The following is a 258740-nucleotide window of genomic DNA, read 5'->3' on the forward strand; positions in this document are numbered from 1 at the left end:
CAGAAACCTGCACTCCCCCGGGAGGCCTGAATGTGTCCGTCTGGAGTGTCGGCTCCCCACCCCAGCTGTGCAGCGTTTGGGCTGGCCACTGGGCTTGCCAAGTCTCCCAAGGCAGTCTGTCCTTGGCTGGCTCCTGACAGTGAATGCTGTGAGTCTTAGTTCTGCCCAACGGAAGAGCCCTAAGGAGTCTTGCCGGGCAGAATGGAGAGGAGTGGCTCTGTCCTTGCCTTGGAAGAAGACCCCCTGATGTGGGTGCATAGCCGCTCGTATGAGGCCTGCCCTAGCCTGCGTCTGCTGAAGGGCAGGTCTAGGAAGGCCTGACCCCCTCAGAGGCCCCCTGGCCCCCTACCTGCTGGCAGTCCAGTAACCTGGAGGGTCCAGAGAAGGACAAGAACTTCACCTGTTCTCGTTTTGAGACTGGGGCTCATTCTGTCACCCAGGTAAAGCGCTGTGTGCCATCCTAGCTCACCGCAGCCTCGACCTCCCAGGCTCAAGTGATGGTCCTGTCTCTGCCTCCCACGTAGCAGGGACCACAAGCGTGCACCACCGCACCTGCCTGATGATTTAAGTAGAGGCAGTCTCACTGTGTCCTTCTGACCCAGGCCTGTGTGGCTCACAAAGCAGGTGACTGTGGGATATCCCATCGAAACTGAGCACACAAGTCAGCTGCCTGTGGGCCTTGGCACCCCACACCCCATGCCAGGGTCCCTGTGTGCCCACATCTGGGTTCTGTGTTGGCACTGGGGTCTGCTGCTTGCTGCTGTGTTCACGTGAGGCTTTTTCTGGTGCCTGAACAGATGCCTCCAGCCTCGGTTCTTTCTGTCTGGGCCTCCCAATCTTCTTCTCCAGTGGGTATTTAGGGCTTGCCCCTTGGCTCTTCCGGGCACTTGCCTTAGCTTCTCAGGTCTGTCTGGATGTGGGGGTTGTGTCCTCACTCAGGCCAGTACCGCACTGGAACGGAGCAGGGTTCGGTCAGTGGTCTGGATAGTCCAGTCACTTACCTTCAGCTGTGCTGCCCTTCGCAATTCACGCCTGTGTGCCTGAGGTCTTGTGACTCAATCTTCAAGACAGTCACAGGCTGGCCTCAAGGGTGCATGGGAGACCATTTTCTCTCGTCGTACCCATTGCCTCCAGCATCCTTGTGCAGGGAAACCACAGTCATCTTGAAGACGTCTCTTGAGGCCCTCTTCTGGGTGAATGTGCTTCCTCCTACACCACGACAGGCCTCCTACTCGGCGGGGCTGGGGTACTCCCACCCTTTCCTCACCCCAAATGGGCCTTGCTTAGCCAAACCGGCCCGAATTGGCCACTCTGCAACGAGCGGGCAGGGGCCTCGGTGTCAGATCAACAGGCTCAACTGCAGCTGTTTCTCTGGCTGGGTGGGTTGTAAGACCATGAATCACCTGCTGGCTAGATGACAGGCCCCTGGCCAGACCGCCACCCTAGGCGGTGCCAGTGAGACTGGGAACGTAAGGGAAGCTGCAGTCACTGAGCCCTGACTCAGCCCTGGACTGGGTGCTCTCGTGGTTCTAAAGCCACACTTGGCCGGTAACCTGCCATGCAGGTGAGGAAGCTGGGGAGGACAGCGTCCCAGAGCCTCGTCCACGTTGCAGAGGAGAGCCAGCTCTCCCTCTGCAGTCTTCTGTGCCCCCAGACCCCCGCTGGCCCCTGCGGAGGCATTTCTTGCCCTTGGGATGCCTTGGCATGGATACGGGCTGGGAACACACGGCACATCTTGTGTTCACAGAGTGGGCAGCAGGCCTTGGAGGTGTCCAAGACACAGGAATGAAGTATCCTTACCAAAAGCTTCTCAGGACAGAGGTAAACCTCCTGCCAGCTTCTGCCCTGACTGCAGCTAGAAGCCGAGCTCCACGTGGGACACAGATGTCCCTACTGCAGCACCTAGAGCCTGACGGAGGCCCCACCCTTGGCTTTCCTGGAGCGTGAATATCCTCTGAGGAGCGCCCGCCCTGGCCTCGTAGATCTTGCTGAGATTGGCGCAGTTTCCGGCCCGGAGCAATCGTCAGCCAACCTCCCACTTGTAAACCTCCCCACAGAATCGGACCACAGCCAGTCTGCCCGGAATCTCAGCTGACCAGCCCTGCCCCGTGTCTCCCTCTCCCGCAGGGCCCCTCATCTGCCCCTGAGAGCGGGAGTCTGGTCGCCCTCGGCACTCGCTTCCCACCCTGCAGCCTGATAAGCTGGACGCCCAGGCACTTTCCCGAGAGCCAGTCCAGCAGCTGCCGGAAGGAGAGTGGCCTCAGCGCAGCGGGAAGGGACCTCCGGGGAGAGACTCAGGCCTGAGCAAGGGGCCTGGAAGGACCCGGGAGTCGCCCCGTCTTCCCTCCTCCAGGTCCAGCCGGGCGTGGCCGTTTAATGGCGTCCTTCCGCGACCGAGGACGAAGGGACCTAGAGAGGCTGTGCCCAAGCGACGCTGCGAGGCCAGGCCGCGTCTCGGGCCAGAGCGGTCCCGTTGCCACCGCCGCTCTTGGCCGCCGGGACCGAGCACAGCGTTGCGAGGGGGCGGCCCTGGGAGGCCCGAAGGGGTTTCTGGGCCTCGCGGACACAGAGGGCCCAGGGCGGGGTCGTGGTCTTCGGTCCAGGGGCCTCCCCGAGCCCCGCGGGACACTGACGTCCCCGGCCCGGCCACCCCCGAGACCCCCGGGACCGAGTCGCGGTGGACGCGCCGACGCAGCGGTTGGAGGCCCCGCCCCTCCGTGCCCCTCGCAGGGCTTTCTGGGAGCTGTAGTCCCAGCCCCTCCTCCGGCTGCCCCACTGCCCGATAAGCCGGGAGCGCGGCGCCTTCCCGGGACCGAGGCCCGGGGCCTGGCCGTCTCCAGCAGCGCGAGCAGGAGGAATGGCTCGGGAGGTCGGCGGACAGGGAAGGCGCCACCAGAGGACTACAACTCCCGGCATGCTTCGCGCCGGCACCGCCCAGGGCTTCCGCCCCGGCAGCGCCGCGCGGCCCTGTGGGAGCCGTAGTCCGTGTGAGCGATTCACAGCGCCGCGTGCGCCCCGGGCGCGCCGTAGCCGCGGGGCCAAGGCCGGGCGCTACGCTACGGAGGTGGCGTAAGGCGAACGCCTGACGCGGGCAGTGGCCGGGGCCGGGTCGGGGCACTCCGCGGCTGAGGCGCGGGGAGGCCGTCCGGGCAGCGCGGCCGGCGGCGAGAGGGGCCCCGCCGCTCTCCGGAGGCAGAAGTTGTGGATCGGCCGGCGGGGGCGAGCGGGCCCGGGGGCCGGGGCCGCGCTGCCCGGGCCGGGAGGACGGAGGCGGCGCCACCGGGCTGTGGAGGTGAGTCCCGCCGGCCGAGCTGGGCCGGACGCGCAGCCGGGGACCCCGGGCGGGGAGTGCGGGCTCGGTGGGCGGCGGGGAGCGCGGGCCCGGCGGGGCGCTGGAGGCCTCGGGGTCTGAGCGCGCCGGGCTCCGGGCCAGGGCAGGGACGGCCGGGCCCTCGGATGGGGTCAGCTTGCCGCCCGCTCGCGCTTCCAGGCCGTTGGGGACCAGGGCTGGGCTCGGGCGATGCTTCGGAGAGGAGCCCAGAGGAAGGCGGGAAGTCGGCAGGGACCTGGGCCATGTGGGTCACTCGAGGCCAGCTCCGGGGGCCGCGCACGCAGGAGGCGGCCCCGGCCCTGCCTGCCCTTGAGTGCCCTTATATCCGGGCCCAGAGCGCGGTGCTGGCCACCTTACGGATGGGGTGCTTGGTGCGGGCGTCGCTCCCCTGTCACTTGGGGAACGGCCTGGGGGCGGCCACCCGGCATGGAGGGGCCGGCAGGAGCCTTGTACAGTGCCAGCCATGCCAGTGTTCTCTTCCCTGTTCCTCCGGGGCTGCTGCGGCACCAAATGGGAAGTTGCAGACTCCGCTCTCTGACCAGCGCGCCCTTCCTGCTGGCTGCAGAAGAGGCCCTTCTAGAGCTGGCCGGGGGATCTCGTGTGGTCAGGTTGCCTGGCCCGGTGAGCTCTCGGGGTCCCCTTACTGCCCTGGAGTTTGTTACCAGACTGCTGGTAACAGGACCCAGAAAGCAGGGGTGACGCCCAGAACCTGAGGCCATGCCTGAGTGTGTGCGGAAGACTGGGGCTCAGTTGGGTGCTGAAGAGTTGTCTGCTTCTCCTTTGGGAAACCCGAATCTCCTCCTCTGCCCGGGTCTGAGGTGCGGGAGCTTGAGTCAGGGTTCAGCGTGGGAGTGCGGTGCCCCGTGATTGCCTCCTCCCAGAGTCTGGGGCTGGGCAAGGATGTAGGGGTGATTCTGCCTCCGGGTTCTGAGTGACTTCTCAACTGTGAGGCAGGGCAGGAGAGACTGTTTTTCTGGTCTGGCAGGGGGAGGCAGGTCCTGCAGGAAACAGCTTGGCCCGGCCTTGGGTTCGGTGTGTCGCGCCTCCTCTGAGGTCCTTTTGCCGTTGGGAGGAGCACCCCCCTTTTTCCCGCTTCTGTCTCTGTGTCTGAGGCCCTCCAGAGTGGCTTGATTGGCACGAGGAGCAGTGACCTCTGAGTCCCCAGGAGAGCCTAAGGCTCAGTGACCGCGCAGCTTGCACAGGGCCTCCTGTCTGAGCCTCCACAGACTGTGGTCTCTGAGAGCGGGAGGTGGCTGTTCCCCTCTAACGCTGCATCTGTGTAAGAGCCTCGGCCCTGCTGGACCTCTCTCTGGGCACCCCACACTTTATCCTTGCCCAGGCCTTTGGCAGCACTCCGGCCACCCCATTGCCACCGGCGCTGGAGGATGGCTGTGATGGCAGGAGAGGGGCCGAGGGAGGCTGAGCCCAGGGCTCTATCCTGCCCGTTAAACCACCTCATATGAGGCGATTAGAGAGAGGGAAGAATTCTGCTGCCCAAAAAACCCTCCAGAACCTCGGGAGTTGTTCATGGGCCTGAGCCATCGCTGAAGACCCCGAGGGAGTCTGCCACCCACGTGGCCGTTGGTGGCCGAGCAGCCCCTGGTCCAGCCCTCTGGCCCAAGCTGTGACGCCTCTCCTCACTGCACCGGGTGTGGGCAGGTGCTGAGAACAACGTCATTAGACCACACGGTGTGGGGTCTTTTAGGAGCAGTGACAGAAGCCCAGGAGGGCGGCTGAGATTTCATGAGACACAGGATGGGCTTGGGTGGTTTCTTCATCAGACGCGGAAGAAGGAGACCCCGTGCCTGTGGGCTGCCGCGGGCGCTCTGCTCTCCTGTTCTCCCACTCTGCCCCTCTGCTCCCACCCTAGACCTCATTGTCTGACCCCCGCACAGCCGGAGTGCCCAGAAGCCCAGTGGGACTTGTTCTCCCTAAAGCTCTTCCACATCCCTCCTAACGTCTCGGTGTGAACGTGTGCTTCCTTACCACCTGCCTGTGCCTCAGCTGCTGGAGCCACTGGACCCTCATGCCCCGTGCTGGCGAGAACGCTCAAGTCTGTGCATAGCTGTGATGTTGCCCCTCCGGTGGTCCCTGGCTCCCCTCCGTGGGATCTGCCTGCAGCAGTTACACTTGGCACCGTCCTGTGTCCCTGCTCAATGTGGCGCTGGGAGGGCAGGGGCCGTTTCCGTTTCTTGGCAGGCCCAGTGCCCAGCACCATCTAGCCGTGTGCGGAGCAGGCGGTCAGTGAGCACCACGGTCAGCCCTCACCACAGGCAGTTCTGGAGTTTTGAGTTCTGGTGGCCAAGGGGGACTCCTGGGTGCTCCAGAAAGGCAGCACACCAGCCCCTGTGGCGTGGAAGTGGCCACACCTGACTTCGGCTCGTTTCTGAGTCTGAGAGAACAGACTTGCCGGCCTGTGACCCCTGCGTGCCTGTCTCCCTGCCGGGAGGCTGTGGGTGGAGGCTGGGCCCAGAGACCTGTTCAGACACACCCTGTTACGTGTGGGCCCCATACAGCTGGGTGCAGATCTCACAGTGCGTGGCCCAGGCGGGAGTCTGTGGATGGCTGCATTGCGCCATAGGACGGGACGGGCTGCTGCTGGCCCCCAGGGTGCAGGGAGTGGGGGCTACGGGAGGACAGGGGCATCCTAGCCCAGCGCAGGGGCCCCTTGATGAGCTGCATCAGGCAGTTAATTCGCACACCATCTTCGGGGCCTGCCTGAGTGCTGTACAGGAGGCCAGCAGGGTGGCCACGCTCCCCAGGACTTGCCTAGGACACCAGGGTGGACTCCTTGAGTCCCTCCCCTCCTGGCCTCCAGACACCATCATTTCTCAGTTCCCCGAGGTCAAAGGGAGGCTGCCAGGGTTGCCGTCCCCGCCTCCCTGGAGGGCCTCGTCAGGAGTCAGGAGGAAGCAGGCCGATCCTGCTTTCTGAAATAATCTCGGCAGCTGTGCCCAGTTGCAGGCGGTGATTGCTGCTTCAGGCTGCTCTGTGGAAGGAGCTCCCTCCGCTACAGAGAGAACTCCTCCCCATGCCCCCCCCTCACTTTTCTTGAAAAAGTTGCCCTTTATTTTTAAGATGTCTTAAATTCTACGTTTTTGAGTCAGACTCTGTCGCCCAGGCTAGAGTGCTGTTGCGATCATAACTCGCTGTAGCCTCAAACTTCTGGGCTCAAGTGATCCCCCTGCCTCAGGCTCCCAAAGCACTGAGACCGCAGGCGGGTGCCACCACACCCAGCCTCTGCCCTTTGGAAGTAGAATCCCCCAGGCAGGCTTCTGCCCTCTGCCTGATCCCCACTCCCTACCCCCTACCTCCCAGCCTTCTGTAATGGGAAAGGCAGGAAGCTTTGGAGCTCTCTGGATCCCCTGCCCTTCCTGAAAAGGTGGTCGCAGAGAGGCTGGAGCTGGTAGGGGAAGAGGCGCCAAGAGGCCTCCTCTGGGCCCAGGACCACACAGCTGCCAAGGCCCCAGTCTCCCTCTCTGAGAGGTGCCCCCTGCGTCCCTGTGGCTTCTGCTTGGCCACTGGCAAGGTCACCAGGCTGCCTAGATCAGAGCTTGCACTTGGCAAGCACAGAAACAGAGAAGTGTCAAAACACATGTGCTTGTCTGATCCTTTTTTTCCTGTTAAAAATGGAATCTGGGGTTGGGCACAGTGGCTCCTGCCTGTAATCCTAGCTCTTTCGGAGGCCAAGGCAGGTGGATCACCTGAGGTCAGGAGTTCCAGATCAGCCTGACCCATATGGCGAAACCCCATCTCAGTTAAAACTTAGCCGGGTGTGGTGGTGCGTGCCTGTAATCCCAGCTACTCAGGAGTCTGAGACAGGAGAATTGCTTGAACCTGGGAGGCAGAGGTGGCAATGAGCAGAGATTGCACTGCAGCCTAGAGGAAGACTCTGTCTCAAAAAAAAAAAAAAAAGGTAGAATTCGGCTGAGCACGGTGGCTCATGTTGGGAGGCCGAAGCAGGTGTGTCACCTGAGGTCAGGAGTTCGAGACCAGCTTGGCCAACATGGCAAAACCCCATCTCCTAAAAATACAAAAATTAGCCGGGCATGGTGGTGCATGCCTGTAGTCCCAGCTACTCAGGAGGCTGAGACAAGAGAATTGCCTGAACCTGAGGGGCGGAGGTTGCAGTGAGCCGAGATTACGCCATTGCACTCCAGCCTGGGCGAAAGAGCGAGACTCTGTCTCCAAAAAACAAAAAAGAATTCAGCGTTAACACTGAACTTGTGAAACTCAAAGTCAAAATCTTGAGTGTTCCCATGTCCCTGACAATATCGTTTTGAAAAATGTGCAAGGCCTCACTGAGGGGGTGTGCCACCCTAGAGACACAGAGGGGCGCAGGAGTGACCCCATTACCCCATGTGTCCTTCTGGACACCCTGCTCAGCTCAGCCCAAGCCCCTCACCATCGCTGCAAAGATGCCTCTGCTTTCCCCTCACCCTCAAAGGCCAGGCGGCTTTAAGGCAGAGAGGATCCAGCCCATCAGAGGGTGCAGGCGTTCACAGTGAGCAGCATCAGAGGTGTCTCAGAGCAGCTCTGAACGGGCCGAGGAAGTGAAGCCCTGTCCGGAGAGCCAGGTGGGACAGCACAGCCTGAATGGCTGGAGCCCCAGTGGTGCGTGGGCCCCCAGTCCTCTGACTTCCACCCAGAGCTGGTGGCTGGTGCCTCTGCAGACTGCAAGGTTCTTGGCAGACGCAGAGATCTCGAGCCCCAGAAGAGCCTCCTGCTTGCAGTGAGGGTTAGTCCCAAGGCCTTTGTTCTGTGCCTGAGTCTCGGCTGAGCTCTGTGGACCACTCTTCCGAGGTGAGGCCTGGGCCTCCCTCTCTGTGCCACAAGCACATGTCACCACACCATCCTCGGTGCTGATCACAGAAGAGGGTGATGGGCTGGGGGAGTGTCCCATGCCTGTCATCCCAGCACTCTGGGAGGCCAAGGCAGGTGGATCATTTGAGGTCAGGAGTTCGAGACCAGCCTGGCCAATGTGGTGAAAACCCATCTACTAAAAATACAAAAATTAGCCGGGCGTGGTGGCACATGCCTGTAGTCCCAACTACTTGGGAGGTTGACAATCGCTAGAACCCAGGAGGCGGAGGTTGCAGTGAGCCGAGATCTCGCCACTGCACTCCAGCTTGGGAGACAATGAGAGTCTCTCTCAAAAAAATTAAAAAATTAAAAAAAAAAAAAGAAGGTGATGACTGAGTGGGAAGGCCACAGTGGGCCCCACACCGCCCAGGAAGGACGGGGCAGGGAGAATGAGCGTCCTACCCACCGCCATGGCACCGCTGTGGGAAGCATGTGCCAAGAGAAGCAAAGCCACCTGGCTTGAGGCAGCAGCTGCCCTGGTGGCAGTTAGAGTGGCCGGGTGGTGCTTGGGCCTGGGTCCAGGGGAGTCGAGGTAGCTGCCTGGCCATGTGCCTGAGCTCTGCCCAAGCTGGGCACCTTTCCCTGGCTGTGCGCAGGAAGCCTGGCTGCCTCCCTGGCTGGTGCTGCTCTGTGGCCCTGCCCGTGGACTCTTGCCCATGGCCTGTTCCTTGCAGCAGAGCCAGGCTGTGGGAGATCCAGACAGGATCCCAAATGGCCCTGTCCACGGTGCTGGCTGACCGGGGCTTGACTGCACTAGACGGGGGCCTTAAACCAGGGTAGTGAGGAACCGGCTGAGCCCATGCTGCTCCCCAGGCTGCCTTTGGCTCTCAGAGAGACACAGCTTCTAAGGCAAAGGGTCTCCTGGGACTGGTTTCCGGGGACTCTGGCTCCTGCAGAGAGGCCCGGAGGCGGGGCTTGGTGTTCAGGGTCAGAGTCCTCCCGGAGGAAGCCGGATGCCTGGTTAGATGCCTCCCTTCCTCCCTTCCTAGGCAGCAGCCAGACAGGGCACAGGGGCTTGGGCGCTAGCCGCAGCTTCAGGTGAGTTTGTTCCCAAGCACTGCGGCTCACCTGTGGGTTTGCATGGGTTGCAGGCGTTCGTGGAGCAGCAGGGTTGGAGTGCCGTGGCTGGCGGCACCTCCTCAGAGCCGTTGGTTCACAGAACCCCTGCCCGCCCTGAAGAGCCTGGTTTTCCCAGCCATTTGGGCTGTGGTCCTGTTGTGGGGGGTGACCGTGAGGGTGGTCTGGGATCCTGAGGGGGTGCTTGTCCTTTTGGTGGCCTCCCCTGTGCTGTGGCCCTGGCCCCTAAACAGAACCTCCCACACCCCACGGTATTGCTGGGGCAGTGCTGGAGCAGGGCTGGTGAGGAACATGTGCACGGCCCCCGCTGCTTTCCTCAGCCAGGAGGGGGTCTGGCTGGGCACTGGCCGGTACCGGCACGTAGGGTGCCTGGTTCCTGGGGAGCAGCCTCCATCTGTGTCTGGAGAGTGCCGTCCTGCCATTTCTCGTTGGAGGTGAACGGTCGTAGTTCACGTCCTCGCCCAGGCGGGGCCCTGGCCTGGTTTCTTGTAGGGGTGATGGGTAGCCCTGTCCCCAGCCCTCCTGCTTGTCTCATGCAGGAACTTCACGTCCTCAGGGCCATCTCCTCCACAGGTGCCCCTAGCTCAGTGGGGATGAACGCAGAGGTGCCTGTCTTCAGGTTGTGGGGACCCACTGAGCTTCGTCCCGGTAGTGCCTGGCTCTTGCTTTCTGTCTGGACCAGCAGCCTCTGGTCTGGTGGGTGCATTCCTAGGGCACAGTGGGGTTGCCATGGGGCCAGGACACAGGGACCTCCATTCTCCGTCTGCCACCCCCCACTCCCTTGACTTGAGCAGGGGTTACATCGAGGCATCCTTGTTGGGGTTGCTGCGCTTCCCATGGTGGCGAGATGGCTCTGAAAGATTGATGGAGATTTAGGGCCTTGGGAGCAGGTGCCGTGTGAGTGGGACACGCCTGTGTCACCTGTAGGGCAGGGGAGGCGGGGAGGCCCAGGGAATACAGCTGTGTGCACCGTTAGTTAGCAAGGATGTGGGGAGTGTGTGTGGAGTGGGCACAGCTGTGGGTCCCACATTGGGGAGTGTGTGTGGAGTGGACACAGCTGTGGGTTCCACATGTGCCAGCCTTGCTCCCATGTGGGCTACCAGCTCCCCAGATGGGGACGCTGACTCGGGAGGTGCCTTTGCCTGCATTCACCAGAGCCTCAGGAGCACGCATCCCATCCCTACGAGTCAACCCTGCTGAGCCCAGCACTTACTCAGAGGCACCCAAAGACCCTGTTCTGCCCCGGGTGGTCTGTCAAGGCACCAGAGACCCCCGGAAGACCTCAGCGGCTGCAGATGGAGCAGGGCGGTGACGGTCATCTCCAGGCCCCACCCCTGTGCTAAGTCCTGGGGCCTTCTCGTTATCATCCCCTGGCTGGACACTCCCTGAGGCCCTCACAGGGTGCATGGGCGGCACGCCTCATGCAGGACAGGGTCCAGCCAGTCGGCCCTGCTCATTAGTTGCTTGTCCCCACAGGACAGTGGCGGCCCCACTCCCCACTTCCCTGAGGCTGGATCTAGGCCACCGCCCCATTTAAAACTAGGTCAGCGGTTCCCAGCGAGGGCAGGGAGCTGCATGGTTGGACTTGTAGGGGGAAGGCACAGGTCCACACAGTCCTGGGCCCTCCTCACCCTGCCCCTCCAGGGAGCCCAGAGGTGGGCATGGCTGCAGCCTGGCTCTGTCACAGCCACTCTGGAGGCGCTGCCCTGAGAGAGCCCCTGCAGGCAGGGCTCCTGCTGATTCCCACTGCAGAGGCCGGAACATGTGGACAGATAAGCCAGCAGGGGCACGTGCGGCCCACAGGAGTGGCACAGATGCTCGGCCACCAGCAGGCCCTGCAGGAGCAGCAGTGGCACAGGGTTCGGCATGCCCTGTGGGGGCCCTCTCCCTGCTGTCCCTGGGGGACCTGCCTGGCACACTACTTGGTGAAAGTGGCCCCCCCCTCCCCGGTTATTAGGACAGGGAGCCAGATGGGAACCACGGATTGATCTGACCTGCACTGGGCAGCATGTGGTAGTTCACGTGTGCCCAGGCCCTGGGAGTGGTGAGCGAACTTCCTCCTGCAGCAGGCCCTGTCCCCGGTGTCCTCAGGCGAGTGGCCCTGGTGTGATGACGCCCCTCTCAAGGTCTGGCCAGAGTTAGCACCCATGGCCTAGATTTTCCAGCACTCTCTAGGGGACCTCCAGAGATGGCATCGCTGAACCTGAGAGGCACCTGTCTCTGTCACCCTGCCTGGGAGCTGTCCCTGGTTGGTTCTGCCTTCCTTCCTTCTCACCACTCCTTGCCCCTCTTTCCTGGGGTCCCCTCCCTTCAGTCTTTGGTAAATGCAGTTCCCACACTCTAGGGGAATGCAGGCTGGGAGCCTTTTTCATAGCTGCTCACCTGGTACTAGCATCTGTCCAGCTGTGAGTGGACAGGGACAGAGGGGGACAGAGGAACCACAGCTGCACTTGGCAGCTGGCGGGTGGGCTTTGGAAGGAGCATCGGTGCCAGCTTCCCGCAGCCACCCCTGTGATGGGCTCCTCAGGTCTGCACGTGGCTGGCAGCCGTGTCCCAGGAGCCCCAGCTGCGTGGAGGAGGCCTCGCTCCTTAGTGGGTCTCTCCAGCCAGGGCACCCTGCCATCTGCACGGGGCTCTGGACTCCTCTGGCAGTGAATCAGGGGTGGTTCATTGATGCCATCTCTGGAGATCCCCTGGAGTGCGCCAGAAAACCCTGGAGAGTCCTTTCCAGAACTGGCCATCCAGGCTCCGTGGCAGGCGCGTTTGCTCTTTTGGGCAGGCTCCTGTCTTGCGAGCACCCACGAGAGGGGACTGTGCTGTCCCTGCCTTCCTAGGACAGGCCTCCCTCTTGCCCAGACGGGGCCCACAGGGTCAGTTGCTTGAGACTGGCTCTGGCTCCAGGAGAGTTTTCTGAGCAAGCACAGGAGAGTGGGAGGCCGAGAGCAGCTCACTTCCTGCCCGGATGCAGCTGGGCACCGTTTCTGCCATCAGCCTGCTGAAGGCATCAGTGATGAGCAGGCGGGGCCTTGTGGGAGGCTGTGTTTCTGGCAGTGCGCGTGACCCCAGGTGCCACGAGGAGTGTCGAAGGAGCTGAGGCTGGCCCCTGCGGGTGTGCAGTCCTCACAGAGAACAGGGGCAGTGCTCCTGTCAGAGCCAAACTAGCTCAGGGCATGTCTGCCCCATGGGCACCTCCACTAGTCCAGGCTCCCACCCAAGCCCTGCCCTACCCTGCTCAGGATTTGGCTGCAGAATGGGAGTGTCGGAAATGTCCAGCCGTCCCCTGTGAGCAACTCCTACGTGGCACGAGCTGTGGGGGGCAGGAGCTGTTTGGGTTGCTCCGGCATCTGGCATAGCCCCGCAAGAGGCCTGGGCTGATGTGGGCTCCCTGCTAGCGAGACTGCTCCATGTGTGCTGGGCTCCTGGCCTTGCTTCCATGTGGCATTTGAGACCCCGTGGCCCTTGCCCGTGTCCTGCACATTGGAGGCTGCCAGCACTTGTGGCTGCAGGGCCTGTAGTGTGGCGCGTCCATGTGAGATGAGCTGCCGGGCACAGTGGCGTCCAGGGACCCGGATGGAGAACGGGTCCCAAATGTCTGCACTGTGTTTTACGTTCGTTTCACACGGATGTGGCGTGTCTCAGAGACTGCAGAGCATGCCGGGCACATCGCCAAGGCTTGCTTTACCTGTTCCTTTACCCTGTCTCCCTTCTTTTTTTTTTGAGACGGAGTTTCGCTCTTGTTACCCAGGCTGGAGTGCAATGGCGCGATCTCGGCTCCCCGCAACCTCTGCCTCCTGGGTTCAGGCAATTCTCCCGCCTCAGCCTCCTGAGTAGCTGGGATTACAGGCACACACCACCACGTCCAGCTAATGTTTTGTATTTTTAGTAGAGACAGGGTTTCACCATGTTGACCGGGATGGTCTCGATCTCTTGACCTCATGATCCACCCGCCTCAGCCTCCCAAAATGCTGGGATTATAGGCGTGAGCCACCGCGCCTGGCCCTTTCCCCCATCTCACGTGGCTGCCAGGAGACCCACCATGACTCCTGTGGCTCCTTCCACACTGCACGGCGCTCTCCGGCCTGGCCTGCAGGTGCCCCTTTGAGGGCACATGTGAGCACAGGGTGGTCCCTGGGGAGAAGCACCTGCAGGTGAGTGAGCCAGGCTGTGCACATTCAGATTCCTGCAGACCCCAAGACTTGAATTTCGTGTAACTCTCACCTCTCACAGAGGATTGTTTTTCTTTTGATTTTTTTCAAACCATTTAAAAAATTTAAAAGTCATTGTTGACTTGCAGGCTGGACAAGGCCTTGGGCTGGGCTGTGGTCCGTACCCCACACTGTACCTGTGCATCCTGTGCCCTGAGCCACCACTGCAGGTGGATCACCTGAGGTCAGCAGATCAAGACCAGCCTGAACAACATGGTGAAACCACGTCTTTACTAAAAGCTGTACAAAATTGGGCGTGGTAGCGGGCACCTGCAGTCCCAGCTACTCAGGAGGCTGAGGCAGGAGAATCGCTTGAACCCCGGAGGCGGAGGTTGCAGTGAGCCAAGATTGCGCTATTGCACTCCAGCCTGGGCAACAAGAACGAAACTCTGTCTTAAAAAAAGAGAGTTCTCACTGCGTTGCCCAGGCTGGAGTGCAGTGTTGTGATCTTGGCCGGTTATGGTCTTGACCTCCTATGCTCAAGCCATCATCCCACGTCAGCCCCCTAAGTAGCTAGGCCTGCAGGTACACACCACCACGCAAGGTGGTTTTTTAATTTTCTGTAGAGACAGGGTCTCACTGTGCTGCCCAGGCTGGGGCGTGTCGGACTTGGGGAGAGAGCAGCTTCCTGCAGCTGGCAGGGTCTTCCCTTCTCAGGGTTAATGTTCTCAGCTGTATTTGATCTGTCCTCAGCCAGAGTGGGCAAAATGGCCTTCCCAGAAGCGCAGGTGGGCCACCGCCTGCCAAAAACCCTGGACAGCCTGTGCCTCTCCCGGGCCTCCCAGCAGGGGTGGCTCTGTGGGTGCACCCGATTGGACTACCGTCCTTCTGGAAGGCTCCTGAATGGCGTGTGGGCAGCTCTGTGACCCAGCTCCAGGTCTCCATCTGGCCTGGGCCTGCAGCAGCTCCCCAAACCCTCTGCTACCTCCCACACCTCCGCTTGGGTAGATGTCCCCTTGTCCCTTCTGTGATACAGCACAAGAGTGCGATCTCTTTTCTCACCAAGGAATCATACATCTCTGAATACTACAGATGTGATGCTGGGGTTTTGGGGGCCAGGGTGCATCCTAGGGCCCCTGAGGGAGGAGCCCCGTGGGTGCCGAACTTGGGCCCCAGGCCCTGCACCAAGACATCCCCTCAGCCCACCCAGATGGCGGGGCATGCTGGGAAGTCCTCCCGGGCCACGTGTGTGAATCATGCTGTTTCTTCTCTATTTTCTCTCTCTGTCTGTTTATTTTTGTTGTGTGTCACTCTGACCAGCCTGCCGCCCTGTCTCTTCCCTCCATGCTCCGCTTCGCCCGCTGCTGGCCAGAGGTGACCAGGTCCGGCTGTCAGCACGGCCGCCGGCCGGCGGGCCATGGGGAGCTCCGCCTCCTCCCTGGCCGCAGAGACCGAGTCGGACCACAGCTTCCCCGGGGGTCCACCCTACCCAGGCCCCCCGGCAGCGGCTGGCTGGTGTAGGAGCGGCTCAGGGGGGCCTGTCTGGGGAGGTCCCCTGGTCAGCCGGCAGCACCAGCCCCCACGCCCCCGGGCCCGAAGGTAAGAGGTGGGGAGGGGCAGACCCGGAGGGTTCCTGGGGGCAAGAGGCCTTTCTCCGTGCAGAGGTGCTTGCAGAGAAGTGGGTCCCTGCCCCTTGCAGCTGTGGCAGCTCTCTTCGCCGCAAAGCAGGAGCTGAGCAGGTCCGGGACCCCAGCCTCAGCTTGGCTGGTCAGTGGTGGGATGGGGCATGTGTGTCTGGTCCCAGCGGCCCTGTGTTTCTCACGCAGAGGCTGTTTCTAAAGCTTCTCTGTGGGCTGGGGTCCCCGCCGGCTGCAGGCACTGGGCATGCTGCCTGCTGCCCACGGTTTCAGAGCTGCCACCACTTGCTGGGCTCTGCCTGCTGCCCCCCGGGGGTCACGGGCCACATGATTTGGTGCGGGCTCCTCCACGCGCTGGCTCTTCCTAGTCATTGCCATGGCCTTGGCTATCTGCTGCGTCCCTGGGGAGCCCCAGGCGGTGAGCTCTGAACTGGGTGGACCCCGACACCCCTGCTGTCACCCCGTCCTGTGCCCTCACTGGAGGCAGGGACCCTCAGGGGCCCAGGGCCTTGGGGCTGCAGCTGCAGTGGCAGCCATTCCTCTCAGTCCTCTCCGGGACTGGCTTCTGCAGGCATTATGCCTGCGTCTGGCCCTCAAAAGGGCCTGCCAGGCTGCACCTGGCAGCAGCTTCCAGCAGACCCAGCTCCCACGTGGGACGGCGTCTTGCTCTCTGCTGGCCCCCAGGTGGGAGGGATGGGTGTGGAGCTGCAGGCAGTGGGCAAGGCCACAGTGGGTAGCCAGGCCTGGGGTACCAGCCTCCAGGTGGCATCCACGCCAAGGCCTGAGCTCTGGCCAGTGAGGGCTGAGAATGCACAGGATTAGCCAGGGGCCATGTGGGAGAACCCTGGAGCCCCATCTGAGAGTTACCCTGATGGACAGGGAGGCATGGCAGAGGCCGGACCCGTGGAGGGGCCGTGTGGGGCCTGGTGGTCACAGGGGAAGGGCCTCTGTGCTCCGTCCCCAGTTCCTGGTGCTCCTGCACCTGCGGCCTCCGAGTGAGCGCCTCCACGTGTGCCGGCAGCAGCTTTGCGGAAGTGGAACTTACCCGATTCGCCTGTTAGAAGGGCAGTTTGGTCACTTTTGGCCATTTGTAGAGGTGTGCAGCCATCATTGCAGTCCAGCGTTACAGCACCCCACAACCCAGAAGACCCCCAGCCCCAGACGGCCACCCACCAGCTTCCTGCCTGGGTTTGCCTTGTGCAGAAGGTACGTGACTGTGGAGCCACAGGACACGTGGCCCGGTGTCTGGCTTCTTCACGTGGCCACATGCCCTCCAGGTTCATGCACATTGCCGCCGTGGCGGTGCCATTCACTGCTTCGTGTCAGGATGAACCACGTTTTATCTGTTCACGGACACGAGGGTTGCTTCCACGTGGCTTCTGTGAACGATGCTGTGGACGTTCTTTATGAGGTTTTGCGTGGTCCTGTTTTCATTTATCTTGCGTAGATACCTAGGAGTGGGATTGCGGGGAGGTGTGGAAAACTTCCATAACTTCCTAAGAAACTACCAAACTGTTTTCCACAGTGGCTGCCTCACTTGGTTCCCGCCAGCAATGCTGGGGAGGGTCCCAGCATCTCCCCACCGACAGCTCCTGCCATTGCCTGTCCTCGTGATTCTGGCCATCCCAGGGGGTGGGAGCTGGTTTCTCCTTAGCTCTGCTCTGCGTTTCCCTGGTGGCCAGTCATGTGGGGCATCTCTCCATGTCTCGTCCATCCACACCTGTCTTTTCTTCCTTTCTTTTTTTTGAGACAAAGTCTTGCCCCGTCTCCCAGGCTGGACTACAATGGCATGATCTCAGCTCACTGTGACCTCCACCTTCTGGGTTCAAGCGATTCTCCTGCCTCAGCCTGCCAAGTAGCTGGAATTACAGGCACGTGCTACCACGCCCAGCCAACTTTTGTATCTTTAATAGAGACAGGGTTTTACCACATTGGCCAAGCTGGTCTCAAACTCCTGACCTCTCAATCTGCCCTCCTTGGCTTCCCAAAGTGCTGGGATTACAGGTGTGAGGCACTGAACCCAGCCTTTCTTTTCTTTCTTAATTGATTGGTTGATTTTTGAGACAAGGTCTCACCGTGTCACGCAGGCTGGAGTGCAGTGCTGCAATCACGTTGCCTGCACTTTGTACCTGCTGGGTTCCAGCGAACCTCCCATCTCCGCCTCCTCAGTAGCTGGATCTACATATGTGCACCGCGTAGCTGGTTAGTTAAGAGAAAAAAAGTTGGCCGGGCATGGTGGCTCACGCCTGCAATCCCAGCACTTTGGGAGGCTGAGGTGGGTGGATCACCTGAGGTTAGGAGTTTGAGACCAGCCTGACCAATATGGTGAAACCCTGTCTCTACTAAAAATACAAAAATTAGCTAGGCATGCTGGTGCGCACCCGTAGTCCCAGCTACTCAGGAGGCTGAGGCAGGAGAATCGCTTGAGCCCAGGAGGCAGAGATTGTGGTGAGCCGAGGTTACACCACTGCACTCCAGCTTGAGTGAGGGAGCAAGACTCCATCTCGAAATAAATAAATAAGTAATGTTTGTAGAGACAGGGTCTCACACTGTTGCCCAGGCTGGTCTCAAACTCCTGGGCTCAAGCAGTCCTCCTGCCTCAGCCTCCCAAATGCTGGGATTACATGTCCGGCTTTACACGTGTCCTTTCCTTTCCTTTCCATTTATTTAGAGCAGAGCTGCTGGGCTGGGCCGTGGCTCCCAGGGCAGTGGCCGAGTGGCTGGATTGCATGCTGAATGCCGTGTGGCAGCCAGGCAGCAAGCACCCCACATACTTTCCACAGGGTGACGGCTGCTCTTGCTCTTATTTTTTACTAAATTTATGTGTACAAAAGAAAGTTCAAGGTTTTTAAATTCAGCGGTATGTTTTTTCAAGTCACAGTTTAAAATTTTACCTTAGTGGAATTGTTTTCGTCATAGAGGTTACATACATTTATTAAGAATTGAAGCAGGCTGGTGCAGTGGCTTACGCCTGTAATCCCAACACTTTGGGAGGCTGAGGCGGGTGGGTCACCTGAGGTGGGCATCTCAGGACCAACCAACATAGTGAAACCCCGCCTCTATTAAAGGAAGAAAACTAGCCGTGCGTGGCGGCACGTGCCTGTGATCTCAGCCAGCAGGGAGGCTGAGGCAGGAGAATCGCTCGAACCGGGGAAGTGGAGGTTTCAGTGAGCCAAAACTGTGCCACTGCACTCAGCCTGGGTGACAGAGCGAGACTCTGTCTCTAAATACATAAACAGGCCAGAGTGGTGGCTCACAGCTGTAATCCCAGCACTTTGGGAGGCCGAGAGTTCAAGACCAGCCTGACCAACATGGAGAAACCCCATCTCTTCTAAAAATACAATTTAGCCGGGCGCAGTGGCTCACGCCTGTAATCCCAGCACTTTGGAAGGCCAAGGCAGGTGGATCACGAGGTCAAGAGATTGAGACCATCCTGGTCAACACGGTGAAACCCCGTCTCTACTAAAAATACAAAAAATTAGCTGGGCGTGGTGGCGCGTGCCTGTAGTCCCAGCTACTCGGGAGGCTGAGGCAGGAGAATTGCCTGAACCCAGGAGGCAGAGGTTGCGGTGACCCGAGATCGCGCCATTGCACTCCATCCTGGGTAATGAGCAAAACTCCGTCTCAAAAAAATAAATAAATAAATAAAATACAATTTAGCCGGATGTGGTGGCGGGCGCCTGTAATCCCAGCTACTTGGGAGGCTGAGGCAGGAGAATCGCTTGAACCTGGGAGGCAGAGGTTGCGGTGAGCTACGATCTCCCCACTACACTCCAGCCTGGTCAGCAAGAGTGAAACTCCATCTGAAAAGAATAAATAAAGAAAAATATAAGCCCTGAGGTGGGAGGATCACCTGAGCTTGGGAGGGTCGAGGCTGCAGTGAGCTGTGATCACCGCTGCACGCCAGCTTGAGCAACAGAGTGAGGCCCTGTCTCAAAAAAACAAGTTAAGTAGAATAGAAAAATGTAGAAAAAGTTGTTACTCCCTTTCTCGCTTTCCAGAGGGCAGAAGACTCTCGGCCCCTCTTTCTGAGCACTGGGCCAGTTTCAGACCTCAGGAGGGCCTGTTCAGTCTGTAGCTCTCAGGGGCTGCAGGCCACACTCCTGGGATTATCAGGGAGTAGAATGGTGGCAGCCGCGGTTCTGGCTACAGGGAAGGGGCGGAGCCGCGGGGGAGGCGTGGGGTCTGCTGTGCCAGGCGTGGTGGGTATGTGTTAGACTTGGGATCTGGCCCACAGGGTCAGGCCGAGGTGTCTGGGACACGACATGGCTCTTTCTCTTTCAACCTGGCCTCCTGCCAGGCTCTCCCATGGGTCGGCATCCCTGGGGCTACCCCTGCCACGGCTGGCTGCTGTAGGGCCCAAGCTCCAGGCAGCTCCCGTCTGCTGTTGCAAGCAGACCCCCAAGGTGTACGGCGAGCAGGCCCCCAGGCTAGAGATGGATGAGAGCCGTGGGAGAGAGGATGCGGTGACACGCTGCAGGAAGGCAGGCAGGGGCTCATACGGAGCCCTCCCCGCCATGTGCACGCACCAGCCCACTCCACCCCGAGGGACACACGGAGCCCTCCCCGCCATGTGCACGCACCAGCCCGCTCCACCCCGAGGGACACACGGAGCCCTCCCCGCGTGTACACGCACCACCCCGCTCCACCCCGAGGGACACACGGAGCCCTCCCCGCCGTGTGCACGCACCAGCCCGCTCCACCCCGAGGGACACACGGAGCCCTCCCCGCCGTGTACACACACCACCCCGCTCCACCCCGAGGGACACACAGAGCCCTCCCCGCAGTGTACACGCACCACCCCGCTCCACACGGAGCCCTCCCCACCGTGTACACATACCACCCCACTCCACCCCGAGGGACACACGGAGCCCTCCCCACCGTGTACACGCACCACCCCGAGGGACACACGGAGCCCTCCCCGCCGTGTACACGCACCACCCCGCTCCACACGGAGCCCTCCCCACCGTGTACACATACCACCCCACTCCACCCCGAGGGACACACGGAGCCCTCCCCACCGTGTACACGCACCACCCCGAGGGACACACGGAGCCCTCCCCGCCGTGTACACACACCACCCCGCTCCACCCCGAGGGACACACAGAGCCCTCCCCGCAGTGTACACGCACCACCCCGCTCCACACGGAGCCCTCCCCACCGTGTACACGTACCACCCCGCTCCACCCCGAGGGACACACGGAGCCCTCCCCACCGTGTACACGCACCACCCCGAGGGACACACGGAGCCCTCCCCGCCGTGTACACGCACCACCCCGAGGGACACACGGAGCCCTCCCCGCCGTGTACACATACCACCCCACTCCACCCCGAGGGACACACGGAGCCCTCCCCACCGTGTACACGTACCACCCCGAGGGACACACGGAGCCCTCCCCGCCGTGTACACGTACCACCCCGAGGGACACACGGAGCCCTCCCCACCGTGTACACGTACCACCCCGAGGGACACACGGAGCCCTCCCCACCGTGTACACGTACCACCCCGAGGGACACACGGAGCCCTCCCCACCGTGTACACGTACCACCCCGAGGGACACACGGAGCCCTCCCCGCCGTGTACACGTACCACCCCGAGGGACACACGGAGCCCTCCCCACCGTGTACACGTACCACCCCGAGGGACACACGGAGCCCTCCCCACCGTGTACACGTACCACCCCGAGGGACACACGGAGCCCTCCCCGCCATGTACACGTACCACCCCGCTCCACCCCGAGGGACACACGGAGCCCTCCCCACCGTGTACACGCACCACCCTGAGGGACACACGGAGCCCTCCCCGCCGTGTACACGCACCACCCTGAGGGACACACGGAGCCCTCCCCACCGTGTACACGTACCACCCCACTCCACCCCGAGGGACACACGGAGCCCTCCCCACCGTGTACACGCACCACCCCGAGGGACACACGGAGCCCTCCCCGCCATGTACACGCACCACCCCGAGGGACACACGGAGCCCTCCCCGCCATGTACACGCACCACCCTGAGGGACACACGGAGCCCTCCCCGCCATGTACACGTACCACCCCGCTCCACCCCGAGGGACACACGGAGCCCTCCCCGCCATGTACACGTACCACCCCGCTCCACCCCGAGGGACACACGGAGCCCTCCCCACCGTGTACACGCACCACCCCGAGGGACACACGGAGCCCTCCCCGCCATGTACACGCACCATCCCGAGGGACACACGGAGCCCTCCCCACACACAGGTGACCCCTGCTTTGCCCTGACAGGGCACTGGGAAGGGGGCAGGTCAAGGGCGGCCCTCATGTTGACTGAAGAGCTACGCCCCAGCTCTCGGCCCTGGTGACCGCTGAATTCTCACAGCGCCTCAGGAGAGGTGTTGTGGCCCCAATGAACACTTCCCCATAAGGAGGAAAAGTGCTGCACAGGCCTGGGGAGTCTGGGAGAGCTGGGCGCAGCCTGTGTCTCCCTGCCGCAGCATGTGGCCGGCACGGGCCGGAGGCTCCTGTGCAGCTGACTGTGTGCTGGGCGCAGCTCCCTTAATCCGTAAGCAACAGCTCAGGCAGCGGCGGCTTAGTACACAGGCAATAAGGGCAGACCCTACCCAGGGAGGCTGACCAGCACCGGGCTGTGGCCAGCCCAGGAGAGTGCAGCCCAGCCCAAGGGGCACCACCCCCACCCCTCAGAGCTCTGGCAGAAGCCCCTGTGGCATCAGCCACCCTGGGCACAGCAGGAAGAGCTGCTGACCTTGTCTAGCACCCCAGGGTGCCTTGAGAGCTTGCCTGGCACAGGGCGGTCCCCACCAGACAGGGCCATCTGTGTTTCTGGGTGTGGCGTCCTCAGCCAGCTCCCCGGGGAGCCCCAGCCTCAGGGCTCTGGTGGCCTTGACCGAGGCCCTGGGAGACAGAATGAGTTTCCTCCTCCTCACTTTTTCTAAGAAAGCGGCCATATCCCAGCACTTGGACTGCACCCCGTGCACGGTCACAGGCCTGTGGCCTCCACGCTCCAGGTGCTGCCGTCCCAGCTGCTCCAGGGTGGGCTCTGTCTTGTGCTGCTCTCCCAGCTGCTCCAGGGTGGGCTCTGTCTTGTGCTGCTCTCCCAGCTGCTCCAGGGTGGGCTCTGTCTTGCGCTGCCCTCCCAGCTGCTCCAGGGTGGGCTCTGTCTTGCGCTGCTCTCCCAGCTGCTCCAGGGTGGGCTCTGTCTTGCGCTGCTCTCCCAGCTGCTCCAGGGTGGGCTGTCTTGCGCTGCCGTCCCAGCTGCTCCAGGGTGGGCTCTGTCTTGTGCTGCCGTCCCAGCTGCTCCAGGGTGGGCTCTGTCTTGTGCTGCTGTCCCAGCTGCTCCAGGGTGGGCTCTGTCTTGCGCTGCTCTCCCAGCTGCTCCAGGGTGGGCTCTGTCTTGCGCTGCTCTCCCAGCTGCTCCAGGGTGGGCTCTGTCTTGTGCTGCCGTCCCAGCTGCTCCAGGGTGGGCTCTGTCTTGCGCTGCTCTCCCAGCTGCTCCAGGGTGGGCTCTGTCTTGTGCTGCTCTCCCAGCTGCTCCAGGGTGGGCTCTGTCTTGCGCTGCCGTCCCAGCTGCTCCAGGGTGGGCTCTGTGTAGCACGCAGCAAGCGACTTCATCACCTCCCTTGTAAATGGGAGCTGAGTGTTGGTAACCAGCTAACGGGGCACACAGGCCCTTGTGTCGGATTTTTCTGGACAGTTGCCTCCGTTTTGCTTTCGACTCGGCCCGTGTGCAGTAAGGAGCGGCTCCATCGCCTCCCGAGCTGTCCCCTGCGACGGCGCCCGCATGCATCCCGCGGTGGCCGGGACGCCTTGCTGAGCAGTGTGTGCTGCGGCTTCGGAGCGCTCTGGGTTCAGAATTCTGGAAGGACCTTCCTTAGTCCTTGCTTGGGTCTCCGGACTCCTGATGCGGCCTTTGGTGCTCTGGCCTCCGGAGGCCAAGGCTGCAGTGAGCCGTGATCGGGCCACTGCACTTCATCCTGGGCAATGGGTCAAACCCCATCTAAATTGCCCTAAGGATTTCAGGTCTCTGAGCCCAGGAGCCTGCCCAGGCCCTGCAGAGGAGAGGGCGGCCGAGGGAGCGGCCGGGCGTTATGGAGACCAGAGCCAGTGCAGAAGGGAAGGGAGGGGTGTGGGGGCCCTGCCCAGGTCTCCAGGTCTCCGGGCCGGTGACCCTGACCCCTTCCACCTCGGCCCACCGCGAGATCCCTGCACGGCGCAGACTGCGGAGTCGGTGACGGTCCGTTCCCAGTCTCTAGCCACAGAAGGGCCGAGGCCTTGTTTCATCTAAACCCCCCTGAACTGCAGGCTGTCTTCCTGGCTCACCTGGGTTTTTCCAGGACGGCTCCAAAACGTGTCTTCTCATGTGTCCCAGACGCTGGCAGGACCAGCAGACACTTTGCTGGCCAGTTTTTGGTCCTAGGGACCTGGGTTCTCCTCTCTGGAGCCTCTGAGGTTGCCCTTTCTAGTCTGCAGCAGCCAGAGGACCACAGGGAGGGCGTGTCCCAGGAGGCCCCGCCCACCTCAGCCTTTACTTGCAGTTGGGGTGTGGAGTCTGAAGGCCCCTCCCAGAGTGCGGGCTGCGACGGTCACGGCCACTCTGCCACCCACAGGAGACCTGTCCAGATGCCTGGGCTGTACCGCCTCGCTCGGCAGCCAGGTCGGGAGTGTGTAGGTGAGGCCGGGAGCCCGCCGGCCACTGCACGTGCTTTGTGCGGCCTGAGCTCTTCTCCAAATGGGTGATCTGGGGAGAGGCATGGCCGTCTGCAGGCAGGTTCCTTGGGCTTTTCACAGAAGCCCATGGTTAGAGCAGGTCCCTGGCCTTGGGTCTCTGCTCCAGCTGGATGTCCTGAGCCTCACCCAATGCATTCCTCCCCGTCCACTCTGCCAGGAGCAGCTCAGAGCCCTCGCCATGCGGGCTGAGCACAGGGAGGGCAGCGTCAGAGCCCACTCGGCTCCGCAAACACTCATGTTCCACTCTGCCAGGAGCAGCTCAGAGCCCTCGCCATGTGGGCTGAGCACAGGGAGGGCAGCGTCAGAGCCCACTCGGCTCCACAAACACTCATGTTGCTTGCGGAGACTTTTTGGTTTTTTTGCTTCTTATGAAGAGGCAAGTTTTCTTTCTTCCTGAACCGAAAGGTTTTAGATGGAGCCTGCCGTTAGAAGCGCAAGATTCATGCCATATTAACGAGAACAATTGATTTTTCTGCCAGGCAGAGCAGCCAGTCTGTCTTGGAGGCTGTGCTGTGGCGTGAGGAGGCCCCTTGCTCAGATCAGCCCATGCCCTCCCCAAGCCTTGGCCAGCCTGTCAAGGTCTGCAGGAGCTGGAGGCACAGCCCACCTGCCCTTCCCGAGGCCTGAGCACCTCTTCTTCCACGGCCGGGAAGACCTGATCCTGAGCCTGGCTGGGCCCTCCCTGCCGTCTGTGCTGCAGCCCCTGGGTGCCCACCCCACAGCCACAGGCCTGGTGACAGAGAAGGCAGTGCCCCTGAAGAGGAGTCCAGCTTTGGGGTGCAGAGCCACGGGTCCTTCCCCAGTCCAAGGGGAGGGTGGGGGCCAGCTGTGCAGGAATCACAGGGTGGCCCTGACAAGCACCTTCCCTTGCAGCCACACCCACTCGCCCGGGTCTATGGCCACGGTCGGAGAGTGGTCCTGTGCACGCTGCACCTTCCTGAACCCGGCCGGCCAGCTCCAGTGCTCCATCTGCGAGGCCCCGCGGCACAAGCCCGACCTCAACCACATCCTGCGGCTCAGCGTGGAGGAGCAGAAATGGCCCTGCGCCCGCTGCACCTTCCGAAACTTCCTGGGCAAGGAGGCCTGCGAGGTGTGCGGCTTCGCCCCGGAGCCTGCGCCTGGGGCTGCCCTTCTGCCTGTGCTCAACGGGGTCCTCCCCAGGCCACCCACCATCCTGGGGGAACCCAAGGGCAGCTGCCAGGAGGAAGCAGGTGCAGTGAGGACTTCGGGACTGGTGACCACAGAACCCGCCAGGGGTCAACGAGAGGACGAGGAAGAAGAGGAGGGGGTCGCAGAGCCTGGAGGGGGCTGGGCCTGCCCGCGCTGCACGCTGCACAACACGCCTGTGGCCAGCTCCTGCTCCGCCTGTGGGGGCCCACGCAGGCTCTCACTGCCACGAATCCCTCCTGAGGCCCTGGTGGTCCCGGAAGTGGTGGCCCCAGCAGGCTTCCACGTCGGGCCTGCTGGGCCTCCACCTGGCCTCCCCGGGGAGGGTGCCGAGGCCAACCCCCCAGCCACCAGCCAGGGCCCAGCTGCTGAGCCGGAGCCGCCCAGGGCCCCACCCTTCAGTCCCTTCTCATCCACCCTGCAGAACAACCCCGTGCCTCGAAGCCGACGTGAGGTCCCCCCGCAGCTGCAGCCGCCGGTGCCTGAGGCTGTCCAGCCCTCACCCTCTACCGGCTGCAGGGGACCCCAGGGCGCAGGCTGGGCTGGGGCCACTCGCCTGGCAGAGTTGCTGTCCAGCAAGCGGCTGAGTGTGCTAGAGGAAGAGGCTGCGGAGGGCGGTTCCAGCCGTGTAGAGACCGGCAGCTCCACCTCGGGCAGCGACATCATCGACCTGGCTGGAGACACAGTGCGCTACACACCCGCCAGCCCCTCCAGCCCCGACTTCACCACCTGGGCGTGCGCCAGGTGCACCCTCAGGAACCCCACCGCGGCCCCCAGGTGCTCAGCCTGCGGCTGTTCCAAACTGCACGGCTTCCAGGAGCATGGCGAGCCCCCTGCCCACTGCCCCGACTGCGGGGCCGACAAGCCCGGCCCCTGTGGCAGAAGCTGCGGACGGGTCCCCTCGGCTCAGAAGACCGCCCGCCTCATGCCCGAGCGCCCAGGCCAGTGGGCCTGTCCTGCCTGCACCCTGCTCAACACACCGCGAGCCAAGCACTGCGCCGCCTGCCACACACCCCAGCTCCTGGTGGCCCAGCGGCGGGGGGCTGCACCCCTGCGGCGCAGGGAGAGCATGCACGTGGAGCAGCGGCGGCAGACGGACGAGGGCGAGGCCAAGGCGCTCTGGGAGAACATTGTGGCCTTCTGCCGGGAGGTGAGGCACACCCCTCGCCCTCCTCCTGCCCTCCTCTTTGTCAGCTGGGCTCTAGCGGTCGGCTGGGGAGAAGCTACGAGGCGCAGGACATGAGGGGAGGGCAGCACCCACTGCCCTGGGGTCCTGCTGGTGACCAAGATGCACGACCTTTACCCACCTCAGCCCTCCTCCATGGCCGGCCCAGAGCCCCTTCTGGTGTATCGGCCACAGGGAGGCTAGAGCTTCCCAGGGGCAGCATGGAGACGCTGCTGAAGTGGAGGGTTGGGATGTGCCCGGCTCTGCCCTCCCAAGTCCAGGCTGGCGTCACCCACAAGTCAACTGAGGAGCAGCCTGCACCCTCTCCAGCAGGGCCAGGGCAAGAGCTATGCTGCCATCCCCATACCTCCCCCTGGGGGCTGCGCTGTGCCCCTAGGCCCACGTTCCCTGCTCCCCACCCATCGACAGCCAGTGGGCTCTCAGCCAGGGCTGAGGGCACCCTCCACACAGGGCAGGGCAGCCGAGCACCAGGTCTGTGGGCTGTACATGCTCCACCCGTTCCTTCGGGGTCGGGCACTGCTTTCGGGCGCTCTCCTGGGTGGGGTCTTGTCCCTGCCCAGCCTGACACGTGTCCACGGTCTCTACAGAATAACGTGAGCTTCGTGGATGACAGCTTCCCGCCCGGGCCCCAGTCTGTGGGCTTCCCCACGGGCGACAGCGTGCAGCAGCGTGTGAAGCAGTGGTTGCGGCCCCAAGAGATCAACTGCTCCGTCTTCAGGGACCACAGGGCCTCGTGGTCTGTGTTCCACACACTGAGGCCCTCGGACATCCTGCAGGGGCTGCTGGGAAACTGCTGGTGAGGCCCGCAGTGAGGCCGGGGTGGGGCAGGTGGGCGGGTGTCCAGCTGCGGTCACCCCGAGGTCACCCTCACACTCTGCAGGTTCCTGAGTGCCCTGGCGGTACTGGCGGAGCGGCCGGACCTGGTGGAGCGGGTGATGGTCACGCGCAGCCTGTGCGCAGAGGGCGCCTACCAGGTGCGGCTGTGCAAGGACGGCACGTGGACCACGGTGCTGGTGGACGACATGTTGCCCTGTGACGAGGCCGGCTGCCTCCTCTTCTCACAGGTGGGGCGGCGTGTGGGGCGGGCACGGGCGGCAGGGACAGCCTCTGACCCTGGCCACCTGCCCCGCCAAAGAGGCCGGCAGCCTCCTCTCCTCGCAGGTGGGGCGGTGTGGGGAGCAGGTGAGGGTGGTCTCTGACCCCGGCCCTCTACAGGCGCAGCGGAAGCAGCTGTGGGTGGCTCTCATCGAGAAGGCACTGGCCAAGCTGCACGGCTCCTACTTCGCGCTCCAGGCGGGCCGCGCCATCGAAGGCCTGGCCACGCTCACCGGCGCCCCCTGCGAGAGCCTGGCGCTGCAGGTCAGCTCCACTAACCCCCGCGAGGAGCCCGTTGACACTGACCTCATCTGGGCCAAAATGCTGAGTTCTAAGGAGGCTGGGTAAGAGGGGGGGCGCTGCATGGTCAGCCGCATTGGGAGGAGAGGCGAGGCGGACGGTGGGAGACGTGGGGCTGGCGCCCTCTGACCCAGTTCTGCGTCCACGAGGTGCCCCTGGAGTGGGCTGACCCTGCGTGGCCAGGCCGAGGCCCCCATCAGCTCCCCTTCCCCAGGCGGGGCTGGAGCCAGCGTTCCCATGCCAGGAAGGCCACATCCTGACCCAGGCCGTGGGGTGAGCCCAATGCCATCGCCCTCCTCAGAGCAGGCATGAGGGGCACGTTCTGAGTTTGGCCACACCCTGGTCAGCGGGTCTGTGCCTTGACCCCAGGAGGCCTGCGGGGAGTGGCCCAGCGCAAAGCACCTCGAAACTCCCAGACCCTTCCTCTCAGCTGACCCTGGGCAGTGCTGCTGCCTGCCCGCTCGGGAGCCACAGAGCCCGGAGCCACCCCCACTCAGGCCCTGTGCGCCTCAGGCACGGTGGAGGGCGCTGGGCCAGACCCCACTGAACACACCTCACCTGGTCCCCACAGGCAGGAGGGGGCCCTCCTCTGCTGCCCCTTCCTGCCCTGGGGGCACGGTCAAGGCCAGCGAGGGCCCCGATCATCAAGCCCCCAATCAGCCATGCCCCGGTCAGTGAGGGCCCCGGTCAGTGAGGGCCCCAGTCAGCAAGGGCTGCTCTACCACACAGGTTCCTCATGGGCGCCTCCTGTGGTGGGGGCAACATGAAGGTGGACGACTCAGCCTATGAGAGCCTGGGCCTGCGCCCCCGCCATGCCTACTCCATCCTGGATGTTCGAGACGTGCAGGGCACCAGGTGGGGCCGGGCTGGCTGAGGGTGGGCAGCATGCATGGAGCCTCGGGCGGCACACTTCTGACCCGCACCCTGTGGTCTCCAGGCTTCTGCGGCTCCGAAACCCCTGGGGCCGTTTCTCTTGGAACGGCAGCTGGTCGGACGAGTGGCCGCACTGGCCAGGGCACCTGCGTGGTGAGCTCATGCCGCATGGCAGCAGCGAGGGCGTCTTCTGGATGGAGTATGGTGACTTCGTCAGGTACCAGCTCCGCGGGGGTGTGCGCTGCGCCACGCCCCGCCTTCCCAGGGCCGGGTCCTTCTCTGGGGAACAAGCCTGGCCCTACTGCTGACCTGGGGCTTCAACTCTAGAGCGCTGACCTCAGAATCCAGGTCCACCTAGGTCAGCAGAGCCCCACTGTCCCCAAGTCAACCAGGGCCCAGCGCCCTGAAGAGGCCCCTCGGTGTAGGACTCAGGAATGGGTCCCCAGGGCCGGTGACCACAGCAACAGAGCAGTTAGCACCTGCTGTGGTCACCGGCCTGTGGGGGCGCCAAGAGTGGGGCCACAGAGGTGTGGGCCGTGGTGTGCTCAGTCACCGGCCTGTGGGGGCGCCAGTAGTGGGGCCACAGAGGTGTGGGCCGTGGTGTGCTCAGTCACCGGCCTGTGGGGGCGCCAGGAGTGGGGCCACAGAGGTGTGGGCCGTGGTGTGCTCAGTCACCGGCCTGTGGGGGCGCCAGGAGTGGGGCCACAGAGGTGTGGGCCGTGGTGTGCTCAGTCACCGGCCTGTGGGGGCGCCAGGAGTGGGGCCACAGAGGTGTGGGCCGTGGTGTGCTCAGTCACCGGCCTGTGGGGGCGCCAGGAGTGGGGCCACAGAGGTGTGGGCCGTGGTGTGCTCAGTCACCGGCCTGTGGGGGCGCCAGGAGTGGGGCCACAGAGGTGTGGGCCGTGGTGTGCTCAGTCACCGGCCTGTGGGGGCGCCAGGAGTGGGGCCACAGAGGTGTGGGCCGTGGTGTGCTCAGTCACCGGCCTGTGGGGGCGCCAGGAGTGGGGCCACAGAGGTGTGGGCCGTGGTGTGCTCAGGGCTGCGTCCTCCGCCACCCCCAGGTACTTCGACTCCGTGGACATCTGTAAGGTGCACTCGGACTGGCAGGAGGCCCGTGTTCAGGGCTGCTTTCCCAGCTCTGCCAGCGCGCCCGTGGGGGTGACGGCGCTCACGGTGCTGGAGCGGGCCTCGCTGGAGTTTGCGCTCTTCCAGGAGGGCAGTAGGTGGGGCTGCGGGGCCCTGCGGGGCTGGGCTGGGCTGGGCTGGAGGCCGCGACCACCCATGACCCTGGCCCACGGTGTCTGGCACAGGCGCTCGGACGCTGTAGACAGCCACCTGCTGGACCTGTGCATCCTGGTGTTCCGGGCCACGTTCGGCAGGGGCGGCCACCTCAGCCTAGGCCGCCTCTTGGCCCACAGCAAGCGTGCAGTTAAGAAGTTTGTCAGCTGCGACGTCATGCTGGAGCCGGGCGAGTATGCCGTGGTGTGCTGTGCCTTCAATCACTGGGGTCCGCCCCCGCCAGGCGCCCCTGCCCCACAAGGTACGCGCCCCTGCCCCACAATGTATGCACCCCTGCCCCAGGTCCACACCCAGGCCCTCAGAGAGGGCTGCAGCTCACACACCCTTCCCTGTAGCCTCCAGCCCCTCAGTGGTGGTCCCGAGAGCTGCCCCGGAGCCGCCAGGCCACGTGCTGGCCGTGTACAGCTCCAGGCTGGTCATGGTGGAGCCCGTGGAAGCCCAGCCCACGACGCTGGCCGATGCCATCATCCTGCTCACCGAGAGCCGCGGGGAGCGGCACGAGGTGGGCCGGGGTCCGGGGGAAGGTGGTGTGGGGCGGGGGAGTGTTACCTCAGCCCTGCCCTGTCCCACAACGGCCCTGCCTGTGTCCAGGGCCGAGAGGGCATGACGTGCTACTACCTGACACACGGCTGGGCGGGGCTCATCGTGGTGGTGGAGAACCGGCACCCCAAGGCCTACCTGCATGTGCAGTGTGACTGCAGTGACAGCTTCAACGTGGTGTCCACGCGCGGCAGCCTGCGCACCCAGGACAGTGTGCCACCCCTGCACAGGTGCCTTCACGGTCGCACCCACACCCCCACCCCCGCCCCTGCACAGGTGCCTTCACGGTCCCACCCACACCCCCACCCCCGCACAGGTGCCTTCACGGTCCCACCCACACCCCCACCCCCGCACAGGTGTTCCCACACCCCCACCCCCACCCCTGCACAGGTGAACCCACAACCCCATCCTCACCCCCACCCCGAGCTGGTGCACCCATACCCCCACCCTCACCCTCGCGCAGGTACACCCCCACCCCCAGCCCCATGCAGGTGCACCCACACCCCCACCCCTGCATGTCTGTGCCTACACCCCCACCACTGCACAGGTGCACCCACGTCTCTGCCCCCACCTCTGCACAGGTGCACCCACGTCTCTGCCCCCACCTCTGCACAGGTGCACCCACGCCTCTGCCCCCACCTCTGTACAGGTACACCATGCCCCCATCAACACCCCTTCACGGGTGCACCCATACCCACCCCCAGCCCTACACTGGTGCCCCCACATCTCAAGCCATGTCCCCACCCTGCACAGGTGTCTCTCACCCCACTCCTGCACCTGCCCCTGCCCTTGCCCTTGCCTCTGCACAGGTGGGCATAGCCCCTGCCCTCCACTGGTCCTCACTGGTCCTCTCCCCCAGGCAGGTCCTGGTGATCTTGTCCCAGCTGGAGGGCAATGCCGGCTTCTCCATCACCCACCGACTGGCACATCGCAAGGCAGCCCAGGCCTTCCTCACCGACTGGACGGCCTCGAAGGGCACCCACAGCCCCCCGCTCACACCAGAGATTGCCGGTCTGCATGGACCCCGGCCACTGTAACCACCATGCCAGGGCAGGGGCTGTGTGCAGATGGACCCCCATCCCCCACACGCACTTTATGAGGGAGACCCCGACAGAGGACGCTTGAATCAGAATCTCAGGACCCTGCCCAGGGAGCTGCCAGCCCAGGGCGCAGCTTCCCATGGGCACCCCACCCCCCTCCCTCCCCTCCCTGAGTACCCACAGTCCGCCTGGCCAGGCCTCCCAGCCGCCATGCAGAATACCTCGAACCAGGCGAGCTGTGAGCCAGCCCAGCTGACCTGCCAGCCTTGAGCCCAGCATCTTGCGGGGGGGCCGAGGTCAGGCCGTCCCTCCTTGTGGGCTTAGGGTCTCCTGCCAGGGAGGCGGCCAGCAGCTCTGTCCACCAAACCAAATCTGGGTGTCAGAGACCAAGGCCCTGGGGCGGGATCAGGGACCACCCCCCATGGGGCATGAGGTCAGCTTTCCCCCAGAGCCTGGGTCCCTGTCCCCCATAGGCAGGCGGGGTCCCTGGAGCCCTGGCGTCGAGCGGCAAATCCTGGGGGCTGTGCCTGTCTCAGAAGGGGGGGCCCTCGGCCAGCCACCCCCCAGTGACACTATGCAACTCCTGGAGTGCACGCCAGGATCGAAGCCATGACGGGTGCAGCTGGCGCCAGGCCTGCTGTGGGTGTGCCAGTCCTCAGCACCGCTGTCCGCTGCCCAGCAGGCTCCTCAGTCAATCCCATCCCTCGGCCTGGCCCTGCTGCAGAGAGGGACCCCGGCCCATCGAGGGCATCCGCAGGGCTCAGCTGCTCCCACCGACCCGGGCAGCCCAGGGAGTGTAGATATGCAGACGTCTCGAGCCCAGCTTTCTCCATGCCCTCCTGGCCCCCAGGCAGCAGGCCAGTCCTGCCCTCGCTCCCCTCCTGCCCCTCTCAGGGGCTTCCGGGGCTTTGACACCTGGAGAAACGTTCCCCACTCCCCTTTGGCCTCCCTGTACTCCGAGCTGTGAATATTTTTAACCCTGTAAATATGGCCAGCTCTTGTGACACAGAGACTATTTTATCAACTGTCAGCCCGTTCCTTTACGGTAGGATTCTCCACAGTGGCTTCCGACTCAGGCTCCAATGGACCAAATAAAAGCATTTTGTTTTGTAGTAAGGCTCCCTTCTGCTGTTGCCCCACTAGGGACCCTGTGGAAGGGGTGGGAGGTTGCAGGTCCAAGGGAGAGGCCCTGCACAGGCATCCCGGGTGGGCCTGCAGGTGGGGACCCCTGGAGATGGCCATGGTGGGGTGGCAAACCTGTAAGGGGCAGCCAGCCTGCCAGGAAGGACTTGATTCCTGGGCACGGGCAGGGGCCAGGACCTGTGGCTACAGGGCCAGGAAGGACTGGGCAGATGAGACAGCAGCCGTGCGGCTTTTCCCAGTGAGGCATCCACAGTGGAGACCCTGTCTGAACCCATCAGTCTCCTGGCAGAAGCAGATGGAGCAGGGGGTGCATGGGGAGAAAAGTTTCCTGGTCCCTCCCAGCCCCGTCCCAGGGTGTCCTCTGCCCCACGCAGGTGCTGCTGAGCAGAGCACCCGCTCAGAGACTCCTGTCTGGCAGCCAGGACTCTGCTGTCCCTGGGCAGAGTTGGGGGCTGGGGTGCGGCGGGCACGGGGTAAGAGGCTGTCACGGGCAGCGCATTGAATGTGAAAGCAATTAAAGCCACCAGCAGTGTTGGCTCCAGGCGGGCCTCGGGCAGCGGGGAGCTGCCAGAACACATCTCACCTCGGTGCCCGCGGACCGCTGCCCCGCGGCTGCGCGGCCACACCAGACTCCTGTGGGTGGGGGCCGGGCTCGCACCCGCTCCTGTCCGGCACAGGCTGGCTCTGTCCAGCCCTGGGGCGTCTGGGACCCCCACACCTCCTGCTCCTCTGTCCCGGCACCCACCTCTGGCTTTGCTACCCCAGCACTGGGGTGGCTCAGGACAGAGGCCCATGAGAAGAACCCTGTGGAGTCGGGGTAGGAGTCCCCACAGCACGGGGTCTGCACACCCGCACAGCTGCCCGGAGCCCCCCGACTCACCCAGCCAGCAGCCTCCCCTCCACATGGAAGCCCGAATGCTGGGGACAGCTCCAACAGGAACGTGGTGAGGGAGGCGGGTGTTTGCAGAGGGCAGCTCAGACCCTAGCAGGTGTTGAGGGCCGCTGTGGGGGCCTGGAGGACGTGGGTAGCAGCAGCCTGGGGGACAGGTGCTAGCGTCCTGCGAGCACAGGGAGGACTGGCTGGCCAGGACGCATAGCCCTGGTACAGGGCAGACCCTGGGGGCGAGTGTCAGGGGCTGCTCCCTTCTCACTGTCATGGTTCAGCCCCCCCGTCCCTCTTCTCCGTGTGGACCTCTCCCCTCCCCCACGTCCCTCTGGGTCACAGCCATCACCCCGTGTGTCTGGCCTTTGTCAGCCCTGTGCCCCCACGGTGCCCTCTCCTGGCCCCTCTTGTTGGCACTGCTGGCCACAGTGGCCTTCCCGGGGCGGGCGGTGGCGAGTTCTCACTTGTGAAGCATCCCTGTCAGAAGCACTTAGTGTACAAATTAGCTGTGGCCTCCCCGCCTCCTTCCACAGCTCTGGGCGCTGGGCTGACTGGGCCGCGGCTCCAGGCCCTCTTGCGCCTGCCCGGGGCGCACGGCTGCCCAGTGTGGACCCCTGGCTGCCTCCCCACGTCCTAGCAGGAGTTCCCACTCCCCGCTGGCTGGCTGGGGCTCCCCCAGGACCCCGACCTAGACCCGGGCAGGGGTGACCACATCGGGCAGGGGGTGCTTAATGAGGTATGGGGGGTGGGAGGCCCGGGCCCAGCATCCACCCCGAGTGGCCAGCCCTGGTGCCGAGGGCCATGCTGGGGCCCCACCGCCCCACCTGCCCGTCGGAGGCCCCGCCACCCCACCCGCCAGCCGGCCTGCCACTCAGGCGGGGAAAATCGTCTGTGACAGGCCCAGGAAGGCCGGCCCCGGGGGCCGCAGAGAGACGCACACAGCTCCTCTTCCCAACATATGGCTGCTGTCGGCCCCGGGCACTGCTGGCCAGTGCCAGCCTTGGGAGCCAGTGGGGGCTCGGGCAGCCTGAGCCTCCCGTCACACCCACCTGGCCGGCTGCCTTCTCTGTCAGGCCAGAGGCTCCAACCCAGCTCCCAGCCTCCTGGCGGGGGGGGGGCTCACTCTCCCACTACAGCAGCTCGGCCCTCCAAGGAGCGTCCAGCAGCCTCGTCCACTCCAGAGGCCCAGGACACACAGAGGGTCAGCCCCACACCCAGCCCATGGTAGCCGGTGGCCGGTGGCCAAGTCCATGGGAGGAGTGCACTGCGTGGGGAAGGGCCCAGCCGGGGTCTTCCAGAGCCGAGCCGCTGGCGGGGAGGCGGAGTGGGCTCTGGGCCGGTCAGAGCTGCTTTGGAGGACTCTGCCCAGTAGAGCTGTGTGCAGGCCCACGGTGTTACAGCTCCCATACAGGTACCTCCTAACAGGGCCCCCTTTCCCTCAGGTAGAGGACCCCTGAACTGCCCAGGCTCTTCGTGTGCCCCCCATACCCATGGGCCGTTGTCCTGGGCACTCCAGCCAACTCGGTGGCTCAGCCCCGTCTGTGCTCCCCCCGAAGCCCACTGTGGGCCCGCCCGTCACGGCTGGCAGCTTTGGGCTGGTGCCAGAGCCCTCTTGTGTGGTCTTGACCCCTTCGGCCAAGGCCCAGGCTGCCCTCTCAACCTGGAGTCCTTGCGTGGGCGGGAAGGAGGAAGCCCCCAGGAGGCCTGTGGTCCTTGAAGTGCTCCGAGGTGGCCACTGGCCCCGGGTCAGTTAGTGAAAGGGCAGACATCAGCCATGGCCAGGCACCCTGCACAGTACTGAGCCCACAGTACTGAGGGTCGGGGCTCCAATAGCTGCCACTGGACAGACATGCCGGGGTCTCAGGCCCTGCGTGAGGCTTGCAGCCCTTGTCCCGACGCTGGCTGTGAGCCGACGCTGAGGGGATGAGACAGGCCTGCCCCCGGGCGCTGGCCATGCCGAGCGCTGCCTCCCTGCCTTCCCTGAGCCCAGCTCTCCGTCCTGCCCTCGAGCCCCCTGGCACACAGTCTCGGTGTTAATGGAGGTGACAGGCGGGCAGCCGTGGGCAGACCGGGCAGAAGAGGTTAATGGCCAACATGAGCTTCTGGCTGAAGGCAGAAGGAGGGGCCGTGGGGGCGCCATCCCACTCTGCACTGGGACTGGCTAAGGAGATACCAGGGCACCCACACGAGGACCCACCAGAGCAGAAGTGCCCAGAGACTGAGCACCCCACCGCCCCGTTCTGCAGAAGGGGGCTGTGGCCCAGGAAGTGGGGGGCACAGGTGCCGAAACACAGTCTCAGTCGCTGCCTCAGGGAGCAGAGGCCACCTCTGCAAACCCAAGGTCCGCCCTGTCTGCCAAGGGCTGGGTCCCAGCAGGTGGGTCACGGCCACGGTGAGGAGGCCGATGTGCCCGGGGGCCCTGTGATTAAGGGGTGCTGACACTGACCACCCAGCCTCGCCGGGCTGTTCGTGGTGGGGACAGTCCTCACACACCCTTTCCCCCACCATGCATGGGCTGTCTGGGTGCACCGCTGAATCTCACGACCCCCACCAGCAAGGGCAGGCCCTCCTCCTCCACACCAGAGCCCTTCCTGGAGGACAGAAACGTGTCTGAGTTGTGCCCCTGGGCTCCCCTGGGGGCTGCCACCTCTACTCTTCTCATCCAAACTCCTGCAACGGCTCATCCGTGGTGAGGAGGGGCGTGGGGGGGCTCCAGCTGCTCCCTTCAGCCTGCTCAGCACTGAGCACGGCCTTGTCCCCCTCTGGGGCTCCTCGGTCCCCTGAGCTTCACTGGGCTTCGTTCCCTGCATGCTGAGATTGAGGCCCCCCAACACCAGGGCCCCGTGCTCCCTTACTTTCCTTCCCCTGGATGACGGCCAGAGCCTCCAGCCAGTCACTCTCCTGTGCTGTCAGCTGTGGCCTCTTCCAGACCTTCAGAGGGGTCAGCCTCGGGCTGACCAGTGAGGGGCTACTGGTGTCAGGGTGACTAGCAGTCCCTCAGGTCACCGTCTCAGGGTGACCTCGGCCCCTAGTCTCGCCGGGCAATGCTCGGCTGAACACGTCCCGAGCAGGGTCTATGTACAGAAGCAGCCGGCCTCCTGGCCCCCGCTCTCCACGGGGCTGCTGGCGTGACGGAGCCCAAGCTGTCTCCCGGCCCGGGGCTGCCTGCACGGTCAGCTGGTCAGCTGGGCCAGGCCAGGCGGGCAGAGAGAAGACTGCCATGCTCTGCCATCCACAGCACCCCTCCCAGTCCCTGGCCCCACCCCAGGGACTTCCTCAGACGGGCGTGGGAGGCTGTGTCAGAGAAGGTGGCATGGGGGCAGGAGGGAGACAGAGCCCCACACCTACCCCAGAACCAGGGGCAGTTCCTCATGGACCCTGGGTGTGCTCCGCCAGGCGCTGGGCCTGGCCATCAGCCCAGTGCACAGAGAGGGACTCCTCAGCCAGGCCGGGGCTGCGGAGATGCTGCTGGACTCTCTTCTCTGCCCCATTTGAGGAGGGACACCCAGAAGCCCCATGGGGTTTTCCCTTCTTCCCCAGGGCACCCCTGACCCTAACCTGAGCTGGAGACAGCCCCGGAGCCCACTGCTGAGCCTGCAGGGAGTCCCAGGTCCCGGGGTGGGGGCCATGTGAGTCGGGGCTCCCTGCGCCTCCTCAGAGACAGCCTGGAACAGCACACTCCCCTCTGGCTGAAGACCCCCAGGCCCACCTGTCACACGGGTAGGCTTTAGGACGTCTCCCCAGAGCGAAGGCAGGAGCTCTCCGGAGAGGTCGTGTCCGGCTCTACCCCAGCCATGCCTGTGTGTGAGTCTGGGAGAGAGCAGGCCCGTCAGGTCAATCTCCCCTAGGACCTAGCTGAGCAGTGGGACTCCAGACCTCTGTGTTCTGGCAGCTCAGGGAGGGACTTGGAACTTGGTGCAGCGAGGGAGGTGGGGCCGGGAGCTGCCCTGGCCAGAGCACATTGGGGGAAGGGCTTCGTGGTGTGGCTGGGGGTCCGGGCCCTGCTTCTCACCTCCACGCCCCAGGTCCTCTCAGGAGGGGGTCTTTCAAACAGCAGGGAAGTGCATAGTCTGGTGGTGCAGCCCCGAGGCGACTCCCTGGGGAGTGGGGAATAGGGGCTGGAGGGGTTCTGCACCCAGAAAGGGGGGAGGATGCCTGGAAATCAGCCCCAGGTGGAGGCCGTCAGCCGCAGGGCGGGGTGCGAGGGGCCGGTCCTTGCAGCCTCCTGTTTGGAGGAAAAGAGAACGGAGGGCAGGGCTCGCCCAGGGAGGGCGCAGAAGGGAGCCCGGCTCCGCCGCCCCGCGCCAAGCGCTGCCCTCCCCGACCAGCTCCGGCCGAGGCCCCCCTGTCCCGGGGCTCAGCCCCCCGGGGCCTTGGCTTGGGTGGGCCGGCGGCTGTCAGGGGCCAGAGCCCTGACGGATGAGCCCTGACGGCCCCTCTCCCGCGCCCGGCGCCGCTGACACCCATCAGGCCGGGCGGGCACCCGGGAGACCTGGCGGCCTCTGCGCACCCCGCGGCAGCCTGCGGGCGACGGGGACGGGAGGCGCGGGGCGCCCCTCACTCGGCCGCACACCTGAGCCGCAGTCCGCCCGCCGGGCGCTGCCTCCCGGGGTCCCGCCGCCCCACCGCGCGCGTCGCCCCGAGAGCTGAGAGGGTCCCGGCGCACGATGCAGGTGAGCGCGCGCGAGGCGGCGGCGGTGGGGGGCGCGGGCCGGGGCCGGGGGGGCTGTTCGCCCCTCCCGCCGCGAGCGCGGTCGGAGGTCGCAGCGCCCCCCGAAGCCCGGAGCCCAGGCGCACGCGCGCCGGCCTCTGCTGCCAACTTCAGCGGGTGCGAGCGGCGTCGGGGGGACGCGGTCGGCGGCGGAGGCTGCGGGAGTCGCTGCCGCGAGAGTCCCGCTGGCCCGAGGGGTCCGGCTCCGGGAGCCCGGCCTCAGTTTCCCCCCCGGGAGCCGCATCCTGCCTCTCGAGCCCGAGCGCGTCCGCGGGGTCCGAGTCGTGGCCGGCGCGGGGCGGGGAGGGGTGGGAAGTTTGCGCCCCACGCGCGGCCTCACAGACTTGGCGGCTCCGCGGGCTCCGCTCCCGGCCGGGCGCAGGTAGGAGCGGCGGGGGCTTTGGGGGCTTCGGGGGCGGCGGGGGCGGCAAATTTGGGCGTCGCGGGTCCGGCGGGGCGCGGGGGCGGCGGGTGATCAGGAGTGTGGGGGGCACGAGGGGCGGCTGGACCCTGCACCCCACTTCTCGGCGTCCAGGAGCTGCGCGCGGGGAGGGAGGTCCGCTCTCAGGGGCTCCGCGGGAAGGGCAGGGGCCGGGTCTGGGGTCTGGGACGGGAGCCTGCCCTGGCGCTCTCCTCACCCGCCTGTGTGGGGTTCCCCGCTTCCTGGGGGGGAGGCCAGCAGGATCTGAGGGTGGCTGGTCAAGGGTCCCCGGCTTCTGGGCGCCTCCTCCTTACCCGGGGTGGGGCCCTGTGCCCCGCATGCCACCGGTTCTCCCCCAGACAGGGAAAGGTGAGTGGGGCCGGGTATCCGGGCCGGGCACAAGGGCGCAGGGTGCCCGGGGAGCCACTGCTGGGTCCAGCTGGGACGTGCGTGGGAGTGCCTGTGCCTTTTGTGTGTGTCCGTGTGCCTGCTCTCTGGGGGTGTCTTTTGCTCTGTGTACACACAGCAGGTGAGTGCCAGGCATCCTCCGGGTCCCCATGGGGTCGTCGGCTGCTGAGACAGCCCCTCGGAGAAGCCCCTGACCCAGGAGCTCCCGGTTTCTGCTGGGAGGCGGGGTGGGTTGTGGCACCAGTCGGCACAGCTGTGTGGCTCGCAGGGCTGGGTGATCGATGGCCCCGCACAGCCGCCTCTGTCGCCGGAGCACCCACACCCATCTGTCATCCACATGGGGTGGGGGGGCAGCAAGCAGGGAGAAGGGGCCGCCTCTGCACCCATCACCCAGTCCAGGTGGGGCGTGCAGCCCCTCGGGGAGCCCCAGGCCCTCTCCTGGCCCAGCTCTCGCCTCCCGACCCCCACCCTGTCTCAGCCACAAACCAGGCAGTCGGCCTCTGCCTGCCCATGCCGCCCATGACCCCCAAACCTTTGGACGAGGGGCCCTCTCCTGCCGTTGGTGGTCCCCCCAGCAGTGCCCACCCGGGGTTCTAGGGGCAGCAGACAGCACTGCCCAGCCCTACCGGCTCAGCCCACCGGCCATGCATGACCAGCCATGTCTGCACATGTCCTGGGCGGTGTGTGGTGCCTGCGCGTGAGTGCCGTGTAGTAGCGGGTCAGAGAGCCGCCCACACCCTGAGTGTGGTGTGACAAGCAGCCATGTCCGCTGTGACGGGGTGTGAGGCGTGTGTGCGGCCAGGGTCCTTGCCCTTGGTGGCAAACTCTGTTCTGTGCTGGCTAGGTGGCACAGAGGTGGCTCCACCGGGCACTGGGTGAGGGCTCTGCGTGAGCCTGTGCACTGTGCACACACACTCGAAGCCCGTGTGCGCAGGCGTGCCGTGCACCCCACACAGGCAGTGCTGGGGCGGTGGGCAGCCCAGGTGGCTGCCCAGATGGAGTGTGGAGCGCATACCAGTGCCGTGCGGGGCGTGGGGAGGAGCGGGTCTTGGCTGAGTGTGGCCGCTGCAGGCTCGGCCACTGACCTGCCCGAAGCCACCCAGATGGAGCTGAGCTGAGCAGGTGGCTGAGCCACGGGGCCATGCTGGGACGTCCACTCCCCACAGCCTGGCCTGGCCCCACGTGGGGCTGACCCCCTCAGAGACCCCCAGTGCCCACCTGACGCCCTGCTGGAACAGGCTCTGTGTGCTCGGGTGCACACGCACACGCGCACAGACACAGTGCATGCACACACGCGTACACACGTGCACACGCACACACGCGCCCGCAGCGTCATCCCATGCAGGTCCTTGTGTCGGTGTCTCGTCTCAGTGCCTTTCCCTCGTTTTCGAACAGGGGAGGGCAGATCGGAGGGGCCGGGGATGCCGGAGGGCATGAAACTAGGAGGCTGATGTCTCCCCGGAGTGAGACCGGGTCACGCTGACTCTTTCAGTCACTCACGTGCTGTGGGGAGATGGGTGTGGGCTGAATTCTCCTAGAAATTGGCCAGCGAGCCGGCCTGGCCTCAGGGATGGGGGCTTGCATAGGGTCAGCCGATAAATAAAGGACTCCTAGTTAAAATCGAACTTCAGATAAACAAGGAGCACCTTTCCAGTGTGCGTTGCCGGAGCTGCCCAGGCTACACTAACTCTCAGAAGTGACGTGCTGCTGCTGGTGTGTCCTGGACTTTTTTTTTTTGGTGCCCTGCACTTTGCTGCACTGGCCACTCTGCAAGTGTGCATGGGGAGGAGCCAAAGGATGGGGCCGGGGCTGTGCAGGGAGGAGGCAGGGGGCCCCCTGGGCTCCTGTCCCCGGAGCTTCTGGAGCCCTGCATGGAGAGCAGTGTGGAGTGGGCTGGGCGCTGACTGTGGCCCCATCTGCAGGTGGCCGTGGTGCCCGGGCCTGCCCCATAGCAGGCTGCCATGTCTCGGGAGGCGGGCTCGTGCCGCGTGGGCACAGGGGCGAGGGCGCGGTCTCGGAAGCCGAAGAAGCCACACTACATCCCGCGGCCCTGGGGCAAACCCTACAACTACAAATGCTTCCAGTGCCCGTTCACCTGCCTGGAGAAGTCACACCTCTACAATCACATGAAGTACAGCCTCTGCAAAGACTCCCTCTCCCTGCTGCTGGACTCCCCGGACTGGGCGTGCCGCCGCCGCCCCACCACGCCCCGGCCCCGCGCACCCACCCCAGACCGCCCTGGGGAGTCCGACCCTGTCAGGCTGCCCCGAGGAGCGCGGCCCCCAGATGCTGCCCGCACGCCTGACCACGTTGTGGATGCCGTTGTCCACTCCCTGCACCGTGGCAGGGGCCCCAAGCCCGGGGCCCAGGGGTCCCCAGGGCCACCACCCCCTGGGGCTAGGGCCACCAGGAAAGGTCCCAGCCCAGGTGGGCTCCTGCCTGAGTCGTGGAAGCCAGGGATGGGAGGGGGCCCAAGGGGCGTGGCTGTGGGGGACGTGGCCTCAGCAGGCCCTGAAGGCAGCATCCCCTGCTTCCCCCCACCTACTCCAGGGGAGTTCCCCGAGGCCCATAGCCTCCACCTGTCCCTGCTGGGTGTCAACTACCCACTCAGCCCGGGCCTCTTCTCCTACCTGGGGCCCTCACTGGCCGCTGCGGCCCACGTGCCCTTCCTGGCCTCAGCCAGCCCCCTGCTGCCCCCGGCTGCAGCATTCCCAGCCCCGCAGCCCCCTCAGCGCCCCCCGCTTGTCCCCCGTCTGTACTACCCGCTGCTCCTGGAGCACACTCTGGGGCCGCCCACAGGCAAAGCTGTTCTTGCCAAGGCCCCTGTCCCTCCGAAGGGTCTCCCTGGGACTCTGGCTCCTGGCCTGCTGAAGGCACCGGTTCCAGGGCTGGGGCCGTGGCCCCGAGTCACCCCCAGAGACTCAGGGCAGGAGGGGGAGTTGGAGCGGGTAGCCCAGAGTGACCCCAGGAGGAGGCTGTCCCTGGGAAGCAGGCTGGAGCTCCCGAAGGCGCCCCCCGGTCTCACAAAGTTCTGTTCCCGGAGCAGGTAGGTGTCTTGGGTGCCCAGTTTCTGGGGTGGATGGGCCGGGGGGCTGGGCATGGTGGCTGGGTTCCGTCCTGAGTTCAGTCACTGGGAAAGTGACCAGGCCACAGAGGAGAACTGAGACCCAAGAGCCAGTGCAGGGGTCCTTGGGGTCTCCGGGAGAGCCCAGGCTCTAGGCTGGGGCCATGGGGCAGAGCCCATGAGGGGGATGGGGCAGGGGCTGGGGGCACTGTGGGGGGAGTGCGGCCTCATGACTGGCTCCCACACCCCCAGCCTGCCCACCGACTCCTCTGCGATGATGTGGCCTCAGGACAGGGAGCCAGGCGGCCCTGAGACCCCCGGCCCCGAGGGTCCCTTCCCCCTGCAGCCACGGGGCCCGGCGCCGGGAAGCCCAGGGCGCGTGGGTGAGGACCTGACCCGGGCCCTCGGTGACTACGCCAGTTTAGAGCGACGCCTCGGGCAGCTGGTGCCCGCTGGGGGTCTAGCCCCGAGTCCCCTGCGGGAGCAGCTGGGCAAGATCCGCCTGGAGCTGCTCACCATTCACCAGGCACTGGAGCAGGCCTCGAGGCTGCCTGACGCACCCCTCGACCTCTCTGTGAAACGGGGGCCTGCCAAGGGGCCTGAGGCTCTTGGAGAGGCCTGGGGGCAGCCCGAGCTAGGTCCCATGTTGGCTGGAGGGACCCCTGAGCCACCCAGCATGCTGGGCCCCGAAGCACCCGAAGCCTTCTCTGGCCATACCACCAAGTGTGAAGCTGACTCCAGTGTCCCCCCACCAGGGCTCCCTCTCCCGGCCCCAGACGACCCTGTCCTTCCTGGCAGTGGCTGGGGCACCTGTGTTGGGACGGGGAGCTCCCAGACCCCAGAGGCTGTCTGCCGCCTGCAGGGCCCCCCGGGAGCTGAGGTCTGACCTGCAGCACCTGCGGTCTGTCTGTCTCGGCCCCCAGTGTGCCCGACCCTCACCTGGTCCAGCCCCGTGGCCAAGGCCTGGGACCCGTCCCCCGTCAGCATGCATGTGGATAGACCCCCTCGGGCCGTGGCCAAGGCTTGTCCCTGGGGCCACACAGGGAGGGGGAGGTCACGGTTATTTATTAATCACAACTGTGGACATTAAAACAGAAACTGTCTTCACACACCCTGCCTGTGCTTCCTTCCTTTGGGGCCCTGGTGCAGGCACCTGGCCTGGGAGTCTTGGGTGTGCTTCTGTCCTCAGACCCGGCCCCCTCCTGTGGGGGTTGGAGTCTGGGGGTGGGAGGGGCTGTCGCCGTGGGGAGCTGAGCGAGGAGAGGCATGTGGTCTGGGCTGCCTGTGTTTCCGTGCGTTGGGGGTGGGCACGGACCCCTGGCATCCTCTAGCCCCCAAATCCGGCAAGGCAGCACTAACATCAGCTCTCCTGCGGTTAAACGGTGGCCCCAAGGCTCTGTGGCTTGAGGCTGCTCACCCATCGTGGGCTCTGCTGGCCTCCGCCAGCCCCTGCAGCCACGATAGGCATCAGCCTTCACAGCTCACTGCCTCCCTCCCGGCATGGCCTGGCTCAGCCCTCCCACGGACAGGCGATGGGCAGGCAGGGAGGGGCACCCGGGACCCCCACAGCAAATCATTTCCCTCTTGGGAGAGCTGGCTACGCCCTCAATGGCCATCCTGGAAGGGGCCTTGGAGCCCACGTTGTCCCCGAGGAGAAGCAGCAATTCCTGCCTGTGTCCGGCTCCCTGAGCTGAGCTGGGCTGGACTGGCCGGGCTGGGGCAGTCCAAGCAGGCTGGCAGCGGCCCCATTAGCTGCCAGGGAGATAGCATCAGCCCAGACCCTGCCTCGGGGCAGCCAGAGCTGGGGTGCTGGCTGGCCAGGGAGATAGCATCAGCACCCCCAACCCACTGCCTCGGGGCAGCCAGAGCTGGGGTGCTGGCTGGCCAGGCTCAGAGTGGGGCAGGGGGTGGGAGGGACAGGTCCTGGCTGGGCTCCTCTGCCCAGAGGTTTCTTGGAGGGGCTGCAGGGGGCCCCTGGCAGTCAGGAAGTGTCCCCAAGTCCTGAGTCAGGAAGTGACTCCCTGTCCTCAGCCCCTGCACCTCCATGTGTCCACTGCACCCTAGTTCCTCACCCCACTGGGCAGACAGGTGAGCATGGCCTTGCCGGGGGCAAGAGCACCTGTCTCACAGGTGTGGAGACAGAACCTCCTTCCCTGTCACCCATGGGAGCAGGACAGGCCTTGCAGAGGGTGCCTCAGCCAGCAGGTCACCTGCCCGTGGTTCAGACGCAAGCACTCTGCTTGGGGGTGGTGGCCTGGGGCTGCCTTGCCACTTGGAGTAATGCACTTGCTGTCTGTGGGGGGCCATGAGGGACCCCCTGAAGCGGGGTGGGCTGCGTGCCATCCGGCTGTGCAGGGAAGTGGAAACGGCATCTGGCCAGAGGGTGCCGCTTGCACCGCACCGAGGCAGCACTGCGAGTCTTTGGGGAACTTGGTTTTTATTTCACAGAAGCTTCCGGGGCTGAGGCCCAAGACTGTTCTCTCCCTCCTCCACCCGGCCCAGCTGCGTCCCTGCCACTGGCTCCTCCCGCTTCCTCGGGCTCTAGTTTCCAACAACAGAGACTGCAGCCACAGCCCCGGAAAGCGCCCAGCGCCACGGGCCAGGTGGGAGAAGCGTCCCCACCCGGCCTCCCTCAGAACAGGCTCCCTCACCGCTCAGGGGTCGCAAGTCTTCCTGACCGAGGGACTCAGGTGGAAGGGCTAAGTGTGGGTGACCCCCAAGCAGAAGGCAGTTTCATAGGCAGATGGATTTGAGAAACGCTGCTTGTCTGTCCCCGAAAGGCTGTGAGCCCGTGAGCCCATTTGGGGCCCAGAGCAAAACCCACAGTGAGCTCCATGGACGGCGCCTCCCAGACTCAAGTTCCAGGCACGGAGATGCTAGGGTGGCTGCTGGGCTTCGGGGCCAGGTCGACCCTCAGGGCCTGGAGGATCTGGCCCAATGGGAGGGCCCTGGGCCCCCTGGAGGGCGCCAGGAAGAGCGACTTCTCCATTCTTGCACACAGTGGGGCCTTATTCTCTCTCTCGCAGCCCCCAAACTTGGCCCAGTTGCAGAGAAGTGGGGATGGTGACTGGCCCGCCTGGACTCCGGCCTCCCGGTGTCCACACCTCACACTGGACCGGCCTGGAGACCCCATTGGCTCCTGGAAGCCCCAGCTGCTTGGGCGGATCCAGGTGCCTGCAGGGACTGCAGGAGGGTCCGGGGGCCTGCATTGCTCCCCCACTGACGGCCTGCTCTTTGTCACGGCCGGGGCTGCGCCCTGTGTCCACGTGCTGGATCTGGAGGGACGCCCCGTCTGCCTCCTGCCCTGCCGCACTCCGGGGGCCGGGGCCTTGGTTCCAGAGGATGTGACTGTGACTGAGTCAGGGCTCAGGGTGGTCAGCGACCCGTCCATGGGGCTGTCCGTGCACTCCAGCACACAGCCCAGGACCCGGGGGGCCGCTGGGTGATGGTGGGCACCTTCCCGTCTCCCCAGGGGCTGGCTGTGGACACCCTCAGTCGCCTCCTGGTGACAGACTACGTGTCCAGGGCTGTGCACAGCTTCATGTTGGGCCATGCTTGGAAGCCCCTGGTCCCGGCTTCTATGCTGGGTCTGGAGGGCCCCTGCTGGGTGGGCCCGGGGCCTGATGGGGGCTTTGCTGTGAGTGAAGGGTTTGGGGATGTGTGGCTGTTTGGCAGTGCCCGCCAGCCACTGGGCTCCCTGGGGGGCTGGACAGGGCACACTTTTGGCTGCCCAGCGGGCATCTGCTCCAACTCAGAGGGTAACATTATTGTGGCAGATGAGCAGAGGCGCCAGGTGACCCTGTTTCCCTGGTCTGGGTCACCCATATGCCTGGTGTCACAGGGGCTTGGGCGGCCCAGGGCCAGCTCCTGGTGGCCGATGCCAAGGACAACTCCATCAAGGTGTACCAGGGCCTCAAGCAGCTGGCCTGACCTTCAGCTGGGCTGGAGCAGCCCTCCTGTGCCTGGGGCCAGCTCCAAGGCCCTTGGATCACCATGGGAGGAACCTTCAGTGTGGGTGGAGCCTGCAGGCTGTGGGCCTTGCCAGCCTGATGCCAGCACTGCTTGGGCTGGGCCCAGTCCTCCTGCTGGTGAGGCTCCTGAGTTAGTGCCTCCCAGGCTGCCCCTGCCAGGCCTGCAGCCTCCCCAGCCAGGGCCAGTCTCTGCTGTCCCCATTGAGCGCCATGGCCCCTGCATTTATGCACCCCAAGTCCACTCAGGCCCTGTGCATGAACTTTGCAGCTGGCAGCTGAAGCCTTGAGTGATGGTGGGCATGTCGGGCCAGCTGCCGGCACATGGCTAGGCATGCTCTCTCCTGGTGCCCCCACCCAGGCCTCCTAATCAGAGGCAGACAGGCAGGGAGGGTGCAGCTGGGCTGGGCTTGGCGACCTGGGGCAGGGGTGTAGCCCTAAGTGTCCCAGTTAGAGGCACCTACAGTCCTGAGCCTCCAGTAGCTTTTCTGGGCCTGGCAGAGGTAAGGGGGAGGCAGCCCTGGAGGTGTCTGGAGGCCCATGAATGGTTGAAACCTGGATGCCTTTTCTTCCACGTCCCGTGAATGAAGGCTGGGCCTTCATTCTGCAAATGGGGACAAACAGCTCCGCACTTGAGGGCCTGGGGGAGCCTTCCTCTAAGGACAGACTCCTGCTGCTTTAGAAGACTGAGAAAAGGCCGGGCTCGGGGGCTCACCTGTAATCCCTCAGCCTGTAATCCCAGCTTCAGGAGGCCGACGTGGGTGGATCACAAGGTCAGGAGATGGAGACCATCCTTGCGAACACCGTGAAACCCCGACTTTACTAAAAATACAAAAAATCAGCCGGGTGTAGCGGCGCGTGCCTGTAATCCCAGCTACTCAGGAGGCTGAGGCAGAAGAATTGCTTGAACCCGGGAGGCAGAAGTTGCAGTGAGCCGAGATTGTGCCACTGCACTCCAGCCTGGGCAACAGAGCAAGATTCCGTCTTGGGGGTGGGGTGGGGGGAAACTGGGGGGGGGAAAAAAAAAAAAAAAAAGCAGGCACCCGCCACCACGCCCGGATAATTTTTTGCATTTTTAGTAGCGACGAGGTTTCACCACGTTGGCCGGGCTGGTCTCGAACCCCTGACTTCGTGATCCACCAGCCTCGGGGATCTAACCCTCTGCCTCCATTTTGCAACTGGGGAAAGAAGGCGTGAAAGGAGAGGCGCCTGGGTTACTCTGCGGGTCTGGGGTCCAGGGAGGGGCTGGCATGGGGAGGGGAGCCGGGAGGGGGCAGTGTCTGGCCCTTCCCCTGTGGGGTGGGAGGGGGGCTCCCCTGCGTCACAGGACGTCCCCCCCGAGAGGTCCTCACGCGCCTGAGCCCTGTGGGGGGGATTAATTGGGGAACGTGGTAGGTGCTCAGTGAACCGGGGCTGCTGCCGCGGGCGGGTCTGCGCCGGGGTCACGTTCCTCGCACCCGGAGGCGCCGGACGCCCGCGTTCCCGCCTGACGATCGCTGGCTGCAGCCCCTGGGGGGCTCCTACCCGGGCCTCAAAGTCCCCGGCACCGCCGGCCTCGGGGATTTGGGGGCGGCCCCTCTGCAGACTGCAGGGCGAGGGGCGGAGCGGGCTGGGGCCCGGGCCCTCTGGAACCCCGCAGGGGCTGGGCCCGTTCACCCGGGGAGGCGGGGGGCCGGGCGGGGTCGTCGGTGTCTCTCGCCGGAGGAAGCGGAGCTGAGGCAGCGCTGGCGGCCCCGGGGAGGCGCGGGAGGTCCGGGCCTGGGGACCGGGCTGCGCCGCGGAACGCTCGGACTGGGCGGGCGGGCAGCCCGGGCGCCTTTGGGGGCCGGACCGTCGCGCGGCAACGTGCGGAGCCGGCGGAAGTGGGGCTCGGGTCCCGCGGCGGGGCTGGGGGCTGCGAGCGCCGTCATCCGCCCGGGCCCGCCCAACGGGGTTCAACCCCTTCCGGATCCCCCCCCCACCCCCGGCCCGAGCGCGCGGCCCCCGGAGCAGCCGGTGAGCGGGGCGGTGGGAGGGCGCGGCGGGACCTCGGGCAGCGCCCCTGCGGCTCTGGGCCCGGGCTGGGGGCCCCGCCCGCCCCCCGCGGGGCTGCTGGTTCCTCCTCCTCCGGGAAGTGGGGCGGCCCCTGGGCCTGCGCCTCCGACCCGCGCCGACCCGGCTTCCGTAGACCTTGGGCAGGGGCGGCCGGGGTCCGGGCCGGGCTGTGGGCCCGTCGCAGTTGTCCCGAGTCGCAGGAAAGGGCGAAAAAAAGAATCACAGGCTCTTCCCGGCCTCAGGAAGACGAGCGAGCGTTTGTTTGGGTTTTCTTGAGACGGGTTCTCCCCACGGTGCCCAGGCTGCAGTGCAAGGGCGCGATCTCGGCTCACTGCAAGCTCCGCCTCCGGGTTCAAGCAGTTCTCTGCCTCCGCCTCCGCAGTAGCTGGGGTTACAGGCACCCGCCACCACGCCCGGATAATTTTTTGCATTTTTTTTTTTTTTTTGAGACGGAGTTTCGCTCTTGTTACCCAGGCTGGAGTGCAATGGCGCGATCTCGGGTCACCGCAACGTCCGCCTCCTGGGTTCAGGCAATTCTCCTGCCTCAGCCTCCCGAGTAGCTGGCACTACAGGCACGTGCCACCATGCCCAGCTAATTTTTTGTATTTTTAGTGGAGACGGGGGTTTCACATGTTGACCAGGATGGTCTCGATCTCTTGACCTCGTGATCCACCCGCCTCAGCCTCCCAAAGTGCTGGGATTACAGGCTTGAGCCACCGCGCCCGGCCAATTTTTTGCATTTTTAGTAGCGACGGGGTTTCACCATGTTGGCCGGGCTGGTCTCGAACCCCTGACTTCGTGATCCACCCGCCTCAGCCTCCCAAGGTGGGATTACAGGCGCAAGCCACTGCGCCCCGCCTATGTATTGATTTTGAGAGGGAGTCTCGCCTTGTCACTCAGGCTGGGGTGCAGTGGTGTGATCTTGGCTCACTGCAACCTCTGCCTCCGGGTTCAAGTGATTCTCCTGCTTCAGCCTCCCGAGTAGCTGGGACCTGTAGCCTGTCTCCACACCCAGCTAATTTTTGTATTTTCAGTTGAAACGGGGTTTCACCCCCATCCTGGCAGGTCTGGAACTCCTGACCTGGATTGATTCTCCCGCCTTGGCCTCCCAGAGTGCTGGGATTACAGGCGTGAGCCACCTCGCCAGGCTCATGCTTATTTTTTCAAACAAGGCACTGGGACACGCAAGTTCTCCTGAGCTCTTGTGGAGCGGCGGCAGAGAGGGGCGGCTCAGTCAGAGATGGCCCTGGCCTGTCCCAACTGGGCTGAGGTTCCGCCATTCCTGCATTCAGGGGAAGAGAGGAAAGTCACTACTGTCTGTGGTTGAGTTTTGACCCTAAGCTTTGTGGGGAGGGGTGTCCTGGAGCCCTCCCTAGCTGCCTGCTCTGGACAAGAGCACTCAGGATCCTTCTTAGCAGAGGAAGCTTTTCTGGCTAGCCTGGTGCCCTTTACTGTTTTGTTTTTTTGTTTTTTTTTTAATCTCAGTCTTTAAAGATGCTCACATTGCCCGAGTTTCTGCGCTCTTCCTCCCGTCCCGCACCTCCTCTGCTATCGATTGCTGCTCTTTCATCTTCCTCTGGCTGTGTGATCCCGGCAGCCGCTAGCGCAGGCTTCTTTGTGTAGTCGTCGCTCCCAGAGGCTGAGGTGGGAGCGTGATGGGCGTTTGCCCCGTAGTGGGTTGAGTTCTCTCTCACTGCCCTCCCATCTCAGTCAGTAGACACAAGGAGCTGCTGCTTTTTTTCTTAAGGTAAAGTTTGTAGATAAAGCACAAAGCATACACACAAAGAAAGCGCCGGTATCGTGAGCACATGCATAGCTCGGTGAATTTACCCAAAGTGAGCCCGATGCACAACCCGCTCCCCCCAGTACATCTGTTTACTGTTAGGCTGATTGTGTTTCTTCTCTGACTATCTGTGGGCAGTTTTCCTTAGTTCCTGTGAAAGCTGTTTCCCAGTAGGGCGTGATGGGTCCCTGGGCTGAGCTGGAGCGTCCTGGCTGGCTGTTGCTGAAAGGTGGGCTGTGCCGGGTGATCCCTGCTGGTGGTCACTCAGCCAGAAGCGCTGGCCCCTCACAGGCAGAGCTGCTGTCACGATGAGCTTGGTGCCCACATCGTGTGGCCTCCAGGCCTGTACCTGCCGCCTGCCCTCTCTGGCCACTGAGGAAATGGGCATCTGGGGGCTTCTGCAGCCGGACCCAGAAGAGCCCTTTCCTGTTAGAACCTTCTGCCTCAAGTGGCCAGCCCCTCCAGCCCCCTGGTGCAGGCTGTCTGCGGGGAAGGAGAGCAGCTGCGCTGGCCTCTTAAGCCCCGGGCCTTTCTGTGTGAGGCCTCTGCCACAGCCCCTCCAAGCTTCAGGAGAGGACTTCCGGTCACACCACCTCGATGTGTGTGTCCTGCTCTGTTCCCTCGTCCCTTAAGGGCGTGGTGGGCACTGGGACCTACAGTCCAGGCTCAGGCCAAGCTGTGTCCCTCCCTTGGGCGTGAGGGGTTTCTGCTCACGTGGCCCACTCCATCCTCTGTGCAGGCGAGATGGGGCTTTCCAAGTCAGAGGAGGACGTGCAGCCCACCAGCGGGCCAGCAGCACCACTGCAGCAAGATCCTCCTGTCCTGTGGGGCCCTGGCGGGGAGGGCTTCCGTGGAGGAGGAAGCCCCAGCTGGCTTCGAGGCTTGGCAGGGGCCTGAGAGAAAGTGGGAGGAGGAACCCAGGACCTGAGAACTGCAGTGTCTCGGGTGGCTGCTATTAGAGGCCACCCCGTGGCTGCTGTGTCCAGCCTGAGGGCACAGGACCTGTGAGCCTCTCTCCCCATCTCTAGGCAGCCATGTGGTTGGAGAAACAGATCCTGGAAGAGAAAGCGCTCCGCTGGGGGAGGCCTGCTCTGGAGTGGCTGCGGGCATGTCAGGGGGAGCCAGGCACTGTCCAGGTGCCACAGTGAGGCTGGGGGAGGCCTGCTCTGGAGTGGCTGCGGGCATGTCAGGGGGAGCCAGGCACTGTCCAGGTGCCACAGTGAGGCTGCGGGAGGCCTGCTCAGGAGTGGCTGCGGGCATGTCAGGGGGAGCCAGGCACTGCCCAGGTGACACAGTGAGGCTGGGGGAGGCCTGCTCTGGAGTGGCTGCGGGCATGTCAGGGGGAGCCAGGCACTGCCCAGGTGCCACAGAGAGGTCAGAGTGGAGGCCGAAGCCCTGTGTGCACCGAGCCTGCTCCCCGGCAGTGAGGCGGGTCCTTCCTGCCACCACGGAGGGGGCTCGTGGGAGGCAGGGACCTTGTGGGTGCTGCCCGCGGTGTGCACAAGGGTGGTTTCCTCACCCAGCGGCACTTCGTCTTACATTTTCATCTTCATTCTTGCTAGTTTGATAAGTAAATCATGGCTTGTGAAGATTTTAATTTGTGTGACCTTGTTAATGAGATTGTGTTTTTCCATGTGCTGCACCTTTAAGAACACCTCTCTAATCAGGCTTCTTAAAAACAAATTAGAAACCTGGAGTTCAGTTCAGCCCACACCTTGGTCAGGCAGTGCTGAGGAGGCCCGCGCCCTGGTCGGTCGGCCTGTCTGGAAATGGAGAGAACAGCCCTGGGGGGTGCCCCGTGCGGCTGGGGGGTGCTGGGCCTGGGGTGGAGGTGGGGGCTGTGCTCCGGCTGCCCCTTGGAGGAGCGTGGCCCATGTGAGGTAGCAGCCACGGGACCCTGTGGCCTCCACCCTGGAACTGGAAGCCCTGTGGCTGAGGCTGGCAGGCCGTCCGTCTGTGCCACATCCCTCGGTGGCAGGGCAGGGCGGCAGCAGCTGGAGCCGAGCTCTCCCTTCTCTTCCAGCCTCCCAGCATGGTGCTCAAGGCCTTCTTCCCCACGTGCTGCGCCTCCGCCGACAGCGGGCTGCTGGTGGGGCGGTGGGTGCCGGAGCAGAGCTGCGCTGTGGTCCTGGCGGTGGCGCACTTTCCCTTCATCCCCATCCAGGTCAAGCAGCTCCTGGCCCAGGTGCGGCAGGACAGCCAGGTGGGGGTGGCCGTGCTGGGCACCTGGTGCCACCGCCGACAGGAGCCCGAGGAGAGCCTGGGCCACTTCCTGGAGGGCCTGGGTGCCGTCTTCCCCCATGAGCCCTGGCTTCGGCTGTGCCGGGAGAGAGGCGGCACGTTTTGGAGATGCGAGGCCACCCACCGGCAGGCCCCCTGTCCCCCTGGTGAGGACCAGGTCATGCTCATCTTCTATGACCAGCGCCAGGTGCTGCTGTCCCAGCTGCATCCACCTGCCGTCCCGCCCTACCGCCATGTGGGAGCTGACCCGACCAGCCCGGGGGGCTTGGCCGCCGTCTTCCACACGGTGGCGCGCTGTGAGGCGCTCTTCCGCAGCGACCGGTTCGACGAGGGCCCTGTGCGGCTGAGCCACTGGCAGTCGGAGGGCGTGGAGGCCAGCATCCTCGCCGAGCTGGCCAAGCGGGCCTCAGGGCCCATCTGCCTGCTGCTGGCCGGCCTGCTGTCACTGGTCTCCGCTGTCGGTGCCTGCCGGTAGGTGTCCCGGAACAGAGAGGTGGCATACAGTGGGGCCATGTGAGCGCTGGCAAGTCCTTCTGTCTGCAGTGGGCATGGAGGCCCAGGCGGGCTTTTCCCAGGCCCAGCCCCCTCCCCGCTTCCCGAAGCCTGGCCCTGGCTCCATCCTGCCCTCCCAGCCCTTGCCTCTCAGAGGGTGTCTGGTGGTGGCTGTGGCTTCTGTCCCTCACCCCTGGGTAGAGCCGGGTCTCCCGGCAGCCGCAGGGATTGCAGGGGCCCTCCCAGTAGGCGTGGAGGGTGAACTTCAGTGGTTCAGGTCCCTGAAAGAGAAATCAGACGGTGAGCACAGACCAGAATGCGTTACTGCTGTCCAGGGGCGCTCCTGAGGGCACACAGGCCTGCTGGCCTCCCGCAGCCCCACCCGTGCCCCCAGCAGGCCTCTGGGCACTGCAGCGCTCATGGGCTGTCTCATCTGCTTGCTGGCCCCGTGTGCCTGGGGGAGGGTCTGCAGGCCCTGCTGCTCTCCACACTCACAGGTGCTGCTGGCCAAGCGCCAGTGTAAGCCCAAGGGCTGAGAACACAGGGAACCAACCCTTCAACAGGAGACATCTGCCTGGCGGAGGCGCCCTGTGGGGACTGGCTGTGGGTCACTCTCAGTTGCCCAGGACTTAGATCCAGATTACTCTGGAAGCCTGGGGTACTCTACCGTGTGAGAAGCCAGGCCAGCCCAGGAGACCCCTGCCCAGCCTTCTGGGCCTCATCGGCCGGGCCAGGCCCTGGGCAGGTGGGGGCTGCTGCTGGCTCACAGGCGCTGGCTTTGGGAACCTGTGATGGCCAGGTGGCCCGGGGTCAGCACCTTGCGAGGAGGCCAGGCTCCGTGTTAGTTGCGTGCACTGTGTGGTGGGCACTTTGAGAACTGCCGGTCACCCCCGGCCCCCGTCACTGGGCCGCCGAGGGCCCCTCCCACCTGCCCCCACCCTGCTGAGCTTGGAGTGTGGCCTGGATGTTTGTGGTTGTCTGCACAGTGGGGACCATCCCTCCTCTCCACTCCCGTGCAGGGTGTTCAAGCTGTGGCCCCTGTCCTTCCTCGGGAGCAAGCTTTCCACGTGTGAACAGCTCCGGCACCGGCTGGAGCACCTCAGGCTCATCTTCAGTACGAAGAAGGCAGAGAACCCTGCCCAGCTGATGAGGTGCGGGCCTGCCCTGATCTCTTCTGCGGGGCTGGGCGTGTCCTCAGCCCCTTCCCCTTCTCCCTCCGCACCAGGCTGACCCCTCTGGCCAGGGAAGCCTCCTTCTGTGGCCCAGGCTGTGCCAGCCCCCCTCACACCCGCCGGGCCGGACCTCCCTTCCAGGAAGGCCAACACGGTGGCTTCTGTGCTGCTGGACGTGGCCCTGGGCCTCCTGCTGCTGTCCTGGCTCCATGGGAGGAGCCGCATTGTGCATCTGGCTGACACCCTCATCCCTGTGGCTGACGTGAGTGAACTAGGGTGGAGCCCCATCCTACGTGGGTGTGGGGACCCTTCCCGGACCAGAGCTGCCCCCACCCCAGAGCCAGCTCCACCCTCTGCATGCTCTGGAGACCTGGCCCTCCCCTAGACCAGGAGTGGGAGCTGCAGGGGCGCTGGGACTGGGCAGGCAGGCCTTGCAGGTGCCCCCTTTCCTTCTGAAGGGGACTTGTGCGGGAGCCGCTGTGGCTGAGGCCCTGGGCAGCCCGCCTCTCCCTGTGGGCCCGCGTCGTGTCTCTTGTGGCAGCCACCTGCGGTCAGCACTCCCTGACCCTCTGGGGTCATAAAACCGTCCCTGTCCAGAGCTGCCCAGTGTTGACTCTCTAACTCCTGTGCTGAGTGCCAGGGGCTCAGCTTGTCTCCCGTCTCCCATCTTCTCCCACCTTCCCCTGAACGGTCTGTGCCATGAGTCCAGCCAGGTGCAGCCCCTCCTCGGCAGACCTAGCACATTTCCGGCTGCCTGTGGGCCTTCAGCTTCTGTCTCCCTCCCTCAGAGCCAGGGCCCCGTCTCTTCCCTCAGGAGCCTGTCTTCCTGCTGGGGGTGGTCCTGGCTCTTTGGCCCACCCTGGGCCTTCACAGAGCCCTCCCTGCGGTCTGGGTGGGTGTATCTTATGTAGGCTGCTGGTGTGGACTCGGCCTGCTATGGCCAGGCCAGGCCTCTGGGGCAGCAGCAGGCACCTGTGTGTGACATGGGCTGTGGAGGTGCAGGGAGCCCCAGCCCAGAAGGAGGGAGGGGCGGGCGGCTTTACCTGTGCTGCCCCACACACTGCTTTGTCCCAGACCTCCCTTTTGCAAAAGAGCTCAGAGATATAAATATTTAATTCAAAAATGAAAGTCTCTTCCTGCTGCCAAGCTCTTTGCCTTTAAATATTAAGTAAGCTCTATTTATAAAGAATGTTCTTTGCTGCGGCTGAGGCCTTGGCCCAGCCTTGGAAGGGTCCTGCCACTGGGCAGGTGGGGGCCGAAGTGTCATTGTTGCCTGGCGGGGGAGGCTGAGGCTTCCTCGGGGTCTGCCTCCCGGGGCCGACACAGCCTCTGGATGCTGGCTGTCTTCCTGGGCAGCCGGGACCCCACTTCCCTGCTTGTTCTTGGGGGTGCCCCAGCCTCCCGAGTAGCTGGGGTTACAGGGTCTCTGGGGCCCTCAGGAGTCAGGGCCATGGAAGCTTCCTGTCCAGGGCTGCCTGTGTCAGTCGGCTCGAACTTCCTGCCCTGCCCTGTGGCTTCTGTAACTCCTGTGCTGGGGCCGCAGAGGGCCTCTGAGAGCCTGTGCCCTTATCTGGACATCATCCTCTGGGGACCTGCCCTCCAGCCCTGCTGCCAGGGCCCTGACGAGCTTGGCACTGTCTCGGTCACCTGTGGCCAGCCGGGGCAGGCCCAAGCCTCTGTGTTGAGGTGTGGTCTCTGGAGGGGATGGTGTCGGCCGTGGACTCCCCTGCAGGGCTGGAGCCGAATCAGGGACTGCCGGGTCTCGGCGCATCTGTGCGTTTGGAGCCGAGAACTACGGTGGGTCCTGCGGCCCAGGTGGCTGCATACAGGGGACCGTGTGCCATGGGCCAGGGCCAAAATGTTGCCTCCCAGGCCGTGTCACCCACGCCTGCGGAGAGAACCCTCCAGACCAGGCTCCTTAGACCCGGGAGCCCTCTGAAGAGGATCCAGTGGCTGGATGCGCTTGGGAAACCTGTGTGCTGGCCACGGTGGGACGCAGCGGCCCAGGCCCTCAGAGACGCACACCTGGGCTTCCTGTACCCTGCCGAGCCAGGCTGGCCAGGGTGTGGGCCGTTATGAAAGGGCCAGGGGAGATGTCAGTACTGACCCTGGCTGCCCGGTCCCAGTGTGTCCCCTGTGTCCCTGCAGCACGTGGCCGAGGAACTCCAGCACCTGCTGCAGTGGCTGATGGGCGCCCCTGCCGGGCTCAAGATGAACCGCGCGCTGGACCAGGTGCTGGGTCGCTTCTTCCTCTACCACATCCACCTGTGGATCAGTAAGTGTGGGCAGGCGGGCGGCCCTTGCTGAAGAGGGTGGGGCCCAGCCAGACCCTGCCCCCTGTACCCCCAGCTCTGCCCCCCAGCGTCCTGTGTGTGTGAGGCCTGCTGCGCTAGGCCGAGGGCTGGGGCCTGGGTGCCTCCTGAGGGCCGATCCCACCTTGCCAGGCTACATCCACCTCATGTCCCCATTCGTGGAGCATATCCTGTGGCACGTGGGCCTCTCGGCCTGCCTGGGCCTGACGGTGGCCCTGTCCCTCCTCTCCGACATCATCGCCCTCCTCACCTTCCACATCTACTGCTTCTACGTCTATGGAGCCAGGTGGGTGTGGGCTTACCCCTCCCCCGGGATGCAGAGGTTGGGGGGCGCGGCCCGGCCTGACAGCAGTGCGTCTGGCAGGCTGTACCGCCTGAAGATCCACGGCCTGTCCTCGCTCTGGCGTCTGTTCCGGGGGAAGAAGTGGAACGCCCTGCGCCGGCGCGTGGACTCCTGTTCCTATGACCTGGACCAGGTATGCGGCAGGGCTGCTGGCCGGAAGGGCTGACTGCCCTGGGGTTGCTTCCGCCCAGCCAGCGCAGCTGCGTGGGCACCACAAGGGGGCAGCCTGCTCCCGTCCTGCAGCGCGGGCCCTGGGAAGAGGTGCCCCGTGCGTGGTGTGGGCTGCGCGGGGGGGCTCTGAAGCAGCGCAGAGCTTCCCTGGGGCACTGGGTCCCAGACACAACCCTGAGGGTGATGCAGCCACAGGGCCTACAGGTGCCCAGGCACAGAGACAGGTGGTGACCTGGGCTCAGAGGCTGGCTCTGGCTGTCCCATCTGCCGCTCTCAACTGACACAGCCCCTGGATGCTGCCATCTAGGGTGCGTTCTTGGTTACACTCTGTGGCCACGCACTCTCGGCTGGTCTGGCCCCCACCCACCTCCCCTGCGAGTCCCCTAGTCCGTGGGGTATGGATAGACAGCCTTCCTGCCACTGGGACGGCTTCCCTCAGAAGCCGCAGGGTCCCCACTACAGCTCCGGGATGGGGGAGGGCAGTGCTGGGCCTTCTCTGGGCTTGGGGTCCTGCTAATGTCTAGCATGCCTATCCCCCGACAGCTGTTCATCGGTACTCTGCTCTTCACCATCCTGCTCTTCCTCCTGCCCACCACGGCCCTGTACTACCTGGTGTTCACCCTGGTGAGCTGTGGCTTTGGCCGCCGGTCCTAGCCGCAGTGCTCTGTGGCTCCTGCCAGCGCTGGCTGGGAGCAGTCAGCTGTGGGGTGGGCGGTCCCCCTGCAGGCCATGTGGCTGGCTGCTCAGGACCCTCTGGGCAGTGTGTGCTGGGCCCTGGAGTGGGCGGGGCCCTAGCTTGGCCAGGAAGACTCCCTCACTGCCCTAGGACAGGCCACTGGGTGCTTGGTGGGAGGACCCACCAAGCGTCATGCAGGTGGGGTAATGCAGGCAACTTCCCCGGTGCCTGGCACTCGGGTGGACAGCAGGAGGCAAATGGAACCCAGGCGGCCCAGGCCTTGATCCCCTCTGCGTGTGAGGCTGTGGGAGGCACCTCTGACTTTCAGGAGGGCTGACTGCTCAGCCTCCAGTTCTGCTCCAGGGCGAGGCCCCACAGCAGGCTCTGTGCTCTGCTCTGGGTGGGGTCCATGCTCTCCCCAGGCCCTGCAGCCTCTCATCCCTGTTGATTGTCACCCAGGATGGGGTCGGGCTGCTCTGCTCTCAGGCACGTCTGGCCGGGCAGGGTGGGTGGTCCTAAATGCCCCTCTGCCACAGCTCCGGCTCCTGGTGGTCGCCGTGCAGGGCCTGATCCATCTTCTCGTGGACCTCATCAATTCCCTGCCGCTGTATTCACTGGGTCTTCGGCTCTGCAGGCCCTACAGGCTGGCGGGTAAGTGCTGTGTACTGGGTAGCTGGCCCTGGGAGGATGGATTTGAACCACACCTGTGGGCCCCACAGAAGCAGGGATTGCACAGGCCACTGTGCCTCTGGCCTGGAGCTGTGGTGTGTGTGAGCGTGTGGGCAACGAGGAAGGGCCTCCCAGTCCCAGAGGTCTGCAGGACCAGCCGCCTCCAGTGAGGTGAAGGGAGAGACCCACGTGCCACACAGGCTCAGAAACGTGGCTGCCTGAGGCCACAGGCCTCCCTCTGTTCTTCTGCCTTGGGAGTCCCTGGGCTCGGGAGTCTGAACTGCAGGCCAGGGGTGTGGAGGGCCCTGAGTCAGCCAAGCATACCGAAGTCAGAAGGCATGAAGGGCCAGAGGGCGGCCACCACCCAGCAAGTGCCTGTCTGCTTGGCCGGAACACCCTGTCCACTCAGCAGCATGGCCTCCCGCTCACGGGGCCCTCCCCTGCCTGCTGGACACTTGGCTTCTGTCTTTCAGTGGAGCTCTGCAGGCGGCCTTTTTTTTTGAGACGGAGTCACTCTGTCTCCCTGGCTAGAGTGCAGTGGTGTGATCTCGGCTCACTGCAACCTCTGCCTCTCTGATTCAAGCGATTCTCCTGCCTCAGCCTCCCAAGTAGCTGCTATTACAGGCGCCCGCCATCACACCCAGCTAGTTTTTGTATTTTTAGTAGAGACGGGGTTTGACCATGTTGACCAGGCTGGTCTCGATCTCCTGACCTCAGGTGATCCGCCCACTTTGGCCTCCCAAAGTGCTGGGGTTAGAGGTGTGAGCCACGGTGCCTGGCTGCAGGAGGCTTCGATGCTGGCCTGTCAGCCAGCTCCAGGAGTTGAGCGGGAGGGGGCAGGGAGAGCCGCATGGGTGACCACGGCCCGCAGCACCTGGGTGCCCCTCAGAGAGGAAGGCACCTCAGGCCTCTGCTGATGCTCAGAGCCAGCTCCCATGCACCCTCCCTCATAAGCCCTGGCTCTCCCTGCAGCTGGTGTGAAGTTCCGTGTCCTGGAGCACGAGGCCGGCAGGCCCCTTCGCCTCCTGATGCAGGTGAGGCCCCCTGTGGTGGGGAAGCCCCCAGGCTGCTGCCCCCGTTCTGGGACAGTGGGGTCAGTAGGTTGTGAGGTCTGGATGGCACCACGCTGGCCTGTAATAAGCTACAGGGAGGGCTGAGGGGCAGGGCCTACGCGGGACCCCCACCCTGATCCCCCACAGGAGCCTGAGGATGCCGGTGTGGTCCTGTGGATGGGGCCTGTTCTGCCCTGGGTTGGAGGCACCCTTGGCTGCCTGGGGCTGCCGTGAGCCCCAGAGGGCTCAAGTTGTGGGTGGAACAGAACGGACTGAATGAGTCCTGGGGTGCGGCGTGTGTCCCTGTGGAACGGCCCCAAGGGGACATGCAGCTCCTGCCTCCATCTCACCTCCCTCCAGCCTGCCCGTGCACACGGGAGTGGATGTTGGCTCAGAGCAGAGTGGGGCCGCCTGGCCCTGCAGCCGCAGTGCTCCCTTCCAGCTGCACACTCACCTGCCTTCCTGGGGGTTGGGGGAGGCTTGTCCCACAGGCAAGGGAATGTCTGGGACAGCGCTGGGCCTGCCCTGCAACTGTCCAGCCCAGGGACCCTGAGGGCCAGCCAGGCACACACTGCCCGCCCCCACCTGCCCTCTGCAGACGGGGCTGGAGCAGGGACCACCCTGCCGACCGTGCCTTGTCCTTCCAGATAAACCCACTGCCCTACTGCCGCGTGGTGCACACCTACCGCCTCCCCAGCTGTGGCTGCCATCCCCAGCACTCCTGGGGCTCCCTGTGCCGCAGGCTGTTCTCTGGGGAGCTCATCTATCCCTGGAGGCAGAGATCGGACAAGCAGGACTGAGGCAGCCGGCTCGCCCAGCACCCCCACAGAGCCACGGTCAGCCCTCCCCTCTGCCAGGGTGGAGCCAGCAGCCTGCAGTGGCAGCACGTGCCCCATGCTGTGTGGATGCTGCAGGGTGGGCAGCACTGACTGACTGGCTTGGGACCCACCTCCTGTCTGCTGCGGTCATCATGCTGGCTGAGCACAGCACGCCCCATGCCCACCCTCCACACCAGGTCCAGAGGCCCATTGACCACAGCAGCCCCCGGTGGTGGGGCTGGCTGGTCTCCCTGGGGGCTCCCCAATGGCTCTGCGCTGGCTGGGGGGTGGAGGGACCCTCCCAGGATGAACCCCCCCAGTCCCAGGCACCCTGCAGCTCCCTCAGCCGAACAGCGTTCCCTGTCTGGGGCATAGAAGTAGCCACAGACCCCCGTCCCCCGCCCCAGCCCCAGTGGGCTGGGGTCCTTACTCCCTGAACCATGCGGGGTTTATCTGCTGATGCTCCCTGGCGAGGTCACTTCGTGAAGGAGCCGTCAGCAGGCCGTGGGCATCGCCAGGCTGCTGTGGGGGCGGGAGCAGCCTCACAGGAAGTCCAGTGCCCACCCACCGACCAGCCGTACCTGTCCCTGCGAGGTGCCCCAGCTGGATCTTGCATCTCCCCTCACGGGCCTCCCAGGGAAGGAGAAAGCCCTCCTGGGCATGGCCTTCAGCTGTGAGCAGCCTGGAGAGTGGCCAGGGCGCTGAGACCGAAAGTGCCTGCTGGACGGTCTGGGCGCGGGTGCTCCCTGTGAGCCCAAGTCCCCTTCCGGAGGGGAGCCTACAGGTGCCAGCTGGGTGGGGACAACGACCGCCTGGGCAGCACCAGGACTGCCTGGGACTCCCCGGTGACCCAGCCCCTGGGAAGCTGCCAGCTACTGTGACAATAAAGCCTGCCTTGTGTTTGGGACGTGGGCTTGGCCCCTCCCCTAGCCGTATGTGCCCCGGGTCCGGGGGAGCTCCAGGTGGGGGTGCAGACACTGCTGGAGGGACTGGGTTTGCCCTGAGGTGTCTACACCAGCCTCCTGCTCCAGGCCCTGATGATGGGCCGTTGAGGACCTCGGTGGAGGCGGGTGGACCCGGGCCGCCCACCCTGGGGTTGTGGCCTTGTCCCAGCATAGAGGGCTCTGGAGGCAGGGCTGAGGGCAGGGGTGCAGGCCTCCAGGGGTGGGGCAAGCAGCTCCTGCTGAGGTGAGGCCCTCATGGGTCCTGGCCCTGTAGAGCCTGCGTCTGCCACATCTGCTGAGAACCGTTTCTGTCGCCTGCAGTGCTGGGGGCCCACCAGGTTGGTCCCACAGCCCGTTCCCAGCCCCAAGTGCACAGGTCTCCAACCCGGACTTCTGGGCAACCAGAGGCACCCAGGGCCCACCAGCCCCTATCTGTCCTCTGGAGACCCCAGTTGCCCACCTGGCACCCCCCATCTGTACTCCCTATTTTCCCCACCAGTTGCCTAGCTGGCCCACCTGGCCTGAAACACCCCCACCTGTGTCCCTTGTCCCCCCTGGCTGCTCATCTTGCCCCCACTCCTCCTCTAGCTGCCTACTGAGCCCACCCCTGCATCTGTGCCTCCCACTTCCCCCTAGCTCCCCCCGGGCCACCACCCCTCCTGGGGCTTCCAACAGGTGAGGCCCTTGACACGGCTCAGCCCGCTGCTCTGTGATGGCCACATCATGGGCATGCCTGGCAGCTGTCACCCCCTGTGCTGGGCACTGGGCTGACTGCCTATCCCGAGGGCCAGCCAGGTTTGTCACCAGAGCTGGCCAAGGGAATACTGTCACTTGCAGCCACCGAGAGGAGCTGCCTGTACTTCCCAGGTCAGTCTGTCCTCACTGCACAGCCCCTCTGGATGTCCCTCATCCACTCCACCAGCGCTCCGGCCACCCCTGCCTCACTGGCCCGGAGCTTTTCCAAGGCCATTATGGTCCCTCAAGACACCCTAAGCAGCAGACGTGTCCCCTTTCAGAGTTGGGGCTGTCCACAGAGAGGGATCCCGTAGCACTTCACAGATCCAAGCTTAAACGCTGTGAGAAGAACACAGAGTGCTCCCCAGCACCCCCGCCCACACCCCCTCGTGAACACTGGCCACGTGTACTTTTTCACTTTTTAGACAGTCTCGCTCTGTTGCCCAGGCTGGAGTGCAGTGGCCCAATCTCAGCTCACTGTGGCCTCAACCTCCCTGGGCTCAGGGGATTCTCCCACCTCAGCCTCCCAAGTAGCTGGGATTACAGGTGCCTGCCACCACGCCCAGCTCATTTTTGTATTTTTAGTAGAGATGGGATTACACCGTGCTGGCCAGGCTGGTCTCAGACTCAAGCTCAAACCACCCACCTGCCTTGGCCTCCCAAAGTGCTGGGATTACAAGTGTGAGCCACTGCACCTGGCCAGCACATGCTTTATCTTTTTCTGCACCATTTGAGTCAGTTGCCCATTTCCCCCAGGATTTGCAGCGTGCATTTCCTCAGAACGAGACCATCAGAGCAGTGCTCAAATCCAGGGCTAGTGCACGGATGCCCACCCAAGCGGCCGACCCCATTCTCGTGTGTCCCAGGAGTTATGGGCCAGTCTCCAGAGCCCCTGGTGCTTTAGGGATGGAGCCGGTCACTCAGGAGCATCCCTAGTTGGGTGTGCTGATGACCCTCGAGACAAGACTCCGCTAATGCTTGTGGCGGCAGCAGCAGGGGACCACCTGTTTATCCCAGGTGATGCCAACGTCCTGTCTGAGGGGTTTTCCACTGCAAAGCCATGTTCCCTTGTCATTAGGAACTTGTCCGTGGAGTCAGGACCATGCTGACGCTCTGTCCCTCACTGCCCTCATCCATGGGCACCGGTTCCACTGAGGTGTTGGGCTCTGTCCATTCATGGGATGTGAGTGAGGCCTCCCCTTGGCACCAGGCCAGTGCTGGGGGTCCCTGAGTAGCTGAAACTTTTGTAGCTACTCCCTGGGCACAGAGCTTCAGGGGCCAAAGTTTGTCTGCCCCAGTGGGCACTTGCCCACCCCTTAGCAGGGCTTTGAGGACATCCCAGTGGCCGCTGGGCACCCCAGGGGCAGGGTGGGCACCCTAGACTGTTCCCTTTGCCCCCCAAGCCCCTCCGCCTAATGGCCTGGCCCATCCCTGCCAAGGCCAGTGGGTATGGGGTGTGGGAGGAGGGGCTGTCAGGGCCTCTACCAGTCACTGCTCAGGCCTCCAACATGGTCCTAGAATTACCCTTGACTGCCCAGCAAGTAGGTTCCGAGGTGGTGGCTGACCCAGAGCTTCTGGGTGGTCTCTTCCCACACTCCACTGTCTTTAGCTGCCCTGCCCCTGGCCTGAGGTCCCTCAGCAGCAGGGATGGTGTCCTGTCCCTGGGGCCCAGGCCTGGTCTGGAACATGGTGGACCCCAGGACACCCTGTGGAAATGCACACAGCTACATGGGAGGCATGGCTCCTTGGTCCACAGGGCCTGGATGCCAGAGGATGGCACCCTCTGTCTGCCCCTCCCTTCACTGGGCCTGCTGCCCCAGACCCCTCTGGGTTCCCTGTGAAGTTTTCCTGCTCTGAGGCTGTGAAGTTGGAGGGCAGAGTAGCTTGCTGAGGATCCCACCCTATGGAAAGCTTCCTGAACTCAAACCACAGGTCCCCACCTGGCGTTTGTGATGGCTCCGCAGGCTGTGTTGAGCAGGTCCCGTGGGAGAAGCCTGGCTCCCTCCTCAGCCTGGGGATGGCCCCATCTTGTCCCAGGAGGTGGGAACCAGGCAGCAGTGGCCTCCAGCTGGGTCTGGAGAGTGTTTCTTTTTTTTCCATTTTTTAAAAAAGTTTATTTTTGTGAAGACCATGACAATCTTTTAAACTAGTTCATCTTTAAGCCACTTTTTTTTTTTTTTTTTTTTTTTTTTTTTGAGACAAAGTCTTGCTCTATAGCTCAGGCTGGAGTGCAATGGCACGATCTCAGCTCACTGTGACCTCCACCTCCTGGGTTCAAGTGATTCTTCTACCTCAGCCTCCCAAGTAGCTGCGATTAGAAGCATGTACCACCATGCCTGGCTAATTTTTGTATTTTCAGTGGAGAGGGGCTTTTACCACGTTGGCCAGGCTGGTCTCGAACTCCTAACCTCAGGTGATCCACTGTGGCTGGCCTCAGAGAGCGTTTCTGATTTATGTTCTCAGGAAAGGGGGAAACGGCTGCTCATCACCATCCCCAATTCCAGGTAACCTTAGAAACCAAGGAGGAAGGGCCGGGTGCGGTGGCTCACGTCTGTAATCCCAGCACTTTGGGAGGCCGAGGTGGATCACGAGGTCAAGAGATCGAGACCATCCTGGTCAACATGGTGAAACCCCGTCTCTACTAAAAATACAAAAAAAATTAGCTGGGCATGGTGGCGCTTGCCTGTAATCCCAGCTACTCAGGAGGCTGAGGCAGGAGAATTGCCTGAACCCAGGAGGCGGAGGTTGCGATGAGCGGAGATCGCGCCATTGCACTCTAGTCTGGGTAACAAGAGCGAAACTCCGTCTCAAAAAAAAAAAAAAAACCAAGAAACCAAGGAGGAAACATCACATCTTTGGTGCTTCCGATCCCTAGATGGAGGGGCCTCAGGGACTTCACAGCCAGGGTTCCAGTCTGGGCACAGTTACCTCTAGGCAGGAGAGGCCCTCCCTGACCTGCCAGGTTGTGATTCGGGGTCAGTTAATGCCTGGGCAACTTGGCAAGACCCCATCTGTATAAAAAAGACAAGAGTTGGCTGGGCGTGGTGGCTCACGCCTGTAATCCCAACACTCTGGGAGGCCGAGGTGGGAGGATCTCGAGGTCAAGAGATCGAGACCATCCTGGCCAACATGGGGAAACTCTGTCTCTACTAAAAATATAAAACTTAGCCGGGTGTAGTGGCAGGTGCCTGTAGTCCCAGCTACTCGGGAGGCTGAGGCTGGAGGACCGCTTGTGCCCGGGAGGCGGAGGCTGCAGTGAACCAGACCGCACCACTGCACTGCAGCCTGAGCGACAGAGTCCGTTTCAAAAGAGAAAAAACGGTCTGTGTGGTGGCCGCTTCATCAAGGCCATGTCTTCAGCTTTCAGGGGTGTGGAGCTGCCCGTCCTGGGGTGTCTCTCTGTGCGAACAGCACCTGCTCCCGGAGGTGCAGCCGGGTCGGGTCTGCTCCTCGCCGGCCGCGCAGACGTGACGGGCTCCGCACCCGGTCTGGAGAGGTCCCCGCCGGCCGGCGCTGCCGGCTTTTGGCTTTTACTTCCCGCTGCAACAGCGTTTCTGAGCGCAGAGCACGGATCACTAAGGACCCCCGTTCCGAGTGCGTGAGTCACTGACGTTCAGCAACTTCACCGCGGCAGGACCATCCCCACGACCGCAGGGCTTCTTCGTCACCCCAGGAAGAGCCACGTGCCCGCCCAACCCACGACTCCGCGCCGGGGCAGACGCAGGGCCAGGCGCAGGCAGCCGCTTCGCTCGCCCGCGCACCTGCGGCTCCCGGGCCCGGCACGGCCGAGCGCTCCGCGGCGACCCCGGGAAGAGGGCTGTCCAGGCCCTGGTTCCCCGCCCGGGAGGAGCCGCTGCCGCGGTGAGCACGTCGGACCGGGTCCTGCGCTCGCGCCGGCCACTTCCCCGCGCGGAAGGCTCAGGATCGCCGACGCCGCGGGGTTCCAGAACCTCAGCGCCTTCACAGACAGGATGGTGACCCGAGGGTCCGCCCCGCCGCCGCCGGGCGGAAGTCCCGCCCCTCCCCGCCCCGCCCCGGAGACGAAATTCTGCCTCGCCCAGCGCCGATTGGCCGCCCCACCTCGGGGAGGATGCGCCGTGGAGCACCCCGCCGCCCGCTCTGAGGTCTCTGCGGAAGCAGGTGGCGCAGCCAGCGAGGGGCTTTCGTTTCCCGTACTCAGACGCGTCCCCGCAGCCCGTCCGCGCGGGGAAGGGCGGATGCAAACAACCTGGACTTTAGAGCCCCTGATTGGCGAACGTGTAGGAAGGGGCGGGGTCATCAGGGGTGATCGACGTACAGTCGGCCCAATGGTGCCTGCGGGGCGGGGGGGGGGCGAGGACAACGACGCTGGGGGCCGGGGGCGGGGCGTCCGGTGGCTCTGGGCGTTCTGTGGGAGGCAGCCGCAGGGAGGGGAGTGATCCTAGTGAACTTGCAATCGGACCGGTGCTTCTGGGAGAGCAGGAGGCGAGTGGCCAATGGCGACGGTGATAAGGCGGGCGTCCGCTGTCTCCGGGACGCCTTGTGGGAAAGGCGGGGGCGGGGCGGTCGTGACGGACGGGCGGACAGGGCAATGGCTGAGAGAAAGGGGGCGGCGGGCGACCTATGGCAACCACGCGAAGGCAGGGCGGGGCGGTGAAGAGGCGGGGCGACCGGAGGCCCCGCGGCGCCGTGTGGGACGCGTGGGGGCGGGGAGGTCGTGACGGACGGGCGAGCGGGCCAACGGGCTGGGAAGGGCGGGCGAAGGCGGCCAATGGAGGCGGCGGGGCCGGGGGCGGGGCTGCGCGGTGGCGCTGGCGGTGCGGGAAGCTGCGGGGCGGCGGCGAGGCCGAGGTGAGTCCGGGCGGCGGGCGGGGCGGGGCGGGGCGGGGCGGGGCCGGCGCGGTGCGCGGGGCTCCGGGCGCGCCCACTCGGCCGCCCTGGGGCGGACGCAGCAGGCGCAGGTGCCGGGCGCGGGCTCCGTCTCGCCGCGGCCTCACCCGGCGGTGCCTCGGCAGGCGGCGCGGGCGGCGCGGCCATGGGCTCGCAGGGCAGCCCGGTGAAGAGCTACGACTACCTGCTCAAGTTCCTGCTGGTGGGCGACAGCGACGTGGGCAAGGGCGAGATCCTGGAGAGCCTGCAGGACGGCGCGGCCGAGTCCCCGTACGCCTACAGCAACGGTAAGGCCCGGCCCGCGGCGCGCGCTGCTGCGCGGGGTCCGAGCCCTGGGAGTGGGGCGCGGAGCTCGGCCTCGGCCCGGCCCTTCCTGGCGCCGCCGAACGTGCCCAGGGAAGGAACGCCTTCGCCTGCGCCCAGATCCGGCAGCTCGGCGGCTGCGGGGCGCCCCAGACCCAGCCCTCGGGTGACGCGGGGAGCAGGAGGACGGACCAGAGGGGCGCGTCCGGCGGGGACGGTGCCATGGTCCCGGAGTCCGGGGAAGGCGTCACGGGCCTTAGGGCTGAGAGCGGGCGCCATGGCTCTGGGGTCCTCGGGATGGGTCCAGGGTCCGGGGAAGGTGTCATGGGTCCGGGATCGGGGTCCGGGGGTTGGTGTCAAGGGTCCAGGATCTGGGATCCAGGAGAAAGTGCCGTGGGTCTGGGGGAAGGTGCCGTGGGCCTGGGGGAAGGTGCCGTGGGCCTGGGGGAAGGTGCCGTGGGCCTGGGGGAAGGTGCCGTGGGCCTGGGGGAAGCTGCCGTGGGCCTGGGGGAAGGTGCCGGGGGTCTGGGGGAAGGTGCCGTGGGTCTGGGGGAACGTGCCGTGGGTCTGGGGGAAGCTGCCGTGGGCCTGGGGGAAGGTGCCGGGGGTCTGGGGGAAGGTGCCGTGGGTCTGGGGGAACGTGCCGTGGGTCTGGGGGAAGCTGCCGTGGGCCTGGGGGAAGGTGCCGTGGGCCTGGGGGAACGTGCCGTGGGTCTGGGGGAAGGTGCCGTGGGTCTGGGGGAAGCTGCCGTGGGCCTGGGGGAACGTGCCGTGGGCCTGGGGGAAGGTGCCGTGGGTCTGGGGGAAGCTGCCGTGGGTCTGGGGGAAGCTGCCGTGGGTCTGGGGGAAGGTGCCGTGGGTCTGGGGGAAGCTGCCGTGGGCCTGGGGGAAGGTGCCGTGGGTCTGGGGGAAGGTGCCGTGGGCCTGGGGGAAGCTGCCGTGGGCCTGGGGGGAGGTGCCGTGGGTCTGGGGGAAGGTGCCGTGGGTCTGGGGGAAGCTGCCGTGGGTCTGGGGGAAGCTGCCGTGGGCCTGGGGGAACGTGCCGTGGGTCTGGGGGAAGCTGCCGTGGGTCTGGGGGAAGGTGCCGTGGGCCTGGGGGAAGCTGCCGTGGGCCTGGGGGGAGGTGCCGTGGGCCTGGGGGAAGCTGCCGTGGGCCTGGGGGAAGCTGCCGTGGGCCTGGGGGGAGGTGCCGTGGGTCTGGGGGAAGCTGCCGTGGGCCTGGGGGAAGGTGCCGTGGGCCTGGGGGAAGCTGCCGTGGGCCTGGGGGAAGCTGCCGTGGGCCTGGGGGGAGGTGCCGTGGGCCTGGGGGAAGCTGCCGTGGGCCTGGGGGAAGCTGCCGTGGGCCTGGGGGGAGGTGCTGTGGGTCTGGGGGAAGCTGCCGTGGGCCTGGGGGAAGGTGCCGTGGGCCTGGGGGAAGCTGCCGTGGGCCTGGGGGAAGGTGCCGTGGGTCTGGGGGAAGCTGCCGTGGGCCTGGGGGAAGGTGCCGTGGGTCTGGGGGAAGCTGCCGTGGGCCTGGGGGAAGCTGCCGTGGGCCTGGGGGAAGGTGCCGTGGGCCTGGGGGGAGGTGCCGTGGGTCTGGGGGAAGCTGCCGTGGGCCTGGGGGAAGCTGCCGTGGGCCTGGGGGAAGGTGCCGTGGGTCTGGGGGAAGCTGCCGTGGGCCTGGGGGAAGGTGCCGTGGGTCTGGGGGAAGCTGCCGTGGGCCTGGGGGAAGCTGCCGTGGGCCTGGGGGAAGGTGCCGTGGGTCTGGGGGAAGCTGCCGTGGGTCTGGGGGAAGCTGCCGTGGGCCTGGGGGAAGGTGCCGTGGGCCTGGGGGAAGCTGCCGTGGGCCTGGGGGAAGGTGCCGTGGGTCTGGGGGAAGCTGCCGTGGGTCTGGGGGAAGCTGCCGTGGGCCTGGGGGAAGGTGCCGTGGGCCTGGGGGAAGCTGCCGTGGGCCTGGGGGAAGGTGCCGTGGGTCTGGGGGAAGCTGCCGTGGGCCTGGGGGGAGGTGCCGTGGGTCTGGGGGGAGGTGCCGTGGGTCTGGGGGAAGGTGCCGTGGGTCTGGGGGAAGGTGCCGTGGGCCTGGGGGGAGGTGCTGTGGGTCTGGGAGAAGCTGCCGTGGGTCTGGGGGAAGGTGCCGTGGGCCTGGGGGGAGGTGCTGTGGGTCTGGGGGAAGCTGCCGTGGGCCTGGGGGAAGCTGCCGTGGGCCTGGGGGGAGGTGCTGTGGGTCTGGGGGAAGCTGCCGTGGGCCTGGGGGGAGGTGCTGTGGGTCTGGGGGAAGCTGCCGTGGGCCTGGGGGAAGCTGCCGTGGGCCTGGGGGGAGGTGCTGTGGGTCTGGGGGAAGGTGCCGTGGGACCGGGGTCCAGGGTCCCGGGAAAGTGTCATGGGTCCGGGATCCGGGATCTGGGGGAAAGGTGTCATGGGGCTGGGATCTGGGATCCAGGAGAAAGTGTCATGGGGTAGGTGTCATGGGCCTGGGGAAGGTGCCGTGGGCCTGGAGGAAGGTGTCGGGGGTCTAGGGGAAGAAGGTGTCATGGAACCAGGATCTGGGGTCTGGGGAAGGTGTTATGGATGTGGGGGAAGTTGTCAAGGGTTCCAGAGAAGCTGTTGTGGGCCTAGGGAAAGGTGTCATGGGTCCGGGATCTGGGGTTCGGTAATGGAATGTGTCATGGGTCCAGGAGTAGGTGTCGTAGGCCTAAGGGAAGCTGTCATGGGTCTGGGAGCATCTGGGAGTCTGAGGGAATGTGTCATAGGTCTGGGGGAGGGTGTCATGGGTCCGGGGAAGCTGTCATGGACCCAGGTCTGGTGGCAGGTGCTGCTGGGCTGCTCCTGGGACCCTGTCTCAAGCATGCACAGATGACAGGTCCTTATAGGCAGACTGTTCCCCTGAGGTGTCTACCTACTGCTGAGGAAGTCAGCACCTTGTGCTGGAAAAAAATACCTCGATAATGAGTTACTGACCATTTTTTTTTTAACTTCCACTTGCATGGCTAAAATACGCAAGATAGATGGCATCACTGGCGCTGGCCTGCTTGAGTGTGCCTCTTAGTTGAAGTATATCATAACGAAGTGGTTAGCCGGGTCAGTGAGACGGCATGGTCCTCGTCCCCTCTCATGGGGGCCTGGACCCAGCCGAATGGGATGTTTCCTTAGAAGGCCTGGGTGGCCCCCGCCGAACTGAGCAGTCAATGTCCAGCCTCCCCGGATCCCTCTGTATTTCGGGAATGCCGTCTTCCCTGTTGCGCTTTCCTCTCCTGGTCGCTGCTGTCTCCCCTTGCTTTGTTTCTTGGGCTCCTGTGTGTGCTGTCTGCCTGCCCTGAGCGTCTGCCGTTCGCTGAATTGCCTGCCCTTGTCTGCTGAGAGTGTGGCGCAGCATCTCCCACCCCTCACTCAGGGCTGGCAGAGCGTTGTTACCTGGACTGCTGCTGAGTGTGCCTCCCCCTAGCATGGCTTCAGCAGCACCAGGCTCTCCGGAAGCTTGTGCCCTTGGCCTCAGCCTAGAGGAGGGGTCGAAAAGGGCCAGAGAGGAAGAGCTCTGGGTTCCTTTTAAGGGGCGTGGGGAGTGTAAGGCCCACCGGGGGCGTTAGGGGGCCTCACATGTTAGGCCCCTGCATCAGCCACAGCTTCCTGGACCTGGACTTGACAGCAGACTGTCCCGGAGTTGGGAACTGACTCAGGTGGTGGGCGGCTGAGCTGATTGTGCGGTGGTGGCATTGCTGTCTAAAGCCTGGCCGCAGGGTCACTGCACACTCCCAGGGGGCTGGCAGCCTGTGTGTTTGCGCATGTGCAGAAGAGCACGCGGAGGGTTGGATTTCATCAGGGTCAGTGTTTTCCCGGGACATGAATTCGTGCTTCTGAGGGTGGGCTCAGCCGTGGAAGCCAGTTCTCCTGCTCCAACCAGCAGGCATCGTGTGGCCCCACACAGCCAGGAGCGAGAGAGACAGGACCCTCCTTCCTCCCTGTCCCCTTTGTCGGGCTGTGGGGCATTGCCACACTTCCTCTGACATGCTCGGTGAAGTGGGGCAATATTGTGTAAAATGTGGAGACCTGCCTGCTTGCAGAGACTCCGGAGGCTCACAGTGGCCTGGACCAGAAGCAGAGAGGAGTGTCCACTCCTAGAAAGACTCTACGTGCTTTCAGGGGCAGGGCACACTTCCAGGTCCCCGTAGGCATCCTCTGGCCTCGAGCAGAGAAGGGAATGCCTCTGGTTGTGGAACGTGCTTTCCATGTCAAGGGCTTCGAGGTTCAGATGTGTGCAGCACAAGGAGCAGGTCTTTGTGGTCAGGGTGGCAGCTTGCTGACCCCAGGGGCCGGCCCTCTTCATCAGGTTAAAGTTGCTGGATCTGAGGGTGCACGGGCTTCCTGAGTGGGGCTGCTGGGGGCTCAGAAGCTCTGGAGCAGCTGGTTCTCAGGACTCAGCATCATGAGAATGTCTTCTCCTTGGAGGGAGTTGTAGCAGAGGCTTTAGGTCTCTGGCCCTTGTGGGAAGGACATACACGTTAATGTGCGTTGCTTCCTACCCTTTACTGTGAGGCGCCCTCTGTGCAGCTTCCTTGTTTCTGCTGGGCTCCCCAGCTGGGCAGTGGACGCCCGTGGCAGGGAGACCCCTTCTGTGCAGGGCTTGCTGCTCCAGCGTGGCCCCCAGCTCCGTCAGCTCACTCCGGATCACTTACCTGCCTGTAAATCTTGTCTAGCATGTTCCTCAGACAGGCGTGTGAGTGTACGTTGCCCTCTCCTGCTACACAAACAAGTGAGTCATCAAAGTGACCTTTTTATTAGCACTGGCACCTGAGGCGGTGGCATGTGACTGCACGCCCAGCACCTGCAGGAGCCCCTGTGAGCTCTTCCACGTCCCCTGATGTGGATGCACGCCGGGTTTGTGGATCTCTAGATCTGAAATAGTTGTCTTCCTTCCTTTGGAACCCAGCGGTGATCTTAGGGAGTGCTCTCTGCTCTGCTCTGTTCAGGACAGAACAGAGGGCTCTGCATAGAGTGCCCCTGGTGATGGTAGTGAGTTACCTGGAGGAATTACCCCGCATGCAGGCGTGTGGGTGGTGCTCGAGGTGGGGAGGAGAAAGCTTCAGCTTGGGAGCGAACCTGCGGTCAGGCTCCAGGGTGTGGCCCAGGGCGTTGGGTCTGTCTTGGCCACGAAGAAGCACCCGAAGCACCCATGTGGGGCTGCACACCCCTCCCCCGAGCCCGGGAAGCATCCTGCCAGGGCCAGGCCCACTCCTGCTCTGCAGGGGCGTTGCAGGTCCTGGGTCAAGGCAGTTCCACCCTCTGCACCTTGTGCCCACAAACCTTCCCGCGAGTGAGTTTGCTTTGCCTCGGTCAGGTGCGTCATAGTTTGTACGCCTGGATCCTGGGAGACTTCAGAAGGGGTTAATGAGGCCGGGCGCGGTGGCTCACGCCTGTAATCCAAGCACTTTGGAGGCCAAGGTGGGCAGATCACCTGAGGTCAGGAGTTCAAGACCAGCCTGACCAACATGGTGAAACCCTGTCTTGGGGAAAAAAAAAAGAAGGAGTTAATGAGTGAATCCTGGCTTGACTTCATTTCTCTCTCTGCTTCTTTCGGGGTCAGTGTTGGTGGAAGCTGCTGAGCGATGCTGTTTGCTGACTGCCCTGAGCATCTGCTGTTTGCTTGCTGAATTGCCTGCCCTTGGCTGCTGAGAGTGTGGCACAGCATCTCCCTGCCCTCGCTCAGGGCCTGGCAGAGCATCCTTTGAGCCTGGCAAGTTGTGGGGAGAAACAGAGGGAGGCAGTTGTGACAAAACAAGACTAACATCAAGGTTTGCCATGGATGTTGGGGCCTGGTGGTCACCGAGGTGTGTGTGGGGCCACAGGATGTCTGCTGTGCCCCATGGGAGCGAGGTCACCCTGTAAAGGTGTCCCGGCTTCTTCAGCTTTGCAACTATGCTTTCTCCAAACGGTTACAAACGTTTCTTCTCAGCTGGCTTGAAGCTCATGGCTCCTAAGTGGCCAATTCCAGAGGATATTCCTTCTTCAGAGGCTCCTCTGAGTTTCATTGTCCTGAGTGAAAACCAGGTGTGCCTCTTGCTGCTTATCCCCAGTGCTAGCCGAGGCTTGCTCAGGTGGGCTAGTTGTGTGTCTTTAGGTGACTGGACAGACGTGCACGGCTTCCCTGTGCCAGCTGTTGGTGTTGGGCACCACTGCAGCCTGGAAGGCCCTTCTCTTCCTTTGCACTTGACTGAGTTTTGCTTGTTTTTGTTTTTTTTTGAGATGGAGTTTCCCTCTTGTTACCCAGGCTGGAGTGCAATGGCGCATTCTCGGCTCACCACAACCTCCGCCTCCCGGGTTCAGGCAATTCTCCTGCCTCAGCCTCCTGAGTAGCTGGGATTACAGGCACGTGCCACCATGCCCAGCTAATTTTTTGTATTTTTAGTAGAGACGGGGTTTCACCATGTTGACCAAGATGGTCTCGATCTCTTGACCTCATGATCCACCCGCCTCGGCCTCCCAAAGTGCTGGGATGACAGGCGTGGTGCCTGGAGTGCAATGGTACCATCTTGGCTCAATGCACCCTCCGCTGTCTGGGTTGGAGTGATTCTCCTGCCTCGGCCTTCTGAGTAGCTGAGATTACAGGCATGTGCCAACACCCCGTCTTCTAGAGACGGGGTTTCACCCTGTTGGCCAAGGTGGTCTTGAACTCCTGACCTCCAGTGATCCACCTGCCTGAGGGGTTTTGCTCATGTTCTGGGGCAGTGTTTTGGGGTTTGCCTTTCCTTTGTGAGGTGCCAGACTTTCCAACAGGGTGCTGTCGGCGGAACAGGGGTGATCGCTATGGCGACGGCCCACGCTGCCAGCATGTAATGAGTGCTGCCTGTCAGCACTGCTGGGCGCTTCCCGCTGCCCCCTAACCCTGCCTGTGAGATGGCAGCACCACCCCAATTGTGCAGACAAGGGACTGAGTCTCAGGAGGTGACAGCTCTTGGGGGCGGGCTTGGGCTGCAGGTGGAGCTGCCCTGCAGGCCTCCTGTGAAGCAGCGGGCTTCCTGGCTCTTCCCTATCCTCCTCCTCACCAACACCTGGGCCTGGGGCAGCTGCTGCACTGTGCACACCAAGTTCTCTTGAGACCCGAGCCTCAGAGGACTGCCCCAGACCCGGAGTGACCCTGGCCGGCATCTGGGAACCCGTGTTGTCAGGAGGTAGGACTTGTGGGTCATCATAACTGATTTTGAGGCAGCCAGGACCCTGCAACTTGTTGGCTCTGCCTCCTGCTGGGGGCATGCTGTCCTGCACCTCAGAGAGGACAGGACTGAGGGCAGCCTAGTCCTTCCCGAGCTCCCTCATGCCCTGAACTCCCACCAGCCACCCTCTGGGCATCGGTTCACACCTGCCCTGGTCTTGAGTGGGATGCCACCCCAGAGCCACCACCTTCTCTGTTGATTTGCTGGGACCAGGTCCTCCCTCCCTCTCTTCCCCTCTCCCCAAGTGGGAGTCTTTTCCCAGCCCTGGCCTTGGGCTTTTCACAAAGGCCCAGTCCTGAGCCCTCAAGTTTTTCTCCCTCATTTTAAACATTTGTTCTGTCGTTTATTGGGCATCTTACGAGGCACTGGGCAAGGAGCTGAGGGTGCAAGAACAAAATAGAGACAGTCTTCTCTTTTATACGCTTTTGAAAAAATAAGAAAGGGCCCTAATTTAGGGCGCAGTGTGCCGGCTGGGGGAGGTTCAGCATGCGGAAGTCAATGGGAGGGAATGTGGGCCTCGGCTGGGGTCCTGGATGGCTTCCTGGAGGAGGGGGCACCCGAGTGAGTCCTGTGGTAAGCAGGCCAGGCCAGTGGTCCTCAGATGTAGGAACTGCAGGGTGTCACTGAGCTGTTCAGGCCCTTCCCAAGCTCCCCAAGTGGAAGTGCCACGTGTCATCCAGGTTTTGGGAGCATTCCCAGTAAAGACAGGCTGTGCACGGGGCCTTGGGAGAGGCCAGCGTGGTAGCCCCCAGACAGGGTTCTCATGGCATCCGAAGCCACACTCCTCTTTCCTTCAGAACTGCCTGATTTTCCCTGTCGCTTTCCCACTGTCCTGGGCTGGCCTCTCTGCACCAGGCCTCTAGGGCTGTCCCCCACCTTTGCTCTGTGGCCCGGGACCATCCCCGAAGCCCATCTGTTTTCCCCTCACTGCGCTGCTCCTGCCCTTCCTCCGTCCCTCCCGGTGAGCCGAGCAGAGCAGTGCCCGAGAGCTCCCAGGGCCAGCTGTGAATGAGGACAGCAGGCCGCCGGGTTCTGGAGGTTTCTGGAGCCACTCCTGGACCCATCTGTGTGTGGCAAGGTTCCTTCTATTTAACTCCTTGCCGTAGGGACAAACCCACCTCCTCCTGAGAGGGTGCTGGACTACGAGAGGCAGATTGTTTCTGGTTTGAATTATGCAAATCGTGCTGTTTTGTAGGTTGGACTGGCATGGCCTTTCTTACATTTTCAGAAAAGTTAAATTAGTAGGTAGATTTTAATTTTAATTTATTTTAAAAAGACGGGGTTTCACCATGTTTGTCAGGCTGGTCTTGAACTCCTGACCTCAGGTGATCCACCCGCCTTGGCCTCCAAAGTGCTTGGATTACAGGTGTGAGCTACCATGCCCGGCCTAGTAGGTAGATTTTTAAATGTTAAGATTGTACAGCGGCCAAATGCCAGAACTTCTGGGCAAAAGAGTTCATGTCCGTGTCCATCCTTAGCAGGCGCTCTAAGTGCTTTCAGGAAGCGGCAAATGCTTGCCTGGCAGGCCTCTTGCAGGGCGGTGTGGACACAGGTGACTCTTGTGTTGGGTACACGTGTTTGTGGCTTGCACGGTGAGCTGGATTTAGCAGTGTTCCAGGAAGGATGCCACATCAGGGAGCCGACGTGGGTGGGAAGGACATGAAGAGGGGGATCTGGGTCCCTGCAGGTACTTTTGCCTCTTGTTCTATTTGAAGATTGCAGCTGGGAAGGTGCAAAGTTGCTGGTCCCAGAAAAGCTGCTGCTTACCCTGGTCTGGAGAGCAGGGAGGGGTTGCATCACACCCGAGTCCTTCCACGGGGAGTGTGTGGTATGGGTGCCACCCCACTGAGGGCTGTTGTGGGGGCCAGGGGACAGGTCAGCCAGGGTGTCGCCCACTGGGTGTTTGGAGAAAGCAGGAAAAGGTGTGGGTGTGCAGCTCGCTGGTGTGGACTAATATGAGAAGTCGGGGAGATTGCCTGTCAGGCTGTGTTGGCTTCCTGGGTGGTCGGGAGAAGGACGTGCAGACTGTGGAACTGGCGGGTGTCGGGGACCAGAAGCTGTGAAGGTGGCAGGGAAGATGAACAGCTGCAGGAAGAAGGGCTGGCTGCCAACACCATGGTCTGTGGGCATCCTCGGGGCAGCAGCTGGGGGGGGAAAGGGGCCCCTTCAGTTCTTTTGGCAGTGAGGGTAAACAGAAGGAAATGCGGTGGAGCCGCACTTTGAGCCTGAGGCGGGGATGACGGTGCCCGTCCAAGAGACACGCGGCTCTCTCTTGCCGAGATGCGATGTGGATTTTGAGTACAGCAGAGATTTCTGGATGTCTGTCCTTCAGAAATTAGAGGAGGGATGAGGGCATTGGTGCTGTGGAGCGGGTAAGGAGCCGAGTGGGAGGCAGAAGACCAGGGCATTACCAGGCACCGTGAGCCCCTTTGCCTGCCAACGTGCACATGTAGTAGCAGGGGGAGGCGGTCCAGGCAAGATGGGGCGGAGGGGCTCAGGAGCAGCCAGGCCCTTGCGCTGGTGACGAGGGGGGCGGTGGGCAGGGACATCTGGAAGGGTCTTCTGACCATCGTGTACTGAGGGCTTGGTGTTGGGGGGCCCGGAGCTGTGGCAAGGGTGCAAGGAAGAGTTGGTCGCATATTCGCAGGTGGCAGAGAGAAAGCAGAGGCACTTGGCCCTGAGTGGCCTTCACCGTGTCTACGGTAAGTGTCATCAAAGCAAACTAAGCCGTTTTCGGATCCCGGATGGGCGGTGTGGTCCTGGCTGCTGTAACTGACCCTGGTGAAGGACCTGCCTGTCCCATGAGAGGGACAGCCATCCCAGCATCTTTTAAAAAAATTTTAATTTTTTGAGACAGAGTCTTGCTCTGTTGCCCAGGCTGGAGGGCAATGGCACTAGCTCCACTCACTGAAACCTCTGCCTCCCAGGTTCAAGTGATTCTCCTGCCACAGCCTCCCGAGTAGCTGGGATTATAGGTGCTTCCCACACCTGGCTAATTTTTTGTATTTTTAGTGGAGACAGGGGTTTTGCTGTGCAGCTGGTCGTGAACTCCAGACCTCAAGTGGTCCGCCTGTCTTGGCCTCCCAAAGTGCTGGGATTACAGGCGTGAGCCACAGTGCCCAGCCCATCCTAGCATCTTTGGAAAAGAGCAGAGTGCTGGGCGTGGTGGCTTGCACCTGCAATCCCAGCACCCTGGGAGGCTGAGCTAGGTGGGGTGCTAGAGCCCAGGAGTTCGAGACCAGCCTGGGCAACATAGTGAGACCTCGTCTCTACAAAGAAATAAAATTAGCTGGGCCTGGTGGTGCGCATCTGTAGTCCCAGTTACTTGGAGACTGAGGTGGGAGGCTCGCTGGAGCCTGGGAGGCGGTGGCCGCAGTGAGCCTGATTATGCCACTGCACTCTAGCCTGGGTGGCAAAGTGAGACCCTGTTTCAAAAAATAAAAAGAGGATGGCTAAAGAGAAGAACCGAGTCCTGGAGCTGGGCAGGCACTTTACAGTGTACAGAGCAAGTGGGTGTGAGAACCTGGCAAGTGAGTTCATGTCAACCCCGAGTAGGACATAGGCTAAGCGGTCAGGCACAGCACTGCTCCAGCAGCTCCAGCAGCACGAGTGACCCGGCGGGAGCCTGTGGGCTGCCTTCCCAGCCCTGGGCCGGCAGCTGCTGTGGGGCCCTCACTTGACTTACTGGACAGCAGTGCTGTCTGCCACCTGGACACAGCAGGTAGAGCACCTGTGTGTCAGACCTCGGGGGGAGGGGCAGTAATAGTGTGGATGACGTCAGGCTTCAGGACTCTTTGAACAGGGCCGCAGGGCCAAACAAACACAGTGGCGTTGATCAGGGCTGCCGACGTTCTGTGCTTGGGTCCGGAAAGTCACTGCTGCAGGAGAGGGGAGCGTGACCAGAGCCCAGGCCCCAGCTCGCTGCCACTGACAGGGGGCTCTGCTCTGCCTGTGGCACTGGCTTTGCTTCAAGGGGTGTCTGTGTCCTCATGCTCTGCCAAGGCAGTGGGTGCCTGTGCCCCTGCTGTGTCCACCAGGCTGATGTCTGCCCATGTCAGCTGGCCATAGCCCTAGCGATTGCTCCACAGAGGCTTGCGTCCCCCTGACTCCTGCCTGGGAGGAGTCGCTGGGTCAGCTGATGACAGCAGTGCCCGCTTCAGCCGGTCAGCAGGGAGGAGCTGGCTTCCCTCGCGGCCTCGCCTGCCTCCCCCGTGTGCACTGCTGTGACTGCTTCTGTAAATAGGCATATCTGTGAGAATGCCCAGTGTGGCACAGCAAGGTTTTGTTTGCTTGTGGCGTCATACCGCTGTCCTGTCTGGTTGGGACTCATGTGGCCCGCTTGATGTTGGAGCCTCTTCAGGCGGCACCTGTGTCCTGGGTTATGCCCTGAGTTCCTGGAGTTCCCTGCTTGCTGGCACTGTCTGGTACTTCCAGGAGATGTGGGTCCTGCCTGCCCTGGAGCCTGGGCCTTCCTCGGGGAAGGAATAGATAGTATGTCAGCTTCTTAAATTACTTTGTTAAAAATTGAGCATATGTGAAACAGTCACAAGAATAATGGTACTAATAGTAGGTGCAAAGCGTAGGGAGTAAGCGGCCATCACCCAGCCTGCTGAGTTTAAGATACCGTTATGTGGAAAGAGCTTGGTTGTCTAAACGCACCATGTGGACAGTTTAACACGTAATTTATCATCGGCAAGTGGGGAATGCCCGGGTTTTTGCCTGTGGGGAAGAGAAAGGTTTTGATTCCAGTCTCAGTGTTCTGAAGAGTTGGAGTCACCGACTGTGGCAGAGCCCTGTGTGTGGCAGCTCCGTGAGGCTGTCTGGGGCTGCTGTGGAGGAAGGGGCCCTTGGGCACCCCGGGAGCAGCCTGCCCCTCTGCCTGCCTCTGCCTTTGGACACGGAGCCTCCCTGCACAGCCACCCCCTGGTCACTGGCGTTGGAGCTCTTCCCTCCTGCTTTAGTTTTCCTCAACATTTAGTAAATGTTCCCGCTGCTCGTGTGGCTTTTAAAAAATTGTAGTACCAAAAACTCTGATTTTTTTGTGTGTGATCCACACCCTCAAGGCTGTATCGCTACGTATCTGCTCATTCTGAAAAATGTCCGTCCTTTCTGAATTCAAATGAAAGAGCAGGAGAAACCATATCTGTCCAACCCGTCGGAGGCGTTGCGTCTGCCTGGGTGGACTGGGCAGAAGGCTGTTCCGCTCAAGAGCAGCAGTGTCCGCACGCCAGTTTCCAGAGCCTGGGTTGCTGGGAGCCGGCTCAGGGTGTCAGTTTGCTTAGGTATGTGCTGAGTGCCCTGTGTGCTGTATTTCAGGCAGGCCCCACCATACTGCGTTGGGCGGAACAATTCGATCATTATTGGGAGTATTGTCCTAGTCTCACTCAGTTCACCAGGGCCACATGTACAGTGCTCAGAGAGGAGATTCTAATGAAAAATACGAGTGTAATCCTAAAATTACATGAGAAGGAATACTCTTAAGTTTATCAAATATTAAAATACCACAATGTTGGGCTGGATTACAGGCTCATGCCTGTAATCCCAGCTACTTGGGAGGTCAGCGCAGGAGGATCTCTTGAGGCCCGAAGTTCAGACGAGGCAACATAGCAAGACCCCATCTCTACAGAAAGGAAAAAAGGTCAGGCACAGTGACTCACACCTGTAATCCCAGCACTTTGGGAGGCTGAGGCGGACAGATTGCTGGAAGGCAGAAGTTGGAGACCCGCCTGGTTAACATGATGAAACCCTGGCTCTCCTAAAAATACAAAAATTAGCTAGGTTTGGTGGTGCTCACCTGTAATACCAGCTGCACTGGAGTCTGAGGCATGAGAATTGCTTGCGTATGGGAGGCAGAGGTTGCAGTGAGCTAAGATCGCACCATTGCACTCCAGCCTGGGCAACAAGAGCAAAACTCTCACCAAAAAAATAAATAAATAAAGATGGCTAAAAAATTAAATAATTCTTCCCTTTTGACTAAGTAATTAAGAATCGACCCTAGAGAATAATAGGAGATAGGACTAGAGATAATCAGGCTTAAAAGAAAGGGAAAAACATGAAACAGCCTAAATGTCCAGGAATGGAAACACGATCTAGTCATAGAATGAAATATGCAGCCTTTAGTTATGTATTTATTTTTATTTATTTGCTTTTTGAGATGGAGACTCCCCTGGCGCCCAGGCTGGATTGCAGTGACACAGTCTTGGCTCACTGCAACCTCCGCCTCGCAGGTTCAAGTGATTCTCCTGCCTCAGCCTCCCAGGAAGTTGGGATTACAGGTATACACCACCACACCCAGCTATTTTTTTTTTGAGATGGAGTTTCGCTCTTGTTACCCAGGCTGGAGTGCAATGGCGCCATCTCAGCTCACTGCAACCTCCGCCTCCTGGGTTCAGGCAATTCTCCTGCCTCAGCCTCCCGAGTAGCTGGGATTACAGGCACGCGCCACCATGCCCAGCTAATTTTTTGTATTTTTAGTAGAGATGGGATTTCTCCATGTTGGTCAGGCTGGTCTCAAACTCCCAGCCTCAGGTGATCTGCCTGCCTCGGCCTCCCAAAGTGCTGGGATTACAGGCGTGAGCCACCATGCCCAGCCAGATACAGTTTATTTATAATAAAATACAGTGCCGAACTAGATGGCCTTGGGTAGTTTCCACCTTTTTCTTCCTTTTCTGTGACTGTTGTAACATAGTTCTCTAGATCCTCAGTCTAAGGTGCATTTCCCTGGGCTGAAATGAAGGTGTTTGATGGGGCATTGCTTTTTGCAGGCTCTGGAGGAAGATGTTTGGGAGGTTGGCAGAATCTGGTTCTTGCTGGTGGTAGGACTGGCAATAGGACCTTGCTGGGTGCAAGCCAAGCCTTTCCTGGCTTCCCAAGGCTCCCTGCATTCTACACAGAGGGCCCTTGCCCATCTGCAGAGTCAGCAGTGGCGGGTGAAGTCCCTCTCATGCTTTGACTCTCCTTCTATCTCATCTCTAGCTCAGCCAGGAAAGGCGGTTAAGGACTCATGTATTTAATTGGCCCCACCCAGATAATCCCAGATAATCTCCCACTTCGAGGTTGCACACCTTAATCCCGTCGTCTGCAGAGCCCTGTGCTGGCAGCTCAGCAGCAAACACCTCCTGCACTGTGTCCTGCAGGAACATGGCTGCTGGTGGCAGGCTGGCCCCGACAGACTGCTCCTTGAGCCAAGGAACCTCCGCTCAGGTGGCCGAGGGTCCCACTCCCAAGCAGAGGGTGGGACGCAGGCTCAGCAGCCAGCCCTCCTCCAATGCCTTACAGCAACTCTGCTGACAGCCCCTGAGAGACTGGCCTCCATGGGCAGGAGACCAGCAGACATTGGTGACTGCCAAAAGCAAAGTCCAGTGTGGTAAAGAGACGCCTCAGTGATGTGTTCGGACCCCTTCCTCCCCTCACTGTCCGTTCTCAGATGATGTTGTGAGACCCTCCTAAGGGTGCCTGAGTCTGCAGCCAGGTAAGGTGCTGTGCCTGCCCCACCTCCCTCCACACTTTCCCGGGTGGTGTCAACGCCCATGTATTTGCCTATTCTTACGCTGCTGACTGGGTAATTTGTAAAGAAAAGACGTGTAATTGACTCACAGTTCCACATGGCTGGGGAGGCCTCAGGAAGCTTACAATGATGGCGGAAGGCAACTCTTCACAAGGCAACACGAGAGAGAATGAGTGCTGAGTGGAGAGGGAAGCCCCTTATAAAACCATCAGGTTTCCAAAGAACAGACTCACCCTCAGGAGAACAGCATGGGGGAAACTGCCCCCATGATTTAAGTATCTCCACCTGGCCCCACCCTCAACACGTAGGAAATAGTCAAGGTGAGATTTGGGTGGGGATGCAGCCAGACCTCATCACTCCGGAGCCTGGGCGCTGCCATGTGTTCGGCTCCTTCCACCTGATCCTCTGTCCTCCTTTACCCCTGGAAGGCTAGACGCCAGGACGGGCGACGCAGGGGCCCAGCCCGGGGAGACCAGGACGCGGCCTCAGGCTGCCGATCCATGGCCCTCGGCCCTGTCAGACCTGGGCCCCTTCTAGACAAATGGTCGTGGCATTCCCTTTACTACCCTGAAAGGAATGAAACTCGCTGGCCATGGCAGCTCATGCCTGTAATCCCAGCACTTTGGGAGGTCGAGGCAGGAAGAGCAACTGAGGTCAGGAGTTTAAGACCAGCCTTGCCAACGTGGTGAAACCCCATCTCTACTAAAAATAGAAAAAAATTAGCAGGGCATGGTAACAAGTGCCTGTAGTCCCACTACTGGGGAGGCAGAGGCAGGAGAATCACTTGAACCCAGGAGGTGGAGGCTGCAGTGAGCCGAGATTGTGCCACTGCACTCCAGCCTGGGCGACAGAGCGAGACTCTGTCTCAAAAAAAAAAAAAGAAACTCACAAATGGTACATGTTCTACCTATACCCACAATTCAATCACACATCTGTGCATACTTGTGTGTCTAACATAGAGGAGAAAGAAAAAGGATGTGATTTGTAGAAAAGTCACTTGTGAAGTAAGTCAGTGCTTGGGTGCAGTTGTACTAGACACTGCGAAGGCGCCAGATAAAAATGTGTCTGGTGTTGGTGTTAACCGTGGGCGATGCGATGTTTTCCCAGAATGGTGAACCCTTGGTAAAATGCTGAACAAACAGGATGTAGTCCCCTGTCACTGACATGGCGTTGGCATTCCTGGTCAACGCAGTGTTAAGGTAAAGCGCACATGATGCCGGACGTCAGGGTCTCAGCGCGCATGATGCCGGACCGTCAGGGTCTCAGCGCGCATGATGCCGGACCGTCAGGGTCTCAGCGCGCATGATGCCGGACGTCAGGGTCTCAGCGCGCATGATGCCGGACCGTCAGGGTCTCAGCGCGCATGATGCCGGACCGTCAGGGTCTCAGCGCGCATGATGCCGGACCGTCAGGGTCTCAGCGCGCATGATGCCGGACCGTCAGGGTCTCAGCGCGCATGATGCCGGACCGTCAGGGTCTCAGCGCGCATGATGCCGGACCGTCAGGGTCTCAGCGCGCATGATGCCGGACCGTCAGGGTCTCAGCGCGCATGATGCCGGACCGTCAGGGTCTCAGCGCGCATGATGCCGGACCGTCAGGGTCTCAGCGCGCATGATGCCGGACGTCAGGGTCTCAGCGCGCATGATGCCGGACCGTCAGGGTCTCAGCGCGCATGATGCCGGACGTCAGGGTCTCAGCGCGCATGATGCCGGACGTCAGGGTCTCAGCGCGCATGATGCCGGACCGTCAGGGTCTCAGCGCGCATGATGCCGGACCGTCAGGGTCTCAGCGCGCATGATGCCGGACCGTCAGGGTCTCAGCGCGCATGATGCCGGACCGTCAGGGTCTCAGCGCGCATGATGCCGGACGTCAGGGTCTCAGCGCGCATGATGCCGGACCGTCAGGGTCTCAGCGCGCATGATGCCGGACGTCAGGGTCTCAGCGCGCATGATGCCGGACGTCAGGGTCTCAGCGCGCATGATGCCGGACCGTCAGGGTCTCAGCGCGCATGATGCCGGACCGTCAGGGTCTCAGCGCGCATGATGCCGGACCGTCAGGGTCTCAGCGCGCATGATGCCGGACGTCAGGGTCTCAGCGCTCATGATGCCGGACCGTCAGGGTCTCAGCGCAGCTCCGGGCGCACGGACCACCCTTCTGCACAAGCGCCCAACCAGGCACTTGAGCCTCTGTGAACTGAGGATGCTTCCCTGTGTTGCAGAAGTCAGTTTGGGCTGACAGTTAGCCTGCCGTTATCCTTCCATGTCTGCACGTGGCTGTTCACCCAGGGCCCCCGGCCTGTGCCTCCTGAACTTGGGACAACCGGATACATCCCCACAGATTCCAAACGTTCCTGTGAGGTGATGTGGTTCCTATGGGAGTGGCTGCTGTAGCTCAGGGTCTGGGCAGCCACCAGAGGCCCCCTCTTCCCTCTCCGCTCCTGAAACAGCTCCTGGTGTGCGGTGGAAATTTAAAGATACTCCTCATAGGAGCTGGCGTGGTGGCTCATACCTGTCATCCCAGCACTTTGGGAGGCCAAGTGGGTGGATTGCTTGAGACCAGGAGCTGGAGACCAGCCTGGGCAACATAGTGAAAGCCCTGACCCTACACAAAATTGGCCAGGTGTGGTGCTGCAACCTGTAGTCCCAGCTACTTGGGAGGCTGAGGTGTGAGCAGCACGTGAGTCCAAGAGCTGGAGGCTGCAGTGAGCCTTGATCGCACCACGGCACTCCAGCCTGCGTGGCAGAACGAGACCCTGTCTCAAAAAATAAAAATAATAACGTGGACTAATGAGGTGAGAGAGGTTTGACAGTTTGGGAACGCAGTGCTGCCATGGCTGAGTGAGGGGACAGGCAAGCCCTTCTGAATGCAGTGTGACGAGGATTGGGGAGGTCAGGGCAGTTGCCTGCTGTGGTCCCCAGCAGTGAGCACAGGAGGTTTATTCTCTGGGAAAATCAAGTCATGGACACCAGACACCACTGGGCATGGCGGAGTACAGTGTGGCAGGGAACTGGTGGCCTGAGCAAGCCCCTCCAGCCTGGGAACCTGTGGCCCCCCTGGTCTGCAGATGGGAGCCCATGGAAGGATAACGGCAGGCTAACTGTCAGCCCAAAGCAGGCAGCCTCCAGATGCCGCCGGGAGCCCCAATTTAGAAGCCAGAGTCACATAGCTTCTTGGCGACTACTTAGGGTCTGTCCTTGAGAGTCACTAGAATGTGAGGAGAGACCCAGACAGCAGGAAAAGGAGCTCAGGGAAGAACATCCAGTTGCTATAAACATCTTACCATTAGCGTTGTCATAGATACCACCTCCCAAATGAGGAGTCATAAAGAGTTGGACGCTGCCAGAGGGAAATGCGCAGGGCACCGGAAGGAGTTTTTAGAAATTATAAATAACAGCACTTTTTTTTTTTTTTTGAGACAGAGTTTCGCTCTTGTTACCCAGGCTGGAGTGCAGTGGCGTGACCTCGGCTCACCGCAACCTCTGCCTCCTGGGTTCAGGCAATTCTCCTGCCTCAGCCTCCTGAGTAGCTGGGATTACAGGCACGCACCACCACGCCCAGCTAATTTTTTGTATTTTTAGTAGGGACGGGGTTTCACCATGTTGACCAGGATGGTCTCGATCTCTTGACCTCATGATCCACCCGCCTTGGCCTCCCAAAGTGCTGGGATTACAGGCTTGAGCCACCGCGCCCGGCTGAACAGCACTTTTTTTTTTGAGATGGAGTCTTGCTCAGTCACTCAAGTGAAGTGGCATAATCTCGGCTCACTGCAGCCTCTGCCTCCTGGGTTCAAGCAAATTCTCTGCCTCAGTCTCCCAAGTAGCTGGGATTATAGGCGCCCACCACTATGCCCGGCTAATTTTTTGTACTTTAGTAGAGACTGGGTTTCACCATCTTGGCCAGGCTGATCTTCAACTCCTGGCCTCATGGTCCACCTGCCTCAGCCTCCCAAAGTGCCGGGATTATGGCACCTGGCCTTTTTTTTTTTTTTTTGAGAGAGTTTTGCTCTTGTTGCCCAGGCTGGTGTGCAATGGCCAGGATTTTGGCTCACTGGCCAAAATCCTGTGATTCTACTGCCTTAGCCTCCCAAGTAGCTGGCACTACAGTTGTATGCCACCACGCCAGGCTAATTTTGTATTTTTAGTAAAGACGGAGTTTCTCCATGTTGGACAGGCTGGTCTCGAACTCCTGACCTCAGGTGATCCTCCCGCCTTGGCCTCCCAAAGTGCTGGGGTTATAGGCTTGAGGCACCATGCCCAGTCATAAGCAGCACATTTTTAAAAAGCCATAGAAGATCCAGAAAAGAAAGTTGAGGACATCTCCCAGAAAATAGAATAAAAAGAGATGAAAAACAGCTGGACAGGTGTGGTGGCACAGATGACCCTCACTGGCACCCTTGGCTTTTCACTGAACAGGGTATTAGCCTAGGGCATTTCCCAGCGAAGGCTCCAGGCCTCTCCCAGGTCACTGCTCTGTGCCTCCAGGGGCTCCTCCCTCTGCCCTGCCCCACCCTGTCACCCGCTTGCCCTGGCTCTGCCTGGAAAATTGAGACCTTCTAGGCCAAGGGCCCCCTCCCCAGGCCAAGGTATCATCTTCAGGATCCTGACACCTGTCCCTCCTCTGAGAATCCAGACCTTTTCCGGAGCCACATCCTGGGGCCAGGAGGGCTCCATGTGGTCAGTGGCTGTGGGTTACTGGGAACAAGACAGTCGGCTGACTGTGCTTGGAGAACAGGTCACTGTCTGAGTCTAAATGGTATCCATGGGGACGCCACTTCAGTCTTCTTAAACTTCTCCTCTCCAGTGTTGTGGAGAGTCCAGTTCTGACGTGCAGTTTGCCACCAGGTGTGGAGCCTGTGGGGTGGATGGGTGCCTCCCTCCTCAGCAGGTCAGAAGGTCCCATGGGTGCCCGCCACAGACACCCAGTGGAAGGACCAGCTTGGAGCCACCTCTGATCGAAGAGCCCAGCAGTCTAGAGGCCCCACCTCTGCGTGTGGCCAGCGTGGTCCCCAGGCTTTCCTTGGCACCCCCACCCCTCTTGCAGCAGCCCGGGCTCCTGGTGGGCCTGAGCTACGGCGCCATCTAGGGGTGGCCTAGGGGAGTCCCACGCCTTCAGCATCTGTCCTGCAGTTGTTTCTGGTGCCCACCTGCCTGGCTGGATTGGCACATGGAGTTGACCGTCAAGGACAAGCAGCCACAGCCTTTGTGGGAATTGCCATGTCCAACCTTGGCCTCTCAGGTCAGCCTCATGGGGGTTGGCCAGGACCAAAAGGACCAAGGCCCCTCCGTCCACGGATCCTGCTTGACAGAAGCCGAAGGAGGAGGGAGGTGTGGGAAGGGTGTGGACGGCATGAGCACGGTTCCTTCCTGAACAGTGTTGTTTCATTTGTGAGTAGGCACATGACACCTCCCCTCGCCTTATAGAATCATGTGCACACATGCAGCGTGCAGCCTGGTGTTGGAACCATTCTGAAGAGCACAGTTCAAGGCCAGGCTCAGTGTCTCATGCCTATGATCCCAGCATTTTCAGAGTCCAAGGTGGGTGGATCGCAAGGTCAGGAATTTGAGACCAGCCTGGCAAATATGGTGAAACCATGTCTCCACTAAAAATACAAAAATTTGCTGGACGTGGTGGTATGCGACCATAATCCCAGCTACTTAGAAAGTTGAGGCAGAATTGCTCGAACCCAGGAGGCGGAGAGTGTAGTGAGCCGAGATCAACGCCACTGTATTCCAGCCTGGGTGAAAGAGGGAGACTCCATGTTAAAAAAAAAAAGCACAGTTGAGCAGCACGCAGCACACTCTGGGTGGGGCCAGCTTCCCCACTTCCCGCTTCCCCACGCTCGTGGGCACTTGCTGCAGCTGCCCCTTTCCCTGGGGCTGGGTCGTGGTGGTGGCTTTGTGTTTCTCTGCTGGACGATGATGTGGAATTCCTTTTCTTTCCTTTTTTTTGTATTTTTAGTAGAGACGGGATTTCACCGTGTTAGCAAGGATGGTCTTGATTTCCTGACCTTGTGATCCGCCCGCCTCAGCCTCCCAAAGTGCTGGGATTACAGGTGTGAGCCACCGCACCCAGCCTGGAATTCCTTTTTACATACTTCTTGGCCATCTGTATATCTTCTTTGGGGAAATGTCTATTCAATTCCATCACCCTTTTTTCAAAGTATAATTTCCACATTTTTTCCCTCAGAGGATAGTTTGGCTTCAGTCCTTAAGGACGCAGCTCCTATGTTGGCCTTGATGGGGGTCTTGGGTACAACCCAGCTCTAGACTTGGGTGGAGTGCGTGGCCCTGGACTTGAGGAGCAGGATTCCTGACGGGCTTGCTGTGAGGGGCACCACTGGGGCACTGATGCATCTTCACATGAGGCTTGGGAAGCATGCAGGCGGCGCAGATGCTGGCTTCCAAAATGTCCCCAAGGGCTGCAGCCTCTACTGCATGCCTGATGATGAACTGCTTAATGGTGGTGTCCCTGGACACGCGTTAGGCGCAGTGCCTGCAGTGATGGGCTGCTCACAGCCGTGGCTCTTTTTGGCACAACATTTTCCTTCTTGTACAGGAAACAAGGACCCGAGAGAAATCATCGTCCATTCTAAAATCAGGATGTGATGTGTGGTTTTCTGTTGTTGAATTGGAGTTCTTTGTGGACTCTGGATATCAGTCCCTAGGAGATGTGTGATCTGCAGGCATTTCCTTCCATCCCTGGGTTGCGTTTTTCTCTCTGTCGATGGGGTCCTTTGATGCATGAGAGCAGGCTTTGATGTGCAGTTAGGAGTTGGCCAGGCAGAAGGACGGTGTGAGTGGGAGCACTGATGCCTGAAGAAGGGCGCCGCAGGGAAGGAGGCCGCACGGTTGGCTCGTAAGGGTGGGCCCCACACAGAGAGACAAATGTGCACAGACACAGGCACAGTGCAGGTGCGCTCTGTGGGAGGGCTTCGCTTATGTTTACAGAGTGCCCATTTCCAAGCCCCCAGGGAGAAAGTGTTATAAAAAGGCAAAACAGTCCGGGCGTGGTGATTTACGCTTCTAATCCCAGCACTTTGTGAGGCCGAGGTGGGCAGATCACGAGGTCAGGAGATCAAGACCATCCTGGCCAATATGGTGAAACCCTTTCTCTATTAAAAATTCAAAAAAATTAGCTGGGCATGGTGGCACACACCTGTAGTCCCAGCTACTCAGGAGGCTGAGGCAGGAGAATCGCTTGAACCCGAGAGGTGGAGATTGCAGTGAGCCGAGATGGCACCACTGCACTACTGCCTGGGCGGCAATGCAAGACTCCATCTCAAAAAAAGGAAAAGGCAAAACACGAATGGTATTTTTAAGGTGGAGGAAGAACTGAGCCCTAAAGGTAGAAGCTTCTGGAAAGTTTAAGATGTCACATCTGAGCCAGGTGTGGTGGCTCACCCCTGTAATCCCAGCACTTTGGGAGGCTAAGGTGGGCAGATCCTGAGGTCAGGAGTTTAAGACCAGCCTGACCAACATGGTGAAACCCCGTCTCTACTTAAAAATACAAAAATTAGGCCAGGTGTGGTGGCTCACGCCTGTAATCCCAGCACTTTGGGAGGCCGAGGCGGGTGGATCACGAGGTCAAGAGATCGAGACCATCCCGGTCAACATGGTGAAACCCCGTCTCTACTAAAAATACAGAAAATTAGCTGGGCATGGTGGCGCACGCCTGTAATCCCAGCTACTCAGGAGGCTGAGGCAGGAGAATTGCCTGAACCCAGGAGGCGGAGGTTGCGGTGAGCCGAGATCACGCCATTGCCCTCCAGCCTGGGTAACGAGAGCAAGACTCCATCTCAAAAAAAAAAAAAAAAAAAAAAAATACAAAAATTAGCCAGGTGTGGTGGCGTGTACCTGGCATCTCAGCTAGTTGGAAGGCCGAGGCACGATAATTGCTTGAACCCAGGAGGTGGAGGTTGCGGTGAGCCGAGAGCTTGCCATTGCACTGCAGCCTGGGCGACAGAGCGAGACCCCATCTACAAAAGAAAAAAAAAAAGATGTTGTCTCTGTCTTAAGTGTCCAGAATTGTCTTCTCCTTTCAATTTTTCTTAAACTGACATTTTCCCATAAAAGTGTAAGGAAATAAAAAGTAATGATGTGGGCCGGGCACCGTGGCTCACACCTGTAATCCCAGCACTTTGGGTAAATCACCTGTGGTCAGGAGTTCATCACCAGCCTGGCCAGCATGGTGAAACCCCATCTCTACCACAATCACAAACATTAGCTGGGTGTGGTGACAGGTGCCGGTAATCCCAGCTACTCAGGACGCTGAGGCGGGAGAATCATTTGAACCCCAAGGCGGAGGTTGCAGTGAGACCGTATCATTGCACTCCAGCCTGGGTGACAGAGCAAGACTCTGTCAAAAAACAAAAACAAAACAAAACAGAAAATACCCAGGGAAATTGGCCAAAAACACAACAACAACAAAAGTAGCGAGGTGGCAGGTAGGTAGCTGGCGGCTGTCCGAGGTCAGTCCTGAGCAGTGGCGTTTTTAAACTTGCTCGGCCCCGCTCAGTGCTGCAGCACGCTGCCCTTGTCAGTTCCTGAGCTCTGCGAACCAAGACTTGGAAACACATTCGCCTTCGAGAATTCATTTCAAAAGGCATACCAAGCAGGTCAGGCTGGAAATAAGGCACTGCCCTTTCTCCAGACACCCTGGAGTCCACACCCTGCCTTTGCCCAGTGTCCTCTGAGGGAGAGGCCCTGTGCCTTGCACCTGGCGCAGGCCACAGGTGGAGGGAGGCCCCCTTCCGGGCAAGCCGTGCCCATGGAGAGGCTGGCCTGGCAGGCCGTGGGGCCCCGATGGCCTGACCTTGTTTCAATCATGCTTCTGCTCTGCCCTGCCCTGCCCTGCTCTGCTTTGCCCGTGGCCCGTGTGCAGAAGTGGGCAGGCCTAGGTTGCTGGGCCAGAACCCCGAGATTGCCCCTTGTCCCACTGGCTGAGTGTGGGGGGAGCTGCTTCTCCACATCCTCTGCATGGGTCTCGGCCCTGCGAGGCAGGTGGCTGAGGCTGGTCTCGCGGGCACTCGCTCCAGGAATGGCACGTCCCCTCAGCGCCCTGTGCTTCCTCACAGGGATTGACTACAAGACCACCACCATCCTGCTGGACGGCCGGCGCGTGAAGCTGGAGCTCTGGTGAGTCGGGGCTGCAGCACTTCGGTTCCGGGGTGGGGACAGCAATGCCGAAGGAAGGATGGACCTTAGAGAAACAGGAAGGTATCTTGTTTACGTTTCACTCGGAAGAGCCACTTACACGGCCCCTGTTTAAACATAGAGTGGATTTTGCTCCAAGAGGCAAAAGGCAAAAGTTCTGGGCACTGTGTTCCCAGAGATCCCAGCCTCCTTTCTGCCCCAGAAGACCTGATTCCATGGTGGCTGTGGACCCCTTCCCTCCCCTTCTGCTGGCTTTACCTTAAAGAGCATTTCCTGGCTGGGTGCGGTGGCTCACCCCTGTAATCCCAGCACTTTGGGAGACAGAGGAGGACGGATCACTTGAAGTCAGGAGTTTGAGACCAGCCTGGTCAACATGGTGAAACCCTGTCTGTACTAAAAATACAAAAATTAGGTATGGTGGTGGGCACCTGTAATCCCAGCTACTCGGGACGCTGAGGCAGGAGACTTGCTTGAGCCCAGGAGATGGAGGTTGCAGTGAGCAGAGATTAAGTCACAGTTCTTCAGCCTGGACGACAGAGCGAGACTCTGTCTCAAAAAAAAAAAAAAAGCATTTCCCAGAAATTGAGTGTTGAGATGTAAATGCCCACAGGGGTGGGGTTCCCCAGCCTGTCAAAACAGTCTCCTGGGGCTCCCAGGTTCATTTGGGGAGCTCGCTCACTCACCAGGTAGGCAGAGGCTCCTTCTGCTGCCTGCCTGGCTCAGCGGCATGGCGCCAGGCTGCTGTGAAGTGTGCAGACGACGCCTCTTAGCACAGCCCCATTGCACCTGTCCCGGCCGCCCACTCCCCTCAGGACATCTAGGGGTCAGGGAGACGAGGCCAGGAGGTGAGCCTCTCACGGGGACCACAGTGCAGGCGCAGAGGCTGCGCTGCCGTGGCCCCTTCCCATCCCCTCCCTGTGTGTTTCAGGGACACGTCGGGCCAGGGCCGCTTCTGCACCATCTTCAGGTCCTACTCCAGGGGCGCTCAGGTAAGACCAGCACCGCTCTTTCTGTTGCTTTTCAAAAGGATGTTTCTCCTGATTCTTTCTGGATGTGAGTTGCTGCCCTGTCAAACTCCCAAGCGCTTTCTAAGGATAGTTTCACATTTGTTTTTTGTTCCATTGTTTTGACACAGAGCCTCACTCTGTCACCCAAGCTGGAGTGCAGTGGCACACATGATCTCGGCTCACTGCAGCCTCCCCTCCCAGGTTCAAGTGATTCTCCTGCCTCAGCCTCCTGAGTAGCTGGGATTACAGGGGTGGTGGGTGCACTCAGGGCCATGTGTGTGCAGGTGTGTGCACAGGTGTGGCGGGTGTGCTAGGCCACCCTGGTTTCCCTCTGTCTCCTCTGGGCCTCCAGCACACTTTTGTGCTGACTGGATCTCTGGTGAATATGAGGCCAGAAGGAGGGGAAAGGATATGAAGCCCATGGGAACAGACCTGCCGTGGCCACTGTTGTTGCTCAATGAGAGGGATTCGAGCAGGTCAGTCCGGTCTGTGATGCCCCTGAGACTTCTGGAAGAGCCAAGGGAGATCCTCCAGGGCCAGATCCTGAGCCTGGAGCCCCCCATGTGGGCCCAGGGAGGCTGCCTGGGTCTGGAATCTGGATCTTTGGGGGAAGGTTTAGGTGTGCGCTCTGCAGCTTCTGGCTCAGGTGGGTCTGCTCTGGGCAGGAAGGTGCCCCAGGTGGGAGGGGGACAGACCCTGGAGCTTCATCCCTGGCAAGCTCATTCCCTTCTGTTTCTACACTGAAGTGTAGTCGGTGTCGGCTCTGCTGTTTTCTACCTGCTGGTGGTGGGTGGGAAGAACCCCAGGGTGGGCAGGGTAGCACCCTGTCCCAGGAGTTCCCTCAGAGATATTGGTGACTCCCTCATGGTAGCAGAAGGGCCTGCCTGAGTGCCATGGCTGTGATGCACGGAGCTGGCAGGTGGAAGACTCGAAGGTGCCTTCCTTGGGCCCTGCTTGCTATTGAAGGAGTAGCTGTGGCCGGACGAGGCTCACGCTTGTCATCCCAGCGCTGTGCGAGGCCAAGGTGGGAAGATCACGAGGTCACCCATTGGAGACCAGCCTGGTCGACACACTGAAATCCTGTCTCTACTGAAAATATAAAAAGTAGCCGGGCATGGTGGCGGGCGCCTGTAGTCCCAGCTACTTGGGACGTTGAGGCAGGAGAATCACTTGAATCTGGGAGAAGGAGGTTGCAGTGAGCTGAGATCGTGCCATTGCACTCCAGCCTGGGTGACAGAACTAGACCCCGTCTCAAAAAAAAAGAAAAACAAGATGGAGGAGCTGTGTGGGTGATTTATGTCTACAAAAAAATGCCTTATTGCCTTCCTTTTGCTTTTAAGTATTTCATGATTTTTCTACAGTAAACAAATGCCATTTTGGTAATAAAAAAAGAAACTGGGGCGTGGTTTTCTTGGATGACAATAAGCGTTGTTGGGGAGATACCGGGAAAGGCAGCGGGCAGCTGAACCTGATGGGGCTCCACCGTGGGTGTCCCAGCTCCCACATAGGGAGGTCTGAGGGACATGAGGGCCAGCAGTTGTGATTTCTGTTCAGCTGCTTGAGAACTTACAAAAAAAGGCAGTGCCAGGCATGGTGGCTCACACCTATAATCCCAGCACTTTGGGAGGCCAAGGAGGGCAGATCACAATGTCAGGAGTTCAAGACCAGCCTGGCCAATATGGCGAAACCCTGTCTCTACTAAATGTACAAAAATTAGCTGGGCGTGGCAGTGTGCACCTGTAGTCCCAGCGACTGGGAAGCCGAGGCAGAAGAATTGTTTGAACACAGGAGGCGAGGCTACAGTGAGCCAAGGTCACACCACTGCACTCCAGCCTGGGCGACAGAGTGAGACTCTGTCTCAAAAAAAAAAAAGCAGTTCACAAGCTCTGCATTTGCCAGGCTGAGGTTCTGGAAAGCAGGCTCTGTTATCTCCGTGTTCTTTCCAAAGCATCTGGCACAACCAGTTATGGCTGTGTTTTGCCTTGTTGATTCTGGAAGTTCTTAGCTGTCATTTTCTGGATGAGAGGAGCAGGTTGCAGACCCAGGTGCACATGTTGGTCCTTGGTGAAGGGTGCCAGGCGCTTCCTGGCAGCCTTGCCTTGGGAGAAGCACCTGAGCCCCGAGGTGTGGCCTCTGGCTACCATGACTGAGCGTTGGGGCCACCCCGGGAGCCCACCACTCTGCTGCGTCTCCTGCCTGGTGAGCAGTGGTGAGGTGAGGGCGCATCCAGCTGAGGCGCAGAGCCGGGGTTTGCACCACGGCTTCTCCCACAGCCCTTGATAAGACGCAAGCAAGGACTGTCTGTCCCAGCCAGGTTTCCTCACTCTGCCGCCCTCTCTTGCCAGTGGAGAGGCCTGGCAGGTCCCCACAGCCTGGGTCTTGCAGATGGCACCAATGAAGGCCACTGGCCACTGCCCGCTGTTGTCACCTGTCGCACAGCAGCAGTCCCGTGGCTCTTCCCACAAGGCCCTTTACGTTCTGCCGAAGGCCAGGCTTCCTAGTCTTCCTGGCTGTGTCCAGTTTTCTATTGCTGAGATCCTAGGCGGTCCCTCTCAGAAGCAGTGCCAGCCACTGACAGGATGAGCAGGTCACCCAGGTGCGGGTCCCTGGGGCTTGCTGGGTATGTGGAGGGTGGGGCAGGCTCCCTGTACCTGCAGTGTGGCTGATGGGGCGTGCTGTCCTGTTTAGCTGAGAATTTGGGGTTGTAGGGCTGAGGGCCCCTTAGGGTTGTGGGGTGTCCCTTATGCTGTGCTGAGGCGCAGGATCTGAGAAATAAAGAGACAGGACACAGAAGTACAAGGAAAACGCAGCTGGGCTCAGGGAGGCCACACCACCTATCAGCAGAGTCAGGCAAGGCCCCGAATGTCCAGAAGCGCGAGTAGTTATTGTGTATAGGTTAGGGGGCAGGGCAGTGAGTGAAGTCACCTTTAAGGATAGTGATAGGGTCGTGAGCAATAAAACATGGGGTCCACCCCCATTAGGTCACCTAGGCCAGGAGGTGGACAGTGTACAGCAAGGGGCCCGTTCCCATTAGGTCATCGAGGCATGGAGGTGGGCCGTGTGCAGTAGGGGGTCCACCCCCATTAGGTCACCAAGGCATGGAGGTGGGCCGTACGCAGTGAAGAGGGTGCAGTGCGCAATACCTCTATCTATGGGCAAACTACTCCTAAGTAGATCTATGGGAGGATGCTTAAGTCCACAGCAGTGACAGAGCTGTCAGGGTTACCGCCACCTGCTGGCAGCTTCCAGTGGGTTCTATGGGAAGATGCTTTTCGAGCAGCACAGCAGCAAGAGCTGATAAGTTCACAGTCACAAGGTGGATTGCCGGTCTGAGGGCAGCTTTCACCAAGAACTGGAGCAGGGTCCTACAGCTCCTTTGTCAGGAGGAGTGGCTCTCGCCCAGGCCTGCCATACAGCGGGTATCTTTATGATTCTGAACGCTGCCGCCTGGGCCATGGGTTCTTGTCCTGGTGTAACTGTTTTCCCTTAAATCATGCTCTGCACTGTGTCTGCTCCAGACATTCCTCGCACTATAAGAGGCTTATTCCTTAATTCATGCTGTGTACCGTGTCCACTCTAGGCATTCCTCTGATTATGAACTGAGATACACTTACACATATGTATAGGGAAATGACTGAGTGGTAAGATCTTCTTTAGGCGCTCATTCTATGAACTGACATGATTATATATAGGGGATTATATAAAGGGAAATAACTGAGTAGTAACACTATAAACTGAGAGATTTTCCAAGCCCTAATTCTGTAAACTAACATGTGATTATATAAAGGATTATATAAAAGGACATAACAGATATTCTTCAGGCCTTCATTGTGCCAGGGTTCTGCTTAGCTCTCCTTCCTTGGTACCTGTATAGGGGGTTACCCACAGGGGTCAGCGGGCTTAGCAGCAGGAAGGGTGTGGCCAAGTGCCGTGTCTCCTTCGGGATGGAAGCGTGGGTTTGTTTCCCTGAGAAGGGTTTATGTGGAGAGGGTACCGGAGGCCTGCGTGCTGCTGGCTTGGTGGCGCACAGGCAGGCAGACATGAGTGGGGACCGCTGGGCAGTACCTCCCATTTTCCATGTCACTTGCTTCTGAGCAGAGCCTGGGTGTGGGGACGCAGGCAGGAGGGCTTCACTCTGGCTGGCTGTACCTTGGGAGCTTGACCCCCAGGGATGGAAGGTGCATCTGTTTGTCAAAATTCATCGAAATATCCAAACCTCGGATCTTTATATTTTCTGCTTTGTAAGTTACAGCTCAGTAAAGAGTGATAGCGAAAAGGGCACCCACGCTTTGGCCCAGCAGTTCTACTTCTGGGAATTTATCTTGTAGGTCGAGTTGATGCACTCAGATGTGTATTGCCAGTGTTACCCTTGAGCCAGCGCAGTACCGGCTAATGAGCAGGCGAGAGGGCTGGGCCTGAGCCCGGGGCGTGCAGGTGGGAGCAGTGCGCGGGCCTCCACCCTGCCCGAGAGGTGTGAGTGGCACCCTGGACACATGTGCAGATGCTGAGGAAACTGACTGTCCAGAGTGGCTCCTGGGGGGGCCTGGAGCAGGGGAGAGCTTGTCCTGATTCATCCTCTAGAGCACTTGCTTGCAAGTTCTTTTTTTTTTTCTTTCTGAGACGGAGTCTTGCTCTGTCTCCAGGCTGGAGTGTAATGGTGCAATCTCGGCTCACTGCAGCCTCCACCTCCCAGGTTCGAGTGATTATCCTGTCTCAGCCTCCCATGTAGCTGGGATTACAGGCATGTGCCACCCAGCTAATTTTTGTATTTTTATTAGAAACAAGGTTTCACCGTGTTGGCAAGGACGGTCTTGATCTCTTGACCTTGTCGTCTGCCCTCCTCAGCCTTCCGAAGTGCTGGGATAACAGGCATGAGCCACCGTGCCCGGAACTTGCTAGTTTTTAAAAAATCAGAGTATGTGTTACAGTTATCATTTTTAGAAAATAGAAGGCAGAGGAAGAGTTTATTTGCCCCTCTGCCCTGAGATACCTGGTTGAGCATACAGTTTGCTAGGTGGGTTCTGATCTCCAAGAGTCTCCTTTTGGTTTCTCACTCTGTGGTGGTGATTTGGGTCCCTGTGGCCTTACCATGACCCACGCTGCAGCAAGCCTTCATGTCCTCCTGTGCCATCGCCCCTGCCCGTAACCCCTGCCCCTCAGATACGGCCATCCCAGGAAGGAGGGGCGTGCTCAGGGCAGCAGCCAAGAGGTGTGGCCAGGGCCCCCCAGCCTCACTGCACACTCGGAGCCTGAGCCAGCTGTCAGCCAGGAGGCGGACCTTCTGTTCTCTTTCTAGAATTTTCAGTGTCATGGGAACAGTGGTGTTTGCCACAGAAAACATGGGTCAGCATAAAAAGTCACTCCCTCTCCAGCCTTTTAGCATTTGTTTTGTGTCCATATAAGCTTCTTCAGTGTAATACATTGTGTGTTTATATTTTTATTTTTAAAAAATCAGGCTGGGCTGGGCACAGTGGTTCACACCTGTAATCCCAGCACTGTAGGACAATGAGGCAGGAGTATCACTTGAGGCTGGGAGTTCAAGACCAGCCTGGGCAACATAGCCAGACCCCATCCTAAAAATTTTGTTGAAACTTAGCCAGGCGTGGTGGCTGACACCTGTAGTCCCAGCCACTCGGGAGGCTGAGGCAGGAGGACTGACTGGGCCGCAGTGAGCCGTGGTCACACCACTGCACTCCAGCCTGGGTGACAGAGGGAGACCCTGTCCCAGGAAAAGGAAGTGCAGTCAGCAGCGCCCGGGACCTGCGTTCTCAGCCCACGTGGGCCGCATCTCTCTCCTTGGCCGGCACACACGCTTCTAAACGCACTGCTGCTGTTTCCGTCTGCACGGCACATGTCACTGCTGCTTACTCGGCTGTCCCCTGAGGCTGGACATTTAATGTGTGTCTGCTTTGTTGTTGTCAACGCCACGGTGTCGGGCATCCTCAGTCATTTCCCAGTCGTGGGCTTGCCTCGCAGGAGGGTGGGCTGTGCGCTTTGGTCTCCCCCTCCCCCAGCAGCAAATGATCCCCCCAGTCCCTGTGCCCCACGCTGCAGGGTTAACCCCTGGGTGTGCATTCGTTTATTCTAAACCTTATGATTTATCACCCACCAGACTGGCTTGGCCATGTCTGTCCTCGAAGGGCCTCTCACAGGAAGAGGTGTCCTTCCTGAGCTGCTGCTTCATCCCAAGCAAGGCCTTCACCCTGGGAGCTTAGTGATTTCAATCTTGTTCTGTACAGGGCCTGGGGCTGCAGTTGAGTCTTCCAGAAATTGAAAGACGGTTCTAAGAGGCTCTAAAGACCCTGATTTTCAGGTGGAGAGCGCCCTCTTCCTTCAGCCTCAGCCACGCTTTCCTCCCTGCCCCTTGTGTGGGACAGACTCTCCTGTGAAGGTTTCGTCAGCCTAGGAGTGGGGTGGATCCCAGCTCATTGGCTGGACCTGGTTGAAGAACTGTAGGGTAGGAGTGGACAGTGGGGAGAGGCGGGTGCAGGGGAATGGGTCTTTGATGTCACCGTTGCGCCCAGCGGGGCTCTGAGTGTGAGCAGCGTGCTCCCCCGTGCTGCTGGAGAGCCGTGACTGTCGCTGCTGCAATATTTAGGGCAGGTGGAGACAGCCCAAAGCTGAGCTCCAGGTAATTGGTCTCTAAGGGATGTGGCAGAAGGTCCCCGTGGCAAATCCGGCTCTGCCTGTAGCTGGGGGAGCATCACAGAAACTGTCCTGGGGTGACTGGCTTTCTGATTTCCAAGTTTTAGGTTGGAAAACTCAGAAATGCCCCACCCAGCTCTGTCCTGAGTACCCCCAGGGGGAGTTCACTGATGGACTGGCGGAGGGGACACTGAGCTTCCACAGCTGCAGCTCCAGGCCTCATGTCCCCCAGCCGCCAGGACCCCTCATCTCCCTGCCCAGGGAGCCTCCACAGGCTGATGCCTCCAGGGGAGGGAGGGGAAGCAGCGTTGATGACACCATGGAAGGCATGCACCCTTCTGCTGCTGTCCTCGCCTGGTGACCCCGGGGCAGGGTGGGAGGCGGGGCTGCACCGGCTCTGTGTGGAGGGTACCACCTGTCTGCCCAACCACCAGGTCCTGAGCATCCTTGGCCCTGCCCGGGAGCCACATCCCCTGCACCTGAGCATCCCTGGGCCTGGGCCGGCCGTGTGTGTTGGTGACCGCTGCACCCCTGGTGATGACCCAGGTCTCTGTTGCAGGGGATCCTCCTGGTGTATGACATCACCAACCGCTGGTCCTTTGATGGCATTGACCGCTGGATCAAGGAGATCGACGAGGTAGGCCTGGGTCAGGGGAGCCCTCCCGGGGAAGGCAGGCTGGATGGAGGTGCCTGGGCCCCAGGGAGCCTCTGTATTCACGCCTGCTGCCCTTCCTGTAGCCCCAGCTCTGAGCCCACGGCCTGCGCCTGCGCATGCTGGTCACTGTGCACTCGACGGCTGGGCACCGGCCAGAGGCTCTGAGGCCACCCATAAGGGCCTGTACTATGGGGCCTGAGCCCTGGGCTCTGCCCCCCTCGACCTCCCACGGTCCCCACCCCATCTGTCCCAACAGTGAGGGCCCTGCCACGGCTGGGGGGTGGGTGGTGCTCTGTGTTCGTGTCTTTGCTGAGTTCTGTGCCCCAGCATGCGCCTGGAGTGCCCCGGATCTTGGTTGGAAACCGGCTGCACCTGGCCTTCAAGCGCCAAGTCCCGACGGAGCAGGCCCGCGCCTACGCAGAGAAGAACTGCATGACCTTCTTCGAGGTCAGCCCCCTGTGCAACTTCAACGTCATTGAGTCCTTCACAGAGCTGTCCCGCATCGTGCTCATGCGGCACGGCATGGAGAAGATCTGGAGGCCCAACCGAGGTGGGTGGGTGTGGAACCCCAGGCTGCGGAGGCCGGTGGGGGCAGGCGGGCAGTGAGACCCCGTGAGTGAGGTTCAGGCAGGTCCCTCGGCCACACACAGTAGGGAATTGACTGGCGGCAGGACAGTGACTTGGTAAGAGCAGCCTTGGGGCAGAGGCAGAAGCGCCAGCGGGCACGGAGCCAGCTGGTCACCTCACCTCCCTCAGGGTACCGCAGTGGGCACGGAGCCAGCTGGTCACCTCCCTCAGGGTGCCGCAGTGGGCACGGAGCCAGCTGGTCACCTCACCTCCCTCAGGGTGCCACAGTGGGCATGGGGCCAGCTGGTCACCTCCCTCAGGGTGCCGCAGTGGGCACGGAGCCAGCTGGTCACCTCCCTCAGGGTGCCGCAGTGGCCTCGGCACTTTGGCTGGGAGGTCCTGGCCTTGCTGGTGCAGGCAGTGCATTCACACTCCTTCCCTGGTTCTGGGGCTGGTGTCGTCCCTTCAGAGGAGTACAGGGGCCATGCCTGAAGCTTTGTGTTATTTTGTCTGCTTTTCTGGCAGGCCACGTCCTTGATCAGAGGCTCCAGAGAAGCCCCCTCAGGGAGGTGGTACTGCTGTTCTTGTGGTGCTTCCCCGAAGGGTTCACTGCTGGGCAGAGAGAGGGTGGCTGACAGTGTCAGTGTCCTTTTTAAGAGAAAGCTCAGGCCGAGCTCTGTGGCTCACTCCTGTCATCCCAGCACTTTGGGAGAACATGTGGGTGGATCACCTGAGGTCAGGAGTTTGAGACCAGTGTGGTCAACATGGCAAAACCCCATCTCTACTAAAAATACAAAATTTAACTGGGCGTGGTGGCGCACACCTGTAGTCCCAGCTACTTGGGAGGCTGGGGTAGGAGAATTGCTTCAACCCGGGACGTAGAGATTGCAGTGAGCCGAGATTGTACCACTCCACTCCAGCCTGTACCAAAGAGTGAGACCTTGTCTCAAAAAACCAAAAGAGGAAACACGGGGAGCCATGAAGAGCCTAGTTGTACCCTGGGCCATCATAACACAGCCCCCATCCCTACGGAGCTCCTCTCCCCAGCTCTGCAGACTTGAGCTGGTCCCAGTCAAGCTAGATGGATTCAGAACCCAACCAGAGGAACAGAAGAGGCTCCAGAGCAGGTCGGCTTGAGGGGTCAGCTCACACAGCCCTCACTGGGAGCTGCAGGGTCCTGGCCAGGAGCTGGGCAGAGCCTCTGGAAGCCCCACAGCAGCACCCCCAGCATGCCTGGCTCTAGTGAGCAAGGCAGGGGACAGGGTGCCAGTGGACACATCTGTGCTGGGCAGAGAAGTGTGTGCGTCTGGGTGCTCCAGGAGCCTAGTCCTGGGGACGTCGCTAGGCATCCCTCGGGGAAGTACCACCTCCCTGAGGGGGCTTCTCTGGAGCCTCTGATCCAGGACGTGGCCTGCCATCCGTGCATCTCCCTGCTCGGGAACTCCCCACCACAGCCCCCTGGTCTGATGCTCCCTCTGCCCTGCAGTGTTCAGCCTGCAGGACCTCTGCTGCCGGGCCATCGTCTCCTGCACCCCCGTACACCTCATCGACAAGCTTCCGCTGCCCGTCACCATCAAGAGCCACCTCAAGTCCTTCTCGATGGCCAATGGCATGAATGCTGTCATGATGCACGGCCGCTCCTACTCCCTGGCCAGTGGGGCTGGGAGCGGCGGCAGCAAGGGGAACAGCCTCAAGAGGTCCAAGTCCATCCGCCCGCCCCAGAGTCCCCCGCAGAACTGCTCACGGAGCAACTGCAAGATCTCCTAGCAGAGACGGGTGGGGCCACCTGTGCAGATGCCGGGAGGGCTCGAGGTGGACACTCCCGCAGGGACACCGGGCTGGTGCTGCCTGTGTGAAGACTGGCCACAGAGCTGCCTTGGAAGCACTAGGCTTTCCCCGCACCTGAGCCGGGTGTGGGGAAGAGCATGCATGGAGCACGTGCGGCAGGTGGGAGGAGGGTACACGGCTGGGCTGCTGGTGCTTCTGGGAATCTTGGTCTGAAACAAGCTGGGCCTCTCCGACTGCCTGAGCTCAGCCGGTGGAGAGCCTGACTTGCCTTTCTTATTTATATACAGAACACTTCACCCTTTTTGTCCGTTTTAAGGGGCCTTCAGGGAAGCCCCGGTGTGTCCCTGTGGTGCACTGGTGACTTCATGGCCACACCAGCCATGGGGATGCACTTGGGACGCCTCGGGAGGGGATCTGTGACAGCGATGGGAAGCAGTCGCCCTGTGAATCCACGCACTGTGAATGGCAGGGCTGCTCAGAGGCTGGCGGAGCATACAGGGTCGGTGCTCCCTCTGGAGGCTTGGGTGACCTTGGCCCTGGCTCCCATGGGCCACTCCGACCTCAGTGGTCACTGTGCTGGCAGTGGATGGAGGGTGTGGCCCTGTGGTCAGAGCCCAAGCAACACTCAGGAGAGGGGAGAAGTGAGGTTGCTCCCCAAATCCCTTCTTCCTACACGGGGTTGAGAACCTTTGATGTGACCCCTTTGGGGACATTTACCACTCAAAACTCAGATCAGCGTCTCTTCCACCCTGGAGAGTGCAGAGCTATCTGTGGACTTACGAATACTTGACCGGCTGCAGCCCACCTGCCTCTGGCGGCATCTGGACCCCTGCACCCAAGTGCAGTCTCCTGTTCTCGGCAGCTTCTGTCGCTGGCTCTGGTGTCCCCACAGCTGCTGCTCGGCTGGGAGGTCACCCGGCATCGGGACCGTTCTGATCTGCTTCTTAGGGACGCGCCTGGAACTGCCTTGGCCATGTCGTGTGGGGGCCTCAGGAGGCCTCCTCAGAGCCCTACCAGCCCAGCACTGCTGCTGAGCCCCAGGCACGCAGGGCCGGCCACTGCTCTTCTGAAGTTAATTGGCTGCTCCTCCGCCCAGTGCTTCTGCCACACCTGCCCCAGTGGCCCTCTGCGGGGTTGCAGTCGCCTGGGACTGCCCTCCCTACCCCTGTGCACACCCGCAACACTGGTGCTCACCTCTACCTCCTGACCTCAGGCCGCACGGCATGGCATGGCTAGCACGCAGAAGGAGCCCTCCGGGGGCCCAGGACCCCCTCGGCTGGGACTCCACTGCACATGCTTCCCACAGAGGGTGCACCGGGCACCAGTGGACTTGAAGCCGCATGGCCCATTCCTGAGAGATGTGGGCCAGGGCCTGTGTGTGAGCTGCCAGATGAGCAAGGGAACCCTGGCCTCCTGATCCAGTGTCCCTGTCCTCGCCCCCACCAACCCCCGTCCTGTTCTGCCAGCAGGACCCGTGTTTGGGATTATGAACAAGACCTAGATGGGCTGCCATTCACGGTATCAACACTACCCTTACTGCTGTCAGACACTCGCCCCGGTCCTGTTCTTCCCGAACCGTTCGTTCTTTGTACAGTAAATGTCATTCATCCGTGGTCCCCACACTTTGTCCTGTGTAGGGGGAGTGGGTCTTGGCAGTGGCGGTGCCCTGTACCAGGGGCCAGTGCTGCTTTGTACCTGGCAAACTGACCCCCGGCCTTTGCTTTGCCTCCGTTCCCTCCGCTGACGGCCGACCTGCAGGTGTTAGTTGGGTTCACCTGGAAGTGAGGGCTGGTGCTGGGCTGGAGCGGCCAGGCCTGGTCACAGCCATTCTGCACTTCGTGGTGGTGTGGGCTCCAGCGGGGTTGTGCTGAGCCCTCACTCACAGCCCCCAGCAGCAGACAGCCTGGGGCAGACTGTCCCTAACAGCAGCAGGGACCCTAAAGGCCAGGCTCTGCAGTCATTCGGTCCCCTCAGAAAGAGAGCCGCCTGCACACTGGCCATCCTGGGCTGCCTGCTGTGCCCCGCCCAGGGGTGGGTGGACACCTCGGAGGTCACAGCTGACCCGGAACAGGACACTCCAGTCAGGACAGGGACCACAGCCTCTGGCTCAGGCACCTACCTGTGCTGTTCCGGGGGCACATCCCGGCCTTAAGCCCCTCTGGCAGCTCCAGCAGGGAGCGCTGTTTCAGATCTGGCCCAGCTGCCCCACCCCCACGCTGTCAGGGCCCACCCCAGATACCCTTGTAGGCAGGGACTGTGGCGCCTGGAGGCTGTCTCTGGGACTCATTCTGACCAGACCAGGCTCCTATTACCCTGCCTCACGGGTCAGAGGTCAGACACAGGGTCGTCGGGACATTTTCCATCCGGTCTCAGAGAAAACCACTCCCTGGGGCCCCAGACCTCTGCAGCCACAGAGGGTTTGGAAGGGCAGATTCCAGGCGGCCCTTTGTCCTGCTGCGCCAGGCAGGCCGGCCCCCTGCCCTCCCGACGAGGAGGAGCCAAGGTTGGGGGGATGTGTGCCCGCCGTTGGGGGGTGGGGGTGGGAACTGCGGCAGGCCAGGCCTTAGTGCCCCAGGACTCTTGCTCTTTTCAGCTGCAGACGCCCTTGGACTTGGCCTTCCTTCGGGTGGCGCCGTCCAGGGCTGCACAGTGTGTGGGCTGAAGCTCCAGCGTCAGCGTGAGGATGCTCTTGTGTTTGTGGGCGGCCGCAGGCCTCTTCCTGCTGCACCTGCCCTGCCTTGTGGACAGGCCTGAGCCCCAAGCCCTCAGCCTGGTTTCAGGGATGGGGTGGCAGAGCAGAGGAGGCGGGGCTGCGCTGGGAGTCCTGCAGGCCCCTGTGCCCCTAACAGCCGTGGAGGAAGGAACCTCGCAGGAGTGGAGTGGAGCCCCTGGCCTGACCCAGACACACGTGACTACCATTGCCAGCCTGGACCTGCCTTGAGGGACCCAGGCTGTGGTCAGCCATGCTCTGCAGAGAGGTCCTGTGTCTGCCACCCCCACAGCACAGGAGCCTGGGGTCCAGAGGGCGTCAGGGACAAAAGCTGGGATTGCTGGCCCTGCCCCCACCCTCCCGAGGGTCGTCAAGGAGACTGATCCCAGCCCTGGGTGTGTAGGAAGGGGCTCGGATTACAGGGTCCCCTCCCCTCCCCCTCTCCGGACAGAGCCAGCCCTTCTCCGCCCCCGGTGACCCTCATGGCCAGTGGCTCTGTGCTCCTGGGCCTCTGGCCCCTCCCCAACCTCCTCCCCTCTACCCTGTGCTGACCGGGGCCTGGGAGCCCCCACACGGTTCAGACAGAGGGGCCAGGCTGAAGCTGGAGAGGAGCCAGTAGTGCACTGACGACCTCTGAGAACCTGGGACACTCAGCAGGGCCATCAGGACAAGCGTCTGCTGCAGGCTTCGGCCTCGGGTGAAAGGGAGTGCGGGGGATCCTCGTGGGGGCGCCGACCACAGGCACGGAGGGTGGATGCCTGCAGGACGCTGGGCTCAGAGGAGCCCAAGGAGAGGTTGGTGGCCACACCCCCCTGCCCCCTGGCTCAACGGCCCCCATGCCCACCCCACGGCCACTCCTGCCTCTCCTGCTCCTCCTCCAGCTGACCTCGGGGGCCGGCTTGCTGCCAGGGCTGGGGGGCCACCCGGGCGTGTGCCCCAACCAGCTCAGCCCCAACCTGTGGGTGGACGCCCAGAGCACCTGTGAGCGTGAGTGCAGCAGGGACCAGGTGAGCGCAGTCGGGCTGGGGTCCCGGGGCTTGGGGCAGCCAGCCTGGGAAAGACCCCACCAGACAGGCCCAGCGACATCCCCACTGCTGCCCTCATTTGTCTTAGGAATGAGAGCCCCTCCTCACGCCAGCTCTCACACACCCCACATGCCTCCCCTTCACCCTGGGCACCATCCTCCTCTAGCGACCAGTCCGGTCATTGCCTCTCCTCCCATCTGGGACCAGTGCAGACTCTGGTGGGGGTGCTGCAGCCCATAATCAGCCTTTGTCCTGGCCTGCACTGCCTGCTGGGTGGCCCTGAGCACTGTATGCCCTCCTTGGGCCTCAGTTTCCTCGTCTGTGCAATGTACACAATAACGGAACTTGCTTGGGGGTGTGAGGGTTCCGGAAGGTGAAGCAACGTGGGGCCTCTGGCGCTGCAGCTCCTCCCACGGGATGGAAAGGACACTGAGTTCCCTGGGGGGCAGCCCTGGCGGCAGCCACAGAACAGGGGCCTCCCTACACAGGGGTCAGGCCAAAGCCCCCGGGGCCAGAGGGCATTGCGGCTCCCACCTAAGTGTCCCCCATCCCCAGGACTGTGCAGCCGCTGAGAAGTGCTGCACCAACGTGTGCGGACTGCAGAGCTGTGTGGCAGCGCGCTTCCCGGACAGCCCAGCCGCGCCCCCAACCACGGCGGCCTCCTGCGAGGGCTTTGTGTGCCCACAGCAGGGTTCCGACTGTGACATCTGGGACGGGCAGCCGGTGTGCCGCTGCCGCGACCGCTGTGAGAAGGAGCCCAGCTTCACCTGCGCCTCGGACGGCCTCACTTACTACAACCGCTGCTACATGGACGCCGAGGCCTGCCTGCGAGGCCTGCACCTGCATGTGGTGCCCTGTAAGCACGTGCTCAGCTGGCCACCCAGCAGCCCGGGGCCGCCGGAGACCACCGCCCGCCCCACGCCAGGGGCCGCACCCATGCCTCCCGCCCTGTACAGCAGTCCCTCCCCGCAGGCAGTGCAGGTGGGGGGCACCGCCAGCCTCCACTGCGACGTCAGCGGCCGCCCGCCGCCTGCCGTGACCTGGGAGAAGCAGAGTCATCAGCGGGAGAACCTGATCATGCGTCCGGACCAGATGTACGGCAACGTGGTGGTCACCAGCATCGGGCAGCTGGTGCTCTACAACGCGCAGCCCGAAGACGCCGGCCTGTACACCTGCACCGCGCGCAACGCCGCAGGCCTGCTGCGGGCAGACTTCCCGCTTTCTGTGGTCCAGCGAGAGCCGGCCAGGGACAGGGCCCCCAGTGTCCCAGCCCCGACCGAGTGCCTGCCAGACATGCAGACCTGCGCAGGCCCCACCTCCTCCTCCCCTGCCTCCCCACACCTTGTCCTCTGGCACTTTGATCCGCAGCGGGGTGGCTGCATGACCTTCCCTGCCGGTGGCTGTGACGGGGCGGCCCGGGGCTTCGAGACCTATGAGGCGTGCCAACAGGCCTGTGCCCGCGGCCCTGGCAATGCCTGTGTGCTGCCTGCCGTGCAGGGCCCCTGCCAGGGCTGGGAACCACGCTGGGCCTACAGCCCGCTGCTGCAGCAGTGCCACCCCTTTGTGTACGGCGGCTGTGACGGCAACGGCAACAACTTCCACAGCCGCGAGAGCTGTGAGGACGCCTGCCCCGTGCCCCGCACGCCGCCCTGCCGCGCCTGCCGCCTCCGGAGCAAGCTGGCGCCGAGCCTGTGCCACAGCGACTTCGCCATTGTGGGGCGGCTCACGGAGGTGCTGGAGGAACCCGAGGCAGCTGGTGGCATCGCCCGCGTGGCACTGGAGGACGTGCTCAAGGATGACAAGATGGGCCTCAAGTTCTTGGGCACCAAGTACCTGGAGGTGACACTGAGTGGCATGGACTGGGCCTGCCCCTGCCCCAACATGACAGTAGGCGATGAGCCGCTGGTCATCATGGGCGAGGTGCGTGATGGCGTGGCTGTGCTAGACGCCGGCAGCTACGTCCGCGCTGCCAGCGAGAAGCGCGTGAAGAAGATCTCGGAGCTTCTGGAGAAGCAGGCCTGTGAGCTGCTCAACCACTTCCAGGACTAGCCCCACAACGGGCCTGCACCGCCCGATGTCCTGGTGAATAAACGCACTCCCTGTACCCCAGACCTCCTGGCTTGCTGCTGCTGGTCAGGCGGCCCTCACCCTTCCAGGTGCCCCATCCCCAGCTAGTTTCCAGCTGAGGCCTTGCCACCCACCAGGGCTTTGGTACAAGGTCACCGGGGAGCACCAGCCCACTCCTGCATCCTTTAACCAGCAGCCATCCCAGCCCCACGCCCGCTGCCCGAGCTCCAGCAGCAAGGACCAGGATGTCCCAGGCCCTTGACCCCAAGGAAACCCTGTCTCCCACCCACCCTCACGAGGTACTCCTAGGAGGAGGTGGGGTGGACACTGGCAACCCGGCAGCAGGACCTGCTTTATTCTGAGCAGGCCGGACCCTTCAGCTACCAGCTGAGAGCACAGACTGGGTGGGGCTGTTGCCCACAAGACCCGGCTTAGGGAGTTAGGGTTTGTGCCCCACAGAGCCTCTGGCAGCGGGGATGCAGGTATGTGGGGTGAGGGAGGGGGGTTCGTTTTTCCGGAAGATCAGGCACTTGTTGCTGGCTGGCATGTCCACCTGGAGAAACACTCTGCTGGAGGAGTGTCCTCAATCCCCAGAGAGGCCGCCTGGGCCCCCACTTCCCCACCTACCATCCTCTCCAGGAACAGGCCATTGGCCTGTCCCAGGTCCTCCAAGAGGGCTGTGTCCCGAAGCCCCCACTCCGGGTTCCTGCACAACGGGGGGAGACGTAGTCATGACCTGGGGGATGCCACCCAGCGTACCTGCCACCTGAGCCAGACCCACGGCCCCTAGCTCTGACCTGCATCTCAGCATCAGGTCAAAGTCCACGTTGCTCTGGGGAGAGATCTTCCCGTTGACGGCATAGGGCTGTGGGGACAGGGACACAGCCTGCTGGACCAAGGTCGGCTATTTCCCAGTGAGCCCAGACACACTTGCAGGCTGGGGTCTGGAGAAGGAAATAGGCACCCCCTCCCTGTCCCCAAGATGGAGGCAGCCAATACCAGGCTGGTGGGCAAGGGGGTAGGGAGACTGACAGCTGACCTGGGGAGGGGTGCAGAGTGGAAGTGGAGGGGAGGCCATGCTGGTGGGTGGTGGGGGTGGGCAGGGAGTCCAGGCGGGAGGAATCTGAGTACGGCAGGAGAGAGCAGCTGTGACTGTGAGGGGGAGGCCCACCCTGGGCAGGCTCACTCACCCCGTAGGTGATGAGCAGGCCCTTGGGTTTGAGCAGGTGTCCTGCTGCTCTGAAGAGCCCCTGGGGAGTAGGGCACAGGATGGCAGTCAGGCGCTGCCCCCAAACAAACCAGTCCCTGAGGCTGGAGACCCTCACCCGACTGTGATGCGGGTGAATCTGGCATCCCCGATGCAGGGTGAGGGGCACCTGGGCAGAGACCCTTGCGGGGGACGGGGGGGTCCCACAGACCTCTGTGCTGCGCAGGGGGCTAATGTGAGCCATGTTGATGCAGAGCAACAGGTCCAGCGACTTCGGCAGGATCCCGCCCCAGTGCTCCCAGCTCCACGTCACGTCCAGGTGCAGCGGGGCCTTCACGTTGGTCAGACCCTGGGCTTGCGTGGTGGCCGCGATGCTGCGAGAGGGGAGCGCCTGGGTGGGGGCCGAGTCCTGCCCACCCGCCTTTCCGACACCGCACAGGCTTTCTTAGGGGAGGCTGGAGGTCACGTTGCGGAGCGGCGACCCAAAGCAGCCGGGAAGGGGGACCCCGGGGCCTACCCACTTCCGCACAGCTGGGGTGTGCCCCGCGGGACCCCCCAGGCTCCCATCCCGCACCCTCGGAGCCCGGGCCGCATCCTTTCTCTCCGGGGCTGCGGGGCGTGGGTCCGCCACACCAATCGGAGTGGCCGCGGGGGAGGCTCTCGGGGCGCCCCGGGGGCTGCACCTGTCCAGGCAGCGCTGGTCCACGTCCGACGGCTGCCACTCCGCCAGGGGGAAGGCCCGAGCGAAGTGCGCCGCGTGCTGGCCGGAGCCCGAAGCCACCTCCAGCACGCGGACGCCGCGCCGGGCCGGGTCCAGGTACTGCCGCAGCACGTGCAGGATGGGCTCCTTGTTCCGCTCCGCGGCCGCCGCCACCAGCATCGCGGCCACAGCTCCCCGCAGCTGACCTAGCGCGCGATACGTCGGGAGCGATGGCCGGGCTGCCGCGGGGCACGTCGGGAGCTGTAGTCCGGATGCCGCGGGGCGCATCGAGAGCTGATAAACTACAACTCCCAGGAGCGTGCGCGCCCCCCGGTAAGGGGCCTGCAGCCGCCAGAGGTACGGTGAGGTGCGGCTCAGCCGTGGGTGGCGGCCCCGGCCAGGGGACTGGACGGCGAACTTGGCTTGCTGTCTTACAGGCGCCTTAGCCAAGGTACCCTGTAGCCCACGGCCGTCCAAAGTTTTCAGGGAACCTGTCACTCTCTGAAATGTGTGTCAGCTCTGCGCCGGACTGGGCGCCTTCACTTGGTTTCCGGTTTTCTCTCCTTTTAAGATCCTTGGCGTTGGCGAGAGTTTGTTTTTTAGATGGGGGGGAAAAAAAACGCAAAAGGACCTTGCGCCGCCCGGGAATCGAACCCGGGTCGCAAGAATGGGAATCTTGCATGATACCACTACACCAGCGGCGCCGTTAAGTTGTCGCCCCGCGCGACCAGCCAAGACTGTAATGAGGAAGCTCTCCGCGCATGCGCCGTCAACAGAGCCGGCGACCGCGTAGGACTTAGCTGCCGGGGCCGCACGGTGGGAGCCTCGCGGTGCCCTCCAGTGCCCGAGGAGAAGGAGCGAACGTGAGGGACGCGGGCTGGAGGACACCTTCGATTCCGGCCTGAGCCTAGGAAACCGTGAGCCTTCGTGAGCGGATGGGGGCGGGGCCCTGTCGGGGCGAGGCTGGGGCCAGGGTTAGGGCGGGGCCGCCAGAGGGGCGTGTCCGAGAGAAGGCGGAGCTACGGGGTGGGGCGAGACGTGGGTGGGGACGGCCGACTTGGGGCGGGGCCAGGGCGGGGTTGCGGCAGGGGGCGGTCCCAGCCTGCAGGAACCAGGCGGCCTGCGGGATGGGCACCAATGATGCCCACGGTTTCTCTGTGACACTGGGGTGACAGCACCAGCTCGGGGAGGCGGATAGTGTGAGGGGTGGGTCGGTGACCCCAGCAATCAAGTCAGAGAACGCGATCTGTGTGCGCCCGAGGGTTGGGGGCCAAGCCTCAGAGCTGGGCCCTGCTCCGGAAAGAGCCCAGCGCGTGGCTCAGCAGTCAGGACTGGCTTAGCGCCCTTGCGAGCCGTTGTTCACCAGTGGGAACCCAGAGCTCGACATTGCTCTGGCCAGAGCGAAGTGGTTGGAGCGCGCAGACCAGGGAGGGCCAGTCATTGTGGCTCAGGGCAGGAGGGTGGCTTACGGTCTGCCAGTCTGGGACTGGGAACGCAAGGAGTCAGGGGTCAGGGGCAGCCCTGCCAGGGGATGTTGGCATCCAGCGAGGTGGTGACTGGCCAGGCCCTGCAGCAGGCTCTCTGGACTAAGTCCACCCTTTCCTCGCCTGACTGGCCGTCTCTATCCCTCCTCCTGTGGCCTCAGCATTTTCCCTGTGTCCCCTTCAACGAGCACTTTGCCCCCTACCCGCCTCGAGGGGAGCCCCAGGAGGAGGACCTGTGATGACCCAGGGTTCTCCTAGGTTCGAGGCACCTCTCCCTACGCAGGCTTCACCTGGGCTTCCCCAGGCACAGGAAGGAGGAGCCCGAGATTAGTCTCTCTGGAGCTGCCTTGAGGAGCTGCCCACAGTGCCCAGCGCCTGGCACGTTTAGTGTTACCTGACCTCAGGCTGCTGGTGCTCGCCTTCAGGCTCATGACGTGGGGCTGCATGCTGGCTAGGCCACACCTGCCCTCAGCACCCCCCTAGCTCAGAGCCTGGGGGAGCAGCAGCAGGAATGGATGTGTCTGAGCCGAGGCCTTCGCTGCAGTGGGTACAGGTGAGCACTCTCTGGGAAGCCGTGGATGCGTGTCAGTGGCTGGCAGCGGTCTGGGACCCCCGCAGGATGCCAAATGTGGATCCCTGGAAGGGTCCCCCGCTCCTGCCACTCCTGGTGTTGTCTCCCTCGGTAGCCGAGGTCAGAGCTGCAGACTCAGCCTCAGTCTGTGAGAAGAAAGTTGCCCGGGTGCCATGGCAAGAGACCAAAGGCCAATCTCTTCCAGCATAATAAATAACTGATTTTTTATAGCAATGACACCACGAATCAGACTTAGATACACTCACATCATCAATTACATCATCTTATTACGTTATTATTCTCTATGATTACCTTTGCCTTAGTATTACAGCGTAGGAGCACTTTTAGCCTTATAGTATAAATAATCGGGTGCAATATAATCAGGAACTGGAGGGACATTGTGAGAAGTGATCAGGAGGCGGGAATGAGAGCCTTGTGGTAACGCCAGTGCCTGGGAAGGCGCCCGATACTTAGCAGGCCGTGAAGGGGAGTTTCCCTTTCACTGGGGGAGTTCAGAGAACATTCTGCTCTGCCTGACTCTTGAGGAAAGCCTGACATAGCCAGGCCTGCCTATAGACATCCAGGGGCTTAAATGCATCTCTGTGGTGCTGTGCTCCGATGGTCACCATCCTTGTCCACCTTCGTGTTCTGCTTTCTCACCCGGTGCTCCCTTGTAAATTGTTAGAAGTAAGAATAAAGGAATTCTAAAAGCCTTTGATCTCTCTTTTTTTTATTTTTTATTTATTTGAGACAGAGTTTCGCTCCTGTTACCCAGGCTGGAGTGCAATGGTGCGATCTCGGCTCACCGTAACCTCCGCCTCCTGGGTTCAGGCAATTCTCCTGCCTCAGCCTCCTGAGTAGCTGGGATTACAGGCACGCATCACCATGCCCAGCTAATTTTTTGTATTTTTAGTAGAGACGGGGTTTCACCATGTTGACCAGGCTGGTCTCGATCTCTTGACCTCGTGATCCACCCGCCTCGGCCTCCCAAAGTGCTGGGATTACAGGCGTGAGCCACTGCGCCCGCCCCGATCTCTCTGATAAGTGCATAGAAATATACTGACCTATGTGCCTCCCCTCCCTGCAGCGAGTGCCTGAGGGAGGGACCCCTGTACTGTACCCATGAGGCCCCCCATATTGTCAGTACGTGATTTCCTTGACCCTACCAATCACGTCAGATGAGTCACTCTCCGGCCCTGCCCCCCGCCTTGTATACAGTAAATATCAGCGTGTCCAGGACTCCTCGCCTCGGCAGTGGTGGTTCCCGGGCCCAGCTGAGTTCTTCTCTTATCTCCGTGTCCTCGTGTCTTTCTTTCTTGTGATCTGTCAACTCTGCACGCAAAGGAGCACCCACGAGACCCCCCGGGGCTGGACCCTACATCAGCCTCTCCTGAGACTGAGTTTGACTCCCCAGAGCCTCCTCTGGAGGGACCTGCCTTTTGCCGGGGGAAGGGACTGTGACACAGTCTCCCTTCTCTGGTGTGTGTTAATCTATGCAATAAAATACCAGTGCCCCGGGCGCCTCGCATCCTGGATTCCACGCTGGGAGTGACATGGAGTGCGGGTCCTGCCCACACAGGTGCCCGCCGGCCCTGGCGCTCAGACCCAGTCGCTGGGTGCATCCTCCCAGGAAGGGTGGGACCCCTCGCTGCACCTCCCCCTCCAGGAGCACGCCTGCCCCATCCATCTTGGGGTCTGACCTACAGAAGGTGTTCGGGGTGCCTAAGGAGGGGCAAAGCCCCTTGTGCCTTAGATCCTCAGCCTCCTCAGCCACCGAGGGCCTGGGGGGCCCAGCCCCTCCCGCACCTGCCCTCACACTCGCACACGGCCATCCCGGGAATCCAGGCCCGTGACATTCAGGTCCAACAGCAGGGTCCAGCTCCTCTCCTGGGGTCCGGTGCCACATGCCACATTCTCTGGACCCCACCCCCTGGGGTCCTGAGCTTCCTTCCTAAGCGCCCTGTAGCCCCCTTCCATCCTCACAGTGTCTGAGTTTCTGCGGCTACTGTAGGAAGTGACCCCAGAGCTTGGTGGCTTAAAACAAATGTATTTTCTCACAGTTCTGGAGACCAAAACCGCAAGACACAGGTGTCAGCTCCCCCAAGGGTCCTGCAGGAAAGTCCTTCTGGCCTCTTCCAGCGCCTGGCGGCCCCAGGTGACCCTGGGCTCAGGACCACACCAACCTTCCGTTCTTCACGTGGCCTTCTCCTCTCTCTGTGTCTGTGCCCAAACCGCCTTCTCCTTTGTCTCTCGAGGGTCCCTGTAATTGGATTTAGGACCCACCCTCATCCCAGATTTATTTATTTATTTTTGAGATGGAGTCTCGCTCTGTCACCCAGGCTGGAGAGCAGTGGCACCGTCTCGGCTCACTGCAACCTCTGCCTCCCGGGTCCAAGCGATTCTCCTGCCTCAGCCTCCCAAGTAGCTGGGATTACAGGTGAGCGCCACCACGCCTGGCTAATTTTTGTAGTTTTAGGAGAGACAGGGTTTCGCCACGTGGTCAGGCTAGTCTGGAACTCCTGACCTCAGGTGATCCACCCGCGTCGGCCTCCCAAAGTGCTGGGGTTACAGGCGGGAGCCACCAGGCCAGGCCCCAGGTGATTTCATCTCAAAATCCTTGCCTTGATTCTATTTGCAAAAACTTATTCCAGATAAGGTTGCATTCTGAAGTTCCAGGCGGATGGATCTTGGGGGGCCACCGCTGGATTTGGGGCCAGGCCGAGCAGTCCCTAAGAAACTGGACAGCAGACTCCAGCCAGAGCCTTTCTTGGGGGGCCAGTGGTCACCCCGGCTCCATTGGCAGAACCTGAGCCAGAGCCTTGAAGAAACCTGTCTTCAGGTCTGAGTGGGTCAGGGCCTGCGTTTTAGATCTTAGTGTTGGCCGGGCGCGGTGGCTCACGCCTGTAATCCCAGCACTTTGGGAGGCCGAGGCGGGTAGATCACGAGGTCAAGAGATCGAGACCATCCCGGTCAACATGGTGAAACCCCGTCTCCACTAAAAATACAAAAAATTAGCTGGGCACGGTGGTGCGTGCCTGTAATCCCACCTACTCAGGAGGCTGAGGCAGGAGAATTGCCTGAACCCAGGAGGCGGAGGTTGCGGTGAGCCGAGATCCCGCCATTGCACTCCAGCCTGGGTAACAAGAGCGAAACTCCGTCTCAAAAAAAAAAAAAAAAAAAAAACTTAGTGTTATAACTAGAGCCTTTTCAAGGAAAAAAGTACTTTATTAGGATGATTGGGGTCTGTGAGGAACCTTCATGTGGAGGGAGGCCCCTTCCCTCCAGCCACCCGCCTCCAGGCCCTGTCCCTCCCCTGCCACCCAACATGTAGCTTCTAGCAAAGACAGTGTCTGTCCAGGGGAAGGCAGGCAGGACCAGCCGGTGGCACAGTGACCCCACTGGGAGCCACAGCCTGTGCCGGGCTGGCGAAGGCTCCTGCCCAAGTAGAACTGGCCCCAAGCTCCTGCAGCCGAGCTGAGAGCGCATTCAGGCCTGACCTCTTGGGTCCCTGCCCAGGCCCCGTGGATGCCACTCTAACCATGGGATTCCTGCCAGCTGTCCCCAGGGGAGGTGGGGTCTGGGAGCAGTGAGGCCGGGAAAGCCCCTCTGGGGCACACCAGCCCACCCCCAGCAGGTGCGGGGGCTTCAGCTGCTGGCCCCCACAACCCTTCCCCAGCTCCCCTGGCTCCCTGCTGCCCTGAGGACTGCTGGGGTCTCCCCCGCCCCTATTTTGCCCACAGCTCCTCCCTGGGAGCCCTTATGAGGGCTGCTGGACCCAACATTTTTTTCTGGAGATGGAGTCTCACTCTGTTACCAGGCTGGAGTGCAGTGGCGTGATCTCGGCTCACCGAAACCTCTGCCTCCCGGATTCAAGTGATTCTCCTGCCTCAGCCTCCCGAGTAGCTGGGACACAGGTGCGCACCACCACGCCCAGCTAATTTTTGTATTTTTAGTAGAGATGAGGTTTCACCATGTCGACCAGGATGGTCTTGATCTCTTCACCTCGTGATCCACCCGCCTCGGACTCCCAAAGTGCTGGGATTACAGGTGTGAGCCACTGCCCCTGGCCTCATTTTTGTATTTTTTGGAGATGAGGTTTCACTGGGTTGCCCGGCCTGGACCCGACCTTTGACCTCAGATGTGACCTGTTGCTGGGGCTGGATGTTTGGTCTCCTGGCTCGACCACCAGTGGCTAAAGTGAAGTCCAGTTTGTCCTCGCCACCCGCAGCGGGCCCCAGGGGTGGGGGCCGCCCTCAGGAGCCTGCGTGAGCTGGGGGTGTGCCTCCCCAATGTGGGGCTTTCCTCCCCAGCACCGCCCTCACTCTAACTCAGCTGCTCCTGGCTGCCAGGAGCACGTGCCCCCAGGCTGCAGGTCCCCCAGCACCCTGTCCTGCCTCCCTGGCCTGTGTGAGTGATTTCGCTGAAGGCCACTGGGAGAGGCGGGGGCGGGCCGAAGGCCGCACAGATGACAGGGGATCACACTGGCCTTCCTTGAAGGACACACAGCAGGGTACTGGTGGGGGAGGGTGGAGCCAGGCAGGAGTGAAGGAAGTTGGGGAGTGGGGAAGGTGGGGGTGGGGGTGGGGGTGGGAAGCAGAAAAGAGGTAGTCTCTAAGGAGTCCTTCCTAGGGGACATCTCAGGCCTAGCCTCCTTGGACATGGCTCCTCTGCTCACAGGGCCAGAGGCCCGGCCCAGCCCTGCAGAGGAGGCAGCTGGGGTGGCCCTTCAGCCCTTTAGCCATGCTGAGGACGGGTGTGGGGCCAAGGGCCGCCTGGGTCAGCAGCTTCCATGAGGGCCTCCCAGTAAGCCTGGGGCTCTCGGGAGGGAGGAGAAGCAGGGCTAGTGCTTTGGGGGGGGGTGGCTCCTCAGGCTGGTCCCCCCACCACCAAGAGCCACCCCTCACCCCTCCATGTGGATTTAGACAGAAAGACCCTGGGCCCCCCTCACCTACCTTTGGCCCCCACCTGTTTTCAGTCACAGCATCCCTGACCTCTCCTTGGAGAATATGGGGGCCACTGGACACCCCCAGGCCCTGATGCTTGCACAGACAGAGCTCTCCTCTTATTTCTGGACCAAACCGAGGGTCGGCCTGTTATTTCTCACGGCCCAATAACAAGATGCAGATGGACTGGGAAGAGTGCTTTTATTTCTGCGACGGGTTACAGGGAGAAGGCCTGGAAATTATCACCAGCCAAGTTTTCCAGAGGTCGTGCACCTTCCAGCTGTGCATTCATCTGAAGATGTAAGTGAATGACTTTTTTCATCTGTAACTAAGGTCTGCGTCCTGAAGACCTTCCTCTGCGGCCTCAGTAAACTTAATCTAAATGGGTGGAGGTGCTGGGTGATTACCTTATCTTGTCTCCCGCTAAACCATGGAGGTTTGGGGAGTTCCTTTGGGCCCCCAATAAACTTGTCTGTGGAGGACTGGGAAATTTCTTCAGACCCCCAATAAACTTGTTTGATCCTGAATGCATCCTTTTAAGAATTCCTTCATTGGCCGGGCGCGGTGGCTCACGCCTATAATCCCAGCACTTTGGGAGGCCGAGGCGGGTGGATCACGAGGTCAAGAGATCGAGACCATCCTGGTCAACAAGGTGAAACCCCGTCTCTACTAAAAATACAAAAATTAGCTGGGCATGGTGGTGCGTGCCTGTAATCCCAGCTACTCGGGAGGCTGAGGCAGGAGAATTGTCTGAACCCAGGAGGTGGAGGTTGCGGTGAGCCGAGATCGTGCCATTGCACTCCAGCCTGGGTAACAAGAGCGAAACTCCGTCTCAAAAAAAAAAAAAAAAAAGAATTCCTTCATCATCTTGTCATGCTTCGGGGCCCAGGAGGGGCCTGGACACAATTCTTGGTGGGCTTTGGTTACATCCCAGGCTCTGCAGAAGGGCACTGGCTTTTTCTTCTTTTTTTTGAGACAGACTCTCACTCTGTCACCCAGGCTGGAGAGCAGTGGCACCGTCTAGAGACAGACTCTCACTCTGTCACCCAGGCTGGAGTGCAGTGGCACCGTCTAGGCTGACCGCAGCCTCCGCCTCCTGAGTTCAAGTGATTCTCCTGCCTCTACCTCCTGAGTAGCTGGGATTACAGGTGAGCGCCACCACACCTGGCTCATTTTTGTATTTTTAGTAGAGATGGGGTTTCACCATGTTGGTCAGGCTGGTCTCGAACTCTGGACCTTGTGATCTGCCCACCTCAGCCTGCCAAAGTGCTGGGATTACAGGCGTGAGCCACTGTGCCTGGCCTCAGGCTTTTTTTTTTTTTTTTTTTCAGTTCAGAGACTGAGTCTTGCTCTTTCGCGCAGAGTGGAGTGCAGTCATGTGATCTCAGCTCACTGCAGCCCCGACCCCCTCGGTTCAAGCGATTCTCCTGCCTCAGCCTCCTGGGTAGGTGGGATTACAGGCACACACCACTACACCTGGATAACTTTTGTATTTTTTTTTTTTTAGATGGAGTCTCACTCTGTTACCCAGGCTGAAGTGCAATGTCATGATCTCGGCTCACCGCAACCTCTGCCTCCTGGGTTCAGGCAATTCTCCTGCTTCAGCTTCCTGAGTAGCTGGGATTATAGGCACGCGTCCAGCTAATTTTTTGTATTTTTGGTAGAGATGGGGTTTCACCATGTTGACCAGGCTGGTCTTGAACTCCTGGCCTTAGGTGATCCACAAGCCTCAGCCTCCCAGTGTGCTGGGATTATGGGCATGAGCCACCAGTCCCTGGACAGCTTTTTAAGCTTTTAATATTTAACTAAACGACTCTGTACTGAAACAATTGTTATGGAGGCCTGTGTTAATGACACCTGGCCTGCCACACTCTCACGTCTCTGGGGCAGGTACAGGAGCCCCCGAGGGCCACAGAGACACACATGTGGCCTCTGGATGCACCTGAGCATGGGGGCCAGGATGGGGGCAGAGTGCAGCCAGGGTTGACCCCCGGGGTGGAAGGGAGATCCCAGGGCATCGAGTCTCTGTTCAAGTCCAGGGGGATGAGCCTCTTTATCTGTACTTAGACCCAGCCCCAAGACCCAAGCCAAGGGTGACCCTTCACACTGGCCCTGGCCTCTGCAGACACCTTGGCTGAGGCTCCCCATGTATGAGTGGTAAGCCCTTGTCTCCAGCCCCTGCACAGAGCAGCCGAGCACAGAGCCCCCCAGCAGAGTCCCCCAGTATAGAGCTCCCACGGACACCCCCCTAAGCACAGAGCCCCTTAACACAGAGCTCCCAGCACAGAGCCCCCAGCACAGTGACCCCAGTACAGAGATCCGCAGCACTGAGCAGACCCCCAGCACAGAGCCCCCCCAACACAGGGACCCCCCAGCACAGAGTCCCCCCAACACAGGGACCCCCAGCACAGAGACCCCCCAACACAGGGACCCCCAGCACAGAGCCCCCCAACACAGGGATCCCCAGCACAGAGCCCCCCCAACACAGGGATCCCCGGCAGTCTCCCCAACACAGGGACCCCCAGCACAGAGCCCCCCAACACAGGGATCCCCAGCACAGAGCCCCCCAACACAGGGATCCCCAGCACAGAGCCCCCCCAACACAGGGACCCCCAGCACAGAGCCCCCCCCAACACAGGGATCCCCGGCAGTCTCCCCAACACAGGGACCCCCAGCACAGAGCCCCCAATACGGGGATCCCCCAGCACAGAGCCCCCCAATACTGGGACCCCCAGCATAGGGACCCCCCCAGCACAGGTTCTCCTCCAGCGCCCGTCAAAAGTGGGCCCCGAGCCTCCCAGGACCCGGCTCGCACATCGCCGCTGACCCCTGGGGTCAGGGCCCTTGGGTCCCCGCCGCCAGCCGCGAGTCCGGTGCCCGGGACTTACCTGACTTCCAGGCAGCAACGGCGTTCCCGGGCGGGCGCAGGGCGCTGGGTCCGCCTGGGCCTCTGGGGGCCGGGGCGGGGCTGTGGCCGGCTCCGCCCCCGCCCCCGCCTGCCAGTTTCCCGAAGGGCCGGAGCGCTGCCTCCGCCGCGTGTGCCGCGGTTGGCCCGAGCCCGTGCGGGCCCTTTAAGGGCCGGGGGCGTGTAGCGGACCCGCCCCCTGCCCGCAGCGCCCGCCGCCCGTTAAGTGCGAGCCCGGGCACAGGGGCCGGATCAGGCCGGGGGCCGGCGGCGGTGTGGGAGCGGCGCGCCATGTACACCATCACCAAGGGGCCCAGCAAGCTGGTCGCGCAGCGCCGCACAGGTGCGCCGGGGCCGGGCGGGGACAGGGGCCGGGGTGGGGGGCCGGGGCCGGGGCCGGGGCTGACCGCCCTCCGGTGCCCGCAGGTCCCACGCAGCAGCAGGTGGAGGGCCGGCTCGGCGAGCTCCTGAAATGCCGGCAGCCCGCGCCGCCGACCGCGCAGCCCCCGCGGGCGCAGCCCTTCGCGCAGCCGCCGGGACCCTGGCCCCTGTCGAGGTGAGACGCGCGCGCCCCCGGCCCGGCCCGGCCCGGCCTCCCCTCCCCTCCCCCGCCGGCCGCCCTGGCGCGCGGGGTGACCTTGGTGAAGCGCTAGTGCGGGCCGGCCACGTGCTGCGGACGGGGCGGGGGGTGCGCGGGTCCTGCCCACAGCGCTTCCGCCTCACCTGGCCGGGTCCGGCCCCCAGCGCGGGGTGGGGAAAAGCCGGCCAGCTCCTGGGTCGCGGGGGCCTGCAGCGGCCAAGGCCAGCGCTTCGGACGACCTTGGGCTGCGGGCGCCCTGCGACCTGGAGGCCGGGCCACGGTTCGCGGAGGGCGCCGGTCCTCTCCTCAAGGTCTCCCGGCTCTGTCCTTGCAGAGCTCGGCGGGGCACAAGTGCGTGTGCTTCCCTCGGGCAGGGCCGCTGCCCTCCTCCGCCCTGGCCTCCTGCCCTGCCGATGCTTCTGCCTTTCCCAAACCAGTGCGGTCGGGAGACCACAGGAGCCTCAGTCCGGCCACTGTGGCCTCCCCTGACCGTGACCCAGAGGTTGGACAGCCCCGCGGGGCTGGACGCGTGACTGGCTCAGCACCTCCGCCGTTCCCTTCATTTGTCCTGTGCGTCCCCCAGGCCTGTGGGCTTTGCTGCGGCCCCAAGTCGGCCCGAAGGCTTCTGGAGGTGGCAGGGCCCTGGCCTGGGGTGCTGGGAAGGGCCGCCGGAGGAGAGCTCAGTCCAGGAGTTCAGGGCAGCGACAGGTGGGGGGTGCCGAGCCACCCTCAGCCTTCCTCCCCCACCTCTCAGTTTCCTGGCCTCAGGTGGCACAGGTGGAAGCCTGTGGGGGGACAAGTGTTTGAGGCTTCAGCGGGGTGGGGCTCTGCGGGACTCCATCCTAGTGAGGTGAGTGGCCTAGACCAGAGGTGCCTTCCAGTGGGAAGTGAGTGGGCCCCAGGTGTCCCAACTGGGACGATCATGCTTGGTCTTCCCTACCGCTCTGCCTCCCGAAGGAGGAAACCGAGGTGTGCAGCCACCACCTGGTCCCCCAGGCAGGCAGGGATCATGAGGCTGGAGTGGCCCAGGGTGACACCCTCTCTTAACCTGAAGGAACCACCTTCCTTCCCTCTCCAGGACCCCACTGCTAGGGAGGGCAGGGGCAAGGCTGTGGCACAGTTGCAAGGAGTTAGGGAAGATGGAAACGCTTCCCCGAGTTCTTCATGGTACCCCAAGGGTCCCCGTGGGCAATGCCAGGTCCACTGGCTGTCGTCTCATTTTTTTTTTTTGAGTTGGAATTTCAATCTCGCTGCCCAGGCTGGAGTGCAGTGGCACGATCTCAGCTCACTGCAATCTCTGCCTCCCGGGTTCAAGCGATTCTCCTGCCTCAGCCTGCCAAGTAGCTGGGATTACAGGCACGAACCACCATGCCTGTCTAATTTTTGTAGAGAGGGGGTTTCACCATGTTGGTCAGGCTGGTCTGCAACTCCTGACCTCAGGTGATCCACCGGCCTCGGCCTCCCAAAGGGCTTAGATTACACGTGTGAGCCACCTCCACAGCCTGATTTTTGTACTTTTAGTAGAAACAGGGTTTCACCATGTTAGCCAGGATGGTATCAATCTCCTGACCTTGTGATCTGCCCACCTCAGCTTCCCTAAGTGCTGGGATTACAGGGGTGAGCCACTGCACCCAGCCTGTTGTCTCTTAAAGCCCCCATCTGAGGACCTCTGTCATCCAGCTAGTGGGACATGTGGGAGGTTGAGGGGGCTTCACCCCATGTGCAGCGGGGCTGGAGGTGCCCTGGGCAGGGCAGGGTATGTGCTGTCCTCTTCTTGGGGTCACCCACCTTCCCACCCCTAGGTCCCAGTGCCGGCAGCTTCTGGCTGCCTCTGGCAGCAGTGGGGCATCTGCATGAAGCCCCCGCCCTGCTCCTGCACCTTCTTGGGGCCACCACCTTCCTCTGAACTGTCCCACCCCATGCTGCTACCCACCTCCCTGCCTTTTACTTCATTTATTTTTCTTTCTGAGACAAGGTCTTGCTCTGTCACCCAGGGTGGGTGCAGTGGTGCAGTCGTGGCTCAGTGCAGCCTCAACCTCCCAGGCTCAAGCGATCCTCCCACCTCTCAACGTCCTGAGTAGCTGGTACAACAGGCCAGCACCACCACACCTGGCTAATTTTTAAGTTTTATGCAGACAGGGGTCTCACTGTGTTGCCCAGGCTAGTATTTAACTCCTGGGTCTCGCCTTGGCCTCTGGAAGTGCTGGGATTACAGGTGTGGCCTCTGCTCCCGGCCTGCCATGCCTGTTCTTCTTGGTACCCTTTGCTGCTCCTCACCCCTCACTGACAGGTCTCGGGAGTGGGATGTGAGGTCCCTGGTGCACGTGGAGGGTCAAGGCTTGTCACCCACCATGTGTGCTGGCTCCAGTTCCTGCCAGGCACAGGTCTGGGCACTGCCACCATGCCTGGCTAATTTTTGTATTGTTAGTAGAGACAGGGTTTCACCATGTTGGCCAGGCTGGTCTTGAACTCCTGCCCTCAGGCAATCCAAAGTGCTGGGATTATAGGCGTGAGCCACACTGCTCCAGTCCCGGATACGCCTTTGACAAGTTCTTCCTCCTGGTGGGAGAGACAGTAAGATAAACTGAGGCGATAGGAATCAAGTAGCAGGTGATCACCCGCCTGCAGGGCGTATGGGGGGCATGGGGGGCTGCCATAGGAAGGGACAGTGGGATAAACCCCACAGGGCCAGAAGGGGCAGCCCGCCTGAGGCAGGGGGTCTGGGTCCGGTGAGGGCAGGCCAGGCCAGGGGGCTGGCTTGGGGCTGTGCTGGGTCAGGGTGTGGACTCTTGTTGGACTTGCTGTGATTTCCTGGTGCTGCTCAGCATGTGACATGGTCAGGACGATTCTCTCCCGAGCCCACCTGGTGGGCTGAAGAGGGGTGGGTGTGGAGGGGATAGAGAGAATGCCCACACTGGCTCCCTGGGCTCAAGTTTGCCTGGAGCAGTGTTCCTGGAAGTGGGAGAGGTTGGCGGGTGCCCTTTACCCCAGAGAGCAGCCAGAGGCCTTACGTAACCAGAGCCCCTGGGGCGGTGCCTCCTGGGGCCCATCTCAGCCCCACCTCCCGCTGCACTTCGCAGCCCCTGGCAATTTCCTGTTCTTATGCCTTGGTAATCCGACCTCCAAGCTTTCTTGGAGTTTTCAGCCTTCCGGGTGGGAGTGAGTTGTAGGCAAGGGGGCTTTCCAAATGGACGCAGTGTATTCCCTCTGGTTTGTGCAGAAACTCAGGCAGTAGGCAGGCCTGGGAGGTGCCCCTGCCCCCATCCTATCTCCACTTGCACATTTTAAGATCCTCTGCAACCACCAGACCTTGCCAGCCCCGGGGCCGGAGGGACCCTGCGCCCCTCAAGACGCTCCTCTTTATTTTAGTGCCCCTCTCACCTGAGGAGGAACCCAGAGCGGCGCCGGGGCAGCTGAGCCCAGGAAGGCAAGCAGGCCGGCCGGGACCGCGAGTGCCTGGCGGAGCGGCAGGCACAGCCCAGGACTCCCGGCTCCCACCTCCGGCTGTAGGTGCGGGCCCCATTCCCTCCATGGCCCTGTCCCGGGCTCTGTGTGCTCAAGGTTTGGCCACCTGGGGCCGCCTGGCCGGGACAGGCCCAGGGGCCTGCTAGCCGTTGCGTGTAGCGCCGCGGGAGCCATCTCCTTCTGCATCACCCCTTGTCTCGGGCCCTTGGGGCGTGGGTGAGGGTCGTAGTCACTCTCCCCCATGGGAGACTGTCCATACCAGCACCCTGTGCTCAGCCCGTGAGGCCTGGGGGGAGCCAGGGAGAGGCACTGGCAAAGGCCCCCCATTCCCGTTCAGGTGCATTTGTCCACGGAGGGAAACGTCACGGAGATGGAGGCACTTCTGTGGGTCAAGAAGGTGGCCTAGAACTGTACCCAGAGTGGGGGGTTGGGACAGACAGACCTGGTCATGGCCAAGGTCAGAAATGAAGCTGCTGGTGCGTTGCAGGTGGCAGCACAGGTACTGAGTGTGGCCCGACCAGGGGTCTGGGACACAAAGATCGGGGCCCCCACAGTCACTCACTTCCCTCAGGGTGAAGGGCTGCAGGTGTAAGCTGAGCTGCTGACCGTGGGGGGCCTGCAGGAGAGAGGCCTGGGCCACCGGCTGCTGCTCTCTCTGGTTCAGGAAGTGCGTAGGCTGGCCGGGTCTGGGGACAGTGAGCTGGCTCAGGGGTGCCAGGCAGCACCGGGCCCGGGGCAGGCACCAACGATGTCTGTCTCCTCCCTTCCTGCAGTCCGGGGCCAAGGCTTGTGTTCAATCGTGTGAATGGCCGGCGGGCTCCCTCCACGTCCCCATCCCTCGAGGGGACCCAGGAGACCTACACACTGGCCCACGAGGAGAATGTCCGCTTTGTGTCCGAAGGTAGCGAGTGGGGCCGCAGGGCGTGGCCTAGGCTGCTGGGTCACACAGTAACATGGACTCGGGATGGCCCCACTTCAAGGTGACCCCCAGCCGCTGTGGGGCTGTGCTTTTCCTTGGTGCTCTGTCCTTGTGTCCTGTGACCAGCCCTGTGTGGGGCTGGAGTCCAGGGTGACCATCAGACCCTGGGTGGGCGATGGGGTGCTTGGGACCTGGCTCAGCCCGACTGCCCTCCTCCCACAGCCTGGCAGCAGGTGCAGCAGCAGCTGAATGGTGGCCCAGCCGGTGAGGGCGGGCCGAGGCCTGTGCAGTACGTGGAGAGGACCCCCAATCCCCGGCTGCAGAGTGAGCCCCCCAACCCCGTCCCCCGAGGAAAGACCCCCCAACCCCTCTGATCCTGACCTGGGCTCTGCCAGGGTCCCACCCCAGGGGATGAGGGAGGGGACCCTTGTGCAGAAACCCCTTCTTCTCAGCACACTGTGGTCTCCAGGGGAGAGATGCTGGCCGGTCTGGGAGGCAGCCTCACTGCCCAGCCTTCTCTGTCCACAGACTTCGTGCCCATTGACCTGGACGAGTGGTGGGCGCAGCAGTTCCTGGCTAGAATCACCAGCTGTTCCTAGCGGCTGCTGGGAGGAAATGCTGCTACGGCCGACCCGTCACCAGGAGAGGAACTTGGCGCCCTGCCCGCCCACCCACTGCACCTGGCTGAGTGCCGGCCACACCTGAAGTGCCAGCATCGGGACTTTTGCACGTGTTGTCCCTTTGGCCTGGCTGTCCCAAGCTGCCATGGCCAGGGCCTGAACCTGTCTGACCTCAGCCCTGCTCACTGTGCCCAGGAACCAGCGACCAGCCCCTGGGGCTGGCAGGGAGGAACTCCGGGCTAATAAAGTTGGGAAACTGCCTATTTCGAGTGGCTTTGACATCCAGAGGGTGTGGCGGGTCCTTGTGTCCAGTTCCAGTCCCAATGCCAACTCCCCTTGTCGCCCCATCTCCTCGGGCCCTTGGCTTCTCACCCAGCTGCCTGCCCACAGGTGGGATGGGCGTTGGCCGGCTCACCTTGCTTGGAGGTCTCTGGACCCCACTGCGGTCCTCCTTCCTCTGCTGCTGGTGTTGTCTGGAGCCAGAGCCCGGCCTCAGGGCCCAAGGACATGAAATGGTCCTGGAGTGCGGTCCTGACCACCCCGCCCCCACCAGGACTGGGGCCGCCTTAGAACGCCGGGTCCCATTCTGAACCCAGCGGGCCCTCTGCGGGCGCCCGCACTGCTTTCCCTGTTGGGCAGGGGTGACGCGGCCCACCTGAGTCAGGACCCGGGGTATCCGGGTGTGGACCAGGGGTCTCGGACGGCGGGACAGTGGCAGGGGCAGCCCCAGCCGAGGCGCTGACAGGCGGGCCGGGGAGGGTCCGCAACCCGCGCGCGCTTCGAGGCCGGTCGGGCTAACACGGGGCTGCCCCGGGAGGCCCGCGGGGCAAAGGCAGCGGGGACGTCCCAGCGGCCGGAGAGACGCGCGGGCTGCTGCACAGCGGGCAGTGTCGTGGCCAGGGCGCCGCCATGACGGCGGAAGTGATGGCGGAAGTGGGGCCGTTGCCAGGCGCCGAGCTGCGCGCCCTACGCGGGGCGCGCGGAGGCCGAGGCGGGAACTTCGAGTGGCGGCGCCATGGCCCGAGGTAGCGCGCGGCGAGCGGGGGCCCCAGGGCACCGGGGGTCCTGGGTTGCGGGGTCCAGGGGCGGCGGCCGGAGCGCGCAGGGCCCCCGCCTGGGCCCCGAGGCCGGAGTCTCCCTCGGGCAGGGTCCCGGAGCTTGGCTTCCCGCCTGCGCCCCGCCGGCTCCTGCCTGGTCCCCTGACGCCCCCACCCCCCTCCGCAGCGTGGCAGCACCCGTTCCTCAACGTCTTCAGATACTTCCGGGTGGACGAGTGGAAGCGCTCAGCCAAGGAGGGGGACGTGGCCGTGGTGACGGTAGGCGGCCGGGCTCCGGGGCTCTCCCGCAGCGCACGACCCCCTCTCCCTCCCCGGGGCCGCGCATCTCCGGGTGCCGTCGTGACCCCGAGGTCCCCTCTCCCTCCCCGGGGCCGCGCATCTCCGGGTGCCGTCGTGACCCCGAGGTCCCCTCTCCCTCGCCGGGGCCGCGCTTCTCCCGGGTGCCGTCGTGACCCCGAGGTCCCCTCTCCCTCCCCGGGGCTGTGCATCTCCGGGTGCCGTCGTGACCCCGAGGTCCCCTCTCCCTCGCCGGGGCCGCGCTTCTCCCAGGTGCCGTCGTGACCCCGAGGTCCCCTCTCCCTCCCCGGGGCCGCGCATCTCCGGGTGCCGTCGTGACCCCGAGGTCCCCTCTCCCTCCCCGGGGCCGCGCATCTCCGGGTGCCGTCGTGACCCCGAGGTCCCCTCTCCCTCCCCGGGGCCGCGCATCTCCGGGTGCCATCGTGACCCCGAGGTCCCCTCTCCCTCCCCGGGGCCGCGCATCTCCGGGTGCCGTCGTGACCCCGAGGTCCCCTCTCCCTCCCCGGGGCCGCGCATCTCCGGGTGCCGTCGTGACCCCGAGGTCCCCTCTCCCTCCCCGGGGCCGCGCATCTCCGGGTGCCATCGTGACCCCGAGGTCCCCTCTCCCTCGCCGGGGCCGCGCTTCTCCCGGGTGCCGTCGTGACCCCGAGGTCCCCTCTCCCTCCCCGGGGCCGCGCATCTCCGGGTGCCGTCGTGACCCCGAGGTCCCCTCTCCCTCGCCGGGGCCGCGCTTCTCCCGGGTGCCGTCGTGACCCCGAGGTCCCCTCGCCGGGGCCGCGCTTCTCCCGGGTGCCGTCGTGACCCCGAGGTCCCCTCTCCCTCGCCGGGGCCGCGCATCTCCGGGTGCCATCGTGACCCCGAGGTCCCCTCTCCCTCGCCGAGGCCGCGCATCTCCGGGTGCCATCGTGACCCCGAGGTCCCCTCGCCGGGGCCGCGCTTCTCCCGGGTGCTGTCGGTGACGCAGGCTCCCGCCTCTCCAGGACAAGACCCTGAAGGGCGCTGTGTATCGCATTCGGGGCTCAGTCTCTGCTGCCAACTACATCCAGCTCCCCAAGACCAGCACGCAGTCCCTGGGGCTGACTGGGCGATACCTGTATGTGCTCTTCCGGCCCCTGCCCAGCAAGCACTTTGTCATCCACTTGGATGTGTCCACCGAGGTACAGAGCCCAAGGTTGGGGGCTCCGTGGGGGCCCGGCACCCCTGCCGTCCTGTCTCCTCACCACCCTGCTCTGGCACCCGCAGGACGGCCAGGTCATTCGCGTGTCTTTCTCCAACCTCTTCAAGGAGTTTAAGTCCACAGCCACGTGGCTTCAGTTTCCCTTCATCCTTGAGGCCGGAACACTCCAGAGAGGTGACACCGAGATGGGGCGTGGATGGTCCAGGAGGGAGCTGCTCGGCCTCGTCGGGCTCCTCTGTGGCTTGGGGGACAGCCTGGGGAGGCACAAGCTCACGGCTCTGGGAGTTGGCGGCTGTCAGGAGGGTGGGTGCTGACCCCGAGTGCCCGTCCTGCAGGCCTGGTGGGTTTGGCTGCTGCTGGACCCCGCTGGACCTGCCTGCAGCTGGACCTGCAGGACATCCTCCTGGTCTACCTGAACCGGCGCTACCATCACCTCAAGGGCATCAGGCTGTGCGCCAGCCTGCTGGTCAGGAACCTTTACACCAGCGACCTGTGCTTCCAGCCTGGTGAGCGCCGCACTTGCGCTCCCTACTCTGTGTCACCCAGGTTCTCAGCCCTGGAGGGGCCTGGGTCAAGGAGGAGAGTGCAGTGCTCAGGCTGTGCTGTCTCATCTCTGGTACAGCTTGAGCATGAACCCCATCCCGGAGGCAGCCCTGGGGCGGGCTGGTGGCGTGGCAGTGCCTTGGTGGGTGCCTGGTGTTCAGGGGGCCAAAGAGCTTCTCTTGACCTGGAACAACCCTGCTCTTGATAGCTGTCACTGGGACCCAGGGCACAAAACTGCCCCTGACTCCTATGCCTCGGGAAATGGCGTTCCCTGTGCCCAAGGGAGAGAGTTGGCATGACCGCTACATCCACGTGCGGTGAGTGATTCTGCTTCTCTCGAGGGAGGTCTCGGTGGTGGGAGGTAGGTGGCCCCGGGGCCTTCAGACACTGACTCTCCCTCCCTCTGCCAAGGTTTCCGAGTGACCGTTTGAAAGTGCCTTCGGAGCTGACTCAGGAGAGCCGTTCCCCTCCTGAGGCAGGTGGGACTGTGGGGTCAGCCGGGACCCAGGTTAAGGTCTGCAGGGTTCATGGAGCTTGGTAGGAGAGGGGCGGGCTGCGAAAGCACCCAGTGGTGTGAGTGGTGTGGTGGCTGCAGCTGCTGCATGCCCAGAGCTGCCTGTGTAGAGGGCTGAGGGCCCCACAGGGTCGTGGGTCCCTGCACCTGCCCATGAGTGTGGGTAACCCCCATACAGGCACCGAGGAATGAGAACTAAGCAGAACCCTGGCACAGTCAGGGCTTGAGGAATATCTCACTTTATAGTGTTACTACTCAGCAATTTCCTTTTACATAATCCTTTATACAATCATATGTTAGTTTATAGAATTAGGGCTTGAAGAATCCCTTTATATAAACCTCTACATGTGATCATCTAATAGTTGATGGTTTGAGTGCCTAAAGAATATTTCCCTACATATAATTATATCTCAGTTCATAATCAGAGGAATGCCTAGAGTGGACACGGTACACAGCATGAATTAAGGAATAAGCCGCTTATAGTGCGAGGAATGTCTGGAGCAGACAGTGCAGAGCATGATTTAAAGGAAAACAGTTACACCAGGACAAGAACCCATGGCCCAGGCGGCAGCGTTCAGAATCATAAAGATACCCGCTGTATGGCGGGCTTGGGGCGAGAGCCACTCCTCCTGACAAAGGAGCTGTAGGACCCTGCTCCAGTTCTTGGTGAAAGCTGCCCTCAGCCCGGCAATCCACCTTGTGACTGTGAACTTTATCAGCTCTTGCTGCTGTGCTGCTCGAAAAGCATCTTCCCATAGAACCCACTGGAAGCTGCCAGCAGGGGGCGGTAACCCTGACAGCTCTGTCACTGCTGTGGACTTAAGCATCCTCCTATAAATCTTCTTAGAAGTAGTTTGCCCATAGATAGAGGTATTGCGCACTGCACCCTCTTCACTGCGCACGGCCCTTCAAGCCTCGGTGACCTAATGGGGGTGGACCCCTTACTGCACACAGCCCTTGCCTTCATGGGAACGGGCCCCTTGCTGTACACTGTCCACCTCCTGGCCTAGGTGACCTAATGGGGGTGGACCCCATGTTTTATTGCCCACGACCCTATCACTGTCCTTAAAGATGACTTCACTCACTGCCCTGCCCCCTAACCTATACACGACAGATACTGATGCTTCTGGACATTTGGGGCCTCTCCTGACTCCACTTACAGGTGGCGTGGCCCCCCGAGACCGGCTGCGTTTTCCTCGTACTTCTGTGTCCCATCTCTTTCTCAGATCCTGCGCCTCAGCACAGCATAAGGGACACCCCACGACCCTGTGGGACCCTCAGCCCTATACACGGGCAGCTCTGGGCATGCAGCAGCTGCAGCCACCACACCACTCACACCACTGGGTCCTTTCCCAGCCCGCCTCTCTCCTACCAAGCTCCAGTCATCTGAGCTCTCAGTACCACATGGGTGGGAGGTCTGTGTGAGGGGTACCTGGAGGCCCCAAGCTTTCCAGCTGGAAGAGGAAGGTTTCAGGTCCTGGGGTGGAAGTGGGGTTGCCGGCTGTGCGTCCTGCAGAGCCGGCAAGGCTGGGCCACTTGCTGCCCCTTCCTGGGTGTCACCCTCACCAGGCATCTGCACAGCTGGCCCCTGGGTTACTGGGGTTCTTTTTTTTTTGAGACAGAGTTTCGCTCTTGTTACCCAGGCTGGAGTGCAGTGGCGCGATCTCGGCTCACCGCAACCTCTGCCTCCTGGGTTCAGGCAATTCTCCCACTTCAGCCTCCCGAGTAGCTGGGATTACAGGCGCGCACCACCATGCCCAGCTGATTTTTTGTATTTTTTTAGTAGAGACAGGGGTTTCACCATGTTGACCAGGATGGTCTCGATCTCTTGACCTCGTGATCCATCCGCCTCGGCCTCCCAAAGTGCTGGGATTACAGGCGTGAGCCACCGCGCCCAATGTTACTGGGGTTCTTTGCTCTGTTGCAGTCCTCCTGGGGCCTGGGCCGGTGGCCTCCAGCAAAGCTGTGCGGAACAGTGTGTCTCCCGTGGTCCAGATGCTCGGCCCCACAGCCGTGAGTATCCCCTTTGCCCTCTGAGATGGGGCTGGGTCGTGATGGCCCAGGGCACTGATGGGGACATTTTCCCCAACAGTCCGGCCAGGCCCCCTGGGCACCCAGGCCCTTCCGGGAGGTCAGTCTGACCCGAGAGCACCCAGAGGCCTCTAGTGGGGATGGTCCCAGTGTAAAGGCACCCAAGCCCTTCCCGAAGGTCAGCCTATCCCGAGGGCGCTCAGAGGCGTCCAACACGGAAGGGCCCCTTGAGCCCTGGGCCCAGGCGGAGGCCTCTGATGTCCACACCGCTGCTGCTGGCACCCACGTGTTGACTCACGAGTCAGCTGAGATGGAAGAGTCGGCTCAGGTTCCTGTGGCCCTTGAGGATGCCGGCTCCTGCAAGGTGAGTGCCCATCCCACAGCAGCCAGGGCAGCTGGCAGCCCAGGTGAGGACAGATGTGCCTCTGATCGTCTTTAGTTTAGCCTCCCGGCAGGGAGCAGGGCTGGCAGGAGGTAGCTTTGGGGAAGGATCTCTGTCCACGCAGTAAGAAAGGGCTTCTGGTCGCCCCCAATGCCCCAGCTCCAGGTGGTCTGTGGGGAACCCGTGAAGGTCTGGCACTGCAGCCCAAATCCCAGCTTCCACCCTAGCACAGCCAGCAGGAGCCACTCAGGGCCAGGGAAGTCTTCTTGAGAGGCAGGCCCTTGAGAGCTGGAGGTTGGTAGGGCCCGGGGTTGGTCAGGGGTGTCCTGGGGACCTGGCTGAGCCTCCCAGGGCCTCAATGTGAATGCCTGTTTCAGCGCTTCCTCCCGGACCCGGTCCTGAGGCTCAAGGGTGTCATCGGCTTTGGCGGCCACAGCACCAGACAGGTGAGGGTCCTGTGGCTGGGTCCAGAGCAGCTCTCAGTGGCTGGCTAGAGTGCCAAGTACAGGAGGGGACAGAGGAGACACCTATGTCCTGTGGTGGCTGTGCAGGGTCCCAAGCCCCCACGGCACAGGGGTCCCGTCCCCCATCCGCCTGCAGATGCCTGCCCTGCCCACAGCTGCTGTCTCCTCCTGGTGCCCGAGGGCTATCGGGGTCACGGATATCTCTTACTCACCAGCTGAGCTAAGTGCTAGGAAAGACCCAGAGCTCTCATGTCATTAGAACTCTGATGATCCAGACCAGCAGCATGGGACCAGGCTGTGGGTGCAACCTGTGGGTCCCTGATGGGTGAGGTGGCCCTTCTAGGGGAGGAGCCCCATGGCAGAGGTGGGCTTCTCCTGGGCCCTTGTCAGGCCCTGCTGGGTGCCCGCTCTGAGTCTTTGGGGGTCCTTTGGCCTTTTGCTACCTCCACCCCAGAGTTCCTTGTGCTGGAGGCAGTTAGAGAGCGTGGCGTGTGCACGTACACGTGTACATGCCTGCTTGTGCATTACAGCTGTCTTTTCGACACGTGCATCCCATGACTTCTGTGTATGTAGTGTGTGCAGGGGGTGCGTGCTCTCCTGCCTCCATGGGCTGTGTGCCCAGGTGCATATGCCAGGCCTGCCACCTCCTTTCCCTGGGCTGTGGGAGGTGAGGCTGACCTCCCCGCAGCCAGGAGGGGCCGGGTGTACCACCGGTGGCCTCAGCCCCCCGCCCCCTTGTGCCAGGCCGTGTGGACCGCGGACGGGGCGGCTGTCGTGTACCCCTGTCACTCAGTCATCATCGTCCTGCTTGTGGACACCAGGGAGCAGCGCTTCTTCCTCGGACACACGGACAAGGTGAGTGCTGCCGAGGGCGGCTCCAACCCAAAGGCCACTGCACCCTCCCTCACACTTCTGCCTCCTAGGTCTCCGCCTTGGCACTGGATGGGGGCAGCTCACTCTTGGCCTCAGCTCAGGCCGGGGCCCCCAGCATGATGCGACTCTGGGACTTCCAGACTGGGGGTTGCCTGTCCCTGTTCCGGAGTCCAATGCACGCTGTCTGCTCCCTCAGGTGGGCACAGGTCTGCGCCATGCAGCGGGTGGGGGTCAGCCCGGGCGACGCTGACTCCCTCCTCCCTGTTCACAGCTTTGCTGACCGTGGGGCCCTTCTCTGTGGGGTCGGCAAGGACCGACACGGGAGGACGGTAACGGGGCCCTCGCCTGGGGGTGGGCGGGGCTGTTCTGATGCGTGCAGGCAGCTGGGAGGGTCTTTGTGATGTGAAACTCCACCGTGGCGTAACCCTGGCTCCCAGCTCTGGCTCCTCCCTGTGATGGGGCTCCATGCACTTCGGTGCTCACATTCCGTGTCTCTCGGCTTTTCCGCCGCTGGACCCCGCCACGTTGTCTCTGCTGATAACGCGGGTGTGAGGTTTTCACGTGGGAGAACCCCTGAAGCTCACCCACGCCTGAGCATCGGCGGCACCTCCGCACAGCTGAAGCGCCTAGCATCTCTGTGGGGACACCTTTGAAACATTTTTTTTGAGACGGGATCTTGTTCTGTCACCTAGGCGGGAATGCAGTGGTGCAAGCAGTCATTGCTCCCTGCAACCTCGACCCCTCCCTGACCTCCCTGCCAGCTGGACTCAAGCCATCCTTCTGCCTCAGCTTCCCAGATAGCTGGGCCACAGGCCTGCACCACCGCAACTGGCTTTCTTAACGTTCTGTAGAGACAAGGTTTTGTTACATTGCCCAGGCTGGTCTCAAACTCCGGGCTTCAGCCTTCCAGAGTGCTGGGATCACAGGCATGAGCCACCACACCTGGGCAGGAGCTGCCTTCCATCACCTTCCCACTTGTGGGCAGGTGTTCACTGTTCTGGGGTTGGGCTGCAGTGCCCAGCATTGCTGGTCTCTGTAGAGGTCCCAAAGCTGCCACATCTCAGGGCGAGCACGTGGAGGGGACAGTCCTTTTGCCCCCTGTGGCCACAGGCTCAGAGGCTGGTCTCTGTCTGAGAGAAAAGCCACCTCTGGGTGAAGCTCAGCTGCACCTCGCAGAATCCAGGTGGCACCGATGGCCCTGCCGTGTGGGCTCAGCCTGGGCTTGTTGCAGATGGTGGTGGCCTGGGGTACCGGCCAGGTGGGCCTTGGTGGCAAGGTGGTCGTTCTGGCGAAGGCACTCACTGACTGTGACATCCAGGCCTTCCGGGTCGCCTGTTTTGATGAAACCAGGTGATGCAGCCTCCCATCCACGATGCGGGGAGAGGGTCCGGGCCTGGCGCAGGGGCTGAACCCCAGCTACCTCCTCCAGGCTGGGCCCTCATTCACAGTCTTGGTTGCACGTGGCACCTCCTTGCGGGTCAGGTCCCCGGCTGCAGCAGTGCCCCGTCCTTGTTCCTTGCAGGATGGCATCATGTGGGCAGGGCAGCGTGCTGCTCTGGCGGCTGCGTGGCGGGGTCCTACGCTCCTGCCCCGTGGACCTGGGGGAGAACCACGTGCTGTACTTCACCGATCTCGCCTTCAAGCAGGCCCAGGACGGCTGCCAGGAGACCTCAGCCACCATGCTGTGAGCGCCGCCCCTCCCTGCTGCCTGCCCCAGCGTGGGGGCCCTGGTTCCCGGTGCCCTGAGGGCCTCACCTCCCCTGCTGCCTCCTCGGGCAGCTTCGTGTGCAGCCGCAGCGGCCACGTCTTAGAGATAGACTGTCAGCGCGTGGTCGTGAAGTGTGCCCGCCGCCTGCTCCCTGCACGGACTCCGGGTGGCCCCCGGCCACAGAAGCAGACCTTCAGCTCAGGTAGGAGGGTGCTCACCACGTGGCGAGGGTGGCAGGGACACCGAGGCACTGATGCCCCCCCACCCCTTGCTCCCAGGCCCTGGCATTGCCATCAGCAGCCTCAGCGTCTCCCCGGCCGTGTGCGCTGTGGGCTCTGAGGACGGCTACCTGCGGCTCTGGCCCCTGGACTTCTCCTCGGTGCTCCTGGAGGCAGGTGAGGTGGGCACTCCGGCTCCAGGACAGCCTTTCTTGGATGCTGGGGCAGGGAGGACCAAGTCCCCAGGGCTCTGCTGTCAGCCGCCCTGGCTCCTGTCTGCACAGGGAGCCACGGGGCCAAGCGGCCATGTCCTGAGGCCTGGGGCTGCTGATGACTGGGCAGCACGCAGGGCAGCCTCCCGGAAGGGTCCAGTGAGCCGCGGGTGGTGGGCAAGGCTTCTCAGCCTGGGTCCTGCCTGACCCAGGAGTGGCGGTCTCAAGGGAGCTGCATCTTCCAGCCATGCTGAGCCTGGGACTTTGAGCAGCATGGAGTGCATTTGCCTGGCCCTTGGGAACCCAAACCCTGAACAATGGCTGCCCAGGGTTAGCTCTGGCATGGGGTGCACCCCCCCCGGGGTGGGCCTGGGAAGTCCCTGACCCCACCCCACCCACAGAGCACGAGGGCCCCGTCAGCTCAGTCTGTGTCAGCCCCGACGGCCTCCGTGTACTGTCCACCACCTCCTCGGGCTACCTGGGCTTCCTGGACACCCCGTCCCGGGTGTACCGCGTGCTGGCTCGCTCCCACACTGCCCCAGTGCTGGCCCTCGCCACGGAGCAGAGGCGGGGGCAGCTGGCCACTGTGTCCCAGGACCGCACCATTCGCATCTGGGATCTGGCCACCTTGCAGCAGGTGGGGTTTGGCAGGGCAGCGCGGCAGGGAGGGCCAGAGGGCCTGAAGCGGGGGTGGCGGAAGGGGGGCCACAGGACCTGGTGTTTCCAGCCTGTGTCGGCCCCATGGGTGTGGGCCCTTGTGATCCCTGCACTGCCCTCAGCATGACCCCCGCCCCATAGCTGTATGACTTCACATCGTCAGAGGAGGCCCCGTGCGCTGTCGCCTTCCACCCCACAAGGCCGACGTTATTCTGCGGCTTCAGCAGTGGGGCCGTGCGCTCCTTCAGCCTGGAGGCCGCCGAGGCCCTGGTGGAACACAAGTAAGGGCCCAGCCAGCCACCATCCCCTTGGGAGCCTGGGCCCCACAGTAGGAGCTGGGGTGGTTTAGGGGGGGTCCCCCAATGGGGGGTCTGGACTGGGGAGGGCCATGTGTAGGTCGGCCAGCGCTGGCCGGAGCCCCACCCTTTGTTGCCTCTCTGGGACTTCTGTAGCTGGGCCGGTTGGCTGGAGGTCCAGGGACCCTGTGATTCTCGGGGCTTCTGTGCCCTCGCTGGGCTTTGTGGCTGGAGCCAGCAGGGTCCCCATGTGTGTTGCAGGTGCCACCGAGGAGCCGTCACCGGTCTGATTGCCACCCCTGATGGCCGCCTGCTGTTCAGCGCCTGCTGCCAGGGCTCCCTGGCCCAGTACAGCTGTGCAGACCCCCAGTGCCGCATCCTCCGAGTGGCAGGTCATCCCCACCAGCTGCTCCGGGGGACCCTCGGGAGGGGAGGCTTGGGTTTGGATGCACATGCCAGTTTCCTGGTCCACAGGCTGTGTCCTGTGGGGCAGTGTGGCCCGCCTCAGTAACCTTGTCAGGGCCCTGGGGAGACTGTGGTTTAGCCTTTGCTGGCCCCCAAGGCCAGAGGTCAGCCCAGGTCTGTGCCCAGGAGGAGGCAGGCAACCCGAGCTCCAGGTCAGCAGCTGGGGTCAGACTCAGCCCTGGGGACCTGGCCTGTCCTGTGGCCACCTGAGTGGTCACTTATGGCCACTGCTGGCCCAGGGGGACTCCTAGTTCCCTTGGCAGTGCCTGGCGCTCACTGGCACCTTGGCGCTCCTCTGCCTGTTTGATGCATCTGTGCTCCTGGGCTGGTGTTTCCTGAAGGTTGGGGTTTCCCGGGTCCTGGCCATGCACATCCCAGAGCTCCTTCCCTGCCCAACTGACGCCTGCCCTGTGTGTCCACAGCGGACGTGGTGTGCCCAGATGCCCCCGCAAGGCCCAGCGCTCTGGCAGTCAGTGGGGATGGTTGCCTGCTGGCCTTCGTGGGCCCCTCCAGGCACACTGTGACGGTCATGGGCTCGGCCTCCCTGGATGAGGTGAGTCTTCAGTCTTCCTGGGTCCAGGGAGACTGAGCAGTGAGAGGCTGGCCGCAGGGGGAGGAGGGAGGTCCCAGCCACTCAGGAGTAGAACTTATGCCCTGCCCCGCCTCCTGCTGCAGAGTATGCATCAGCCATGCAGGGCCCAGATGAGGCCAAGGCCTTGGACTCACTGGGTGAGTGTCCCCGGGGCCTCTCTCCTGAGCCTGGCCCTGGGTGGCAGCGGCTCTGCCTGGAAGCCCTGACTGTCGGCCACTTGCCACTCCCCCCAGCTGCTGCGAGTTGGCGTCGGCACTCTGGACCCGGCCAGTGGGCGCCTGGACTCAGCCGTGGCCGTGTGCTTCGGCCCTGTGGCTCTGGGCCACCTGCTGGTGTCTACCTCGTCCAACAGAGTCGTGGTGCTGGATGCTGCATCGGGCCACATAGTCCGGGAGGTGAGCCTCAGGGTTGTGCCCGCCCACCTGGCCCCCGCTGTGCTGTCCTGGCCTGACCTCTGTGCTTGCAGCCCCTCCAGCTGGGTGGGGGGCTGTCACCACACTCCAAATGAGGGGAGGCCCCAGGCTGCCGGCCACTCTCCTGAGACGTGGCGTTTCCCAAGAGCACTGTGTTCCAGCTGCCTGGTGTCCACCCTGGGCCCTGTCCCTCCCTGGCAGTCAGTGAGGACGCCTGCTTCCTGCTGATGGCCGCTGGCCGGGCCGTGAAGGTGTGGGACTATGTGACGAAGGCCAGCCCAGGCCCCCAGGTGTGTGTGTGGGCAGACAGGCAGCTTTGGCCGTCAGGAGCCTCCTCAGGTGGCTGAGGAGACCCCTGAAGGCATGGGTGGGGGCAGTGTTGTCCTGGGGGCAGGGAGAGCAGAGGTGAGAGGAGAATGACCCCCCAGGACTCCCTGTGCCTCCATGTGGGGGACTAACACTGTGTGGGGCGGGGCCTCTTGCTCACCGCCCCTCGGGGGCTGAGCACATGGCAGCATCCATGCCATGTTTCTGGGTCCCTGCATGTGATGTCACTACCTCCAGGTGTACATCGGCCACTCAGAGCCCGTGCAGGCTGTGACCTTCTCCCCTGACCAGCATCAGGTCCTCAGCGCAGGGGACGCCATCTTTCTCTGGGATATCCTGGCTACCACTGAGAGGTAAGTGTCTACCCACAGCTGTGTCTGCCTAAGGCTCCCCCAGGCCCTCCTGAAACCCTCTCTCCTCCCTCTCCAGTGAGCAAAGCTTCCCCGGGGGTCCCCCAGCCTGTGAGGCAGGTGAGTGGCTGTGGTCAGCTTGGGGGCAGGCGCTGCCCTGGCTCTGGGGCCAGTCCCGTGTCCACCCAGTGGCCCTTCCTTTCCTCTCCAAACATTACAGGGCTCCTTCTTCCCCAGGCCCGGGCACAGGACAGCTGGAGGACGCTGAGTCCAGGGCAGGCGGGCTCCCCCAGGAGCCGGTCCCCAAGCCATCTCCGGCATCTCCACCACGGCTGGACATTTGTGCCAGGCCTCCCAAAGGTGGTGATGGTGAGCAGCAGGGGTCCTATGGGAGTGGTGGGATCCTGGAGGTCTGAGAGGGCAGCAGGTGCTCACATGTGTCCAACTTTGGGGCACAGGTGCCATCACGGCTTGCCCGGTGGGGTACAGTGGGGGCAGCCGCGGGGGGTATGGGCAGCTTTTCCCCTCCTTGTTGCTCCTGGGCACCTTCTCCACGTTGGATGAGGAAGGACCCTGTGAGGAGAGCCGTAGCCCCAAGAGGCTTGGCCAGGTCCCAGGCCCACCTGTGTTCATGGAGGAGGCGGCCAGCAGGGATGGAGTCGGGGCCTCGGCTGCAGCAGGGGGCTCCTGGGAGCTTGCCCCACCTCCCTGTCCCCCCAGCCAACCCTGTGAGCAGTGGAGGGCAGGAGCCTTAGGGTGGTTGGGGAGTCCCCTGGGTGATGAGGCAAGGTCACTTGCGGGTGGGATACAGCTTGCCTGTGCCTGTGGCCCCAGCCTCTGCCCCATTGTGTGTTTCTCGCTGAGTAGCAGGGCAGGGGCCTGTGGGAGGCTCTGCATGTCGTGGTGTCTCTGAAGGGCTGTAGGGCGGTACGATGCCACAGGCTTTGCCTCCTCCCTGCCAGGCACCAGGGACACCAGTAATTTGGGGACCCCACGTACCACCTGCCTGGCTTCCCACAAGGCCTTCATGCTTGCCAAGGTCAGCTGCAGCCCCCACTCTGCCAAGGTGGGAAGTGGTTTTGGGGAGCCCTCTTTCTTCCTAGTAAGCACAGAGGCCCCCCCGAGGGCTCCCTGGCAATTACCCAGGATTGCTTTTGGTCTCCAAAGCAACCCTGAGTAATGGCTCTGGAGCTATTACTCAGGCAGACAGCCCTTGGGAGCCTGTCACCTGGAGGCACCCCCAGCCTACACCCCCGACCGTGCCCTCCAGATGGGACCTTGTGGTAGCCTCCTGCTGGCCCGCCTTCCTCTCACACCAGCAGCTGCCCTTCCTGAGAACCCCACAGGCCAGTGCCTCTCCGGGCGCTGGCACATGGAGTGCCCACAGCTTCCACACCTCCCACCCCAGCCAGCTTCCCCATCAGTGCCCCAGCTACCCTCTGCAGCTGGCCTGAGTGTGCCCCAAAACAGCCTCCTGTATGCAGGCTTTGGGGCCCAGCAGCATCCAGGTCTCCTTCCTCGCAGGGCACCTCCCCGCCTACCCCCAGCGGCAAACGGCGGCGGCTGCATCTGAAGGCTGTCGTTGGCTACAGCGGGAACGGGCGGTCCAACATGGTCTGGAGGCCGGACACAGGTGAGGGGCGAGAGTCTACCCCCACCCCAGCCAAGATACGTTGCCTGTAGGCCAGGCCCTGGGGGGGGCAGACGAGCGCCAACCATCAGTGTGGGGCTCTGTGTCTTCGGGTAGCCTCTTGTGGCGCTTCAGCGCACGTCCCGCCCCGTGAAGCACTTTGGTTGGTGCCCCTGTCCCTGGACCAGACCAACCGCTTGGCCCCGCCCTCCCTGCACGGCCCCATCCCATGCCCCGCCCTCCCTGCACGGCCCCTTCCCCAGGCCCCGCCCTTCCTGCACGGCCCCTTCGCCAGGCCCCGCCTTCCCTGCACGGCCGCTTCCCCCAGGCCCCGCCCTCCCCGTGCGGCCCCTCCCCCAGGCCCCGCCCTCCCTGCGCAGCCTCTTCCCCAGGCCCCGCTCTCCCTGCACGGCCCCATCCCCAGGCCCCGCCCTTCCTGCACGGCCCCTTCGCCAGGCCCCGCCTTCCCTGCGCGGCCCCTTCCCCCAGGCCCCTCCCTCCCCGCGCGGCCCCTTCCCCAGGCCCCGCCCTCCCTGCACAGCGTCTTGCCCGGGCCACGCCCTCCCTGCACGGCCCCATTCCCCAGGCCCCGCCCTCCCTGCACGGCCCCATTCCCCAGGCCCTGCCCTTCCTGCACGGCCCCTTCGCCAGGCCCCGCCTTCCCTGCACGGCCGCTTCCCCCAGGCCCCGCCCTCCCCACGCGGCCCCTCCCCCAGGCCCCGCCCTCCCTGCACGGCCTCTTCCCCAGGCCCCGCCTTCCCTGCGCGGCCCCTTCCCCCAGGCCCCGCCCTCCCCGCGCAGCCTCTTCCCCAGGCCACGCCCTCCCCACACGGCCTCTTCCCCAGGCCACGCCCTCCCCGCACAGCCTCTTCCCCAGGCCACGCCCTCGCTGCACGGCCCCTTCCCCAGGCCCCGCCCTTCCTTCTAGACTCCTTCCCTAGGTCACTGTCTCTTTGCTCACAGGCTTCTTTGCTTACACATGTGGCCGCCTGGTGGTGGTGGAAGACCTGCACTCTGGCGCCCAGCAGCTTTGGCCTGGCCACCCTGCGGAGATCTCCACGCTGGCCCTCAGCCACAGTGCCCAGGTGACCGCCTGCGTCGCCCTCCTCGCCTGGGGCCACAGTGCCCAGCAGAACCTGGCTCCCAGACCAGAGCAGGCTCTTGCCACCACAGATGGTGCAGGTGGCCGCTCCAGCCTGAGCCAGCAGAGCCGAGGTGGACCCAGCCGGCTGCAGCCTCCCCGCTCACCACCTGCCCTCTTTCCTGCCAGGTCCTGGCTTCTGCCTCAGGAGGCAGCAGCGTGGCTGCGCATTGCCAGATCCGCATCTGGGATGTGTCTGGCGGTCTCTGCCAGCATCTTATTTCCCACCACAGCACCTCTGTGCTGGCCCTGGCCTTCTCACCAGATGACAGGCTTCTCGTCACATTGGGTCAGTGGGAGGGAGGGCGGAGGCCAGGGGCTTTCCTGGACCCCGTGAGGGCTGGACCTACGCACCTGATATGGCTGCTGTGCATCCTTCCTAGGGGGCCATGGTGACCACACCCTCACCCTGTGGAGCATGGCCACCTGTGACCTCGTGTCCTCCACCTGCCTCCCGGAGCCAGCGTATAGTGTGGCCTTCAACCCCTGGGGCGCCGGCGAGTTTACCTGTGTGGGTCAGGGCGCTGTTACCTTCTGGCTCCTGCAGCAGCATGGGGCAGACACCAGCCTTCAGGTGCTAGGCCACCCGCTTGGTGTGCGGGCCCAGGGGCTGTTTTGTGGAATGGAATCTGGCTGGGCCTGGGGACATTGCTGACCTCTGGCTACTCATACCCTGCCAGGTGCACCGAGAGCCGGTCCCAGAGGCAGTTGGAGCTGGAGAGCTGACTTCTCTCTGCTATGGGGCACCCCCCCTGCTCTACTGTGGCACCAGCTCCGGCCAGGTCTGTGTCTGGGACACGAGTGCCAGCCGCTGCTTCCTGGCCTGGGAGGCGGACAACAGTGGCATTGGTAGGTGCCCCGTGAAAGCCTCGTGGCCCCTCAGGACCCTACCTGGAATCCTCAGAGCTGGGGCAGGGGCCTGATCTCCAGTCTTGGCCTCCAGGCAGCCTTGTGACCTGGGAAGGTGGCTCATGGCCTCTCTTGCCTCCAGGGCTGTTGCTGTTCTCCAGCTTTCGATTGGTCAGCGGCTGCAACACGGGGCGGCTGCGCCTGTGGGCCGTGGGGGCAGTGTCGGACCTGCGGCGGCGCAAGGGCTCAGGTGCCAGGTGAGCCTTTCATCCCATGTGTTTTGGCTGCAGGTGGGTGTGGGTGTCCCTAATCCAGCTTGCAGCCAATTCCCCTCCTAGGCTGCCCTGCAGATCAGCCCCCCACTAGCTCCTCTGAGGGACAGGCTTGGGTGTGTCCTGGGCCTTACCGGCTGCCATTGGGGATGGGCAGCCTCAGAAGCCCCCGCTTTAAGGGTTTTCTCTTCCCCCACCTGGATGGGCACAGCCAGGTCCTGAGACGGGATGCTGAGGGCCCTGCCTTGGCTGGGGACCCAGCCGGCTCTTATCATCAGCCTTGAGACCCGCTGTCCCCTCCTCATTCCCTGCACCCGCAGGTCTAGTTCTGTGCTCATGGAACGCGAGCTGGTGCTGGACGGGGCTGTGGTGAGCGCCAGTTTTGATGACAGTGTGGACATGGGCATCGTGGGCACCACGGCGGGCACACTCTGGTTTGTCAGCTGGGCCGAGGGCACCAGCACACGTCTCATCAGTGGCCACAGGAGCAAGGTGAGGGGCTTGAGCCCGGACAGAGGCAGGGCAGCTGAACCCGGCGCCCCCACTGCCTGCCGGCTGCATGTCCGCTAGCTGGGATTAGATTATTCCAAGTCCTGCTGTCTCTGGCTCGCAGCGTTCACCTTGGGGTTCCTGGGTGTACACATCCGTCAAAGCCGTCCCAGCTGTGGCTGCACGAGGGAGCTGCCTGCCAGGCCTCCCAGGCCTCCCATGTGTTCTCGAATCTTTCTTTCCCCGATACTGTTTTGTGTGGTTTTTGTTTTGTTGTTTTTTGTTTTTTTTGTAATTGTCAAAGAAACCATATCAGTCTGGGTGCGGTGGCTCACGCCTGTAATCCCAGCATTTTGGGAGGCCGAGGAGGCGGATGGATCACCTGAGGTCAGGAGTTCAAGACCAGCCTGGCCAACATAGTGAAACTCTGTCTCTACTAAAAAAATAAATATTAGCCAGGTGTGGTGGTGCCTGCCTGTAATCCCAGCTACTCGGGAGGTGCCAGGAGAATCGCCTGAACCCAGGAGGCCTTGAGTTGCCTTGAGTCGAGATCCCACCATGGCACTCCAGCCTGGGTGACAGAGCAAGACTCCATCTCAAAGGAAGAAGATTTAAAAAGCCCACATTGTCTGTCCCAGCACCTCTCATAGACGGGCTTTGCTGACGTAGCCCCATGGGATTGTTCCCTGACCTTTCTGGGACCGCCTGGCCTGGAAGCTGCATGGCCTCAAGAGATTGGGGCAGCCACCGTGCCACCCCCTCACCCGCCCACTGCAGCCTTAGGGGAAGTGGCCTCCCGGGTGAACTGGGGCAGCAGGACAGGTGCCGGCCTTTCCCTTCCTGGAGCAGGCTTCTGGCATGGCGTCGGTCCGGCAGCCGTGGCCATGGGCTTTGTCCTGCAGGTCTGAGCTCTGCATGTGGTCAGCCAGGCCCACGGGGCTGGTGGCTCCTGGATGCCGAGTCCCATCTTCCGGTTGCCCCTCACTTCTGTCTTTAGAAGCCTGTACTCAGTATTTGAAGGTGATGGGAGCCAGCGAGGAAAGTTGAGTTTGAGATGCGTGAGGGTCCTTTACCTTTCTCCCCGTGACTGAGTCTGTGACTGGAGCCCGTGGCCACTGGTGGCCTCCCTGTGACTGAGTCTGTGACTGGAGCCCGTGGCCACTGGTGGCCTCCCCATGACTGAGTCCATGACCGGAGCCTGTGGTCACTGGTCTCCCCGTGACTGAGTCTGTGACTGGAGCCCGTGGTCACTGGTGGCCTCCCCATGACTGAGTCCATGACCGGAGCCTGTGGTCACTGGTCTCCCTGTGACTGAGTCTGTGACCGGAGCCCGTGGCCACTGGTGGCCTCCCCATGACTGAGTCCATGACCGGAGCCTGTGGTCACTGGTCTCCCTGTGACTGAGTCTGTGACTGGAGCCCGTGGCCACTGGTGGCCTCCCCATGACTGAGTCCATGACCGGAGCCTGTGGTCACTGGTCTCCCCGTGACTGAGTCTGTGACTGGAGCCCGTGGCCACTGGTGGCCTCCCCATGACTGAGTCCATGACCGGAGCCTGTGGTCACTGGTCTCCCCGTGACTGAGTCTGTGACTGGAGCCCGTGGCCACTGGTGGCCTCCCCATGACTGAGTCCATGACCGGAGCCTGTGGTCACTGGTCTCCCTGTGACTGAGTCTGTGACTGGAGCCCATGGTCACTGGTGGCCTCCCCATGACTGAGTCCGTGACCACAGCCTGTGGTCACTGGTGGCCTCCCTGTGACTGAGTCTCACCAGAGCTTGTGGTCACTGGTGGCCTCCCCATGACTGAGTCCGTGACCAGAGCCTGTGGTCACTGGTCTCACTGGGATTGAGTCTCCAACTGGAGCCCGTGGTCACTAGTGGCCTCCTTGTGACTTAGTCCATGACTGGAGCCCATGGTCACTGGTGGCCTCCCCGTGACTGACTCCACGACCGGAGCCCGTGGTCACTGGTGGCCTCCCTGTGACTGAGTCTGTGACCGGAGCCCGTGGTCACTGGTGGCCTCCCTGTGACTGAGTCTGACCGGAGCCTGTGGTCACTGGTGGCCTCCCTGTGACTTGAGTCCGTGACCTGAGCCCATGGTCACTGGCCTCCCTGTGACTGACTCTGTGACCGGAGCCCGTGGTCACTGGTGGCCTCCCTGTGACTTGAGTCCACGACCTGAGCCCGTGGTCACTGGTCTCCCTGTGACTGAGTCTGTGACCAGAGCCCGTGGTCACTGGTGGTCTCCCTGTGACTGAGTCTGTGACTGGAGCCCGTGGTCACTGGTCTCCCCATGACTGAGTCTGACCTGAGCCCGTGGTCACTGGTCTCCCCGTGACTGAGTCTGAGCTGAGCCCGTGGTCACTGGTCTCCCCATGACTGAGTCTGAGCTGAGCCCGTGGTCACTGGTCTCCCCATGACTGAGTCTGACCTGAGCCTGTGGTCACTCGTCTCCCTGTGACTGAGTCTGTGACCTGAGCTCGTGGTCACTGGTGGCCTCCCTGTGACTGAGTCTGTGACCGGAGCCCACAGTCACTGGTCTCCCTGTGACTGAGTCTGAGCTGAGCCCGTGGTCACTTGTCTCCCTGTGACTGAGTCTGTGACCTGAGCTCATGGTCACTGGTGGTCTCCCTGTGACTGAGTCTGTGACCGGAGCCCGTGGTCACTGGTCTCCCTGTGACTGAGTCTGTGACCTGAGCTCATGGTCACTGGTGGTCTCCCTGTGACTGAGTCTGACCTGAGCCCGTGGTCACTGGTCTCCCTGTGACTGAGTCTGTGAGCTGAGCCCGTGGTCACTGGTGGTCTCCCTGTGACTGAGTCTGACCTGAGCCCGTGGTCACTGGTCTCCCTGTGACTGAGTCTGTGAGCTGAGCCCGTGGTCACTGGTGGTCTCCCTGTGACTGAGTCTGACCTGAGCCCGTGGTCACTGGTCTCCCTGTGACTGAGTCTGGGAGCTGAGCCCGTGGTCACTGGTAGCCTCCCTGTGACTGAGTCTGACCTGAGCCCGTGGTCACTGGTCTCCCTGTGACTGAGTCTGTGAGCTGAGCCCGTGGTCACTGGTCTCCCTGTGACTGAGTCTGTGAGCTGAGCCCGTGGTCACTGGTCTCCCTGTGACTGAGTCTGTGACCAGAGCCTGTGGTCACTGGTGGTCTCCCTGTGACTGAGTCTGACCTGAGCCCGTGGTCACTGGTCTCCCTGTGACTGAGTCTGACCTGAGCCCGTGGTCACTGGTGGTCTCCCTGTGACTGAGTCTGTGAGCTGAGCCCGTGGTCAGTGGTCTCCCTGTGACTGAGTCTGTGACTGGAGCCCGTGGTCACTGGTGGTCTCCCTGTGACTGAGTCTGTGAGCTGAGCCCGTGGTCACTGGTAGCCTCCCTGTGACTGAGTCTGACCTGAGCCCGTGGTCACTGGTCTCCCTGTGACTGAGTCTGACCTGAGCCCGTGGTCACTGGTCTCCCTGTGACTGAGTCTGTGAGCTGAGCCCGTGGTCACTGGTCTCCCTGTGACTGAGTCTGACCTGAGCCCGTGGTCACTGGTGGCCTCCCTGTGACTGAGTCTGACCTGAGCCCGTGGTCACTGGTCTCCCTGTGACTGAGTCTGTGAGCTGAGCCCGTGGTCACTGGTCTCCCTGTGACTGAGTCTGACCTGAGCCCGTGGTCACTGGTCTCCCTGTGACTGAGTCTGTGAGCTGAGCCCGTGGTCACTGGTAGCCTCCCTGTGACTGAGTCTGACCTGAGCCCGTGGTCACTGGTAGCCTCCCTGTGACTGAGTCTGACCTGAGCCCGTGGTCACTGGTCTCCCTGTGACTGAGTCTGACCTGAGCCCGTGGTCACTGGTGGCCTCCCTGTGATATGGAAGTGCGAGGCATTCCAGGCTCCGCCTGTGGGGTACTGCCTAGGCCTGTACTTGGCTATTTCTTTGCAGGGCCCAGGGCCCCTCCCAGGGAAACGGGCTGTGAGAGGTCACACTCCGAGCCCTGCAGGCCCTAATTGCTGGGCTGAACCGAGCTGATTTTATGGGGAACTGCTGTGTGTTCCCGTTTGCACTTAGCGTTCACGTTCAGCGCCAGCCTGTGTCGCTTCCTCTTACTGGTGAGTGGCACCTGTCTCCTTCCTGCCACACCAGCAGTCCTAGTGCTCAGTGGCGTCTACCTTTTCCCCCGATTTGGGAAAGGGCAGCAACTTGGGAGGAGGAATGCGACCGACTGCGTGGTGTGTCGGCTGCAGCCCGCGGCATCTGTGCTTTCAGCCGTGGTCTGCAGCCTGTGAGAGGTACGCGACCACATGGCCGTGTTTGAGGTTCCATCAGAACAGCTTTCTCCTCCGTGTCCTACTGAGTTTGGCTGGCTAGTGGGCTTATTTTGGTTTGGACTCACCCAGGTCTAGCAGGGTGACACCCACAGGAGGCCAGCACTGCTTTTCGCTGCGTGGAGTGGGCCGGGGCCAAGGCAGATGCCCTGGTTGGGACATCCTGGCCCTGGGAGTTGGAATAGGAAATGCCTGCCCAGGGGCCAGAGGGCTCAGGGAGGGTGACCAACACCCCCAGCCAAGCCACGGTTTCCCCAGGTGAATGAGGTGGTCTTCAGCCCCGGGGAGTCGCACTGTGCCACGTGCAGTGAGGATGGGAGTGTGCGGGTGTGGTCCTTGGCCAGCATGGAGCTGGTGATCCAGTTCCAGGTGCTGAACCAGGTGTGTGGGGAGCGCCCAGGCTAGGGGCAGGGGCCTGGTGTGGGCGGGGTAGCTGCCTCCTCCCTCTGGCCTGGGTGTATGTCCCCAGGACTCCTGTGGGTGCTGAAGTTTCCTACCGTGGGTCCCCAGAGTTGCCTCTGCCTCGCATGGAGCCCCCCGTGCTGTGGCCGCCCCAAGCAGCAGCGGCTAGCGGCGGGCTATGGCGACGGCTCCCTGCGCATCTTCAGCGTCTCCCGCACGGCCATGGAGCTCAAGATGCACCCCCACACGGCGGCGCTGACTGCTGTTGCCTTCTCTACGGATGGTGAGGATTTGGGTGTTGGGGGCAGGGTGCTGTCCTGACTTGGCCCAGGTCCAGTCTCCAGGCTGGGGCTCACACGGTGATGGTCCAAGGTCAGACTGTCCTCTCCGGAGACAAGGATGGGCTCGTGGCTGTGAGCCACCCCTGCACAGGGATGACCTTCCGTGTGCTGAGTGACCACCAGAGCGCCCCGATCTCTACTATCGATGTCACACGCAAAGAGGTAAAGCAGCCCCAAGAACTGGGGAGCAGGGCCAGGTGCCGGGGCAGTAGGGAAGGGGTCCTGGGGGGAGCAGGGGCTGGGATGCTGGGGGCAGTGGGGATGGGGTCCTGGGGGGAGTAGGGGCCGGGATGCTGGGGGCAGTGGGGATGGGGTCCTGGGGGGAGTGGGGGCCGGGATGCTGGGGGCAGTGGGGATGGGGTCCTGGGGGGAGCAGGGGCTGGGATGCTGGGGGCAGTGGGGAAGGGGTCCTGGGGGGAGCAGGGCCAGGTGCCGGGGCAGTGGGGATGGGGTCCTGGGGGGAGCAGGGGCTGGGATGCTGGGGGCAGTGGGGAAGGGGTCCTGGGGGGAGCAGGGCCAGGTGCCGGGGCAGTGGGGATGGGGTCCTGGGGGGAGCAGGGGCTGGGATGCTGGGGGCAGTGGGGAAGGGGTCCTGGGGGGAGCAGGGGCTGGGATGCTGGGGGCAGTGGGGAAGGGGTCCTGGGGGAAGCAGGGCCAGGTGCTGGGGCAGTGGGGATGGGGTCCTGGGGGGAGCAGGGGCTGGGATGCTGGGGGCAGTGGGGATGGGGTCCTGGGGGGAGCAGGGCCAGGTGCCGGGGCAGTGGGGATGGGGTCCTGGGGGGAGTAGGGGCCGGGATGCTGGGGGGAGTGGGCGCTGGGGTGCCGTGCAGGAGTGGGGGCCGGGATGCTAGGGGGGCAGGCGCAATCTTGTCAGAAGGCGCCGTCAGCCCACACCCACCCTACTCCCAGTGTGGAGACTTAGGGGTGGAGGGCACAGACCTATGGCTGGCCGCCAGTGGGGACCAGCGGGTCAGCGTCTGGGCCTCCAACTGGCTGCGGAACCGCTGTGAGCTGGTGGACTGGTTGAGTTTCCCGACGCCTGCCGCCACAGAGGTAAGACAAGCTCCTGGCACTGTGGGTGGGGCCCGTGCTCATCTGCCCGGCCACAGCACGCTGTGCCTCTGCAGACTCAGGGCCAGCTACCGCCCTCCCTTGCTGCCTTCTGCCCCTGGGATGGGGCGCTGCTGATGTATGTGGGCCCTGGTGTGTACAAGGAGGTGATTATCTACAACCTCTGCCAGAAGCAGGTACGCGCACCCGCCCACGTGTCAGCAGGAGCCCTGGGGATCCAGGGTGGTAGGTGGGGACTGGCTGAGCCCTGAGCCCACAGGCCTGGAGCCTCATGCTGGCTGCCCGCAGGTGGTGGAGAAGATACCACTGCCCTTCTTTGCCATGTCCCTGAGCCTGTCCCTTGGCACCCGCCTCCTGGCTATCGGCTTTGCTGGTGAGTGCTGGTAGATGCAGACTTGGGCCTCTTAGGTGGGGGCCAGGTGGGCTCCCTGGTGCTCTGCTTCAAGACAGGTGGTGCCTCACTCCAGGCTTCTTGTCTTTGGGGTGGGGTGAGGACCCGACCCGACCCCGACCCCAGGCTGGGGTCAGGAGATGATGAGGCAGATGAGGAACCAGGCACAGTGCCCAGCACGGGGCCTGAATGCAGGGGTGGCAGTGACTTTGAAGGGGGGGCCCGGCCCAGTTGGGGGGCGGCAGCATGATGCGCCCCCTAGTCCCGGTGGCAGCAGGCCCTGGGTGGTGGAGGACACAGCCAGGAGCCCTTTCCCCACTGGCTCCCCCGATCAGCATCATGCCCAGCGGGGTCAGTCCTGGTGGGTTGGGGGAGCCTCCACGTGCTGCCGGGCCCTGGCCCACCTGTGCCATCCGCCCACAGAGTGCATGCTGAGGCTGGTAGACTGTGCCACGGGGACCACCCAGGACTTTGCTGGCCACGACAACGCAGTACACCTGTGCAGGTTCACACCGTCCGCCAGGCTGCTCTTCACGGCGGCCTGCAACGAGATCCTGGTGTGGGAGGTGGCCAGCGGCTGAGATGCAGCGGGGACCGTGGTGCTGGGCGTCACGGCTGGTCACGCCAGGCGCCTGGACACAGGCTTGGCAGAGAAGCCAGGCCTCCTGGTGGGACAGGCAGGCCGGGACCTCACATAGATCTCCTAGACCGGGCTGTTGTGAATTTGGCAACCTGAAAATACTGTAATACCTGTTGTCCCTTTGTCTAAGGAGTTTTTAATGTTTCTCTCTTATAATAAATAAGGGCATTTATTGCACTATTGTTGTATTGTCGCACTGGCTGTCTCTGGTCACTCTTGGCCTGCGCTCAGCCCCTGCCCCGTCCCCAAACTTGCGTTTTGTCAAGGGCCCTGCAGTGCCCGGAAGCAATGGCTGGGTCGGCCAGCCAGGGTTGGCCAGGGCGCCAGGAGCCGGCCGTGCCCGGCGTGTCCACGTGGGGGCGCTGCCGGAGAGCCTGGCCACTCTGGCCCGCCCGGCTCGCTGGTATGGCTGCGTGGGCGGGCCCGGAAGTATGGGGCTGAGCACCGGAAGTGCAGGGCGGGCGCGGGGACCTAGCGAAGGGCTGAGGACTTGGTCCGGGTCGGGGTCGGGGTCGGGGTCGGGGTCGGGTCGGGTCGGGTCGGTTCGGGTCGCGGCTCCGGGCTGCAGCCATGAGGCGGGACGTGCGCATCCTGTTACTGGGCGAGGGTAGGCGCCGGGCCGGGAGTCTCGGAATTGCCGGGGCTTGGGGTGAGGGGCTTGGGGGTCGGGGGGGGCGCCTCGACCTTGGTCCCGCGCTGACCTCCCCGCCTCGTCCGTGCAGCCCAGGTGGGGAAGACGTCGCTGATCCTGTCCCTGGTGGGCGAGGAGTTCCCCGAGGAGGTGAGGAGCGCGCCCGCCGCGGGGGCGGGGGCGGGGGCGGGGGCGGCAGCGGGCGGGGCCGGGGTTCCCGGGTGAGCGCGCGGGTTCCTTGCAGGTCCCTTCCCGCGCGGAGGAGATCACGATCCCCGCGGACGTCACCCCGGAGAAGGTGCCCACCCACATCGTGGACTACTCAGGTAGCGGCCGCAGCCTCCCGGGGGCCCGGCCCGGCCCGGCCCGGCGGTGCTGCTGGGTCTGCAGCGGGGTCTCTTCCTCTCCTAGAAGCCGAGCAGACGGACGAGGAGCTGCGGGAGGAGATCCACAAGGTGCCCGTGGTGCGCGGGCCGCGGGCGGGGCTGGGCGCGGGCTCCGCCTAATCGGCTTCGCCTGCTGGGGGAGATTGGACTGAGGTGCTCAGGGTGTCCTTGGCCCTGATAATTCTGTGGCCTCCGCGCTGACGGTTGTTGGGGCCCCCACATCGCACGCAGCTGGGAGCCGGCACCACTCAGCCCCGTGGTGCTGCGGGGAGATCGGGGCCCTTGCTGGGGGGTTGATCCTCCCTCCTGCCCAGGTGGCAGCAGCGTTTGCGCTCTCTGTGGCCCTGTGTGCGCCACCTCCCCCCAGCTGCGCGCTCCAGCCCACCACCCGGGGCTCACAGTATCAGCATGTGTGCCGGGGACCCCTCTTGGCGAGGGCACAGGCCACAGCCCCCCAGGCAGCCCCTGCCGCAGCCCCCCTCACTGCTGTCCTCGATGCCCTGATTGCAGTGAGGGGACAGGCCGGGGCCAAGGTGGCATCTGGGTGTCTTGCAGGGTGCTGGGTTGCAGGCGTGGCGGTATCTGTCCCGAGTCCTCTCCTCTGAGGGCCCTGCGGAGCACAGCTGCTGCCTGGCCCTGGTGTCTGTGCACCAGCAGTGGGTGGGGAAGGGGCTTCTCTGATGGTTCACCAGCGGCTGCCAGCACCAGGCTGGAGGCAGGTTCCAGGGAAGGCTGGGCTTTCCCAACCTCAGAGCCGCCCCCATGTTACCTGTGAGCGTCTGGGGCCTCCTGGAGTCTCACAATGGTGTGGAGTGGTCAGGGTTGTTGGCAGGAGCCGGCGGTCCGGTCACCGATGCCTTATCCCTGTCTCCTCAGGCGAACGTGGTGTGCATGGTGTATGACGTCTCTGAGGAGGCCACCATTGAGAAGGTGAGCCCCAGCGCCCGGTCCAGTCAGCAGCAGCCTCTCCTCGGTGCAGACCCCAACAGCAGAGACGGTGGCCCAGGTGGACCCTCACCCAACCTGTGGCCAGTGCCACCTCACAGCATTCTGGGTAGCCTCACGAGGAATCTCCTGGCTCTCTCCTGTGATCCCACTTCCCCAGAGGGTCTGGGATGTCTCCCCGTGTGAGCCATTTCCTCTCAGGTTCCGAACTCTGGGGGGAACGCCACAGAGGGCCTGCGTTGGGGGCTACCCTGGGCTTGGGCCCCAGTGACTTTGGGGGTGTTTGGGAGCCACTGGGGTCACACAGATGTGACTGTGCCTGCTGCTTGCCTTCTCCCACCAGCGGTGTTCTCCGGTGGCGTGACTGGGGCCCTCGGTTGGTTTTGACCTCCCCTTTGCTCTCCTTGAGCCATGTGCACGGCCTCACCTCACAGCCAGGCTTGCTTTGCAGATTCGAACTAAATGGGTCCCGCTGGTGAATGGGGGGAGCACGAGGGAGTCCAGGTAATGAGGGGATGTGGAAGGGGCTGGGACCTCGGGCTCCCCTGCCCCAGGTGACCATGGGCCTCCAACCCAGGGTGCCCATCATCCTAGTGGGCAACAAGTCAGACCTGCGGCCGGGGAGCTCCATGGAGGCCGTGCTTCCCATCATGAGCCAGTTTCCTGAGATAGAGACTTGTGTGGAGGTGAGTGTGTCCCAGCTGAGGTGCTGAGGTAGAGGCAGGGCCCGTGGTGGGGCCACCTTACTTCCTTGTAATCTCAGCCTGCGTTCTGAGTCCGCTCCCACTTTCCCAGTGTTCAGCCAAGAACCTGAGGAACATCTCAGAGCTGTTTTACTATGCCCAGAAGGCAGTCCTGCACCCCACAGCCCCCCTCTATGACCCTGAGGCCAAGCAGGTAGGCCATCGGTGGGGGCTTCATGCACTGGTCCCCAGGAGCCCGGGGGGTGTTGGTTGGGCGCAGGCTGCCTGAGGGTGCTGAGCCAGCTTCCCCGCAGTTGAGGCCCGCGTGCACCCAGGCCCTGACGCGCATCTTCAGGCTCTCAGATCAGGACCTGGACCAGGCACTCAGTGACGAGGAGCTCAACGCCTTCCAGGTGTGCCCCAGCCCCCGCCCTCGCTGCTGTTAGTGACGGAATGGGCCATCTCTGGGTGGCTGGCTGACTCCTGGCAACTTTTTCTCGGAGGCAGAAATCCTGTTTCGGGCACCCCTTGGCTCCGCAGGCCCTGGAGGACGTGAAGATGGTGGTGTGCAAGCATGTGGCTGGCGGTGTGTGGGACGGCCGGCTGACCCTGGATGGTGAGGGCTGGTGCCTGCCGTGGCTGGGGGGGTGTGGGGAGGGGGCTGCGCCTGGTGCTCCCACTCTTCTGTCTCAGTGCAGGTTTCCTCTTCCTGAACACGCTCTTCATCCAGCGTGGCCGGCACGAGACTACGTGGACCATCCTGAGGCACTTTGGCTACAGTGATGCACTGGAGCTGACGGCCGACTACCTCTTTCCTCCGTGAGTGGGTCTGGGGCTGAGGGTCAGGGGAGGTCTCGCTCAGCAGCATCTGGGTCCTATAGGGAGGGGCTGACTGCACAGACGAGGCCGGCAGGGTGACAGACTGGGGCACAGTCTCCTGGGAACTTGAGGCGCTGTCACTTCTCCGCAGGCTCCACGTGCCCCCCGGCTGCAGCACTGAGCTCAGCCACCTCGGCTACCAGTTTGTGCAGAGGGTGTTTGAGAAGCACGATCAGGTAAGAGCATGGCGACTCCCCTGCCCCCCACTTCCCCACACACGTCACCACATCCCCTCCCCTGCAGGACCGCGACGGCGCCCTCTCGCCTGTGGAGCTGCAGAGCCTCTTCAGTGTGTTCCCGGCAGCCCCCTGGGGCCCTGAGCTTGCGCGCACGGTCCGCACGGAGGCCGACCGGCTGCCTCTGCACGGATACCTCTGCCAGTGGACGTAAGCAAGGCACGCACCACGCCCCCCCACTGCGCCACCCTCCCCACCATAACGCTGTGCCTCCCGCCCACCCCCAGTCTGGTGACCTACCTGGACGTCCGGAGCTGCCTCGGGCATCTGGGCTACCTGGGCTACCCCACCCTCTGCGAGCAAGACTCCCAGACCCGCGCCATCACAGGTAGGCACCCACCTTCCCTGGGCCTGGGCTCAGCACCCTGGCAGCCACCCTAACCTGGGTCCGTCCTCACAGTCACCCGTGAGAAGACACTGGACCAGGAGAAGGGACAGACGCAGCGGAGTGTCCTCCTGTGCAAGGTGGTAGGGGCCCGTGGAGTGGGCAAGTCCGCCTTCCTGCAGGCCTTCCTCGGCCGCAGCCTGAGGGTAAGCACCCTACATCCCCCACCCCAGTGGCCGGGCAGGGCAATCTGGGGAGCCAGCGAGTCTCAGGGCCTCCCCTCCCTTAGCACCAGGACCCCAGGGAGGAGCCTCCCGGCTACACCATCGACACGGTGCAGGTCAACGGGCAGGAGAAGTACCTGATCGTGAGTGCTGGGGCGGCCGGCCGGTGCCCGAGGGTGGACCCGGGGACCCAGGCCCAGCACAGCCCTTGGGGGACCCAGCCCCAGGGGCCCTCCCTGAAGTCACCATCTGTCCCAGTTGTGTGAGGTGGGCCCAGAGGGCCTGCTGGCCACGTCGCTGGACGCCGCCTGTGACGTCGCCTGCTTGATGTTTGATGGCAGTCACCCAGAGACCTTTGCACACTGTGCCAGCGTCTATAAGGTGGGGTCTTGCAGGGCCCATGTGGCCATGAGGCAGGGTCCGTCCCGCCAGCTGTGCCTCAGCTACCTCAGGACTGGACCTCACACTGCTCTCTGCTCACAGCGACATTACATGGATGGGCAGACGCCCTGCCTCTTCGTCTCCTCCAAGGCGGACCTGCCCGAAGGTGTCCTGCCGGCTGGTCTGTCGCCGGCCGAGTTCTGCCGCAAGCACCGGCTGCCTGCTCCGGTGCCATTCTCCTGTGCCGGCCCAGCCGAGCCCAGCGCTGTCATCTTCACCCAGCTTGCCACCATGGCCGCCTTCCCGTGGGTACCCGGCAGCACAGCCCTGGGGTCTGGGCAGCGGGCAGCTGTGGCGTCAGCCCTACAACTAGGGCCAAGGTTGCGGGGTGGAGCTTTGTGTGGCAGAGGGAGCCAGTGCCCAGGCATGCCCCTCTGTGGCCTGGTCTGGGAACCCTGCCTGTGGGGCCCTGTGATCATCCAGGACATGGGAGGGTGCCCCACAGCAGGCACGGGGGCGGGGGGCACATGCCTGAGGCCTCTGCAGATGGCTCTTTCTCTTGCAGACACTTGGTCTACACAGAGCTGCGTCCCTCCTCCTCCTTCTGGCTCCGGGGGCTGCTGGGGGTTGTCGGGGCTGCCGTGGCCGCTGTCCTCAGCTTCTCACTCTACAGGGTCCTGGTGAAGAGCCAGTGAGGGCCCTGACACCCAAGCCCCTCTCAACCTGGGTGTGGCTCTGCTGGGGCAGCACAGCTGGGTGCAGGCCAGGCCGCCGCGCTGGGAACACCCTTCTGCTGCCTTTCTGCTTCTAAAGGCAGGTCTGTGTCTGCAGCGGGGCCTCGTGCTGCCACACACTGCCCTGGCTCCTCTCCGACCCCCAGGGTTCCGCTGGGCCATCGGAGCCATGGCAGCTGAGCAGGAGTCCCGAGTGTCAGCCATGCTGTCAGGCATTGCCCACCTCGGGAGGACATGTATTGGGTTGGGGAGCACGGGTGTGGAAGCTGGTGACCCCACACCTGGAATTCTCAGGGTTCTACCTGCTTTTCTGGTCCTGGGTGGCCAGTGGATATGAGGAGGGCTGGGAGGCGGAGCTGTGGGTAGGGTCTCCCCCCTCCCTCGTATTTGGAGACGTCTCCATGGTTGCAGCTACGGCAGAGGACAGGAGGTTGGGCTTCCCGATTAAACTTCACTGTGTCTTTCCCATATCCCGGACCCCAGTCTCTGAAGACAACTTACCTTGAATCAGCCTCCAGTGTGTTCTTTGTCTTGATGTGGGCTGGAAATGTCATTCCTCCCTTCGTCCCTGGGTCCCTGTCCTGAGGTCTCAGGAGTGTGTGTGGCCTCTGGAAGGTCCGGATAGGCTGTGGCCTGGGAGCCCCAGCGTCTAATAGTGGGAGCCCACTGTAGGCAGATGCTGCATGCTCGGTGTGGACTGGGGGGCGCTGGTGCCTGAGATGTTTTCCCAGTGACTGACCCCTTCCCGGGGTCCGGTGTCCCCTGGAGCTTCCCACCGACTCCCCAGAGCATCTTGCCAGCTTGGCTGAGCTGTGCTAGGAACCTGGGCTTGTAAGTGTGACCAGGTATGATCACTGCCTGCCACAGCCCCAGGGCCCTGGCCCAAGGGGGAGCAGGATGGGCCAGAGGGAGGGACAGGCTTGGAGTTGGGCTCAGATGCCTGCTTCTCGCGACGCACAGCATGGGCTTCCCAAGGCCACCCAGACAAATACCTGCAGGCCTGGTCCCCACCTCTCGGGTCTGCCTTTAGGGAGTGGCAGGTGGGACCCCTTCCCAAGGCCTGGCCCACACAGGCTCTGCCTTGGCGTTGGGCCCCGAAGCCCCTCCCCTGACTCATGCTGTCTTAGCTTGCTGTACCCCGTGGCTGCCTGCTGGGACCACCGCATCCCTAGGAGGGGCAGTTTGAGTGACCCTTGCAGGGGCTGCCATAGTCACACGTGTCTGTTACCTTCATTGTTGAGGGGCTGGTCCACTCTCCCAGGAGCAGGTCTCCTCACCCCAACTGCAGCCCTGCCCTCTGGGGGTTCTGCTCTATCTGAATGCCCCTTGTGTCCAGTCCTGGCGCCTTCTTGCTCCTCCTGCATGGAGCTGGAAGAGCGGTCAGGGGCCTCCAGCCCAGGGCATTGGACGAGTGGGCTGGGCTTCGGCGTCAGAGCCAAGGCAGCTGCAGCAGGGTCTCCCTCCTCCGATGTGGCTGTGCGGGGTGTGGGGCCGAGGGGGCGTCCTTGCTGCTGCAGTAGAGGTAGAGGGTGTAACTGCCCCAAGCAGGGAGCTCCGGCCGGTTGAAAGCATGAACCACCTGGAGCACTGGGTCAGCCTGGAGGGAGCAAGCAGGGGTCAGGGAAAGCTTCCTGGAGAAGCTGGCATCTTCACTGAGGCCTGAGCCCAGGAAGGCTGTGAGAGGGCGAACGGACTTGTATGGGGGGGGCTGTAGGTGCCGCCTACCCCCGTGACTCCGTTTACCAGCCGCTGCCGCGGAGGTCGTCCAATGCGCTGGAGCTGCGCCAGAGCGGGGGTGGGGGCGGACACTGGGACGCGGTGCTCGCTGGAGGCGGTTCCTGTCCGGGGTGTGCGTCCGCGTGCAGGGCGCGCGCGTGTCCTGGCCGCGCGTGGCGCCGTGTGCGGCAGGGGCGGGCAGGCGGGCGACTCGGTGACGCGGCCCAAGCGCGGCGCCGATCCGAGCGGGCGGAGCGGGCCGGCTGGGGCGGAGCGGAGTCGTCCGCAGAGCAGCCCCTCCCGGCCGCGGCCGCCGACCCCGGCCCCCGGCCCGGCTCTATGGACAGGAGCTCGCTGCTGCAGCTCATCCAGGAGCAGGTGCGTCGCGGGGTGGTCTGGGGAGCTGGCACCGCCCCCAATGCGGCCCTCCTGCCGCTGAGCTGAGCTTGTGCGGGACTGAGCTCCCCGAGAGCCCCGCTCGGCACCCACCCCATCCCTGCACGACCTTGGCCCCTGTGTCTTGGGCCCCAGGAGAGGACTGACTGGACCAGGGCTCCTGGGGCCGGGTGGAGGGAGAGAGGGTGGAAGTGGGGAATGGAGGGAGAGCGGCTGGCGGGCGCTGGCTGCTCTTGGACCTTGGCCCTCCCCTTCCTGGATGGGTAGGGTGGAAGATGGGGGAACAGCTGGAGCTGGAGGACTGGGACCCAGGCACCGGTGCCCTGCCAGCTCCTGGGATCGAGTAGGGTCCCAGGCAACAGGCAGGCATGGGGCCCCTGTCCCAAAAGTGCCTGGAGCCTGAGCCCGATGCTCCCAGCCAGCCCGGTCCAGCCCTTTGGTCCGGGGGTCTGGCCCACACTCAGGCGCTGGTCGGCGGCTCCTCACTGCAGCATCTGGACCCCGAGAACACAGGCTTCATCGGTGCAGACACCTTCGCCGGCCTGGTGCACAGCCATGAGCTGCCTCTGGACCCGGCCAAGCTGGACATGCTGGTGGCCCTGGCTCAGAGCAACGAGCAGGGCCAGGTCTGCTACCAGGAGCTGGTGGACCTGGTCAGTGCCACGGTGGGCGGGCGCAAGGTTAACGGACCTAGTCAGAGGAGGTGGGCAGGGGGCCCCTCACTGGAGGGGTCTTGTGGATGTGGGGAGCTGGGTGAGCCCTGCAGGCAGGGGTGCCGTGGGGAGGTGCGTGGCCCATGCTCAGCCCCTGCCCTCAGATCAGCAGCAAGCGCTCCAGCAGCTTCAAGCGGGCCATTGCTAACGGACAGCGGGCACTGCCCCGGGACGGGCTGCTGGACGAGCCGGGCCTGGGTGTCTACAAGCGATTTGTGCGCTACGTGGCCTATGAGATCCTGCCCTGCGAGGTGGACCGCCGCTGGTACTTCTACCGACACCGCAGCTGCCCGCCCCCTGTGTTCATGGCCTCGGTCACCCTTGCCCAGGTGGGCCCCCCAGCCGCTGCCCTGGGAGCCTCCCGCACTCCTGGCCTTGACCAGCCTAACACTCGTGTCCCCAGATCATCGTGTTCCTGTGCTACGGGGCCCGCCTCAACAAGTGGGTGCTGCAGACCTACCACCCTGAATACATGAAGAGCCCTCTTGTGTACCACCCTGGGCACCGCGCCCGTGCCTGGCGCTTCCTCACCTACATGTTCATGCACGTCGGGTGAGTGGGGCTGCTGCCCAGTGAGGCCTCCCCCACCCCGTCTGCCGTTCCATCAGAAAGGCTTAGCCTCAGGGCAGGTGCAGCAACTTGACAGGGCTGGGGGTGGGGCCTGATGGCTGACCCCACCCCTTATGCCCATTTGCTCCCGTGTGGCCAGGCTGGAGCAGCTGGGGTTCAACGCCCTCCTGCAGCTGATGATCGGGGTGCCCCTGGAGATGGTGCACGGCCTGCTCCGCATCAGCCTGCTCTACCTGGCGGGTGTGCTGGCAGGTGAGGCAGGCGCGCACCCCCGCCCCCTACCCTGGCCGGCCACACCCTCACCCGCCGCTTGCTCACACAGGCTCCTTAACCGTCTCCATCACCGACATGCGGGCCCCGGTGGTGGGAGGCTCCGGCGGGGTCTACGCCCTGTGCTCGGCACACCTGGCCAACGTCGTCATGGTAACGGGCCTGCCCGGTGGGGGGCGCGGGGAGGGGCCCCTGGCAAGCCTCACGGCCTCTCCTCTGAACACCCCCCTAGAACTGGGCTGGGATGAGATGTCCTTACAAGTTGCTGAGGATGGTGCTGGCCTTGGTGTGCAGTGAGTAGGGACTGAGGGGGAGGGCCGGGGGGGGGCCTCTCAGCCTGCAGCCGGGGCACCTCCCATCTGCCGCATCCCTCTGCAGTGAGCTCCGAGGTGGGCCGGGCCGTGTGGCTGCGCTTCTCCCCGCCGCTGCCCGCCTCGGGCCCACAGCCCAGCTTCATGGCGCACCTGGCAGGCGCGGTGGTGGGGGTGAGCATGGGCCTGACCATCCTGCGCAGCTACGAGGAGCGCCTGCGGGACCAGTGTGGCTGGTGGGTGGTGCTGCTGGCCTACGGCACCTTCCTGCTCTTCGCCGTCTTCTGGAACGTCTTTGCCTATGACCTGCTTGGTGCCCACATCCCTCCACCGCCCTGACTGGCTACCTGAGGCTGCACAGGCCATGGCTTGGCACATGGTGGCTGCCCCCCTTGGGCCTTCGTGTCTGCCCTTGTGAACGGACGTCTCAGGGCTGCTGTGCCCCTTGGGTGTGGGTGGCCTCAGAGGAGACCCTGTCCCGGCCAACTCCCTACTCCCAGGACTTGCAGTCTGAGCCTTTTTGGATAATTAATAAATATTTTACACAGCACCAAGGGGCTATCCCAGGCTCTGGAAACTTGCCAGGACCTCCACAACCGCTGAACAGACCGTGAGGGCCCTGCCCACCACGAGAGCCTGGCTGTCCTCCCTGTGCACCTCTGCACCTGGGGTCACATGTGGGACTTGTTCCCCGGGCCACAGGCGAAGGTCTGTGGGAGTTACGGGCACCGGGGAGGGCTGGGGGCCAGGTGTGTGTCAGGCCAGGAGTGTGGTCAGGCGTGAGTTTGGCAGTGTTTATTGAGCTCCATGGTGGCAGCCTCCCTGGCATCCAGTGACACCCGAGGCCTGAGGTTGTGTGGCAGGTGAGTGGGCCAGGGCCGTAGCCGAGTCCACTCAGCCTGGGTCCTGCGCTTCTTCGCTGGCCTAGCATCCTCGTGGGTGGCCAAGCTGGGGCCAAGTTTGGGCAACAGGTGTGGGCACAGCCTCTGCCCCAAGGCCCCGGTCCACAGCGCTGTCTCCACTAGGTGAGGAGTCCACTGTCCTGAGGCACTGGCTAGGGAGGGGCACATGGAGTCAGGCCCAGGGCACAGGCCCCCCCCCACCCTGCCCATGCACAGATTGCTCACCTTGGCTCAGAGCTTGAACCCGGCCCAGGGACAGCAGGTTGTGCCTGAGGGTGTACTGTGGGGTCAGAAGACTGGGCACTGTGGCCACTGCCTCATCTGACAAGAAGGCTTCCAGCTGTGGAGCTCCGACCGCCAGGACTGCTCTGAGCAGCGAGGAGACAGCAGCCAGACACCCCATCAGGACAAGCTCTGGGAGACCCTGCTCCTGCTCCCAGGAACATGCAAGGGCCCAGACTGCCGGCTTCACAGACAAGGATGCCTGTGCACCCAGGTCGTGCACACCCGACTCACCTGTGGTGGGCCCACACCGCGGAGGGCACACAACTTTATGACTGCGGCCCCCGACTCTGGCAGGAGTCAGAAGGCGGAGGTCAAGCGGTGCACAACCAGCTCAGGGGATTGGTGGCCACAGGCTGCTGAAGACATGGCCAAAAGCGGCCTCTCTGTGGGAGGCCAGGTCAGGATGCCTGGAGTGGTGGACCCTCCAGGAACCCCGCCCCACGACAAAGCCCCGCCCCCACGAAGACACGCCCCTAGGAGGCCCCGCCCACGAGGAAGCACCGCCCCACCGACGCCACTCCCTGAAGACCCGCCCTACGGAGGCCCCGCACACGAGGAGGCGGGGCCGCACCCCACCGGCAGCCTCTAGACTAACAGCCGTTCCAGCTCCCTTCGCGTCACGTGCTTCTCCGCTCGGCCCTTGATGGCCGCCAGCAACTCCTCCCGTTACCTGGAAAAGGGGGTGAGGGGAGGTCCGGCCACGGGGACACTCGCCCCACGGATCCCTTTATCTCTTACCAGTCTACCAACGGTCCACGGCTTCCAGCCGCTCTCGGGGGCCCGCGCGCGCTCGTAGCACCTTTCGGTGGCATTCCAGGATGGCAGCCCAGCAAGCCGCTGGGGTCCCCACAGCCCCAGAGCGCGTGGGAGGCCGCCATGTTACGTGGAGGGGAGGGGTCGGCTCTCAGGGGCGGAGCCTCTGCGGAAGGGGCCGGCTGCTGGGGGCGGGACCTCTGCAAACGGAGTCGACCCCCCCCCGAGGGCGGGGCCGGCTGCCAGGGGCGGAACCTCTGCAGACGGGGCTGACTGATGGGGGCGTGGCCGGGTGCTGGGGGCGGGGCCTCCGCCGATGGGGGTGGCTGCGGGGGCGGGGCCTCTGCCGATGGGCCAGGTGCTGGGAGTGGGGGCGGGTGCCGGGGGCGGGACCGCCGCAGATGCGGCCTGTTGTTGGGGGCGGGGCGGGCTGCTGGGGGCGGGACCTCTGCAGATGGGGTCTTTACGGGTTGGGGCAGGGGCGGAATCCCACGTGGGCGGGACAGGCTTTTAGGGAAGCACGCCCTCAGCGAACCAAGGCTGAGGCACCTCACGGAGAAAACCGGATATATGGGACGGCCGCCACCGAGGCCAGTTCTGGAGAGGCCTCGGCGGGGCGGGGCGGGGCTGGCCTCCGCGAATGCCGACCCTGAAAAACGCGGGGCCAGGGAACCGGAGCGTTCCTCGCAGCCAGCTACGTCGCGGGCCGACTGTCCCCGCCCAGGCTGGTTGGGCGCACGCGCGGCCCTACCCGCCCCCCGACGCCTGCGTCCCCGCCGATCCCGCCCCCGGCCGGAAGTTCCGGCGGCGGAGCTGGGCCGGGCCCGAGCTGATCGTGGGCTCGGGCTGCAGGGCTCGGGCTCGGGCTTCGGGTGCAGGGCCGTCAGGCGCGGAGCTTGGGAGCGCAGCCCAGGCCGTGCCGCTCGGCGCCATGAAGGGCAAGGAGGAGAAGGAGGGCGGCGCGCGGCTGGGCGCTGGCGGCGGAAGCCCGGAGAAGAGCCCGAGCGCGCAGGAGCTCAAGGAACAGGGCAACCGTCTGTTTGTGGGCCGAAAGTACCCGGAGGCGGCGGCCTGCTACGGCCGCGCGATCGTGAGTGCGCCCGCGTGGGGAAGGCGGCGACGGCGAGTCGGAGGGCCACGCCCGCGATCGGCCGGCCCCGCCGAGGGTCTGGCTCCTCCGCGGCGGGTATCCTGGGCTCCGAAAGCCCAGCATTGGTTCTCGATCCCAGCGCCAGGTGCCGGGGAACGAGGGTGGGATGCTAGATGGAGGCCGGCCGGGTGGGTGGGAGGCCAGGGTCCAAAGCTGGGACTCTCCAAAGATTTGGAAAACTCTACAGAACCAACCGGAGTGAGGTGTGTAGGCTCAGCCAGTAGTCCCGTGTCTGCAGATCCTTGGACCCAGAGGCTTTGGCTACTGAGAGGTCTAGGTTCTTGATCGTAGCCAGATCGCAGAAGCTGGGACGGGCCCTGGGACAGAGGGGGCGCGCTGAGCCTACGCCTGATGCGGCTGGCCCGGCCTTGGTCCCTAGACCCGGAACCCGCTGGTGGCCGTGTATTATACCAACCGGGCCCTGTGCTACCTGAAGATGCAGCAGCATGAGCAGGCCCTGGCCGACTGCCGGCGCGCCCTGGAGCTGGACGGGCAGTCTGTGAAGGCGCACTTCTTCTTGGGGCAGTGCCAGCTGGAGATGGAGAGCTATGATGAGGCCATCGCCAATTTGCAGCGAGGTTGGCCGACAAGCTGCCTGGGTGCGGGGCCCCTGGGACCAGGCGGTTGGACTGGCCAGCGTGACCGGAAGCCCTTGTTCCCCAGCCTACAGCCTGGCCAAGGAGCAGCGACTGAACTTTGGGGACGACATCCCCAGCGCTCTGCGAATCGCGAAGAAGAAGCGCTGGAACAGCATCGAGGAGCGGCGCATCCACCAGGAGAGTGAGCTGCACTCCTACCTTTCGAGGCTCATTGCGGCGGAGCGTGAGAGGTGGGACCCTTACCCCAGGCCGCGCTGTCTGGGGATAATTCTGAATAACCAACCGCCAACACGAATGTTTACTGAAAGTTTTACTGGCGAGCAGTGCATGTGGGGAAGAAGCCTGGATGTTAGCCCTGAGTCTGGGGTGTGGTCAGACATCTTCTGGCCAGGTCCGTCTCTGACGGGCTCCTGGTCATCCCCCAGGGAGCTGAAAGAGTGCCAGCAGAACCACGAGGGTGACGAGGACGACAGTCACGTCCGGGCCCAGCAGGCCTGCATTGAGGCCAAGCACGTGAGGGTGCCCCCATCCACATGTGGGTCTGTGTGTGTGCACACGTGGCACGGGAGCGTCCCCACCCTGCTGTGGGTCTGTGTGTCCCTGCCTCGTGTTGGGTCTGGGTACCACGGAGGAGGGAAGTGGGGTGTCCCTCCCAAGCACTGCTCAACTTTCCACAGGACAGATACATGGCGGACATGGATGAGCTCTTCTCTCAGGTGGATGAGAAGAGGAAGGTGAGTGCTGCTGTGGGTGGTAGGTCCTGGAGCAGCCCCTTCCCAGCCTCTGACCCTGTGCCCATGTGCCACAGAAGCGCGACATCCCTGACTACCTGTGTGGCAAGATCAGCTTTGAGCTGATGCGGGAGCCGTGCATCACACCCAGTGGCATCACTTACGACCGCAAGGACATCGAGGAGCACCTGCAGGTGAGGCTGGGGCCAGGGGGTGGGCAGGGCCAGCAGCAGGGTCCTAGGCTTGCTGAGCAGCCTCTGCCTCTTGTCACTGCAGCGTGTAGGCCATTTTGACCCTGTGACCCGGAGCCCCCTGACGCAGGAACAGCTCATTCCCAACCTGGCTATGAAGGAGGTCATTGATGCATTCATCTCTGAGAACGGCTGGGTGGAGGACTACTGAGCTCCTCGCCCTGCCCAGTGTCCTGGCCCCGGAGGGCCACGGGCAGAAGCCCCCAGCCCCTGTACATAGCTTGTGTCCCTGGCCACCCTTTCCCTTCCCCCCAGTTCTGCTGTTGGGCTCTGGACGGCTCCCCTCTCAGCATAGCTCTTGCTGGGCTGTGATCCTCCCCGTCCCCCATTCTGGGCTGGAAAAGCAGGTGAGGGTGGGCTGGGCTGCGGCCACCGTCTGTGTAATAAAATCCGTGAGCACAAGCTGGGGAAGAAGTGCTCTGTGTGACAGGAGTGCCTGCCGGCTGCCACGGCTAGCCAAGGAAGGTAGAGATGAAGACGCTGGTGTCAAGGTTGAGTGTGGCGTGCCACCAGCGGTCGGGGAAGTACAGCACCTGGTGAAGGAAGGGGGTGCAGCCGAGATCAGCTGCGGGCCTCTGACCTGGCCCGGTCCCTCCTGCCAGCCACTGACCTCACCAGCCTGGATGGTACACTCCAGGGGCCGTGCAGACGGCGGCAGGGCTGGGTATGTGTCCCGGAGCCAGGCCAGCGTGGTCTTGTTGGGGTGGAACTCTGGCGTCTTCTCAGGTGGGTAGAGGAACCAGCGCTGTGGGCAGGGGCAGCAGCGTCACCCTTGCCCACTTGGGTCATCCACCCAAGCCCCGACACCCACCCTGGGCTGACCTTACGGCCGTAGATCACCTCCGAGTACCCAGGCCCGTGCCAGTGGAAGGGCACCCCCGAGCCGGCTCCTGTGGGGTTACGAGCACCTAGTGACCCACCTGTTTAGTACCCACTCTCAGAAGCCTCACTCCTCCCCAGTCCCAAGGAGCACCCACCTGCGATTCCAAAGCTGTAAGCTGGAGCGGTACCCGGCAGACCAAATGGGGGTGGGGAGTAGTGCCGAAAAAGTGAGGACCATTCAGTGAAGTTGTTGTCCCCGAAAAAGTACAGGGTGTCTGCAACAGAGACGGTGGGGCAGGGATCCCGGCACTGGGAGGCTCCAAGCGTGTCGCCGCCCCAACACCGCCATACATGGCTGACTCACCATTGCCCAGGGAGGTGGGGTCCTGGGGGTGCAGCAGCTGCTCCACATACTCCTGGAAGGGCAAGTCCACTGCAGGGAAGGGACGGGTCAAGACCGGCTGCTGCAGCCGTCGCGGCGTTGGCAAGCAGGCGGGCCCGGGGTGGGGCGGCTCACCCTTCCGGTAGGAGTAGGTGTTGGCGGTGCTCAGCCGAACCACTCTGTCTCCGAACGACGCCAGCAACCTGTCGCGGGAGCACAGGGCCCGGAACCTCTGCGGGGGGGCGGGCGGGGGCGGGGCTTAGAGGCCGGGCCCAGCACGCGCGAGGGTGTCCGGGGACGGGCGCGCGCTCACCGAGTTGTCCGTGAGTCCCTGCAGGATAACGGGCCTGACGAACGCGTACCTGGAAGGAAGGGCAGAGTCGCGCCCAGGCTCGACCGCCACCCTCGCCGCCCCCGCCCCACACTCGCGGGAGCTCGGGGAAGGCGCCTTAGGCGGGCGGGTGACCAGGGCGCGATCTCCGCGGTCAGGGGCGCACGTACTGCTGCACGAACTCGGCGTAGGTAAGGTCGGCGCGGCGCTCCACCGTGCAGCGCTGCTCCTCGGCCGCGGCCCCCGGCCCGCCCCGGCGCCTGCGGGCACAGCCCGGTCAGCCCGCGCCCTACCCGCCGCACGAGACCCCCCGCCCGGCCCCTCCCGGGCCGCTCACCACCCGCCGTCGCCCTCCTCCCCCGAGCTGGGTAGAACCAGAGCCGCCAGCGCCCAGAGCGCGAGCAACCACGACCCCGGCGCCATGAGCCCGCCGCCCTCAGGCAGCCGCGCTGCACGCCGGGAACCTCAGGCCCGTCCGCCAGCCATTGGCCGCAACCTCGTCGTCATGGCAACCGCCGGGTGCCCGGATGGTTCCGGAAGTGATCTCCTTTGCCCCGCCCCGGAAGAGGCCTATTGGCATCGCTGGTTACCATGGCGACAGCCCCGGAGAGAGCCCCCGCCCAGCAGCTGCACGGCGAGCACACTGCAAGCCCCCGCGCGGACAGCGATTCCACTTCCTTTATTGGGGTTTCAAGTTCCAGCCTCTGCCCGTCTGGGGCCCAAGACCAGGCGGGGTTTTGCACGTGGCCGGCCGGGCGGTCAGGTCCCCAGAGCCTAGCAAACGCTCAGGAGTACTCGCAGAGGTGGCCGCAGCCCGCGGGGCAGTGGGAGCTGCCTTCCAGCCACTTCATGATGTGCTGCAGGTGGCCGCCGTGGCTGCAGCCCTGGCACCACACGAACAGGCCCTTGACAACGTGGTGGCAGACGGCGCACATGCTGGCGCAGCGGTGGCACCTGGGGGCGGGCGGGAGGGCGGACGCCTCAGCGGGGGCTCCTGCACTGCCTGCAGGCCCCTTCCCCACCTCCCGACCCCACTGCCCACCTGTCGCAGACCCAGCCCCGGCTGCTCATGGGCCGTTTGCAGTGGCTGCAGTTGACATGCAGGGTGGTGGAGGCCTGGTTGAGGCAGCTGACGGCTCGGCTCGTGCTCAGCTTGACCACCTCGTTGGACACGTTCCACAGGCGGAAGCGCTGCAGCAGGTCGATGTAGGAGGTGTACCAGTGCTCCTGGGAAAGGAGCGCGTGGCGGTCGGAATCGGGGCGCAGGGCAAAGCCTTCGGAGGGAGGAGGCCCCGCCCACCACACACCTGGGTCTGCTCGTCGATGTCCTTGCGCACCCGTTCACCCAGGACGATGAGCACAGACACAGCCATCTGCACGTCGCCCTGCTCAGCATAGAAGTGCAGCATGTCCCGCACCAGCATGCTGAAGAAGTCGGGCGGTAGGCGGCTGTCGTACAGCGCGTGTGAGACAGACAGGAGCGAGAAGGAGGAGTCCACGGGAGCCAGGGAGGCCACATCCGCCTCGCTGCCGCTCACATGCGGGGAGTCGGCCTTGTCCTGCAGGTGCTCGGGCCCGGGAGGTGTGTCCACAATCTCGTGGCGCAGTGGAAAGGCCTCCTGCGGCAGCACGCACTCGGGCTCCTCGGCTGGGAGGCCCAGGTGAGCAAAGGCTCTGAACCTCCGTCCTCCACCTACTTCTCTACCCGACCCCGCCTCGACCCCACTTACGGTGAGTGTGTTCTGGGTCCAGCAGGTACAGCTCGTCATCCTCGCCCTCCACGTCACCCAGGAGGTAGTCAGCAGGTACGTCGCTGCCCTCGGTTTCCTCATTATCTGCCCCAACAGTTGGGCTGGCATTCAGGCTCCTGTGGGATGCCCCCGCCCCACTCCCACCAGCACCCCCACCCACCACAGCCTACCCTCATTGGTGATGAGTGTGGCCGAGGAGTCAAGCAGAACCGTGTCGCTCCGTGCGTCTCCTTTGCTGCGGTCCAGCCGGGTCTCACTGCCCAAACCTGGGGCCATATCTTTCAGGTTGAAACTGAAGGCAGGAAAGGCCCATGGGTAGGTGGGCTTGAGCGGCCCAAGCCCCTGGGGAGAGCTACCCCTGGCATCTACCTGTTCATGAGCTGCAGGCCACAGGAGCCACCCTTGCCCATGCTGTGGCTGAGGTTTGCGGTAGGCAGCAGGCCCGGGCTGCAGTAGATGGTCCGCAGCATGGTCCATGTCTGTGCCACCTGGGGGCAGGCACTGGTCACTTGTGGGGGTCCAGGTCACCCAGCACCCCATGCAGGTCCCCCTCTGCCTGGACAGAATCACAAGCTCTCAGCATTCAGCTGCCCCACAGACCCAATGTCTAGGCCCACCCCGGTAGGGAAGCCGAGGCTCATGGGAAGAGAAAAATCCCAATCTCCATCCTACAGCAGTACAGAGGGAATGGAATTGGGCAGTGGGGAACGGCGGGGCAGCGGCTCACACGTCCACTGCTGCCAGTGCCTGGAGAGCTTAGAAGCAAAGGGGGCGGAACAGAGAGCTTGACCACACGACTCCCAAGACTCCGCCCTGCAGAGAACAGTGCCGGGTCTGGCCACCCTGGAGCCTGACCCTCAGCTACTGGGGCAAGGGCTGTTGGTACGACTGGGCAGAGCCCATCGCGGAGCTTGAAGTCGGGGGCAGGACAGCTGGCAGGGGAACCCCCCTACCTGGTCACGGCCGAGCTCCCGAGCCACCTTTGCGTTGTGGTCACACAGCTCGGCCAGCGGCCGGCCGGCCAGTGCGTAACGCTCAGCTGTGTCCACAAACCAGCGCATGGCGCCACCACCCGGCTCCGTCTCAAAAACGCTGAGGGCACTGGAGGCAAGGCCTGCGAAGGGCTCGGCAGGGTCCAGCTTGCGCTTAAAGAAGATGGGGTGGCGCCGGTCACCAGTGTAGGGCTTGCGCCCCGACTCAGCAGCCACGAGGCTCTCCTTGGCGGCAAAGGCCAGGTCCCCAAAGAGGCCGTAGCAGAGGCCCTCAGGGTTGGCGCGCTCCACGGGCTGGCTGGCGTCACGGAACAGGTGCTGGCACAGTGAGCTGTCCTTGGAGCCGGACAGCAGGAAGGAGGGGTCGTGCGGGTGGCGCCAGGCGATGCCCGTGGTGACGTCTCGGTGCTCCTCAAACATGGCAGCTGGCACGAAGGGCCGGCGCACGTCCCAAACGTAGATGTTGTGGTCGACCATCATGGAGCATGTGGCCAGGTGGTGGCGGCACTCTGGCCGCCACTTAACACGGGCCACTGACGCGATGGTCTGCACACAGTGCATCTCCTTGGCACGGTGCGTGGTCATGTCCCAGACCTTCACCATCTTGTCGCGCCCTCCTGTGGCCAACCAGCCCCTGTGGGAAGGCCCCACCCAAATCCTCAGTGGCCTTTCCTGTGGAAAGGGGACCCCCCCCCAGCTCTGCTACTCCCAACTGTCTCACAGGTCTGAGGTAGTGAGAGCCTCCTGTCAGCCTGCTGCCCCTGCACCCCCATGGCACACCTATCCTCGGGATGCCAGTCGCAGCAGAAGACAGGGCCGTTGTGGGCCGTGAACATTCTCTCACACCGGTCGGGGCGCCGGATGTCCCAGAGTTGCACGTTGCCGTTCTCGAAGGTGGAGGCGAAGGTGAAGTAGTCCCGGATACTGAACTGGACGTCCCGCACGCTCTCGGACTGGCCTGCAGGCAGGTGTCAATGCAGGGAGGTGACGGGGTGGCCCACGGGGTGCCCCCTTGGAGCAGCTGTGGAATGATGTCACACACCTGCCTGTGACCCAGAACAGAGGCCCCGAGGGTAGAGAGCCCAAGGGAGCAGCCACAGAGTCACCACAAGAGCCTGGGCCCGGGAGCAGCAGCATGCCACGTGGTTTTCAACACACCCTCCCAGGCTCCATTTGCGCCACATCCTGTGTCCTGCGTCCGCCCACGCGCAAAGCTGGGGTGCAGCCTCAGGACACAGCAGCTGAGCACTGGGAGTACAGGAACCCACCCAGTCATCGCCCACTCCCACGGCCTCCTGTGGGAGACCCAAGGAGTGCTGAGCAGGGTGCCCCCGGCCTCGGCACAGTCCCTTCGCCTGGAGCCAGAGCTGCCTGGTCAGCCCCAAAGGACTGGAGGACTCAGGGTCCAGGTCCGCCCTAGCGGACCACCACACCGAGAGCCTTTGAGGGTGTGCCCAGCCTTCCTCCAGGGCCCTCCAGGGCAGGCAGCTCAGGATCTGTTTTAAGTGGCTCGTAAATTCTCTGAGACCCCTGAGAGTTCCATGTCACCTCATCTCTTCGTGAACAAGGGAGAGCTGGCTCAGGGTGGCCACTGGAGTTGGGCCTGCTAGGAAAAGGACCCCGGGACACTGGATAGCAAACCCACCTCCTCTGCCTCCCGGGGCCAGGAAACCTGGAAGTCCTGGCAGGCTTCCTGCTGTGAGGCAGCCTCTGCAGCTCCCAGGTGAGGGGAGGGAATCGTGTAGTGGCTTTCTGCTTTGTCACCTGGGCTGGCTGGGAGACCACTGGACTCTGCCCTATCTCACCCCACATCTAGCCTCAATTTCTGCTGGTCTCATCTCTTGCCTCTTCCCACCTCACTGCCCTGGCTCACATGCAGCCCAGCCCAACCTGCCTCGTCCCTCCCCTGCTGATTCCCTTTCCCCTGAGGAAGCCCTCTGGGAGTGATCCTGAAGCCTTCTGATGCACAGGGCACTTCCTGTCCTGCATGGACAGGCTGGGCGTGGCAGAGTGGCCCGCCTGCCCTGACCTGCCTCTGTGGCCTCACCCGAGAAGGTGCTGACAGAATCCTTTCTGCGGAGGTCAAAGCACTTCATGAAGCCATCCTGGGAACCACTGAGCAGCACGTGGGCTTCGGTGGGGTGGAAGCAGACTTTGTTCACCGTGCGCTTGTGCTCTGTGAACAGCTGGTCCTGCTTGTTGCGGGATGGCCGGCCCAGGTTCCACGTCACCACCACGCCATTGGTGGCTGCTGTGGCCAGCAGGTTCTCATCCATCTGGTGCCAGACCACATCGGCGCAGCTCAGGTTAAGTGAAGGCTTGCGCCCCACACGCAGGTTCAGCTTCTCCACGAACTGTTCCTCCTCGATGGCATAGATCTTGAAGATGCTGCGGCCTGCCACGACCACCTGGGCCGCGTCACGGCACACGCTGATGGCATTGGCAGGAGCGTCCAAGTGGCAGTGCATGGTGCGGCCTGTCAGCACACCGCCACCCAGGGCTGTGGTTACACGGGACATCTTCTCCATGGCTGTACAGGTGATGAGGTCAGGGGTCAGGAGGTCAGTGAGGTGGGCTCAGCCCGGGTGGGCCATCAGTTCAGACCTTCCAACCCAGGTTGGGAACGCCAGAACTGCTTGGGCCCGGCCTGGTCAGTCTTGGTGAGCCAGTCCAGGGCAGTCCATCAACCAATCAGCCTGACAAGCAAGGTCAAACTCACTTTCGTCCGTCAGTCCAGCCCATCCTCACCCTGGCTGAGCGGTGAGAAAGCTCCCTAGCTTTCCCTTAGGCCTGTCAGGTTCATGTCCGACTTCCACGAAAGCTCCTAGCTGGACAGTCCCGGCCCAGGCCACCTCTCGATCCCCCCCATCAGCCAGATCTGGGCAGTCACATAAACCCTGGGTCAGTCAATCCCAGCAGGGGAGCGAGGTGACTCCCACTGTCCACACGGTCAGCCCTGGGGACGAGGGCGAGGGCGGCGGGGCTCTGGGGAGGAACAAAAGAGGGGCGGGAACAGAGGGCCAGACGGGCCCGGGGACTCAGGTGATAGACGCGCGAGGGGCCCAGAGGGACCTCAAAGACCGAGCTACGCAAGGAGCTCGAGGTGTCTGGCGGGACCGGAGGCAGGAGAGAAGCAGAGTTCCTGGGGGCGGCACAGAGGTTCCCTGGCGCAGTGGCGCGAGGCAGCGGACGCTGCGGGACGAGAACCAGAGGGCCCGGGGCAGCCGTTCTCCCCAGCGCGATCCCCAGTCTTTTACTAAAAGCGCACGGCTGTCCGGAAGCGTAGCGCCGGAAGTGGGTCGTCTTTCCCGCCCTTCGCCGGAAGTGGTCCTTTCCTTACCCGCTCCTCTCCGGAAGCGGCACAGACTCTCGCCTCACGCCACGAAAGTTCCGGGTCAGGGAGCTGCCTGTGGCAGAGGCGGGGCCGGGCCCAGGACGGCGGTCTGTGGCCGCCCTCGGGGGCCGCCATTGCGCTTCGGTGCTGTGCTTGTGTGTTGTTTATTTTTGAAACGGAGTCTCGCTCTGTCACCCAGGCTGGAGTGCGGCGGCGCGACCTCGGCTCCCTGCAACCTCCACCTCCCAGGTTCAGGCGATCCTCCCGCCTCGGCCTCCGAGCAGCCGGGACCACACGTGCGCTCTGCCCACCCTGCTCACATTTTTTGTAGTTTAAGTAAGAGTCGGGGGTTTCACCATGTGGGCCACGCTGGCCTCGAACTGCTGAACTCAAGCGATCCTCCTGCCTCAGCCTCCCAAAGTGCTGGGATTACAGGTGTGAGTCACTGCGCCTGGCCTGTATTTTTCCAGTCTTAATTTCAATATTTTATTTTTTATTATTTTTGAGACGGAGTTTCGCTCTTGTTACCCAGGCTGGAGTGCAATGGCGCGACCTCGGCTCACCGCAACCTCCGCCTCCTGGGTTCAGGCAATTCTCCTGCCTCAGCCTCCTGAGTAGCTGGGACCACAGGCATGCGCCACCATGCCCAGCTAATTTTTTGTATTTTTAGTAGAGAGGGGGTTTCACCATGTTGACCGGGATGGTCTCGATCTCTTGCCCTCAGGTGATCCTCCCATTTCAAGCCTCCCTAAGTGCTGGGATGACAGGCATGAGCCACTGTGCCCGGCCTCATTTGCCCTCTTTTGCGCTCTGTTTCTCTCCTGGGTGTGACCCTTTGCTGTCGGTGCGTTCTGTCGTCTTTTCGACATCCTCGTCCCTGCCTGTTACCCTGTGCATAGAACAGGGCTGACTTCTGCCTTTCTGGAAGGGTGGGCTAGAGTCTGCGTACTTCAGAGGAAATGTTATGTGATTTAAGCAATCACATTTAAGTCCGCAGCCTGCCTTCCACGCAGTCGCCGCTGTTTCCTTCCAGTCTACCATATCGTCCAGCAGCCTCGACCCCTTTTGTTGCAAGAATGAATAAATCCGGTAAGAGGCACAGAATGATCCCGAGACCTGGGACACGCAGGCAAACACGCCCTCCTGCCCCATGGTCCGGTGGCTTGAAAACAGCTCAGACACATGTTTTTACAACTTAATATATATTTTTATAAACAGGTCACGTGATAAAATAGCACAAGAAACACTTACCAAATATAAGGTTATATCTTCCGCATATACAGGAGAATGAGGTCGTTATGTACAATAAGAAAGTGATTTTAGGGGTTGGTTGGTTGTGTTTTTTCCTCTCTCCCCTTAATGTTTCCTCCTACAGTCGTTGGAAATATCACAGCTTCAGTTGCATTAATACTTTGGGCAAATGGGCAGCTGCCCTTCCCCCCAAGGGGTTGTGGGGAGGAGGGGCTGGAGAAACTGGCTCCCGACCACTCAGCCCTGGAGCTTCCTGGGGCCGGCACTCCAGGGACAGGAAAATCTTTGGGCTGTTGACCTGTTTCTGATTCAACAGCTTCTCTCTCTCTCTTTCTCTCTCTCTCTCACTCTCTTTCTCTCTCACTCTCTGGCTCTCTGGAAACTGGTTACTCTCTTCCAACCAGATAGGGCGTGTCCCAAGATTGGGTGTGGGCGCTGAGTCTCCTGGGGCTCAAGGTTGGGATGGGAAGGGGTCCCAGCCCCCTCCTCGGCGACGGCCGAGATTTGCCAGCATCCCCCCAGGACTTCCAAATGTCTGGGGCCGACAGAGCGCGGTCAGAGCCCGTTTGGGCAGGCAGAAATTTGGGAAGCTGGGGAGGGATGGAGTTGGGGGAGGCTAGAAAGGAGCCCTCCCACCTCAGGGTATCTAGGGCGTGCTGGCCACCGGAAGATTGGAGTCGCTGGTCAGTGCTGACCCTGACCCAAGCTTGGCTGGGTCCACTTTGCAGACCCCACCTGAGGAGACCCGCCCAGGGTGAAGCTCGATGCCCAGGCCCGAGGGCTGAGGTGTGGGATCGGACCAGGCCTCTCCAGGGGCCTGAGAGCCCTGAGGGCGGCTCCAACTTGGGGGCTTTCGAGGCGCCTGTGCCACCCTCGGGTGAGGCAGACGGAGTCAGCTGGGCTAATGTTGATGACTCCAAGGTGACTGCCAGCCCTTCTGCCCTCTCCCTGCCCAATTCTGTCTCGGCCTGGCAAGGGGCCAAGGCCGGGTTGGGGGGCGCACAGGGGACTGCCCCTCACAGTGGCAAGGAGGACGGGAGGCCGCGTGGGTCGGGCGGGATGGGTGAGGAGGTGCGGGTAGGGCTCGGGCTCCTCGGCACGGGCCATGGCTTTGGCGGTGGCCGGTTTCCCCTGACCCCCCCCCTCGGAGGGCTCCAGGCATGGTGCAGTGGAAGATGCAGGAAGCCCATGGGGCTCTTCCGGGCCCCGTGTCCTGGGGGGACCCAGCCCCCTCAATCCCCCTGGGCCCTGCCCGGGATGTGGGGGGACAGTGGGGAGACAGAGCGGTTGTGGCGGGGAAGGCGGTAAGGGCACAGTCTGGAGAGCTCAAAGGGCCCCCCAAGGACCGAGCCCGGTCCCCCAAGCGGGCGGGCGAGCGAATGATGGCGGCGGCTGTGGCGTGGCGGAGGGCGGCGTGCAGTGCGGGCACGAGGGGCATGCACAAAGTCCCCGAGTGTGCGTGCGTGCGTGGGGCGGGCCCGGGCGGGCCCACTCGCCGCCCCCCTGCCCAGGGCGGGGCCGGGAGGGCGGAGGGGCCGAGGGCCGGGGCGGGGCTTGCCCTCGGCTCGCCCCACCTCCCGCGCTGGCCCCGGGGCGCGGAGGCTCCCCCAGTGCAGGGCGGGAAGAGGGGGCTCGGCGGCGCCCGGCGCCCCCGCCCAGGTCATGGCCGGGTTCCCGCGACCGGGGCGGGGGCCCCGCACTACTCGATGACGAGGCAGCGGGGCAGGTGCTGCGAGAAGTACTTGAAGAGCTCGGGGGTGGCGCCCGGGCAGTTGGTCAGCTCCAGCTCCTCCAGCTCCTGCAGCTGCACCAGGCCCGACAGCCCCGTGGTGGTGAGCAGCGGGCAGCCTGCGGCGGGAGCAGGGCGGGGGCTCAGTGCGCGGCCCAGGGCGCCGCGTCTCCCTCCTCCTCCGCCTCGGACCCTGGACGGTGAGTTTGCAGAAGGACCGGGCGGGCTGGGTGGGGGACTAGGTGGGGGTGGGTGGCCACCGCTCAGCGTCAGAGAATCAGGGGTCTCACCTGCCAGAGACAGGAGGCGCAAACTCCCCAGGGCCAGGAGGTGCTTCAGCCCGAAGTCCTGCACCTGTCGGGAGTGGAAGGGTGACAACGATTTCCACTGTCACTGAAGGGGAGGGTACCCTGGGGTGGGTTCAAGCCCGAGGTTCCTCAGTACCCACGAGCTCGGAGGCGGCTGGGAAGTGGCTGGTGGGCCGCCGGGGACCCCTGCATTCTGCCTGCGTTCCGCTTAGGTTGGCTGCTGGATAGGGAGGGGTCCCAGACTCCCCCAGGATCTGAGTGGGGCCGGGAGCTCTCCCCACACCCCCACCTCCCCCACCGATTTCCCCAGTCCCGGGGTGTGAGAGCCGGTACCTGGCAGCACCATCGCAGGTAGAGGCTGCGGAGGGACGACATGGTGGACAGATAGCTGAGGCCAGTGTCCGTGATGCGCACACACCTGTGGTTGCACCAGAGGGGACCCGCACCTTCAAATCACCTGGCCCCGACCCTCCTTCCTCCTTCCAGGAGTGCCCCTGGCGTGAATCCCTTCCTGCCCCTCCTCGTTCCCAACCATTGCGAATGACGAAGGGGGTCCAGCCAACCAGTCCTGTGTTTCTGCCCACTCCCAGGCGCTAGGCCTCCGAGGGCTCTGCCCACCGCGCCTCCGCCCGGGCCACCCCGGGAACCCCCTACCCCTGACCCCAACCCTGACCCCGCCCCGCTAACCCGGGACACGCACCTGTCCAGCACGAGCTCCTCCAGGCGGTGCAGGTCGCAGGCCACATACTCCAGCGCCATGTCAGTGATGCGTGGGCACCACGAGAGGTCGAGGCTGCGCAGCTTGCGCAGGTTCTCGGCTACGAGCTCTACGCCGTCGTCGGTGACCTTGGAGCAGCCGGAGAGGCTGAGCGCAGTGAGGTTGGGCAGGCTGTGCACCACGTTGACCACGCCGTGGTTGGTGATCTCCCAGCAGGAGAGCAGGCGCAGCGTGTGTGTGCTGTGACCCTGGCGCGCAGTGAAGTAGGCCAGCGCCGTGTCCGTCACGTGGTAGGCCTGCAGGCTCAGCTCTGCCAGGTTGGGCAGCAGCTGCGAGATGGCGGCGATGGCGTCGTCGGCTACGTTGATGCAGTCACTCACGCTCAGTGAGGTGATGCGGGCGCTGAGGCTGGACCACAGCCCGGCCTCGGTGAAGTCATTGCAGCCGGACAGCTCCAGACGCACCACACCCTGCATCTGTTCCAGCATGACCTGCAGGACGCGGGCGCCGGGTCAAGGGCGTGCCAGGCCTGGGCTCCCTGCCTCCAGCCCGGGGCCCTCCTTCCCACAGAGCAGGTGGAGCCGGCAGGGAGGAGGCAGTGGTCCTGGTTACTGGTGTAAACATGCAGGGAGCTGAACTCCGAAAACACTTGGCAGTGTGTGAGGAGGCCGGGCATCGGGACCAGAGCCCAGGGCCTGGCCAGAGCAGGTGCCAGGGGTGTTGGTACCAATGTTATAATTAAGACTTCAGGCCTGGCTCACAGGTGGCTCCGCTGACCTCTGCTCCTAGGGATCCTTCCCCAGCTGCCCCTCAGCTCCCCCCAGCGTCTTCCTGACCCTGCATTTAGTTATATTTATTTATTTAGAGACAGTCTCACCTGGTTGGCCAGGCCCGAGGCTGGGGTGCAGTGGCACCATCTCAGCTTGCTGTACCCTCAGCCTCCCAGGTTCAAGCAGTTCTCCTGCCTCAGTGTTCCAAGTAGCTGGGACTACAGATGCACGCCACCAGGCCCGGCTACTTTTTGCATTCTTTTCTTTTCTCTTTTTTTTTTTTTTTTTGAGATGGAGTCTTGTTCTGTTGCCCAGGGTGGCATCCAGTACCATGATCTCGGCTCACTGCAACTTCCGCCTCCTGGGTTCAAGCCATTCTCCTGCCTCAGCCTCCCAAGTGGCTCGGACTACAGGCACATGCCACCATGCCCAGCCAATTTTTTTGTGTTTTTAGTAGAGATGGGGTTTCACCATGTTAGCCAGGATGGTCTCCATCTCCTGACCTCATGATCAGCCCCACCTTGGCCTCCCAAAGTGCTGGGATTACAGGTGTGAGCGACCACACCTGGCTGCCAATTTTTGCATTTTTATTTTTTAATTTAATTTTTATTTTTCTTTTAAAGATGGGGTTTCACCATGTTGGTCAGGCCGGTCTTGAACTCCCAACCTCAGGTGATCTGCCCGCCTTGGCCTCCAAAGCGCTTGGATTACAGGCGTGAGCCACCGCGCCTGGCCAATTTTTGCATTTTTAACAGAGACAGGGCTTCACCATGTTGACCAGGCTGGTCTTGACCTCCTGACCTCTTGACCTCAAGTGACACGCCCGCCTCAGCCTCCCACGGTGCTGGGATGATGGGCCTGAGCCACTGCGCCGAGCCTGGGCCCTGAATTTAATCAGCCGCTCTGCTGCTACCATCTTGAAAACCTTGATAGTCTTTGAACAAGGGACCCACATTTTCGCTTTGCACGAGGTCCCCTGTAGTCAGTCCTGCTTTCCCCCACACCAAGGCCACCATCCTCTCCAGCCCCCACAGGGTTGCTGCTGCCCAGCCCCGCCCCCAGCCCGGCCCCCGGGCACACCTCGAGGCCTGCGTCCGTGATGGTGGAGCGCTTGAGGCTCATGGCTTTGACGCCCTTCTTGGAGAGCGCGTAGTTGTCAATGAACTCGCAGATGTCCAGGTCGGAGACGCCAACCAGGCAGAAGCCCTCGAAGCCTCTGGCGGCAAAGCCCTGCAGGTTGACGAACTCCTTCTCGCCGCCAGGCAGCGCGTTGTACAGCTCCTTGGCGTGCAGCACCGGCGTGAGGCCTGCCCAGAACTTGGGCTGGTAGAGCACGCGCCGCCAGGCCTTGCACACCTGGGCCAGCACACACTTCTCGCAGGCCGAGAAGTACCAGAAGAGCCCATTGAGGATCTTCTCGTCCGTGGCCAGAGGCGGCCGCTCTGCTGGGGGCCCGGGTGTCAAGGCTGAGGCTGGTCCACCCGCCGGGGAGCACGGACCCCCGGCCAGGGCAGCCCGGGGCAGTGGGGCAGCCAGGCTGGGTGGTGGGAGGGTGGGTGGGGGTGGCGGCTGGCAGGGGCGGTTCTTGGTGGCTGGCGTGCCCTTGGTGATGCTGGCCGCACCCAGGCCATTGGGCTGGCCTGGCAGCTTCACCAGGCCGTTTCGAGGCAAGCATGGAGGCTTGGGGTCCCCGTCGATACCCGGGCTCGACATCTTCCTGGCACGCTCTGCGGACAAGGGCCGGGAGAGGAGTGAGTCTGTTGCTGTCTCTAGAAGGCCCAGGATTAGGGGGTGCAGTGGGGCTCCTCCCCTCCCTGGGTGTCCCCACAGCGCTCCCACAGATACCTGCCAGAGAGGACGGGAGTGCCCGCCTCTGCCTCCCTATCAGTAGCAACAGGAAGCTGACCATGGCAATGCACGACACTCTCTGGGTACCTACTGTATGCACTGAGCTCAACCTTCATTGCCCATGGACACCTTTTTTTTTTTGAGACGGAGTTTCAGTCTTATTGCCTGGAGGGCACGCTGAGTGCGAGGCGTGATCTTGCCTCACTGCAATCTCTCTGCCTCCAAAGTTCAAGCCATTCTAGTGCCTCAGCCTCCGGAGTGGCTGGGACTACAGGCTCCTGCCAGCACACCCAGCTAATTTTTTTTTTCTTCGAGGTGGGGTTTTGCTCTGTTGCCCAGGCTGGAGTGCAGTGTCACCATCTTGGCTCAATGCAACCTCTGCCTCCCGGGTTCAAGCAACTCTCCTGCCTCAGCCTCCCTAGTAGCTGGGATTACAGGCGTGCACCACCATGCCTGGCTAATTTTGTATTTTTAGTAGAGACGGGGTTTTTACAGGTCGGTCAGGCTGGTTGGTCTCGAACTCCCAACCTCAGGTGATCCGCCCGCCCCTGCTCCCAAAGGGCTGAGATTACAGGCCTGAGTCACCTCGCCCAGGCTAAATTTTTGTATTTTTAGTAGAGACAGTTTCTCCAGGTTGGTCAGGCTGGTCTCAAACTCCCAACCTCAGGTGATCCACCCACCTCGGCTCCCAAACTGCTGGGATTATAGGCGTGAGTCACCTCGCCCAGCCTAAGTTTTTGTATTTTTAGTAGAGATGGGGTTCCACCACTTTGGCCAGGCTGGTCTCCAACTCCTGACCTCAAGTGATCCACCCACCTCGACCTCCCAAAGCGCTGGGATTACAGGCGTGAGCCACCACGCCGGACACCCTCTTCTTTGTCTGCCCAGTGAGGCCAGGAAACAGCAACACTTTTTGGAACTTAGGTACCATGATGCCCATTTTACAGAGAAGAAAATGGAGGTGGACCTGGTGAGGCCAGAGCTGCTCTCCTCACCTCTTCTGCTGTGCTGTCTGCTGCTGCTGGCCACTGGGCCCACCCTCCTGGGCAGGGTGACTGACTGGGAAACAGAAGGGAAGGGTCTGGGGTGGTCTCTGGCCCCTTCCCTGCAGGGTGACTGTGCAGCTCTTAGGAAGGGCTCTGGTACTGGCTCTGTAGCCAACCTCCAAGCCTGCAGGAGCTTCCCTAGCTCAGAATCTACCCAAGGGGCTGGGTGCAGTGGCAGATACTTGTAATCCCAGCACTTTGGGAGGTAGAGGTGGGCAGATAACTTGAGGTCAGGAGTTTGAGACCAGCCTGGCCAATATGGTGAAACCCCACCTCTACTAAATATTAAAAATTAGCTGGGTGTGGTGGCAGGTGCCTGTAATCCCAGCTACTTGGGAGGCTGAGGCAGGAGAATCGGTTGAATCTGGGAGGCGGAGGTTGCAGTGAGCAGAAAAACCACTGCACTGTAGCCTTGGCAACAGAGCAAGACCTTGTCTCAAAAAAAAAAAAAAAGAATCCACCCAAAGAAAAGGCAGGCATCTTCCCAGGGTTTGCTGTGGTGCCAGCCTGGTTAGCCCTGGACACATGCTGCCACTTTGATCTTCTTCTCAGCCCAATAAGGATGATGCTGGATGATGGTGCCCCCTGTACAGATGAGGAAACTGAGGCCAAGGCCAGGCAAACTGCCTGCCTGAAGTCATGACCAGGTTAGTGGTGAACCTGAAGTTCGGGCCAGAGCTAGCTGAGGAAGGCGGCATGGAAGCTATGCTCAGGCCAGCGACACCCACCCGCAGGGAGGGGTGAGACCAGCCCGGCACCCTCGCTCCTTAGGCCTCCAGTCTGGGAGTGGGTTGCAGGGGGCACTGGGCACAGCCACGGAGTGAAGGAGAGGTGGGGGACACTTACGGTGCCACCATCTGCTCTGCAGTCTGGATGTCCTGCTGTTCCCCCCAGACATCTGGGGAGGAGGTAGAGCCCCAGAGGTCTCAACCTACAGGCCCTGGACTTGAAATGAGCCTACCCTGGCTCTGTGGTCTTGGCAAGCTACTTCTCTTCTCTGAGCCTCAGTTTCTTCACCTTGAAGCCTGGGGAGGTGATGGTATCTGCTCCCTTGGGTCATTACAAACTGGATGAGCTCAGTGCATAGCTCATAGCAAGGGCTGGGAGAGTGACCTGGCAGTGACATCTGAACCCCACGGCCAGACTCCAGGGCTATGCAAGATGCATATTCCCCGGTCTTAGGTGACCCCAGGACTGAGCCTGGAGCCTCATGCAGGTTCCGCCTTCCTGCCCTGAAATCTCAGAGGAGGGGCCAAAGCCAGTCCCAGCCCACCCTGTCCCCTCCTGCCACAGCCTCACTGAGAAGTCTCCCAAGAAAATTCCAAGGCTTGGGTGGGCCCTGGAATATGCCGATGCCCAGGAAGAGGACGGCTCACATCTTTTTTGGCTGGGTGTCCCTTCTGGGGCTACAGGGCCTGGCCAGCTCCGCCACAGTCAGTGGCGGGGTCTGAGATGCCACTGCAACCCCAAGGCAGGCAACCCGTCCCCCATAATCTGGTTAGAGTGGAGAGGAGGAAGACAGAGCCATCGGAAGGGAGTGGGAGGTCTGACTCTGCTCTTCCCAGCACCAGGCCCGCCATTGGCTTCCAAGTCCCAGACAGGGCAGGCCTGGCCAGGGGTGCATGTCTGGGGAGGGGTGCAGGTCGGAGCCGGGACCAGGGGTGTCGCCTGAACACATGGCCACTGTGGCTGAAAATCCAGCTTAGCCCCACCCCCACCCTCTGTACTATCTCCCTCTCCCCCAGGGTGTCATTCGGGGCCTGGATCAGAAGGCGGCAGCCCCACGGAGGCTGATGACATCACAACGTTTTCGAGGGCCCGTGGGGGTCGGCACCCGTTCCAACCCCATAGCTGCTCTTAGGGGTGGGAGCGTCGCTACCTCGGGTTTCGGGTGAGGAGCACGAGGCTCCGAGGAGTGAATAATGCCCCCAGTTTCCGGGAGGCCTGGTGCGGGGCTGTCTGGGTTCCCTCCTAGAGCCGGGGAGAGGGGACATCGCAGGATGCCAGCGGCCGAGGGGGCAGCACCAGGCCCACAGCCGCCCAGACTCCTGGCCAGAGGGGGAGGCAGGCCAGGGCTAAATACCCTCCGTGCCCCCAGAGTACGGACCCCTGCTACCCTAGACCCGGGAGCCCAGACATCGCTGCCAGGGACGCCTGGGCCTCGGCAGACCCCGCCAGCCGCCGCGGCACCCGCGCCAGCACCATGGACAGCGGCCACTCCTGCAGCGCGCTCAGGGCCAGGCCCGGGCCGGCTCCACCGCGGACAGCTGCAGGGTCGGGGCAGCCCCGCAACCCCCAGGCCCGGCTACCCCCGCTCAGCACGGAGGGGCCCGGGGGCGGGGAGTGGGGGAGAAGCCGGGAAGGATCCGGTGGCGGGGGCGGCGTCAGGGGAGAAATAATCCCGGAGCAGTGCCGATTTAGGTTGAAAAACGCTCCCAGTCACGGGCCTGCACGTGGAGCGCTGGGCCTGGGGGAGAGGCACGTGGATGCCCCCGGCATGGGCAGGGCTCCCTTCCCGCCCCGCTCTGGAGCTCACGTTTGCCGGCGCCCACAGCTCCGTCGCCACCTCCAGGCTTCAAGCTGCACTTTGAGAGCCCACGGGAGGGAGGGACAGGCTGAGGAGCGCTCCGGGTATGGGCCAGGGCCTGGCTGCCCTCATCCACACCCGCACCGCGGCCAGAAGGCGCTGCTCTGCCTGCCGGTCAGCCCTCCACCCGTGTGCTTGGCGGGAGCTGTATCCCCGCACAGGTGGCCCCGCTGCTCCCCAATCTCACGTCCACGCTCATGCTGCCCCCCGCTGCTCCTCACAGTCCCGGCTTGACTGACCCAGCCTGAGAATCCTCTACCCTGTAGCTCAAAAAATGCAAACACCCACACACTTTGGCCCAGGCATGGGCGCTGTGGGAGAAAGCTAAGCTCACGGTGGACACAGGGGTCTTCCTGCCAGTCAAGTGAGAGGTCCCTGGAGGGCTCAGACAATGGCCCCTCTGCCTGGCCCTGGCCGCACCCACTCAGCCAGACGGTCACCAAGGAGCTGGTTCCCATAGCTCAGGGCCCCCCTTCCTGCTCGGTGACTGTGACAGCTCTCGTTCCACCCAGAGGAACGGACAACCTGTGTGGGCTGCTAGGGACTGTGTCTCTCTTCACCCTGGGTGCTAATATGGGAAGAGGCTTGTTAAAAAGGTAGCCACACCTGCACCATCTTCAGCCTCAGCCCCTATGGTGCTGGCTCAGCTTGAAGTGGAATTCTGGGGAGGTCCCCTCCTGGGCTGGAGGCTCCTGGGCTCACCCAGGGGAAAGAGACAGAGGTACCTCAGCTGTCTTGTTCTCAGCAGCCTGAGCCTGGCGTGGGAGCTGCTGGGGAGAGGGGGCCGTGGCCTTTATGTCCTTCCCAGGGGATGCAGTGTGAAGTATGTGGCCAGAGTGAGCCTAGGGAGCATGGTGGGGCCTGGTGCTCCTGGGGGGACGCTCTCATGTGCAGCGTCCAGGCTTACCATTCCCAGATGGCCATGCTGGGGCCCCTTAAGAGCTGCCGCTTCTGCGAATCAAGTCACTGAGCCCTGACACCTCAGCCCCTGCCCCTTCCCAGCCCTGATGCCACAGCCCAGCCACGTCATTCCTCCTCTCCTACCCCTCTGCCTGGTGCTGTTCCCCCGCCTTAACCCTGCAAGCTCTTCTCCTCCATCCCTCAGGGCCTGCTGTGCGGTGGCCCCTGCCTCCTGCTCCGAGACCCCTAGCTCATGAGAAAGCACCTCCAGGTTCTCGCAATCACACGGGTTTTCATCACCGTCCACCTGATGTGGACTGGGGACTCCCTGAGGACAGCCGCCACCAACACATGCATGGCCTCTGCAGGCTTGTGGAATGAATGAATGAATGAATGAATGAATGAGGAATGCAGCCCCATTAGTCATGCAGAAAGGAGCGCAGCTGCCAGAGGTCCTGGAGGGCTGATGGAGGACGGGTCAGACTTAGGAGGAGGCCGGTCGGCAGGGAAGGCATAGCTCAGGACATGAATCCAGATTGTGCCATGGCCAGTGTCTGCAGGGGAGATTGGCCTAAGGGGGTTGGGACTAGGTTAGTACCCGAGGCACTGAGAGGGCTCCCAAGACCCCAGGGCTGGGGTGGACCTTGGAATACACAGAGCCTTCAGGAGAGGAGGCCCATCTCCTTTTCCACTGACTCCATCCTCTGGAGCTGCGGGGCTGAGGAAGTGGCTGCCGTCCTCTACCATCTGGTCCGAACCAAGAGAGGAAAGGGGTCCTCCTGCCCCACTCTCCCTGCACCACACGCACCCTCTCCTCTGACTGGCTGGAGTCCTTCAGTCACACATTGCCTGACCAGGAGTGGGGAAGCAGAGCTTACAGAGGGATTTTCCAGAAGTTACATAGAGCTAGGATTGGCTCCAAGACCTCTGGGCTGGCTGATTCCTAGTACTGGGGCCTGGGTCCCGGCCCGGTTGACCTCTCAGGGTCCTTGCTCTGCCCTGTTCTGCCTCTCAAGGTCCCGACACCCTGCTGGTGGGCTCTGGTCTGGTGGTCTCCAAGCACTGCCCTCACCCCGCAGGGCCCCTGCTATGGCACTGCATTCTGTGCAGAGGCTGCACGCTGCGTGCCCACCCCTGGGACATCCTTCTTTTGGAAGCATGCCTGGAAAACCTCCTCACCCCTCAGCACCCCCAGTTTGGAGGTCTCTTTCCCCGTCTCTGTGAGCATCAGACCAGAACAGCCTAACAGAACACTCAGCCCTCACAGAACCTCAGGGACCATCTACCCTGCCCACAGAGCGTCCTGGAGCTGGGCAGGGCACTGGTGGCCAGAAAAATGGACATCGGGTTCTATCTGCAGTAGCAGCCCCAGGGACTGGGGTGACAGCCGGGGTGGTGACTGGGGATTGGGGACAGGGTGCAGGCTGACACATTCCGTGGCAGCCCTGTGACGCAGGCACACCCGTGTCCCTGCCACTTGGCACGTGGCACAGCGGCAGAGCTCCTCTCCTGCCCCCAGCTAGAGACGCTTCTAGGGGTATACCGGGGACCCTGGGGAGGGGCACCATGGCCCAGCAGGCATGTGGCCTCAAGAGAGACCTGTGTTGCTGCCCCAGCAGACGGGGGGCCCACAGTCAAGCCCAGCACAGCTTGGCCTTTCAGGCCAGACACCCTGGAGAGTAGATGCTGGGATCCAGGCCTCATCTCAGCCCCTGCTCAGAAGAGCATGAGCACTTTCAGAGGCGAGGCCTGCAGCTGCCACAAGCTCTCACCCCTTCTTCTGGCCCAGGGAGGGAATGGGGATCTGAACCCACACACTGTGGTGGTCTGGCCGTTTGCTCCTCCCCAACCACTGGTGGGGAAGGCTCAGGTCACCTGCTCACCCACCGAGCTCCCTTCACTGCCACCCCCGCCCTGGGAGGCACAGCACTGGGCACCCACATGCAAGTGGATGGGATCTTGGGGTGGCTGAGCATCGCCACCTGGGTGGGACATCCCCACCCCTTGGCAACATAGGGCTTCCTGGGTCCATGTCCACCCGGCTCCAGGGCTCCGTCCCTCCCACTCACGAAGCCGTTTATGTCCCTCTCATCAGTGGGAGGTAGGACTCATTCAGCTGCCCCAGAAGTGGGTGTGAGCTGGAGGGGGTGAGTCTGTCCACAAGGGGCTGAGCTTATAGGTCTGGCCCCAGGTGAGGGTGGTTGGGGTGGCAGGGGGCAGGGAATGGGGCAAGTGAGTGCTGCACAGCCATGTCTGCAGCTGGGCCTTGAATTTCCCTTCCCTCCAGGCAGTTCCAGGTCCATCCCTGTGTACACCTCTGGCCAGGCCAGCCAGATTCTAGCAGGCCTCTGCCCTGGCCCGGGACACCAAAAACCCCTCAGTCTCCTTGCTTAGTCCAGGCCTTCTGCTCCAAGGCTGCTGTCCAGCCCGTCGCCAAGGGGGTGGGGTCGGAGAAGGCCCTGTGTCCAGCGGGGATCCAGCGAGGCCTGAGCTGCCCCCAGCCGGTGGGGGAAGGGCCTGAAGGAAGGGGCAGGTGAGGTGGCCTCCGCCATCTGCTCCTCCTGCGGAGGGCAGGCTGCCCGAGCAGAGCCTGGGAGGGGCCTGGAGTGGCCGCTGGGCCGTGCGTTTCTGAGGCTGCCACCGCAGCCCTCTTTCTTTCTGGGGTAACGGGTGGAGAATCTCCACCCACCAAATCCCAAAGAGGACACGGGACCCTCCCCAGCAGGTCTCAAGGTGCAGTTCCCTTCTGAGGCCTCCAGCCTTGGCTGAGCCAGGTCCCACCTCCAGACCCAGGAAGATGCCAGGCTCTCCCCACCCTTCTCCTCCCGCGGGCAGCAGCTCAGCGCAGGCCCCAGGTCCAGAAGCCGCCCCGGGGAGGGCCGAGGCAGGCCGCACATCCACGCGCCCCCCTGCAGTTTAACTGTCCCTGGCCTGTCACTTAGCTCTAGGGGCGCGCTCTGAGCCCAGCCAGGTAGGGTGGGCGCCGGGGGCCTGCAATTCCTTCTTTGGGCGGACCAGCTGGCACCGACCCTCAGCCCTGGACGGGTGGCCAGTGGGGAGCGGGCCTCTTCCAGGCCGGCGGCCGGGACGCGGGGCTGCGGGAAGGCCGGGCAGGGACCAAGGCACAGCGGCCGCGGGGGAGGTGGGGAAGGGGCTGCCGTTACGTAAGCCCTTCCCGGGCGGCGGCGGCGCGGCCCCCACCCTCAACCCACCCCCTGTTCATTGTGGCCGCCACCGAGGTGCGGCTTGGCCCCTTCCCCGCCCCGCGGCCCGGCCACGCGCGCACCTTACCTCGGCCCGGGCTCCTGGTTCATGCCACGCTGTCCGCCGGGCGACCTCCCGTCATGGGGAGCCCGGCACGGGCGTCGGCGCACGCGGGGGGCCGCTGGGGTGCTGGACTGGCCGGCAGGGCCCGGCCGCGCCCTGCGCCCCTCGCCCCGCGCCCCGCGTCCCGGCCTGGCCGGGCCCCCTTGGCCGCGCACGGAGAGGAGCTCCCCAGTGGGAGACGATCGGCCGCCCCGAGCCTCCCACCGGGGAGGCTGAGACTGTGCCCAGATAAATAAGGCCGCTTTGCAGGGAACAGGGCGGGCGCCTCCTCCTCCCCTCGCCCTCCCCGCGCTCCTCCGCGGCCGCCGCCGGCGCTGCGCGCGCCCCCCGCCCGGCCCCAAGCGCCGCGCCCTCGCGCGCTCCCGGCGTGGGGAGCCAATCCGGGTTCGCGAGCTCGGGCGGGGGCGCCGAGGATGCCGGGCCCCGCCCCCGCCCCGCCCCGCCCCGGCCCCGGCCCCGGCGCGCGGCGCGCTCTCGACGCGGCGTCCACGGGCACGCGCCAGGCCCGGCACGCGCCCCCGCCCCCCTCGCCGCGGGCACCCGCACAATAACAAACTCCGGCGCGCGGCGGGCGGGGAGGGCGCGGGAGGCGGAAGGGAGGTCGAGGGGAGGCGGCGGAGGGCAGGCGCCGGCGGTGCGCCCGGGGTTCGGGGTCCTGTGGGGACGGGGGCGGTACCGCGCGTCCAGACCGTTGCCACCACCTGCGGAGGCGAGGAAGGCGAGACCCTGCTCAGAGGAGACAGGGTGGTCACACCCCTAGTCCTGGGACCCTCCGGCCCACCCCGGCCGGGGCCCTTCACAGCCCTACACCCCCGCGCCCCTGCAGCGTGCCCGGCTGGAAGCCCCTATCTGAAGACCCTGGCACACCCGCACGGCGCGAAAACAAGTGACTGACTGCACGGATCATTTCAGAGCGTGAAAGCACTCGAGGGCTTGCGGTGGTGACTTCTGGGGGGGCGGGGCGTCCTGAGGGTGCCACACTGGAGCTGAGACCCCCCAGAGTGCGAGGGAGGAACGGCCGGGGAATGGATATGAAAGATCCTCGAAGCCTGGCCAGTTCCCGAGGAATAAACTAGAGGCTAGAGGTGCGGCCACCGCAGCCCGGGGCAGGGGTGGGGCGTGCTGGGTCTGGCGGAGACTCGGTGGGGACCATTGGAGACCCCAGCTGCCCCAGCAGGCTCGGAGCAGGAGAACGGAGGCCAATGGCGCCCCATCCAGGGGTCTCCCGGGAGCAGGGCCGGGGGAGGGAGCAGGTGTGGGGAGAGCAGAGGGGAGTCTTTGCTTTGGGAAAAGAGCTGCAGGGCTGAATGAGGCTCCCGAGAGTATCTGCATAGCAGTGAAACCAGCTGGTGTTCCGGCGTCCTGATGGGAAGCAGGGCTGGAGGGGCCGGTGTGAGGCCTGGGGCAGCAGCGGGAAGGAGGGCCAGACGGACTGCACCCGGCTGGTTCCCTGGGTGGGGGTGGTTCTGTGCTTGCTGTGGTGCAGCTGCTTAAGTCTTGCCCGGTACCTGGGTACTGACCAAAGAAGGCGCCCAGAGTTGGCTGACAGGCTGAGCCTCGTGAAGACAGTTGGGGCAACAGGGGAGCCTCCGTCCATCCTATCCAGGCGTCTGCGGTGCGCGGGAAGGCAGGCTGGCCTTCGGCAGCAGCTTCCACCCCGCCGTGTGCTCCCGGTGGAGCGTTCACCTCGTGCTCCAGGCTCTCACCCAGAAGCAGGTGCCAGGGCCTCAGGCAGACAACAGGCGGTGCTTGTGTTGAGTCCGGGCTGGGGCTGGGGATGGACACACCCCAAGTGCATAGGGTGAGCGTGGGGGTTGGGCATTTGGGTCATGCAACTCTGGCAAGGCCCAAGAAGCCAGCCCTGCCTTTCCAGAATCTGAGAAGAGGAGCCTGCGTGGAAGAACCTCACGGAAAGGCCCCCTGTGCCCCTCCAAAGCTGTGAACCCACCTACTCTCCACTTCTGTCAACCTACCTGTGCCAGGCACCTTTGCCTCCACATGGCTGGTGCCAGCTACTTCCTTACTGGTCTTTCTGCCCCTCTCCCATCTCCTGTTCTCCCCAGGATGTGTTGGTTCACTTTGCCGTGCAGACATGGCCCTGTTCTTCCCAGGGCCCTGTGCATTCTTTGCTGCAGTCTGCACAGCCCTGAGTGCCTGGCACTGTTGGCCCATAGCCTCGCTCTACACCGGTCCCTTGTGCATGAAGCTTCAGCCACACTGGCCTTCCTCTGGGGCCAGGAGGGTGCCCCATCCCTCCCCTGGAGCACCCCTCCCCTTGAGCACCCCTCACTTGGAACACCCCTCCCCTGGAGCACCCCTCCCTTATGGCACCCCTCCCCTGGAGCGGCCCTCACCTGGAGCACTCCATTGTCACTTGCACCTGGGTGACTCCTTGCCTCTCAGACCTTGGCTAATGTATTTTCCCCAAGGAGCCTTCCCTACTCCGGTGGACAGGGCCACAGACCCGTGTTCTCACCTCCCCAGCACCAAGGACCTTCTTTTGTCAGCCCGTGTCTGCCTGTTGTCTGATGGTGCGTTTGATGAGCTGTTGCTTGACTGCACCCGCTGAGGGCCAGGGTGGGGTCTCCCTCCCACCACCCTGTCCCTGGGCACTGAGCCTCCAGCTCAGGGCCTCACAGGTGGATGGCAAATGTGTCAGTAGCATGATATGTGACTGGCACCAGCAGTTTGGGTCACCTCCTGGGCTGGGAAGCCCATTGTAGAGGATACCCTTGGAGAATAGGTCACACCCAAGAGGAAAGTGACTTGGGCAACAGGGGCTGCTCAGCAGACTTCCGTCTCCTCTAGGGAATGTGGATACCGCTCAGGCCTGCACCTCTCCATTGATCCTGGTAACCGATATGGGAGGGGGTGTGTGCCTGGGCTCTGGAGGGCACCTGGAGAACCCTCACCTAGAGCAATCTTTACCTGAAGCATCCCTCACCTGAAGCACCCTCACCTGGAAAACCGTCATTTGGGGCACCCTCTTACCTAGAGAACCCTCTCACCAGGAGCATCACTCACCTGGAGCACCCTGTCATCTGGAGCACCCCTCACCTGGAGCACCATTCACCTGGAGCACCCTGTCACCTGGAGCACCCCTCACCTGGAGCACCATTCACCTGGAGCACCCTGTCATCTGGAGCACCCCTCACCTGGAGCACCCTGTCTTCTGGAGCACCCTCACCTGGAGCACCCTGTCTTCTGGAGCACCCTCACCTGGAGCACCCTGTCATCTGGAGCACCCTCACCTGGAGCACCCTGTCACCTGGAGCACCCTCACCTGGAGCACCCTGTCTTCTGGAGCACCATTCACCTGGAGCACCATTCACCTGGAGCGCACTCACCTGGAGCACCCTGTCTTCTGGAGCACCATTCACCTGGAGCACCCTCACCTGGAGCACCATTCACCTGGAGCGCACTCACCTGGAGCACCCTGTCATCTGGAGCACCATTCACCTGGAGAACCCTTATCTGGAGCACCCTCACCTGGAGCACCCTCACCTGGAGCACCATTCACCTGGAGCGCACTCACCTGGAGCACCCTCTCACCTGGAGCACCCTCTCACCTGGAGCACCCTCACCTGGAGCACCCTATCACCTGGAGCACCCTCACCTGGAGCACCATTCACCTGGAGCGCACTCACCTGGAGCACCCTCACCTGGAGCACCCTGTCACCTGGAGCACCATTCACCTGGAGAACCCTTATCTGGAGCACCCTCTCACCTGGAGCACTCCTCTGCTGAAGAACCCTCACTTGGTGCCCCTCTCACGTGGAACACGTCCTCACCTGGAGTGCCCTCACGTGGAACACCCCATTCCTACAGAACCCCTGTGGGAGCATCCTTCACCTGGACCACCCCTTGCCTTGATGCCTGAGCACAGAGGAGTCTCCCATCTAGGCGGCTGGGAGGGCACTCAGGACTTGTTGGGGCGAGGACCAGAGGCTGCTGGTACATCTTTCCCTGAGACTTTGGAGGACCTCGAGGAGAGCTACATCACTTCAGCACTGCACCTGTGGTGAGATCCCCACCCTTGAGAGCAAAGTGATTGCTCTGGGCACCAGATGGGCACACGCCCCCCCCCCCACCGGCCCCCTGCCCGGAGGATGGCCCCAGAGCACCCGGGAGAGTCCATGTGAGGCAGCAGGCTGTGGGTGTGCTTGGCTGTCCTGGCCCCTCCATGGCCAGAATGGAGACCCGTAGGTGTGAGACCCTCACAGCCGTGGGGGCACCCTGAGTGCCACAGGCAGAGGGATTTCTTCGATGCCCTCCAGCTCTGCTCCCTGCCTGGCCCGCCCCCATCCAGGCTGAGGATGACTCAGGGCCCAGCCGTCACCATAGCAACACGCGTCGCCTAGCAATGCCGGTCTCCCGGTAACGGCTGTCTCCTAGCAATGGGATATTTTCCTGGGCCCTGGCTGGAGCCTGGCAGTTATTTTTAGCTCCGCAGCAAATCAGTTGGCAGCTGCATTTTCGGCTCCTTGAGGAGATGCAAGGTGTAGGGGGGTGGATCTCTCGGCAAAGGGAGGAAAGCATCCCCAAGATAGGAACCTTGCTTCCGTGGGCCTGGAGTGCAGGCCTGTGGGTGGCTGAGGCTGGATGCTGCCTGTGGAAGGGGGCAGGTGGCCGGTGGAGGGGAGTCAGGGGTTGTGCAGGCTGCCTGGGCAAGTTGGCAGCCAGGACCGTGTCCTTGATGGGCCCTCACGCACCCTGAGCCTCACAGGTCAGCTGGGTGGGGGGATGAAGCCCGGTGCTCGTGGCTACACTATCAGAGCTTGTTTCTGGATGGCACCGGGCCTGGCAGGCTCTTGGCACCCACTGCCCCTCAGTCGTGGGAGCGATCTTCACTGTCCAGATCCCAATTCCAGCTGGGGAGGGGGCAGCAGGGGACAGCTGGGGACACAGGAGGGGCTGGCCTCAGGTCAGCCCACACTTCTCTCCTCGCTCCACTGCCAGGAAATGGAGACGCAGGTGGGGGTCTTGGTGTGCGGTATGACCCTTCTCTCTAGGCTTTCTCCCCATTTCCTGGGGGGGTCTGTTTGCTGGTACACCCACCTCCCCTTTGCAGATGGTCAAAGGCTCTGAGGCAGATGGAGCTTCAAGCAAATGGGGAGCCTCTGTGGTCCCTGGTTTATTTGAAGCTCCACCTGCCTCCGAGCCTTTGCCCCCTGCTCCCCAGGATTGAGGCTCCCTTCCTGTCCCCTCCCATCGACTTTCCTCACCTTTGGTGTGGCTTCCCCGGGGCCCCAGCCAGCCCAACCCCTGCCCTGGCTGTGACAGTCTGTGGCCAGCACCACGGTTTCCCTGTCGAGTCACTCTGCACCCCGTGGGGCAGCCACCTGTCTGCAGCCGCTCCCCTGTGGGACTCGGGGCTGCCTGTGCCAGGCACTGGTTGGGCCCGGCTCATGGGGAATGCAGCACTGCTGCCCTCCTCCGGCCAGGCCCTGTGTTCGGGGAGAGCGCAGTGGCCGAAGGTGGGAACCGTGAGCAGTGACCAAAGTCTCAAACGCCCCCACCGCAGCAGCCCCTCAGACTGCACCTTCAAGGCCGCTCTGGGCAAGCCAGGGACAGAAACCACGCCTCAGGCTTCGGGACAAGCTGCCAGGCCGGCTGCTTTGCTTTGGGCTCAGGGGCCTTGTGATGCTGCATGCGTGTTTGGCCCTGGTCAGGCGGACTTGCAGGCAGGGGGAGACGATGTCCCAACCTCTGCACTCCCAGAGCAGCCTCACACGCCATGCCCAAGCTTCCTGAAGCAAAACCTGAGGGAGGTTCTTCCTTTTGTCTGACTTGAGTCCCTCTTGCTGTCATTCTTGTTCTGACTTGGGTGGAAATGGGGAGAGGCCCCTTCTGTGGTTTCAGGATGCTGGAGGATCTGGGACTAGAGGCACTCGAGGGGCCCCCAAACAGTGCAGACAGCTGGGGCATCACCTGAACTTTGGGATGGCTTCCAGGCACTCCTCTGCCTGGCCACCTGGCACTTAGTCTCTGGGTTTTTTTTTTTTTTTGAGACAGAGTCTCACTTTGTCTTCAGGCTCCAGGCTGGAGTGCAGTGGCACAATTTCAGCTCACTGCAACCTCTGCCTCCCAGACTCAGACAATTCTCCTGCCTCAGCCTCCAAGTAGCTGGGACTACAGGCGCACGCCACCGTGCCCAGCTAATTTTTGTATTGTTGGTAGAGACGGGTTTTCACCCTGTTGGCCAGGATGGTCTCTATCTCTTGACCTCGTGATCCACCTGCCTCGGCCTCCCAAAGTGCTGGGATTACAGGCGTGAGCCACTGCGCCCGGCCTGGGTATTTTTTTTTAAGATGGCATCTCACTCTGTCGCCCAGGTTAGAGTCGAATGGCGTGATCTCAGCTCACTGCAACTTCTGTCTCCCGGGTTCAAGCGATTCTCCTGCCTCAGCCTCCTGAGTAGCTGGGATTACAGGTGCGTGCCACCATGCCCGGCTAATTTTCGTATTTTTAGTACAGACGAGGTTTCACCATCTTGGCCAGGCTGGTCTCGAACTCCTGACCTTGTGATCCACCTGCCTCGGCCTCTCAAAGTGCTGGGATGATAGGCACTGGCTACCGTGCCCTGCCCATTTCTGGGTATTTACTGCGCATGCACCCTGGCACGCTGGGTCCTGTTCCCATAGCAACCGAGGTCGGACTCCGCCTTCCAGGCCCCTCCCGTAGGCAGCGGAGCACCCACTGACCCAAGGTGCTTTCCTGGGTGGGGCTAGGGGCTGTGAGTAGTGGTGTGTGTCCAGGGCCGCTCCCTTGGGTGGCTGCATTGAAACCGGATCCCCGGGAGATGAGGCTCGAGGGGAGTTAGGGAGGTCCGGGGTTGAGGCGTCAACTTGGGGCCAGGCATGTGCCCTTCCAGACCGGGTCATCCTGGCAACCCCTCCCTCCAACCACAGACACTGGCCTGTCTCTGGGGAGGCCTGGGAGGAAGTCCAGGGCCCAGGCTGTCAGGAGGGTGTCTGGGGCTGATCCTCATGCTGCCACCAGAGGGCGCCTGGAGCCCGCCGTGGGCCTCAGAAGCCTGCGCTGGGCCGCGCTGACCCGTGGACCGCCAAGTGGCTGCAGCCCTGGATGACCCACATGCCTCTCCCAACCCCTGCGGGCCTCTCCCCACCACTGGGAGCACCTCATGTGCCCAGCCCCAGGCCCAGCCTACCCTTTTTATTTATTTTGTGTATTTTTGAGACGGAGTCTTGCTCTGTGGCCAGGCAGAGTGCAGTGGTGCCATCTCGGCTCACTACAACCTCTGCCTCCCAGTCCAGGCGGTTCCCCTGCCTCAGCCTCCTGAGTAGGTGGGGCTACAGGTGGGCACCACCACGCCCAGCTAATTTTTTGTATTTTAGTAGAGACGGGGGTCTCGCCATGGTGGCCAGGATGGTCTCGATCTCCTGACCTCAGCTTCCCAAACTGCTGGGATTACAGGTGTGAGCCCGGCAGACCTTATTTTTATTTATTATTTATTTTAAGATGGAGTTTTGCTCTGTCACCAGGCTGGAGTGCTGTGGTGAGATCTCGGCTCACCGCAACCTCCATTTCTCTGGTTCAAGCGATTCTCCTGCCTCAGCCTCCTGAGTAGCTGGGACTACAGGTGCCCGCCAGCACGCCCAGCTAATTTTTGTATTGTTAGTAGAGACGGGGTTTCACCATGTTGGCCAGGATGGTCTCGATCTCCTGACTTCATGATCCGCCCACCTTGGCCTCCCAAACAGTTGACATTACAGGCGTGAGCACTGTGCCTGGCCTATTTAATTTTTTATTTTTACTGAGATGGGGTCTCACTCTGTCAGCCAGGTTGGAGTGCAGTGGTGCAATCACAGTGCACTGCAGCCTCAGGCTCCTGGGTTCAAGCAATCTTCCCACCTTGGCCTCCCAAAGGGCTAGGACTACAGGCATGAGCTGCTGCACCCAGCTAATTTTTGTATTTTTAGTGGAGTTGGGGTTTCACCTTGTTACCCAGGCTGATCTTGAACTCCTGACCTCAAGCAATCCTCCTGCTTCAGCCTCCCAAAGTGCTGGGATTACAGGCATGGATTACATTTCACCGTGTTGGCCAGGCTGGTCTCGAACTCCTGACCCCGTGATCCACCCGCCTCGGCCTCCCAAAGTGCTGGGATTACAGGCGTGAGCCGCTGCGCCCGGCCACTTCTCTTGTTTTTAAGGGGTTCAGTGTGTAGTCTGATCCTTTGGCTTGTGCCTTAGGCCTTCTGTGATCTGACCTCTTGTCCCCGCTCACCACTGGTGCCCTGGGGTTCACCGGGCTGCCAAGAGCTCCTTCCTCAGGGCCTTGACCCAGGCTGTCTGCTCTTTCCGATTCTCTGGCCAGCCACTGGCCACTCCCACCCATCAGGCCAAACTCAGCGGCTGGGATGTTGGGAATCCCTCACTGCCCCAGCCTGAGGCCAGAGTGTGTGTGAGAATCGCCTGTTTCTGCTTGTTTCGCCTTGGTGGGAGCTGCTCCTGTGTCCCCCAGGTCCTGTGTCTCCACGGGCTGCAGGGGTGCCTGTGGCTGCCCCATTCACGTCTGGCCCGGTGTCAGTCATGGGCAACCATAGGGTACCACTAGGTCTGAGGAAAGGGGCCCAAGCCTGCGGGCTGCTCACTCCACAGCACCCAGTCCTGCGGACGGCCTTACCAAAACCCAAGGCCTGGCCCAGCTTCAAGGCGCAGCCCCCAGGCCAGGCCGTCCCCACCCCTGGAGTCATGATCTCTCTCCTCAGGCCAAATGCCACTGGGGAGGGTTCAGCAGGACCGTAGCAGGTTGGGAGGGATGTGGGCAACAGGCCCAGGTCCCAGTGTTAGGAAGGACGAGACCCCGCCGTCCAATCAGGGGGCGTGGCAGAGCCACCAGGTGGGCCACCTCCCCTAGCACCCCCAGATTCCAATGGACATGAAAACCCCGGCTCCATCACGGGCTCCAGGGCTCCGATCTGGACGGCGCGGAGGGCGAGGCCAGGGTGAGGGCGCGGGGAGGGGGCGACGCACAGCGCGGGGCGGGCAAGGAGCCTCCCTCGCGCGCCGAGGCCCCTGTCAGCTCTGGGGCCGTGGGATCGTCCTCCCGTGGCTCCCGGGCTCCGGCCCCGCCCCGTCCCACCCCCTCTCTGCTCCGCCCCTGCTATTGGCGGAAAGTTCAGGGCCGCGCCGCGATTGGTCGGGGCGCCACCGGCCCCGCCCCTTCCCGGTCCTCTCCGAGGCGTCCCTGGCGCGGGAGCGGCGCGGCGGGCGGAGCGGCCGCGGGCTTGGGGGCTTCGCGGGGGGCCGGGCGGCCGGCGCCGGGGGCTGCTCCCGCCGCCGCCCGGACCCGCGCCCCGCCGGGGCAGCGGCCGTGGGAGCCCCGAGCCCCCGGACGCCGCCCGCCGCGCCATGGGGTTCCCGGCCCCCGCGCTGCTCTGCGCGCTGTGCTGAGGCCTCCTGGCCGCGCCGGCTCCTCCCAGAAGCGCTGCAGCTGGAGGGGCAGGTACGGCCCGGGCGGGGCGCCGTCCCCAACCCCCCACGCGCCACCCGGGGCGCGCAGAGCGCTGGGCGGGGTTCCCCTCCGGGAGGGTGCGGTCCAGTGGCTCCACCCGGCTGCGGCGCTGGCCTGACCCTGGGCGGCTCCGACCCCGGCGCGCGGCCCGCCATCGCCTGTCTGCGGCCGGCGCGGCTCTTCGCGGGCACCCAGGTCTTCGCGGAGCGCGCGGGAGGCGCCCTGGAGCTGGTGCTGGCCGAGGGCGCGGGCCCGGCAGGGGACCTTTGCGTGCGCTGGGGTCCCCGCGAGCGCCGGGCCCTGTTCCTGCAGGCCACGCCGCACCGGGACATCAGCCGCGGCGTGGCCGCCTTCCGCTTTGAGCTGCGCGAGGACGGGCGCCCCGAACTGCTCCCGCAGGCCCACGGTCTGGGTGGGACCTAGGGTTGGCGTGAATGTGCCTTGGCTCCACTGCAGACGGAAAGAGTGAGATCCAGGGGTTCAGTGGGCTTGTCAGAGGCTACACGGCTGGGGACCGCCAGGGTGGGATGGCCTTCCCGCCCTCCCTTTCCGATTCACCTCGGGAAAGAGCTGGCAGGGGGCACAGTGGAGGAGGGAGGCCAGGCAGCGCAGCCTTGGACCTCTGGTCTCTGAAGGGTTGCAGGAGATGGTAGGGGCAGAATGAAAGCCTTGGGCCGAAGCCGTCTGGGCTCCCTGGCCCAGCGGTGACCTCTCTCCCCTCCCTCAGCCCAACCCACAGAAGTCCTGTGTGCAGCCCGGTCACCATGGAGACGCCGCTCACCTCTCTGCAGGGCACCATGCCCAGCTCTTGGCTCTCCTGGAGCTTGGTGCCTGACCCTGCAAAGGATAGGCTCTCATGTACCCCAGATGCTGGGGTACATATGTCAGATGGGGGTTAGGAGGGCAGCCCGGGACAGCTTACTGCCGGGCACTGCCCCCAGGCTCATGTCTGTGTGCATTTCTGCCATTGAGGTGTGTGCCTGCAAGTGTGTCTCCTGAGTACTGGTGTTGCTGAGGGTGTGTGCATCTGCCGTGTGGTTCCCTGGGATCTCCAGGTGCCACCAGGCTCTGAGCACGGGCTCTGCTGACTTGCCTGCTGCCTCCTGCCGCCTGTGTGGAGTAATGGGGCCTGGGGTGCTGCTGGGAGAGGGCAGCGCCTGTCCTCACCACCCCGTCTGCATGCCAGGTGCCTGCAGGCCCTGCAGCGGTGCTGAGCTGCTCCTGGCTGTGTGCACCAGCGACTTTGGTGAGTGTCCTACCATGGGGGAGCCTGGAGTGCCTTCCCCTGAATTCCTGCCCCAGCCAACATGCCCCCCCCCCCCCCCGCCGCAGTAATTCATGGGACCATCCACGGGGTCACCCATGACGCAGAGCTGCAGGAGTCCATCATCAGCGTGGTGGCCGGCCGTGTCCTCCACCAGACACTGCTGCGGTTCTGGGTGGGGGGCTCCGGGGACCAGAGGCTGACCTCCATTCATACCCCACTGCACTGCGGCATTCACCCAGGCCCAGGCATCTTCCTCTTCATGGGCTAGAGCCGCTTCGGGGAGGCCTGGCTGGGCCGTGCCCCACGATTCCAGGAGTTCTGCCATGCCTACGAGGCTGCCCAAACTGCCCACTGCCACCCCTGCGAGGTGGTGCTTCACTGAGGGAATGGGCACAGCGCCAGCTGGACCTCCTCTGGGGCAGGGTGCTGGGGAGGGGCTGGTAGGAGGGAGGGTGGGGGGCCATCAATAAGAACTCTGGTGACATGGGCTGCTGTGGATCTGGTCTTCTGTGTCCAGCCCAGGCCTGGGCCTGCCTTGCAGCTGTGAGGACGGCTCCAGTTCCTGCCTCCTGGTGGGTTACTGGGGGAATGGTAACCTTGTTCAAGACCACTTGGCAACTGAGAGGGAGAGCAGATGTGAGGAGGAGCTACAGCCACATCCCAGGGAGGGACTGTTGCTGGGTGGGGGCCACACGGGACCTGCACTCACGCAAGCTTCTGCTCTGCTGTGCCCACCTGCCCCGTCCTAGCCTAGCCCTCAGCTGCTATCCTGGCAGGCTTCCACTTGCCTCCTGGGCCAGGTGCTTCCAGGGCTCAGCAGAAGAGGGAAGGGGCTGAGGGGCCAAGGGTCCCTCAGGTGTGGTGGGGGCAGGTGGGTGCATGGCGCTCTGGCTCTGAGCAGGCCTGTGAGGGAAAGGGCTGCAGTCTGGCAGGGTGCCCACATCTCTCCATGGCTGCTGTGAGCCCGAAGTCATCCTTGGCCCTGCCCCACCCTTGGGGAAGAATGGGCCCCTCTGTCCAAAGGCCCCTCCAACATGCCAAGCATCCAGACGTGGTGAGGAGCCTGAAGGGTGTGGGGTCCCCTCTGCAGGGTCCTGCTTGTTGCCTGTTTCCAGCGGGCAGGGTGCACAATGGGGTCTCTAAGGACTGTTTCCTGACACTGGCCCCATTGTCACTGTCTCTGCCTTCCTCATCAGCTTTTCAGCCATATGAAAGGGCAGTGAGGTTTGGGACAGCCACAGCTCGAGACCCGAAGGCTAAAAGCCCCTGGGTGGGGGTGTTCCAGGCCCCCTGGCCCTGCTCAAGCTGCCTCTTCTCACCCCAACCCCTCAGACCCCGGGAAAGAGACAGCCACGGCTACCGGGCCAGGGGACCCCTGCGCTGAGTCCCAGAAACAGTTGGCTTTCCATTCTCATCTGGGCCAGGCTGGGGTAGAGGCCAGAGGCCCTACCCAGGCAGATGAAGTCCCCAGCTTTCAGGGAGCAAAGTGAGCCTGGGTGAGGGACACAGCTGTGCAGGGCCCACCAACAAGGCCCTTCCTCCAGACCGGTAGATGGAGGTGCCTGGTGGGTGCGTGCCCTCTGTGGACACCTGGGGGGATCACCTCCAGCACCACCCTGGGACTTCCACCCTGCAGGTTGTCTGAAAGCTGCACATGCAAGGGGCTTATCGTTTCACACAGATCGCCTGCCTGCTGTGGGGCTGATGAGAATGGGTGAGGAGCACAGCCGCCTGGGTGTCAGTCACTGGGCTGACACCCAGAAGGAGTTCCTCCCACCTTCTGCTCCTCCTCAGGCTCCTTGCTTCTCTCCTCTCCCCAGACTCCCAGCTGGGCGTGCTGCAGGCTCGGGGACAGGACCTCTCCTCTCCCCAGACTCCCAGCTGGGCATGCTGGGTTCACACGGAGGTTGGGAACAGTGATCTGGGGCATACCCATGTTGTCTGGAAGCAGCCTCTGTCCCTGCAGGGGCTCCTGACCCCAGCCATGGATGGCTAAGGAACCAGACCGAGGCAGGCACAGGCAACCCCTTACATTCACGGGCGTCCAGCCCGACCCTGGGTGTGCAGGTCACAGCCCTGCTGCCTGACCCAGGGCTCTTCGACGTGCACCTCCAACCCCTGGCTTCACAAGGTCACCTCCAGAACTCACTCACCCAGGCAGGAGTGCAGTGGCACCATCTCAGCTCACTGCAACCTCTGCCTTCCAGTTTCAAGTGATTCTCCTGCCTCAGTCTCTCAAGTAACTGGGATTAAAGGTGCCCACCACCACGCCTGGCTAATTTTTGTATTTCTAGTAGAGACAGGATTTCACCATGTTGGGCAGGCTGGTCTCGAACTCCTGACCCTGTGATCTGCCCTACCTAGGCCTCCCAAAGTACTGGTATTACAGGCGTGAGCCACCGCGCCCGGCCAGGAACTCAATTTTTTCGTGTGTTTTGTTTTCTGGAGAAGGAAGGTGATCTCTCAGCTGGGGCGGGCGCCAGAGGCCCCGGCCTGTGACGTCCGGCTGTCCTCCCACCAGGCTCACGGGAAAGCCAGCATCTGTCTCCCTTGGCCTGCTCAAGCTCTCCGGGTCAGCCCCTCTCCCTTTCCCGCACTCAAGCTGCAGGAGGGAACTGCATGCCCTCCTGGGTCTGGCTGGCGCTGGGTATCCCGGTCAGCAGAGCGCCCCCCGCCAGTCTCCACGAGTCAGAGTCATGGGGGTGCTGGCGCCTGGACGCTGTCTCATCCCGGGGAGCCGCTTTCCCACGGGCTCCCTGGGCTCCAGCCGCCCCGCGCAAGCCCCCGGCTGGTTCTGGGGCCAGGACCGCCCCTCTCCAGGGCAGTCTCTTCCTTCCACGCCACAGATGCGCAGCCCCGTTTCCATGGAGACCATCGGGATGTGCGCTCGGGCAGGGCCTGCCTGTCCCCTTCCGCGGGTCGCCAGCACCCAACACAGGACGCCAACGGCGCTCCAGAGCGGACCAGCGGAGCCGACCCTCGCAGGCTTGGAGCGGGACACGGCGGAGCAGCGCCCGCGAGGCTGCCGTTGGCCGGAACCCGCGGGAGGGCAGCCGCGCCGGGCGGAGCGCACAGCGCAACGGACCGAGCGCGCGGGCTCTGCCGGCCACTTCCGGCGTCTAGCAGCGAGGCCCAGCGGGAGGGGGAGGGCGCAGCGTCAGCTGCCAGTGCCGCGGTCCCGAGCCGGGAACGACGTTGGGCGGGTGACCCTGAGCCGCGCGTCCCGCAGCCATGGAGCAGGACGACCCAGCCGAGGTGCTGACTGAGCTGCGCGAGCGGCGGCTGGGCGCGCTGGAGCTGCTGCAGGCGGCGGCCGGCTCGGGCTTGGCGGCCTACGCGGTGTGGGCTCTGCTGCTCCAGCCCGGCTTCCGGCGCGTGCCGCTGCGGCTGCAGGTGCGGGGCGGGGCCTGCGGCTGCCGCTCAGGGTCTGGGCGGGGAAGGGGCGGGGCTCGCGGCTGCCGCTCAGGGTCTGGGCGGGGAAGGGGCGGGGCCCGCGGCTGCCGCTCAGGGTCTGGGCGGGGAAGGGGCGGGGCCCGAGGCTGCCGCTCAGGGTCTGGGCGGGGCAGGGGTGGGACCCGCGGCTGCCGCCGCTCGGGGTCTGGGCGGGGTCTGGGTGAGCTCCGCCCCTCGCCGGGTGGTCGGGGCCGGGCCGCGGGCTGGGTGGGGGCGGGAGCGGCCAGTGCACTCCCGCCGCCTCCCTGTCCAGGTGCCCTACGTCGGCGCGAGCGCGCGGCAGGTGGAGCACGTGTTGTCGCTGCTGCGAGGCCGCCCTGGAAAAACGGTGGATCTGGGCTCTGGCGACGGCAGGATCGTAAGTGCCCGCGCCTGGGTCTTAGCCGCCCCCACGCCCCCCACCTGCCGGCGGGCGCCCCTGCCCCATCCAGTTTCCCACGTTTTCGGTGCCCACAGGTGCTGGCGGCCCACCGGTGCGGCCTCCGCCCCGCCGTGGGCTACGAGCTGAACCCGTGGCTGGTGGCGCTGGCGCGGCTGCACGCCTGGAGGGCCGGCTGTGCTGGCAGCGTCTGCTATCACCGCGAGGATCTCTGGAAGGTAACCTGGGGAGCCCTGGCCACCCGCTGACACCTGCGAGGGCTGGGGGCCGGGACTCGGAAGCTGCGGGGACCCCGTGCCCACCAGGCCTCTCCCCGGCTGGGCAACCCCTCTTCCTGCAGGTGAGCCTGAGGGACTGCCGAAACGTGTCTGTGTTCCTGGCCCCTAGCGTGGTAGGTCCGGAGTTGCCAGCCCGCTGGGAATTCCCGGCCACACCCCAGGGTATTCACTGCTCTGAGGCCTGGGCCAGCCTGGTGGGTGCTAGGCTTAGGGCTGGGAAAGGAGGGCGGGGGGCTGTTTTCCAGCGGCCCCACCGTCTGTACTCTGCTCTTCTCTCCTTCAGCTCTCACTGCTGGAGGACAAGCTTCGGGCAGAGCTGCCTGCCGGAGCCCGAGTGGTATCTGGGCGCTTCCCACTCCCCACCTGGCAGCCGGTGGCCATGCTTGGCGAGGGTCTGGACAGAGTCTGGGCGTATGAGGTTCCTGGGGGTGGGCAGGCTGGGGAGGACGCCTCCTCTAGGTTGCCTCTGGACCAGGCTGCTCCTGGACCTACTTCTGCCTCTGTCCCGGGGACCCCCGTTTCTCACGCAAGCTAAATGTTCAGACACGATAAAGACTCTGTGGGTTCTATCTTTATTCATGTTTTGGTGGGGGTGCTGGCTGTGACGGGATCTGCTCAGCTTCTTGGGAGACGAACTAGTAGCTGCCGGTTCTAGGATCTTGAGGTTTGGCTGGAGGCACAGCCCCCACTTTCCAGGGGTCCCCTGCACTGGCCAGCTTTCTCAGCCTCAGGATTTCCTGCTTGTACCTGCTCAGAGGGACCAGGCTTAAGTGACCTGCCCAGCTCTAGCCCCCGAGATGGCCATCATCTTCCATTCTGGCCAGACCAGGGCCCTCAGGCCCCACCCAGCTCCCCTCCCGAGCGCCCACCTGCCCAGGTGCTGATCCACGTACTCCTGCAGCTCAGAAAGTTGCTCTTCAGCCATCGTGGCCCGGACCAGCAGCTGTGCCCGCTCCTGTTCCAGCTCTGCCTGGCATGGGGGTGTAGGGCATGAGCCGGGGCGTGGTGTGACGGGGGCCCAGGCCAGCCCTTGCCTCCTACCTGGGTGCTGCGGGAAAACTCCCGGAGCTTCTGGTGGATCTGGGCCCAGGATTCAGCGTGCAGGTCCCTGAGGGGAGGAGGAGGAGTGGTTTCGAGAGCTGGCGTGGTGACACTGGGGCAGACCTGTGACTGTGCTAAGGCTCCCAGAGCTGGGAGGGAACAACTGGGAGTGACTGAGGGACGGCATGGCCCCCTGTGCTCCTGTGGCCCAGCCTAGGCCTTGGAGCCATCTGTGCATGGGGTAGCCCGGGCCCAGGGGTCTGCTGGCTGTTCAGGGAGGGCTAAACCACAGGCCAGTCCGGACAGTACCCCAGCGTCAGCGGGATGCCACCCCACAGTGTGCCTTAAACCCTGGGAGGTGGTCCTTGGGGAGCCCTGCCCATTGTACAGCTGCAAACATGGAGGCCCAGAAGCACGGGCTGACTGGGGCACCGGGCACCCTGCTCCCGTCCCTCAGGTCATCCAGATGTGCTCTCCCAACCCACCATGTTGAAGGCCCACAGCAGGCCCCTTTTCCCTCTTCTGTGATTATCAGTGTCCCTGGTACCACAGAGGGACCTGGGGGTGGGGACATGCCACTGAGTGCACTGCTGTGACCAGACCCTGCCCAGCAAGCGTGGTGGAGTAACTGGGGGACTCAGGGCCTGGATGTGGCACACTCTGCCCTCTGCCTGCAGGCCTCCCCCACACCTGTGAGGGCACTCACTGTGGCTCAGACGCTGCCCTCTGGGAGGCATCACTGGGTCCCTTCTGTGGGGCTGACAGCAGCGCCCTAGGCCGGCTGTGCTGCAGAGGTTTGTGGTGGGGACACCTCAGTTGGCTGGACAAGGCAGGCCCCTCAGATGCCCGGGCCTGGGGTCTCTGTGGAGCCCGGGATGAAGCCTGGGGCAAGTTCTGGGGCTCTGTGCCCACAGGCCAGTGTGGGGCAGCAGGTGGGTGGGAGACACCTGGGCCTGGAGCTTCTGGGGTTCTCTAGCCTCACCTGGTCCTCCTGCTGGCTGAAGTCAGTGACCAGCGGCATGGGCAGTGGCTCCAGGTCCGAGCTAGCTGCACTGAAGTTAGCTTTGGGGTTCCCAGGTGCCCTGTTGGGGTAGGCCAGTGTCTGTGTGGGGCCACTCCTGCTGTACACTCAGCTTTGCAGCTCAGAGGCTGAGAGATGCCTCCCACCCCAAGTGCTGGTGTCAGGGTGCAGCCCACCTGTAGGCACCCAGCAGCTCCTCATGCCTGCGGCTCAGGTCTGCCAGCCGCTTTTGATAGGTGCGGGCGGCCCGGGCCAGCTGCTGCTCACGGCCACGGTACGCTACCCGGATGTCCTCCAGAGTGGCTTCCAGGAACGTCCGGAGGGTCGTGCTGGCCGGTGCCTGGCCTGCACTGTCTGCGTGCTCCTGCAGGTGGCGGGCTGGTTCCGCACGGGACCCACCCCCATGTTTTCCAGCCATACCCCCGGCCCCAGCAGGCTGAGCAGTGGGGGCAGGGGGCCCACGGGATGTCCCTGAATTTGTCGCAGACACCCAGCCAGGCCGGGCTCCCCAGGCCTCAGGGTGCTCCTGCAGGGCTCACCACCGCCTCCCGGGCGCAGCGCTGCAGCCGCAGGACGTACTCCTCCTTCAGCTTCTTGAGCTGCAGCTGCAGCTGGGCGTTCTCAGCCTCTGCTTGGCGGAGCTGGCCCTGGCAGCTGCATAGCACCTGGGGCAGAGGCGGCCCTCAACTTGTGTCCCAGGAATGGACCCGGATGGGCATGTGGGGCCCCACCCTCCAGGTCTCCAAGCAGGCAGGGCAGGGCCTCACCGCAGCCTGTATGGCCAGTTGCTGCCTGGCTGCCCTGGCCTCCTCTTGGGCTCCCTGCAGCTGCTGGCCCAGGGCTGCCCTGAGGACATGGGGTAAAGCTCAGCAGGCCCACGGCAGGTGAGGGGTTCTCTGCTCCGCAGTGGGGTCCTGCTGAGCTGTCCAGGCCCCAGGTGAGACAGCCACTCACACACGAGTCTCCAGTGCCTGCTGCCGGGCCTCCTGACGCTCCAGTGCCCACTTTACTTCTTTCTGAAGCTGCCCCTGGCCCCCCAGCAGCTGTGGGGCACACAGGGCTGGTGGATGAGAGCCTAGGCTTGGGGTCCCCTGTGCTGCCCTCGCCCTGAGCTAGGTGGCTGCACACTCACGCCGCTCCCCAGCCTCTGCTGCTTGTTCTGGGGGCTCGTGAAGTCCTTGGGCTGCACCTGAACAGAAGGGAGGGCAGGAAGGGCTGAGGGGTGGTGGGCCCCGGTCTCACTGAGCCCCTGCTGAGGCTTCCATCTGGCCTCTCCCAGACAGGCCCTCCATGTGCTCACGGTGACCTGGCGTCTGCGGTCATCAGAGTGTCCAGGCTCCTGGGCTTTGTGTCTGTGCTCTTGGGCTAGTGCCCGGCAGTGCCTGGGGTCAGCCTCCAGCTCCAGCACCCGGCTCTCCAGCCGAAGGATCTGTGGGACAACTGGCATGAGCAGGTGCACCTGCCTGCGGGCTGCTGGGGGAAGTGAGCATTGGCCCAGCACACGCCTGGGCACTCAGCACTCATGGGGCAGGCCAGGACCCACGGATGCCACTCTCATGTGCATGCCCACACAGGGCACATGTCCTGGGCCTGCACCCCTCTGTTTCCTGTGCACTGAGGTTGGCACACAGCTGCTCACCTCACTCTTCAGCTGGAAGATTTCAGCCTCGTGCTGCTCCTGCAGGCGGTGGGTTGTGATCTGGATGTCCACGAGCTCCTTGGAGATCTGCGGGTGGCCAGGTGAGAGGTGGCATCTGTGGGGTCTGCCAGCACCCTCCCTCCTCACAGCACCCTGGGCGCCCACACCCACCTGCAGCTGCTGCTCCTCACTCAGCGCTAGACCTGGTGGAACCTCTGCCCCCAGGCTGGTGGCCCAGGCTGCGGTGCCCCCAGGAGCTCCTGGCAGGCAGTCCTTGGCTCGTGGCACAACCTGGAGAGGGCTGTGGTCTCACTCCCATGCGATCACCAGCCCTGCTTCCCGCCTGGCTGAGCTGCAAAAGTCCTTCCCCTAGCTGAGATCAGACCCACAGTACAGGGACCTGCACCCTCCTGGCCTCTGCGGGAAAGGGCAGACTCCAGTCCCGTGGAAGGAGCAGCAGCTTCCCTGAGGACTCACATTCTCCACCTGCCGAAGGGGAGGTCCTGGCCTGGGGCCTGTGGTGGCTGCATGCTCCATAGGTGAGGGGACCCTGGCCTGCTCCGAGCCAGGTACCACCTCCATGCCTGGCCTCCCTATGGCTGCTGCCACCACCACAAGCACTGCTGTGCGCGTTGCCAAGGCTTCTGTTGGTCCCAGGAAACTGCCAGGGCCCTGCCCAAAGGGGCAGGGCGAGACCCAAGGTTGTGGAGGAGGAAGGACAGCTCTTCCTCTCCTTGCCAACGTTTCCCCCTCTGGGGAATGCGGCCCAGCGCTCCCCTGTGCATATGGAACCACGTGCGTGAAAGCACTCAACCCGGGCGCGGCGACAAGCACGCAGAACGGAGCGCGCTACCCGCACGCAGGGTGCCCTGGGCCACACTTATCGGACACCTTCTGTGAACCTTGCAGTGCTGGCTGAGCCCCGGGACGGGCAGGTGAACAAACTGGACAGATCTCTGCACCTCCGGCCTGAGAAGTGGGGGCGCAGACGTCCCCACTGGGAACAGAAAACTCGGAACCGACTGACTCAGCCCGGGCTCCTGAGGGCTTCCTGGAGGAGGTGCCAGCGCCGGGCCCGGAGGGGTCAGAACCTGCGCGCGGCGCCCCACCTGGCACGCAAGCAGCCCTGGCAGGCCTTGTGGTCTCACTACGCGCAGGATCCCGGCCGGGCGGAGGCAAGGCGAGTCCGCGGAGTGGGGCGGTTGGCGCCTCCCAAGCCCAACGCCGCACTCCGTCCGGACCCCGTGACCGGCGGCCAAGGCCCCGCCTCCATCTGTCCGCCCTTCGGGCTGTCAGCGCAGCAGTGCGGGTGAGGCGGGCGGCGGGGAAATGCGTCTGCCGGGGGTCGGGGGCCCGAGGGGCGGGGCCTGGGAGGAAGGCGGGGCCTTCGGGGGCCGGGGCTCGGGCTGGGGGCGGGGTCGGGAGGGGCCGGGTTCCGCTCTCGAAGGAGCCGGGTGCGTGGAATTCCACGCGAGTGCCGGGGAGTTCCTGGGGAGCCTCCAGCCTCCTCCTCTGCCCCCGCAGCGTGTTGACCGACCCGCCTCACACAGCCCTTCCTAAGGTGTGGAGAGCGGGCCCCGCCCTGAAGGGGCACCGTGGCCTGGGGGGCCTGTTTTGGAACAGGCACCGGTGGCCAAGCTCCGTGGCCATGAAGGTCAAGGTCATCCCCGTGCTTGAGGACAACTACATGTACCTGGTCATCGAGGAGCTCACGCGCGAGGCGGTGGCCGTGGACGTGGCCGTGCCCAAGAGGGTGAGGGCAGGCCGCGGGCCGCAGGGACACGGCCGTGCCCCCCGCCCCCGAGAGCCTCCCTGACCCCCTGGCATGAGCGGTCCCCACGTGCTCTGCTCTCCGGGCGTCACTGGCGGCTGGGGTTGCTCCATCATCTCGTGGCTCCCTAAAGTTAGGGCGCCTCTGGCCTCCGCCCTTCCCCTGCTGCCTGGCCGTCCCCGCAGGTGCAGGGGCGCAGTCACTGCCCGCTGGGTCCCCGCTCTCCGGCGCTGCCCAGGGTCCTGGCCGGCCTGGGGCGCTGAGCGCGGCGGACCTGGCGCCCCGATATGGAGAGGGAGGGAATGGCCCACTGGGACCGTCTGTGTCATGACAACTCCCGTCCCTTTCAGTTGTTGGAGATCGTGGGCCGGGAGGGGGTGTCCCTGACCGCCGTGCTGACCACCCACCATCACTGGTGAGCGCCGGCGGGGCGGGGCGGGGCGGGGCGGGGGGAGGCGCGAGGACGCCGCCCAGCCCCACCCGGACCTGACCTGGCCCCGCCCGCCCGTCTGCAGGGACCACGCGCGGGGAAACCCGGAGCTGGCGCGGCTGCGTCCCGGGCTGGCGGTGCTGGGCGCGGACGAGCGCATCTTCTCGCTGACGCGCAGGCTGGCGCACGGCGAGGAGCTGCGGGTGAGCGCGCGCCCCCGGGAGGGCGGGGTGGGTACCCCGGGACCGCCCGCCCTCATGGGTCCGCCTGCTCCTCCGCCGCAGTTTGGGGCCATCCACGTGCGCTGCCTCCTGACGCCCGGCCACACCTCCGGCCACATGAGCTACTTCCTGTGGGAGGATGATTGCCCGGACCCACCCGCCCTGTTCTCGGGTACCCGCAGCGCGGAGCGCGCCCACCCCGCCTCCCGCCGGCCCCGCCCCCTCTGCTCTGACCCGCCCTCCCCCGCCAGGGGACGCGCTGTTGGTGGCCGGCTGCGGCTCGTGCCTGGAGGGCAGCGCCCAGCAGATGTACCAGAGCCTGGCCGAGCTGAGCACCCTGCCCCCCGAGACGGTGAGCGGGCCTGGGCCCTCCCCTCCTTTCCCGTGGGCACAGCCCCCACGCTCCGCACCCGCACTGTGCCGGGGTGCAGAGTGAATGCCCACCAGAGGGCAGAGCGTGCGCGCTCACCGAGGCTCTTCCTCCAGAAGGTGTTCTGCGGCCACGAGCACACGCTCAGCAACCTGGAGTTTGCGCAGAAAGTGGAGCCCTGCAACGACCACGTGAGAGCCAAGCTGTCCTGGGCTAAGGCACGGCCCCTTCCCGCCTCGGCTGGAGGGTGGGGGAGGACGGGCTCTGGGGGGCTCTCAGACAAGCCCCAATGATGACCAGGGCCTGTGGTCACTCCAGAAGAGGGACGAGGACGATGTGCCCACAGTGCCCTCGACTCTGGGCGAGGAGCGCCTCTACAACCCCTTCCTGCGGGTGGCGTGAGTATGGCCGTTGTCTGGGGCCTCGGCAGGCGTGCGGACCCTTAGGAAGGCATCTGGGGGCCTCGTGGAGGGCTGAGCATCCCTGGCTCGGGGGAGGCTGCTCATTAAGTGCCTTCCTGCCCACCCTCCCGCGTCAGCGGTGGGCCCCACGCCTCACTGCACCCCTCCCGCAGAGAGGAGCCGGTGCGCAAGTTCACGGGCAAGGCGGGCCCCGCCGACGTCCTGGAGGTGCTCTGCGAGGAGCGGGCACGCTTCGAACAGGCAGGCGAGCCGAGGCAGCCACAGGCACGGGCCCTCCTTGCGCTGCAGTGGGGGCTCCTGAGTGCAGCCCCCAACAAGTGAGCCCCCCACAGACCCTCACAGGGCTGGGTCTCACATGCCTCTTCATGACCTCAGCCAGCTGGACTCACGCAAGGGCCACCTCTGGAAGCTTCTAAGAGGCTCTGGCCTGCCAGCTGCCCAGCCTCAGAGGGTGGACATGCGTGACCACTCTGCGGGGCCCGTGGGGGCCCGGAGACCTGGGTGTTTGGGAAGTGGGATGCATGGGGCTTCTGAACCACGAATAAAGCCGTTGTCAGTGCTGGCAGACGTGCCAGGAGGAGCTGTTTTCAGAGGCGCATCGAGGAGGGTGCCTTTATTCGACGTAAGCGCTGGGAGACGGGCCTGGTGGGGACCTGGCTGGGGGGTGATGCAGCCACTGGTGCCTGCTGGTGTCCTTAGCTCGCCCCTCGGAGCTTTCCAGGGGGCCCGGCAGGACCAGCTCTGTCTCCCACCTTCTTCGCAGAGCTTCAGGGGAAGCCTCTAGAAGTTGGGGGTAAGAACCCATCTTGTTCCGTCTCAGGCAACCCCAGGACAGGCTGAAGCCTCTCATGCACCTGGGTGCATCTGTGGGCCGCAGCCCAGGGATTAGCCAAAGAGGCTCTGGAACCTCAGGGAGGCTTCTGCTGCCTGGGCGGCCCCACCCCACCTGGGCAGAGCCAGTGGAGAACCCAGAGGCACCCAGACTGGAGGCGATGGGGCGGCCGGGGTCCTGGCCAGTCCTGGCTCCTACGTGGGTACCAGCACACACTGCAGCTCACTGAGAATTTTGGGGGGAGCCCTGGGGTCTTGTGTCACCTCACACGCAAGGCCTCTTGGGAATCCAGGTCCCGCAGCCCCTACCACCGGATGCCCAGGCCGGTGCTGGCCTTCTTTACGGCGTGGTACTGTGTGTGCAGCAGGCGGCCCGCGTGCTCTGAGTCCGTGCCCTGCAGCCAGTGCGTGTACAGCTCCTGAACCCCAGGTGCATCCTCAGGCGCCTCTGTCCGGACCAGACCATACAGTCTCTCCACGTGCTGGAGGAGCTCCCTGCTGGGCCTGTCTGGGGCCTGGAGCTGGCCCCCGCCGTTCAAGCAGCCTGTGGCAGAGCAGATGGGACACATGGGTCACAGCACGCGCCCTGGCCAAGCCTCCTGACCACCGGGAGCAGGGAGGTGACGGGGTGCCCGTGCCGCACTTCTTCCCACTCCCAGCCTGCTGGACGGTGGCCCACAGCTCTGGTCCCAGGAGGGGCTCTCATGTGCTGTCCCTTGCGGGGGCTACCTGAGGGGCAGGCCATGACCTCCACGTAGTGGTAGGGGCAGCGCCCGCGCTTGAGCCTCTGCACCAGGTTCTGGATGTTGCGGAAGCCATAGGCCATTGCAAAGTGCAGCAGCACCTGGCCCTCCTTCTCCAGCGTCACCTCCTGGAAGTCCTTGTTCCTGGGGGCACAGACAGGGTTTGTCTATGTGGCACAGCCAACCGGCTCCGGCCCACCTGGAAGGGGAGGCCTGCTGGGGCTAGGAGATGACCAGGCAGCTCCCAGTGCTGCCCCCCTCTCTACTGGGCAGGGGGAAGAACAAGGACAGGCAGAGAGGGTGGAAATCTCACTTCCATGAGTCCAGCAGGTGGCCTCACCCCCAGCCTGGGCTCCCTATCTGTAAGATGGGCCTCCCTCCCCAGGGAAGTCTGTGAGGCCCCGGCCCTCCCTCCTGGGACATGGTGTTACAAGCCCCACGCCAGGTACCCGCCACCCTTGCCCACACTGGCCTCGGGCTCAGGGTCCCCATTCCCCACAATGGGCAGACTGAGTCCTGGAGCACTTCGGTGTATTCACAGCCAGAAAGGCCCTGCCTGTGCCCAGGGTCCCCTCCTAACCCTGCAGGCCGTCCTCCACCCAGCCCGCCTCTGCGTGAGGACCCGGGGCCGAGGCAGCAGCCCGAGGAAGGCAGTGGGCCGTGTGGCCCCTTCGTCCAGATATCTGGTCCATCCCACTGACCTCAGGGGTTTGTAGGTAACCTCAGCCACTTGAATTCCAAAGAGCTCTTGGGCCGCGTGCCGGAACACGTGCTCCAGGTAGCCCCCCGAGCCCCCTCCCCGATGGCTGGTGGGCTCGTCTGCAGAGGCTCCGCTGCACCTGGCGAGGAGGGAGAGGCCTCAGCACAGCTGTGGCTGCTGCCTGCCGACCTCCCGAGCGTGTGTTTGCATTTCCAGGTGGGAGACAAGTCCCAGGCACAGAAGAACAGCTCTTGTGTCCCTGGCCATCATGGGGGGCCAGCCACTTCCTGGCCACCATGGGGTCTCAGCCACTACTTTTTTTTTTGGAATGGAATTTGCTTTTGTTGCCCAGGCTGGAGTGCAGTGGCACGATCTCGGCTCACTGCAACCTTTGCCTCCCAGGTTCAAGCGATTCTCTTGCCTCAGCCTCCTAACTAGCTGGTATTACAGGTGCCCACAACCATGCCCGGCTAAATTTTGTATTTGTGGTAGAGACAGGGTTTAGGCTGGGCGCGGTGGCTCATGCCTGTAATCCCAGCACTTTGGGAGGCCGAGGCGGGTGGATCACGAGGTCAAGAGATCGAGACCATCTTGGTCAACATGGTGAAACCCCGTCTGTACTAAAAATGCAGGAAATTAGCTGGGTACGGTGGCGTGTGCCTGTAATCCCAGCTACTCAGGAGGCTGAGGCAGGAGAATTGCCCGAACCCAGGAGGCGGAGGTTGCAGTGAGCCGAGATCGCACCATTGCACTCCAGCCTGGGTAACGAGAGCGAAACTCCGTCTCAAAAAAAAAAAAAAAAAAAAAAAAAAAAAAGAGACAGGGTTTCAACATGTTGGCCAGGCTGGTCTTGAACTCCTGACTTCAGGTGATCCACCCACCTCAGCCTCCCACAGTGCTGGGATTACAGGTGTGAGCCACAGCTCCCGGCCACTCAGCCACTTCTGTGGCGAAGCAAGCCCAGAGTGGGGAGGGGGCAGGGGATGCTTCTCCAGAGGCAGCATTGGAAGCTAAAATGACGGTTCCTGGTGGCAGACATACGCACAGGCTGTCCAGAGGCGCGGGCTCCAGGTCGGGCAGGGAGACGCCTTCTTCCTCCAGCAGTGTCAACACCTCTCCTGCAAGGAAGTCATGGCACAGACGCTCTTCCGCTGAGATCCAAGAACATCGAGCTTCTGCCACCCCAGCAGTCGTCTGCGCTTTGGCCCCAGAGGGTCCCAGATGTCCACCCCAGCCCATGGTACGAGGCCAGACCCGGGTCACTTCTGAAGCCCCCCTGGAGGCTGCCTGGCCGCTGTGCCCATCCGGCACCTGGCTGTCCAGCCTCTCGGGCAGTTTGGGAGACTGGGGCTGCTCAGCTCAGGAATGGGTGAGTAATGGGAGCTGAGCTGAGGGGCTGCACTGGAGAATCTCCTCCGCCTCCAAGGACTCATTTCAGAGCCAACAAGGAGATACTGAGGGGCCACCTGCACAGGTCCCCCAGATGGGCTCCAAGGGGAGAGATGGGGGTATGCCAGCCCCCAGGGTCCTGGGCAGTCCCACCTGTGCCCAGGACTCAGGAACCAGACCCGGAGGCTGGGGGGCTGGCTCAGGGCCACCCGGTGTGACCACACCTGTGGTGAGGACACAGTCCACGTCCCGTGTCTGGTGCGCCTGGTTGAAAAAGTCGGGTCTGGAGGCTTCCAGCTTCTTGTCGTAGCAGGGCATCACCGTGACGTGGTAGACCTTGTCAGGGGTCACGTGCTGCGAGGAGAAAGAAACCCGAGTCTCCGCAGTCCCAGCAGTGAGGTGGCCGAGGCGCGGCCTGGATCTCAGCCATCCTGTGGCCAGGCCAGACCCCACGGGACCACCAGCCTCACCCTGTTTCCCAGCAAACCTCCTGCCGGCTCTTCGGATGTGTCCCCGGACAGGACGGGCCCTGGCTGTCACAGAAAACAACACTGACCCGTTCCCAGCATGCCTGTGCTCCTAACAGCCAAGGCCAATGGAGGAGAAGGGGCCTCCTGCGGCTCAGCTCAGGCCCTCACTGCACCTCAGGTGGGGAAAGGGATGTCACAGGGAACCAACCCGCCCCAGGTGAAATGGGCGGGAGGGGCTGCAGGGGACAAGGGGGCTCCAGGGCCACCCTCATGCACCTGGTAGCCCAAGGGGTGGGCTCCTAGCCCGGGTTGCCTGGAGCCTCCTGCTCCCGCAGCCTCAGGCCTGGCTGCCTCTGGGTGAGCGGTGAGCACCTCTGGATCAGAACATGCTGCTCTGTCGCCCAGCTGGAGAGGAAGGGCCTAAACCAGGAAGGAGGGAGGGCGGAGGCACACCCGGGCAGGCAGAACCCCATGCAGAGGACTCTTTCTTGCAGCCTCCCAGCCAGCGGCCAGCGTGGTCACTTCTGGCTGCTCCCCAGCCTGAGCCTGGGGCTGGCCCAACGCTGTTACCTGTTGCTGTGCAAAGAAGTCCTTGACCAGGGAGCCCATGACCTGCTGCGGCGACCGGGCAGTGCTGATGTGGGGCAGGATGAAGCTGCCGTGGGTCTTCTCGGCGTAGCAGATCCAGCCTGAGGCAACAGGGGCACACGGGGCTGGCGGGGGCGCACAGCAGCCTCTGCACCCACCGGCAGCAGCACGTTCCAGGGGCGGCCCGCTGGCAGATCACGATGACAAGAAAGAGCGCCAGCTCCTGTTCTCTCCCACCCCCACGCGGGGCTCGAGTGCAGGCGGGCACTGCCTAGGGGACCTGAGGTGACTTCGGGCGGCTCCCAAGGCAGGCGGCTCCTTCTCCAGAAAAGGCCACGTGAGCCGACGTTGCTAACCTGTCCTTCAGAACCGCTGGCACCCCCAGCCCCCACCCCACCTTGTCATTCCTGTCCACACCGTGTCCCCTGAACTGGACTCTCGCCGCCTGCACATGAGCACACCTGGGCAGGCGGAGGCCAGCACGGGCAGGGCCTGTCCTCGGAATCGCCGCACGAACTCTCGCTGGCTCTCCAGGAGGCTGAAGTTCCTTGAGAAGGCTGTGTCGAAGACGAAGTGCACCCCTGGAAGGAGGTGCTGTGTAACCCCGGACGCCCACTCACGCACGAGCCGGCGAGTGGACCCCCCTGGTGCTGCTGGGGGGCCATGTGTGGTAGGTACCCACTTCCCATGCCAAAGCGTCAGCGCCACTGTGGTGACCTCCTGAAGCCACCCTCCCGGCTGATCCAGGGAACTGCCATGCACGCTGCTCCTGGTGACCTTCCCTAAGGCACAGCAGGACACTGCCTGCTGGACTGGCCCCTCGGACTCTGCTCGGGGTTCACCCCACATACCGCAGGGCTCCTGCAGCACCTGCCGGCTCTAAGCAGCAATTAGAGCTGCTCGGTAAACCTGCCGAGAGTGCCTGGATCCCAGCAGGCACCGGCCCGGGGCTCCCTCTCTCTCCCTGCCTGACCCGCCATTCCTGCCTCAAATAACCCCTGGTCGGAGGACTGGCCTTGGACTCACTGTGCCCCACCTGCCCGTGATCTGGAGGTAAAAATCTTTGAACTTGCTTCCTATTCAGGTGGGGACTAAACCCACAGCTTCCACCTGGAGAACCAGGGGCTGCCCCAGACTGTTTTCCCTGGGACACTGGCTCCCAGGGCCAGAGCACTGTCAGGCAGCAGCACGGGTCAGACAGGAGCCACGGGGCAGCTGCCAGTGTAAACAGGTTTCCTATGTGAGGGACCCGGCCGCAGTGGATGACAGGCAGTCTGCTGGGTGCCAGGCGCACAGCCCTCCCTCACAGGAATGAAGGGCTGGACACGTGGTTCCCGGTGAAAGCCAGCAACCACGAGGTCCAGCCCCTTCATTCCCAGCGAGGCAGGGCAGCCGGCCGTGGGGCACTGCAGCCTGGTGAGCCGGGGCCTCTCGAGACGCCCAGGCTCCCCCAGCCCCACGCCGGGCACACAGCCGAACTCAACCGAAGCTGACCTGAGCTGAACCTGACAGAGCCCCGGAGAGTGCCTTAACCGTATCAGCTAAAACGTCCCAGGAGGCGGTGAGCCCCAGCTCAGAGAAAGTGCACCGCCAGAACGCAGACGTTTTCTGTGCTCTCAAATGTCAAATCAAAACTTCGGGCTGAGGTCGCAGAGGGGACACACAGTTCCCGTGGCGCTGAAGCTCAGAGTGGGTTGGAGTGTCAGTGACTCGGGCACGAGGCGCGTCAGCTCACTCACGCCCCCTTGGCGTGGAGCTGCAGCGTGTACCCCAGGTTCAAAGCCTACCTATTTTTTTAAAGAACGAGGTTAATTTCCTGGCCGTGTCTGTAGGATTCAGCTGGAACCGTGCAGCCAGCGACGCTCTAGACTGTGGCGAGACAGAAACCACGACCAGCCTCTGCTGACCGGGCGCCGCCACCTGCAAAGCAAGGGGGAGACGCTGCTTACGGTGCTGGCCTCGCGCCGATTCCCGGGCCAGGGCGGCATGGTGCGATGCCGTCGGCTGGGGAGAGGGCACGCTAGCTCCATTGAGGGTTTCTTTTTTTACAAAGTCTCGCTCTGTTGCCTGGGCTGGAGTACAGTGCTGTGATCACGGCTCCCTGCAACCTCCACTTCCCAGGTTCAAGAGATCTTGTGCCTCGGCCTCCTGGGTAGCTGGAAATACAGGCATGAACCACTGTGCTTAGCCGGAGGTGTCATTTTTGTTTGTGTCATTTTAGAGTCTTACTCTGTCACCTGGGCTGGAGTGCAGTGGCACGATCTTGGCTCACTGCAACCTCTGTCTCCTGGGTTCAAGCAATTCTGCCTCGGCCTCCTGAGTAGCTGGGACTACAGGCATGCGCCACCAAACCCAGCTAATTTTTGTATTTTTTGGTAGAGATGGGGTTTTACCATGTTGGCAAGGGCAGTCTTGAACTCCTGACCTCAGGTGATCCACCCGCCGCGGCCTCCCAGAGTGCTGGAATTACAGGCGTTGAGCCACTGCACCCAGCAAGGGAATCATTCCAAGTATACTTAGAACCGAAAGTCTAGGGCCCGACATGTTCCCACCAAAGCAGACTGGTAAGTAAATCACTGAGATGCCTCAAAAGGCAGGTGCCACCTGCAGACACGAGATGGCCACACCTGACGAGCCGCCCTTGGCAAAACGCGTTGTCAGCAGCTGGGGTGGATTTCAGGTTAAAGCAGAGTCCCCAGGCTGCCCACCACTTACCCTGTTAGAATCTAGAACCTTCTTCAGCTCCTCGTGGCTCTGCTGGGTGATGAGCACGGTCTCTGCGGAGGTCACGCAGCCGCTGCATGCCAGGCAGTCGTTCAGCGAGACCTTGGCCTTCTCCAGCCTCCGGGTCCTGCCGTCCTGCGGGGGAGAAGAACTGGGTGTGCAGGGGCCTCCTCCGAAGGACAGCGGAGCCCTTGCTCATAACCAACGATCAACACGGTTGCCGGCTGGGCTTATGTGCCACTTAATCTTTAAAAATCAGATTATGGGGCCAGGAGCGGTGGCTCACGCCTGTAATCCCAGCACTTTGGGAGGCCGAGGCGGGTGGATCACGAGGTCAAGAGATCGAGACCATCTGGTCAACATGGTGAAACCCCGTCTCTACTAAAAATACAAAAAAATTAGCTGGGCGTGGTGGTGCGTGCCTGTAATCCCAGCTACTTGGGAGGCTGAGGCAGGAGAATTGCCTGAGCCCAGGAGGCAGAGGTTGCGGTGAGCCGAGATTGCGCCATTGCACTCCAGCCTGAGAAACAAGAGCGAAACTCCGTCTCAAAAAAAAAAAAAAAAAAAATCAGATTATGTATTAGAAAAATGCGCATCCACGCTCTAGGTTTTCATAACGCCATCGAGGTCGACTTTCTGGTACGACTTGGTGAGTGCAACAGAATCACAGGAATCAGGCCGGCCATTGGTGTCCCAGCAGAGCAGCAGCCACCCCGCCCACCTGTGGGGTGCTGGAGGGGGTGCTGGCCTGGGTGCACGAAAATGCTGAAGGTGGGCTCTGAAAGGAGAAGGTGGGAAGGCTGAGGACAAAGGAGGAGAGGACAGGGACAGGAGGAGAGGTGAGCAGAGAGGAAGCCTGGGAGCCTGCCCCTGAGGACTCGGCCAAACAGATGCAGGACCCTGGTGTTCACGTCGGGGGCCTCCGGGACATCCCTTTGCAACTTTTCTTAGATGCAAAATGCACCCAGGTGCAGCTCCCCCAGCTCCTCCTGCAAGGGCAGGAGAGCTGCAGGGGAAGGAACCCCCTCGCAACCCAGTTCTCTACTAGGTCCGTGCGTCACGCAGTCACAAGCTGAGCTTGCCCTACCTTCCTACATTGGCTCTGCCTAAAGGCACAAAGCCTCACCTGCCACAGGGTGCTGGGAAGAGACTAACAGGCTCCTCCAAACCAACTGCCACTGTGCTGACAGCAGGGCCTGCCAACACCCCAGCACCTTCTCCAGGAGTCCCTTCCACTGTGGGCCCCCGATGCTGGGCTGGAAATCATCTCTCGGTGGATTCAAGAGATCAGGCAGATGTTTTCTGGAGTCCAAATGGCAGACAGTTGGGTGAATTTTTTTTGAGATGGAGTCTCTTGTCACCCTGGCTGGAGTACAGTGGAGTCATCTCGGTTCACTGCAGTCTCCATCTTTTGGGTTCAAGTGATTCTCCTGCCTCAGCCTCCCAAGTAGCTGGGATTACAGGCACATGCCACAACGATTTTTGTATTTTTAGTAGAGACGGGATTTCGCCATGTTGGCCAGGCTGGTCTCGAACTCCTGACCTCAGGTGATCTGCACCCCCCCCCACTTTGATCCCCAGAGTGCTGGGATTACAAGTGTGAGCCACTGCACCTGGCCTGAATCTTACGTTTAATCAGGATCTTACCATTTAGAGAGGAAGTACTACTCTTTACAAGTGAGAGATCTGAACTAGAAGATGTTACACAATTAGAACTAGGGGCGGACAGGATCCACCATCTCTGCAAAACAGCCCCTGTGCTGAGCAGATCAAGCCCGCTGTTCCACCTTGGTGCCGCCCACTCACCTGCCCCAGGCACCCTGACCCCCAGCCTCCCAGACGGCAGGCGAATGCGGCCAGTGGGAATGGACTCGTGAGATGTAGAGTGTCTCAGGGTCAATGCTCCGAGCAGGGAGGAAGCAGAGAAAAGTGTTTCAGGTCGGCCGAGCAGGTGAGACCGTGGAGCGGCCTCCGGTGCCTTACCTGGTTAACTTGGAAGTAGCTCCCGTCATCTTCAATGCGAATCTTGGCCACGCCGCTTCCCAGCCTTTTGTCCACGTTCACAGGCTTGATGCACTCCTAGAGCAGGAAGACACCCCAAGTCAGGGCCTGTGAGCGGGCAGAGGCTCTCGGGGAGGCAAGGCCTCAAGGATGGCTGCCCGGACCCATGGCCTGAAGGCTCGGCCGGGAGCCGTACGCCCAGGGACTGAGGCTGGTCCCAGTGTCTTCCTCCTGCCCACCGCTCCACCGCCCTCACACAGGGCACCGGTTTCCAACTTCCTGCGGCATTGAAGGTCCCAGTCTGCACGAAGGCCCGCGCTAATGTCTGCCAACTACCCAGCCACGGAGATACCGCCCACAATGGCCTTCACACCCTTCATGTGAACAGGAGGCATGACCAACACAGGCCAGAGCGTTGCGCCGGCCACTGACGGGACGTGTGCTTGGATCTGAGTGGCGGTCGCCTCTTGCCCGGGGCCCAGGAAACAAGTTCATTTCTCTCCGTTCTGCTTGATCCGAGAGAACCCTGTGAGCCCAGAAAGCCGCCCCCAGCTCCTCCCTGCGGGAAGCGCTCCCAGCAGCCCGCCTCGCTCTGGCCCCGCAGAGCTGCTGCTCATGGACAGGCAGGTGCACCGAGATAAGGGCGCCTGCGGCCTCCCGGGTTCAAGGGCTGTCCGGCCCACCCGGGGACGACGTCAAGGACCGCTCTACTGAGGAGCCCTATTGCGGGGCGTCTAGGGACCCCCCGCACCGCCCTCAATTGAAGTGGGGTCCCCGCCGCGTCGTTTATACGATGTAAAGGCTGCGTCGGGTTAGGGTTAGGGAGGGGTGGGAACCGCCTCCGCCGCCTCCCCTGGGCCGGGCAGGCTGACGCGAGCCCGCGACCCCTGGACCCTCCCACGCAGCCCGCCCGGACACCAGGGGGCACAGGAGTGGGCTGGGGGACGCCGCCCTCCCTGGTCTCAGTTTCCCTGTTGGTAAGATGCGGGCCGCAGTGTCTGAGGTCCAGCGCCGGGGACGACGGCCCCGACAGGGCTCCCGGGATTTGGATCTCATTCCTCAGGAGAGGAAGTGGGGGGGCAGAGCAATTTCCCTCCGCGCGGGAGGGCACAGAGCGCAGCCTCGTCCCCGCCCGCCCAGGCCGGCCCACCTGAGACGGCCCGATGAAGTCATTCAGGTCCGTCAACTGCAGCGCCCCGCTGAAGGGCGACGCCATGACGGCCGCACTGCCTCCGCGCGCAGGTGTCGCCAAGTGGCGCGAAACAACAAGTCAGTTCCGCCACGCTGCCGGAAAGCGCCGCCAGAGCGCATGCGCGCCTTGCCCCGCGGCCGGCGCCCTCTGCTGACGAGCCCGCAGCCTGCGGCTCCCGGCCCGCCCGCGGGAACCCGGGACCGACCCCTTCCTGCGCCTCCAGCGCGTTCCGGACCCCAGGTCTGGGACACAGGGGGCCGTCGGGCCAGCGCCGCAGCCCGGCCCCGGAGTGTCTCTGCCTTGACGAGGAAGCGGAGGGGATCCTCGCTCGTCCACTTCGTCATCCGCTGCGTCCCTGCGGACCAGGTGCTCCCGGATGCGACCCACGAACCCAGAGCGCGCCTAGCGCGCAGTAGGCGCTCAGCTCGTCCGGGGAACTCGGGCGGGAAAGAAAGCGGGGTGGGGCGCGAGGCCCCCCCTTCCTGCAGCGCCGCCCCCAGGGCCTCCAGCCCCCTTTTCCCTTCTCTCGGAGACCAGCCTGGAAAAGTCCACGCCCCCTGGAGACCCTGAAACAGGACTCTGCGGGCACACTCGGGGTGTGTGTGTGTTTTAACCTTTTTTCCTCCCAGGAAGCCTAGAAATGAGGTTTCTTTGTTTCTTTCTTTTTTATTTTTAAATTCTAGACGGAGTTTCGCTGTTGTTACCCAGGCTGGAGTGCAATGGCGCGATCTCGGCTCACCGCAACCTCCGCCTCCTGGGTTCAGGCGATTCTCCTGCCTCAGCCTCCTGAGTAGCTGGGACTACAGGTGTGCGCCACCATGCCCAGCTAATTTTTTTAATATATTTTTTAGTAGAGACGGGGTTTCACCATGTTGACCAGGATGGTCCTGATCTCTTGACCTCGTGATCCACCCGCCTCGGCCTCCTAAAGTGCTGGGATTATAGACGGGAGCCACCGTGCCCAGCCTTTTTTTTTTTTTTTTTTTTTTTTTGAGATGGAGTCTCGCTCTGTCGCTCAGTCTGGAGCGCGGTGGCGCAATCTCGGCTCACTGCAACCTCCGCCACCCGGGTTCAAGTGATTCTCCTGCCTCCGCCTCCCGAGTAGCTGCGACTCTAGGCGCACACTTGGCTATTTTGTTTTATTCTTAGTAGACACGGGGTTTCACTTGAACTCAAGACCACAGGCTGGTCTTGAACCCCTAACCTTGTGATCCTCCCGCCTCAGCCCCCCCGCCCCCACAAAGTGCTGGGATTACAAGCATGAGCCACCGCTCCCAGCCGACTCGCTTTTTAAACTGATGTTTATGATATATCCGGTTACACGTCTAACGGCCGGTTTTACGGGGACTTTTCAGGAAACTCCTGGAGGGAAGTTGGCATCTTTCTGGCCTGGGCAGGCTCAGCCTGTGGAGATCTCACAGTGGCCACATCCTACGCCCCAGCCTGCACTGCACCCTTCCCCGGGCTTCTAGGCCCTGATTCCGACCGAGTGTCCCCACCTAGAGACGGCCTGGGCACTCCTGCACTTGCCCGCACCTGCCCATGGGGTCTGGGCCATCAGCCTGTGTGGCCTCCTCCATCACCTGCAGCTGCTCCTCTGGGTCAGACAGGACTTTCTTCCTCTGCTGCAGGGAGGAGCTTTCCACAGCACCTGGGCCAGGTGGGCTCCCAGGCCCCAGCCACCATGCCACCTGGCAGTAACCTGGCCAGGCTTGCAGATGAAGCACCTGAAATACGTTCTTTTAAGAATAGAGCAGGGGACCGGGCCCGGTGACTCACACCTGTAATCCCAGCACTTTGGGGGACCCAGGCGGGTGGATCGAGAGTTCGAGACCACATCCTGGCTCTACTAAAAATACAAAAATTAGCTGGGCATGGTGGTGCGTGCCCGTAGTCCCAGCTACTCGGGAGCCTGAGGCAGGAGAATTGCTTGAACCCAGGAGGCGGAGGTTGCAGTGAGCTGAGATCACACCATTGTACTGCAGCCCGGGCGACAGAGCGAGACTCCGTTTCAAAAAAAGAAAGAAAGAAAAAAGAAAAAGCACACAAAAGAAACTTAGTGCCACTGCAGTGCCATGGAGTGGGTTTGCAGAAGATGTGAGAGGGAGGAGTGCTGTCGAGGTTCAGGAAGGGTCTTGAGGTGAGCTTCCTCCGCTGGTCTGGGTGGAGCTGGGTTGGGGCTCAGCCCCTGGAGGATTCTTCATTAGCTCTCAGACATTTCCCTGGAGCCCCTGGGCCCTAGTGGCCCTTGCACCTCTGGGGTCCCTGCTCTCTATTTTGCAGACGGTTTCATCATCATCATTAGCAATTATTTACCACGAACTTCCCATATGCTAGTCCCTGAGCCACAGCCTGGAACCCGGGGCTTACGTGGGTCGGCCGAGGGGTGGCATGAGAGGACACGAGGGCTGTCTGGGACACAGGGGGAGGCTGGCTGGAGCCCAGGTTGCCATGATGCCATCCTGTGACTGTGTGTGGCACCTCCTTTCCCTGGGCTGGGATGGGTACCTGGTGGGGTGGGGGCGTCTGCTCTGGGGCACCCAGAGGACTCCCCTTTGCCTACAGCCACCCCCCCGTGGTTGGGTTGGAGGTCCAGGGTCATGAGACTGGTAGAGCCCCCTGGTACCCTCCCCTGGGTTGCTGTCAGAGTTTCAGCCTCAGAAGGGATCACACGCCAGTGGCTAAAGTGACGGAGCTGCGTCCCCTCCCAGCTCTGGAGGCCACACGTCTGAGGCCTCGTCACTGTCAGTCGCCACACTCCCTCTGGAGGCCACACGTCTGAGGTCACTGTCAGTCGCCACACTCCCTCTGGAGGCCACACGTCTGAGGTCACTGTCAGTCGCCACACTCCCTCTGGAGGCCACACGTCTGAGGTCACTGTCAGTCGCCACACTACCGCTCTGCAGCGTCTGACTCTCTTCCCAGGCTGGAGTGCAGTGGTGCTCACAGCTCACCGCAGCCTCAACCTCCTGGGCTCAAGCAGTCCTCCTGCCTCAGCCTCCAAAGTGGCTGCAGCCATAGGTGTCTGCCACCATACCCGGCTAAGTTATCTTTACTGTTATTTTTATTTTACTTTATTTTATTATTATTTTTTTTTTAGATGGATTTTCGCTCTTGTTGCCCAGGCTGGAGTGCAGTGGCAGGATCTTGGCTCAGTGCGACCTCTGCCTGCCAGGTTCAAATGACTCTCTGGCCTCAGCCTTCTGAGTAGCTGGGAGTACAGGAGTCCCCCACCACGCCTAGCTAATTTTTTTTGTATTTTTAGTAGAGATGGGGTTTCACCATGTGGGCCAGGCTGGTCTTGAACTCCTGGCCTCAGGTGATCCACTGGCCTCAGCCTCCCAAAATGCTGGGATTACAGGCATGAGTCAGTGCACCAGGCCTTATCTTTGCTTTTGAGACAGGGTCTCGCTCTGTCATCCAGGCTGGAGTGCAGGGGTGCAATCTCAGCTCACTGCAACCTCCGCTTCCCATGTTCAAGAGATTCTCCTGCCTCCGCCTCCTGAGTAGCTGGGATTACAGGTGCACACCACTACAACCAGCTAATTTTTGTATTTTTAGCAGAGAAGGAGTTTTACCATGTTGCCCAGGCTGGTCTCGAACTCCTGACCTCATGATCTGCCCACCTCGGCCTCCCAAAGTGCTGGGATTACATACGTGAGCCACCCCGCCCGGCCTTATCTTTCCTTTACTTTTATTAGAGACAGGGTTTCTCCATGTTGCCCAGGCTGGTTTCAAACTCCTGGGCTCAAGTGATCCTTCCCCCTGGGTCCCCAGTGCTGGGATTACAGCGTGAGCCACTGGGCCTGGCCTGGGTGTATGTTTTGGGAGGTCGCCCTTCAGCGCCCACAGCCCTCATTTCCAGGTTCTTGTGTGACCCTCAGGGGTTGAAGGACAAAGAGATGCTTTCCGCCTCCTAACCAGGTATGTGGCTCAGGGAGGCTGTGCGGGGCTGGGCTGGCCTGTGAGGGTTAGGTGGGGTGGAGGTGGGGCCTGGGAGCCCACGTGAACCAGCAGGTGCCACAACCCGGTACTGACCCCAGGGCAGGAGTTCCTGGAGAGACGGGAACAGGGGAGGGGAGTGGAGTTTTCCTAAATTAATTTTTCCTGAATGTCTGATTTCAAAACGTTTACTTAGCCCTCTCCAGGAAGTAAGAAAGGGAGGTGGGTTGACCTGTGGGTCTGCCTGGTGGGGCTTCAGGAGCGGAGAGGTGGCGTCTGCCTGCCTGGGTTGCGGGAGAGGATGTGCATTCAGGCTTTGTACGTGTGGCCGTGGGCTCCAAGGCCTGAAGGACACACCAGGCCAGGTGCCCCTGTCACACACAGGGCTAGGGGACTGGGGCCCACAGCTTTCCTGCCCCCCTCCCCGCCCCTCAGGGCCACCATCCCTTGGTTCTCGCCATAGAACCCGGTTTTAGGTTTGGGGGCCCAGGAGCTGCTTGGTGGGGGAGTGATATGGCGCGGCTCTGTGTCCCCACCCAAATCTCGTCTCCAACTGTAATCCTGTATGGAGGGACGGAGGTGACTGGATCATGGGGGAGGGGTTCCCCCATGCTGTTCACGGGATAGTGAGTTCTCACGAGGGCTGAAGGTTTGTAAGTGGCGGCTCCCCACTGCGCTCCCGCCTGCTGTCCCGTGAGATGGGCCTGCGTCCCCTTTGCCTTCCGCCATGATCCTGTTTCCTGAGGCCTCCCCAGCTGTGAAGCACTGGGAGCAAATTCAACCTCTTCTTTTAATTTTTGTGTTTTCTATTTGTTGAAACAGAGTCTCGCTCCGTCGCCAGGTGGGGGTGCAGTGGTGAGATCTCGGCTCACTGCAACCTCTGCCTCCCAGGGCCAAGCAATTCTGCCTCAGCCTCCCGAGTAGCGGGGATTACAGGTGTGGGCCACCACCCCCAGCTAATTCTTGTATGTTTGGTCGAGACACGGTTTCACTGTGTTGGCCAGGCTGGTTTTGAACTGCTGACCTCAGGTGATCTGCCCGCCTCAGCCTCCCAAAGTGCTAGGATTACAGGTGTGAGCCCCCACGCCCGGCCAAACCTCTTTTGTTTATAAATTACCCACTCTGGCGGTGTCTTCCTAGCACTGTGGGAATGGATTCGTACACATGGAGAAGGTGAATCCTCCAACTCCCCCGCCCGTGTGATCCCAGCAGGGAGGACACCAGGACCAGCTTCCAGAGGGCCAGGCCCAGGCAACAGAGTGCAGGGTAGGCCAGCGTGGCCTTGGGGCAACCTGGCACCCAACGGGAATTCGGGGATGAGGCAGGATGTGGCCGCTCACACCTGTAATGCCAACACTTTGGGAGGGTAAGGTGGGAAAATCACTCGAGCCCAGGAATCTGAGACCAGCCTGGGCAGCATATTGAGACCTTGTCTCTACAAAATAGTCGGGTGTGGTGAGGCGTGCCTGTGGTGCCAGCTAATGAGGAGGCTGGCGTAGGAGGACCGCTTGGCCTCGGGAGGTCGAGGCTGTAGCGAGCTGTGATCGCAGCACCGCGCTCCAGCCTGGGCAACAGAGCAAGACCCGGTCTCAAATAACAGCAAAAAAGTGTGGAGATGCTGGCTCCTGTGGGAAGCTGGGTGGACGTGGGGGGCACCCCCTCCACTCTGCAGCGCCTTCCCACCCCTCTGGGGCTGAGGGGCTCCCGAGTCCCCGCCTCCTGGGTGGCAGAGGGATGGTAGGAAAGGCTGCGGGCCCTGGGTTCCAGGGTAGCCCCGTGTGGCCTGTTATTCGTAAAACTTGGAGAGAAAGCAGCTTTTTGTAGGAAAACATGGGGTGCTGGTGGCCATTTCCACCTGCAGTCAGGTCTGGACAGCGTCCCGCTCCACGTGCACCCCGCCCTCTGTGAAGCAGGACTCTGGCTCTCCCTTGGCAGTTGGCCAAGCGGACCTTCTATTTGTTGAAGGGAATTGCCGTCTCGTTGGGCACGGGGTAATTAGCGGCATAATCAACACACAGGTCTTCCCTGGGGGCCGCCACACCTTGTCAACAGGTGGAGGCCCCGACAGGCTGCAATTAGCAGCTAATGAGGACGCCTGTGGTGACCCTCGCCTCAGGCCACAGGTGCACAGCGGGCTGTGAAAAATAATGCTGACAATTTAAAATAGTGGAGCAGGGCCAGGCATGGTGGCTCACGCCTGTAATCCCAGCACTTTGGGAGGTCGAGGCGGGCGAATCACCTGAGGTCAAGAGTTCAAGACCAGCCTGGCCAACGTGGTGAAACCCTGTCTCTACTAAAATACAGGAACAGTATCCGGGCGCGGTGGCAGGTGCCTGTAATCCCAGCTGCTCGGGAGGCTGAGGCAGGAGAATCGTTTGAACCTGGGAAGCAGAGGTTGCGGTGAGGCAAGGTTGCCCCGCCGTGTTTCAGCCTGGGCAACACGGCCGGACTCCATCTCAAAAAATAAATAAAATATAAAATAGTGGAAAAAAATGAAGGAAAAAGAAAATAAAGAACTAAAAAGAAAATTCGACATATGAGAAAGCGTATTGGCTGGGCTCTGTGGCTCAAGCCTGTAGTCCCAGCACGCTGCGGGGCCAAGGTGGAAGGATCTCTTGAGCCCAGGAGCTTGAGACCAGCCGGGGCAACATGGTGAGATTCCATCTCAGAAAGAAAAAGAGAGAAGGAGAGAAAAAGGAAGGAAGGAAGGGAGAAGGATGGGGAAAGGAAGATGAGAAGGAAGGAGGGAAGGAGGGCAGAAAAAGCGTATTACAGGAATTGCTTACGGGCAGGTGCAGGGAGATGCCCGTTAAGAGCTGGCCAGCTTTCACAGTCTTTAGCTTTTTTCTGAGGTCTTTCATTGAGGTGAATAACTGCTTTTCTTTCTTTAAACACGTAGCTACCCCAGAGAGTGTGCTCACAATCCTTTTCCATGCGGCACTGCTTTTGCTGAAATACCGCTTATGCTCTCTCTCTCTGTCTCTCTTTCCTTCTTTCTTCTTGAGACAGGCTGGAGCGCAGTGGTGTGATCTCGGCTCACCGCAACCTCCGCCTCCCAGGTTCAAGCGATTCTCCTGCCTCAGCCTCCCAAGTAGCTGGGATTACAGGCGTGCGCCGCCATGCCTGGCTAATTTTTGTGTTTTTAGTAGAGAAGGGCTTTCACCATGTTGGCCGGGATGGTCTTGATCTCCTGACCTCATGATCTGCCCGCCTCAGCCTCCCAAAGTGCTGGGATTACAGGGGTAAGCCACCTCGCCCACCACTGTTGAAACGTTTCTATAATTTGATATACACTGATGTGAGCATTGCCTACTAAGTTTTCTCTTCTGTTTTTTTGAGACGGAGTTTCGCTCTTGTTACCTACGCTGGAGTGCAATGGCGCCATCTCGGCTCACCGCAACCTCCTGGGTTCAGGCAATTCTCCTGCCTCAGCCTCCCGAGTAGCTGGGATTACAGGCAGGCGCCACCGCGCCCAGCTAATTTTTTTTTGTATTTTTAGTAGAGACGGGGTTTCACCATGTTGACCAGGATGGTCTTGATCTCTTGACCTCGTGATCCACCCGCCTCGGCCTCCCAAAGTGCTGGGATTACAGGCTTGAGCCACCGCGCCCGGCCTAGTTTTCTCATCTTCCTTTCTTTTTGAGACGGTCTTGCTCTGTCACCTAGGCTGGAGTGCAGTGGTGCAACCTCAGCTCACTGCAGTGTCAACCTCCTGGGCTCAAGCAGTCCTCTCACCTTGCCTCTCGGGGACCAGACAGAGATGGCCAGGGTTGGGCACAGGTCAGCACCACAGCCCACCAGGAGATCCACCTGGCCCCGACCTGGGATGGGCAGTGGGGGACTGACCTCCTCAGAACTCTGGCTGTGCCGGCCCCCATGACTGAGATCCAGGTACCACTGCCGGGTGCACTGGCGACCTGACCACCTGCTGGGCCCCCAGCACCTTTCCTGTCCTTGCCTGGGTGAGTCAGGGGCACGTCTGGCACGCTGAGGGGTCCCTTCGACTCTGTGCCTCTGCACATTGCGGTGTCCTTGGGGAAGTGCAGGCAGGACCATTCCCTGGAGGAGAAGACAGGTCTAGGGGAGAGCTAGGTCTCTGCCCAAGCCAAGGGCCACGCACTGACTGTTGACAGAAAAAAGAGGGTCTGATCCAGACTCCAAGAGGGGGTTCCTTGGATTCTGTGCAGGAAGGAATTCAAGGTGAGCCACACAGTACAGTGAGAGACGAGTTTATTAGAAATGACTCACAGCTGTAATCCCAGTTACCCAGGAGGCTGAGGCAGGAGAATCGCTGGAAACAGAGGCAGGGGTTGCAGTGAGCTGAGATTGTGCCACTGCACTCCAGCCTGGGTGACAAGAGTGACAGGCTGGGCACGGGGCTCACGCCTGTAATCCCAGCACTTTCCCGAGGCAGGTGGCTCGTGAGATCAGGAATTCGAGACCAGCCTGGCCAACATGTAAAACCCCATCTCTACTAAAAATACAAAAATTATCCCGGTGTGGTGGTGCATACCTGTAATCCCAGCTACTCAGGAGGCTGAGGCAGGAGAATTGCCTGAACCCAGGGAGTGGAGGTTGCAGTGAGCCGAGATGGCGCCATTGCACTCCAGCCTGGGTAACAAGAGCGAAACTCTGTCTAAAAAAAAAAAAACCACAAAAGAATGACTGTGTTTCAGAGTGGGCTCAGAGAGCAGGAGGGAGAACTCACGGTCCCTTGTTAGCGTCTCTGCTCATAAGAAGCTGCGAGGAGCTGTGAGGAGAGCTGGAGGGTGCAGGTGTCGGTGCCGTCGGTGGCCTCGCTCAGCCTCGGCGCGTGCGGGTGTCGGTGCCGTCGGTGGCCGCGCAGCCTCGGCGCGTGCGGGCGTCGGTGCCGTCGGTGGCCGCTCAGCCTCGGCGCGTGCGGGTGTCGGTGCCGTCGGTGGCCGCTCAGCCTCAGCCTGCTCTCTGATGCGCTTAGCGAAGTGGCCACACACTCAGGTGGTCTGGACACACTGAGGCCCGCTGGGAAATGTGCCAGAACTATTTTGCAATTACAGTTGGGGGTCAGCTTGGGAAATAGCTGTTTTCAGCTCCTAAGCATGAACCTTATGCATGTACATGCCCTGTGAGTGCCAGGCTAGGCACTTCGAGATGGAGCTCCGTGCACTAACTCCGTTTTGCGGGACTGGAATCTCCGCTTCCAGAATCGCCCACCCAGCCTTCAGCCAAGCCAGGACCCCCCCCTAGAGTGCCTGGCTCTGAGCTGTGCCCATGCTCCTCTGCTGAAGCCAGGAGACCTGGTTCTCATGAGGGATGTGGCCCCTCATTCGAACGCTAGGGACCTCAGCTCTCCTCTGTGAATCAGGGATAGAAGGCCACCTGCCACAGCTCTGACCCGGCAGGACGTCCTGCTCTGGCCTGGCTGGTGGAGGAAACAGTGGCTGAAGGGGAGGTGCTGACCTCCCAGAGTCGGGAAGACTGGGCCAACCAGGGAAGGCCGACCTGGGTTGCAGACCCAGTGATGAACTTGCTCCAAGCCAGGGGCTCGTTCTTCTTTTCTGTTCTGACCACATTGCAGGGGTGGAATTTAGAATGATCGGAGCAGAAGCCAACCTCTGAGCACAGAGCACAGCTCCTGCCCTCTGCGAAGGGGTGCTGCTGTGGGAGCCCCCGTGGGATTATCGGATTAGCGCTGGAGAGCGAGCCTGCACCACAGGCCGAGCCAGCAAAGCCAGAAGTTTCTGTTTACTCAAGTCCTTAAACGCGACTGCCGGTACTCTGACGGCTCAGCCGCCTGAAAACCAGAGGAAAGGGGCCATTGTTTTTTTAAATGTGCAGAACAAACAAGGCCAACGTTATTTTATTCATTCGAAGCGTGAAAAGGCCAACAATACCTGGGGTGGGTGGGGGTGAGGGCGCCCGGGCTGCCATCATCCCTGGCATCTTGCACCGAAACTGAGGCGCCTGTGAGCGCGGCCCCCCAAGCGCAGAGCAGACCAGAAGGAAAGCCACCCACCCGCCCGCCGCCCGCCGTGTGATTGCGCAGGGCCACCAGGAACCAGGGCAGCCGCACTCTCCGGGCATGCAGGCTCCCTCATTCCTCTCCCCACGGCAGCACTCCCCTCTGCGAACGCAAAGCTCCTTATTCTAATTAGAATTTCAGTGGATGTCCAGAGGTCAGACCTGAAACCCGTGCTGGAGACCAGCCCCCCGCTCGCTTTTCCACTGCGCTGGCCACGTATCTTGCTTTTGGCCGTCCCTGTGAACTCGCTGTGCCCTTGACTCTTAGGAAGTGTCTTCTGTCTGTCTGACATCTGCCTGGTAACTGCCATTCGTTCATTCACTAGGAATCCTTCTTTCGGATGACGTCACGTTTACCAGCGCTTTGCAGGGCCCCTCGGTTCTGGGGCCTCAGGGGTCCTGCTGCCTTCCCTTTATTCTTTGGTTCCTACCCCCGTTTCTTATTTTTTATTTTACTTTTTTTTTAGAGATGGGGTTTCACCATGTTGGTCAGGCTGGTTTTGAACTTCTAACCTCAGGTGATAGGCGCACCTTGGCCTCCTAGAGTGTTGGGATTACAGGCGTGAGCCACGGAGCCCAGCCCTTTTTTTTTTTTTTTTTTGAGATGGAGTTTCGCTCTTGTTACCCAGGCTGGAGTGCAATGGCGCGATCTCGGCTCACCGCAACCTCCGCCTCCTGGGTTCAGGCAATTCTCCTGCCTCAGCCTCCCGAGTAGCTGGGATTACAGGCACGCGCCACCATGCCCAGCTCATTTTTTGTATTTTTAGTAGAGACGGGGTTTCACCATGTTGACCAGGGTGGTCTTGTTTTTCATGCCATCTCTGTGGATTCACCTGTTCTGAACATTTCACATAACAGGCTCATACAATATGTGCCCCCCGCCCTACCTTTTTTTTTTAAATGGAGTCTCACTCTGTCACCCAGGCTGGAGTGCAGTGGCTTGATCTCGGCTCACTGTAGCCTCCACCTCCTGGGTTCAAGCAATTCTCCTGCCTCAGTCTTCTGAGTGGCTGGGACTACAGGCATGACCCACCATGTCTGCTTAATTTTTTTATTTATTATTTATTTATTATTTTTATTTTTATTTTATTTTATTTTTTTATTTTTGAGACGGAGTTCCCCTCTTGTTACCCAGGCTGGAGTGCAATGGCACGATCTCGGCTCACTGCAACCTCCGCCTCCTGGGTTCAGGCAATTCTCCTGCCTCAGCCTCCTGAGTAGCTGGGATTATAGGCACGCGCCACCATGCCCAGCTAATTTTTTGTATTTTTGGTAGAGACGGGGTTTCACCATGTTGACCAGGATGGTCTCGATCTCTTGACCTCGTGATCCACCCGCCTCGGCCTCCCAAAGTGCTGGGATTACAGGCGTGAGCCACTGCTCCCGGCCCCAATTTTTGTATTTTTAACAGAGACGGGGTTTCTTCGTGTTGAACCAACTGGTCTAAAAACCCCGATCTCAGGTGATCCGCCTACCTCAGCCTCCCAAAGTGCTCGGATTACCGGCGTGAGCCACGGAGCCTGGCCTAAATTTTTATTTATTTATTTATTTTAACATTTATTTATTTTTGAGACAGAGTCTCGCTCTGTTGCCCAGGCTGGAGTGCAGTGGTGGGATCTCGGCTCACTGCAACCTCCGCCTCCCGGGTTCAAGCGATTCTCCCACCTCAGCCTCTCGAGTAGCTGGGACTACAGGCATGCATCATCACACCCGGCTAATTTTCGTATATTTAGTAGACGGGGTTTCATCACGTTGGCAAAGCTGGTCTGGAACTCCTGACGTCAGCTGATTCACCTGCCTCAGCCTCCCAAATTGCTGGGACGACAGGCGTGAGCCACCTCGCCTGGCCAAGTTTAACTTCTTAAGAAAGTGCTAAATGCAAGGGCCTGTATCGATTTCCACTCCCAGCGGCAGCTTGCGAGAGTTCCGGCTGCTCCACGTCCTTGCCAACACTTGTCAGTGTCAGTCCTCTTAAATTTAGGCACCGTAGTGGGCGTGTGCTGAGCCGTGTCTCACTGTGGATTTCTCACTGGGCTGAATCTGCATTTCCTTAATGAGTCATGTGGAGTGGGTGTGTGATGGGCAGCGTCTCATTTGGGATCTCATTTGCATTTGATGAGTCATCATGATGAGCACCTTTGCACATTCGGGACTGATGGTGTGGCGTGTGTTTTTTGAGACGGGGTTTTCACCCAGGGCGTGGTCACAGCTTAACTGTCCTCAAGCTCTTTTCCCACAGCAGCCTCCCAAGGAGATGGAACTACAGGCCAGGGCTGCACCACCACGCCTGGTTAGTTTTAAATTTTTTTGCAGAGATGGGGTCCCACCGTGTCACCCAGGTTGGAGTGCAGCGGCGTGAACTCCTGGGCTCGTGAACTCCTCCTAAAGGGCTGGGATAACAGGCAGGCACCACCACACCTGGATTTTGTATCTTTTTGTGTATGTGTGTGATGTATCTGTTTAAATCTTTTGCCCATTTTTAAGTAACAGCTTTACCGAGATAAAATCCACATGCCATACAGCTCACCCACGTAAAGCACCCTTCAGCCCAGGGCGGTGGCTCATACCTGTAACCCCAGCACTTTGGGAGGCCGAGGCAGGTGGATCACAAGGTCAGGAGTTTGAGACCAGCCTGGCCAACATGGTGAGACCCTGTCTCTACTAAAAATACAAAAATTAGCCGGGCATGGTGTTGTGCGCCTGTAATCCCAGCTACCTAGGAGGCTGAGGTGGGAGGATCACTCAGACCCTGAATGTGGAGGTTGCAGTGAGCGGAAATCATGCCACTGTACTCCAGCCTGGGTAACAGAGCCAGACTCATCTCCAAAAAGAAAAGAAACTCCACATCCCTTAGCAGTCAGCCCCCTTCCTGGTCTCCCTCTCCCGGGTCCTACGAAACCACCCATCCACTTTCTGTCTCTCTCAGTTCACCAGTTCTGGACGTTTCTTCGGAAGGGACTCATACGACATGCTGCCTTTTGTGCCTGGCCTTTTCCCTTCGAGTGGTGTTTTCCAGGCTCGGCCGCGGGGCAGCACATGGGCCCGTGTCTTGCTGGGTTGTCAGTCTTATCCCTGGACCGCAAATGTTCCCTGTGAATTCTGGGCACGTGTACTGCACATAGTTCTCTTGCTCTGTGGTTTGGCTGTTTATTTTCTGAATGGCGTCACGCGAAAAGCAAAAGCGTCAGTCATGGTTTCTGCTTTCTCTCTTCAATCTGACAGGTCTCTGCCTACTCCAAGCCCACAAACACTGTCTCCCGAATTTTCTTCTAAACGTTTCATAGTTTAAACTTTCTTTTTTTTTTTTTTTTGAGACGGAGTTTCGCTCTTGTTACCCAGGCTGAAGTGCAATGGCGCCATCTCGGCTCACCGCAACCTCCGCCTCCTGGGTTCAGGCAATTCTCCTGCCTCAGCCTCCTGAGTAGCTGGGATTACAGGCACGCGCCACCATGCCCAGCTAATTTTTTGTATTTTTAGTAGAGACGGGGTTTCACCATGTTGACCAGGATGGTCTCGATCTCTTGACCTCGTGATCCACCCGCCTCGGCCTCTCAAAGTGCTGGGATTATAGGCATGAGCTACTGCGCCCAGCCTTCTTTTTCTTCTTTTTCTGATGGAGTCTCGTTCTGTTGCCCAGGTTAGAGTGCAATAGCTCGATCTTGGCTCACTGCAACCTCCGCCTCCCGGACTCAGGCAATTCTCCTGCCTCAGCCTGCTGAGTGGCTGGGACTACAGGCACCCACCACCATGCCCGGCTAATTTTTGTATTTTTAGTAGAGACGGGGTTTCACCATGTTGACCAGGATGGTCTAGATCTCTTGACTTCGTGATCCACCCGCCTCGGCCTCCCAAAGTGTTGGGATTACAGGCGTGAGCCACCGCGCCCGGCGTCCTCTCTCTTTCTTCCTTCTTTTCGAGACAGGGTCTCACTCTGTTGCCCAGACTGGAGTACAGGGGCATGATCTTGGCTCATTGCAGCCTCAACCTCCTGGGCTCAAGCGATCCTTCCACCTCAGCCTAAGTGGCTGGGACTACAGGTGTGCACTACGACACCCAGCTAATTTTTGTATTTTTTGTAGATTCAGGGTTGTGCCCTGTTGCCCAGGCTGGGTCGAACTCCTGGGCTCAAGTGACCCTCCCTCTTCAGCCTCCCAACGTGCTGGGATTAGAGACGTTAGCCACTGCACCCGGCCAGACGCTCATTTTTCATAAATCCACCTCCCTTATTATTGAATTGTCAATTTGCCATCTAACCGTGGGTCTGTTTCTAGCTTCTCTATTCTGTCTCATTAACCTCCATCCTTTCTTTTGTTGGTGGAGTAAAGTGGCGCAATCTTGGTTCACTGCAACTGTCGCTTCCTAGGGTCAAGCGATTCTCCTGCCTCAGCCTTCCAAACAGCTGGGATTACAGGTGCCCACCACCACTCCCAGCTAGCTTTTTCTATTTTTAGTGTAGACAGGTTTCGGCCGGGCGCGGTGGCTCACGCCCGTAATCCCAGCACTTTGGGAGGTCGAGGCGGGTGGATCACGAGGTCAAGAGATGGAGACCATCCTGGTCAACATGGTGAAACCCCGTCTCTACTAAAAATACAAAAAATTAGCTGGGCACGGTGGTGCGCGCCTGTAATCCCAGCTACTCGGGAGGCCGAGGCCGGAGAATCGCCTGAACCCAGGGGGCAGAGGTTGCGGTGAGCCGAGATCACGCCATTGCACTCCAGCCTGGGTAACAAGAGCGAAACTCCGTCTCAAAAAAAAAAAGTATAGACAGGTTTCACCATGTTGGCCAGACTGGTCTCAAACTCCTGACCTCAGACAATCTGCCCGCCTCGTCTCCCCAGAGTGCTGGGATAACGCCCAGCCCCTATGTTCATTTTTAAATCATCTCATCAGCTTCTTCAGAAAAGGCTGCTGGAACTTTTGTCTCCATCCCTGGGTCAGCGTGGGGGGATCTGGAGTCTTCACGTCTGCCTTCCAGTTCCCAAGTGGGGCGTGGTTCTCTGCTGACTCACGTCCTCTCTGCTTTCTCTCAGCAGATCTCTGTATTTTCACTGAGGAAGTCTCCAACATGTTTTATTTCTAAGTATTTTAGTTTTTGAGCGATTGCAACTGGATTTTAAAATTTTACTTTCCAGGCCGGGCGCGGGTGGCTCACGCCTGTAATCCCAGCACTTTGGGAGGCCGAGGCGGGTGGATCACGAGGTCAAGAGATCGAGACCATCCTGGTCAACATGGTGAAACCCTGTCTGTACTAAAAATATAAAAAACTGAGCTGGGCATGGTGGCGCGTGCCTGTAATCCCAGCTGCTCGGGAGGCTGAGGAAGGAGAATTGCCTGAACCCAGGAGGCGGAGGTTGCGGTGAGCCGAGATGGCGCCACTGCACTCCAGCCTGGGTAACAAGAACGAAACTCCGTCTCAAAAAAAAGAAAAAAAAGAAAATAAAAATAAATTTTACTTTCTAGTCGGTTTGCTGCTAGAATATAAAAAGATACCTATTTTTCAGATATCGACCTTACCGCCGGTGACCTTGCCAAACTCGCCAGCCGTTCTAGTACTTATGAATTTTATGTGCGAATAATCTAATCACAAATAAAGAGGGTTTGGCTTCTTCCTTTCTGATGGTCCCTGTTTCTTATATTTTTCTTGTCTTATTGGAATGAATGCCAGTGACCATCAGTACAATTTGTTTTTTTTTATTTTGTGAGCTGCAGTCTCGCTCTGTCACCCAGGCTGGAGTGCAGTGGTGCCATCTCAGCTCACTGTTGTGCACCCCCCCCCGGGTTCAAGTGATTCTCCTGCCTCGGCCTCGCATGGTGCTAGTCGAAGGCTGAGTCCAGGCTGGCCACAGCACGTTTTCTTCTTGCAGCCTGCTGGTTCAGGGCTCAGCCAGGCACGTGGGCTCCTCCACGGCTCCGGTTCAGAGCTCAGCTGGGTCTGCGGCCCCTCCACGGCTCCTCCCGTCCAGGTCTCTCCTTGAGGTCTGCGCTCCTTCCTTGGCTTCCTTTGGCGGGAAAGTGGTGGGTTTCGTGGGAGTCTGGGCCACTTCACAGCACCGCGGCGGACCTGCCGCTCCTCCAGGGCAAAGCTTCGTGGACATGAAGGGGACGCCACTCCCAGCTGGTCCCCCCCTTTACCTGTCAGTCCCCTCCCCGGAACCCTTGGGTATCAGGTTTTCTACAGTTTCTTCTGGAATTTTTCAGTTGTCTTCTATAGAAGGGATTTTTTTTTTTTTTTTTTTTTTGAGACGGAGTTTCGCTCTTGTTACCCAGGCTGGAGTGCAATGGCGCAATCTCGGCTCACCGCAATCTCCACCTCCTGGGTTCAGGCAATTCTCCTTCCTCAGCCTCCCGAGCAGCTGGGATTACAGGCACGCACCACCGTGCCCAGCTAATTTTTTGTAATTTTAGTAGAGACGGGGTTTCACCATGTTGACCAAGATGGTCTCGATCTGTTGACCTTGTGATCCACCCGCCTCGGCCTCCCAAAGTGCTGGGATTACAGGCTTGAGCCACCACGCCCGGCCAGAAGGGATTTTTTTAAAAGACCCTTCACCCCCTCTTGACATTGGTAAGTGACGCTTGCACCTGGCGGCCTTGCTGAATTCTGTGTGCCTGAGGGTCGGGTTCCACGGAGAATCATCATAGGAAACTCACTCCACGGAAAAGGATCAGAGGGGACCCCTGCGCACACCTCCCTTCAGAAACAGAAACCTTCACAGCCGAGGCACATTCCCCACTGGGAACAGCAGCTCACGGCATTCCTCCGGGAGGGCTTCAGGGGCAGGGAGGGGCTTCAGGCATCAAGGCCACCCACCCAGGCTGTGGTCCCAGGTCAGGGGGAGCCGCTCTTCCCCAGCAGCCTGCAGCCAGCCTGGACCGGAGGGGAAAACTGCCCCGCTTCACCAGGCCAGCGAGTGCCCGGGGGCAGGTCTGTTCCAGTTGTCCCTGAGGGAAGGGGTAGGCGTGTGCCTGGAGCTGGCCCCGGCCCTGGGTGGGAGCTGCCTCCCTGACCTGTGTCCTCTCGGCCCCGAGAGGGACGGCTCATAGCCTTGCGAGGTCCACACTGCACTGCCCTGGGTCAGGAACGCGCTCCCAGGAGTCCTGTCTGGACTGTGTGTCCCGAGCATGCCGACCTGGGACTGTTAGGTGGCCACGCTGCCCCCTCCCCCTTCTGCCCCCGGTTTCACCACCCAAAAATCCAGAGAGGCGTGAAGCCTGGGCCCGGGGTTCCCACCCACACCCACCAAGGGCAGGCTGAGGGCAGCTTTGCCTTCCCAGCACTCTTTCTCCCCCAGGTGGGGGGCCTGGCCCACGCCCGTCTGCGGCTCCTGCTCGGGGTCTCCACCCACACATTCCTGTGGCGTGAGGTGCAGCCGCTCCCAGCTGCCCCGGGCAAAGCCGTCATTTGTTCCCCTTGAGGGCCTGGGAGGCTGCCAGGCTCCCCACACCCACTTCCCAGTTGAAGAAACCGAGGCAGAGGAGGCTCAGGTGTGACCAATCACGGTGCTGGTCAGAGTTGCCCCGGGCAGGGCCCACGGAGACTCTGGGAGGGGCCACTTTGGACCTGGGGTGCTGGGGGCTGCTTGGGCGTGAGGGGATTCCCTCCCTACCCAGCTGCGCAGAAGCCCTTGGAGGCCTGGGGGGCTGGGCTCCCCCTTTCCCACCGCCCTTTGGAGAACCACGTGGGCACCACCGGAGACCTGAAGGGGCCGTCCTGTCCGCCGTGGGTGCCGCCAGTGCCACGCTGTCCTGTCTCTGCCTGGCTGGCCACTCCCACCTGCTGTGACTCGAGGACAGACAGACACCCACGGTGCCTCCTGCCCTGGGATCTGTAAGTAACAACCTGGGAGCTTTTCCTGCTGTGGTGTGGGTGGAATCCTCGCCTTCCATCTGGAGAACCGGGGCTGCCCAGGCCAGGCCGTCAGCATGGAGCAATGGTCAGGCTCCAGCTGGACCCGATTTTACCCTGCAGGGCGCGGCCCCCCAAGGCCCCAGCCCCCCTGCAGGTGTGAAGGATGCGGATTCCAGGGCTCACAGTGGCCGGCAGAGGCCCCACAGAGCAGGAAGGGCCAGGCTCCAGGGGAGCCCCCAGCCCAGGTGCTGAGGTCCTTGGGTCAGCTGGGGCTGGGCTGGGGTGTGCCCAGATCTCTTGTGATCTGATGGGCACGTTTCCTGCCTGGCTTCATGCACCCCAAGGGCTGAGGGTCCCACCGACCGCTCATTTTCTGGCTGGGGAGTCTGGTTTTCTTCCACCTTGTCAAGGTGTCCATCCTCAGGGCCTCTCCACTTCCTCTGGGGCCTGTGGGGAATAGAGGCCTGGAGGCCCTGTGGCTCCCTGTGACATTCCCCAGTGGCCGGGCTGACCAGGTGGGGTCTGCCCGCGGACAGAGCAGCTGAGCGCGAGTGTGTTACCCCGTTTCTGAGCTGTGGGTGACCCACAGCCCAGGCCAGGGTTTTCGGGAGGCAGCTCTAATTCTCCCAAGACACACTGGCCTCCCTGAAAGGGGTGAGTGTCGAAGCTGGTTCCCTCCTAGCCCCTTCCCCGCTCCACACTGGCCCCCAGACCCCACCCTAGAGAGGACAAGGGGTCCCCAGGCTGGTCACACGCCCAGCCCCCCTCATCTGGACTGCACCTCAGAGAGGCGGAGTGGCTCCCTGCTGCTGGCAGGTGGGAAGGGGTGGTGCCCTAAGCCCCACAGCGCCCCTCCTGCCTCAAGGGCGTTGTTTGCCTAGCAGGCCTCTGGGCATTCACTAAGCCCAGGCACCTGCAGCCGATGGCAGGGGAGAGGGGAGGGAGGGGAGGGAGCCTGGTCCAGGCGAGGGCGCCGCTGAGTACAACCCACACCTGTGATTTCCTCTTCACCAGTGGGGAGACTGACGCCAGCCTGAGCTGCTTGCTCTAAACTCTCCCCACCCTGCCCTGCCCTTCTGGGAGAGGGAGTGAGTGTCAACTGAAGCCTGGGCTGTCTGGACTGGGGACCAGGCTCTTAGACGCAGCCCCTCCCCTGGGCAGGAGGAGCCAGTCAGGGCAGGGGACAGAGGGCTCTGCAGCTGGAGAGCAGGGCCAGCGCTTGGACACAAACTGCAGGTGCTGCCGGGTGCATGTGGCCCCAGGCTGGTCTGGGACAGGCGCATGGGGTGGGGACAGGCTGGGGGGGGGGTCCCATCCTGAGCCACTGCCCTCCACAGACACAGACCATGGCCTTGCCAACAGCTCGACCCCTGTTGAGGTCCTGCGGGAGCCCCGCCCTTGGCAGCCTGCTGTTCCTGCTCCTCAGCCTCGGTGGGTATTCAGTGGCGCTGCTGGTGAACCGGGGACCCTCGGCAAGGCTTGCCTGCCCCTGCCTTCTCCCCAGGGTGGGCAGGTGTCCTGAGTCCCAGCAGCTGTCTCCTCCCCCGGTGGGGCTCAGGCCACAGTGGGGATGTCGGGATGGGCGTCTGACCGGCCAAGCAGCCGGGTCCCAGGGGAGATGTGGAAGGCTGGGCTCCTGTGCCTGGGGGACTGTGATGTCCAGGGGCCTGAGCAGCTGGCTTCCACCGCTTTGGGGCATGCACAGGGTTGGCTCTGGGAGTGGCCGGGCTCTGCCTCCTTCCTCCCCCGGGTCAGGGCCCACCCCAGAGGCCCAGGCCCCTCTCCAAACTGTCCCCTCTGCTCCTTCAGGATGGGTGCAGCCCTCGAAGGCTTGGACCAGAGAGACAGGGCAGGTAAGATCACCTCTGGGGACACAGGGGAGGTTCTTCAGTTCCCAGTTTGGGGGTGCCTTGACCCCCACACAGTCTGTCATGCACACGGGAACACGTATCCACGGTGCCTGCCCATCTCAGAGGTCCCCACTTGCAAAGGGGTGCCTGGACCTGCACATGACTGGCCTGGGAGCAGCCCGGCCAGGGGAGTTGCAGAGCCCACATTGCAGCTAGGCGGAGGAAGGAGCTGGATCAGAAGTAGCCAGTAGCCAAGCCCATGGGTCCGAGACACACTGGACCTGGGAAGTAGCTAAATTCAGGGAGTACCTGGGACCAGGGGTGGGCGAGCCTGGGAACGCCTGCTCTAGGGAGTAGGGCGGAGCCACAGTCAGCAGGCCATGTGCCCCCAGGAGGCTGCACCCCCGGACCCAGTCCTGGCCAACACGTCTGACATTGCCAGGTGGGTCTGGCGTCTTCACAGCCCTGGAGGAGGAGGCTCAAGGGGCCCTGGGGACTGAGGGTGGGCTGGGTGCCCTGCCCCTGAGTCTCCTGCATCCCAGCATCCCCTCTCCCCACAGCACCCCTCCCCCATGTCCCCTCTCCCTGTGTCCCCTCCCCCACATACCTTCCCCATCCCCTCCCTGAACCCTCCCCATCCCTCCCTCATGTACCCTCCCCCATGTCCCCTCCCCCACGTCCCCTCCCCCCGTGTCCCCTCCCCCACATCCCTTCCCCATCCCCTCCCTGAACCCTCCCCATCGCTTCCTCATGTCACCTCCCCCTTATCCCCTCCCCCATGTCCTCTCCCCATCCCCTCCCTGTCCCCTCTCCGTCCCCTTCCTCATCCCTTCCCTCATTTCCTCACTCCTGTTTCCTCTCCTATGTCTCCTCTATCCCCTCCCTATCCCCTCCCTCATGTCACCATGTCCTCTCTCCCCACATCCCCTCCCCTGAAATCCTCTTCCCTCCACCATCCCCTCCTCCTTTTGCCCTCCATGTCCCCTCCCCGTCCCTTCCCCATCCCCTCCCCTCCCCCTTTCTCCTCTGCTCCACTGCAGATCTGACTGGGCTCAGGGCTGTGGGAGGGACTGACACCCCTAGATGATGGCAACTCCCAGCCCTTGAGGGTGTCCTGGACTTGGGGGGGTCTGCTGAGAGCACCAGGGTCCTTCAGGGAGTGGTGGGGCTGTGGGGCTTGGGGAGCACCAGGCCGGCACTTTGTGGGAGAGGGATCCTGGGTGCCCAGCCCGGCCCCTCCTGCAGCCTCTCCCCTGGCGGCCTGCTTGGCTTCACGTGTGCGGAGGTGTCTGCCCTGAGCTTGGAGAGTGTCCAGGAGCTGGTTGTGTCCTTGGGACAGAAGAACGTCACGCTCTCAGCAGAGCAGGTCAGTCCCGTTGGGCTGCAGCAGGTGGGCAGAGCTGGGGCTAATGAATTCTCTCCCATGCCCACCTTGCCACCACGGTCCCTGCTGTCCCCACTGTCCCTGCTGTCCCCACTGCTATCTCTCCCTGGCCAGTTCTTCCCAGAGTTCCTCTGGCCACCAAAGCTGACCACTAGGCTGCCTGTCCACATCAGGGGCCGGCTCCCCAGGAGCAAGTCTGAGACAACCTTGTGTGCTGGGCCTCTTCCTGGAGCCCCGTGCCAGCCCAAGGGTGAATCTTTTTTGGGGAGTGGGTAAGACCAGGGGAGGGGAGCAGCAGCCAGCTCCAGCCTGTGAGGCCCAGGCCAGGCTCAGGCACCCTCATCCCCCGGGTAGCGCCACAGGCAGCCAGAGACCCGCTGCCATGGATTCTCTCAGATTCCTGTGACCAGCGCTGGGGTGTGTCATGGTGGGTGGACCGGCTGGGCGAACCTGGCCCTGTCCCATGGACGGTGGCCTGGAACGCTCTGTGCTGGCTGCCCTGGCCCCTGCAGCTGCGCTGTCTGGCTCACCGGCTCTCTGAGCCCCCCGAGGACCTGGACGCCCTCCCGCTGGACCTGCTGCTATTCCTCAAGTAGGCCCTGCCCCCCGCCTCCCACCTCCCGCCTCCCGCCTCCCCACCCCAGCTTCTGGCCCCTGCCCCCCACCTTCTGCCCCCCGCCTCCCCACCCCAGCTTCTGGCCCCTGCCCCCCACCTTCTGCCCCCCCGCCTCCCCATCCCAGCTTCTGGCCCCTGCCCCCCACCTTCTGCCTCCCGCCTCCCCACCCCAGCTTCTGCCACCCGCCTCCCCACCCTAGCTTCTGCCTCCCGCCTCCCCACCACAGCTTCTGGCCCCTGCCCCCCACCTTCTGCCCCCCCGCCTCCCCACCCCAGCTTCTGGCCCCTGCCCCCCACCTTCTGCCCCCCCGCCTCCCCACCCCAGCTTCTGGCCCCTGCCCCCCACCTTCTGCCCCCCCGCCTCCCCACCCCAGCTTCTGGCCCCTGCCACCCACCTTCTGCCCCCCACCTCCCCACCCCAGCTTCTGGTCCCTGCCCCCCACCTTCTGCCCCCCACCTCCCCACCCCAGCTTCTGCCCCCTGCCCCCCACCTTCTGCCCCCCGTCTCCCCACCCCAGCTTCTGCCCCCTGCCCCCCACCTTCTGCCCCCCGTCTTCCCACCCCAGCTTCTGCCCCCCTGCCCCTTGCCCCCCTGCCCCCTGCCCCCTGCCTTCTGCTCCCTGCCTCCCCACCCCAGCTTCTGCCCCCTGCCCCTTGCCCCCCTGCCCCCTGCCCCCCTGCCCTTTGCCCCCTTGTCCCCTTGCCCCTTGCCCCCTGCCCCCTGCTCCCTGCCTCCTGCCTTGGACCCCAGGACACAGCAGAGACATGGAGGCCAGCCCAATCCCCTCTCAGGTTGGGATGAGTGTGGTTAGTGCAGCCTGTCCCCAGCACCCTCTCTCCACAGCCCGGCCGCGTTCTCAGGGTCCCAGGCCTGCACCCGTTTCTTCTCCCGCGTCTTGAAGGCCAATGTGGATCTGCTCCCTCGGGGGGCTCCTGAGCGACAGCGGCTGCTGTTCGCGGCTCTGGCCTGCCGGGTAGGGCCCGGCGCGGTGGGTGCAGGGCGGTGGGGAGAGGCCTCTGCGGTTCCAAAGGCGCTGAGGCCAGCCTCTGTGCAGGGCGCGTGGGGGTCTCTGCTGAGCGGCCGGCCTCTGTGCAGGGCGCGTGGGGGTCTCTGCTGAGCGGCCGGCCTCTGTGCAGGGCGTGCGGGGGTCTCTGCTGAGCGAGGCTGACGTGCGTGCTCTGGGAGGCCTGGCTTGCGACCTGCCCGGGCGCTTCGTGGCCGAGTCGGCAGAGGTGCTGCTACCCTGGCTGGTGCACTGCCTGGGACCCCTGGATCAGGAGCAGCAGGAGGCAGCCAGGACAGCTCTGCAGGGCGGAGCACCCCCCTACGGGTAAGCGAACCTGGAAGGCTTGCCTGGTGGGGTGGTGTGAGCAGCCCTGAATGCGGACACCCACGGCCCCGCCTGGAGGCCCAGGGTCAGCCACTGCCAGCACAACCCCTGCCGATGCCTCCAGCATCCCCTCCACAGCCGGGGGCACAGTGCAGCCTGGCTGTACCCCCCCCATCTGGTGCTGCGCCTGGGGGATCCCTGAGCTGTGCCCCGTGTCTGTACAGCCCCCCGTCAATGTGGTCAGTCTCCACCCTGGACGCTCTGCAGGACCTGCTACCCGTGCTGGGCCAGCCCATCGTCCGCAGCATCCCACAGGTAAGACCCTGACCCCCAGCCTGTGGGGACACCTGGCCGCCCAAGGCTCAGCCGGGGCCCTGCTCGTCCTCAGGGCATCGTGGCTGCGTGGCGAAAACGCTCCTCTCGAGACCCATCCTGGCGGCAGCCTGAACAGACTGTCCTCCATCCGAGGCTCCGGCGGGATGTGGAGAGTGAGAGCCGGGCCCCGTCCTGTCCAGCAGCAGGCTGGGAGCACCCCTGGGGTGGGCAGCTGCAGTGTAGGGTCTCACCTGCCCGCTCCCTGGCTCCCCAGCACATCTCATGGTAACGGCAGAGAGTAGACAGAATCCCGCTGTTTTGCCAGTGGGTAGACTGAGGCACAGAGAAGGTCACAAATTGATCTCATCTCACTGCGGGTGTGGGACGAAGAAGGGGTCAAATGAAGTCCAGCCCCTGACCCCTGACCCCTGACCCCTGTACCCTCCAGAGAAGGCCTGTCCCCCAGGCAAGGTGGCCCACGAGATAGACGAGAACCTCATCTTCTACAAGAAGTGGGAGCTGGAAGCTTGTGTGAACGCGTCCCTGCTGGCCACCCAGATGGACCGCGTGGACGCCATCCCCTTCACCTATGAGCAGCTGGGCATCCTAAAGCAGAAACTGGACGAGGTACCTCACCACTCGGGTTCCTGCCGGCCCCGGCGTCCAGGCCGTCTCCCGTGTTGGAAACGGATGCTCGGTGCCAAAAGAAAACCCAGCACTGAGACAGACGATCTTTCAGCAACGCAGTTTCACTTCCTGGACTGCAGGAAGGGGACCCGCACTGGCCATCTTGCCACGAGAGTACAGTGAACAAAAGAAAACAGACACATTTATCCCTTGTGCTTTTGGGGTCGTCCTTTCTGCTGTGTCTGATCTCCGTTGGCTGGAGCCAGACCTCACAATCTAAACTGAAACTCGAAATTGGCTAACAACTTAACACTTTTCTAAACAGATAAAAGCAGTGGAGAGCTGGGACAGGGCTGTGAGCACGTCCAGTACAGATGTCCTGGTTAAAATACAAGGACACAGGATGCGCTACGTGCCTGTGAGCATGGCTGTCTAACAGCTGCATAGGACAGGGTTTAAAGAAGCTCTTAGCACACTTATTCTTTTTTTTTTTTTGAGACAGAGTTTCGCTCTTGTTACCCAGGCTGGAGTGCAATGGCGCGATCTCGGCTCACCGCAACCTCCACCTCCTGGGTTCAGGCAATTCTCCTGCCTCAGCCTCCCGAGTAGCTGGGATTACAGGCACGCACCACCATGCCCAGCTAATTTTTTGTATTTTTAGTAGAAACGGGGTTTCACTGTGATGACCAGGATGGTCTCGATCTCTTGACCTCATGATCCACCTGCCTCAGCCTCCCAGAGTGCTGGGATTACAGGCTTGAGCCACCGCGCCCGGCCCTAGCACACTTACTCTTTAACAAGGCAACTGTAGACAGGAGCTTTTCCACTTCCCATACCCGCCACCCTGGGAGTAACGCGGCCCTCCTGGTCTTGTGGCCGGCAGCTCTACCCACAGGGCTATCCCGAGCCGGTGATCCAGCACCTGGGCCAGTTCTTCCTAAAGATGAGCCCTGAGGACATTCGAAAGTGGAATGTGACCTCCCTAGAGACCTTGAAGGCTCTGCTCGAAGTCAGCAAGGGGCATGAAATGAGTATTCAGGTGACCACCCGCCTTGGGGCATGTGGGATGAGGCTGTGCAGGCCTGGGAGGACAGAGGGGTGTGGGGGGCGGAGCCTGAGGTTGTGCAGGCCTGGGAGGACAGAGGGGTGTGGGGGGCAGAGCCTGAGGTTGTGCAGGCCTGTGGGGACACAGTCTGAGGTTGTCCTGGCCTGGGGTGGGGGCACAGTCTGAGGTTGTCCAGGCCTGGGAGAGAGGAACACAGCCTGAGGTTGTCCAGGCCTGGGGGACACAGTCTGAGGTTGTCCAGGCCTGGGGTGGGGGCACAGTCTGAGGTTGTCCAGGCCTGGGGTGGGGGCACAGTCTGAGGTTGTCCAGGCCTGGGGGGCGGGGCACAGTCTGAGGTTGTCCAGACCTGAGGGAGAGGAACACAGCCTGAGGTTGTCCAGGCCTGGGAGAGAGGAACACAGCCTGAGGTTGTGCAGGCCTGGTAGGGCAGAGCCTGAGGGGCAGGGGGGAGATGAAGCCTGAGGTTGGGCAGGCTTGGGGTGGGGGGCACAGCCTGAGGTTGTGCTGGTGGTGGAGGGCTCCATCTCTCCCTGCCACGAGGCTCCTCAGTGGCCTCCTCCCACAGGTGGCCACTCTGATTGACCGCTTCATGATGGGAAGGAGCCAGCTAGACAAAGACACCCTGGACACCCTGACTGCCTTCTACCCCGGGTACCTGTGCTTCCTCAGCCCTGAGCAGCTAGGCTCCGTGCCTCCCAGCCTCATCTGGTGAGTCCCCTGAACTCTGCATGGCTAGGTGGGCCCATGTGCTGGCGCTCACTGTCCCTGCAACCTGTCCCCAGGGTGATCAGGCCCCAGGACCTGGACACGTGTGGTCCGAGGCAGCTAGAGGTCCTCTATCCCAAGGCCCGGCTTGCTTTCCAGAACGTGAATGGGTCTGAATACTTCTCGAAGATCCGGGCCTTCCTGGGTGAGCCAGGGAGCCTCTGGCCAGGGTGGCCACACAACACGGCGAGGGGCTACAGGCCTCACTCAGGCTGCCAGGGTAACTGGGTGGTCACTCGCCTGCTGCCCCTGGGGTATGGGTGGCCTTACTGACCCCAGCTCAGGGCTCTAGCTACCTCCAGCGTCTCCCACGTCTCAGAGGGTCAGGTGGCCAGGAAAACCCAGGCCTTGGAATCCCTAAGGAAACAGGGAACCCCTGTAATGCAAGTTTCCTGCAACCTGAGGTCCAGGAGGGGCCGCAGGTGTGAGGTGAGGCCTCAGCTGGGGGCCTCTCTCCCCGTGGGCAGGTGGAGCCCCCACGGAGGACTTGAAGGTGCTCAGTCAGCAGAATGTGAGCATGGACTTGGCCACGTTCATGAAGCTGCGGACGGAAGCGGTGCTGGTACGGCGGGTGGGACGAGGGGCGCGTGCGGAGGAGCCCTGGGGAAGGGGCGCATGGAGGAGGGTGCAAGGGTGGGCTGGAGGGAGTGTAAGGGGTCCACAGTGGGGCGGGGCCACAGTGGGCGGGTGAGCAGGGGGCGGGTCCGCGGGGCGGGCGCGCAGGGGGCGGGGCCACAGTGGGCGGGTCCGCGGGGGCGGGGCCACAGTGGGGCGGGTGCGCAGGGGGCGGGTGCGCAGGGGCGGGGCCACAGTGGGGCGGGTGCGCAGGGGGCGGGGCCACAGTGGGGCGGGTCCGCGGGGGCGGGGATACAGGAAGGGCAGCCCTTGAGTCCGGAGAGGCTGCATTGGGCATCTGTAGGCAGGGCAGTTTGGACACGGGAGACCCTGGCAGCCCTTGGGGCGCTGTGAGAAGGATACCCTCTCTCTGGCAGCCACTGACCGTGGCTGAGGTGCAGAAACTCCTGGGACCCCACGCGGACGGCCTGAAAGCCGAGGAGCGGCACAGCCCAGTACGCGACTGGATCCTGCGGCAGCGGCAGGTCGACCTGGACACGCTGGGGCTGGGGCTGCAGGGTGGCATCCCCAACGGCTACCTCATCCTGGACCGTGGCGTGCGAGGTGTGTGGGGTGTGTGGGGTGTGTGGGTGGCCTGGGCAGGGCTGGGGGCGTGGAGGGGGGGGTGCTCTGAGTCTCCCCTGTCTCCACAGAGGCTCTCTCGGGGACTCCCTGCCTGCTAGGGCCAGGACCTGGACCTGTGCTCACCCTCTTGGCTCTGTTCCTGGCCTCCACCCTGGCCTGAGACCTCCACTCCATTCCTGGCCCCAGCCCCACTGGGGATCCCTGCCTGGCTGGGACCAGGCCTGGCTGGTCCCTGTTCCACACCAGGAGAACTTGGCCTCAGTAAACGGGGATATGCCCCCTGCAGACATACCCTGTGGCCTCTGAGGACTTTGTGTGACCCCATCAGCGTGGCCCCCATCAGCTTGGCTCCTCTCCCTCTGGTGTTTGGCCCCTAGGCCAGGTGAGGGCCCTTGAAGGCCTTCCTGACCCTGGTGCCACTGTGCTGGGGGCCAGGCCAGCACTCTGGGTGGCCCCAGCAGACAGTGGTGGGAGCCCTGTGCCCTCGTCCCCACAGGCCGGGCCCAGGCTAGGACATCCCTGTGCGCCCCCTGCTTAGGCCCCGAGCACAGACACAGGTGGGAACACCAACCTGGACTTTAATTCATATCCACCATCACAGTCAGTGGCTCGAAGCCCCAGCCCCCGCCCACGGCCCTGCCCACGCCCTCCTGCAGGGACCGGGCAGCGTCTTCTGTGGGCAGCCTGGGCCTGTGGATGTGGATGTGTGAGGCACCTCCTCTAGGCCTAGTCCTCAGTCCAGCTCCCAGGGCCTGGAGGAGGGGATGGGCGGCACGGCCTAGGAGGTGGGGCTCAAGTTGGTTGGGGGCTTAGAGCCTGCCCCTCAGCCCAAGTGGGCATCCTGCTGCACCCAGCAGCCCTGTTTTTCCTGCTCCTGACCCCTGTGAACCTAGCCACCCCGAGGCAGCGCCGTCCACAGAACCCAGGGTACCCTGGGGAGCAGAGTGGGACCGGTCCTGAGGTTCCCCAGTGCAGCAGCCACAGGAGGCTGGAGGGCAGGGCCACTGCCAGGGGCAGGTACCCCAGGGGGGCCCACAGGCTGCCTGTAGATGGAACAGGGAGGGCATCATCAGTGTCACCAGACGCTACCCCAGAGCCAACCCCTGGAGCCAGACAGGCCTGAGCAGCTTCTGGGGAGGGTGGGGTCAGCCAGTGAGAATCCTGCCTGCAGTTGGTCTTCTGGGAACCAACAAAGATCTCCGAGCTTCCCCACCCCCACTTTCTGCTGCTCAGTGTTTTCGGGAGGTAGCTGCGCCTCTAAGTAACATGGTGGGCAATGAAGGGTGACGCTGGGGTCCACCAGCATCACCCCAGGAGGCAATGGACAAAGCAGGTGCAAGGTGTGTGGGTGTGGCTGCGAGGCAGGGAATGGGGTCTGAGAGGGCCCTGGGCAGAGGGGGGCCAAGCAGGAGGAGTGCGGGGCCCATACCTGAGGTGGAGGCCTGGGCAGCGTTCCCAGGCAGGCCCGAGGTGTGGGCCGGATGGGGTGCCTGGGGGGTGGTGCTGGGGGGCCCGCTGGTGGCGTGGGCTGAGCCGCTGGGGCTGGCGGGGTCAGTGTCCAGACCCAGCTGGCCTAGGGCAGAGCTACTGAGGCTGCGGAGCCAGGACCTGACGGTGGGGTGGCTGCGTGCCTTCTGCAGGTCCCCCACATTGGGACCCAGCAGCGCAATCACGGTGCCGACATCCAGGCTCTGTGGGGAGGGGCAGGGTCGGAGAGTCCATGGGGCACCTTAGGGCCAGGGGAAGACCCACAGCCCCCAGATTGGGCAGATGGTGGGAGTGAGGCCCAGAAAAGGCCTGGAGCGGGACTGTGGGGGTGTGCCGGCCGTGACCCGTGACCTAGGGCTGTTCCGCCTGGGCCAGCCCTGACCCCCACCCCCATGGGGCAGCCTGGCCCCACCTGCAGCACATGGGGGTTCAGGCTGGCGAAGGTGTCGATGTCCATGGAGATGTTGGCCTGGGCCAGCTGCCGCAGCTCCTCCGCCGGTGCACCGCCTACGGGACAGGGGTGAGCGGGGGCGGGGCTTCTGGGGGGGTGCCCACCCACGGCCAGGGCTCACCGAGGTAAGGGCGCATGAGGCCGTAGTAGGCTGTTGGGGTCCTGCTGCTGCCGAAGGCCTCCTGGGCCTTGGCATAGAGCACATCCTTCCGGCTCTGGGGGCAGGAGGAGACATCCAGGGCCCCGGCCAGCCTGTGGGAGGCGGGAGGCTGAAGAGTGGGCCACCAGCCCCCACCCTTCCAACGGCTGAGCATGGCCCTCCCTTCCCAAACCACAGCTTTCCTCTCCCCTTCTGTCCTAGGGTGAACAGGGTTCCCCCGAATTCACATCCACCCAGAACCTTGCTGGGGAATGAAGTCTTTACAGGTGGGGTAAGATGAGGTCAGACTGGATTACCTGGGCTGGAAACACATGCCTGGGGTCCTCATAAGAACAGGGAGATCTGAGGGCCAGGTGCAGGGCTCTCACCTGGAATCCCAGCACTTTGGGAGGCTGAGACGGGTGAATCACCTGAGGTCAGAAGTTCGAGACCAGCCCGGCCAACATGGTGAAACCCAGTCTCTACTAAAAATACAAAAATTAGCTGGATGTGGTGGCACACGCCTGTAATCCCAACTACTTGGGAGGCTGAGGCAGAAGAATCACTTGAACCCGGGGGAAGAGATGGAGGTTGCAGTGAGCTGAGATCATGCCACCAAACTCCAGCCTGGAGACTCCATCTCAAAAACGAAAACTAAAAGAAAAAGGGAAATCTGAGGGCCAGGTGTGGTGGCTCAGAGTTCGAGGCCAGCCTGGGCAACACAGTGAGACCCCGTCTCTTAAAAAAAAAAAAGAGTAAGAAGGCTGGGCGCGGTGGCTCACACCTGTAATCCCAGCACTTTGGGAGGCTGAGGAGGACCACTTGTGGTCGGGAGTTCAAGACCAGCCTGGCCAGCATGGTGAACCCTGTCTCTACTAAAAATATAAAAATTAGCTGCACATGGTGGCTACTCCTCCCAGCTACTTGGGAGGCTGAGGTGGGAGGATTCCTTGAACCCAGGGGGCAGAGGTTGCAGTGAGGTGAGATTGTGCCACCGTACTGCAGCCTGGGTGACACAGTGAGACTCTTACCTCAAAAAAAAAAAAAAAAAATGAAGTCACCCAGTTTGTGTACGTTGCTTGAAGCTAGAGTCCAGCCCAGGCACCCCTGATGGCCTGGCTGGACCGCTGTCCCTGGCCTCAGTTTCCCCTCATGGTCCTCCTGGGTCTGAGGTGGTGGGGGGTGGGGTCTGGCTCACCGGAGCTCCTGGGGACGGATGGTCTGGATCTGCTGAGGACTCATCCAGCACAGGCGGGCACCCCCGACGGCCAGCAGCAAGGCGCTGGAGACTGTGCCATTGTGATCCAGAAACGTCTGTAGCACGGCCTGGGGGCAGGGGCAGGGCCAGTGGGGCAGACTGGGGCTCGGGCCGCCCACCTGCCCACCCACCTGCCCCCGTGCCCTCACCTCCGTCTGGTTCTCCAGGGCCACGTCTGGGGCCAGCAGAGCCACGACCGTGTCGCTGGAGGTGATATTCCACTGGCCAATCTCGGGGCCTGAGTAGAGGTAGACCAGCGAGGTGATGAGCCGTAGCTGGTCCTCCGGGAGGCCTCCAGGGTAGATCTGGGCAGCGGGGCAGGGCCGGGCAGGGTCAGCAGAGGCGCCACGCCTGCGGCCTCCCCGTCCCTGCAGCCCGGCCGTGCACCTGTGTGAGCTTGGCCTTGACCACGCGCTGGCACTCGGCGGGGAGCGGGTGATGCAGCAGGGGGTCCAGGTTGGCTGTGAGGACGCGGCTGTCCAGGCAGGACTCGAGCTGCGCACAGTCATAGTGCACCAGGAAGAGGTCGTCCCGCAGGGTGGCGGCCGTGATGTTGCCTCGGACGCAGGCTCTCCCTGGGGGTGCGTGGGACCCTGGCCGGTCACCGGGGCCTGGGCCAACCGCCACGGCCAGTTCGGGGCCCGTCATTTTGGTTTTTTTCGAGACGGAGTCTTGCTCTGTCGCCCAGGCTGGAGTGCAGTGGTGTGATCTCGGCTCACTGCAACCTCCATCTCCTGAGTTCAAGCGATTCTCCTGCCTCAGCCTCCCAAGCAGCTGGGAATACAGGCGCCCGCCACCACACCCGGCTAATTTTTGTATTTTTGATAGAGATGAGGTTTTGTCGCGTTGGCCAGGCTGGTCTTGGACTCCTGACCACAGGTCATTCAGTGATTCACCCACCTCAGCCTCCCAAAGTGTGCTGGGATTACAGGAGTGAGCCACCACACGCTGCCTTTTTTTTGAGAGTCTCACTCTGTTGCCCAGGCTGGAGTCCAGTGGGGCAATCTCGGCTGACTGCAATCTCCGCCTCCGGGGTTCAAGCGATTCTCCCACCTCAGCCTCCCAACCAGCTGGGAATACAGGCGCCCGCCACCATGCCCGGCTAATTTTTGTATTTTTAGTAGAGATACGGTTTCGCCATGTTGGCCAGGCTGGTCTTGAACTCCAGACCTCAAGTGATTCGCCTGCCTTGGCCTCCCAGAGCGCTAGGATTACAGGTGTGAGCCACCGAGGCTGGTCCAGGGTCCCTCTTTGACGCCTTCCTCCACTTCTGACCTTGCCTCTCCCTGACTTCTAACCAAGAACTTGGCCCAAAGCACTTCTCTCCGAGGGAGGAGCCGGACTGGGGAGAAGCAGCACCCCAGGCCACGGGGCCATACTGACCTGTGCGGAGCCTGCCCCCGGAGGACAACGGTTTGGCCTTGGACTCCAGGAAGCTGGAGACGAAGCGCCTGGCCTCGTGCTGGCTGAGCCTCCCTGTCCGGCATGCAGCCACCACACTGTGGAAGAAGCCCAGGCCCACGGCCTGGCAGGGCAGGTGTGGGCTGAGGTGGGTGAGGTGGGTGGCCTGGGCCCTGGTGCCACTGCCCGCTTGCGCCCACCCCAAGGACCCTTCCTACCTCCTGCACCTGTGCCCACAGGTGGGAGCTGATGTAAGTAGCCAGGGGGCCCAGGGCCTGCAGCTCCTCCACTGTCCAGGAGCCAGGGGGCCTGTTGCACAGAAAGGGGCGCTGTGTTGGGTCCAGGGTGAGGCCCCAGCCCCCAGGAGCCCCTCGTTCTCCATGGACACCCAGCATGCAGGAGGAGCACCCGGTAGGTGCTTTACCACCCAGCGCCCTGACTGGCACCCATAGGAAGTTCACAGGGCCTGCTGGGACACTCCCACCACAGCCGGGTGGCAGCACCCCAAGCCTCTGCCCTGTGACCCCACCCACCCAAGCTGGGTTCTCCCACCAGCCAGCAGGGAGTTGAGGGCAGTGCGCTGGTCGGCCGTCAGCTGGGGGCAGCGCTGCAGGTTCTCCAGCACACGGGGGTCTGCGGTGGTGATGCTGGATGCGTCCATGTCACACACCAGGACCCCGAGCAGCTGCAGGTCAGAGGCTCTGAGCCGAGGGAGGGGCCCCCCCTGCGGGGCCAGCAGGTCAGCACCCAGCGGGATGCCACCTCCAATGCACCCGGCCCACCCTGCCCAGGTGCCACCAAGCAGGCCACCCCTGCCTCTTATGAGCCCCAGCCCACCCCACCCAGCACCCACTAGGCAGGCCATGGCCGCCCCTCACGTGCCTCGGCCCATCCTACCCAGCACCCACCAAGCAGGCCACAGCTGCGCCCCCCATGTGCATTGGCCCACCCCACCCAGGCACCCACCAGGCAGGCCTCGGCCACTCCCACACATCCCAGCCCACCCCGCCCAGCACCCACCAGGCAGGCCAGGGCTACACGCCACAGGGTGACCCTCTGGTCAGGCAGGTGGTCCAGCAGCTCCACGTCCCCCTGGGCGGCGCGGTGGATGAAGGCCCTGCAGTCGGCTGCTCGCACCTGGCTCAGGCTGCAAGTGGGTGGGAGGCTGTCAGGCCGTCCTGGGGGACAGGGCTGGACCTCCCAGCAGCCCTGAGGTGACCAGGGGCGTTGGGGCCCCGGCAGGGGGCAGGCACTCACTTGTAGAAGAGCAACAGGCTGGGCGGGTGGAGCCTGAAGTCGTCCTGGAGGCCGCAGCGTGATGCCAAGTTGGCCAGGCAGCTGAGCTGTGCGGGAGGGCGCCGGTCACTCCCTCGTTCACTCTGGACTCACCATGGCGGCCGGTGGGCGCCCTTCCCTCTGCCCAGGCCCTCAGGACCCAGTCCCGCATGTCGGGGTCTCGCCACGGCCACCCGTGCTCGCCCCTCTGCCTGGAGAGGTACCCGCACAGCAGAGCAGGCCTCTGAACGGCTGCACCCAGCTTCAAAGCCGCCTCCCCGATGCCAGCCCCCTCCCCAGCCCCCTCACTGACAGGGCATTAAAGCACGCCTCCGGATGCTGGGGGTGTAGACCCTCACCTGTCCCCACCAAGGAGGCCCCACGGTGCCCAGGCTGGGGGCCTCCTCCAGCACATCCCCTAGGCAGCTTCCCAAGTGGACCCTGGGTGGTGCCCCTGGGCTCTGCCCGACAGCCTCCTCCTGGCACCGGGGCTCTGCCAGGCCTGGCCTCTGCCTCCCATCCTCCCGAGACTGCTCACCCTCTCAGCCTGTGCAGGACACTGCCCGCCTCACAGCCACCCCCGCCTAGGTTTGTCTAGCCTGGCTTGGAGGTCGTTTCAAGGGTTTTTGGCCCATTCCTCAGAGGGCCCTTTCCCTGATTGTATGTCAGCCAGGCACCTGGGACTTCAGTGCCCCGATTTCTGTGCAGTCCCTGAGGAGCAGCCCACCCAGCGCAGGGCTCAAGGACCCTCCTGCAGCTGTGCCTCAAAGGAGGCCAGGGAATGGAGCAGCCTCCTGCAGGGTAAGGTCCTCCTGCTGAGAGGGATGGGGAGAAAAACCCTGACTCACAAATGCAGAAAAAACGGTCAGCATATTTGACGATCAAAAGGAAGGCAAAAAGCAGGAGAGGTGGGGCGGCCCAGGCCTGTAATACCAGCACTTTGGGGGGCTGAGGGGGGGCGGCCCAGGCCTGTAATACCAGCACTTTGGGGGGCCGAGGCAGGGGTCACTTGAGCTCAGGAGTTTGGGACCAGCCTGGCCAACACAGTGAGACCCCTGTGTCTACAGGCCAGGTGCTGCGGCTCACGTCTGTAACCCCAGCAGTTTGGGAGGCCAAGGCAGGCGGATCACTCGAGGTCTGTTGGAGAGTGGCCTGGTGAATGTGGTGAAACCTCATCTCTACTGAAAATACAAAAATAGTAACTGGGCGTGCTGGCACTCTTGTAATCCCACTACCTGGGAGGCTGAGGCAGGAGAGTAGCTTGAACTTGGAAGGCAGAGGTTGCAGTGAGCCGGGATCGCACCCCTGCACCCCAGCCTGGGCAACAGAGCGAGATCTTGTCTCAGTAGTAATAATAAAATTGAAAATGTTTTTAAAAAGAGAAAGGTCAGGCACAGTGGCTCACACCTGTAATCCCAGCACTTTGGGAGGCCAAGTCGGGCGGGTCACATGAGGCCAGGAGTTCAAGACCAGCCTGACCAACATGGTGAAAACCCGTCTCTACTAAAAATACAAAAATTAGCCGGGCCTGGTGGCACACGCCTGTAGTCCCAGCTACCTGGGAGGCCGAGGCAGGAGAATCGCTTGAACCCGGGAGGTGGAGGTTGCGGTGAGCCGAGATGGTGCCACTGCACTCCAGCCTGGGTGACAGAGCGAGACTCTGTCCCAAAAATAAATAAGAGAGGAAAAAAAGACTCCTGCTGGCCATCCCGCCACCCCTCCGTCCTTCAGGCTGTGGCCTCCGGTCTGAATTGGAAGCATTCCGATCTGCTGACTCCGTGTTTTACAAGAGGCTTTATTACTTTAACCGGTTACAAGTGAATCTGAGTCCACCTGTGGCTTATAAGCCCCCAGTTCGAGGTCTCCTGCCTTTTCCGGGGCACGGATTGAAGTCTGCCTGCCCCACGCTCTCCACCTCTGCTTGTAACTCCTGCCTCCCCAGTGCCTGCAAAACCGACCTGCAACCTGACTGACTGGGGTGCACTCGGACCCTGGAGACTGTGTTTCCTCAGCCAGGGCCCCTCACCTTGCTCAGGATAAACCTCTTTATTTTTGAGACGGAGTTTCCCTCTTGTTACCCAGGCTGGAGTGCAATGGCGCAGTCTCGGCTCACCGCAACCTCCGCCTCCTGGGTTCAGGCAATTCTCCTGCCTCAGCCTCCTGAGTAGCTGGGATTACAGGCACGCGCCACCATGCACAGCTAATTTTTTGTATTTTTAGTAGAGACGGGGTTTCACCTCATTGACCACGATGGTCTCGATCTCTTGACCTTGTGATCCACCCACCTCGGCCTCCCAAAGTGCTGGGATTACAGGCGTGAGCCACTCCAGGTGGTTTTGAACTTGGCAGGGTGGCTTCCACACATTCCTCCTGCTCCGGGGGCCGCACACCCTGTCCTGGCTGTGGTCACCCTGGGGCCTGCCCCAGCTGTTGATTACCCCTTTCTGACCTCTGACACCTGAGCCAATGTCCCCTTCCCTATCCAGGCCGGTCCCTCAGAGCCTCAGCCACCCACCTGCCTTCCTTCCTGCTCACCTGCCAGGCCTGGAGGGGCACCTGCAATGAGGCCAGCCTCCGGATCAGGGCTGAGAGCTGGTCCCGGGGCAGCTGGCTGGCCGGCTGGCACCAGAAGCCTTGCAGCTGGGAGCGGTTGGCACTGGGCAGAGAGGAGGAGATGGTGGCAGGGAGGGTCCGGGAAGGGTGGAGGCAGCTGAGGGGGGCTGCCCAGCGGAAGGGCTCAGGGCACACCCAGCCTGCAGGATCGAGGTCAGACTCCGCCACCCCCAGCACGGAGGGAGGGAGAGCGGGACGTGGCGCCCCCAATGCAGGTAGGATCTGCTTCATTCATTCATTCATTCTTCAGAGCACCCTGTGGGGCCAGGCTCTGCGAAGCATGCAGAGCCCTGCCCAGACCTGGGGTGGCACTTCCTCTCGAGGCCGGGTCCCAGCCAGCTGGGAGCTCAGGAAGCTCCTCCAGCATCCCACAGGCTGCCTGCTGAGGCACCTGAGGTTTGACACCTGCCGGGAGGCCCGGGGAAGCCATGTCCTCAGCCTTCCTTGTGGTGTGACTCTAATCCAGTCTGAACGCAGGGGGCCTTGTGCCACTCGGGACCCCCGCCCTGCCTCGCAGCCCCCCTGGTTAGTCAGCTGACCAGCCTGCACTGTCACCAACTCTGTGGGACGGGGAGGAGGGCCAAGCCCATCCAGGCAGTGCGGGAAACACAGAGTGTCCTCTGGGGTGGGCGGACGCGGCTGGGCCTGAGGGTTGAGGCCTTGGAGGTTGCTAGGGGACCCACGCCTGCCTGTGTAGGTCTGAAGCTGGACACTGGACACTGGGTCCTTGGAGGCTGTGGCTCCTGTCCGAGTGACAGCCAGTATATCCTGGGGCCTACTGTGTGCCCTGGCGCTGTCTGAGTCCCAGCTGCCTCGGGACTCAGGAGGGTGGAGCCTAACCCACCTTCCAATGCCCTGGCCAGCCCTGACCGCCGACCGCCCCGCTCCTGGGAGCCTGCTCCCTCACGGCCGCAGGCAGGCCGTGGTGGTTCCTTCGGGGGGTTCCTGTCCACGGGTGGCTGGGCCGTGAGCCCCAAGGCCTGTAGCCTCGGGGTGGAGCAGGAGGTGCTGGTGGCCACCCCCAGAGCCCTCCCGGCCCCTCCTCGGACCTCTCCCCTGGCTGCGCTGAGAAGCCGACCCTGACCGCAAGAGGATCGCACTCACCTGGCCCCAGGTCGGCCCTGCTGGCATCCGTCCCTCCTGGGCAAAGACCCTTGGCCTGGGGCCCAGAACAGTGGGTGGCGAGGGACAGGAGGAGGGTGAGGGTTGAGCTCCGAAGGAAACCTGCAATAAGGCTGGCCGTGAGGGTCCCGGCGGGAGCAGGAGCTGGGGTACCCGGGTCCTGGGGTGGACCTGTGACCCACACTGTCGGGGCCTTCTTGAGGCCAGAGAACATGGAGGAACTTCTGGAGGCTCACAGCACCGGCCACCTGTGCACAGCCTGGGCCTGAGTCCAGGGTGTGTGGTGGGACGAGCATGGGCGTGATGTGTTGATGTGTGAACGTGTGTGTGTGTGTGTGTTGCACTCGTGTGAGAGGCAGGCGCACTGTGGGAGCTCCTTCTCCCTCCACCAGATGCCTCTGGCTCTGTGTCCTCACAGTGCAGCCCCGAGACCCCCATGGCAGAGGAGCTGTGGGGGCAGAAGCCACCTTCAAGGCCCTTGGCTGCTCAGCTGTGCAGTGGGGTCACGGCACGGCCTCCCAGAAGGAACTGGGGGCCCAGCCTGTGTCCCTGCTTCGGAAACCCAGCCCAGGAAGGACCCCCTTATCTTGCTGGCCCTGAGGGGGCAGACCACGTGGCAGAGTCTCTTCTCCAGCATCTGAGGGCTCTGTGGAGCCGGTGTCACCACAGTCCGTACAGATCTGCCCGCGGCCTCCTGGGCTGCTGGGCGCAGCCCACCCTCTCAGGGAGGGTGAGGCACTGGGTGACCCTGGGTGTGGGGTCAGGGTCCCTCTCCACCCTGGCCTCAGACTCAGCCCTGCCTGCGCTGGTCTGTCTCCACTCACCCCCAAGTTTCTCCGGAAGCCACATCCAGCTGCCTGGGCCAGGAGTGGCCCCTTCTTGCCAAGCTTGCCTGCCCTGCCTCATTCCCCACCAGGACCCCCAGTCCTGCTGCGGGCGAGCTGGGCTTATTGTGCCCCAGCAGCCCCACCCCCGGGCGGCTGCTGCTGCTGGGCAGGGCCCACTGTCCTTCCTCAGCTTGGCACAGACGCCGACTCGGGAGGGTGGGGTGGCCAGGGCCCTGGACTCTCCCATGTCTGCGGGATGGTTTTGCCACACGGGCCTGGTACTCAGGAGGCCCCCCTTCCACATGGGGGTCTCGTCTCACCCACTCCGGGGCCCACGTCTGTTTGGCGGTGAGCACTGGTCATCCTGGCTGAGCGTCCTGGGGCAGGTAGGCGCTGGGTCACGGGCAGTGGGTCCAGGACTAGCTGGAGAGGCAAGACGCAGGCTGGCCCCACTGCCCCTCCCATCCCCTGGGGTGCAGAGATGGCGGCAGTGGGGGGGGGGGAACGGTGCAGTCCAGGCTCCCAGGGGTGGCTGGGCCAGAGCTGTGGCTCTCCCACCTTCGAGGGGAAAGGATCCCATAAACAGCAAAAGGCAGTGGCAGGGAGTAAAGCCGGGGAAGCCCTGGGGTCTTTCTTATCATGGGTCGGGGCTCAGGGGACCCACGGGCTGCGGCGTCTCCAATGAGCAGATCTCCCGAAAACAGCGGGTCTCCCAGGCAGCCTGGTGCAGCCCGGCTTCGTCCCCACACCCAGCGGCCCTGGCAGCTCCCTGTCTCTCTCTGGGCCCTAGGTGTCCGGGTCTGTCGCTGACATCTGGCCCCCAGTGACAGCCAGGGTCACTCAGCCCCACTGGAAATGAAAGATGCAAGACCAGGGGCCCAGGAGGAGTCGGTGGGCCACTGCCTTCTCCTGGGCACAGCCTCATGGCTTTTGGGCACTTCTGGGCCTCCTGACTGTGGCCCAAGAGGGAGACAGGGAGGCTGCCCCATGCAGAGGCAGATACAGGGGTTCAGGCCCAGCCATGTGTCTGGACTGCCCTTTGGGTAGGCTGGTGGTGCTCACCTGGGCAGAAACCCTGGCTGCGGCGGGGGAGGTGCTGCCGGGGCGGTGTCGCGGCTGCCTCTGGCAGGGAGTTGCAGACTAGGTGCTCCAGGTGCAATCCCAGCCCGCCAAGTGCGTCAGCCGCTGCCGCTGGGCGCCTGGGTGCAGACGATGTGCAGGGCGGGGGTGCCGGCGTCCCCGCTCACATCCATGCCTGACCTGCAGAGGTGTGAGACTGCCCTGCCCCGCCCAGCCTCACTCCCACGGCGACATCCACCAGGCTGTCCCGTGGGGTAGACCCAGGCTGTGCCAGGCGATGCACTTCAGCCTCTGGGGCCTCAGGCACAGTGGGCACCTGCTTCCTTCCCTGAGTGGAGGCTGAGCTCACAGCTGGCAGCTGCCCAGCTCACACCCCTCCCTACCCACTGGGGCCCTACCCACTGGGGCCCCTGCCTACCCACTGGCGGCGTCTGCACCCCAGGGATTGTATTGTGTACCTGCATCTGAGTCCGCCATGTTTGCTGGTGCTCATGTGTGCACAGGGGCACATGCATTGGCATCTCGGCCCTCCTGGTCTAGGTGCCCGGAGCACGGACATGGATGCAGGGATGTCAGGCACACAGTGACGGCTGTTGCCATTCCATGGGTGCTCCCACGTGTGCACTGTAGGGCACAGACACGGACACGCGTGTCCCTGTGCAGAGATGTCAGGCACACAGTGACAGCTGCAGCCATTCCACGGGTGCTCCTACGTGTGTGCTGTAGGGCTCCACTAGGCAGGCCATGGTGGGAGGAGACAGGAGGGACTTCCCAGCCTGCCTGTACGGCGCCTCCCGCCACCGGGACAGGGTGCTGGCTGCTCCCCGCTGAGCCCCAGCCTGGCCCACCTATCCCAGTTCTTATCTTGGGAGGGGCTCAGCCCCTGCTTGGCAGCCCTGGGCCTGCAGCTCAGGTCAGCTGTGGCACCACCACCCCCGGCACCCACAAGCCAGCCTTGACCCTGATCCGGGTATTGGGGGGCTGACAGCAGGGGGCAAGTGGGTGACTGCTCCCCAGGCTGCACAGGCCCACGGGAGCCCAGGTGCCCCTTGGAGAACTGATGGCGAGGTGCAGGCGCCATGAGGGGCGGCGCTCACGCCTGGCTTGTTCAGGAGGGTCCGGCTCAGGACCAACCTCAAAAGCTCCTTGGCCATCAGCTGGGCCAGCCCAGCGGGATGCAGCAGTACTGACAGCTGCAGCCCGTCACAGTGAGGGGCAGTGAGGCCAGCGGCCCCCAGTCTAGATGGTGGGGAGACAGTCCCAGCCGGAGAGGGCAGGGGTGCCTTGCTCCAACTTGGGCTGATTCACAGGACCAGGAGGAAGCCAGGAGACAAGACAGCATGGGGGGTGGGGAGGCCGGGAATGGGTGCCAGAGGGTGACTTTGTCCTGGAGCTGGCCAGCGCGTGGCCTGGGAAGTGATGGGTACGCTGGCCGGGAGGCCTTCGCTGTTACTGTCCATTGGGGAAGAGCTCTGACAGTTGGCGGCCCAGGCCTGAGCTGACATGAGGGTGTGGGCTACACGAGGGTCCCTGGCTTGGTGCAGCCAGGTGCTCCTGTGGTTCTGCTTGTGGGAGCTGGGGGTCACTGGGGGCCTGCCCCAAGGTCTGTACCCAGGCTGCGAGGTGCTTGCTGTATGGGCGAGGGGCCTATGGCAGCCAGGACCACTGCGTCTCTCCTGGGTCCTGCTGGGTGGACTCAGGGCAGGGATGTGCAGGAAGACAGCTAGAAACAGTGTGGGGAGCCAGACCTGTCCCTTGGAACCCCCACTTTGGACACATTCACGGTTACCCTTGAGGCCAGTCACTGAGCATTTATTTGGAGTTCCTGGAACCCCACTGCAGCCAGGGGCCAGGGCTGAGCATGGGGTACAGAGAAGGTGGGACCTGGCAGGCCCACGGAGACAGAGTGGCAACGCCCGGCTGTGCGGGAGCCAGGCAGGCGGTGACATGGCAGGGACTGTAGCTGGGGCCTGGGAGACCCTGCAGCAGGGGCGGTGCTCACGGTGGATACAAGGACAGGTGTGTTCGGCAGGGCCTCGGCCATGGCCCCTGTGCACCAAGCTCAGACTCTGGGCAGAGGAGGGGAGGCCGTGGGTACAGTCAGGCCAAGGCACGTGGCCTGCAGACCCCAGCCCAGCGGGGAGCATTGGGTTTCAGGAGGCGGCGGCTGAGGGCGAGGTTCTGCACAGAGCGGTGAGGGGCAGTGCCTTCAGGATGCAGGGTCTCCCAGGCCAGGTGAGACCAGAACAGCCCTTCCCAGCTGCTCCAGTGGGTAGGTTGGGGCCAGTAGCTGACTGGGCCCCTCCTGGAGGCAAAGGCTAGCCCAAAACCTGGCACTTCCTCTACTGGTGGTGACCTTGAGTCCACAAAACAGATGCCCTGGGGGTGAAGCTTGGGAGCTGGAAGCTGTTCCAGGAGGTGGGAGCAGGCTTGGGGTTTCTCCCGGGCATGTGGGGAGGGAGGCCCTCAGATTCCCCATCAGCCCCATGGTCTCAGTGCCCTATCTTTGCTGGTGACCAGGGATGCCTGGCGCCCCCTGCTGGCCCCTCCTCAGTCCTTCCCCGCAGGCCTGGCCTCGTAGGCTCAGTGGGCCTGAATTCCTTGGCACCTCCAGGCTTCAGAGCCAGTGACCACATGCTTGCTGGCCCATTCCCCGCCCCCACCCCAGCCCCACGGCTCTCAGCTGTCCGGCTCCAACGTCCACTCCGACAGCCACTGTAGGCAGGAGGCTCGCTGTGTCTCGGTCTCGGGGGGCTTGGTCGGGGGTGGTGGGGGCCGGCCAGGCCCAGGCAGGAGCACGGAGGGGCTGCCCGGCCTGGGGGTCCCATCCTTAGAGTCAGGGTCAGGGGTGGCCCGTAAGGCCTGCACCAGCTGGTCCAGCGGCTGCAGCAGGGTGTGGGGGCTCCAGCAGGCGTCCAGGGAGGGCAGGAATGGGTCGGGCGTGCAGGCCTCCACGCACTCGCCGTCCGTGGGAATGCGGAGGTAGAGGGCGTGCAGCATCATTCGGAACGGCCGGTCCTCCCGGCCCGAGGGCTCTCCGTAGGTCAGGTCGCCCACCACGGGGTGGCCCAGAGCACTGCAGTGCACACGCAGTTGGTGCGTCCGACCTGCGGGGAGAGCGGTGCCGGTCAGCTGGGGGCGGAAGTCGCCCCTTGGGTTGGAGCTCTCCCTGTCCCCTGCCATGGGCGGGATAGCAGTGTTCCCAACATGACTAGGGTGGCGCTCAGTCCTGGAGGATCCAGGCCAGCCAGACCCCCCCAGCACTGTC

General features: G+C 62.7%; 24 protein-coding genes, 3 long non-coding RNA genes, 1 other non-coding gene and 1 pseudogene across 108 annotated transcripts in view; 19 read left to right on the plus strand and 10 right to left on the minus strand.

Annotated features, from left to right (window-relative positions):
* The first annotated feature begins 3080 nt into the window (after nucleotides 1–3080).
* CAPN15 (calpain 15) lies at nucleotides 3081–32388 on the plus strand. Of its 8 annotated transcripts, XM_078344171.1 has the most exons (14): nucleotides 3135–3292; nucleotides 14737–15015; nucleotides 24256–24553; nucleotides 24650–26093; nucleotides 26717–26925; nucleotides 27010–27193; nucleotides 27345–27568; nucleotides 28254–28379; nucleotides 28462–28614; nucleotides 29459–29620; nucleotides 29708–29937; nucleotides 30032–30198; nucleotides 30288–30466; nucleotides 31096–32388. In XM_078344171.1, exons 4-14 carry the CDS (start codon nucleotides 24672–24674, stop codon nucleotides 31271–31273), a joined length of 3234 nt encoding a protein of 1077 aa, XP_078200297.1. In that variant the 5' UTR covers nucleotides 3135–3292; nucleotides 14737–15015; nucleotides 24256–24553; nucleotides 24650–24671; the 3' UTR covers nucleotides 31274–32388. The 8 variants fall into 8 exon arrangements, with proteins under 8 accessions (XP_035122231.3, XP_078200298.1, XP_035122234.1 ...); XM_035266340.3 differs by lacking the exon at nucleotides 24256–24553 and having other exon boundaries at nucleotides 3081–3292; XM_078344172.1 differs by lacking the exon at nucleotides 24256–24553 and having other exon boundaries at nucleotides 3081–3292; nucleotides 31100–32388.
* Nucleotides 32389–38138: 5750 nt separating this feature from the next.
* On the plus strand, nucleotides 38139–43017 carry PRR35 (proline rich 35). Of its 2 annotated transcripts, XM_078344207.1 has the most exons (3): nucleotides 38139–38395; nucleotides 40765–41888; nucleotides 42159–43017. In XM_078344207.1, the coding sequence occupies exons 2-3, from the start codon at nucleotides 40804–40806 to the stop codon at nucleotides 42790–42792; spliced, it is 1719 nt and encodes a 572-aa protein (XP_078200333.1). In that variant the 5' UTR covers nucleotides 38139–38395; nucleotides 40765–40803; the 3' UTR covers nucleotides 42793–43017. The 2 variants fall into 2 exon arrangements, with proteins under 2 accessions (XP_078200333.1, XP_003734411.2); XM_003734363.6 differs by lacking the exon at nucleotides 38139–38395 and having other exon boundaries at nucleotides 40695–41888.
* A 2459-nt stretch (nucleotides 43018–45476) lies between these two features.
* NHLRC4 (NHL repeat containing 4) lies at nucleotides 45477–45836 on the plus strand. The gene is given in 2 exon segments (XM_009008837.5): nucleotides 45477–45760; nucleotides 45763–45836. Coding segments are annotated over 2 exon segments (348 nt in total). The 5' UTR covers nucleotides 45477–45486.
* A 1358-nt stretch (nucleotides 45837–47194) lies between these two features.
* Nucleotides 47195–60544, plus strand: PIGQ (phosphatidylinositol glycan anchor biosynthesis class Q). Of its 3 annotated transcripts, XM_035266347.3 has the most exons (12): nucleotides 47695–47869; nucleotides 49394–49655; nucleotides 51715–52403; nucleotides 53444–53575; nucleotides 53738–53858; nucleotides 55745–55871; nucleotides 56041–56194; nucleotides 56273–56384; nucleotides 56966–57046; nucleotides 57635–57749; nucleotides 58740–58801; nucleotides 59467–60544. In XM_035266347.3, exons 3-12 carry the CDS (start codon nucleotides 51724–51726, stop codon nucleotides 59617–59619), a joined length of 1737 nt encoding a protein of 578 aa, XP_035122238.1. In that variant the 5' UTR covers nucleotides 47695–47869; nucleotides 49394–49655; nucleotides 51715–51723; the 3' UTR covers nucleotides 59620–60544. The 3 variants fall into 3 exon arrangements, with proteins under 3 accessions (XP_035122239.1, XP_035122238.1, XP_035122236.1); XM_035266348.3 differs by lacking the exons at nucleotides 47695–47869; nucleotides 49394–49655 and adding an exon at nucleotides 47195–47265; XM_035266345.3 differs by lacking the exon at nucleotides 49394–49655.
* A 4884-nt stretch (nucleotides 60545–65428) lies between these two features.
* Nucleotides 65429–102613, plus strand: RAB40C (RAB40C, member RAS oncogene family). 5 transcript variants are annotated; one of them, XM_035266363.3, is made up of 7 exons: nucleotides 65429–65575; nucleotides 66311–66472; nucleotides 90253–90313; nucleotides 91260–91320; nucleotides 98543–98620; nucleotides 98966–99188; nucleotides 100692–102613. In XM_035266363.3, exons 2-7 carry the CDS (start codon nucleotides 66331–66333, stop codon nucleotides 100970–100972), a joined length of 846 nt encoding a protein of 281 aa, XP_035122254.1. In that variant the 5' UTR covers nucleotides 65429–65575; nucleotides 66311–66330; the 3' UTR covers nucleotides 100973–102613. The 5 variants fall into 5 exon arrangements, 4 of the variants coding, with proteins under 4 accessions (XP_035122254.1, XP_035122251.1, XP_035122253.1 ...); XM_035266360.3 differs by having other exon boundaries at nucleotides 65429–65456; XM_035266362.3 differs by lacking the exon at nucleotides 65429–65575 and adding an exon at nucleotides 65684–65780.
* Nucleotides 102614–104282: 1669 nt separating this feature from the next.
* WFIKKN1 (WAP, follistatin/kazal, immunoglobulin, kunitz and netrin domain containing 1) lies at nucleotides 104283–106830 on the plus strand. Its single transcript, XM_035266358.3, has 2 exons — nucleotides 104283–104710; nucleotides 105284–106830. The coding sequence occupies exons 1-2, from the start codon at nucleotides 104540–104542 to the stop codon at nucleotides 106775–106777; spliced, it is 1665 nt and encodes a 554-aa protein (XP_035122249.1). The 5' UTR covers nucleotides 104283–104539; the 3' UTR covers nucleotides 106778–106830.
* Nucleotides 106831–107127: 297 nt separating this feature from the next.
* Nucleotides 107128–108943, minus strand: METTL26 (methyltransferase like 26). Of its 3 annotated transcripts, XM_003734365.6 has the most exons (6): nucleotides 108686–108943; nucleotides 108214–108376; nucleotides 107986–108045; nucleotides 107593–107660; nucleotides 107423–107501; nucleotides 107128–107348 (listed from the first exon to the last, which is right to left on the minus strand). In XM_003734365.6, the coding sequence occupies exons 1-6, from the start codon at nucleotides 108880–108882 to the stop codon at nucleotides 107235–107237; spliced, it is 681 nt and encodes a 226-aa protein (XP_003734413.4). In that variant the 5' UTR covers nucleotides 108883–108943; the 3' UTR covers nucleotides 107128–107234. The 3 variants fall into 3 exon arrangements, with proteins under 3 accessions (XP_003734413.4, XP_009007089.4, XP_035122267.3); XM_009008841.5 differs by lacking the exon at nucleotides 107986–108045; XM_035266376.3 differs by lacking the exon at nucleotides 107593–107660.
* A 392-nt stretch (nucleotides 108944–109335) lies between these two features.
* Nucleotides 109336–109406, minus strand: TRNAG-CCC (transfer RNA glycine (anticodon CCC)). Its single transcript has one exon. It is a non-coding gene; the product is annotated as a tRNA-Gly (tRNA).
* A 79-nt stretch (nucleotides 109407–109485) lies between these two features.
* Nucleotides 109486–117329, plus strand: LOC144578546 (uncharacterized). 3 transcript variants are annotated; one of them, XR_013524496.1, is made up of 4 exons: nucleotides 109486–109629; nucleotides 115924–116000; nucleotides 116700–116848; nucleotides 117032–117329. It is a non-coding gene; the product is annotated as an uncharacterized LOC144578546 (long non-coding RNA). The 3 variants fall into 3 exon arrangements; XR_013524497.1 differs by having other exon boundaries at nucleotides 109486–109619; XR_013524495.1 differs by lacking the exon at nucleotides 109486–109629 and having other exon boundaries at nucleotides 115866–116000.
* LOC144578523 (uncharacterized) lies at nucleotides 109830–115380 on the plus strand (annotated as a pseudogene).
* A 1530-nt stretch (nucleotides 117330–118859) lies between the features above and the next one.
* MCRIP2 (MAPK regulated corepressor interacting protein 2) lies at nucleotides 118860–124450 on the plus strand. The gene is made up of 5 exons (XM_009008848.5): nucleotides 118860–118948; nucleotides 119032–119161; nucleotides 123424–123551; nucleotides 123792–123893; nucleotides 124098–124450. The coding sequence occupies exons 1-5, from the start codon at nucleotides 118897–118899 to the stop codon at nucleotides 124166–124168; spliced, it is 483 nt and encodes a 160-aa protein (XP_009007096.1). The 5' UTR covers nucleotides 118860–118896; the 3' UTR covers nucleotides 124169–124450.
* Nucleotides 124451–125136: 686 nt separating this feature from the next.
* On the plus strand, nucleotides 125137–148475 carry WDR90 (WD repeat domain 90). 21 transcript variants are annotated; one of them, XR_013524488.1, is made up of 42 exons: nucleotides 125137–125214; nucleotides 125414–125505; nucleotides 126525–126701; nucleotides 126787–126895; nucleotides 127057–127227; nucleotides 127473–127581; nucleotides 127676–127743; nucleotides 129706–129791; nucleotides 129871–130173; nucleotides 130569–130637; nucleotides 131400–131510; nucleotides 131579–131724; nucleotides 131800–131857; nucleotides 132760–132878; nucleotides 133051–133212; nucleotides 133308–133438; nucleotides 133515–133631; nucleotides 134068–134303; nucleotides 134465–134604; nucleotides 134881–135011; nucleotides 135507–135637; nucleotides 135910–136071; nucleotides 136236–136379; nucleotides 136654–136769; nucleotides 136846–136886; nucleotides 137004–137135; nucleotides 137729–137832; nucleotides 138291–138399; nucleotides 139360–139481; nucleotides 139667–139826; nucleotides 139921–140111; nucleotides 140218–140386; nucleotides 140529–140643; nucleotides 140979–141150; nucleotides 145071–145237; nucleotides 145712–145834; nucleotides 145964–146138; nucleotides 146228–146358; nucleotides 147106–147249; nucleotides 147324–147443; nucleotides 147556–147640; nucleotides 148082–148475. XR_013524488.1 is itself a non-coding variant. In XM_078344187.1 (41 exons), exons 6-41 carry the CDS (start codon nucleotides 127514–127516, stop codon nucleotides 148237–148239), a joined length of 4722 nt encoding a protein of 1573 aa, XP_078200313.1. In that variant the 5' UTR covers nucleotides 125137–125214; nucleotides 125414–125505; nucleotides 126525–126701; nucleotides 126787–126895; nucleotides 127057–127337; nucleotides 127473–127513; the 3' UTR covers nucleotides 148240–148475. The 21 variants fall into 21 exon arrangements, 17 of the variants coding, with proteins under 17 accessions (XP_078200313.1, XP_054098346.2, XP_078200303.1 ...); XR_013524489.1 differs by having other exon boundaries at nucleotides 137729–137805; XR_013524490.1 differs by having other exon boundaries at nucleotides 136251–136379; nucleotides 137729–137805.
* Nucleotides 148476–148747: 272 nt separating this feature from the next.
* Nucleotides 148748–154234, plus strand: RHOT2 (ras homolog family member T2). Of its 11 annotated transcripts, none has more exons than XM_078344195.1 (19): nucleotides 148748–148905; nucleotides 149021–149079; nucleotides 149174–149255; nucleotides 149341–149384; nucleotides 150192–150442; nucleotides 150712–150764; nucleotides 150838–150946; nucleotides 151056–151157; nucleotides 151258–151356; nucleotides 151447–151559; nucleotides 151637–151762; nucleotides 151914–151998; nucleotides 152066–152208; nucleotides 152286–152386; nucleotides 152459–152589; nucleotides 152673–152750; nucleotides 152866–152988; nucleotides 153091–153293; nucleotides 153554–154234. In XM_078344195.1, the coding sequence occupies exons 5-19, from the start codon at nucleotides 150431–150433 to the stop codon at nucleotides 153681–153683; spliced, it is 1608 nt and encodes a 535-aa protein (XP_078200321.1). In that variant the 5' UTR covers nucleotides 148748–148905; nucleotides 149021–149079; nucleotides 149174–149255; nucleotides 149341–149384; nucleotides 150192–150430; the 3' UTR covers nucleotides 153684–154234. The 11 variants fall into 11 exon arrangements, with proteins under 11 accessions (XP_078200321.1, XP_078200322.1, XP_078200324.1 ...); XM_078344196.1 differs by having other exon boundaries at nucleotides 151451–151559; nucleotides 151642–151762; XM_078344198.1 differs by having other exon boundaries at nucleotides 150855–150946.
* A 1430-nt stretch (nucleotides 154235–155664) lies between these two features.
* RHBDL1 (rhomboid like 1) lies at nucleotides 155665–158248 on the plus strand. Of its 4 annotated transcripts, none has more exons than XM_017978600.4 (8): nucleotides 155665–155816; nucleotides 156299–156487; nucleotides 156652–156876; nucleotides 156951–157099; nucleotides 157257–157369; nucleotides 157440–157540; nucleotides 157620–157680; nucleotides 157766–158248. In XM_017978600.4, the coding sequence occupies exons 1-8, from the start codon at nucleotides 155778–155780 to the stop codon at nucleotides 158035–158037; spliced, it is 1149 nt and encodes a 382-aa protein (XP_017834089.4). In that variant the 5' UTR covers nucleotides 155665–155777; the 3' UTR covers nucleotides 158038–158248. The 4 variants fall into 4 exon arrangements, with proteins under 4 accessions (XP_017834089.4, XP_002755781.3, XP_009007099.4 ...); XM_002755735.5 differs by having other exon boundaries at nucleotides 156326–156487; XM_009008851.5 differs by lacking the exon at nucleotides 156652–156876.
* Nucleotides 158249–158478: 230 nt separating this feature from the next.
* Nucleotides 158479–159545, minus strand: LOC144578545 (uncharacterized). Of its 2 annotated transcripts, XR_013524494.1 has the most exons (4): nucleotides 159481–159545; nucleotides 159117–159268; nucleotides 158826–158968; nucleotides 158479–158752 (listed from the first exon to the last, which is right to left on the minus strand). It is a non-coding gene; the product is annotated as an uncharacterized LOC144578545 (long non-coding RNA). The 2 variants fall into 2 exon arrangements; XR_013524493.1 differs by lacking the exon at nucleotides 159481–159545 and having other exon boundaries at nucleotides 159117–159356.
* A 902-nt stretch (nucleotides 159546–160447) lies between these two features.
* Nucleotides 160448–162771, plus strand: STUB1 (STIP1 homology and U-box containing protein 1). Of its 4 annotated transcripts, none has more exons than XM_078344211.1 (7): nucleotides 160448–160873; nucleotides 161168–161366; nucleotides 161452–161617; nucleotides 161813–161900; nucleotides 162065–162121; nucleotides 162196–162312; nucleotides 162395–162771. In XM_078344211.1, the coding sequence occupies exons 2-7, from the start codon at nucleotides 161225–161227 to the stop codon at nucleotides 162518–162520; spliced, it is 696 nt and encodes a 231-aa protein (XP_078200337.1). In that variant the 5' UTR covers nucleotides 160448–160873; nucleotides 161168–161224; the 3' UTR covers nucleotides 162521–162771. The 4 variants fall into 4 exon arrangements, 3 of the variants coding, with proteins under 3 accessions (XP_078200337.1, XP_009007101.4, XP_002755782.5); XM_009008853.5 differs by having other exon boundaries at nucleotides 160448–160728; nucleotides 162373–162771; XM_002755736.6 differs by having other exon boundaries at nucleotides 160448–160728.
* Nucleotides 161685–164362, minus strand: JMJD8 (jumonji domain containing 8). 7 transcript variants are annotated; one of them, XM_035266371.3, is made up of 9 exons: nucleotides 164242–164362; nucleotides 164075–164164; nucleotides 163887–163935; nucleotides 163709–163805; nucleotides 163556–163624; nucleotides 163347–163466; nucleotides 163192–163259; nucleotides 162985–163114; nucleotides 161685–162902 (listed from the first exon to the last, which is right to left on the minus strand). In XM_035266371.3, the coding sequence occupies exons 1-9, from the start codon at nucleotides 164325–164327 to the stop codon at nucleotides 162856–162858; spliced, it is 756 nt and encodes a 251-aa protein (XP_035122262.1). In that variant the 5' UTR covers nucleotides 164328–164362; the 3' UTR covers nucleotides 161685–162855. The 7 variants fall into 7 exon arrangements, with proteins under 7 accessions (XP_035122262.1, XP_035122257.1, XP_035122264.1 ...); XM_035266366.3 differs by having other exon boundaries at nucleotides 162980–163114; XM_035266373.3 differs by lacking the exon at nucleotides 164075–164164.
* A 206-nt stretch (nucleotides 164363–164568) lies between these two features.
* WDR24 (WD repeat domain 24) lies at nucleotides 164569–169919 on the minus strand. 2 transcript variants are annotated; one of them, XM_035266352.3, is made up of 9 exons: nucleotides 168695–169919; nucleotides 167428–167605; nucleotides 166609–167281; nucleotides 166025–166143; nucleotides 165826–165947; nucleotides 165635–165739; nucleotides 165212–165552; nucleotides 164947–165095; nucleotides 164569–164858 (listed from the first exon to the last, which is right to left on the minus strand). In XM_035266352.3, exons 1-9 carry the CDS (start codon nucleotides 169173–169175, stop codon nucleotides 164690–164692), a joined length of 2337 nt encoding a protein of 778 aa, XP_035122243.1. In that variant the 5' UTR covers nucleotides 169176–169919; the 3' UTR covers nucleotides 164569–164689. The 2 variants fall into 2 exon arrangements, with proteins under 2 accessions (XP_035122243.1, XP_035122242.1); XM_035266351.3 differs by having other exon boundaries at nucleotides 164947–165131.
* Nucleotides 169920–171166: 1247 nt separating this feature from the next.
* Nucleotides 171167–184687, minus strand: FBXL16 (F-box and leucine rich repeat protein 16). The gene is made up of 6 exons (XM_002807390.6): nucleotides 184430–184687; nucleotides 175838–176484; nucleotides 173970–174478; nucleotides 173603–173687; nucleotides 173252–173315; nucleotides 171167–173080 (listed from the first exon to the last, which is right to left on the minus strand). The coding sequence occupies exons 2-6, from the start codon at nucleotides 176468–176470 to the stop codon at nucleotides 172932–172934; spliced, it is 1440 nt and encodes a 479-aa protein (XP_002807436.2). The 5' UTR covers nucleotides 176471–176484; nucleotides 184430–184687; the 3' UTR covers nucleotides 171167–172931.
* Nucleotides 184688–186557: 1870 nt separating this feature from the next.
* On the plus strand, nucleotides 186558–188477 carry LOC144578538 (uncharacterized). Its single transcript, XM_078344117.1, has 3 exons — nucleotides 186558–186996; nucleotides 187274–187317; nucleotides 187461–188477. Exons 1-3 carry the CDS (start codon nucleotides 186558–186560, stop codon nucleotides 188343–188345), a joined length of 1368 nt encoding a protein of 455 aa, XP_078200243.1. The 3' UTR covers nucleotides 188346–188477.
* Nucleotides 188478–192235: 3758 nt separating this feature from the next.
* On the plus strand, nucleotides 192236–197478 carry LOC128929220 (uncharacterized). 2 transcript variants are annotated; one of them, XM_078344213.1, is made up of 3 exons: nucleotides 192236–193934; nucleotides 195130–195189; nucleotides 197031–197478. In XM_078344213.1, exons 1-3 carry the CDS (start codon nucleotides 193362–193364, stop codon nucleotides 197184–197186), a joined length of 789 nt encoding a protein of 262 aa, XP_078200339.1. In that variant the 5' UTR covers nucleotides 192236–193361; the 3' UTR covers nucleotides 197187–197478. The 2 variants fall into 2 exon arrangements, with proteins under 2 accessions (XP_078200339.1, XP_078200340.1); XM_078344214.1 differs by lacking the exon at nucleotides 197031–197478 and adding an exon at nucleotides 195276–195415.
* Nucleotides 197479–198334: 856 nt separating this feature from the next.
* Nucleotides 198335–199889, plus strand: ANTKMT (adenine nucleotide translocase lysine methyltransferase). 3 transcript variants are annotated; one of them, XM_009008856.5, is made up of 5 exons: nucleotides 198335–198603; nucleotides 198917–199021; nucleotides 199120–199260; nucleotides 199383–199514; nucleotides 199604–199889. In XM_009008856.5, exons 1-5 carry the CDS (start codon nucleotides 198442–198444, stop codon nucleotides 199853–199855), a joined length of 792 nt encoding a protein of 263 aa, XP_009007104.3. In that variant the 5' UTR covers nucleotides 198335–198441; the 3' UTR covers nucleotides 199856–199889. The 3 variants fall into 3 exon arrangements, with proteins under 3 accessions (XP_009007104.3, XP_035122280.2, XP_054098359.1); XM_035266389.3 differs by having other exon boundaries at nucleotides 199383–199433; XM_054242384.2 differs by lacking the exon at nucleotides 199383–199514.
* CCDC78 (coiled-coil domain containing 78) lies at nucleotides 199874–204216 on the minus strand. 3 transcript variants are annotated; one of them, XM_078344208.1, is made up of 14 exons: nucleotides 203499–204216; nucleotides 203193–203312; nucleotides 203022–203108; nucleotides 202683–202811; nucleotides 202515–202571; nucleotides 202337–202425; nucleotides 202150–202228; nucleotides 201922–202047; nucleotides 201559–201746; nucleotides 201344–201443; nucleotides 201068–201147; nucleotides 200362–200428; nucleotides 200190–200290; nucleotides 199874–200067 (listed from the first exon to the last, which is right to left on the minus strand). In XM_078344208.1, the coding sequence occupies exons 1-14, from the start codon at nucleotides 203601–203603 to the stop codon at nucleotides 199956–199958; spliced, it is 1440 nt and encodes a 479-aa protein (XP_078200334.1). In that variant the 5' UTR covers nucleotides 203604–204216; the 3' UTR covers nucleotides 199874–199955. The 3 variants fall into 3 exon arrangements, with proteins under 3 accessions (XP_078200334.1, XP_035122281.2, XP_078200336.1); XM_035266390.3 differs by having other exon boundaries at nucleotides 202515–202811; XM_078344210.1 differs by having other exon boundaries at nucleotides 199883–200067; nucleotides 200190–200286; nucleotides 202515–202811.
* Nucleotides 204217–204296: 80 nt separating this feature from the next.
* Nucleotides 204297–206800, plus strand: HAGHL (hydroxyacylglutathione hydrolase like). Of its 10 annotated transcripts, none has more exons than XM_078344204.1 (9): nucleotides 204297–204330; nucleotides 204546–204774; nucleotides 205143–205207; nucleotides 205308–205425; nucleotides 205507–205615; nucleotides 205695–205795; nucleotides 205930–206031; nucleotides 206132–206211; nucleotides 206388–206800. In XM_078344204.1, the coding sequence occupies exons 2-9, from the start codon at nucleotides 204670–204672 to the stop codon at nucleotides 206554–206556; spliced, it is 849 nt and encodes a 282-aa protein (XP_078200330.1). In that variant the 5' UTR covers nucleotides 204297–204330; nucleotides 204546–204669; the 3' UTR covers nucleotides 206557–206800. The 10 variants fall into 10 exon arrangements, with proteins under 10 accessions (XP_078200330.1, XP_078200332.1, XP_078200331.1 ...); XM_078344206.1 differs by having other exon boundaries at nucleotides 205930–206004; XM_078344205.1 differs by having other exon boundaries at nucleotides 205933–206031.
* A 19-nt stretch (nucleotides 206801–206819) lies between these two features.
* CIAO3 (cytosolic iron-sulfur assembly component 3) lies at nucleotides 206820–216909 on the minus strand. Its single transcript, XM_035266377.3, has 11 exons — nucleotides 216832–216909; nucleotides 215664–215759; nucleotides 213672–213815; nucleotides 212744–212876; nucleotides 211418–211537; nucleotides 210939–211057; nucleotides 210123–210252; nucleotides 209555–209627; nucleotides 208511–208648; nucleotides 207796–207953; nucleotides 206820–207610 (listed from the first exon to the last, which is right to left on the minus strand). The coding sequence occupies exons 1-11, from the start codon at nucleotides 216895–216897 to the stop codon at nucleotides 207372–207374; spliced, it is 1416 nt and encodes a 471-aa protein (XP_035122268.2). The 5' UTR covers nucleotides 216898–216909; the 3' UTR covers nucleotides 206820–207371.
* On the plus strand, nucleotides 210249–212771 carry LOC144578547 (uncharacterized). Its single transcript, XR_013524498.1, has 2 exons — nucleotides 210249–210546; nucleotides 210863–212771. It is a non-coding gene; the product is annotated as an uncharacterized LOC144578547 (long non-coding RNA).
* A 17672-nt stretch (nucleotides 216910–234581) lies between the features above and the next one.
* Nucleotides 234582–244109, plus strand: MSLN (mesothelin). Of its 3 annotated transcripts, none has more exons than XM_054242378.2 (18): nucleotides 234582–234643; nucleotides 235679–235900; nucleotides 236002–236095; nucleotides 236474–236517; nucleotides 236907–236956; nucleotides 237760–237880; nucleotides 238411–238490; nucleotides 239359–239488; nucleotides 239652–239845; nucleotides 240070–240160; nucleotides 240234–240333; nucleotides 240609–240787; nucleotides 241671–241826; nucleotides 242419–242561; nucleotides 242636–242763; nucleotides 243086–243180; nucleotides 243611–243797; nucleotides 243887–244109. In XM_054242378.2, the coding sequence occupies exons 3-18, from the start codon at nucleotides 236011–236013 to the stop codon at nucleotides 243976–243978; spliced, it is 1875 nt and encodes a 624-aa protein (XP_054098353.2). In that variant the 5' UTR covers nucleotides 234582–234643; nucleotides 235679–235900; nucleotides 236002–236010; the 3' UTR covers nucleotides 243979–244109. The 3 variants fall into 3 exon arrangements, with proteins under 3 accessions (XP_054098353.2, XP_054098354.2, XP_054098352.2); XM_054242379.2 differs by having other exon boundaries at nucleotides 235826–235900; XM_054242377.2 differs by lacking the exon at nucleotides 235679–235900.
* A 270-nt stretch (nucleotides 244110–244379) lies between these two features.
* On the minus strand, nucleotides 244380–254874 carry LOC118146152 (mesothelin-like protein). Of its 2 annotated transcripts, XM_078344194.1 has the most exons (16): nucleotides 254713–254874; nucleotides 253544–253667; nucleotides 252366–252486; nucleotides 249813–249898; nucleotides 249576–249702; nucleotides 249089–249279; nucleotides 248774–248864; nucleotides 248538–248679; nucleotides 247542–247729; nucleotides 247304–247459; nucleotides 247095–247222; nucleotides 245879–246009; nucleotides 245719–245813; nucleotides 245248–245509; nucleotides 244778–244861; nucleotides 244503–244740 (listed from the first exon to the last, which is right to left on the minus strand). In XM_078344194.1, the coding sequence occupies exons 1-16, from the start codon at nucleotides 254855–254857 to the stop codon at nucleotides 244628–244630; spliced, it is 2184 nt and encodes a 727-aa protein (XP_078200320.1). In that variant the 5' UTR covers nucleotides 254858–254874; the 3' UTR covers nucleotides 244503–244627. The 2 variants fall into 2 exon arrangements, with proteins under 2 accessions (XP_078200319.1, XP_078200320.1); XM_078344193.1 differs by lacking the exons at nucleotides 253544–253667; nucleotides 254713–254874 and having other exon boundaries at nucleotides 244380–244861; nucleotides 247095–247459; nucleotides 252366–252779.
* Nucleotides 254875–257268: 2394 nt separating this feature from the next.
* The window catches only part of RPUSD1 (RNA pseudouridine synthase domain containing 1), a 3186-nt gene continuing 1714 nt past the window's right edge, over nucleotides 257269–258740 (minus strand). For both annotated transcript variants that reach the window (XM_002755738.6, XM_078344212.1), the window contains exon 6: nucleotides 257269–258579. In XM_002755738.6, the coding sequence (XP_002755784.1) occupies nucleotides 258152–258579 (428 nt within the window). In that variant the 3' untranslated portion in view covers nucleotides 257269–258151. The remainder of the gene's footprint in view (nucleotides 258580–258740) is intronic.

Source organism: Callithrix jacchus, chromosome 12, assembly GCF_049354715.1.
Source record: "Callithrix jacchus isolate 240 chromosome 12, calJac240_pri, whole genome shotgun sequence".
NCBI classification, from domain to species: domain Eukaryota; kingdom Metazoa; phylum Chordata; class Mammalia; order Primates; family Cebidae; genus Callithrix; species Callithrix jacchus.

Bases quoted from the DNA above. Each gene is read 5' to 3' on its own strand.
- CAPN15 (XM_035266340.3), top strand. From the start codon at position 14,834: ATGGGGAGCTCCGCCTCCTCCCTGGCCGCAGAGACCGAGTCGGACCAC. The intron at 26,094-26,716 runs GTGAGGCACACC...CGGTCTCTACAG, and splicing joins TTGTGGCCTTCTGCCGGGAG to AATAACGTGAGCTTCGTGGA. The intron at 27,194-27,344 runs GTGGGGCGGCGT...GGCCCTCTACAG, and splicing joins GCTGCCTCCTCTTCTCACAG to GCGCAGCGGAAGCAGCTGTG.
- PRR35 (XM_078344207.1), top strand. From the start codon at position 40,804: ATGTCTCGGGAGGCGGGCTCGTGCCGCGTGGGCACAGGGGCGAGGGCG. The intron at 41,889-42,158 runs GTAGGTGTCTTG...CCACACCCCCAG, and splicing joins AAGTTCTGTTCCCGGAGCAG to CCTGCCCACCGACTCCTCTG.
- PIGQ (XM_035266348.3), top strand. From the start codon at position 51,724: ATGGTGCTCAAGGCCTTCTTCCCCACGTGCTGCGCCTCCGCCGACAGC. The intron at 53,576-53,737 runs GTGCGGGCCTGC...CCTCCCTTCCAG, and splicing joins AACCCTGCCCAGCTGATGAG to GAAGGCCAACACGGTGGCTT. The intron at 56,385-56,965 runs GTATGCGGCAGG...ATCCCCCGACAG, and splicing joins GTTCCTATGACCTGGACCAG to CTGTTCATCGGTACTCTGCT.
- RAB40C (XM_035266363.3), top strand. From the start codon at position 66,331: ATGGGCTCGCAGGGCAGCCCGGTGAAGAGCTACGACTACCTGCTCAAG. The intron at 90,314-91,259 runs GTGAGTCGGGGC...TGTGTGTTTCAG, and splicing joins CGCGTGAAGCTGGAGCTCTG to GGACACGTCGGGCCAGGGCC. The intron at 91,321-98,542 runs GTAAGACCAGCA...TCTCTGTTGCAG, and splicing joins CCTACTCCAGGGGCGCTCAG to GGGATCCTCCTGGTGTATGA.
- WFIKKN1 (XM_035266358.3), top strand. From the start codon at position 104,540: ATGCCCACCCCACGGCCACTCCTGCCTCTCCTGCTCCTCCTCCAGCTG. The intron at 104,711-105,283 runs GTGAGCGCAGTC...CCCCATCCCCAG, and splicing joins GTGAGTGCAGCAGGGACCAG to GACTGTGCAGCCGCTGAGAA.
- METTL26 (XM_003734365.6), bottom strand. From the start codon at position 108,882: ATGCTGGTGGCGGCGGCCGCGGAGCGGAACAAGGAGCCCATCCTGCAC. The intron at 107,502-107,592 runs GTCAGAGCTAGG...CCCGTTGTGCAG, and splicing joins GACCTGATGCTGAGATGCAG to GAACCCGGAGTGGGGGCTTC. The intron at 107,349-107,422 runs GTAGGTGGGGAA...GTGTTTCTCCAG, and splicing joins GCCTGTTCCTGGAGAGGATG to GTGGACATGCCAGCCAGCAA.
- MCRIP2 (XM_009008848.5), top strand. From the start codon at position 118,897: ATGTACACCATCACCAAGGGGCCCAGCAAGCTGGTCGCGCAGCGCCGC. The intron at 118,949-119,031 runs GTGCGCCGGGGC...CGGTGCCCGCAG, and splicing joins GGTCGCGCAGCGCCGCACAG to GTCCCACGCAGCAGCAGGTG. The intron at 123,552-123,791 runs GTAGCGAGTGGG...CTCCTCCCACAG, and splicing joins TGTCCGCTTTGTGTCCGAAG to CCTGGCAGCAGGTGCAGCAG.
- WDR90 (XM_054242371.2), top strand. The intron at 126,896-127,056 runs GTGACACCGAGA...CCCGTCCTGCAG, and splicing joins GGCCGGAACACTCCAGAGAG to GCCTGGTGGGTTTGGCTGCT. The intron at 147,250-147,323 runs GTAAGACAAGCT...GTGCCTCTGCAG, and splicing joins CGACGCCTGCCGCCACAGAG to ACTCAGGGCCAGCTACCGCC.
- RHOT2 (XM_035266354.3), top strand. From the start codon at position 148,869: ATGAGGCGGGACGTGCGCATCCTGTTACTGGGCGAGG. The intron at 150,765-150,837 runs GTAATGAGGGGA...CCTCCAACCCAG, and splicing joins GGGAGCACGAGGGAGTCCAG to GGTGCCCATCATCCTAGTGG. The intron at 150,947-151,055 runs GTGAGTGTGTCC...CCACTTTCCCAG, and splicing joins AGATAGAGACTTGTGTGGAG to TGTTCAGCCAAGAACCTGAG.
- RHBDL1 (XM_017978600.4), top strand. From the start codon at position 155,778: ATGGACAGGAGCTCGCTGCTGCAGCTCATCCAGGAGCAG. The intron at 155,817-156,298 runs GTGCGTCGCGGG...GCCCACACTCAG, and splicing joins TGCAGCTCATCCAGGAGCAG to GCGCTGGTCGGCGGCTCCTC. The intron at 156,488-156,651 runs GTCAGTGCCACG...CCCTGCCCTCAG, and splicing joins ACCAGGAGCTGGTGGACCTG to ATCAGCAGCAAGCGCTCCAG.
- STUB1 (XM_002755736.6), top strand. From the start codon at position 160,570: ATGAAGGGCAAGGAGGAGAAGGAGGGCGGCGCGCGGCTGGGCGCTGGC. The intron at 161,367-161,451 runs GTTGGCCGACAA...CTTGTTCCCCAG, and splicing joins CATCGCCAATTTGCAGCGAG to CCTACAGCCTGGCCAAGGAG. The intron at 162,122-162,195 runs GTGAGTGCTGCT...CATGTGCCACAG, and splicing joins AGGTGGATGAGAAGAGGAAG to AAGCGCGACATCCCTGACTA.
- JMJD8 (XM_035266368.3), bottom strand. From the start codon at position 164,327: ATGGCGCCGGGGTCGTGGTTGCTCGCGCTCTGGGCGCTGGCGGCTCTG. The intron at 163,806-163,886 runs GTGAGCGCGCGC...GCCCCCCCGCAG, and splicing joins AGGGACTCACGGACAACTCG to AGGTTCCGGGCCCTGTGCTC. The intron at 162,903-162,979 runs GTCAGTGGCTGG...TTCCTTCACCAG, and splicing joins GTACCATCCAGGCTGGTGAG to GTGCTGTACTTCCCCGACCG.
- WDR24 (XM_035266351.3), bottom strand. From the start codon at position 169,175: ATGGAGAAGATGTCCCGTGTAACCACAGCCCTGGGTGGCGGTGTGCTG. The intron at 165,553-165,634 runs GTAAGTGGGGTC...TGGGCCTCCCAG, and splicing joins GGACCCAGAACACACTCACC to CCGAGGAGCCCGAGTGCGTG. The intron at 165,132-165,211 runs GTGTGTGGTGGG...CTCCTTTCCCAG, and splicing joins ACATCGACGAGCAGACCCAG to GAGCACTGGTACACCTCCTA.
- FBXL16 (XM_002807390.6), bottom strand. From the start codon at position 176,470: ATGTCGAGCCCGGGTATCGACGGGGACCCCAAGCCTCCATGCTTGCCT. The intron at 173,316-173,602 runs GTACCGGCTCTC...CACTCCCGACAG, and splicing joins ACCTGCGATGGTGCTGCCAG to GTGCAGGACTTCGGGCTGAA. The intron at 173,081-173,251 runs GTGAGACCCCTG...CTCCCGCCGCAG, and splicing joins GCGCCTCCTGTCTCTGGCAG to GCTGCCCGCTGCTCACCACC.
- LOC144578538 (XM_078344117.1), top strand. From the start codon at position 186,558: ATGGCCCTGTTCTTCCCAGGGCCCTGTGCATTCTTTGCTGCAGTCTGC. The intron at 186,997-187,273 runs GTGCGTTTGATG...CGTCTCCTCTAG, and splicing joins TGTCTGCCTGTTGTCTGATG to GGAATGTGGATACCGCTCAG. The intron at 187,318-187,460 runs GTAACCGATATG...CCTCTTACCTAG, and splicing joins GCACCTCTCCATTGATCCTG to AGAACCCTCTCACCAGGAGC.
- LOC128929220 (XM_078344213.1), top strand. From the start codon at position 193,362: ATGGACATGAAAACCCCGGCTCCATCACGGGCTCCAGGGCTCCGATCT. The intron at 193,935-195,129 runs GTACGGCCCGGG...TCTGCATGCCAG, and splicing joins CGCTGCAGCTGGAGGGGCAG to GTGCCTGCAGGCCCTGCAGC. The intron at 195,190-197,030 runs GTGAGTGTCCTA...TCCTCTCCCCAG, and splicing joins TGTGTGCACCAGCGACTTTG to ACTCCCAGCTGGGCGTGCTG.
- ANTKMT (XM_009008856.5), top strand. From the start codon at position 198,442: ATGGAGCAGGACGACCCAGCCGAGGTGCTGACTGAGCTGCGCGAGCGG. The intron at 199,261-199,382 runs GTAACCTGGGGA...CTCTTCCTGCAG, and splicing joins ACCGCGAGGATCTCTGGAAG to GTGAGCCTGAGGGACTGCCG. The intron at 199,515-199,603 runs GTGGGTGCTAGG...TCTCTCCTTCAG, and splicing joins CTGAGGCCTGGGCCAGCCTG to CTCTCACTGCTGGAGGACAA.
- CCDC78 (XM_035266390.3), bottom strand. From the start codon at position 203,603: ATGGAGGTGGTACCTGGCTCGGAGCAGGCCAGGGTCCCCTCACCTATG. The intron at 202,048-202,149 runs GTGAGGCCCTGC...CCTCTGCCCCAG, and splicing joins AACTGGCCATACAGGCTGCG to GTGCTATGCAGCTGCCAGGG. The intron at 201,747-201,921 runs GTGAGCCCTGCA...CGCCACCTGCAG, and splicing joins GCTGCGCCCGGGAGGCGGTG to GAGCACGCAGACAGTGCAGG.
- HAGHL (XM_054242381.2), top strand. From the start codon at position 204,670: ATGAAGGTCAAGGTCATCCCCGTGCTTGAGGACAACTACATGTACCTG. The intron at 205,616-205,694 runs GTACCCGCAGCG...CTCCCCCGCCAG, and splicing joins CCCACCCGCCCTGTTCTCGG to GGGACGCGCTGTTGGTGGCC. The intron at 206,212-206,387 runs GTGAGTATGGCC...CCCCTCCCGCAG, and splicing joins AACCCCTTCCTGCGGGTGGC to AGAGGAGCCGGTGCGCAAGT.
- CIAO3 (XM_035266377.3), bottom strand. From the start codon at position 216,897: ATGGCGTCGCCCTTCAGCGGGGCGCTGCAGTTGACGGACCTGAATGAC. The intron at 215,760-216,831 runs GTGGGCCGGCCT...TTCCTGCTCTAG, and splicing joins ACTTCATCGGGCCGTCTCAG to GAGTGCATCAAGCCTGTGAA. The intron at 212,877-213,671 runs GTAAGTGGTGGG...CTTGCTTTGCAG, and splicing joins AGGTTCTAGATTCTAACAGG to GTGGCGGCGCCCGGTCAGCA.
- MSLN (XM_054242378.2), top strand. From the start codon at position 236,011: ATGGCCTTGCCAACAGCTCGACCCCTGTTGAGGTCCTGCGGGAGCCCC. The intron at 236,096-236,473 runs GTGGGTATTCAG...CTGCTCCTTCAG, and splicing joins GTTCCTGCTCCTCAGCCTCG to GATGGGTGCAGCCCTCGAAG. The intron at 236,957-237,759 runs GTGGGTCTGGCG...CCCCTCCTGCAG, and splicing joins AACACGTCTGACATTGCCAG to CCTCTCCCCTGGCGGCCTGC.
- LOC118146152 (XM_078344193.1), bottom strand. From the start codon at position 252,674: ATGAAGCAGATCCTACCTGCATTGGGGGCGCCACGTCCCGCTCTCCCT. The intron at 245,814-245,878 runs GTGAGCCCTGGC...CCTGTCCCGTAG, and splicing joins CCTCATGCGCCCTTACCTCG to GCGGTGCACCGGCGGAGGAG. The intron at 244,862-245,247 runs GTATGGGCCCCG...TTCCATCTACAG, and splicing joins TGCCCAGGCCTCCACCTCAG to GCAGCCTGTGGGCCCCCCTG.